Source organism: Vanessa atalanta, chromosome 7, assembly GCF_905147765.1.
Source record: "Vanessa atalanta chromosome 7, ilVanAtal1.2, whole genome shotgun sequence".
Lineage (NCBI taxonomy): Eukaryota > Metazoa > Arthropoda > Insecta > Lepidoptera > Nymphalidae > Vanessa > Vanessa atalanta.
The window spans coordinates 7,528,575-7,816,932 of NC_061877.1; the positions used below are offsets into that span (position 1 = coordinate 7,528,575).

Consider the following 288,358-nt stretch of genomic DNA (forward strand, 5'->3'; position numbering starts at 1 on the left):
TCGTGTACGAGATGATGCAACCCGGCGTACGAGCAAATAAAGTAAAACTTTTTTTCACCAAATATTCGTATTATGCCTAAAATATTAATCAAATACTTATTATTCAAAGTCTTAGTCACGCGCACGCATTCATATGTATGCCACGTGTTAGTAACATTTTTAGGTAATAATAGAAATAAGACTTAAAGTACTGTAACATGATCAGTAACGCGCTATTATGCACGTAGAGCAGAGTTTTATTAAATGTCCTCGTATACTTGTTTCTGTCGGGCATTACCTAGTTATTAAGTTAAATTCAAAAAATACTATGCTGACTATACAAGTCGATTTGTTCTTCTGGAACTCGCTTACTCAAACATCTGTGTAGAAGTGTAAGATTTGTAATAAAAAGAATACACTGTACTTAATAAAGTTACTTTAATTACAGAAAATAACCTTCACTCGAAGTATAGTCCAAATTTTGAACACATTGACAACACTTAATAAAATTAACTTTACAAATCCGAAGAAACCTAAAATACCTGCAGAATGTTTCTACATAGAAGATCTTTCAAGCCATGTCGATATTGCTTCGGATTATATAAATTGGCTCTCAGATCAAGATGTAAGTAATCACCTGTATATTTTTGGTAATGCATTTTCTGTCTTTTATAATGATTATGGAATCTTTATAAATTCGTATTGATTAAAAGCATTACAGCAGACTTATAGTGAAGTTTTAGTCTAGTAATACATTTTTATTATTAAAATGTATTCTCTGCCTTTCGACTGGAGAAGAGGTGGAGGAGAAGAAGTGTAAACGATTATTTCCTGTTATTATTTATTTTACGGTTTCTTATCTTTGTATTTAGTCTTGGTATGATTTATTGATAATATTTGCTCACTAAAAATTAAAACAGGAGTACAGCAATATAAAATATTGATGTTAAGATCTACGTTAATGTTGAATTGTTGGCTGAATGAGGCTGAATGTGTTGTATAAAATATAAAAAAAAAAATGTTCTTCTAAATTTTCAAAAAGTATATTTCCGTTTAATTCACAGTTAACTCACCCTCATCTATGTAACTACGCGTTTTTATTCGACGTTCAATGTAAGTCGCTCCTATTGAAGATAGATCAACAGCTTCAAATGCAAATGGCTGTCAACCGAGCCGCCACAGAAATATTCACACGGCTCATCATAGACCCCTCGTACGAATATCACAGAGACCAGTTCCTCATACTAACCGTGTCGAGGAACCACATAGTGAGGGACACAATGCTGCAGATTAGTAATCATGACACGTCGCAATTGAAAAAGCCGCTCAGAGTAAGTTGTACTTAATTTAAAAAAAAAGCTTGTTTAAAAGTTCAACACATAGCTATGAGACACATATACTTCATTGTTGTGCTGAGAATTATGCGTGCTTTAAATTACTCACTTTTTTAATTGTTCAGTTTCAGTTGAAGTTAAACATAGGTATATAAATATTTATGTATGTGTTGTTATATCGTAGAATATTTCATATTGCTGTTTAAGTAATTTGTTTAGATTACTCAAAAATGACTTAAACAATTGAAATTGGTATTAGGACCTTTTTAGGATAACTTTTAAATAAGTTAAATTTCTGGACCATGTGATGTGAACTCTGTACCAGTTGTGAGCAAAAATTATCAAATATGATTTGTATTCTATGTAAACTTATTTATTGCAGGTTGAATTTGTAGGTGAAGAAGCAGAAGATGCGGGTGGAGTTAAGAAAGAGTTTTTCATGTTACTCCTGAAGGAAATTTTCGATCCTGTCTACGGCATGTTCAAACAATCAGAGGAGACGAATATGATTTGGTTTTCAAATAACCCTTTCGAAGAAGAAGTTATGTACTATTTGATAGGTAACTTTCTTTTCTTTTTAATATTACAAATCTAATCTCAATTCAAGTGTAGTTCTTATGTCTCATTCCTGAGCAAAAGCTCCACAAACAATAAAATGTTATAAGGTTATTAGTTGGTATGTTATTACACTACGCTGCTGCATTGTGGGGTAGTGAATACACATGTAGCATAATTTTATCCAACGAATCAAGATTTCTTTATTATGATTTTTCTTTTCATAAATTATTTCAAACACAAATTAAATACATGACATTGTAGTTGTGCTCGCTTGACTTTGAATCTGCGATATCCGTTTAGAATTTGTTGTGGTTGTATCGATCTCTGGTTACATAAAGATAATACATATATTATATATACTTTGTTTTATAAATATTATACATATTTTTGATTTTTTGTGAATTCATACTAAGATGCCTTGACACTTGATGGTAAGTTCGCTGTCAATTCGCACCAATCATAGCATCACTAAGCTTGGTTCACTCAAATTTTCACCCGATAAACAGCACTAGAAGGTAGCCGTTTGGTGGTAGAATAACTGATGAGATGGTATTGAATATATACTAAATCAAACGCTACCATCAGCTGTTTTTCAAATTATTGAGTTCTTTATCAAATATAAATATATATAATATAAATTATAGAATTTAAACAAAAAATTATATCGCTTGAGGAGTGTGACCGTAAGCAAACCTATAAATGAATAGTAATGTATTTAGTATACTAAAAATAAGTTATGACGTGTAGGTGCTATATACGGCCTTGCTATATACAACTCGATCATTATCTACGTGCCGTTCCCCCTTGTGCTGTATAAGAAGATACTGGGCGAGTCTGTGATGCTGGACGACCTGTCTGACTTATATCCTACGTTAGCCCACAGTCTGAAGCACTTGCTGGACTATGCAGAGGACGATGTAGAGGAAGTGAGTTTTTATTATAATATATTGTAACTAAGCAACTGCCTTAAGTATTTACAATTATCAATATTTCGTAATTGAAATTTATATAACGCTTATATAATCTTATATTAAAGAACACTCCGATTGTTGATCAAATGTTTTACCAGTACATGTTATACCAGTACAACCCAACTTATGTGCCTGACGCTACCAAAAGATAAATTATGTCCAAGATTCTTAAAATTGTAGCAAATATTAGACCTCTTTATTTTATTTTTTTCTGAACTAATGCCATAATATATTATTTAAAGCCGCTTTTGTTAATGTCATCATTGAATATTATACAAAATTATTATATTATTATATAAAAATATATGAATTCGCAGGTATTCAGTTTATGTTTCGCCGTCAATACAGAGGTGTTCGACCAAATTCAAGTGCATCCTTTGAAGGAGAACGGTGAAAATTTGCCCGTGACACATGAAAACAAGTCAGAATATGTCGATCTGTATGTCGATTTTCTTCTCAACAAATCAGTAGAAAAACAATTTAAAGCATTTAATCAAGGATTTCAAAAGGTAATTTTAATGTATTTTTATATCTATATTTAATTTAAAGTTTGCTTGTGTCATTTAGGTGCCAATATCAATACCAAAAGAATAGGTAGGCTAACAAAAGTTGCTGGATTTTTCTGTCAAGCATTGCTTAGTAACAACTTGAAAATTAAAAGTTTGCAATCTTACCTTCTCGTTCTTTGTATGCACATTAAGTGGTAACATTAATTATTTGTATTAACATTTAAGTGGTAGTGCCACACTGCATACCTTCGGGTTGCAGCCGAATGGGCCGGCACGCCCGGGGAAGTACCACTCTCTCACTTAAAATCGGCGTGAAGTGGTAGCTATGTTACCGCGTTTCGTCTGGTATGTGAGAGTCCCGGAGGCCCGATACCCCCCCCCCCCTTAAACATGATGGTTGTGCAGAATTTGGTTACATTACCCCAGGAGGGTACCATCAGCGACTGCGGTGGAGAATCCCTCTCTGGGCATCCATGCTCAGGACATACACCACCTGAGCAGGGATGCCCAGGCTGCCCTCCGAATTCTGGGGGGGGCAATTTTGCGCTCGCCACTGTTCGGGGTAAGCGGAGCAGGCATCATAAGGCAACCCCTACCACCCTCACTGTGGACTTCTGCAACATAAGGGGACTCAACTCGAACTTGAACGCCGTCCACTTTCACCTTGAGACGGCGAAGCCGGCCTTGCTCTTTCTTACCGAGACTCAGATATCTTCTCCTGCCGATACGACTTTTCTTTCCTACCCCGGGTATAAATTGGAACATTCCTTTGTACCACGAGCTGGGGTGTGCGTTTACGTCAGAGATGATATCTGCTCTCGACGCCTCGGCAGCCTTGAAGGACAGGACCTATCAATTATCTGGCTGCGTGTAGATTGTGACGACCATCCGCGAATCTACGCTTGCCTTTATAGGTCCCATAGCGGTAATGCCGAAACCGACCGACTGGTTGAGCACGTCCAAATGGCTACAGATTCCGTACTGCAGCAGATCCCATCCGCAGAGATCGTTATTCTTGGCGATTTTAATGCCCACCATGCCGAATGGCTTGAATCGCGCACTACCGATCATGCGGGTAGATCTGTTCTCGACTTCGCTTTAGCATATGATTTGACACAACTAGTCCCCTCGCCAACGCGAATACCAGACGTGGAGGATCATACACCTTCCCTGTTGGACCTTCTGCTGACTTCCCATCCGGATGGCTACCAGGTTATCGTCGAACCCCCTCTGGGCTCGTCGGACCACTGTCTCGTCCGAAGTACAGTGCCGGTTGCGCGTTACTCACGACCTCGTTTCGTGGGCTGCCGCCGAGTGTGGCACTACAGGTCAGCAGATTGGGATGGGATGCGGTCCTTCTTTGCATCCTACCCATGGGGGCAGGTTTGTTTCTCGCCGGATGATCCGAGTGTTGTTGCTGACTCTGTTGCCGATGTGGTACTTCAGGGTATGGAACTATTCATTCCGTATTCTGCGGTCCCCATCGGTGGCAAGTCCCAGCCCTGGTTTGGTCGTTTCTGCAAAACGGCTTCACGCAGAAAATGGGAACGCTACCAAGACTGGGCTAACGCATCAGCGTCTCGTGATGTAAATACCAGCGCAATCAGAAAGGAATATAACTCTGCCTCTAGGTCCTTCAAAAACGTGATTGCTAAGGCGAAAACGGAGTACATTGGCAGAATTGGCGAGAGACTGGTGCGCCTCCCTTCAGGAACACGTGCGTTCTGGTCTCTCGCCAAGGCTGTCTTAGGGAATTTCTGTCAGCCTTCCTTACCATCTCTGCACAAGGACGGTGAGTCATTGGCCCATACAGCGAAGGAGAAGGCTGATCTTTTAGGCTCTCTCTTCGCAGCGAACTCGACTCTGGATGACCGAGGAAAGTCACCACCAACAATCCCGCGGTGTGATACCACGATGCCGGAGGTTAAATTCCGGCAAAGTGCAGTTCGTAAAGCACTCCTTTCCTTGGATATTCATAAGTCGAGTGGACCCGATGGCATCCCTCCAATCGTGCTACGGACTTGTGCTCCCGAGTTGGCGCCGGTCTTAACGCGTCTTTTCCGGCAATCCTATGCATTCGGCGTCGTCCCGAACTCCTGGAAGACTGCTTTGGTGCATCCGATCCCTAAAAAGGGCAACCGCTCAGACCCGTCCAATTATAGGCCTATAGCCATCACCTCCTTGTTCTCCAAGGTAATGGAGTCCATTATAAACTGCCAGCTCCTGCGGTACCTAGAGGAGTACCAGCTGATTAGCGACCGCCAGTACGGTTTCCGTCGGGGTCGCTCAGCCGGTGATCTTCTAGTTTACCTTACTCATAGATGGGCGGAAGCAGTTGAGAGCAAAGGGGAGGCATTAGCAGCCAGTCTGGACATAGCGAAGGCCTTCGATCGCGTGTGGCACAAAGCGCTTCTTTCGAAGCTTCCTTCCTATGGGCTTCCCGGGAAATTATGCAATTGGATTACCAGTTTTTTGGCAGATCGGAGCATCAAGGTCGTTGTCGACGGTGCATGCTCTGACTTAAAATTCGTCAATGCTGGTGTTCCACAAGGCTGCGTTCTATCACCCACTCTGTTTCTTCTGCATATCAATGACTTGTTGCAAATCAGTAACATTCATTGCTATGCAGACGACAGCACCGTAGACACCTCATACACCGGCCGTGCTAATATTTCTCGGGAAAACGTCGAAGAAAACCGGAACAAACTTGTATCTGAAATCGAGTCTTCGTTAAACAAAGTCTCGAACTGGGGTCGGCTAAACCTAGTTCACTTCAACCCCAAAAAGACGCAAGTTTGCGCGTTAACTGCTAAAAAAACACCATTTGTCGTATCTCCACGATTCGAGAACATTCCGTTAGCCGCTACAGCTAGTATCGGAATACTTGGCGTTGATGTTTCGAGTCTCGTTCAGTTCCGCGGTCAATTGGAAGGCAAAGCCAAATTGGCATCAAAAAAGCTTGGTGTGCTCAGCAAGGCAAGACAGTATTTCACGTCGGCCCATCGTCTAAGACTATACAAGGCGCAAATTCGGCCTCACATGGAATACTGCTCTCACCTCTGGGCGGGTGCTCCCCAGTACCAGCTCCTTCCATTTGACCGTATCCAACGTAGAGCGGCTCGAATTATCGACGATCAAGCCCTTTCCGATCTGCTTGATCCTTTGGCTTTGCGTAGAGATGTTGGATCGCTCTGCATCTTCTACAGAATTTATCACGGGGAATGTTCCGAGGAATTGTTCGAATTAATCCCGGCTGCTGAATTTCACCTTCGGACATCTCGTCAAAATTCCAAATATCACCCGCACCACCTAGATGTCCGAAAATCCACAACAGCGCGATTTTTAAGACATTTTCTGCCTCGCACAACCACTCTGTGGAACCAGCTTTCGCCGGCGGTTTTTCCGAACCGATACGACTTGGGAACCTTCAAGAAAAGAGCGTACTCTTTCCTGAAAGGCCGGCAACGCACCTGCAAGCCCCCCGGTGTTGCAGATGTCCATGGGCGGTGGTAGTCACTTTCCATCAGGTGAGCCTCCTGCTCGTTTGCCACCTTATGACATAAAAAAAAAAAAAAAAAAGCTTGGTATCTCCAATAAAGCGAATTGATATGCCATCGTACGAGATTGAAAGAATCTACACTATAATATCTTTTGCGAAATTATCCGTAGATAGAGAATATCCACCGATTCCAAAATCAGACCTTAGAGGCTTGCTTTCCAAAAAATTTTTAAAAAAAATATCCCTATAAATCGAATGTTTCCACTGCCTTATTCGATTTTTGTTTTTTAGTTTAACTAAAAAATATTAGTGCGTGAACGTATATAACCAATAAATAATTTATTATTATTTGTAGGTATGCGGTGGTCGAATAATTAAATTATTTAGATCGCATGAGCTCATGTCGGTTGTAATAGGTAACGAAGAGTACAACTGGGAGTTATTTGAAAGCAATTGTGAATACGAAAACGGGTATTCGTCGACCGATCAACAAATCAGGTAATGTGTGTTTGATATTATATTGTGACATCTCAGAGCCACGATTCGCTAGTGAGTTAAAGCAATGCCATCTCGTATATTGCATATTCATGTATAAAATGAAAAATAACTTTTTTAATATTAAAGTTAATTTTTTAAAATAAATTATTCAATAAAATTGATATATGATGATAATAAAAAAGTAAATGTTAAGCCTAATTTTAGTTAAATTATTCAGTTCTGTTTTCAATGTTTGATGTTATAAGTTTATTGTTCACTAAAACTTATATTATAAAGTTTTTCTGATTTTTTTTGTCACAGATGGTTCTGGGAAGTATTTCACGAACTGTCAATTGAAGATAAGAAAAAGTTCCTACTGTTCCTTACGGGTAGCGACCGCGTTCCTATACAAGGAATGAGAGACATAAAGGTGAGATGTGTTTACATTTAAAATTTTTAATACTATTTAATAAAATCATAAAATTAATCACTTATAGTTCTTTTATACTTTAGATTTTTTTTTTATTAGAGCTCATTAATCGGTTTTAGACATCGTTTTTGAAAAATAAAACATAGAAACATTGTAGGAGTATAAATGAAAATAAAAATAATTAATGAAATGATGAAATACATCGAAATGCTGCAAAACCAGTACTGTTACTAGTACTACTGTTAAACAAGTCAAACTGACTAAACTAGTTTCAACAATCCGTTCCATAAACGTTTTTGATATATGTAATGTACAATATAAAAAAACATTAAATTTTAATAAACATATAAACTTAATACCAATGAGGTTTCGTGATCGATATACTTCTTAATTTTAAGTTTCGATTATCAGAAACACGTAATATACAGTGTTCCACACTTTGTTATCTTTTTTGACGTGATATCTTTTAAGAATGATTTTCAATGTATAACTTATTAAATATGGTACGAAATGCGTTTTTTATTTAATTAATTTTTAAATAAAAAGATATTTGATAAAAACCAATATTTCATAAAATAATAGGAATTGTATTTTTATTTTATTTTTTCAGATAAAAATACAACCAGTAGCAGATGATAGGTTCTTCCCCGTAGCTCACACGTGTTTTAATCTTCTAGATCTTCCTCGTTATAAGACTAAAGAGAGATTGAAGTATCATCTCGTGCAAGCCATACAACAAACACAGGGTTTCTCGCTTGTGTAAATAATGGTATTTAGAATGATTTTAAACTAATTACGTTTTCTTCCACATCATCGCATGTAGTAAAATTCTTGTTTTTGATACTTGACTATATTGTTTAATTATACTTCTTGACTAACTCAATTTGTTATGAGAGTGCTCATGAAACTAGACTGATATTTTTTTACTGTAATTAATAATTCAACAGCCTTAATATATTATGTTTTAAATTTATAACTGTTTCGATTGTTACTTTCTTCTTATCTAATATTTTGATAATATGATAAATGTTTCTGAAATCATTTTTATTTATTGTGGACGATTTGTTTAATTTTTTTGCTTAATTTAGCTAAAAATTACTTAATAAATACATTGGTGATAATATTAATGTAATGTCATCAGTAAAATGCATAATATTTTTATGCGAGAGTTTGAAGGTAAATAACGAAATTTAATCAAGCAATCAAAAATATATACACTGATCGCGCGTCGAATTGCACTGCACTTTATCTTTCCGTTAAAGCATTTTCTTGCAGAGACGTGTGCTTCAATAAATACAGTTGGAAAAGGAGGTATAAATATAAGAATGAGAGAATACTTTTGCAAACCTTTGAATCCTTCAATGAAAATTATACAAATGTCCTATAAATAAAATTATAAAAATAATTTGTATCTCATTAAATCAGTACAAGCTTGTTAATTTCTTACTCCCGGGCAAAAGTACTACATAAAGACTATATCGGTTAAGATTTACGTGTTCTATCCCATAGGCTCTGCTATTATTTACTAATATATTTTACTAATTATTTAATCGGTTAACAGATATCTTATTGTTACACATTGAATATTGGAGACAATAAATTAATGAGGGTGATATAACATTGCACATCGTATTAAATATATTTTTTAAATAACCTTGTTCTTCGTCCTACTCGCACCTACACCATATTTCAATAAATATTTTCAATGTAGATACTGTAATTTTTTGTGAAACGAAATATCAAAAACAAATAAAATCACCATAAAGAGCTACTCATTCACATCCGTAACAGCGATAAAATAATGAAATGTAAATGAAAATTAAAGCCAAAAAAGCCAATTAATGTAAATGACATTTCTTTTCTAAAGTTAAACAGACATAAAATTTCTATAGTTTTTGTTTTGGTTAGTTCTAAATTATCCCAAATCACATTTTAATGTGATAGATCTTCAATCTGGAATTATATATTTATTATATTGATTCTTATTCCGATTCGCAGTAATGCATGTTTTAAAAGTAAATATAAGTGTTACCGTGATAAAAACATTGAATGTGTTTATAAAACGAATACATAATAGAATAATATAAATTAAATATTGTGATTAAATTGTTGTTGTTTAAAATGGTAGTTTAAAGAAATATATGTTATTTTTTTTAAATTCCATCATATTTTTTACTATTGAATAACTGGTAGAGGATATATACTTCTATAAAGATAAGTTAAGCGAATTTTCTGGTTTTTAGTAAAAGAACTGAGTAATAGTTATATAAAATATATATTCTTGGTGTAGTTGAAAATGAAACATTATATTTGTCGTTTTTCAGAGATTTTTCCATCCTAATTACAATTATAATAGAATCTATTCCATTTCAAATAAATGTAATTAATGTTTTGACCATAATGTATGTATAATAAATAATCGCGTTTTATAATTGTAACATCGATATAAGTGTATCCTACTATTGCATTGAATAACTCAAGGCAAAATTATGTACATACTTAAATGTTGAATATTTTTTTATGAATTACGGAAGATGGTAATATGTTATGGTTCCAAAATGTATCACTTACAGTATCTTAAATACACTTACTTCAACAAAAGAATGAAACATTTGTTTATAGTAAAATAGCCTTATGATTTTTTTTTTCGCTTAATATCCTTTTTCCCTAATTATTTAACTTTCATAATTATTGTAAAACCATGAACAATTGTTTTTTTTTTTTAATTAATAGCATTTGCATTTAATGTGTTGTTAAGAAACATGTTAGATATTAAATAATTGTTTTGGGTAACTTATTTATTAATCCAAATGTCCTCTTAGTTATATATTAGTTACTCACCAAGTCTTCTAGCGATAATTTATATATTACTCCAACTTGTGTACTGAAGTGCAAGTAAGTATATATAACGATATATATATTTTAATGTTGTTAATTTGTGTGTAACTGAGAAACTAGCTTCCTTCTTATTTCAATGAAAAGTTCACAACAAATATATATTCCACAAAAAATATTTATGAACAAGTGTATCTTTTATTTGTCCATTTACAAATTGATAAACAATATAAACCATGGTTTCAATACATAGTAAATTAACAGGTACTCCAAGTTTTGTAACATCAAAAGTAAAACAAAATATATTATTTTAATTATGTGCCTATGACTTTACATAATCATTTTTTAAAAAGAGTAAGTATATGCTATGAAAAATATTTTCGTCCACGAGTTTTAATACTCGAAAAAAATTCAAAAAATCGAAATTACAGTAGTTTAAAAAGAGATCCCTATAAACAATTTAAAGTGAATTGATTTGTTTATGTTTTGAAAATCATTTAGAATTTTTTTAGTCTTAAAAAAGAATGTTAGTTGCGTTTCTTGATATTAATTTAGTTTTCATAAGTTTACAACTAGTTTTTTGTTCTTTAAAAAATCAAATAATTACTCAACATTTTGTCAATTTTTGTTGATAGCTTGAAAGTAACTACAGACATTTTTTTTTAACACAGTGTTGACAACGGAAGTGAGCAATTTTACTTTTATGTAGACGAAACTTCATAAGCAAAGACATGTTACTGTACCTCAGTATGCATTTTTAATATAATTTGCTATAGATTAAATATGTAAATCTTTACCCCTTGTGATATTTTACTATATTGTATTACTTTGGTGACAATACTAAAATTTTAACGTATAATATTTGTATTAACTGTATATATTGTACAAAGCGTTCTGACTGTATAAGGCTTAATTAGAAAGCTTACTTTTTTGTTATAATTTGGAAGCATTTATTAAAGCACCTCATTATATTACGGTGTAACAGTCCGGTTTGTACTGAGTGTATGTAAAATAAAATATTTTTTTATAATTATTTGTGTTTTATTTCATAAGTCTAATATGAAATTGTTTGAGAAAAAGTGCAATAATTCGTTTTTTTTAATGTTAACATTGTTTAAGAGGAATACTGATTATTATTTATGATTATATGTTATGTAATTATTGTTTTCATTTTTAATTTACTCTTATCCCAAAAATGTGCATTTAATTTACCAAAGCGTAGGAAGAGTTTACGTACTCGTTTAGTTTCAGACTAAACGAGTACGTAAATATAATTACGAATAAAAACGAAACTTATCGTTTTTCGATTTTTAAATTATTTAAGTTGATTAGTTAAGTAAATAAGTATTACGTGTTTTAATTTTTGACAAGTTGCAAGGAGATTTTAACCATCTCGGTAAGTTGTTTATCGTGTCGTATTGTATGTACAGTCGTCATAAACTTAAAAAATCTGAACTAAATTTCTTAGAGTTTTAAAAGTACGGCTTCTAAAAACGAATCCCACGTGCAGCAGAGGATTGCGATTAGCTATATATATATTTTTTTTAATGTATTGATTGGTAGCTCTCATAACGATTCGCGACTTCAAATTCTTTTAGCCTTCCCGTATATTTCATAATCCTTACTCTGACCAAAAGTTCTCTAGAAGAAACAGCTTAATTAGCGATACAGGCGCCTGTTGCCTCTTATGCATATAAATGTAATAACTAAATATGCTTTGACCGATAAATGATTATGATACATCTTAAAATATAAAAGATACAAACACATTGGCTTTAATAATGTTTATTAAATAAAATATAAATGACACTTTGCATTAAAAATAGATTAAATTGAACTATTTATTTACACATTAATTCAGATTTCATGTTGACTAGGTGCATACACATAAAGCTTAGCCAAACACAAAAACCTTGAGTCAACTTTGACGGTCTTAGTAACAATAGAGAAATAATTCCGAGGCTATTTTTAAAATCATTGTTACAGAAAATTTAAGGAAATTGGTTAAAAAAAGCTTAAATTCGCAAATGTTCGCATTTTTAAAGCCGCACATGCATGGTGTGTACATTCACATTGATCGTTACATTATTAATTTAAAATTAAAGTGAGATAATGACAAATTTAAGCGCGATACGGTATTTTTTTACAATTACCTTACCTTACAAGCTACATAATGATTAATATGTATATAAAATAAATAATACCTATATTATGTACTGATTGTGGTTTTATCCAATCAAGCACATGCACGAAGACTTTAATACACAAAAGCCTTTACAAGTACTTAAACTTGATGTCCGTGTTAGGACAGCCATTTTTAAACATGAAGATGACACTGATGATGATATTCGAATTTCTATTGACTAATGTGTTCTTTTTTATTTTAGTTTAATTTGATTATAGACAAATGAAATTCGAATCATGATTAGAGAGAACTAACATTAGCACCATACCATAGGGACGGTGTTAGTGAGCTTTTCTGTGACAACAAATGAACATATCCCTATAGGTACATTCTATTTTAATAAGAGGATTGTCCTGACTGGCAGTCAATGTGTTGTGTGCCTGGTGGGACGCGGTAGCTGGTGTAACTGTGGTTTAAGGCATGTTGCGAGAAGAAGGATGAGTAGTCCCTTTTCACCTGTAACATCAAGTTTAATATTAAAAGATTATTTTATTAAATTTTTATATTATTTAATTAATCGTTAAACTAGTTCTCTAGTACACGTTTAACGCTTAATTATGCTAGCAGGTACAACGATAGCGTAAGAGGCCGGGATTAAAACTGTGAAACTCGTACTTTTACAAAGATGGCCATCTTACCGCAGAACTACCGATACATGCCTACATATTTGCGGGCATCGTTGAGCTACTAAGACGAGGAATAAAATAATTAAACGTTTATAATACTATCGAATGACTACATTTAGCGACATGCAAGTGACTGATCCGAGTTGGTAAGCTTCTGTAATGTCAAGCCTAATTAAGAGAAACAGAGATAGATAATAATTATTAATGTTTATACGATTCGAATGTGTATAGCCAATTATGTATGTGATTCTAAATTTTAATTTTTCTATAATATCTAAACGCGTTAGCTTGTTACGTCTACGGATTTATTTAGGAAAGTGCTTGAGTTAATAGAAGTATTTTGACAAAACAGTCACACATGTCCGTAGCATCACTTACAAATGGGATATTAAAGGCCGGCATATACCGACTAGCAAGCGAGTCGAAACGCGATCGAAGCTTAGACCTCGTTCATGGCAAGTAATTCGGCAAGCGAAAACTGCCGCAGCTAAAACAGATAACGGTTTCGTTCAAAAATTAAGGAATCATTACATCTACATGTGTCCGTCTTTTATGTGGTTGGAAACTTTTATATAGAAAGTAGGTATATATTTATATATAAAGGTTTGGTATATTAAGGTCAAAGTATAATTTGTTTAAATTCATCAATCGGTTTGATTATTTGTTATATTTTCATTATTTTGTTAGTAGTAGGTACAAGGAAGCTTCGGGTACAGGGTTAAGCACTCTATATGTACAAATGTTATCATTTTCTTGTTTCAAAAAATATAGTCATTTCATTCTAGATTACGAAGAATTTGTCATGTACTGTTTTTAGTGGTAAACGTTTAAATCGGAGGCAGAAACTTGTGTGCTGTACTTACTGCATTCTTAATTACATGAAATTCTAACATAATATTTATAAATGTTTCAATGTTTAGATTTTCGTGTAAAGAGCATCCATGATATATTTTGGAAATTCAAAAATATTACCTTGCTTAACATTTTCAAATTTATTTAAATTGTATTAAAAAATACCTTGCGTGGTCTGCAAGCAGGTCCTTTCGCGAGTTGTCTCCTCGCCTCATTTTCTGCAGCCACTGCCTCTTTCACAGATTGTGGCGGCCACTTCTGGTCCCCACGCATGTTTATACCTCCTGTTCAAAAGAAAAAAAAATTAGTGCGTATATTAAAACGTAAAAAATACATCAAAAATACTACAAATAATAAATATTATTATACCGTAAAAATTGGTATTGTTTCGGTGACTTCTTATATAACTTTTTAGCTTATCTCAATCGCCACCCTATAAAGGTATCTAAAATCTTATTTTTTACTAAAACATTATCCAATAATCCTACGTTACACATATTTTAGTGAGAAATTAAATAACTTATTATTATTATTTCGATAGATTTTTCCAACTGAAGTTAAGTTACATTTAACAAATTTTATAATTACCGACTTGTTTTGGAAAATCGATTTACAGCAAGTATTGTAGTTACTGGTGTGCTTACGAAAAACATTTTGATGTTTCTTTTAGTATTCCATAAACTCTAAGAACCATATTTTTCTGGTGTAATATGAAAGCTTTTACGTGTTACGAGTCACTTTTGAAAAGCTTTGCGGAGACATATAAAAAAGCAGTTTTAAAAACAATATACCTGCATCGACGAAGTGCTGTGTGCGAAGTTGTTTCGAAGAAAATTACATGCTTTTATACTGTTATTGTAAGCTTTATTACTTGCAGCTTCAAAGGCACCAATAAAACACACAAGATTTTTAATAATAAGTTACTTCGCAAATCTAACGATATAATTTATGGTTGACAATTTTACAAAAATATACGTTGCTAAAACATCGCGTAAAAATATATGCAAGTTGTATAAATAATAGTCGAGAAAACAAATGTGGTAATTTTAATAACACCTCTGTATCCGTATCGAATTTTATAAGTTCCGCCTTTAATAATAATATTTTATTTGAGTATAATCACACAGTTATATTACGTACATGCAACTGTTTCTTTCAAAACCTAAATCATTTCATGGTAAAAATACCCGCGAGTAAGGACAATCTGGCATTGGTCCCATCTTATAAAGAAAGTTGTTGCTATTGGCTAACTATTTTATGATGATAAATAAATTGTATTATACCTTTGAACGAAGCTGTAGCGGGTTGGCTAGCAAATACCGGCGAAGGTTGTTGGTGTACGGGAGGTTGCGGGCGCAATGTTATGGTTGTCGGTGGTGGCTCAAAGGGTTTCTGTTGTGGTTGGTACACAGGCTCAGAGTACTGCGGCTGTGGTGAGTATTGCGCTTGCGGCGAATACTGTGGTTGATTGTATTGAGGCTGTAAATTTTGGATAAAATTGTAAATTTAATAGTGTGCTTTGGGAGCCAGAAATATTAGGTACTATACAACTACCAAAAACTAATAATGGCTACGAAATTAGGGCTCCGTAATAAAATTGTAAAATATAATGGCCTAATTTGTGTCTCTTTTTTGTGCTGAAGATTAGTTGATTAATAATTATCATTGATATGATCAGACTATTTACCCGATTTGTTAGATAGTGGCTCATTATTATATTTATAAGAATATTGTGTTTATACAATAATAACGTTCATTTTTAAAAACAGTGACTATTCTGTGATAAATCTTCTGTGGATAAGTATACCTTTTATACTCAGTTATCTTCTGTATTTTTTTAAATATTTAAATTCTAACGTCTCTAATAAGTGTTAAATAAGTAAATAGTGTAAATACAAATGTAAGTGGCGATAGTGTATAATGGTTATTTATTTGGGCGTTACCATATAATTTTAAAATGAATACCTTGCATTGTTAATAAAGATTGCACATAAATTAATCTAAGTAAATACAAATTCTCAAGTGTATGATCTAGAAAGTAGAACAAGACAATGAAGTCTTCTTATCGACGAAGTGAATACCGTCAATACAATGTGAATATTCTATGAATATTGCTTGTCAAATCGTCAGTATTCAATTGTACTGACTACACAGTAGTGAGTACAATTGTACCTGATGCGAAACCATTCACTTGTTCATTGTAAAATTCTAGTAGATGTTATTATATAAAACAGTCACAACACTTTATATACGAGTCGTTGTTGGCATGCTTTTTCAATTTTCATTTAAGCTGTAATATGCGGCCTAATGAAAAAAACATTCAGAGATTATCGTTGAGAAATTTATTAATATTAACATTTTGCATAGAGCTTCAAAAATATAAATAGGTAAATAACGTTGTCATGAGGTCATGCGTGCATCTTCCGCGAAGAATCTGAGACAACACTCTACCTGGGGGGAAGTGGGGGCCGGAACGGGTGCCCAGCGGCTCTGTTGTTGCCGGTAAGGTTGCGCGCTAGGCGATAGTGGACCCTGGCGATAAGACGGGGCGACTGGGGAAGCGGTTACACCTGGCCCCACAGGGATCAGCTTACTTAGCCCTGTGGCTTCTTGACGCCGTCCTTCACAATGAGCAGGTTGCGACTGAGCCGCTTGGTAAGACTGAGGATACTGGTTTTGGGGTTGGACTTGGGGAGGTTGATATTGAGCGTGGTATTGAGGTTGTTGCTGAGGTTGTGGAGAATATTGTTGCTGTGGGGAAAATTGTTGCTGGGACGGAGAATGCTGTGCGTTGTTGTAGTTTGCAGGACTCTGCTGTAGGACATAAATGTAACAATGTGGACTATCCTTTTTTATTTACACAGATATAAAATAATAAAACATTTTAAAATATCAGCCGCCATAATAAAAATAATACACATACTTAACTAAAAAAACTTAAGACATTTTTCATAAAAGTAAAAATTAGTAGTTTTTATAAGTACCTATTTTAAATTTTATAGTGAACATAATAATATAATTAATAAAATGTAATATATTTATTTATTATTCTTTTTTATAATTTATAGCGTTAATTATTTTTAATTTATGTTACCACAGGTGCATCAGTTATTCTACCGCCAAACTGCAATACTTAGAAATATTTTATTCCGGTTATAATGGTGAGAGTGTCAGTTTAACTACAGGCATAACGGACAACATCTCCCAGTCTCAGTTTGCAACCGGCATCGTAAGGAATGTTTATGAACAGTGCCAATGTCTATGGGCGGTGATGACCAGTTACCATTTGCCTGTCCGCCTACCTGTATTAAAAAAAATAATTATAAACAATATTCGTGTAAAGTGTTTGCGGAACATTAACAAAATTGTTGTCGAAGTTCATCGAAATGTTGAAATTATCTAAAAAAATCGTTTTAATTTAAAACGGTATTAAATTATTTTTATACATTATATCAGCTTGATGATTTATTATAATTTTTCATGCTATTATTTATTTATTTATTTATTTATATAAACAATATTCGTGTAAAGTGTTTGCGGAACATTAACAAAATTGTTGTCGAAGTTCATCGAAATGTAGAAATTATCTAAAAAAATCGTTTTAATTTAAAACGGTATTAAATTATTTTTATACATTATATCAGCTTGATGATTTATTATAATTTTTCATGCTATTATTGTGCAATCTACGTTTAAGCGATTTATGTGCAGCTGTCTTCTATAACTTCTTTTCTGTATGTACAAAAAGTATGCAATAGATACTAAATAATTACCTGCTGCTGGTGATATCCGTTTGTTTCAGGCGCTGGGGGCCACACTACTTTCTTTTGGCCTGAAACAATGTTAACTAGTGTTAAAAAATATTATAACTAACTGACTGACTCACAGTTGTTTTTTGTTCCAGAATGAAAAAAGAACCAAGAAAATGAACATCGCTTTTCATTATCATTGAAATATTTGCGTGTGTAGAAATAGTCGTTGTAAGATGCTAATTGTATCTATCAACACGTACGATCTGGCTGGTTGCGATGTTATCTGGAGACCACACATTCAGTGTACAATACTGAGTTACTTATTATGACACATTCTGCTTTAAATTAGCTTGGCCCAAAGTGTTTTTGGATTTGCGCCAGAGGATCGAAGAAAAAATAACCGTTTTTTATTTGTGACGAATATTTATACATGTGCAAAGTGAATTTAATAGAGGATACGTGTCTTTGAAATATGATTTAACATGAAAAACAACAAGGAAGATGCATATAACTAACATTTTTCTCGAACACGAATAATTTAGCAGCAATTTGTTTTTGTATTTCATTTGAATCCATTCTTTAAATAATCATATACATTTTGTTTCGCTTGGCTTATATGTCGAAGTATGTAATTGATCTGTTATAGAAAGTGTAATATTTTTCTACATTATAAATTATAAATTTACTAGATTGAAAATGAAATTACAACTCTATATATAAATAAAATAGAAAATAAATTCAAACATTTTATTGAGTATTTGTTAACATTTAATGAAATAGAACTGTGAATTCAGTTCTATATCAGCGACGGAAGGCACTCCGCGTGCATTTGAGGGATTCTTGTGGCATTGGAACTTTTAATAAAATTAAATTTAATTCTTTATCTCTGTTTACTGTTCGTACCGTAAATAAAAATAAAATAGTTTAACAAGTCACATTATCTAAAAACAACAAGTTTATTTAAAAGCGTTTTCAGATAATTTCAAAGAATATTGATAAATTAATTATTTATCATTATCAATATTTTACATTTTTCTCTAAAAATAAGAACCGTATGACAGTATTACTCACTGTAAGTTAATAATACCGATGGTATATCAAAGTAATTTCGAATATGTTAGACTCACGGTACTAAGAAGCACGTCAGTCTTGCCGCTGGCAGGTCAGGACTACGTATGAGTTCTCGATTCTTGCCAGGTGTGTAGGCGAGGAAATATCCAATACATACACCTATTTCGAGACACCACACCTCTATGATACAGCTCGTGTCTCTTTCGCACTTATCTTTTATATGAATAAATACTTACCTTAATATAATCAGTATTTTTTAATTTCAGGATAGAACACTCATTCAATATTAAAATTGTATAGCATAGGTGTATTCATGTAAAGTATTCTGTATGAATAATCTTATTTTTTTGCAATAGTATAATTATAGACCTGTACATGATTCACCAATATATAATTTTGGATGCCTCGGAACCGTAAACCTTGATTCGAATTGGCGGCTTTGTTGTCCTTACATTATTATGATACACGGCCATCATTCATAATTATCTAGCCCATTGAACCTCGAAATCTACATAAATTATATACAACATAGTTAATACTGGCACTCTCAGTCATAACTATTAGGGTAAACTTCTCTTGAGTATCTTCTAAGGAGTATTTATGAGATTCGAGAGACTATTCTGTGACAGATGTTTTTTTTAGTTCCTACTTAACTCATTGACTCATTGCCATTATATTTGGCATAAAAACAAATGACAAGCAACGTTGAATCATCATACGACTGAAATAGTGATTGTTCACAAATTGTACTTATTTAAATTGTTATTTACGTCCCTATTGAGTATTAATTCAATCAAATTAATATAATATCTAGATCTAAACGAAATGATAAGGGACTTTATATATAATATATGCAAAATGTTTTTCCCCAATTTTTTTTTTTCAATTTAATTTTGTCATAATTATGACTACCTATGTAGGTATAAAAGTAACTGCAATTACAAGGTTAATTGGCAACCACATAATGTCATGCAATATTTATAATAACATTAATCATGTTAGCGTAATTATTTGAGATTATACAATTATTTTTAACCTATTTTGGGGTTGATGCTCGGTTAGCGTTATTAGAGATCATATATTTTACTAAAAATTCAATTTAATATTTGTACATTGATAAATTGACGTTTAACGTAGAATTAGTCTTTAAAATTACTGAATGTGTTACCAACTGGAAGTCTTGAATCTCGATATATATTTACTGTGATTTCAATATCAAAAGATAAAGAAGAAATCATTTTATATATATTAAATTTGTAAATGTATTAGCGGTGTAAGTGTTCACGTGTTGGAGGCAACAGGTATTCGCTTGCAACTTTTCAGTGCGGTTTAATATTAGCCATTGATTCATAGAACGCTCGCAAAAGTTATCGCGAGGTTTATCAAAAATAGTTACACGTTACGTCATACAAAATTTATTATAGACTAGTGTAATTGATATAATCACAAAAAAAAAAATCACATCACATTATTTCGTTGTAAAATTACTTACCTTATATATAATACACTTACTAATAAGTGTAAAAACCAAATTACCTTCTAATTAAATTTAGTACTACGACACTTCTACAATAAATCTATTTCATTTCTACACGACTTACAAGTACGATTTACAAGTATTTGACTTAAAATCCAAGAAGTTTATTACGGAAACATTATTATCATATCCATATTTCTGTATATAAATTGTATATTGAAAAATTAATTTGATACTCGTATATTATATTATACACACGAAAATGTGACCTCGAAAAGATTTATGGGTTAAAATGTTGTTTTAATAAGGATAAAATTAGTAAATATAATATTAAGGGACAAAAAAAAATTAAAACGGTATTCAAATTTAGAAGAAAATTCACTTTACCGATCACTACTGTGTCAAACATTTTCGTTGAGTTTCGTTCGCACTTAGATATCTACTAACAATAACAAAGTAACGCACGAAGTCTCCATACAAAATATTTTAAAATTCTTGCCAAGCTTTTCTTACGCCAATGATCAATTTTCACAACAAGTACTTCTCAAAAAATGACGTGTTATAATGACATTAGTTTTTAAATCGGTCTTATTTATTATTAGAATATTAGGGCATTAACTTTTAGGCAGAAATAGATTTAAAAAAAACTGTTGTTATGTTCTATTATTTAATTCGAAATGACAAGGTTTAAATTGTTTCAGTCTGTAGTCTCGTATTAAAACATCAAGGTTTATCTATCGGATATCATGTTTATTTTTACATCTTATTGCACTTCGCAAGCAACATACTTGTGACTCAGAGACGTTAAATGTGTGCTAGACTACATGGACTCGATGCATCTATTCGAATAACATTAAATTTTCATTTGTTACATGTGCTATGTGCGAGTGGTATATTAATTTGATTCTCCACCACCAAGGGTACCTTTAGTAGCCTTCATTAGCTCTGAGTAAATATATGACGTAGAGTTGACTTGGCCGTTCCAACAACGGTCGGATTTCGTCTTTTTAGGCGGCCACACCTGGTCAAATCTTCGCTTGGTGTAAACGAGATTCTCCAATATCGCCTGGATTTGGGTGGGGTCTAATTCTGACAAAGCATTGATTTGAAAACGTTAGTAGGGACTTTGGTTGAATCACAATGCCACTCAATGACCAAAACATACGTCTATTGTATGAAATTTTTACTTCAGCTGTTTACATTATATATCATGAAATTATTATACTTATTATTTTTGTTTCGATTATAAAATGGCATTGTCTATAGAAAAAGTATATGAGCTATATGATATTAGTGCACTCACTTGGTAAACCTTTCCGGTTTCGTTCTTCTTCCTCGAGCATACGCAGAACGGCTGAATTGGCAAGATTTGCCGGCTTGTCGGTTACAGGGTTGTTAAAGTCAATACTGCAAAAAACAATAGTTTTGTATTTTTCTCAATTACCATGTTGGCTTGAATTGGATATTCTTTAAGTATAAAATATTAACTAGATCTTCCGATAGTTCGATAAAAAATCTATATTTTTTATCATTATTATTATTTTTATTTCAAATACGTAAGTAGACTGACTGAATGGTCTAACTGATGGTAACATCCCCTGCATAGTTAATGCACCACTAACCTTGAAAACTAAGATGGTTTCTCTTTTGTACCTGTAGATACTCTGTTACTAAGGAAGATTTATTGAATGCATAAAAAATGAAAAGCTTGGATACAAATGATGTAATAAAACGTGTAATAGAAATTTTCTCTGTATCCAATGAATAAATTTCCAATGGTATTCAGAAAGTCGATTACAAAAACGTAACTTTATAGAACGATACAGGAAACTTGTCGTGGGAAATCGGCGCAAGAACTTGACAAAGCGTTGATTGTATTTCGCAGTTTCGAATTCTATCAATCTATATGAATGGACGCTTAGAACAAACTCTAATGAGAGCCTTTAATTAATTCTATTGTGCTTAATTATATTTTCAGGTTGGAAATTTAACATTCTTAAGCCAATTTATTTAGCAAATAAAACAAAATAAGAGTAAATACTAAATGTAATGAAAAAAAAAAAGATCTTAAATACAAATATCTTCCTCGCTTTAATTTTTCGAAAAAATGTAACTAGACGTTTCAGTTTAAGATTTTGAAATAAAGTATCAATTAAGGTTTGAATAATTTAAATTAAAAAAAAACATTTACTATAAGATATTTTAGTAACAAGATAAAACTATGTCGTCTCGGTTCCACATATCTACAGTACATTAATAGCATATCCAAAAATACGGGTATAAGTATTTACTAAACCATCCCATAAATCATTGCAAAAAGAATATACCGAACAAAGAAATGTTCGTTTGTTTCGGAGAACATTAGCTGTCGCCTGGATACTTTGATTAATTTATTATATTACTGAGATTTTTATCTCAGTATATGAATTCACGATACTTGTTCTCGTACATGACAAAAATGTAATTTAACTTCTCAGTAACTTTATGCGTATTGCAAAATATGATTATGACATTTAATTGAGTTTTATATATTAATATATTATTTATACGTTTTCCAGTGGTCATGTTCACACAATATTTACAATTGAGGTCATATATAGAATCAGGTTTGCGTTCACCTCTCAGTACCTTTATTGGTAACGAGATCGTGTGTCAGTGTCATATAAATCATGTGCGATGACACAATATAAACAAACACATTATTATTATTATAAATAAATATTAAAACAATAAAATATTGATAAATATTAGCGTAGGTGCAATAATCAATCATCTCTACGTTTCACTGATAATATTTAAACTAAAATAATGTTGCGATTTTTTTTTACTCATTTTAAGTTGCCTCATATATTATTTTATATTTGTTACGAATAACAGGACAATAATTGACAATCTGAGTGTTCGAACAACACAAGATCAAAGACACAAAAAATACAGAAGATAAATATTGATTTTATATATTACAAGCGACCCGCCCCGACTTTTCGCGGATTTTTCTGCAGACCTACAAATTTTGGTAGGTACTTTGTTTTGATGCATCTCATAAAGTTTTGGAAGCGCTGACGCTTTAAGTAAGCGTTTAGCCATTTTACAAAACATTATACAAAATATTTTACGGAGATACCAACAGAAATACAAAGCGTCTATTTTAAAGTATTTATATGATTAAGGAAAAGTTCATATTATTTTAGTTCACCCGTCACTGAGCCCTCACCCCGTTTTCTCTCTAGAATAAATTTCATAAACTTATAATAGTGTACCATGTTATATCTAATAGTATTGCTACTACTAATAAAAAGTAACTTATCGTCTTGTTGTTTTTATTATAAATGAAATTACATTCAAACGGCTTCGGTAGTAGGTAACTTGAAAATTATTAAACAATTTTATTTAATATTTATCAAAGTTTATAATATATCCTAAATGATGTCTAATCTATTATGCTACGATAAATTATAATTAATTTAATAGAAATATGTGTTTAATCTTATAAAATACTTACGTATTCCTTTCAAGGACTACGGCCATATTGCGTTTACAAATAATTATTGTTTAATTAATATTTACTTCACTAAATATTTTATTGCCGGTAAAGTAACGACTGATACTTATTGATTTTTTTTTTACTCTATGACTCTTTACCCAATTAAATATATATCTTATGTATGTGTTTTTATTAATTTTATTATATTAGAAGAACTGTATAAATGATTTTTATTTTATCGGTTTTGTTGCAAAGCAGACGGCAATTTATTTTTATATGAATTGGAAATACATTTCAAGCGCAATAATTTATAACACGTACTTTAAAACCACATTATTACTATTATATAAATTATTAGATTTAATTTAATTTAAAAATTATTTTATATATTTTCGCGTAAACGCATTATTATGCGTCGACAGGCCGTGCCGTACTGCGCAGGCGCACATGTCGGCCGCACCGATGTCTAGTGTTTACGATATGAGTGATGACTACACACGACTCTTTTGTAACACCCCGGTTAAAACTGTACCATTGGTTAAACTTAATGAACTTTAATGACAAATGCTGAATACACATTATACTGTTACATAAATAATTGTTTTGATTTAATAAGTTTATCTTTTATAATTCCTTTCCAATTGTTATCCTTCCCAATTAATTAGCGCTATAGGTTGCGGCTCGCTGGTATTAAGTTAAAAACAAAAAGAAATCGGATTTTTATGTTTAAATGCAACAACACGGCTACAATGCAAAACGCAGTTTTCCTACAAACTTCAAGTCTCTTTATCCTAAAGTTTAAACTCTGTGTTGATTCTTAGTTAATCACTGCTTTAATTGATTATTGTTATATTTTTCGATTTTTCATGTTACTTTGTAATGCTGGATAAATATATGTACAATGTGTGAAGTATTTAAGTGTACTCTAATTTGTATTTTAGCATTAAAGTAGGTAGGACTTAAAATGCATTTTTTATCATCTTCTGATTTCATCAAAATATGTATTAATTTTATCTCACACTTAATATAAAATATATATATATTTATGAAAAAAAATAATTACTGATTATATAAATTCAATTTATTGCTACATAATATTCCATTCACATTTTCAACTTCGAATTTCGTTAAAATTAGTTTAGCGGTAAAGCCCTAAAAAGGTTAGTTAGGCCAGATTTACATAAAATATTTGTAATGTTAGCATGGATTTAGATAAATTAATTTGGTGTCTCTTCATAAAGCAATATGGGAATGTATGTAATGCAAACGGGAAGTTAAATTTCGTCTACACAAATGTCAGTGACCTGAGAGTGGAAACGCGCGTGACGCCAAAATGCCTATTGAAGCATCTGTAAAATTCTAACTACGCATCCGTGAAATAGTTAAGTACGTCTATATATTAAGTATATTTATAGTATTATAAGCTACTACATTTATCAAGATCTGTCAAGTCGTTTTTTAGTAATTGAGTAACAAACATCAAAACAAATAAACATTCACATTTATAGTGTTTGTATGATTTTATGAAACATTAACTGTAATTAAATGTGAGCTTGCAACTTCATTTTACCCAATTGCTTGTAATAAGATTTTGCAAACTGTATTGGTGCTGAAATTACAATCTAACTTATGAAATATTTTATCCGATTTTTTATTAAAGTAAAAAGAAGTTTACCGCTTTTATTACCTCGACTCTTTATTGAATGCATTGTTCGTCACATTTTATGTTGATTACTATTTAAAGTACATTGTCTTGATCGCAATACATTAAATGTGCCAAATAAAATTCCAATGCGTCATCATGATCAAAGACTGCGTCATTATGCATTTTATATTTATATCACCGTTATACATCTTTAAATGAATCATTATTTAGTAAATTTTTATTTTTATTTTTAGCAAGTCTTATAATGTAATTTATTTTTAACTAACTTTTTTACTTTACTTCGACTGGAGAGCAGAGTTACTTTGTAATGCAAAATTGTGCTAGTAAGTAGTTTCAGTGAGAGTCTAAAAGCTTAAATAACATTGGCAGCGCTTCAGAATTATTAGAAGAACCTCTTATAATATAAACACTGTCTATGGGGAAAAGCGCTCGGTTTCTTTAAGATCCATTCGTCTGCTTTTGAACTGCTTAAAGAAAAATATTTATTTTGTTTATTTTTTTTAAACGGAGTTCTAACAAATGACGTCATTTGGATCGTGCCCCATACTTATATTTTCTGTACTGACGGATATAGTAGTATTTTAATTATTTGAATGAAAATTAAATTAGTAATAAAATATTTAAATTGTAATGTATAATTATCAATTTTTATGTATTTAATACCGTTAATAGTAAATGCAATGACGTTTGCAAGGCAAGGGCACGATATCCTTGACAGTTAAACAGAAACCGTTGAACACGTGTTTTTGCCTCAATAATAGCATCCTAATTTTGTATGCCTAATTCTTAGCCTTATTGTATCGCTTTATTGAATGAAACCAGATATGCAGGCTAAAATATTTGTACGCGAATAAAATTTATTTTAAATTTATTAATCTTAAGCAAATATGAAATTGAAATTGAATTTGAACTTGATAAATTGCAATGTGACACTTATCAAAAACAAAAAGTATTTTTGATTGCTTTTTATATTATTATATATAGCATATGTTTAAATTGGCGTCACTGTGTACAATAAACCTAAATGCTAGTTGTTAATAAACCTAAATGTACAATTAACTCAAACACATATTTTGATAAATTGTAAGATTTACTTGTTCCAATCTGAATAAGCGAAACTACGTAGATTAATTAGTCAACGTTGTTAAATTTTTATATACGTTGATAATTTATTTATTTAGATGATTAAATCATATACAGGTAAATATATGCTGACATTTTATGGTAAGTAACGAAACAATATGTGGTTTGCTAAACATAACAAGTATGCCCTTTTGCTTCTCATAAAGAATTGAGAAGACTATCCAGCTTTACCAGGCAGTTAATTTTATATTTTGCAGTAATAATTTCTTAGAAGTAAGCTTTCCTTCTACTTAATAAAATTTTATAATTACTGACAGACACACAATACATAACCTAAGCCAGTTAGTCAAACGGGGTGTAATTTTTTACAGGATTTCCACATGAAATTTCTTATTTGATTTTATTTATTTTATTGAAATTGAGCACTAAGGAAGGATTTTTCAAATTTCAAAGCATAAAAAAGAATGTGATATTTGACATTTAGGCTTCTGCAAAGAGAAAAAAATTGGTAGTGTTTTTAACAATTCATCACTCAGATGATGAGAGTCATGAAATTCCAAATACGAAAAATCGGTCTAAAAGCAAGACAACTAACAATATCGAATAATTAATAAAGAAAATACGGTGGATTTTTTGTGTAATGTTACCGATGATATATCACATAGGGTTCACGGTTTTGAAATAAAGTTTCAAAACAGAAATTAATATGTAACGCAGACTAGCACTGCTCTAGTATTTAACTACACTATATTTTATCTTGTGTGGACTTTGCAATGTTCGTAATATTTAAAGTTTTGCATTTGTGTTCGCCCTTCAAAGGCTATTTGTTTAGGCTTAGGCGGACGCTAACTCTCCTTTAGGTGAGAAACCAGGTATTGTTTGTATTACAAACCCAACAGTGCCGTTGTCGAGGTTCTGCAGGTGCTTGTTAAGTGTCTCCTTAATATTTTGTTGGGAGTACAAGCCGATGGGCGAGTTGAATTGCTTGTGTACTATCTTCGGACCTGTGGCCATTTTGAAGTCGTTCGTTGCGCTGAAAAAATAACGTATCATAAATATATATTTCTTTTGAGTTCCTTATTAATTAATTTTCATATTACAATAATTTTCTTGATTTTTTTCTTATTAAAAAACAAAGTGACTTGACATTAAAATGTACACATAATATAATAAATACACAAACAAAAAATATGATATTGTTTTTTATCATATTATTATTTAGATATAATGTGATATTTATAAGAATAAAATTCTGTCGATTCAATTCTGTCAATATTATCCTCATTAATTGGAAAGATGTATTTACGCGTTAGACATAAGAAAAATTGGATTGTCAATTTTTATCCTCCTCATGAGGTAATTTTATTACGCTCTCGTAAGATTCATGCCTCGGGTTAGAGACGAAGCTCGCCGTCTTATTACGATTTTATTAGCCCTGGCACCAACGACGATGGCTATAATATTTTTTCCGAAACACGTGCGAGACAGGTAGCTTTGAGAAAATAACTTACTGATACAAGCATATTTTTACGTAGGGGTGGATTCCTATTTGCTTTAAAAATCGATTAATTCAATTAATCGATTACATATAACGATTTTAATTAGAATTAATGTGTTGTTGTAGGAATTTTGCCTAGACAGGCATATTAAGTTTCAATTATATTTCGGTTAGATATTCGAAATTACATGTTTTAAATTCGTTGCATTTTTATTCGTTTGGTTATCTTTTTTTCCTCTAGTCAATTTTAAATCGTATAAAATATAACCTAATTATCAATATGGACATTGCCAATCATTTGATTTGGAATTATGACGATATTTAAATTTGTCTAATTATATTAGAGCGGTCCAATTTATTTCATATCGCTGACAATGATTAAGTCATAACAATCAAAATTATATATTTTTTATGTTACCATAAAATTAACGTAGATGTTATCAATGTTTTTCTAAGTCTTTTATTTTTAATGCACAGTTACATTTAGTTTATTTAAATTGCTCATAAACTTGCTTAGGATTTCTCGGAATGCAATTTGTATAATTATTATTTATAATTAGGAAGATTCTAATTAGATCTCCGGGTTTTATTGCACTCAAATTTACACTCCATTATATTCGACATAGATACTCAACAAATGTAAAGAAATTTTGTTATCATAAATATTTCGTACTTACACGTACGTCTATTCAGATAATAATTCAACGAGTGTTGCGGAAAATGTGTGGGCGCGACTAAAAAAGTTCGCATTTAATGCTCGAAAGATACGTTATTTAAAGAATACGCCAACAGACGATTCGACTTTAAAATATAATACAGCAACATGTTTTCGCTACACAATTAAGACTATTAAACTATGTGACTTATATCCATCGCCTTTAACACATTGAATTCCGCGATTATGTTAGCATCTGTTCATAATCCTAAAACTGCTGGTTTAATAATTACAGTAATGTTCCAAGTATTTAATTTTTTCTCTTGTTTAGTTCATAATTTTTTTAATTTTTTGATAAACAATCAAATGCAACCAAATTGCCTTGAACTCATTGAACTTCATTAATTTGTAATTAACTTTGCTGTTACAGATAATTATATTAAAGGGGTTATGTTATTGTATTACTTAAATATTCTAAAATCTAGAGCTAGAGCTATCATGACGTGAAACCTAAATATATCATTTAAACAAACACATTTTTATTCATCATTATATTTGTGAAAATGATTAAGAAAAGTTAACCAACGATAGAAAATCTAGGACAAACCCTTTTTAATTTTATCAATATACTGGTTCGTTGAAAATAACATGTTAATTTAAATGCCATTATTATGATTAATGTTATATATGTTTGAAATATCATTTCCACGTAATATAAGAAGGCTACGTAAAGTAAACAAAACCAAGAATATTTGAAATATTACATGAAGTTTGAAAAATAAAAACAGTATGACTGGAATAGCTTAAATGCCAATACAGCTGTTGGTTGAGACAAGGTTAACAATACCGTCATCAAGGTTGAAAATATTTCTGTCGTATCATCCGGACAATCACATGTACAAGAATAGTTTTACAATATTTTACAACAAATCTTATTTTATACTAATCAACTACATGCTATAATGTAGTAATAATTAACGTGCTCCTCTATTACGTCTACTGTTAAAGTTATTAAAGGAAATTACAACATGCACGCTAAAGTTTTCTCCACGCTGACGGAGCGCATTCTACCTATTCGTGAAAATGAGACGCGCTATTTTCAGTATCATGAAGTAATGTTGATTATTTTTGTAACAGAATATTCGAGCGCAGAGTTAGTCATGGATTTGGACGTCATAAGGTGACAAACGAATGAAAAAATCAAGTATGTCTAAAGCATTTATTAGTGCAAATGTTACATGAAGCGTTGAGCTTTATGAGTCAATAATACCTTGTGCGGCGGAGAGGTTCGTGCGAGCGACGGCGGGGCCGGACTCTAACTGAGCTCGGGTGAGCGGCGCGCCCACACTGCGGCGCGAGAGCTTGCGACCTCACCTGTAATGTTTCATGAAATTCATAATACGTACACTACATAGACACTAAAATCTACATTGTTTCATTTAAAAAAATTTAAAATACCAATAAAATGTTCTGAAAGTATTATTGTAAAAAAATCTAATGAAATATATGAATTTATAGATATAATTTAAAAAAAATCTTTAAAACAAAAATAACCGTGATTTCATAATTAAATAATTTAAAAGCCATGAAATCATTTAATTATTTTATATATAATTAGTTTGAGCGCTATTATTTCATATTTATATATTCTCTACTGTCGTTAACTTTTTACCAAGTTTCAGTTGAAGTGGAAGAATTTCTCTTACCTGCGAAAAACAAAGCGTTGTGTTTCACAATGCTTTCCTTGAACTTCAACTGTCGTGCACTAATGACTGTAATGAGCTGTGACAGACAAACGTATCTGGTAAAGACGGCTTCTGGCCTGCGAATGAACTAGCACCTTCTATCACAAAATATGCGACAATTTTATTTGCTATTTTTAACCAAGCCAAGTATATGAAAACGAAACGTTGTTTTAAACTATTTCAATAACATTCTAATAAACACGAGGGTTATTGCTCTCTTTTTTTGTTTCCGGTTCAACACAAAGAAATAACTATCTACTATAACTATCTACATACATCTAACTACATTTATATATTAGTATGGTAAATTGTTCACCTTAATTTGTTCTTCCTCTAAAGTTACATTTAATTTCGAGTTATTGCATTAAATTTTATGTATAAAATAATTCCAATACTTAAATCACGTTTTCAAATAATGATAAATTAATAAATTCATAAAAAAAATACTATTGATAAAAATCAATAGTAAATTTTTTATCAATTATATAAAAAGTCTTTATAATATTTTTTATTATAATTATGATTAACTATCAACCATTGATTATGACCATGATCTTATTCAAAATCAATTAATTGACTAATTTACTTAAAAAGAGGGGAAAATAAACAAAATAGAATATCTTAGAATAAAATGGTAATATATCTCGTAGTGAAAACAAGAAAATGATTTGTTATTGATCAATTGATTTTATCGTATCGAATCTTTTATTATATTTTGATTATCAGAATCAGAAATATTTTGATTATTACACTAAACCTACTTTAATGTTTATTACGAATTATCAAAAAACTTACATTTTAACAATTTGAATAATATACGTACATTGAAATCCTAACAGAATAACACTTATTTTAGCTTATAGTAATTATTCATTATGTAAACTGACAGTAATTGGGTACTGCTATTATTAGCGGCAGTATTGCTCCCTAATATATATGTAATACATGTTGTCGCTTTTTAACTCGTCATACTGATACATAGTTAACTATTTGAATGAAGAAAGAAATTTGACTGAATAATTACGAGGCTTGCACAAAGTCTTTCCATTTGTAAAATAAACTACAAAAACTCTTAAAGCTTGTGTTTTTATTGAAACCTTTTTAATACAAACATAAGCTTTGTTCGATGGAAAAGTCAAGTATGAAATATAGTTTTTATTTATAGTAAGATAAAAATAGACACACAGGTGTGATGTGAAGGTAACGCGATTCAAATAGGTATTAAGATCGTATATTAAATCTCTGGCAATGCTGCATGGATATCTATGATATGAATTCTTATTATCAACGAGTAGTCATGGTCAAGGCCGCTATAAACCATTATATTTTAACTCGTTAAAGTATACATGTAACGTGTACAGATTAATAAGTTTGTAAAAACTTATTGGATAAATCGTAGCTTGGACTTGTATAATTCTGGACTTTATTTCGAAACTGTGTTGTTTATAAAATTTTAGCAGTAAAATAAAGCAAACCATATTAAAATAAGTACCATTTTTTGATAGTTTATTTGAATATAAGCAGCAACAAGCGAGCGTACGAGCAAGTGGTTAACACTCTGCTAACTCGATATCAAAGATGTTATGTCCCTTGTGCTTATAATTATATTGCCTCACTCACTATGTAATACAGGAACACGCCTTACTAAGTTTTGATTGGTATAGTAGAATAACTGGTAAATGGTAACCGGCACAAACCCCTACCATCGGTAAAAAGTAATAAATTTAAATAAGTTTGTAAGGTTAACAATTTTGTTTGAAATATAACGGCACTCTTCTAGAATCTTCACAAAGTTTAAGTAACTTACAATAAAAAAAAGAATTGAGTAAATCTTGAAATAATTGATAGAGGTAAAAAGCACAGATGGTACATTAAAAATTAAATTAAATACCATACAATAATGATAAGTTCTTTAGTAGATTAAAGTTGACTACTAAATGTATTATGTGTTAAACATATATATAATATATACCTATTGATCCCTATTTCATATCGTTTCTATAGCACTTAGTATACCCGTAGCACCATTGTAGTTTTTATTCATACAAAATACTCGTACTTTTGCCAGAATCGAGTACACAGTCTTTTCGAAAGGTCATCTTTGCTCTTGACATTCTTGTGACGTCTACGTGTCCTTATTTTATTAATATAAGTCAACGAAAAAAATACATATATGCTTAATAATTTGTTCAGTGTTATATTATTATTAAATTTAAACTTAGTAGAAAAATTCTGTTAAAAAAATGCACATAATAATCTATCTGCCTGACAATTATAATATTAAGATTACGTATTTAATTATTTATTTCTTACGCAAATATTCACAAATATACGGGTATCATAACACTTCAAATACATGCGAAATATATTGGTCTATGTAAAATATCACTTGAATTGAATATTTTAGGGAGTTCAATGGATTGGTATAAAAATAACGTATTCAACAACAAAACCAATAATGAAAATTGTTGGAATTATGAAATTATGTCTCAGACAGTGTAAAAGTAAGTATAATAAAGTATTGCAGAACCTGTCTCTACAACTATAACCAATTATGTTTAATTCCGAGGAGCCCTCACTTTTAATAAAAAGTCAGGTAAGATATTTAAATAAAATATATCTAAATTGATAATTTTTAATTTAATTTTCAGACAACGACATCAATTTTCTTTCTCAGAATCTCGAATTCGATACATATGGCTCTTTAATAGATTATCTAAATTATTAAATTAACATTAGTGTTTTTAAGATTACAAATGAATATAATATAAAATTGTTATACAAAGTCATATTTAAAATAGTCTCTCCTGGTTCCCACCCGACGCAAAACTGCCCATAATGCAGGCTGCATTTCCACGCTGTACGGCAATGGACAACCTCTGTGCCAGGTAGGACCCGGAGCGACTGTCAAATCCCCTCTCTTTGAAGAGAGGGGATTTAACACTCCATAAAGTTACACTAACCGATTCTGTCTTCGATCATGTCTTATAAAAAAATAATAATTACTTATTTATTATAAACAGTTCCTATACCTTGAATTAATACGTTTTTTTTTTCATTTTACTAATTTAAGTTTTTGTTTATGTTTTTATTTGAAAAAAGAACAAATGTTAGTATGACAATTAATTAGTAGTTGTATTAAAAGTTATTTTAATATTATTAATAGTTTTCATAATACTTATTCCCGGTTCGTTTTTAACAATTTCATAGTATCAGTTTTGTATTTAAATGGGGTAAATAAATTATTAGAATTAGAAGAATAGTCACGTCATAAATATAATATTAAAATAGCAAATAAGTAAATACGTTTAAAGTAAAATATAAATCGCGTGTATCGATATATGCCACACCTGTTTATATTTACAATATTTGTTATAGAAATAAATCGCGATTATCCTACCTCAACACCACATACGACAAAGTTAATCCGACAAAAATCAGCTGGGTCACATGTGAATTAGAAAAAACTTTATGCTTTAAATTTCATCGAAATAAGAATCTATTTTTGCTTATCACATAGAGTTAGGTAAAAGGCTAACTGTTACTCTATTTTTTAATTGCAATGTAATAAAAAAATTTAATTCCATTTTAATATGTACCTATAATTGTAATTTTTTTTTAAAGATGAAATAATGTTAACTAATACTAAATAATCCGTATTACCTTATTATTATCATTATAAGTAACGGTTTATAAATTTCTAAGGCCTCCTCACCTTTAGAGATAAAGAACTGTAGCTTATTCGAACATACTGCTCCAATGTAGCTGACAGAATTTCATCCAATACCTGCTCCCTTACGACGTTTTGATCCACCGCTGAACATGAAATGACTTATAAACACGAATTAAACACCTGAAAATTAATGGTGCTTGCATGGTGAACCCGCAAACTTTAGAATTCATGTGTTCTAAACATATCCATATCGGTAATTATCTCATTATTTGCTGCGTAATCTATTTAAATTGTAAAAAAAAATTTAATTAAAATAAACATGTCTTCATAGTTAAAATCTACATAGTTAAAGTACTTATAACACATTAAGGGTTACGCTGTTTTAGCGCATAAATTAGTAAGGATTTATATGATAAATATGCAACGCGACTAGCAAAAGTCTTTAGTTTTATAAATATGGAATATAAGAAGGCTCATGTTTATGACAGATTGACATTCACAATTTCTTCCAGCGAAACTATAACCTGCAGACGACGCACGTGTAGTCAATGCTTCCCGCTGTTTACGAATGTCAAAATTAGAGATAGAGTTATTATCGGTATTATGTCAGTTTTCTAACCCGAACTAATAATATGACTTCAAATATGAAACTACGTATTAATGTGGATATGGATAATAAATATAAAACAAAGTTTATGTTAATTATGTTTAGATGTTATTTGTATAAAAACAAACTTATATCTTTTTTTGCCGAGTGTAGGACTGTCAAATGTGCCAGATAGATAGTTAGTGGTCACAACTGTTGATACTGTTAGAAATGAGAACTATTCCTTACAGTCATTGTGCCGTCAGTCTATTGTTTAAGTATCTTGATATGATTTATTTTTTGCATATGCCATTTGATTATGAGAGATGCACACACTATCCACTATCGGCACTCGCACAGTTAGTTAATCTCCTTTGAGCACGACGGTAGAAGAACATAATTATTACACTCGCTCAGTGGAACGATATTATTAATACTTTATATTACATTGATCCGATTAGTGAATCGGATCAATGTAATATAAAGTATTGATGTTTGGTACTAAATTATCCGTGGATGAAGCCTTCCTAATCGTGCTTATAATGGTCTAAATATTGTACAAGTATATGCTCTCTTTGTTTTTTTATCTTAAAATAATACTTCATATTTCATTGTAATAACATAAAATAAAATCAATGTACAATCGTTATAAAACATACAAAGTTAAAATATACCATATGCTTAGCTTTATTTTTTTTACACAAGGTTTTTCCTTCACACAGAAATAAGAAATATATCTGAGACAACTATTACTATATCTTTGTTTTTCTATCTTATATTTTCATTCGGAGTAAATTCAATTTCGATAAACTTGACAGATCTTTTTGTTTGATGTGTAGTTATTTAAATACCGAGCTCATATTAAAACAAAAACATATTATCCATTTAGGACACTATTTGTGAAAAAGGAAAATGTGTGTGTGTGATTAGACTGAAATTATAATATAAATGTTGAAATATGTCGGATACCTTAATCCGAACTCATCAACAATTTAAAACTAATATCAAATATTTCAGGGATCAAAAGTTGTACACGTGACTTAGTTGATTGAAAGCGTAATATTACTCGCATAGTGGTTTCAAACTATTTTTGAATAATTTTAGACAAACGATCATTTACTATATATACCGATGATAAAATATAAATATAATTTATATGTCTCCTTTTGTTATAAATGATATAAAATGTAATGATGAAATGAATCATATTCATATAAATAATAATACTTCTCAAACTCTACTCAAATTATTTTATACAGTAAAAAATTCATAATAGCTACAGTAAAACATTAAAGGTGGCAACTTAAATTGTGTACTTCTCGTTAAATGCGTTTATCTCCGGCCGCCAGAAAGCTGTGTAGGCTTGTTATAATTTTTGTAATCAGCAAAGCTGCCTAGATAACATATTAAATTCTTTATTTATCTTTTAACCCTAATTTTTTCAATGTATAAATAATTTATTGTAATTTATATATGAAGAAAGTATTCTTGATCTTCTTCAAATAAACAAAAACAATAAATTAGAGGTATAGATATATTAAAGAATAGCAATAGGGTCAAATAAAACTTCGAAGTAGTCGTTAGCTTTTATATTTCAACTTATTAATTGCACTATAATATGAACATAAAAATAAACATTTATTTAGTATTCTATAAGTTTTATAAAATGACAACTACATTCTAGAAGTCTGAATACGAATAGCGAAGTAATTTTACATTTACCCAGCTCTTAAAATGTATAATTATTCGCTATAAAACCATATTGATACGAAATTAAAAACACAGAATGAAATTATAAAACTTTATAATATTTCAGAAGTAGAGAGTTAAATTTAGTTTTAGAATAACATTTAACATTATACAATATAATAGTATCTGATTATGTACACATAGCTTATAATCGTTTAAATTAAATAACATCTAATGTTGATATTTAAAATTTGACACTTAAAAGATAGTAAGCAGTCATCATTAAATTTAGACTTGCTGAATATTAGTTATATGGAGCGGAGAAATATTAATTTACCTAGTGCATGCGTTAGTGTTCGAAGTTTAGTTCTGTTGTCTGTCGTCTTCTGAGCTGCCCGCCTTCACCTCTTTAGGTAGTGCCGACTAAAAAATTAAGGTAATAAAGATCAAACAAAGTATCATAAAACATAACTAAAAATAGATTATTTATATATTTTTTTGTTAGTTCACTGTTGAATGTGTTCTAACCAAATTTTAAATCTATATCAGACATGAAATGTACGGAATCGAAATGTTTGGGCTCGGTATTCATATTACGTTTAGAAAAAAAAAGAAGTAGGTACTAAATATCAACTGTAATTTATTTTAAAAGAAAAGATATATCAGCTTTATTTTTTTTAAATCATTTTAAGATTTGTATTAAGTATTCTAAAATAACAAGAACAAATATATAAAAATAAAAATTTTACCTCGTAAGGCAACAAGAACATATTATTATCGGAGCGACGTCCGAAGCGGAGACGCATCGAGGGAGCTCGCACGGCCCGGTCTTGCTCCTGTGTAGAGAAAGTTATGAAAACACCAATAAAAATGAATAATACTCCTCATAATACTAACGAGGTAATGAAATTGCTCTGCACGTTTCACCGATAGTGGAAATACTTTAACGACATAGCGTTGAACTTGGAACATCTAAACACATTTACAGAAAAGTTAATTTAAGTATTTTCTCGATATAATCTCTAGATAAGGTATCTAGGTCGTTATTCTGTTCTCGGAGGTGTAAAATTGGAACTATTCGTCATAAAATAGCTCCATTGTCGCAACAACGAATGGTGGTTTGTTAGGGTGAATGGGTTCATTTCACGCCTTTCCACCGTGTTAGAGAGTTTATGCTGTTTTGATCAATAATATTACCTAAATGAATACTTTATGCTGCGGAATTTTATATTATTAAATATGTATTACAGAGAATATAATTTAATTATTGTACGTTGCATTAAATTTGACTCAACAAGAAGATACCTGTAAATCTATTAATATTTATTTGAAATTTTGGTATACAGAAGCATTTATATGATATTTAATTAAATAACTTAATATAAACCTCCTGAGGGAAGATGTGAGGCACGGCACGCTCGTCGGATCGGCGTCCGAAGCGGAGACGTACAGGCGTACGCACGTCGCGCAGGGACAGAAGTTCGTCCATTTCATCAAGCTGTAACATTATTATTTTTTCGAACATCGAAAAATACATAAATATAACTTTGATGCTTGTAGGTGTTTTTGAGTACGTGATGCTATCGCTTGTGTGGGCTACTGACATATTATGAAGATAGCAAAGAAGCTGGTGGATAACAAAACTGTTTTTCTTTTTTTGTTGGTGTAAAAGCTCTTTATTTTGTTTTTCCTTAGAGCAATATTTGTAAAAAGTTAATACGGTAGGAAAAGAAAATTATACAATATATACATATATATTTAATAACATACGACTTAATATTTTCGTAAACCTTGATTTGGTTAAATTTCCAGCAAACCAGGACTAGATTAATTAATTTAATATCAACGGCTTAAGTTTAATATTGAATTTATATGGAATATTTTACAATTAATTAATACTAACTTCATTATGATACCCTTAAATATTTTTTGCAGTAATAATATTCGGGTTTATTATATTAGTAGAATGTTGATAATTCCTAATAAATATTAAATTATCGAGATCAGTCACTCATGAATATTTTGAATTTACCATGTTATATAAATCGGATATCTCAAGTATTTTATTAATTTACTTTCATTTTTAATAATATTAATATTTGGCCTGCGCTAACGAAGTCAATGAACATCGTATGTTTTTTAAAAATAATAAATATTGTTTTTCGAACTGTAATAATATTCTGGAGTGGTTGTTTTGTTTTAGAGATAACATGTAAGTAATTATAATTTGCTATTATATTTCGATCAACATGAGTTTGTTATAACAACTTACATTGTGAGTTACGGACAAGTGAAAACAATTTTAGAAAGTATATTCTAGTCTACTTCAAATTATTCTATCGCTTTAAAACTTTGCAAGTACGAGTAAATGTGTTTCGAATAATCAGGAACCATTGAAGTGACCTACTGATCGAGCCAGGTTGAGTACTGACTCTACGGCTATTGACGAAGTCCTCTAGTTCGGGATAATTACATTTGGTAATGCATTGACTAATGCGTGTTTTTGTTCTGAATATAATTATTTTAAGTTTGCTTGTTACATTTAATATTTGTTCGTTAACGAATTATACTTTAGGAATGACAACGAGTACGAAATCCGGAAACTTCATAATTTTAAACATAACACAATTATTATTTGAAACATAACTTACATAGTACCAGGTATAATCCAACAAACCCGTATAAAATTCTTCAAAAATCTCATTTGGCTAAAAAGAAAGTCCTGATTCTTTTTATTCTATTTTGATATATGTAGAAAAGGAATCGTTTTAAGCAGCTGATTGTTATACTGAGGGTAACATTATCCACTTTTGTTTCGAGCTTTATCGTGAATTATCCACGAGAGAATTCCTTTAAAGGATTTTGTGGTTGAGTCATAAACGCGTTAACTTACGCTGTAGTTTGATAACACTTTGTAAGAAGTCCTTCTCTTTGCTCTGTACGTAACAAGGATCGTAAAACCGCAGACGTAACCCTTAAAATTATCTCGTCTAGGAAAGTTAATGTTCATTATTCGTATTGAATTTCAGTATCTTGATATATTAAGATAAATATATTTATCATATAAAAATCTTACAAAACAAGAAAAGTAAAAAAAATATATCATTCGACATTATTATATACATTACTAATATATTGAAATTGTTTCTTACGGGCGCTTGAGGGGGCATGTCAGGGTCCGAGCGGCGTCCGAAGCGCAGGCGGCGGGAAGGCGAGCGCACAGATTTGCGCGCAAGTGCGTGGCCGCCTAAGGCATCGTGTTGAGCGAGCAACGCATATAGTCCGCCGAGGGCATCCCAACCTCCTTGACTATCGGACACTGCTGAAGCACCTATTATATTTAGATATAAAATAAGTATGTCTATGGAGAAAAAAGTCATTACAGATGTTATTTTTTTTATTTTAACATTATATTTAGTATAAGTTGTTAAAGATAGTAGGGTGATTGTGGTTATGACTATGGAAATAAAAAATAAATAAGAATCACAATATATTACAGTGTGAATCTTAGACTATTTTGATATTTCCATTAATTCTATTCATAACATAACTTGGTTCAATCAGTAACTATTACAGAGTTAAGTCAACTTGTCGGTTCCGATAGACATGAAATGAAATGAATTTAGTGTATAATATATTATAATAAATATGTTGTGAGTAGAAATCAAAGATAGTAAAACAAATAATAAAAATATATAGTATAGTCAGAATTAACTTAACAGCATCTAATTAATTAATTAATTTCATTAATTTACTTAATTTGTTTTTATTAAATCTTTAATTTATTTGTGCTAAAATTATCGGTTTCAGTTTCAAATTTGAATAAGTAGCGAATCATAATACATTAGTATAATCATGTAAAGCTTAACTCTTGTTAAGTAAGACTTCTATCCAAGTTTTGATTTGTATCTCCTTCGACTTTGATTTGAAGTAATTATCTCGATTCCTTCGGGATTTATATTTAAATGAAAATGTGATCATATTACAGGAATATTGCAAACAACTTGCTCATAGTGTGAAAATTTTACGTCTAAAGATGCCCAATTTGTACATCCGCCGTCCCGGTTTCTTCGAATAAAGGGAAATCTATTGTCGAACGGGCAGTATTGTCACGATTTTCTCCGATGTGTTATATCACTTAATTTATTTTTTCTTATTAAAAATTTTGTTATTCACTACATACAATTTTTCTTTCTTTAGTAAATTTTCTTTAAAGAGTAATTGGAAATAAATGGAAATGATCTCAAGAATATACCCATGTCATATAATTTTCAATTGCAAATACTAAGCGCTTTATTCGTTAACATTATGTCAACACAATAAATTATGCAAATACTTCGTTAAACCACCTGATTTAATTAAGCAATGTAAATCCAAACGCTGATTTTACCGATGTAAGATCTTAGTAGGAATTGGAATGTGATTTGTAACTATGTAAAATGGTTGTGAAGTAGTAACGTCCAACTACTGGGCTAAAGCTGCCTAGTTTTTCTTTTAATTTGACTTTAGAAACTGGCGAGATTTTTGGCTTTACGAATAGTGATCTCATAGGACTTCTGTACTGTAAATTACTCATAGTCCCAATACGCTTAGTCATCCACCTTTCAAAGAAGAACATACTTTACGGACTAATTAATTTTAGAGGTACACCCCACACATTGCCCACAGAAATCCCCGCCATCGGATAGTACTAAATTAAGATAAGGATTTTCAAAGCAACCTATCTATTATAAACACTAATGTTCCTAACAACGTAAATCATAATATCTTCCAAAACTTCAAATTACCTCTGTTTATTTCACGTCACCGGATATGATATAACGGATCAATTGAAATTGAGAGGCTTATTTTGAGTTCTGCTAAATTTTGATTAAATGTTTTGTCCAATATGTGAATACATTACACCTTGAAGTAATCATTGTTGCCGACTCCACAAAACTAAATATGTACTTCCTGGGGCAAGGTAAATGTCATTAATATTATAAGACAAGGTATATAATGATTTTCATGCAAGATATATAAATTAAATTATGATTTGATCCGTGAAATAGGATAAGTATTGGACTTCTTCTTGGCAGGATTACAATACGATTCCAAAGCGTTTTATGTAATTATAATTCAAACTAGTAAAATGATGATACTATTTTTTACTAAGAGCTTACTAGAATCATATTTATTTGTAATATTAAATAGCTATCTCTCTAGTTTCAAGCTAGTTTTAATACAAAACAAGTAAAAAATTGTTAAAAATATCGTATAAACTTAATTGACCCGTACCTTAGATGTATATTCGTTAGTATACTCTTACACATACACTTCAATTCAATCCTTAATAGTATACGTGACTCGAGCCCATAGTAAAGATTTACGCGAATACTCTCACCCTATGTAATGGGAAGCTAGACAAACGCTTTCGCGTTTGACATGGATAATTTGAATTGTTTGTGGAGCGTTTGTAGAATAATGGTTGTGTCAGTTTAGGATGGGCTGCTGTAGACTCGCTGTTGTCACATTCATTACGAGCTACGGTCAAACCAACGCTATTCAAAATTAGTGCGTATTGCATCGACATTCTGCACTTTATCAAATTGACGTGTAACTTCGTCTGTATTATTTTAGCATACGATGTACGATATACGATGATTAAAGTTGTTTCAGTATAAAATGGAACTCACAGTATTTTACCGCTTTGATTTGTAGGAGCATCAATAAACATTAGTATTTTCCGCCGTCGCATCGAATGTGATTGGTTCGAAAATCAAACGCGACAACTGATATAATAATAATAATTTTATTAATATGTTATGGATATTTATTTTTTTGCTTTGGAATTAGTAATTAATTATTTTAATATCATAAATATATTCAAGCTAACTGATTTCATACGGCTAAAATAAGTTAAATAATAATAATAATAATATTATAAGTATTCCACAGCCGATCTCGTCGCCTGTACTGTTCAGCAATCTCACGTGATATTCTTAAGATTTTATTTGTTATATTTATGTCAAAAACAACTCGTTCGAATTTCAAATTGTGAGTTTCTTTAAAAAATAAATACTAATATTAAGTTCCATATCAAAAGGATTACTAGTTTTTGCGTGAAACCAGAAAAAACAAGCAAACTTTCATCTTGATAATATTAGTATGTTTTCAGAAGTTGTAATTAATTTATTCCTTGATACAAATGTAAGTGTGTAGTGGTTGGAAGCGGAAGTGGAGTGAAATTAATGACTGTCATAAAAATGAATTGTTGGCGTCTATAGTCATCATAAACAAACGTATAATGTCGAGTTATACTTACTGTCGTATTGCGAGAGATCCTGAGCGGAAGATGCAGGCAACATACAGACCGCTGTGAGGCCGTAAATTGCCAGAGCAAAAATTGTGTTCCAAGTCATGTTTGATCTGAAATTAATAAATTAGTTGAGATACTGTAAAATAAAAACTAAACCCCCTTTTATGTAATTCTTACATATTATATTTATATACATTATCATTATTTGTAAATGTTCATCCAAACAGTTCAGAAACTTGTCTGAAAGTTTTGGAGAAATCTTAATTTAACTTGCTTAATTTATCACCATCATTACATCTCTTCGACATCGGGTAAAATTTGCTGTAATTAATTTAAAATTTTGTGAAAATGTAAAGAAATGTACATTCGTAAGAATTTATAGCAGTTAATAATAGGACACTGAAAAATGTGATGAATTCCAAAATATAGACAAGATAAGAATCGCTACGTATATAATTAATATGCAACATAATATTTCCTAATATGTAGTTATTCAATATATTATAGTAATGTCGACATTACCATTAAGTAATCGAAACTTCAAACGCTTTACGCATAATTTAGTTATCTGAAACGGCTTTAGAGAAAATTAATTTACAGGTTACTCTTACGATTAATGGCACGAGGTTTAATACAAAATATAGAACTGTTTTAAATTAAAAGTAATAAATATCAATGTTAGATTCGTGTATTGAATACGGGTGCAGTTTTCTATGCTTAACATTTCAGTTTCATTTTATTCTTACAATATTATTTAAAAAAAAATTACGCTAATTTTATACGCGGTTATTTTAATATAGTATTATTACAGGCTATTTCATGGACTATCAGAATTTTCTTAAAGTCGTAACATCATGTCTTTAACAATGTTTTATCTAATGTATGTATATATTATAACTTATTATATATTTCAATCTTAACTAAGGAGAATTTAAGCTACATTTAACATTTAATTTAATTATAATAAACTCATAATCAAATTTCAAATGATGGAGTGATCTTGAATTTACTCATTAGTTATGAGACGCACAGATTTTGGTAACTACGAAGATATTTCGATGTTAAAAATTTTAAAGAATCAGAACATAAGCATTTTTAAAAAATATATAAAAATAACCATAAGGCAAAAAATATAATTTGAGATTTGAATGTGTTAAAATATCATATAACCCGCGATCAACAAGTAGGGCAATGTGTGGCAGTCATAACGGCCCTTCGTGCAGACGCAGCATTTGTGACGTCATCAATCACGCTTATCACATTCAGTGTCATGCCCGTATTACACACGCAGCTTTTTTGCGTATTATTCACACGCTCCTACACGCTCCACTGCTTATTTATTGGATTGCACGACATTTTACTATTCCCGCAACGAATATCGGTTTCAGCATTACGATTCCGTAAGAATCACTTTGTATTTCAATCGTAAAATGTTGACAACTGAGTTACGGTGACGCAACATTTTGATATGTGTATCGTAAATACCCCATTATTTGTTATATTCATTTACTTCGAAATAAAAATGCACACAGAACCTAGATTGAATATAACATTAATTCAAAGCTACCCCCCTACCGAGAAAATATTTACTTTAATTTATAATTTTCCCATAGAAGTAACATTATTATTAATTTCGGTAATCATTGAGTGCTTCTATTAGTTTAATCGGTAAAATATTACCAGTTTAAACTTTACCGCAATTGTCGTGTAGGTAACCCCTACTATTAATAGAATGGTTTGCACCATATGCTACATATTACTAAGCGTTTGATCCAGGCATAACTTTCCCGACTAATGATACTGTGTAGTGTGTGTGTTGCAGTTGAATAGAACATCGACATAGAGACTAATTATATCCAGTCCTACATACTGAGAATCCTGTACTTAAGTTACTCCGTAGTTTGTTGCTGAATGCTTGGCATCTAGCAATGTCATTTGTAATTCCGTACATGTTTTGTTACTACCTAGATAACCTTCTTGTTTAAGAACAAATGTTAAATTATCTCTACATTTTATATTATATATTTCAGTAATATGTTATACAGAGTTTGTTTAAAATACAATAAATACAGTTCACTTAGATCACGGGCAATTTTTTTTTTATATTCTGCTCAATCGTCTTTTAAACAAATATGTGAAAAGAAACGTATTTTTGTCAAATAAAAATACCTCAAATAGTGATTTATTACGACTGTCATATCGATAAATTATACATATTATGTTTCATTTAGCATCCGATGGCGGTCTTTTGATGTGTCATTATGAATAGACGAAATAAATGATGACCTTTTACGGCATGAAAACCTTGTGTGGTTGCAGATAATAATATAAAGAGATGTATGATATTCACTTTTAAGTATAATATTTTCGCATTTGTTGAACAGAACTTTTATTACCATGCTTTCTTTTTAATTTGTAAGAGCGTTACAAAAATACCGCAGCTATTTTCATCGAATTATTTTGTAAATAAAATAGCTTACTCCAGACGTACCTACTCAAACAAAATCGGAGCTAGACGCTGTTGACCTTTCCGACCTTGCTAAAAGCCATCGCAATGCCATCAAAGAGCACAAACATCTTAGTATTTGCTCGAAGATTGATTTTCATATGATTGTTTTCACTATTTATAGATACAAAAGAAAACATTTCCCGGAAGTTCGTTTGTTAAATCATTCTCTCTTGAAAGAGATATTTCCGGGAGCGTAAGAGTAAATTATCTTGAATCGGCCAATGATACATGTTTATATTCAAACATTACCCATAAACCTGTCGCGTATATTAAGACTTAAGGATAACTAAATACAATATCAATTATCTAATTATTCATTGTTGTTATTAGCTTAGCTAAAATTGTTAAAAAATTACTTAGAAACAAAGCTTAAAAATATAAATTAGTTTTTGTTTTATGTTATCACATAAATTTATATGATACTCATGAAATACTCAAACATACGAAGGTAGTTTAGCGTTCAATAGAAGCAACTCTCAACTTTATATTTATCTCAATAACTTTCTTATTAAATAACTTCATACTTGTTCCCTGTGTTTCTTTAAGCGTAAGAATTTAATTGTAATTAATTGCTATCAAAATAAGCTGTTCGACGAATTCTGATATTTTAATTCCAATTTACTTAACATTTGAAATATTATTTCTGTAAATTTATATGATAGATATTATTTTAAAAGATTCATAACATTTTTAGTACAATATTAATTAAATAAGTTTCTCAAAATGTATATTATCGTTATTCTGAAAAGAGTATAATTCGCGTAGCGTTGTTATGAAATCTATATGAATGGGCGGTCATAAACACGGGGTGAACTGGGACGCGTCTTTGATCCGCCAACCGGTTAATTGGTTGGCCACGCGACTCAGCGCCACCTGTATACACTATGCTTAACACTAAATTGTATACTTAAAACATTGGCCAAAATTTAAATTATAAATAAATCAGACTCATTGACAGTTTAAGCGCTTCATTTATCAGTTTAAGAAATTTGTGTAAATTGTTATGTACAAAATGTACTCATTGTGAAATATAATAGATTTATAAAAAAATATTACACGTAAAGTTATTACAGTTGTAATTAACAAAGCCAGTAGCTACCTATGTAAAAACTCTAAGAAGTCAATTAGCTTATTTAATTGATTTATTTGAATTGGCAAGTTCTATGAGATGTAATTACAAAAGAGTGTTAATTCGTCTAAATTTTCTTTAATTCCCCACACAAAAATTCAAGGAACAAAAATATTATATGAGTTGGCGTAGCTACATTGTACTATGTATTGTAGGTGTGAAATTTTATATGCATGAATCACGCAAGTAACTATTGCAATAATACAATAAAAAATCTATGATATATTTAATGTTAAGGTTGAGCTATTTATATTAAGTTGTAAATATTTCATTTGTTGCGTTAGTATGATACATAAACGGGATTCAGTTGGTACGAATTAATACTCGTACCAACTGAATCCCGTTTTTAATCCCGAATTTCGTTAATACTGAAAGATGATAACGAAACACTGAAAGATGATAAAAATATTTTAAGCATAACAACAATTTTATTGTTTCTTTTATTTTATTTCGTTCGTTGATTCTATTAATATTTCTGTACATAAAAGTGTTAACTACATTGATGAATGAATGCTAAGAGACCAAGACTGAGTAAAAACTGAAATAAAAGTAATTGCTAAATGGTTAAATCATGTATGCTAGGTAACGTGCTCTTTGAAGAAAATCCAGACGATCTGCAAACAGTGCTCGAAAAGAAGTTGATAAAAAAAATAATTCAATAAAAATTAATAATACAATGACAGATATATGTATGTACATACGAAAATGCTATAAACTAGGAAAGGCGTTTCTTTAGACCAATTATAATTTAATCGTAAAATACCTTCAATTTGGTTGAGTTATATTTGAGTAAATATTACTGAAATCAAATACTTAGTGCAGGTAAGATTAGAAATTAGTTTTTTATGTTTTTTACTTTTTTTCTTGTTTTTTTTTATATAATAACTAAAGTTTGCATCATAAATAATAATTATTATCACTTTATTATTCTGAATATTTTCTTACCAATTGTATATTTGATACACGCTTACTTAACAAGACGTATACGACGATTACTAAATAAAAAACATCGTATTTTAGCAATGATATCTTTAGTTCTCTTTACTTCAATAACATGCCTAGATAGTTTTCATGAAATCTATCGTATAATACTAACATAGCGTATCAGCATGTTTAATACGCCACATAATGCTAGACATCTTTCATATTTTGATAACATATGATTTTCCTGCGTCTACAAAATGTTACTAAGTTAAATAAGAAATATAAATTGCTGTCAGTCTACCCTCGACGGTAAAATATATTAGCGAGATTCTGTACATATTTACATGACGTTATGATTACATAGGCCTTGTTATTTTGCCATTTTATCGTATAGTTTTTTATGGGATACATGGATTATAGTCAGAAGGTGAAATTACAAAAGCACGATATGTTACGACAGAATAATAGAATATGATATTTTAATATCATCTGATAAATATGTATGACAGTATATAAACTATTAACATACACAAAAATCGCTACTATCGTAACGATTACCATATTTTCAGGAAACAGATATTCAAATATATCTCATTATTGAAATATCACAATTCTTAGAACCTGTTAATGACCAGCAGTGCCATTTTATTATTCACTTCTTATCTCACTCGTGAAATTTTACCAGCCGCCTCACGGAGATATTCCATTTTGATATATGTATCCTATAAAATTTATAATTATTATAGTAAATGTCGCATATTACATTCGAACATTTCACGCTCTAGTTCTGCGGTGAATTTCGAGTTTCAGTTACTGAAACCCCTATAATCCCATTTTTGTTAAATCAATTGATTAATTATTAATATATCTCCGTCTATCCCTGCTGTTATGTCTTACTCACCGCTTTATTTACTTTATATTGACATGCCTACATGTTTTATTTTTGTATTGCCAGACAGCATCACAATCTCAATTTTAGGATTACAAATTTATGACAAAAAGATAAGATTAGGTACAAATATCACCATTCTATTCCAATGCTTGTTGGTCGGTTGGATACACATGTGGCAGAGTTTCATCACACTTTTCCTCATGATGTTTCCCTTCACTGTCGAACATGAGATTAATTTAAAACAAAAATTAACTATATAAAAACTCAGAGGCTCGGATTAGAACCAGCGGTCTTTGGTTAAGATTTATTCAACTTTTAGACACAATTATTAAAAAATTAAATTAAAGCTTTCAATTACTTCCCTTAAAAGATATGATTTTATCTAATACACAAATGCATCAAACTGCAAATAATTTTAAGTCACTTCAACCGTACTTCTATTAAACATTTGAATGATGATCAATTGAAGTTAGTTTAGAGTCGCAGCTATGGCCTTCTGTTGGAATATTATCAATTGCTTCCATCCCTGTTCGAAGTGTCTGCCACTGAGTTCGAAGCGTGGCTCAGTTAAGTTTAATTGATTTCAAACCGTCAGGTTTTGGCGGACTTAATAGTTAGAACGAATTTCATTTCTCCGTAGCTAACTTCAGACACGTTTTTGTTTGAAAATCAGTTATGATAATGACAGTTAAATAACTACTTTGAAAAGTTGTGTCATTACAAGTTATTGAGCGTTTTGGATACCACATATGAAAATAACATTTTGTTAAATCCTTTTGAAAGAGTTGGTTGATTTTATATTTAACGTGAAAATTAAAATTTATATTTTTTTAATAATTTCTGAATAAAACACGTTTTAAATACTTAACTGTAGAGTATTTAGTAGAGTAGTTCTAAAAATCTCACAATAAGTAAGTTATTGTTATGACGCCTATAAGCGTTTACTGTCCCATAAAACGTAGGGTCATAATAAATATAATATGAAAAAATACATCGCTTACTCCAGACACTTCAGGGTATATTAAAATAGTATTCAACAGAACGACACTTCAGCAAAAACGTATAAGCAATCAGGTTGACCGGAAAACATGCTGTATCGAACAGCTTAAGAAGTAAAAAAAAAAACAGGGAATCTATCGAAAAACGGATGTAAGGAAAAATTGCACATTCGTTTCGAGTCCATATACAATTGCGAAATGGAAATTGTCTAGAAAAAGGATGGTTAATATCTGAATTCAGAATGAGCTGTTCATTTGCATGAATTTTAACCATAAGAAAACAAGTTCATATAAAGTCATAATTATTTAGTCGAACTTCTGTATTTTAGTTTACGATTTTACTAAAAAAGTGTAATTACAGACGTAAGTGATATAAGATCTTAGATCTTGTGGCAGAATTTACTGGTACGAAAGAAATGTAAAATATTATTCGTACCAACGTGTCTATTAAAGGCTTAAATAAAAAGTGTATGAAATATTAACATTACTACTATTAATGTAATTACCATTCAAGTCACAAGTTAATGTTTATTCGTTGTAAAACTTCCACTGGAATGTGTTGGCGGTGAGATCGACACGTATGCCGTGACGGCAAACGGCATGGCGCTGTCTTATATGCCCCTCTACATAAACTATTTTAATAAACGTCAAATTCGCTATTTTAAAACTGCTGGGCGTCGCTTGACGATCACGTTTGTTTCCTCTAAAGCAAGATTTAAAAAAGAGAGTTCAAATGTAACAAATTTAAATATTTTTTTCAATTTATTTTATTAATTTGCCATACCAAGTATTAGTAACTTTCCTGTATAGCTATGAGTTCGTGATTACTTTGCTTTTACTATTTAAAGGTAAAGTTTTCGAAATGAATGTTTCGGTAAAATTAAATGATGAAGATTAATTATGAAATATCATAAACTTTTTGATTGATTCAAATAACTTTAAGCGATGGTTATGAAGTGCTAAAATAGATTTCAGATTTAGACAAAGCGTTATTATATATATTATTAATTTAGTATTTATTAAAGGCAATTCGGGCATAGAATCAACCTAAATAAATTTTAGATTTAAATTCTAACCACTTAGCTATACTTTTTTAATTGCCGAGGCGAAAAGAAAATCTTCACACATTGCGAGACGATTCTTAATAGGATTGTCATTTTAAAGAATATCTTCGTCGGAAATCTTCTTACGAATGACAAAAGATACCTTCAAATAATAATATTTTCATGGGAAGACAACATGTGTTAATAGATAAAAAATATTTTCAACTTCACAAGCAATTATTTATCAACGTAGAATAAATTCTTAAAGGTATATTTTTAATCTATTTCAAACATATCTCGTTTCGGTGTATCAGTTTCACCTGACGTTATTTTTAATAAATAAATTAATATTTTTATTTAATTAAAGTTCTTATTAATTTAATTAATGTTAGAAGAAAATTATGATGGATATATATATTAATATATAGACTTATCTAAATTATCTAAGAGTAATTAAATATTGATTATTTATATTCAAAGATATGAAATCAAGGGTTTAATATATTAATACTTTGTAACTTATCTCAAGCGCAGTTGTTCTTCCGTCACGTGTAAGCTGTTGCAATTTAGAAACCAACAAGATGAATTTACGTAACAACCTTACAACAAATCTTATTGGCGTCTAAATCAAATGCACGTTTGAAATAGAAAGGACTTGCCTTTTAGATATTTTTATTTCAAAGCTTTTATGATTATAAATAATATTTTAAATCTTGCTTAATTTTTAAAGTGAGATTAGGCGTATTTTTCTATATTAAGTATTAATGAGATTAATATACCTATTATTAGACATTTAGATAAGAGATTTAATAACCAAGTGAAATTTATCATAATAATATACCATCATGACATATTAGTTCGGTTAAACGGAAATATTTTTGATTTAGCTTAACATATTCAAATCCACAAAATTCTTTGATTAAAACCTCAGGGGTAACGCTAGTCCTCTTAGGAGTGATTTTGGGTATAGTAATTCAAATGAGGGTTTCGTTAATGTAATTTATGGGCTCGTTTAGTTCATTTCATTAAACGTTTTCGACATTGCCAATAAGTTTTTGACGTTAAATTCTAACAAATTAAATTTACTTGTTCCCAATCTAACTCAGTTCGTGTAATAATTTAAAAAAAAAACACGTTGATATTGCTTCATTTCTTTTTATGATATAGATTAATTATTAACAGTCTGTTGATAGAGGCCAATGGCCTTATCTCTTGTTCGATAGATACACTCACTGTCTCGGAGGTTTACAGTTACTTCGTTGCCTCACGTTATCTTTATATTAATTATATAATATAAAATGTTATAAAAAAATTACATTTTTTATTTCGTATTTAAATGGGACCAAACACCAGTATATCCCCTGAAACATAAAAATAATTTTCCAAATCGGTATATAAATGACGGAGTCTTTGGTAACGAATATGAAGAAAAAAGAACAAAACCGAACCGAATTAATGATTCCTTCTTTTAGTTGGTTAAAAATACAAGTATTTACAGATTAATAAAAAACACAACAGTTAGCCTTGATAAATTAGGAACAAGTTACAATGTTTGGATCTCACGACCTACCAGTCTAATACCGAGATAGTATATAAGTTCATTTATAAAATAACATCACACTTAATTTTCAGAAAAGGTATAGAAATAAAATTCACAAGCTCATTAAAATTGGACTCATTTCCTGTTCGCATCCGGCAGACCGCTTGTTACGACTTATGAATAATCCATACACAAAGTTTTCTTTTTTATCGTACCCTTTTTTAACTTGCGGTCATCTATACATTAAACTAATTCAGCCTTTCAATAATAAACACGTCGTATGTAAATACATGCGAAATTATGTAACGAGTTGTCAAAAAAGTTCCTCGAAACCGTATTTGGGATTTTGCAATTTGTCTAAAGTTAATTACGTTGTTAAACTTTGTTAGTTGCATTTCTGAATTTTTTTCCGACGCCTTTCATTAACGAGATATCCTGTCACCATACTTTTTTAAAATAAAAAAGTGTATAGTTGTTTAACTTTGTAACAAGTTAAATTGTTTGTTTTCGTTATATTTCTTTATGTTTGCAAGTTGTTTTTAAAACAAAACGTCAACAGAAGCGTAAAAAGAATATTCAAACTTAATTGTATGGCTATAACTGTTAATTTGACAATAATTTAATTACTCAAAAATCCTTGTGTTATATAAATGATTTACTTACGAAGCTTATTGTAATGATTACTTTTTCAAATATCTTGTCCAAGTTGCTTCGAGGCTATGGACGCATAGGCCGAAGTAATTTTGCCAGCACGTTACATTACAAGCCGACCTTTTTTGTCTCCTTGTGCCTTTGGTGTTTTTCATTTGATTTATTTTTATTTTTGTGTGCTTGATTAATAATCTATATTAAAATGGCCTGCGCTTGTGAATGCACCAGCATCAATGTGTGGATATTGGTTGGGAGAGTGTAAAAGCGTTCTTCAAGTTACGTGGTTAAGGATGGAGTAGAAGAGGATCGATTGAATATTGATCTTCTGAGATCCTGATAAAAAAGGTTTTTCAAGTGTTTCAATAATCATAAACAATTGTGAAGAAAATGCCTTGATATTATTTGCATGCCAAACGTAACCTTTATATCGAATTTATATTTAATTGAATGTTGTAAGAAATAAAAGTTGTCGCTCTCAAACAAACTTTCCTATTCTGGATATTAAACATTATTGAATTATTGAAACTTAGTCTGTGAGACACATTGATTTTTTCTTACATCTATATTATTTTAATAACCAATACGAGAACATATCTGCTGCTAGTAAAGAGTCTGATTAAACCTTAGGCGATAACCGCAGATTAAAGCAGAAATGTGGGGCCGCATAAATTGTTGTGAGGCTAGTAAGAGCCAGGCTACGAATGTTTGCGGTTGAATTCGCTTCCGTAGCTTGATCTCTCCGTGGCCGACATAAACATGTTCATATCAACAGTACGGTACAGTATGTTACATTTGTAATAACAACATAACCTATATTTTCATATCTAGTATCAATAAAATAAATACGCAAACATTAGATTAGTGTCTTCTTAAATATGTGAAAAACAGACTTACAGATATAAAAGTAGATATATGTTGGATTTCTTCAATTACATTTTTTTATATATTTTTTATATAATGTAATATAATCATAGCTTATCAGAAATATTTTGCGTTTTTATGTAATGTTGTCCCGATAAAGTTGTATTAATTGCTGTTTTTTTTTTTAGTTACATTACTATGACCTAAAAAATTGTTAATTAAACTTACATAATGTAATATGGCTAAGTGGAATTAATAAAAAACATTAATCTTCTACCCTAAACCTAAGATTGCGTGTAAGCGCTGCTACTTGAGCAAGCGCTACTAAATTTTCAATAGCCTAATTTGTGTTTTAAATTAATTCGTCCTTGGTGGTAAAGGATAACATCGTGAGGAAACCTGTATATAGCCGACGAATTTCTGAAAAAAAAATATGCACCACCACCACCACATACCACAAGTATTGGATCAGCATGATGTAATAAGCTCAGAGAACCTTGTTAATACACAGGCTATTTCTTTACTATTACATACATAATTTGTATAAGAGCTTATATACATAAGCGCTTATTTAATTTTAAACCAAAACCTTTTTCAAATATTCCTATATATATATATATATATATAATTTTATATAAAATCTTAAATCATAAAGTACATAGATACGCTTTAAACTTTACACGACATCATAAGCGAATTTGTGAGACGCCATGTCAATCGAAAGTTGAAGACTTCATGCAAGACCTTGCATACTTGAACGGAATTACTGATTTAATTATATCACAAGTCTGAACTCTAAATGTTGAAAGTATAATGAATATAGTTATATATTTGCATACTACACATAACTCTAAGAAGAGATCACATCAGTGCATTATGATGAAACAAACGAAAAATAATACGGTGGTCTTCTAAAGCCGTCACCGTCACCTAAAGCGTCCTTCGGAATTGGTCTTTAGTGACATGTAACTTGAAAAAATTATATATTTAACTTCAATTTAAACAATACAAACATATTATAAAATTTCAATCGTATTTGACTAATAATAAATACATAAACATATATATTCCATATTATAATTTTTATAAATTATTCACTCTATTGTAGTGCTCTTCTTTTTTTTTTTGGGGCTATAAAAGTCTTCCGCGTGTCCTTGAAACTGGTTTTAACATTAAATCTTTTATAATATATTCTAAATTAAAATGGGTATAAGCAATTACAGTAGTAAGATATTTTACTACATTTATTATTATATCGTTCACTTAAATAATTTAAGATATTTAAAATGAATATCATTCACAACTTACCGATACCAAACATATTTTAAACAACAATTTCAAATTGATTACACATCGCGTAAATCGTATTATTTGGGTCAGTGGAAGACCTTCTTAATATCATTATAGCAAAATCAATTTATAGGTACAGCATCTTAAAGAGATTACAGCATTAATAAGGTTTACGTACCTTATACGTATACATCTATATACCTATGTACACTCTACGGGTATTTACGTCATAATGGTTTTGACATATTAGGAAAACTCATATTCATCCTTAACGCTTCTTTCAGAATGATTGCGTTTTTTTAATGTTAAATTATTAAGATATTTTTTGCATTAGTGCTTTATAATAAAAAAAAACACTATTTTTACTCCAATACATATTAAATATGAAAATACTTTTTTAGATTTTGAAGTCTTGACGTTATAGAAAAGTCACAAGCGGTACGGCATGTAATAGATAGGTCTTAACAGCATATACATAGTGCTCTCACAACAGTGAATAGAGCCATTGTGCGCTCCGTACAAGTGTTTACTGAGCGGGCCTTAGCTAAACATTCATAATAGCACACTTCAACTTTCTTTCCACCCCATTGTTCTCTTTTGCCCTATTGCAAACGAACCTTACAATATGACCACAATTTGAAAATACTTAGGTTTTTACGTAGGAATTACGATGGCGAATTATTTGACTTTATAACTTTAATAAAGAAGGCTTTGATGATTCATAGGAAGGAATTACTTTAAATGGACTCCTAGTTGACCAACAATTTTAATCAATCTTTTCTCTTAAGTCTTTCATTTCGTAGAAAAAAAACTTGGAAATAATTCCTTTTCTCCAAGCAACTAAGTCCTTTAGCTTTAACTTATTATCAATCCTTTCCTTTTTGTATTTGCTATTAAAGTCCATCAGCTCGGCTAACAATTTCTTTTATTTAACGATTTTTTAAATTTTACTATTTAAATTTTATTATTATGGCATGAAAAGTAGGCTATTAAAATTAAGAGGCATTTTTATGTATATAATTAATCAATTATTTTTGTGCATTTAGAGAGGCCTATGTCCAGCAGTGGACAAATATGGGCTGATGATGTGATATGATGTATACAATTACCATCACCAACATATATGTACATATAGATATATATATATAATATCACGGTCTAAATAAAATTCATGATATGGACGTCTTATTCACTTGTAACTTAGAATTTTTAAGTTTCTCTACAATTTTCAATAACATTCTCTTTGACTTTATAAAAATATAATAATACAAGAAATTCATACACCTTTTACTTCTACTTAAACTTTTTATCGTTCAAAGTTAGAAAATTTATATAATAAGTTTTTCATTCTATTTTTATGCAAAAAAAATAGTTAATCATATCTATAACATTGATAAAAGTTTAGTCTTTGGCTGTAAATTTTATTACTTAATGATTATGAATGTTAAAAAAAAATCCATCAAAAATACAATTTCCAATGCATTTATATTACGATATATGTTATAAATAATTTATATATGTCAATATTAAGAGGCTGGTTTCGTGTTTGTGCTCATATAAGATTATATTAAGAGTAACAATACGATTCACGAAATATTTCAACGTTATTAAAATTATCAACTATGTTTTTTTTTGGTTGGCTGACGAGTATATGGGCCACCTGATGGTAAGTGGTCACCACCGCTCATAGACAAAGGTACTTTAAGAAATATTAACCATTCCTTACATCACCTATGCGCCGCCAACTTTGGGAACTAAGATGTTATGTCCCTTGTGCCTGTGATTATACTGGCTCATTCACCCTTCTAACCGGAACACAACAATACTGAGTACTGTTGTTTGGCGGTAGAATATCTGATGGGTGGGTGGTACCTACCCAGACGGGTTTACACAGAGCCCTACCACCAAGTAAACCACTGTTACAATACGTTTCATTTACAATTTTATTTCAATTATTAATTATTTAAAATTGTTACGTATAGTATGCGGTGATATATTATAACCATGTTTCGTAGCAAATTAACATAATATTTCAATTTCAATTTGAAATAAACTTTATTGAGGCTTTTCATACTGCAACGAATTTATTTGCATTTAAAAAGAAACGCTGTAATTACGTCTTCTTTGATGAATAGACTCTAAAGAAATTATTTTAGTCAAGTTTTTTTAAATTTAACACGCAACAATTTAAAACTGTGATTTGTTGAATAACACATTTTTTAAATAAAAATATGACGTCCGTTTTTATTCAAAATACGTTTTAATAAATCAAAAAAAATAGTTTGTAATAAGTCACAATTTCACAAATTATATTTGGCAGTGTCACAGATTTTTATAATTATTTTATTATTCAATCGATTAAATATCGGAGGTAGTCCCATGTAAAATTGAAAATTAATCTACCCTCTTAGAATAAGTGTAAATTGATCAGTTGTGTTAAGTGTAATTCATCACGTGTTCTGCGTATGTCTAGCGTAAAGCAAAATATGGGTAATATTTAATAAAAAACTTTAATACTTAATTTAGCTATGAAAGTGGTATGCACGCAGGCAAATGGAAGCTTTTATTAACATTAATTTTATCTACGAAGGAAGTTCAAAATTTTGCCCTATATAATGCTGTCTTAAAGAGTTTTCCGAGTAAATTTCAATTTTGAGTCGAAAGTATTTGTTTAGTAATCAGAGCCTTGACTTCGAAAGAGACGCAACTTTAACTTCTCATTTAAAATGTTCGACAAATTTAAATAATATTAGATTTGTGCTACAGATATATATTTCAATACTATCATATTACATTTCTCGGTGTAATTGAAAAAATAATGAAAATAAAAATATATATTTTTAGATACATACTGTGGGCGTTAAACAAATTTGGTATCGTCTTTCCTGCCTTAGATCAATCTCCATTTTTTCAATTTCTTTTATTATTGTTATTTTTGAGGCTGGCACGTAATTGGAAGTTTCTAAGGCGTTATAGTTTGAAATAAATTAATAATTGCATACTGACATTTAATTGTGAAAACGAAATTAAAACAAAGTAGAACACTTTCCCTTTAACCATTCAATGTCTATACTTAATTAACCGAGCGAGTTACGTGTGAACTCCTTGACTAGCTCTACACGGGCCAATTTATCGAAATAGCAACGTTTTATGGGTACGTGCGTTTTATTGTTTCGATTATCTTTGCTTTGTATGTACATAGTTCTGAGAAGAACTACGTGGCCATAGAGCCTGATTGTGAGGTTAACAGCTTTTTTAAATATTTGTTTATGTAACCGGGGAGTATAATATGAAATGTGAATAAAAATTATACTATTCGTAAAATAGATATATCCAAAGTGAAAGTTTTGCTCAATTTTTATTTTATTTATTTATTTCAAATTTTGACATGTAAACTTTACTAGTTGTCGGATCCAACAGCGTAGATGTGATAATTTGTACAGAAAAATAATTTATATAAAGATATACAGAATTAAATAAGTCCAAAATATATGGGTTAAATGAAGTTTGCCTTGTTACAGAAATTGTATTATTAAATTGACCTTCTCGGCCAAATTGGTATAAAATGAAACAGCTAGTGAAAACACACGCATTTTAATTGGTAACGAATATTTTACCCTTTTCATTTAACACAACGAGCTCATGCGTTAAAGTCAAGAGAATTATATTTTTGATATCTTTATTTTTTCATTATTATTTTCGACACATACCAATTTTTTGATGTGAAACATCTATTTGCGTGCTTAAGAGCGACTTGTACAGCTCTTCATAAATATAATTTTTTCACACGTATTTGTCTCATATTCACCTAACTAATAATAGTGGTTTATATCTTTTATAAAACAAAATAGAAGTCACATTATAAATATAATAAAAGAATTCAACATAACAATAATAGTCAGTCGCCAGTTTTATCTACTCTTATTTGTTTCAATATATTTCGACATACTAATCTATCCTTGGCAATATTTTATCTTCATAGCTTTCACAATTTATTATATACATAATATTATATAATATTTCGTTTTCGGAACGCTGTTTTGAGTGAAACTTTTTTTGCAGTCATCTTGCATTTTTCTCATTTATTATCCAACATTACTAATGAGCGGCGCATGTACGTCAGTGCCATTCTTTTAAGCACAAAGTGCAATTATTAAGTCATACGAAAATGTACCTCTATTTTCTTGACGGAGTGGACCTAATTATATATATTTGAGCCTTTTGAGCGAACATATTTTGCGAAGACTTAAATAAAATTAAATAATTATATAAAGAAAACGTGACAATTGATTATTATTTAATTAACAAAGTTGTCCTTATTTGCAACTTACTCATGTATACTAAGGACGCGTTAATTTTAGTTAATTTAATTACGACTATTTAAAAGTATTAACATTCCTATTTGATATATTCTGTTCATGAACCAATTAATTCACAAAGAACGAAAATTTACAAATAGAGAACCAATTTGAATTAAATTGTTTTTGTTGATAAAGGAAACTCGGTCAGAAAAGTTAGGCCTTTAAATTTCCCACAAGTCACGTTACGACCTTTTATAATACATCCTTGATGATATTGAATAAACAGAGAGCGTTGTCTAATAAGTCAGCATCGTCACGAAGTTGACTGGAGAAAGTTATGCAGACAATAATAAATTATGAATGGTTGCGTATATTAGCGCAATTATTTATAGAGTCCCTACTTAACAAATTTTAATCTAAATATATTTTTATACAAGCGACGAATTAGGGCTTCGAAATTTTCGAAAGAGTTAGTGCAAATGAATTTAAAATCTGCTTATTAGATATATATATTTTAGTGCTAACATTTAATTTATCGAATTTATTACAATTTGAGAATTTATTACAATTTGACGAGTATATTATATTATAGCATAACGAATGAAAACGTGATTAGTGCCTTGTATATAAGATACACATCATACAATGACAGCAGATGAAAGCCGCATGGCTGACATGCAATCCATTCAGAACTACCACAAATCGATCACTGGCTCGCCTCACAACAGCCTCACAATGACATTCAACAGATGTAACTTAAATTACGTTTAATATGGACATAATTCTGTGCTTCTTTACTGTGCCTATTTTATCGGGTCATTGTAATATTTTTCAGATGACCGTATTAAGTTTTACTGCAATAATTATTTTTGGTTAACTTCAAAATATTTATTTGTTTAATCATTCCTCTTCTAGTAATAACTTGTTATTGTTAATATACTTTATTGTAAACCACAAACATAAAATACAGAAATTGGACTTAACACAAAAAATATAATAAAATAAAAATAGAAATAATACTCCTAACAACAATATAAACAATTATTTTATGTGTTGTACAACGGGCGGACTTATAATTAACCATCTCATCCAGACAACTCAATCTGAGAGAGATTTTTTAAAATCATCTGGGTGCAGACATAACTTTACATACAAATATTTAATAATACCTATACTTAATACATATATAAATATATATGTGGTTATCTACTATACTTTTATTTTTAATGGAAGGGCATTCCATAACTTTACAACCTGCACAGTAAACGAGTTGTTTAGAAATTTTGTTTTGTGTACAGGCATTTTGAGTATAAGGTACCGCTTAAATCTTAATAAGGAAGGGTCCTCAAGAAATTCAAATTTTTCCATTAAATAAGTAGGAAAATTAACGTTAAATACAGAAATGCGCTCAGTACAGAAGGGAAAGAATTTGCAGGTTCCGACGAAGACGTATAGGAAGCCACTTGAGTCTTGAACGATATTTGGAGACATGGTCATATTTTCAAAGGCAAGATATGAATCGAATAGCAATATTTTGAAGTCGCTCAATTGTTCGCTTGTTCAGTTGGTCCTCAGTCAGAACTTGAATTAACAACTATTTGGTTTCTTTGAATGGAAAAATCCTTTAATTTTTTAAGGATTTTATTTTTAATATTAGTTAAAATTGTATAAACGATTGGTAGAAGTCTTTCGATCGATTCGATTCGAATTACATTTTTTGCCTCTTTTTCTAACTAAAGAGTAAAATATTGAAAGCTTGCATAATTACGTGTGCATGTGTCACCAAATCTATTTATTTAATATCAAGATCAATGTTCAAAGTGAAATAATTGACTTGCCACTTAAATACTCAAACTCTAAGGTTTTTATGAATATATTTTATAAATAATTTATCACCTAAACTATTTTGAAACATTAGAAAAAAAAAGAATGAAACGAATTCTATGAATACAATATTTAGTTGAATCTTTAACTCAAGTAGGCTTATAATCTAGAATTGATAAAATAAGAGAGTTTGCTAGCATAATTTTTATAAGAATTGGAAGTACTGATTGGAGACGCCGTAATGAGTTCAACGCAGCGAATATTTTCTTACTGACTTATTTTATTTGTACTGACCACGATAATGTCTTGTCTATATACACACCAAGATTTTTAACATTGGAGTACTAGAGTATTTTAGTACCTCTGTATTCAACTACTGATAACCTTCAATATACTTGGGTTGATGTTAAGACCGTATCGCTTACTCTACTCGGAGATTGAAGATTAGACAAGATTGTCATTAATAGCATCAGTCGTTGCAGGAATTATTTTAAGTGTTGCAAGGCGATAAATCTGGATATCGTCTGCATACATATGGTAGAGAGAAGAAATACACAAAGTGATAAATTTAATGAAAGTTGCAAAGAGTAAAGGAGATAAGACGCCACCTTGAGAAACCCCAGCCTGAACATTACACCATGAGGAGAAAGTCTCTTTAAGTTGAATACGATCTCGACGGCCCTTGAGGTAACTTTGAAACCAATCTACCACTGATGGAGATATGTTAATAGAACCTAGCAAACTCAAAAGGATGTCATGATCAACGCAGTTAAATGCGTTGCTAAAATCCAAAAGAATCGAAATTGAGTTGTTTATTATCCATGGCTGCACGAATGTCATCAATAACCTTAACCAGAGCTGAGCCGTACAATGACCTGCGTGGAAGCCAGATCGGAGAGGGTTGAGAATGGAGTGATTTTTGAGGAGAGTGTTCCTACTTGTCTCCTAAATGATTTACATGGTTAGTCTAACGTTTTTATTCTACTAGGAATAACATTCTTTCAAAAAATAATAAACTTTTCTAAGGAGGTAATCTTAATTGTAGCAATAATATTGAACAATCAAAACAAGTTTTCAAATTATTCTATGTATAAAAACCTAATTTTAAATTACTCTTCATCTTTAAATCCAGTTGCTATGTATATATATTATTTCAATATATTTATTTTCCTTGATTATTCAAATTTCTTAAATGATCGTACATTAAATTAAAATACAATACTCTTGAATATACAATGCCTAAACAAGGCGACACATTCAACAATAAATACTGTTCTAACTGAGCTTCGGACACAATTGTCATTCTCGACGGAGTCTGATAACTGCGCACAATATATTATAGTGCACAAGTGTTTACGCAAAAACAGGTACTCTTTGAATTGTTTTATTCACAGAGTCCGACGGTATGTATTAGTAATCATATATTTGAAACCTAAAAACAGTCGCAGAACATGATATTTGTTATAAATATATAACCCTAAGACCTTAGGGAGATACTGAGGAATACCAAAATAATAAACTGCTTTGAGATAAAAAGATAGTAAGACTAAAATGTTAGTAAGTCTGCGGTAATCACTTATAAAAGGAATACTATTAAACCTTGAAAATGGCTGGTTTTTAGTGGCACGAATTATGTGTGTATGTAAAAAATACATTACACGGCTATTATAAATGCACAATGTGTAGCCTCTGTCACATTTTGTTTGGAATTTGCGAAAATTCAAGTAAATAATGTAAAAAAAACGGATTATATAGTTTTTTGATATTAGTAAATATAAATCTAAATTTTTGATATATGTAAATGTAAACCTTCAATTACGATCAAATAATAAAAAAAAAAAACCATTAAAAAGTGGCCAAAATTTTGACTGATCAAATCTGTTCAAACGAGTTTAGAAATTAAAACTTTATTTCTTAAAGAAAATTATGGACCGGCTTCATTATTAAGTCACAGTAAAATATGGTACATATTTGTGAATAATCTACATTATTTTATAGGGAATGAAATTTCATAAACGTTTTACTAAAGTTAGTAAAGATATTATTATTAAGTTGTAATGACAAAAAAGTTTTTATTTTTTTTCCTTACTATATTGTCACTTTGCGCAAATGAGAAAAATCATATCTACTCGTCCCAGCTTTGCACGGGTAGTTCAACGGTTTACATAAAATGTTTTAATTTAATAACGACAAAAAGTATTATTTTTTTTTTGTTGAATGTACAATTTTGGAAGGCATAATTGTTTAAAAAGGTTCTAAAATATTAATTTATTTTAATTAAATACCTACGACATAAAAACATTAGTTTTAAAAATGCTAATAATTTATTTTAATAAATCATAGTTAATATACATTAATTGGAAAAGTTTGAATTGCAGCCAGTTTATTTTAGGAATACGTTTTTTTATATAATTCAATCGAATAGTACTTTCCCGATCTTTATATATTTATTAATATAGCGTCGCTCAGGTTCAGATATTAAATAAAATTTAATATACTCGAACAGTGGATTTAAATAACATAAAATATTTAATATTTATTTTAAAGTAGAGGATTTCTAAGTGCATATTCAGATGCAGTGGGACCATGTACGTCACTGAAACAGTAAAATAAGTTTATGACCGTCCAGTTGGAGACAAAACGCATAATTTACTCATAAAACTGCCGTTTATTATCAATAACAAGATCCCTTTACTTAAGTAAATTCCAGATTTTAGTCTTGATTTTAAATTATATTATTTAATGCGAGACTACGAGAGCTCCTAACTAATAATAATAATTAACACCAGTAAAAAGTAAAAACTTACTATTGTAAAATGTGTATGTTTAACAATATGTTATACTGATAATATATAGAAAAAGAATAAAAGTCACAGCATTATTTTCAATGTGACACGATCTTTACAGTCTTTCTAGAACGTAAAAGGTCAATTAAGATCCATTGAGTTTATTAGACCGTGAACGAAAATAATGGGAAGGTAAACTATGTTAATACATCTATATTAAACAAACAAACTTAAACTTCAAAATAGGGTTACTTTCAAACATACAAATTATAATAATATTAATATATGAGAATTTCGAATTAAGTAAGTCCAGCTTAGACTTACAGGAGTGAAGTGCTACGATAAGACAACAAGCTTTGCTTGAGCTTCCTGGGTACATTATTATAGTGCTCATGATAATGTCTGAATTAAACCTCAATTCAAGCTTATTTTATTGAGTAAAATACTATAATTTTATTTTTAAATCAAATTTTGATTAAAAATACACCCCTTAAATTATGAAACATGTAATTAAATCGTATTTGATTATTTAAAATTTTGCACGTCCCTTATTTGATTCGTGAAAGAGCCACAATCTGCGAGATAACGCGCTTAGCCTTAAATGAAATCTGTTATGAGAAATCAAATTTTCATCGTTAGTCGTGTTGTCGCGAACGGAGTATTTTATACATAAAGTATGTGTCCTATTTATTATTTATTACAATTTATTATATTACATATTTTAAAAATGTTTAATATGATGTATATTTATATAAAAGCTTCATTTCAACAGTTTATTTATAGTACACGCAAAGAATATTTGGTGGTAGGGCTTTGTGCAAGTCCGTGCATCTGATTAGGTACTACCCACTCATCAGATATTTTTCTGCCAAACAGTAGTGCTGTGCTCAGTATTGCTTAGTTTCGGTTGGAAGGATGAGTGAGTCAGTATAACTACATGCACAAACATCTTAGTTTCCAAGATTGGTGGCGCATTGGCGATGTAAGGAATGGATAATATTCCTTCAAGAAATATAATAGAAATATAATAGTGGTGACCACTTACCATCAGGTGGTCCATTTGCTCATCCGCCTACTCATACAAAAAAAAAGAATAAAGGTTACACACAGTAACATTTTATGTCAATATGGATGAATTTTATTTTACTCCTGTTTCAGTAAATCTAATACTTGTCCCGGAGTGTGAAATTATTATTAATAATTTCCACCAAATCAATAAATTATATACAATAAATAAAATACGAGATGCTTTAAACATTAATTCATAAAATCACTTCATTGAGCAATTGATAAACATAGGTCTGTTTAACGCACACAAGGCTAAAAGTAATGCTACGCCGTAGGCTCGTAGGCGCTCGACTTTCAACGCAGCTACAAGTTTATATTCGATAACAATATAAGATTATTTTGATTAATTAAAAATATTTTTCACTTTTAAGAGTTAAAAAAAAAATTATAATTCAAATAAAATTTTAAAATAAAAAATCAACTTAGTTTTATATAATGATTTATTTTTATGATATACATCAACAATAAAAGAAGAACATTTATTAAGTATTTATTATATTAATAAATATATTTCGACTATAAATTTTAACATTGTAGTAAGATCTTTGATAATTATTTAATACATCCGCAGTATTCAGCTTAAATAACTTTAGATCCAGAGGGATCTAATTAGTTGAACCAAACTAACACAAATTTGAACAGAATATATTTTAAATGTAATATGGAGAATATTTCGATTTAGTTAACAGTTGTATGTACATTTTATTTTTATGATTGAAATAAAAGTGTTAAAATAATGAAAGTATTTTTTACTGAAGGTTACGTTATTATTTTATATAATTAACATTATTAAATTATATAATTACCGACTTTATAGACATTAACACATATTGTGTATGTAATCACAGTAATACTATATTTGTTTATAAAAAATTTCTTAGTTAGTTTTCGCAGGATTTAGTTAATTCGCTTCCTACAATTTTCGAATTAGAATTGAAAATTTCCAAAAAGTTCCGTTATGTTATGCTGTTTTTTGTAAACTTTGATACAAATATCTGTGATGATCATTTAACACCAATAAGAGACAGCTTATTAAAAAGTATTTTAGAATACATATTTAAAAAAAAATACAACAAAACATTCGAAAAATACAACAAAATAAATTCCAGAATCCACTATTCGTAGTAATTGTTATAAAAATAGGTTGGTGTAGTTTTGAAAGGTATAATTAAATATGAACATTTAAAAACCGACCAAAATATTCAAAGCATAAACTCAGCAAAGTAATAATATATTAATTTCATTTTAGAAAGAGCAATTACGCTTAGCTTAACATATTACTCTTATTTTAGACCAGCTAAGCCGGGATAAACTTTGCAGAGGTATAAAAATATTTTATATTGAATGGCAAAGGGTTTTTTAGGCCACGAACACTATCAAACCCACCAAATCACTGTTGGATTAATGGTTAAGAAATGCATAGAATACAAAACTCAAACATTTTATTTATATAGATTCATGTGTATTATAATTGTATGCATTTTACAATACATTTGACAATATATTACCGCCTGATCCAATATAAAGGAGTAAAATAAGAAATAAGAATTTACGATTTTTTGATAACGAGACATACTTATCATAATTACGGTAAATCCAGACAAGCGGCTTAAGGGACTCGCATCAGGGATTAGTTTTGGGTCAAATTTAATTTGTAAAGCGGAGATTGTTTAAACTAAGTTACGTTTGTGCATACATACATTCTAAGCGGTTAATATTGTTGCACGATAGACTAAGTGATAAGTTCATATTTCCCGGAGAAATGACTATTTCATTGTTGAACTATGATTTCATGCTATAATATATATGGTAACTGACATTAAATTGTATCAGACATCGTTACATAAAATGTACTTTTTCTTATTCGTTAGTAATTAAAAAAAAGAAAATACACTGCCTCAAATTGCTATTTCACAAGTTTATTGAACGAAGTGTAGATTATGTTGCGTAGAACGAACTAGAGACTCAGTAGTAACTATTATTTACTCTGTCGTTACTAGAAGGCTGTGAATTGTTTACATGCCTCATATTCCCACACATACAGGACTAAAACGAAAAGCAACCACTGTGGCATAAAACACACACATTAAAATATATTCGAAACATAAAATAATCCAAGTAGACATATGCATAATTGGTTATATAAAATGTAAAGAATATACGTGACGATCCTTGTGGTAGTAGGCACTGTACGCGGTAGAGTGAATGAATAAAGGTCGGTAACATGATACTAAGTTTCATATTTGAGGGAGCAAGTGATCGAGGTTAATTAAGTATAAATTAGCAAGTGAAATAAATTTAAGATCAAAAGAAATAAGACTTAAGTAATAATTAGCTAAATAGACGATCCATTTAATACATTGCTTTGACGATAAATTAAATGTGGACTTTTAATTAATAAATTCGTCCGAAATTCAAATTAAAGGAACAGTATAGTGTGATGTAAAATTTGTCGTTAGGTTGGCTTTGTGTTGTTTAACATAAAACTATACTTCTAAAAAAGTTTTCATTAAATTTAGTTTTAATTTAAACAATAAAATAATAAGTTTGATGTGAATGATGTAAAAGTGAAACGATTTAAATGTGATTTCAGTTTTTAACAGTATATTATCTGATGATACTAAGTCTATACTTAGTACTCGTGGTAAGTATACCACTATGTTGATTAATTATTACTGTTTCAATATTAAGAATAGAAGAATAATTTTTAAATGAATAAACGAAGCCTTCTTACTCATATGTTGCTTATATTATAAAAATGGTCGAGGATAAGATTGATGAGATTTTGATAAAGGCAATTTCATTTAATATTACTGATTTTACCTTAAAAATCTAACTATGTCTATTATCCAAAATAAATATATTATCTTTGATAATTATATAGTGCGGAATATAATTAAAATATTGACATGATCTAAAGTCTTACATTGATTTCACAATGGTTTTTGAGTTTATTATGACGAGAAAAAATATAAAATAAGTAACGATTTAAATCCAGAGAAAAAATCATTATGACGATGTAAAGCAATATCAATGTCTTAACTTTGCCTAGACTCGACGAGAATAGATGGTTGATGTAACATGATCGTTTGCATTTATTGCACGCTTTAAAAGATCAAAGTTCATATCTTGATTTAATCGGTTTTGTAAATATCGGAAAAACATTTAAGGTATTTGATTTATTTAAATATATTTTTTCGGCAAATTTTCAATTACACGATAACGTATATATGTTCGTTGTTTTATATTATATATATCGAGCTTGTTAATGTCTCATAATAGTGAATTTACTACTTCTCTATTTGCTCAGCGCTTCCCGGAATAAAGCGAAAGTTCGGAAACCACACGGAAACAAGCGTGGTGAGTGACTTAGCACATCTCTCTGAACTTATATGGCAAATGTAATAGTTTCGGATATACTAATATACTTTATTTGTGTATCTGCTATAGTTCATAGCTAAACGTGATTAGTAATCACTCAGAAGAAATACTCAACATGAATATGGTGAAGCAAGCATTTATTTAGTTGTTCAAACTTATATAATTAATTATAGTACTAAATGCAATAAATTACTCGACTCAAATTTTTTTTTTTTCATTTCAAAAGTATTGTTTTTGTGAACTATATACAAGTGTACCGAATTTTATGTAAGCTGAATCAGTTCCCTTATGTAATTTCACGTCGGATGAAATTAGTATAGAATCATATCGTTTTTTGTATAAAAGATTAATGGGACGAAAGTTATCTTCTCAGTACACATGTATGTTTAATATATATGCATGAATATTGAATTGAATTGTAAACTGAAACATGTAAATTGAATTGATGTTACTTCCGTATACTTGTATGAGCAAAGATATGCTTATACAAGTACTCGGAAGTAACATTCTTTTAAAAAATACTAATCGCAATGTGAGAATAAACAATCGATCGTTTTCACTTTTAAATTTCAAATGGAAAGTTAAAAGTGAATTGAATTTACGGACCTTCAATTATGCACTAGAATCTTATTTTACTAGCGGTTTTTTCCTGTTTTTCTAATAACTTTATTATGACAAAAATCTCATAACTAACAAGAAACGTGAAAATCAAAAGAAAATTAAAAAATAGATCTCCGTGCAATATGTATATATCATAAAATTAATGTAGAGTTATTAATTTCAAAATCATATTTTAGTATAACAATGTTAATCATTATACAGATACATATTTGTTTGAAGTTTCTGTCACATGATTCTAATTATACCTGATGGTATAAAGGACGCCTGCTTAATGATAATGTATAGATAAAATATTGTTTTTAATTTTCTACGACTAACATCGGTATTCACGTAATAGTACGGTGTCGTATTTTTATCCCTGTAATTTTCTCGGTATCAACCTCCGATGCTTTTTCATGAATATTTTTTCCGCGCCGTGTAACAAAACTTTTATCAGCTTGGAACTTACCTGCGTGTAGTTGTGGAACGCGGGAAATGTCACTGGGGTAGTAGCAATGTTACTCGGCCGATATGATCGCACGCTTTCAATAACAAACTTTCCAGGCTTGCACGGCTTATATAGGACAGCGCCCCGCCCATTCCCGCCTCGGGGCGGTCCTGTGTTAACTTAACGTGGTCATTGTTTTCGTAAAAACTTAATATCGCTGTACTTTTTATGTTACTTGTAAGAGTTTTATTATTATTTATTTTACAAATTTCTCCTTATATACCTAAGTGATCTCATTTTCGAATTGCATGTGTTATTTGATAAGTATGAATTTTCTGAGAAATAGTGTAGCGACAAAAAAAAAAATTACCTTAATCTAGTGTCAAATAAACCTTAATTTCTAGAAAGTCGCACAGTTATCCAAGTATTAAGTTTGTGATTCATCTCACGTTCAACGGAGTAAGAAAACATTGCAAGAAAACCTGCATGCTTCGAAAGGATTTGTATGAGATGAGAAGGTGAGATATATGTATATCCGATCTGACCTCATGAATACCATTCACCAGTGAGGTTTTAGCTCCAAATTATTAGTAATAGTGGTAAGTTTTTTCGACTTAGAATATTACCAAACCATTGCTAAGTCTCCTCCTCATCATCCTCCTGCCCTTATCCCAATTTTACTTGGGGTCGGCTCAGCATGTCTTCTTCTTGCATACTTCTCTGTCGGACGTCATCTCACAAGTAATATTCTTTCTAACTATATCGTCTTTCACACAGACTCTCCATCGTTTCTTTGGTCGTCCCCTACCTCTATGTCCATCCACATTCATTCTAGAAACCTTTCTCACAACATGGTCCTCATTCCAATAGGTAACCATTGCGAAGTCTACGTCAATTAATTGAAATTTATAGTTAGTTGTAATTATATTTGAAACAGGTGTATCTATACCATTGCGCAATGCCCAATATATTTATTTATTTGGGAGACACATCAAATACTATAGATTTTAGAAATTATTGTTTCAGCGCTATTAATAATTAATTCATTATAGTTTTAATTTTAACAAATAAATGATAAAGATTTTTACGCACAAAATTAGCGCAACTTATAACCAATTTATTTTTATTAACACAAATATATTTTTATTTTACATATTACCAATAAATATATTTAATACATGATAATGATAATCATACATTTTAAAGAGTTTCTTGCCGGTAATTCTCCTTAAATGTACGTTCTGAACCGGCGGTAGATTTACAATCGATTAAATCATTGTAAGAGCTTACTTGAATAAGAATATTTGATAATTAGAGTTTGATTTTATACATAAATGTATTTGTGATAATGCAGTCACATCTATAACTTTAAATCATTAAAAAAAAATACACATTCGAGAATATTTTTGTTATCAAGTACTAAAAAAATATGTTCTAAAATAAATATGCAGTACATCGACCTGATGTATTTCTAAGCGTCGTATCTGATCGAATGTTGAATGATTCCAAAAGCCAATGAGTCAAAGGTTTGTATTTTCAAAGTTCAAACTGAATAACTGAAACGAATTCGTCCTCGTTGAAAGCTCTCAATGTACAAAAATATGAGCTTTGCTGTTTCATTTCAAATTCAAAAAGTTTATTCAACATGGAAGTATTACACATATTTGTTGATTATCGAAAATCTTACACCGATTCGGAAAGAAATAACTCAGTCCTGAAAAGAGCCAAAAGCAAAAGGAACTACGGGGGCATTTTTAAGAGAAATGTATGTTTATAATAATAAATTAATCATTTTTGAAATGGCCTGGTTGCTACTGTTTTATTTCCAAGGCGTACTATCATTAAAAAAATTAATCAAAACAAATTATTCAAGTATGCTTTTACAAGCACTTTTGAATCGTCATTTAACAAACTATTTTAAGTAAAGTTACCACCAGTTCGGAATGTAGATTCTATCGAGAAGGATTGGCAAGAAACTCAGTAGTAACTCTTTTTCAACATCTAAAAATACGATCATGTTACTTAAATACAATTATATATCTATATATATGTTATGTCTCCTGCCTCAACAAGAAGAAGTCAACAAGCATCTCATCAACAGTCATCTATATAATCTTGTATCGAATAATATGCCTTCGTTACCAATGTAATTTTTACAAATAATTTGTGCTTATGAAATTGTTAATTTAAAGATAAATTTTTAGCACATAAACATCATTGACACGTTTTTTAACATTAAGTTTTTTTACCATTTTCTGTTTTGTTATAACAGCATATACATTGTGTCACAAAATAATTACTAACACTATGTAGTTGGGTAATATTATCTTTTCACATTGATAGCGGGCACAAACATTATTAAAAAAAATAATTTATGTTTTTACGAATATACATTACACTATTTAAATTAAAGTACACTTTGGCCAGATAATATTCAAATACGCTTTTCCAATATTGTTAGTAGCAAGAAAAGAAAAATAGATTATATGAAATTAATACAATATCATTATCGCATTTTCATCGATAATGTAAAACGAAATTCTAAGAAGAAAGGAAGTATCTTGTTTCTTAAATATATTTTTCAGGGCTTATATCGAATCACAGATAGTAATTTCTAATCCGAATATTATTATTTTTTTATATTTATTTTAGTCTGAATGAGATAAAGTAGTTAATAGTTTATTTTTCCACTTAAACGCCAGGGTACTTTCGATCCTTGCCAAGATCCTTGCCATATTGAAAATTCTTGCCAAGATTTTCAGTATGTTCGTAATTTAAAAAGCATCTCTTCAAAATATTATATGGCGCAATTATCTCAAGGCTCAGTAGTGGGACAATGGGTTATGATGATTGGGTAAAAGTATGATACCTAAGGAATCACAAAGATACATTTCTTGGACGTTTGTTTATGCCGGATTAACATAAATATAATATTAATCCGATAATTTGTAATATGTCTTCCCAAAGATAATAAAAATTTTACTAATATCATCTACGTAGAGTGTAGTCCATAAATAATATTGAATTTTCATAGAAAATAATGAAAAATGTCTGAATAAAGAAAAATCAAAACGTTCTGATATTAATTCCAACCAGTATTGTGTCGTTAAAACAATTAAAATTCGAATCTCAGGTAAAGGCAATTTCAAATATTGCAGAGTAAACTCATTATGGTCTTTGGAAAACTTTGATATCGCTTGCCATTAAAGAAACAGTCATTTCGACACTGTCATTAATCTCTCTTCTTAAATTTATCCTATAATTATATTTATATACAGCTATAAGCGTACAGCACACGAGCGTTTTGCACTATTTTAACTTATGTTATTTTTAATGTTGGCGTTATGATTTTTCCTTTCACTTTATTAAAAAAGTTTTTTTTTTATCAAACCCAATACCCAACTATATATTTGTTGTATGTTTAAAGCGCCGAGTTCTAAGCGCACGATACATGCAATATATGCTACATGCATACATGCGTACTTAGATGCGTTCGAACGCGCGTTTTTTTAAGCTGAATTCATCATCGCTTCATCACTTGCGAATTCGCAGTCAACTGTTGCGTATCTGAGTATTTATATAACAAGTAACACAGGTTTGATCCAGTAACGTTATTTAAGGACGACAATGAGTAGCAATCCTCCAAATTTTAACCTTTTATGTTTAAGAACTTTGTGGGTTTTATTTTTAATTTTAAAACACAACGCCTTTTTGGAAATATTTTACTACTGATTTAGATAAACCTGCAGATGTTCTTTTGTTATTTTGGTATTAGAAATACCTGTTGATGGCATTTCAGGAAATTTCGTAGCGCGTCCGCATCGAATAATTTAACCACATAGTGGTTATTTAAGCTCTCGTTTGTTTGAGAACAAAGCGTTAAAAAAACTGTGGTTAACGCAATGGCTTTCAATTTCAAGTTAATTTTGCTGAAAGTATAACTCCTATCCGTTATGTTTAGATCAAGAATAAGTAAAAACGACATCGTTTTAAATATTTAAATTAAAATTAAATAAAAAATAAGAATTGAAAATAAATACTTCGATCAAATACTGCAAATATAACTTTAAATTATTTGAGTTAGTATTATGCGTATGTTTTATTTGTTGGTTTAATTTTCAAATAGTTCTTATTTTCAAATAAGAGGAAAAATTAAATGCTGGTTTGGTTATGTAGTGAAAAGTATAAATAAACTCAAATAACTTTGTCCGATTTGTGAGAGCGCGGGACACTGAGTCACAAATGCTCATTAATCAAACGTGCCGACAGGCTAGAACGATCATACGATTGTTTACGTAAAAGGCAATTAATAATCGCTTACTGATCATTATATTTGTAAACAATCATAGATGAATATTTATAACTTACTTAACTGAAAACTTTTGTTAATTATCCTATATATTTCGGTTTATTAATTATTAATGTACAAAAGAAACATACCTTAAATAGATCCGACTTTAATTTATTTATTTAAATGCTTTATTGCATAACATAATATGTGTGAACATAAGAGAAATCCCAAAATAATAATACTTAACAAATAGTGCGCAAAGGCGGTATTATTGCTCATAGCAATCTCTCACCAACGTTCTTTGGTGATAGAAACTTCGTAAGAAAACAGGTTAGTGACAGGCAAGGATTTAGACTGATATTTGTATGTATATCAGTAAGTAGTGCATTCCAAAGTTAGATGGTTTTTACAATAAAAGAGTTACTGTTTGTTATCCTGTTGTGTATCGATAGTTGAATGTGTGAGTATACATATAATTGCATGTTACATGTATATAAATATATAGTTGAGTATTTATAACCACTCCACCTAAAATAGCACATTAAGCCTCAGTACTTCAATAGTTCTTAAATAACATCCAGTAAATCGGTCACTCTAAACACTGCCGGATTTAACAGTAAGCGGACTAAAGGGCCGCTTAGTGTTTAGCATTCGGTCCCCGTCTACTTCATCATTATAAACTATATTCATTCTTTTTTTGAAAATAGACAATAAAAATTTACAAGCACTTTGGCATCTTCATTTAACAAACTATATTTAGTGAAATTACCACCAGTTCGGAATGCAGATTCTACCGAGAAGAACCGGCAAGAAAGTTAATAGTTACCTACTCTTTTTCAACAACATTTAGAAATACAAAGTTATGTTAGTTAAATACAATTATATATGTACATAATACATCCTGCCTGGAAGTCAATAAATATTAGCTTCACGCTTTTTATCATATATATAAACTTCTATTGTACAATATGCCTTGTTTACCAATGTATTTTTTACAAATTATTTGAATTTATGAATCGACAAACATAAAAATATCTGCGGAATTTTATTTTAGAAACTGATACCTTATCCCAAGAAGGTTTTATTGAATTTGAAATCGGAAACTTGGCTTTATAAGTTTTTCTTTATGTCTCCCACACAAACAATGATTATCACAGATTCTATCAAAATACATAATACTGTTGTAAATATATTGTGACGCAACAGTGAGTATTCCTACTTTGTTAAAAAAAACCCGAGTGGAGTCTCTAGCTCCAAGATTATAAATAGACTGGATTGCTTTCTTTTGTAAAATAAAAACAGATACAATATCTGCAGCGTTACCCCAAAGTAATATGCCAAATGACATAATACTATGAAAATAACCAAAATATACTTGAAGAGCTCAATATATATATATATATCAATATCAGTTAGTTGTCTAACTTTTCTAACCACGTATTTTGCGGAGCTAAGTCTTCCTGTCAGGGACGATAAATGAGAACTCCACCGAGGTATGGAATCCAATGATATTTCTAAAAACACTGTAGTATCGGCTACATCAAGAGAGCCATCGTTTAATAATGAAGTTAATATAATTTGCAGGGGCTGTAATGAGCCATGTTCTTTTCATGCAAACCAAAAACTATTAAAAACATAGAGGTTTAAGGATATGTGTAGTCAGGGAAGAAATTTATTAAGAACTTTCTTATTTGGTAAAGAGAAATTTGCTTTTTACGATAAAAATACAATGAATTCCAGTATTATTTGGAGTAAAATTCAACATAAAGTATTATGTATAAAAATGATACTAACATTTTCACTTTGAATGATGAATTAGGGGATTTCTTAATATTTCTAATGGAAAAAGGAGAGCACCATATACACCACAACAGGCAATTTATGTATCTTAGAAACCTCGTGTGACATCGACGTTGATGTAAATTACGTTAAACGTTCAACAACGTTGATATAAGAATACTATAATAAAAATACTATATATAGTTACAGTAGTTTATTTATTTTTCATGCCATCAGTTTAAACTGTAACAACACCTATAGGAACGTACAGTATACAGGGTATATTTTTTTGTTGAATGCGAATAATAGGAAATTGCGAGGTCGAATGAAATCGTGCTCAGATCTTTTCTTTAAAAATTTAAAGCATTTTTTGTCAGAGCTATCTTGCGATGCCTTTCAGAAACTCAAAGTAAGTCCCTATATTGACCTTATACAACTTAGGCATTTAACTTGAACCGCCAATGTCTTAACTATGACGAAATTTAAAGTCGATGAGTTTCTAATCGAATAGTTGTGTTTTAAAAAATAAGTTTATGAATTGAAAACTTACGTTAGTAAGAAACATTATAATATTAGGTACTAGTATTGTGTTTCCTAGTAATAGAGTGTAAGAAAAATAAATTGACTCAATAAAATATCATAAATATCTACTATTGAAACATTTATCTCTGCGTATATAATATTATATACACTACAATGGTCTATCGAATAGAAGAAAGTGAGTGATACATTTATCTTTTCCTCGTTGATAATAAAATCAGAAAGTATCACGTCAGAGAAATATAACATATAGATGACGCAAAGAATATTTTTTTCATTTACAGCTACATATAATACATTTGTTATGACATCGTATCGTATCGTAATATGACAAGCCGAGATGATATCGTTCCAACACCCGAGTATAAGTTACCTGCCACGACATTGCGCGCGTTAAATGAAAAAGTACTATAAGTAAATATAATTACATACGTTTCGCCTATAAAGAACGATCTTACGTTAGATGCGTTTTTAAATCTAAGTACTTATATATTATCTCAAAACAATATAAAACTTACTGAACTCGATTGTTACTCACAATTCTCAAATGACTGTCAATTAGAATAACAATATTTAATCCTTATAATGATGTCAAATAATATACTAAAGTAACCTTCAAATGTTTCACTAGACGAAATTGGTCTCCATTAATAAAATACTAAAACATAATACGTATATGTATTGATTTTGGTCGAAAGCAAATCCAAAAATAACTGATTAGATGTCATACATAATATGTATTACCATTTTAGACGTCTACCGAAGATTAATATATTAATATTATTTGAATTATAATAATGTTATGTTTATATACATATATTTCGAATCCTTTCCATTCCTAGAAAATTTAAGTGCAAACAATATGAGAGTTCTAAATTAAGTTTGTTTGAACAACTACACACATGCAAGGTAACAAAACACGGTTTAATACACGTAGACTAACATAGAACCGCCAGACGAAGCATAACAGTTAAATCTTTTGAATTCAGATGTACGGAATTTCATTTTCTATACGATATCTACTCTGTTTCACAGTGACTTTTTTATCGGTTTAAAATTACTTTTCCCACCCATTTAACTTTATTCCAAATGAGCCTTTATATTTAAAGACTTAGAGTATATATTCCCAAACATAAACTTCAATTTTATCTCTGTTAACAGACGAATGCACCTGATCATGAGCAAGCTACGTAAGAATCACACATTTTGTATCGTGTAAAGCAAATATGTGTAAGTAGCTTTGGAACAGTTCATTATGTTTATAACAATTAAAATATGAAGAAATGAACATCAAAGTAGTTAAAATTGTATGTTATACTTGCCCGAACAAAAATGTTATGTGCAAAATAATTAATATCATAATAAATAATTAGCATATCATTAATCATTAATTTTACATTGATGAAGCTAGTGTAAATTACCACAGTTTTTCAAGGACTTATGTTGTGTTTATAATTCGTTTCATGCTCCTGGAAGGAAATGGTAAGGAAACCCACACGTATCGCATCAAAATATGTCTCCTGTCTTTCCACCAACCTGCAGTGGACCGGTAGTAGAATAATCTCCGTATAGTAAATAGTATCCGCAGTGGGACATTGACAGACTCTTATTTTACTTTATATCTATATTTAATTAATGTGTATATATATATATATATAAATTCTTAATATTTAAAACATTTCATTTGAATAGTAGGCTATTAATCACAATTTGTCTTGGATTTATAAATAGAAAAATAAATTACATTTCATATACTTAGCTGTACATTCATTTTTACTTAAAGAATATCTCGGAATAAAAGATCGTGAACACGCTGAACAGTCATATGGATTTCGTCAACAGTAAGATAATTATCGACGTGATTACATTAGGCGATATCGATCTGATTTTTATTTTCAATCTCCAGATCTATTTTCTAACAACATCGTATAAGACCCTATAGTATAGATACTAACGTCTAATATATTATTATGCTATAGCCAAATCTACCATTAACTTTTTTTTTTCTAAAAGCAATAATATATACTATATAAATATGGAGACAATATAACACAAAAAATTTAAATTTAGGTTAATTATTCAGAATGTGAACAAGTTTTTTTTTTTGGAATGGCAATGGACAATTCAATTTCCTGGTCGTAACGACCTAACTACAAGTAATTCGCTACAACGATAATTCCTACGGTGCGAACGGCTACGTTTCTTGCGACTGAAACAAATATATATTTAGGCTGTTATATTTTGTAACTTTCACCACAAGATTGTATAGATTATAAAAACGGAGGATTTTTTATAAAAATTTAATTACATGCCAAAGTTGAAAAAGAGTAACTTAGTGTGCGTATGACTACTTTGTATGTATGATACATACTACATTTTTGTTTTAGTCTATGTTGCTGTTGAAATACTAAGTAGGTTAGCTAGCCGTTAGTATTTGGAAAGTAGGCTACCCTCAACGTATTTAATATAACATTCACAATTTCTTCCTTATATGTTGAAGAAGAAAATTTCTACTCTACTGGGATGTTATGGATTTATGGATCGTAAGCAACGAAAACTGATGAAAAATTGACCATTCTAATTCTTACCTAATTTATACTAGATAAAGCCAAATAAAGTAAAACGGTAATTTTCTTGTAATTTTCTCTATTACAGTTTCTAGATGATTTCAGTTATGAATATGACATTCATAACTGAAATTATCAGAGAAAAATTGTATATTACCGTAATCGTATCTAAGACCTGTAAAATATTATTCATATCCAGCGGGAGCGCTATTTGCACCTTATCTCACCGTCGTAAACAACACCGTGGGATTTTCTCTACCCTCGGTACTGTCTTGGAGATGCGCATAATTGACCCAACCAATTGGATGTCACGATAGCATGCGCAAGCGATTCCACGAAGAAAGAGGCGGATTAGGTATCGCTGATTTTTAGAGGATATTCTGGCGCACTCATCGCCACCAGCCCCTCATATACCTCCACTAGTGAATAATTGTGGATGTGGGTGAAAAGCGTAACCTGTTGCTTTAAAGGCAAAAATTATCGCCATCATAACCATATATTACTTAAAAAAATAGTTTACATAAATAAATAACAAGTTTGGTTAAAAAGTATAATTTTTATTATTCAATTATTTGAGCATTTCGAAAATTTAAGACCGGCTTCGTAACTACTTCACCATAAAACGGAGATTGTAATGGACCAGACCCATTAAAACATAAACTGACACGCTTACCTAATCTAAATCTGAGGCGATTACACGATTTCAGTAAACAAATATTCCATTGCCTTTATGATTTAATAACGATGGATTTTTTATTGCTAACAGTTAATGTATCGTGGTAACCCCACGCCCGGCAGGTAAGTAGCGTATTTCGTAGCTTTAATCGAAGATTGTATTCGACACAGACCCCTAATGAGATCATCATCATAGTCTCAGCATGGAACTGAAATCAAAAATTAATAAGGAGTAATAAATTGACGTTATGGAATCGTAATGGGGCTTAGACATAATGTACGGGCTAATAGGTCCGTTAAAGACATAAAGTGTTAATTTATAGTAATAAGTATTATTACTCATATATTTAATGTGGTACTTATTATACTTATATATATATATGTGTATATACATACCTATATTTACAGATGTAATGCCTAAACTAACAACCCGTAAATGTGCCACAACTAGGTCTTGTGTAAAAGACTCTGTACTCGAGTAGGTTTGCAGCTTGTCAATTATGCTGCTCAACTGAGCTCTAGGTTGAGAAACCGTTGCTTTAGCTTACGAGGATTAGAACCTGCAATCTGCGGTGAAGATCCGCTCTATTCTATTTATTGGGTGATCATAATGCTGAATTAATCCTTCAGTTTAATTATTGATTGTCATCATATAATAAGTAACAGGTTAAAAGTTAGATTAGCTATGAGAAGATTTTAACTAAAATACATTTATACCAGTATTCACTTGCTGTTATTCCATTTACTTTGGGTCGGAGCAATATGTAAGCTGCAAAAAAAGAATGATTTGGCAGATTTTTACAGCCAACCCTTCTTCCCTTCAAAAAGCTCCTTTTTAGTAGGCTCACTCCCCGACGACATACTTTATTTTAAGAATGATTTTCTATCTTTGGATCCGCTTAACAGAGACCCTAGGGTATAGTAGCATATATATAAATATATGCTACTATACCCTAGGGTTGAGTTGATTAATTATAATTAAACTAATCGGAATTTAATTTAATAAAAGCTATTAATAAACTAGTTTAAAAATAGATATTATAATCTACGATATGAACTGCTATATATTATGTATATGATATTTTTGTGACATATATATACATATATATGTGCATATATCATTATTAAATTACTAATTTGTATCAAGTAAATATTGAAGAAAAAATTAAAACGTAAATTTGTTTACTCTTTTAAGTTTGTATTCTTAGGCTAAAACTATTTAAATATAACAACTATCTATTTTTTTTTTTTTTTATATTTGTTCCTCCAATATATTATCCGTATTTGGTGTCTCATATTTTTAATTTGTATCTATTATTTTAGTGCGTCGTATATTTGTATTCGTATGCAACATATATTACTTTGTTACTACTAATGTATACTTACCTCTAGTTATTATTTTAACTTCTACTACATGTTGGTAGAAAAAAACGAACTTTAAACAAAATGTTTTATAGAATTATTTTTTTGGAAACTAAATATATTTATGGAGACAATATTAAAACTTGTGTTGTGTGTCGTACTTTTAGAAAAATTGTATACTTCAAAATAAACCACTTAAGATGTTGTTCATAATATTTACATGAATCCCCAATGGTAAGTTCAAATTTCAATTTTTAATATGACACAGTAAGTATCGTTTACTTGACGGCTCTTTCCTATTTATAGAGCATGTTCATTGAAGCGGCGACTCCTGCATCGATCTGACGTGGACACACCGGTAGAGGCAGCTATCTCAACCACCTCGCCTTTAGATTATTATTTTAGAAGGCAATTAACTTCACAGCAAATCTGCATCTGAAGTTGTCAATTTAAAACCAACGGTAATAATTTACCTTATAATATATATTACGCAATGGCAATATATAGTTAAAATTTATTATTAATTACAGGTCAGGGACAGTTTTTAATTAAAGTTTGACAATATTAGATATTTTAGTACTTACGTTGAACTTTTGTTCACATGAAATTTTGTATATTATAATTGAAATTTAAAAAAATATATATTACATAGAGTTTACTAAATAGTATTTGAAAAATGTTTGAATATATTATATTCAGTTATTATAAGGTTTATGTTTGTAGCCTCTGTAAGCGTAACCTCTGCATATTTAATTAATTAACGATCATAACTACTAACGTAATAAAATATAGATTATTAAATATATATAAAGTTTCAAAAAATAAGATTTAAATTAAATTTTACTAAGTTACTAGGAAGCGATGTCTAATTTATAATATACGCATCATCTCACTTGTGTTACCTTAACGTTATAATATCGTAGTGAACGTTGACGTCTTGAAAAATTGTATCGCGTGAGTCTTCTACTAAACAGGAGTGCCCACCACCTGACCTCCCGTGCCAACTCCACTTGAAATATCGTTTATGTACGAGACTTTTATTAAGAACAGTCTCTTCTTATTATTAATATTAAACGAATGAATAGTTAATTAAATTTACATCTTTTTTTTTCATTATTTGGAAGCTTATGAAGGAATATAAAGTATGTAAAATTAATATTTAAGGTAAATATTTCTAAGAGACCTAATATAAATTATTAAGAGATGCAAATTAAAATAATTTAAACGAAAATTATAAGAAACTATTATGACGTAATAATGTGAACATAAGTCAATAGGACATAGATTTTATTACGATTTTTTATGTTGATTTGTCAGATGTAGCCTTTACGCTTTCATGTCTTTCGAGCCTGGGATAAAAAAGATATACATGTAATTATATTATTTATAAATAAAAACTCAAGTATTTTATTTTTAACTTCGACAGTTTTCCGCCTATCTGTTGCCGACCCTCCTTACAACGACTAGTGGATTAGTTTCCCGCCGCCATAAAGGTGGTTGAAACTGTCACGTTAGCTCGATTTATAGATTTATCTTCGTGCCGAATAAAGGTGTTACGACACCCATAGATTGATATAGGACGGCTCTATTCTACTCTGGCGGATAAATATTTATATTAAGACTAATACAAGAAATTTTAGCTAAAAATAAATCATGTTTCTCTGAATTACTTTTAGATTATTAGTTAAATAGCCAACAAAGCCAATTAATTCAAATTAAACATGATTTTAATTAGATAATGTTAATCTTAGTGCCTCTCTCGCCAAAGGAAACGACGTTCTTTAAGATCAAAATAAATTAACGATAACGCCTACCCGTAACACGACCGTAAAATATAAAATCCAATTAAGTCTTCTTTGTATTATTGAAATGAGTGCAGATTACTTACATTATATACAAAACTATTTGTTACAGAGGTAGAAAGTCACAAGTAGCTCTGTCTATCTTTATCGAATTAAATTAGTAATAAATCCTTACAAATTTGTTTTCTGAAGTTAATGTACCCAATATATTTGTTAGAGAGTTTTTGTTTTACGAATATTACGTTATTCTATTATTAACCATTATTTTTAGAAATCAAGAGGTTGTAAAAATATATAGTATATATTTCGCTTTCATCTCATTTCTGCAATAAATCCAAGGCTGCAGCAATTAAGCTCACATCTAATTTGAACCTATAATTTTAGGTGTACCACAGTCTAATCGCAAAACTTTTTTTTACAAGATTAAAAAAAATAGTTTATTTGATTACTTCATAAAATTAGAAATTTTCTCTATTTGGATAATAGACAATTTTATGTATCTAGGACGTAAAAAATTTGATCAATAATGTTTTTTTAACGGCTTTTTCTAATTTTAATAAACGTAAAGATACATACATACTTATAATTCGTATACAATTGTAATAATGACAGTGAGTTCATGTAATCCATCCCTAAGACATAGTAATCAGATACAACATATTCAATTATATACTTAACTTCTAAATTTAGTAATGTATTAAATAAATACTTTAAAAACAATAAATATAGCTATCATACACTTCTATAATTTCTTCTATAAATAAATGTTACTCCTCGTGAAATTGTGTTACAGAAGATTTTGCATAATGCCTATGACGTATGACAGCATTGCGCCAGAAGCACTTTCCAATATGTGTGTTCACATAACTGCACATATGATGGTTTTCACGCTATTTTCAACGTCAATGATGCGGTACACATACGAGGTGGTTTCTAGTTTACCTTATCGTATATTGTTTATGCAAAAATAAATCAACATTGTTCTTTATAATAATGTGTATTTTTCTATATATTGTATAGTATAAACACAGATTCCCTCTTTATCTCGTCAGTATAAGTATAATCTGACAAGCGAAATTCGGGATTCAGGAGTCCGACGCATCCTTTCATCAAGACGAAACAAAAATCATCATGAATATGGATTGAAAAGCTAATAGGTACCTACTATAAGAAACAGAATATAAGAAAATATTGCGAATTCAAACCCGAACAAGCTCCTCTGATTATTCATGTGCTCAATTTTAGTTCACTTCAAAAAGAGAAAAGGACTTACCCTAGCAGTCAGACCATTACAGGCTGTTGCTTTACTTACCTTTTGTTTATAATACGTTATCGGTGATTAGGAAAAATATCGTGAGAAAAACTGCGTGTGATCTACATAAGAGAAAATTCAACAATACCAAACAGTGGAACATTTACTAACTGATGTGTCAGATTTTCACAAGCAAAAATATACCCGCCGCTGGCCTATCCTCACAACGCTCACGATCCGACTTTTACATTACTTTTTGTGAAATGCCAAAAAAGATTTCTTTGATTTTTTATATTATAAGTAAACGGACAGATAAATGGACTAGGTGATAGTAAGTGGTACCTACCCTTAGACATTAGTGTCGTATGAAATTCTAACCAATTCTTACATTACATGGCAACTGAGATATTAAGTCCCTTGTACCTGTAGTTACACAAGTATTGCTGCTTGGTGGTAGAATATATGATGAGTAGGTAGTAACTATCCAGAAGGACTGGTGTAAAGCCCTACCACCAAGTATATTGGTGACAAATTAAAATTTCCAATAATGTTATCACAAGCGAGCGTCCAATCTATGACTAAGGTATTTACAGTTGTTTCTTTTTTTCCTTCTTTTTTAAATTATACTATTATATATTCTTATACTTATATTTATGTAATTATTGTGAACTTATATATCACATACTCGTAGTTCACTTCCTACGACGTGACGTACGTAGTTATTGGCGGCCACAGAATACCAGCGTTGAAACTCATCACAGCAATGATTTTCAACATATATGCTGAGTGGCTTACCAATTTGGGCATCACACATTGTTATTTTTTTTTTTTTTTTTTATTTTAGTTTGTATTCTTTATTCTTATACGTTCCTTTTATATATATTTTTTATATTGTTTGCATAAGCTGTGTGTGTGTCCAAATAAAGACTTTTTGATTTGATTTGATTTGATTTAAATTATTAAGTAAGATTGTTGATAAAATATCGAAAATTATTTTATCACAACGCAGTAAATTAACTTATATAATTACTTGAATAAAATCGGTTAAAATTATTTTTTAAGAGAAGAGTACAACGTTATTAATGATTTAAAACGGAAGTCGTGAAAACTAAAAAATATGCAATGAAATTATTTTTTGCCTAAAAATAATGCGTGTATATCATCATTACATAGTATAAAACAAAGTCGCTTACCGCTGTCTGTCCCTATGTGCTTAGATTTTTAAAAAGACACAATGGATTTTGGTGCGGTTTTTGTTAATAGATAAATTGATTCAAGAGGAAGGTTTACATGTGTAATACATGCAAAATATAGAGGAGAAAAACTGATAAATTTAGAGGTTTCTAAAGTGATGTCATAAATAAACACATTTTTGCGCTTACGTGCAACGCTGGCTGAACCCTACGAGATAGATCAAAATAATGTTCTACAGTATTGTACTCCTTAAAAAGGTCTTGAAAAAAGTCCGTGATGGTATATGTCTATCTCTTAGATGTAGTCCACAACAACCATATATACTTATTTTTTACGAGCAATAATGGCTTATTTACGAAGCGATTTTAGGCAATAAAGAATTAATCCTTCTGCAATTAAGTACCTAAAATACATTGTGCATTTAATATAGATTAATATGCCCCTCTACAGCATGTAATTAAAATGAATATTTTCGAAGATATGACGGATTTAAAAGGCAGAGACATAGTAGTGGTTTGTATTGTCTAACGACTGATAAACTGTGAACGTTGTATTGTAACATTCTGTAGTACATTGCAGCATCGCACGGCAGCATTGCACCCGTGCGTTGCCGGGGTGGGTCGCTAGTATATATATAAAAACAGGAATAATTGTAAAAAAACTGAAATTAGTTTATTATTACACAAATCTTTTCTTTTCTGAGCACGGTTCCTCTTTAAACCAATATAACACCCTGATTGTACTTCTTCGAATAATTACTTCGTGACTTTATTGCTTTGTAACTAGTTTTAACTGTATGCTAATAGCTGACACTGATATAGATCAAATGGGTTATTTATTATTTTATGTAAATATTTCACTGAATGATGTTTGACATTCTTACGCCTACGTTACTCGTATAGAATAACGAACACCTCTCGATCACGATGTTAAGTCAACGCTTTTTATTAGATAAGAACGCAGATGTCGTAAATGCCTTAAGCTCGTTAACTCGATTCATTGCGAAGTTCTTTTCAAATCAATGAATTCATTTCTTCAACGTTATTGAGTTTAAAAATATAAACCGAAAATGTATTATATAAAAATCGAATTGCCTCGTCCGGTCTGTGAGAAAAAAAATCAAGGATATTTATTTCCTTCAATAACATTTTCAAGTAAATATTTACTATTTAACGATATGGATATTTAAATGAGTCTTGATATTTATGTTATCTTATTTTTACATCATATTTTATATAATATAATATTAAAAATAAAAATACATCATAAAATGTACTTTTAATTATTTACCACAAATTAATTTATTATTTAACTAGGTACATACCGATAGTTTTATGTTTTTATTAAAAATAAATTTAATTTAAAACCTATAAGTATTATAAAATAATAATAAGTAATTCAAACTAAAAGAGGATTTCTATTTAATAGAAGATTTAGATTATTATTTTCTATAATCCTAATGTATTTCTCACGATTTGGTTTGATTCAAAACGTTTAATGAGCATCTCTTAAATTTTAACGTCCTTAAAATAATCGTAACAGTGAAGACGTAGGCCATCATTCAGAATATCCATTTTATTGTTTGGATATAAAGCCCTTTACAACTCTCTTTGATTGTTACACTGACAAGTTTATACGAATTTGGTGTATGGCGTTATCTATTTATTGTAATGTCATGTTCTACATGATGAATACAAATCAGCAAGCTTTATCTAAAAAGTATTTTTAATGTAAATTGTGTTCCTAAATTGTTTTAATTTAAATAGAAGTTTTAATTTCTAGACAGTTGTGTTTCTAAATTGTTTTAATTTAGAAACAAAACTGTCTAGAATAAATAAAAAGTATATTAAATATAACAACACAATAAGAATTATGTAGATCAGTATTTACAATTAACAATATTAAAAAAAAAAAATCACAATGTTGAGATTAAGTAAAAGCATTTATATATAGTCTTTAAAATCTTATTGTGCATTATTGTTCAGAAGAATGCTGTTTTGTGATCAGTATTATATTTATAAGTATTGCTTATTTATTGTATTTTTAACTATATATTAATTATTATAATATTTTTTTCTTGCATAGACCCTACTCTTTCTGGCGTGTCAAATATGTTGGATTTTATATTCTTTGTTTTGTTTTTTATTTATTTAGTATAGAATGGACACACACGTACACACACACAAGCAAACACGCTCACTCGCAGAAGGCTTACAAAAAAAGAAAATGGATTTAGACAAATTTATTACTTTTAACTAACTAATGTATATTTCTAACAAATATCCATCAACGCACCCGTGTATATACATACAGCCAATACCAAACTATGCGTCTAAGTATATCGAGCTGTACAGTCTTTACAAATATTCGAATAACATGCTTAATTAAAATTAAAATATTAAAAGGTATTTATTTATTCTTCTGCAGTAATAGTTTCATTATTAATTTATGTTTTTTTTATAAATGGTTTTTCTCATCTTATTCGATAGGTACTAATATCAAAAATGTCGGTACATTTTATCGCTAAAATTAATCTGATGGCAATTCGATCTTCCCGCAATATCAACTTCCCAATTTCCATTTTACGACTGTAATTGAATCTTTTAATTTTTTTCACATTTTTTTTAACTCTCTTCTGTGTTAATGTGTAAGCGTGCGTATGTAAATATTGTAAAAATTGAAATTACTGTTGTAAATTATAGCATTTAATATCTGAGTAATCTAGACACATTTTTGACAAGGCAAACTGTTGATTATAGAATAGGTGCTGTACCTACTTCCATTCCATAATAAAATAACAGATGAGGGTATGTATAGGTATTATTAATTTCTGTTTACCTGTTTACATCTGGCAACTTAATAGTTATATTAAAATAGGCAACGTATATTTTTCCAATTCTTTGTGAAAATTCTAACAAATCCAGGAAGTTTATCAAAAAAGTTCTTAAAAAATTATACTGTAATAGTATCGGTCCCTAATTAATCTAAGCAACCCATTAGCGATTTATTAATGTACATATTTATGTAACATAAATCGTTGTCATCATCAAATTCCAGGAGTATATATGAAGTATCAATTGTATATTATCCATGTATTTGTTAGTATTATTAATATTAACTATTAAATATTTATTTTTTTTTTTTAATTTTATTTTAGTTATCAGTCGTTGAGTTTAATGTTTAGTAATTAATTTTTAATATTTGACAATGATTTTAATGTTTATTAATTGATTTTTAATGTATATCAATTAATTATTATTTTGATTTTATTTTTTTAATAGATGATAATCAATTGAATGAGATATTATTAAAATCAAATGTCTAATTTATGCACTACAACTATTATTATAATGTATTTAAAGTTGATTTTACCACTTAAGATCTATTTGTTAATTTCTGTTATTATTATTTACAATGTATGCATGTATGGAATAAATAAAGCTATATTATTATTATTATTATATGAAGTATCTCTTACTAACTAAATACTTTAATTAAGGTCGGAGGTTTTTTTTAATGTTTTTTACAAGTAAAAAACGTTGTCGCGCTATATTTCTATTGTTTTTCTATCCGTCAAAATTAGTGAAGATAACGAAAAATCATCAAGAGTAGCATCAAATTATTTAAAGTATATACAATCCGGGAATGTCAAAGATGAAGTTCACTCTGGTTGAACTGATATTCTGCATTCGATCTTCTGATTTCGACCAATCGGATTCAGAGGGTTAATGTAAATTGAAAGATTCGTGTGGAGGAAAAGTCAAGGCTCTTTTCATCGTCCATTTCTCTTCTTCATTTATATAAATGGCTTTTGATATTTAACGTAATAAACACGAGATAGTATTATTTTCTGATTTAAATTTTTAATTTGAAGATTTGACCAACGCTCTTTGTAATAGATTGGTTTAATTTATGTTTTAAATTCATTACTCTCAACGTAAGTTTAAAAAAGAGAGAAGATTTAGATGTTTTATAAACATAATTTCTAGTTATTACTATAGATTTCAGCTTCAATGGGGCCCTCATATTGGATTGGCGAGTTTGATGACGTTATGCATGTATGTTCACAAATTGACGTTCTTACTATTAACAGAAAGAATGGGTTCAACCTTGTAACTACTATTACCCGATTAGGGTACATTTACACAGGATTGATAGCTCTTTTGTGGGACTATGTATACACTTTTACAACGGATCGGTTGATAAATCGAGGCTATTTCATATAAGAAAAATAATATATTTTGTTATTGTAATTAAATAAATGGTAAAGTTGAGACCTCGTTAAGTTTCTTTCTCTGGTGCTTCTCAAGTCCGAGGTGTTTATTTAAGACCCGGTAGTAGATTGTCAATAAGGGTAACCCTTTCCTATATTAAATAAACGTTTTGACTTTGACTACAATGAAACGTATATAAACCAACTATATAATTTTTATTTTTTTGATAAAATACGAAAATGAATTATATTTATTTTTTCGTTTCTATATTTTGGACATTTTTGGTGAAACTTAAAAATACGTGTGACGCTCGTGTAAGATATACGATTTCGAATCTCAATGTGTTGTATAATCTAATCTATTGTATATAAATCGGTTTGCTGTTTTGAAGCAATATCAAGGTATGCACGAAGGTAGTCATATATATAATGATAAAAATTAGATATTACAACCAAGAACTGACCAATTTAGCTCTTTACGCTTGGAGTTTCATAATGTACGCAATATTACCTGAAAAGCACGTGAAGCTGTTGTCCTGAAAATCTGATCAATGGACAAGTCCTGATCTTGCACGGGTCGTGTTGGATTGTAGTACAACAATAGATTAGTAGATTAATAGTTGTAAAAAAAACATAATTTAAACTACAATAATTACAAAACTCAAAAAAGGATATTAAAAACACATTAATTTTAAATCATTTAATATCAATAAAAAGGGTTATAAACAAGCTTGAGTAAGACAAAAATATTAGAAAAAAGTATATTGCTCAAAGCAAATAGTATAAAATCGATGGAATTGTACCTGAAAATGAAAGAAAACGCACCATCGTCAAACTTCCCGAGTTCACTTTTTCTAGCACGTAAATATTTCAAAAAATATAAGTATTACAAAAATTAAACGTCTCGAACTTTACACTCTATTCAAGTTTAGCAAATACAGCAAAGCGAATTGCTTATAATATTATATGTCCGCTAACTATACAATTAACATAATATAGAATATTCAAATAACAAACATTGATACAAAAAAGAAAACAGAAAACCCATTAAACGTTTATAGTCATCAACAAACACAGTCATATTACACAAGACTTGTACGCACTTGTTATAAGGCACTAATACTGGTACATGGCTAATGAATGCGTTTAACAAATTTGGTATTATTTTAACTTACTTAAAACTCTCAACTAGATTATTTAACAAAAAATTTACTCGACCATATCAAAAACAATGTCGTACCAACGAGAGCATTATAAACATATTTAATATAATTTATCTTTAACTTTCCATAAACATAAAAACTATTTGAAATGACAATGTTCAATAATTACAAAACTATATTGTTTATTATGTTAATATTTATAGCATTTTCTCTTAATTACAACTAAATGCGATGTAGTCATGAATTAATCGCGATTTGGCGAATTATACATGTAACATTTAAATGGACAAAACTATTTTAACGACGTACGATTGGATCGAACATATTTGGGCATTCTAAGTTTAAAGTCAAAGTAATATGTACAAAATGCAACTTTTCCGGTCTAACATATAATACAATCAAATATTAACAAGAGGGGGGACGGCGGGGTAAACAAACATAACAAGAATCCAAGAACGAACTTTATCGATTATCTCCTTCTAGACTTCTCGTTAAATTTCAACACATATTTGAACATATAATTATACAAAGAATCTATTTATGTTTCATAAATATGTTTTCTTGAATATACAGTTCTTTTGTTAAGCAACTTTTGACTAAACAACTACAATGCAAAATATAAGCTACACTGCTGCGTCAACACAAACACATTTAAGAGTGAAATACTGAACACTTCATCGGCTCAGCGGAAACCTTTAGGATTGAAGTGGTGCAGATTAAAGTGATAGGCGAGAGTAAGTAACGCGGTGCGGTAATCGAATATAAGTAGAAAGAATTCCCCGAGCCATTCGGCCGGAGTCGTTCTTTCTACGGTCTCATGTCAACGAGCCTGCATGAGGCGCTGGCATTGTGCGAGTAGAAACTTCTTCTGCTGCTCGTCGTACAGGAAGATGACCTGTCACGAAATTATAATAGTAAATATAAGGTTCATTACATATTCCAACACTTTATTAGTACATTTATGACATCGGTAGTCCCTGAAAATTTTGACAGTGAAATAGATCAATCAAGTATGAGAGTCAAAAAACATGACTCAGTTTGCTGTTAAGCACACCCTTTTTTGTAAGCGCAAATACTTTCATTACAGTGTTCTAAACAAAGCAGAAATCGATATATTAAACAGCTCCACAAATAAAGGTCTGTCACCTTGCCCGAGCCGGAGCTGGGGAACATGCCCAGCACCTTCCTCTTGGCCGTCGGCACGTACACGCCCTTGGCCACGGCCGTCGGCACGTCCGGGATCTCCGCCCACAGGTACGTCCACACGATCTGCACCAAGGACTCAGGTTAAGCGAGGTACGGAATTTTATCAAAAACTTTTTATTTGACTCCGGTCTACTAACTCACGTATATTTCTTTATCCGATGACAAAGAGTATCCCAAACATGATAAATCTTATGAAATAATCGGCAGTAATAAAAAAGTATATATACATTACGGTATAAAACTTGTAAATTACAAAAAAATAATCTAATGACAATACGCCTTTATAATTTTGTGTTGCAATTTTAATGTTTTTTAATATTTTATCTTATTCCCTGCAATTGGATACTTCATGCATATAGTTCTTCATATTACCTGCCAACCGCCAAATACGTTGTTCTTTTCCAAATACAGCAGTCGCTTGTCAGTGCACATAACCACTTCTTTGGCAGCAATCACCCAAACATGCGCTTCATATGTGTCCGTGCTCACAAATTTACCCTAAAATAAATCATAACTTATTTACTAGATCAAAGTTAACCTTAACATGATCTACGTACAATATTTTATTGAAAAAAACCCAAAACCTACAATTCTTCAATTTGATGAGAATGGAAAGGTTCACAAGCCTTATAATCAAATCACTTATAACAGATATAATTATATAACATTAAAAATCATTAATTACTAAATCAAAATATATTTGTTAAAAAAGTTACCTTTTCAAGTTCAGACAACATTTTGTACCCTTCAGCCTGAAGTCTAGAATAAGGCCTGACGCCGGCGTCGGCCGCTAAGTACCGAGCTGCTCTGCGCTTCGTCACTTCCTCAGACAAATCCGCCGCTCTGATATTATTCATAATGTTATATTAATCATTATTTATGCGATCAGTTACAAAACACACACTAGTTGATAAATAAATAAATAATTAAAAATCACATTAAGCTACGAAATTCACAAAAACAATTTAATAAAATGAATATATGAATAAAATTATGTTTTACAGTTCACAAATTACAAATTACATTTGGACAAACATTTATTAACGTTAATATTTACACCTTAATTTAGTATAACAGTACACAAACCAATGGATATGCGTAACAGTGGTACATTGCTTAGATGATTACAGCCATAAGTAAGTATTTGGTTAAATATAAAGGGATTATAGGGTTAGTCGTTAGTCAAATAGCGCAAAGAATGAAAAGCAAAGGATCTACCAACAAACAAAATATCTAACATCAGTTTTTATCGTCTAGTATCGTACTCCACGACAAAAATCTACTCGAGTAATACTAAAAAATGTACTCTACATATCTAATCTAGCAACTCGGATACGACGTAGCCTCGGATCATTTCCTAAACTACTTCACACTCAGTAGCAAAGTCTACACGTTCTAAAGCCGACGTCTACCGGTGGTCGCGGCAACCTTCTAACGGAGGTGAGCAGTCCGGAGGTGAAGTCTACGAAGCCGCCGACGGGCCGCACGAAGAGGCCGACGGCGCCGTGGCCCAGCCCGCGCACGAAGCCGCCCGCGCCGCCCGCCTGCGCGCCCGCCAGCGGCCGCGACACCACGCCGCGCACGCCCTCCACCACGCCCTGCGCAGCGAGTCGTGCACTGCCTGCGCCCGCCCTACCCGCGCCCGCGACGCGCGCCCTATCCGCGACCGAGTGTCGCGAGTTCTAAGCCCGCGATCAAACTTTACTATGTCGGTATTTTTAAAAAAACGTACTCGAATGACTTTCGTGTATGATTCTCACGGCTGATGGTCGATTTTCGTCAACAAAATAGACGAGTTGATCAGAAACGTTCATTCCGGTGCATATTATTTACCAGACCCCGATTTAGCTAGGTAACGCATTTGCGATTTATCAATGTAAATATTATTATCTAAGATATAAATACTTTTTCATCACCAAATAACACTACGACCATCACAAAATCTAGACCAGATCACCTGAAATTTGCGCTAACACAAAATAAGCTCCTCTCCAAAAACAGCATAAACTAAAGACAATCCAATAAGTAACACCAAACAGCGAAGCCGAGGCGTCATGCGGAGACAAAGCATGCATAGATCGAGGTGGACGATTGGATCACCTCTTGACGGCATCGAAGGAGCCTGAAGCGAAATCGACGACGCCTGCAGTTGGGCGGGCCACCAGCCCAACGGCTCCAACCCCCAGGCCCTTAAAGAACCCTTCCACACCATGATCGCGGGCGCCCTCGAAAGGCTTCGTGAACACGCCAGTCACGCCGTCCACCACGCCCTGTTTGTGTTCATATGTTCGTAAACACGGCGTGCGGCCTCCGGGCGGACCCGTTGATACACACGCAAACAATTATTAAGCTTTAAAGAAATTACATTCCGTCTTTGATACAATATCGATAGCGATAGGGTATCATTCAAATTTTTATGGCATCAATTTTTACTAATAGTAGATTTTATATTATAGTAATTTAATAAAAGGTAATTCCTTCCGACGTTGAATCAACTATTTAAGAAGTTTTTCGGTTCATACCATGACAAGTCCTTTTCCGCTTCTAGCTAGGCCCTCTTGTAAGTTAGCGGGAGGCTTATTGATATTATCTCTGCGACGTCGCTGATAATCCTGTAAAGTTAGGAAGTAAGTAAGAAATTTCGATTTATTTTAAATATTTATAACAACATTCTGTCATGCTTGGTTGATTTACGTGTATTCCTTTTTTTCGATCGTTCGACCCAATATGAAACAATTTTAATCACGAAAGCCCTACCTTGTCGAGCGAGAGCGCGGCGAGCCCGTGGCCCATGGCGCCCGTGATGCGCGACACGGCGCCCGCCGCGCCGCCCACGGTGTGGCCCACCAGCGAGCGCACGCCCAGCATCAGCCCCTCCGCGAACTCGCCCGGGCCCTGGATCGCCCCCTGCCGAAACGAACGCGCTTTACTACGCCGCCAGTAGTACGTATCGCCGCGGTAATTAGGATCAAATATAAATATTAATACTGTTGTTCTATTCTTAACATAAACTGTATGATTATTTAGAGGAAAAAAAATAATATTCGTATTTTTTTTGTTAGGTTTTTTTGTTTTGAATCTTGTGCTAATGAAAATGATCGCTAACCTGGAAAGGTTCGTAGAATAAATCTTCGACGCCCTTCTTAAGTCCGATGACTAGCCCGTACGGATTTCCGATGACATCTAATCCGAGCACCAGAACGTAAAGTTGTTTCAGAGCTTGTCCCGTGTAGTGACTCTGAACTTGACCGATCAACTCCTTTTGCGATAAGAATTCATAATTTCTTTCATAATATGACAATCTATAAAAAAGATTGCTTGTTTTGATTTCTTATAAATTATGTTTTACATCAACATTAAAAGAATACACAAAAGCTTACTTGAATACAACGTCGTTCATATCTGTCAGAGTAACACCAATACTCTGCAGTACTGTTCCAACGAAGGTAGGTAGTTGAGTCGTTCCACCCAATGAAAACGATACGTGCACCTACAGTACAAAGTATATATTAACAAAAATAACAATCTTATTATAACTTCTTTAGATTATCTTAATAAACTCACCTTAAGTGGAGATAAATGTAAATTATCATAGAAGTTCTTCAGATCTGAAGCAGCACCTATCGCAGCCAGTGCCTCTAGCGGTTGTCTTGCTTTTTCAATATCCAATTGGAACGCATCCAACTACAAAAAAGACTCTTTTAATATGTTGTACATATATGTAATATATATATTAAATATTTAAATTTAAAAAAAAAAAGTTACGTAATGTCATGTTAGTATGGAACGTAAGATAATTGAAGCATTCAAACTTACAGCTTCCTGTTCCGTGAGCAATCTTTGTGGGAACATTCCCATGAGAGCATTAATAAGACCCATGTCCACTTTTACGTGGAATTCCTGTATTAGCACTTTATAGTACTTGTACTGCCGCACGCTGGTGTGCTCCATTATACGCTCCACTATCGACACTTCAATAAACGGCTTCGTACCTACCAATAGAATATATTCATTAAACTAAATTTATTAAATAATAATTTCGATGTACTTGTAACCAGCATGAATTTTATGACATTTTTTCCCGTAAATTCATCATATCAGGCAAGATCATTAGTTGTTTCATGCCCATTGTATCCAATTACCTGATGATATTCTCCTGATCGATATCGGTCAAGACTGGCAGCCATTCAACAGCGCCGGACATATTATAGTTCACAAGTGTATGCACTTGCACATATACACACAGGATACACTGTGTTACCTCACTACACGCATATTTCGAAGGTATGGTAAATTCTACACGAGAGATTCTTCAGATGCAGAACCAACTTGGCCCTAACCCGGGATTTGAACCAATGATTATAGCTACACGTTAAAATTTTAATGCATACACAAAAGTATTTTATTTTTTATTTTTAGTCCAAATGAGACAGTTGATGATGGTTTTGTAATGCAAAAAAAAACATCACGGAAATAGATCGCAGAGTACTCAGTTTAACCTTTTGCAAACTTTAATTACACGAACAGCTACCCAAGAGGTGAAATACAGTTGAGGGATTGCATTCTTTAGTTAACCAATAGACGTAAAATCGAGCTCCGTACCGGACGGATCGTCGTTGGCGACAGACTTGGGCGGCGGCACGGGCGCCAGCACGACGGGGAAGGTGGGCAGCGGCAGCTGCTGGTCCACCTGCAGGCGGTGCAGGCGCGCGTGCACGCGGCGCGAGTGCGGCGTGAGCCCCACGGCCGCCCACACGCCCGGCTCCTGCGTGCGCCGCACCAGCCGCGCGTTGGGCCGCAGCAGCCGCATCTCCTCGAAGTCGATCTGTAGGTCGCGGTGCGAATGAATACCCTTTATTGTTTAACGAATTGAAAATTTCATAGCCGTCTTGCCTACTAATAATGTTTACCTCATAACTTAGTTCCTAATAACTTTTCACGTACCTCAGTTTTATCATCGATCTTGACTCGTGGCGACACTTGTGTGTCACTAACCGTCTTCTCGGCGTGGTAACGTTGATAAGCCTCTTCGAATTGTGTAGCTTTCGGTCCCTCGATTTTCTTGTAACGCCGGGCACCAATTTTACATTGCTCCCATATTATGCCTGAACTATGAAAACACGACAAACAAAATATTAAATAACTGATACAGAAAATGATTATCGAAGTCGGTAAGTAGAGCTAATATTTCCAGTTTATGGATGAATAGGAGATAAAAAATCTAATTATTTACAAACGTAACAAGCAAGCAAGGTTGTGCTTATTAATCTAGGATCGACGGATGACATACTTGGATATGCTGACATAGAGAATCTCCGTGAGCTCCGGATCGTTGACGAGCGACAGTCCGAAGCCGTGTATGGCGAGCACGAGCTCGGTGTGCACGGGCTCGGCCTCGCCGATGGTGTGCGCGCCGCTCGCCAGGATGGGGTCCTGCGTGAACAGCACCACGCGCTGCAGCCCGTCTAGGAACGACACCCACCAGACGTGCTGGGTTTCGTTAATCCTGAACGACATTATATTATTAGATTACATTCACATAGTATTTATTTATTTTAATAATAATGTATCATTAGATACATCAATGTTACAATTTGTTTCCTTAAAAACATAATATCCTCGAGCTTCTCTAGTAATATGTAAATTTTATTTCACTTACATAAAGTCACCGATTCCATCTTTTCTTAAATCGTTTTCGATTTCTTTCTTTTTATGCGCTTCGAATATTAGTATACGTGGACCGGCTGGATTATCCCAGGTGTAAAGCATTTGATGCATTGAAGGTATTTTTCTAAAAAATAATTATATACTATATTAATAATACATTTAAACGATTACGTTGGTATATATTTTGAATCGATTATAGGATTGCAGACAAACGAACCGGCGGTACCAAACGGCAACCATCCACATCGATGGTCGCTAACCATTGCTCCTATGATATCATGTCCCCTGTAACTTCACTGGCTCACTCCCCGTTCAAACCTAGGCACAGTATCCCCGAATACAGTCTGTGGGCGCTCACCGCACGTTGACGTTCTCCTTCTCCAGCACGTCGATGGCGTAGGGCGAGTAGTTGACGAGCAGCGCGGGCGCGTGTCCGGCGCGGTACTGGCGCACCGTCACGTACGTGCCGCCCTCGGTCAGCTGCACCTCCACGTGCAGCCCGCCGTACTGCGGCCGACGAAACGGGCCAATGAGAATTTCGTCGTACGAGTAGACGAACTTTGTGAATCTCTCGTGAATCAGGTTAGTGATAATGTGCTTACGTGAGCTATTTTTTAGGTAAACTGATCAGGATAAGTTGTTTTGGAATCGATTTTCAAAATCACGAAATAGATGACGTATTTCATTCGGAGTTCAGCTTTTACGCTACATTATTTTACGACATCAATATGACCAATTCGAGCTATAAACATAACATGAATAAAAAAATACAGACATAAAGTTAGATTGCCTTGGCTCTTGTAAAACATTGACTACTGAGTATTTATAATGATTTATAATAACGCAAGTTCACCTCATTGTTAAGCTTCAAACAAACACTGAGTTGCTCTGTGTACAGGAATGGTGCAGCGTGCTCCATGGAGCCCGACACTCGCAGCAAAAGCAATTTATCCTCTCTTTCTATCACGGGCCAGAGAGGTGAACTAGAGTTTTGTTCCACCTAAGGAATAAAATATATATAATACTCTTTATTGCACTGAGAAATTTTACATAGTAATTTTACTCATGAAATTATTGTTCACAATGGCGGGCTTATTTCTAAAAGAAATTTCTTCCAGCCAACCCACAGCTGTAAGAGATAGTGTTATGTAGCAGGTATAAATAGTGCAACATTAGATACTCTTAATAATATTATATAAAAGAAACAATATGTAGTAAAGATATATTTAAATATAAAAATATATTTAAATATAAAAAATATATAAAAGAAACAATATGTAGTAAAGATATATTTAATTATACATATTTTTGAATTGAACAAATAATATTTTATAAAATTGACTTACCTCTTGCCAAGGATCCCCTGACCTATGCAATTCTTGATATTGTATAGGAAACGGACATTCGTTAATAATTAGGAAAAATGGCGTAAATATAACCATTTTCGTCAAACTGTTGAACGTCAGCTGGTTAGTTACTGCAACCTGCAAAACAATAGGATTAAAATTGTATTCCTAAACCAACATTAAATTCTACTAGCAACCCGTTTCGTACGGGTGTAATTTATTAAGAGGACAGTCCTTGCGGAACGCTAAAATAGCGCTTACTATTTTCAAAATATCTTAAAACTGGAGCATTGATTATGGATAAAAAAATACATTCAGTATGTGAATAGATATATCTCAAGTTTCACCGGATCATATTTATAAAATATATATCAATCACTTAGTAAATTCATCGTCAACATCACTCCAAATACTGAAATCGACCTTTTCTATTAACATTTTTAAGCTATTTAGCGGCTAGTTTATACATGTATTTTTGGTTAAATGGGGACACAAAAGTGTAAATAATAAATTCACCATGTTCAATTTCTTTTATATCACACAATATTATAGTAATTTTTATTTAAATATTGCTTACTTTTTGGCATTCGTCGTCCATACATTTAGTATGGAGAAAATAATTTGACGGTTTTGACTTATTATTCGAGCCCAAGGTGAGAGCACGTCAGTTTTTATTTCGAGCCGAGTCTTATAATTTCGCGAAACGTCTACGCACACATAGATAAGTTAGCATAAGGTTGGGGTGCGAGTGTCGTTTGATGCAATTGTTAATTTTTACTTTTTATAATAGTTTTGGACTTTTTTGTAACAAACTATAATATATTTGTTACACTTAAGTACATAAACTAGATAAATGCGATAATTAATCACACAGTAAGAAAATCAAATCTAAAAAGTGTACGAAGGGTAACCTCTTTCCCCTAATGTCGAATTAAAAGTACAAAATTGTAAGAATAAACATAGTGAATACCTGAATATACCTGAATGTAATGTAATGTTTGCACTATCCTGCTTATTTTTTTCTCTAAATTCGAAATTTAATACAAACGTCAACTCATACCATTACTCATGTCGTTTAGTTCGTCAGGTTAATTTCTAATTATTTAAATGCTTTATTAAAATAGTGCATAGTGCTAAGAAAAAACGGTTGATATACATTCCATTGTGTATTGATGCTATACTTAGTACCTTTCATGACCAGATACCGTCAACGGCCCACCCCCCTGATTTTTGTGTAATATAAAATAATTTTAAATGAATTATTTCATAAAAATACGTAATTAAATTTTTAATAATAAAGACTTGTTTAACCAAGAAAAAGTATTTTGTCTTTAGTTTTTTGTTAGTTAAAAAAAATATTTGATTAATATTTACCTATTTTTATTTATAAAATTTATGTTCTTTACGCCCTAATTCGGTATACCTACCAACCTTAAAATATCCAGAAAATATTAATTGTTTAGTTAGACAAATGCGGTTGAAACAATAAAAATCATAATGTATATTAAGCATCTTAATGCACTCTGACCGCACCCTATGCTAACAAATAATTTATAATTGTGTTTGCGAGTGACAACCTTATAGCTAATACATTACTCGTAATTAAATGTATTTTAATAAATCCTACGTTATGAGCGCGCAATGAAAATTTAATTTATTCGTTGCACCTAAAACAAGCAACTAATTCTGTCCGGGGATGCGTACGATACACTGCATAATGCAACTGTATTATTGGAGAGTACCTATGTGTGTGTTCTAAATTAAATTCCCACGCTTACAAACTACGCTCTTAATTATATACCTATATGAGTGATTATATAATTATATATTATAAATATAATTTATACCCCATATCACTCATGAATAATGTAGCCCTCTACCATTAAAAAAAAAATCTATTGGATCATTATTACCTCTTATTATATATAATTATACATACAATTATACCTCCTCCTCTTTATAATATTTGTATAGATTAAGCTAAAAACAATCAGTTTACAAACCTCGTATGTTCTTCCTTCGTTTTTGCATATTATAACACCAGAACTTCCAGGTACATCTAGTGAGAATTTATCAGACCATTCTCCAAACTCCACTCGTATCGCAGCCTTCTTTTTCCCAAAAAAGTTTTTCGCCCGGAACGAAAACAATATCGGTTCCTTGTAGTCTTTCGGGTGAAAGATTACATTGCCTGTTTCATCGACGTTCTAAAATATAAAAAATAAAATAAAAGTGAAAAATTATACATATTTAAATTTTATTCCATAACCATTTAATATCATAAAGGTTTTAATATATTATTGTGCAGAAGGAATTCCATTCATTAAGGAGACCCCGACAGAAAATATATGGAATTTGCCATGGTTTTGCTTTAAAATGCCGATGTAAAATAATTACATTAAATAAACAAACAGCATTAAGTTCACGCGAAAATATTTATACGGCAGTAAAGAAAATCTTATTACATCATTATTTACAATCAATAATTATAAAATTCAACTCAGAAAGTAAGAAGTAAAGTAGGTAAATGATACCGACTTTTAGATAAGACCTTTAAATATATTTAGTGTCGGTCTTTTTCATGGACAGTCATATTAACTAGAAAGTGTTATGTGCATAAATATAATTTTTTTTTTTAAATTACTTAGTTTGTATCGTATGCAAAAATTATCAATAAATTTCAATAAAATTTAAATTCCATAGAATTTATAGTATAGTTTATACATATTAAGTGTTTTATTATTTTGCAGACAAGCATATCAACCAACGGTAAGTCAAACTTATAAAAGCAAAGCAGTATGCTTGCTGTCCCACTTAGACCAAAGTTTACATCACCAATGTGCAACCAACCAATATAAGATGTTCTGTCCCTTGTGCCTGTTAATACACTTTAAGCCGTTTAACAATAAAACAAAAGTATTGACGTTATATCGGTGGAATAACCAATGAGTAATTAATACCACCCAGAGAGGCCTCATTGCTACCACCAATATGTTTTAAGATTAAAGTATGTATGTTTATAAATTAGGTGCGAAAATTATAAAAAATAATGAAACATGCAAAACATGCGGTTACCTAATTTCATATAAATTATTAAATAAACATTTAAAAAATAAAAATACATATATTTTTAAAGTAAGGTCATAACTTCTAGAGGATTAAGTAATATTTGGTGCGATGACCACGTTATGTTCAGATATTAAATTGTTTTTCATAGTGTATGGGTGTTCGTTTTAAAACACATACCTAACATATAAGGTATATTTCTAAATAATCTAGTAATAAGCTCAATTTTGTTTGCACTCACCGGCAAACATGAAGCGCGTCTAATAAATCTACTGCAACGAGAATGTTTTATCTGTAATTTAGACATTTACATATTCTACAAATAAGCTGATACACTTTACGAATACACACTGGGGTCTACAAAAGTTTACAGTACACAATACTAAAGTTATAAGTGAAGTATGACCCTACTAACCATGCACATAAGAAATATTCTACGCATATTAGAAGTTGTTTACTAATTATATGAACTAAACGATGATGATTAAAAAAGTTAGAATGATGCGTTACAAAAATCGAAACCGTAAAACGTTTTATTTTAAAATAATTGATACGTTTCATCAATTATCACAAGCAAAATATATTATAATTAATTATAAAGTCAAAGCATGTTACAAATAAAATACTAATTGCAGATTATTTCAAACCATGTCTAAGGGTACCTTGTTGGGTGTGCTGGAATCTTTGTCTGGTTTCTTTGATTTCTGCAAGCATTAATTTATATGGCCCTTGTATTATCGGTCCCACCAAAAATGATGTAAGTATAAGTTTTAACTCCTATCTTTGGAAAACCGCTGTTTCTGGTAATTGCTATTTTTTTTATTATTCAAGTCCACCATGTATGCTTCAAAAGATATACAATTTTATGGATTTGTTCCCATTTTTCCATTGAAATTGATACAATAATTGTCCAGTGCCAATAATGTAAAAAGCTTGACTTTCAACTTAATATTCAACTTAAAAATATTTTTAGTTTGGCTATATTGAATTCTGATTATAACCGACTATTTAGGTATCATATCGCAACTGCAGTAGAAAGTTAAGTAACTATTTAGACTTCTATGTATGTTTTATAGTTTCCTTATTAATTAAATTTTAAACATAGAGGCTGGTTATACCTACGTATACATAACCTATAGTTAGTGTTACATTGGAGAAAAATTAATCGTTCATTCGTAACGTCTTTATATTTACCTTAAAAATATATTCCATCAAAGTTGTGTGCATTCTATTGTGCATCCAATGAGATCTGAATGCTAAATCAATACAGCCATGTTTTACAACAAAATTTCACGTTATTTTGTTTTTGTAGTTAACTACCATTATAAGTAAAATAATTATATTATAATCTTTAATAAAATGCTTTGTTTCTTTACAATTATTACTCATGCTCATACTATTTCATTTGACTCGTAGGTGAGAAATAAGAAAAAATTGAAAATCGTAGATTATAAAGTATAAAATTATTATTAAGTTTATTTTTATTAGATCATTAACTACTGCACTAGCAATACGTTTAGGCCTAATCAAGGATAGTACGGATAGGACAGATTAGTACCGCTATTGTTACGTAAGTTTCGTACTAAATGAAGAGAGGGTAGTATTTACGTACTCGGTAGCAGAGAGTGAAGCCGGTCTTGTTGAGCATCCAGAAGGGGCAGTAGAGCGACAGCATCTGCGTGCCCTCCAGGTCCGCGCTGTGCACGCCCAGCTCCAGCGTCATGACGGACGGGCTGTCGTGCGACTCGAACGACCACACCGACAGCTCCGTGTCCTCGTCGGGCAGGTTCTTGGTGCATACCCAGCACTTGTCCAGGTAGCTTTGAATCTGTTGGTGTAAATAGTAAATACGTAAAGGATACACGATGCAGTCGATTTTAAGCATTAAGGAGATTCTCAAAGCACAGGTTTTTTTGGCTGACTGACCATAATGACAACCGAAGCTCGATTAGGTGCCAAATGTGATAAATGGAACATCTCGCCGGGACTGAAGAGCTGCGTCCGTCGCAGGCCTAGTTGTGACACCAACACAGGCACAGGTAGACAGTTTTGCAACTTGACTGCAGGTTTTAGGACGATGTCGTAACATGAAGATGCGAAAGTGTGTCGGTTAGAGTGCTCGAAGAATACTTGCTCCATAGTTCCTACAGCCTGCAAGCATAAAATCATAGGAACAACGATAAAGATACAAACACGACTGCATACGTAAATCAATGCAAAGCTTATATAAATTTATTTATTCGTTCATATATTTTTGAAAATAAGCTTATTTAGTGTTAAATTATGTGTGTAACACTCAAGCAACAATTTTTTTTAAATTAATTAATTTAAAAATACTTATCAATTTAACATTCGTATATAAAAATTTCAAAACATGAATATATATTTTAATATTTAAAATAATAAAAAAAATACCCGTAAGTAGAATTTTTCTCCACTGTTTTTATCTTTAGAATCACATTGTAACAATTTCGATAATTTGACTTCCTGCTGTAGTTCGCGCCATATAAACGGCGACACCGACACCGTGAACCCTGGAATATAAGTTAAAATTATATCTCAATAATAAAGATATTTTGTTCACATTAGGTTGTGAGACAACACGATGAATGCAAGCTTTGTTGGTAATATGGTATGGTTCGTGACTCGAGCAGCCGGACGGAAACACGCGCGAGCGCGAGCACCTTCGACGGAGAAGAAGATCTCAGCCGTGGGCGTGTGCACGGCCTGCAGCGGCAGGCGCAGCGTGTCGCCGGGGCACACGTCGCCCAGCAGCCGCACCTCGTTGCCGCTCAGCGTCATGTAGTACACCGACACGTTCACCGACAGCGTGTTCATTACCTGCGCGAATGCCGATATTTATAATCATCACTTCAGAATTCAGATATCGTTTTAAGCCAAAGAAACAAAAATGTATGTTGTATCTATAGTATTACTAACAGTTGGTCAAACTTTTATAAAAATTAATCCTTTTGTCGAAAATACGAGGGCATCTGTTTCTGCAAATTCTAGACGCAAAGACAGAAGTTTACCTATACGACTGACTAAAATGGATTTAGTAGGCTGTCAAAAAAATCTAAAACAAGAAATGCCGAGAATATAAGTTGTGTATTATTTTGATGATCATACATTGCGTATCATTAAGATTTTTAATTTAATTTGAATTAAAAATAATCCAAGCGACCTGTACTACAATAAAGACTAATGGGCATTATTACGGATTGTGGGAATATAACGTACCTGCACGATACTGCGCAAGTAGATGTGCAGCGCGGCGTCGTGCATGACGACGTCGGAGATGAGCCCGCGCGGCTCGACGGCGGCGGCGTGCGGCGCGGCGGGCGACGCGGCCACGGGCGTGCGCTCGCCCGTGTGGCGCCGGCCCAGCGCGAAGTAGCGCTTGTCGGCGCGCTCCACGGGGATCACGATCTCCTCGCTCATCTCCACGATCTGCTCGAAATTACAAAACATGGGTCCACCGATTTATAAGAATTGAAATATTATATTTAAAGGAAGAGACGTGTGACGATAATAGAGACGACGTGTCTCTGGTATCGACACACGTCTCAGTTGTTCATTTTATTCTGTATGACTGACCTTAACGTTCAGTTTAAGAGGAGGAGGTGGCTCATTAAGCTTCATAACATTAAGCCCGCCGTGTTTAAGTTGAAGAGGAACACAAGCACCGGGCTCCAATACGACTTCCCTGTTGACGACAATAAGTGAGAATTCATATAATAGTACATCAGTATTTATTTAGATGAGATAGATTATGCGATGTTATACCTGTAATCGGAGACAGTATATTCTTCGGTAAGAAAAACGGAGAAATCGTCGTTGTTTTGTAGAGACAGTTTAGCTGTTAGTCCCGTGCAGTTGTGTAACACGTAAGGAGCACCCAAATATTTTTTAGTTGACTCCTGTTAAACAAAAAACGTATATAAAATATTTATATATAAAACAGCTATAAGTAGTTAAAGCAAAAAAAAACTTACATTCTCTCCAATCTTAGCCTTAGCAATAATCGACGTGTCAGTTTCCCCCATGGCAGCAGAGAAAGAGTTACCCAATTGTGTTAACACCTGAAAAAGAAATATTACTTTGTGAATTTGCAATTATATTTGCTAAATTTTAAAGTATACTGCTACTACTAATAATAATAATAGATGTAATGTATTATAAATTGGAACGAGTAACGCGAGTGATTTAGGAAAGTTGAGTGTGTAACAATATCAAAAACTATAAGTCAATGATTTTAAATAAATACATCACACAATATTATCATATTGCACAAAAATATGAATATAATTGTTTGTTTGATGTGATGCATCATAGTCGTCGCTCAGTCTACTCTCAACTTGTAACATGGTGGAAGGCCGTACCTCCATGCCGCTCCTGGTGATGGTGATCTCCAGCGGCTCGCTACTGGACACGGTGACGCTCTTGCTGGCTTGTCGCTGCGCCACGGCCTGGATGTTGGCGGCCTCGTCCGTCGTGTCGATGGCCTGCGCGCTCTCTTGCGGGCGCATCACCACCTGCGGAGCGGGTATTGGAGTAACATGTCTTTAATATTATTTGTTTAAAATATGTTTTGTTATGAACATAATATTGTTACGAGAGTTCTCTTCATTGATTAAATCGATAAAAAATAATCACCTCCATTTTGAGCTCCCAGGGAACGTGTTTGTATTGCGAGTCTTTGAGTATCTCGACGGGCTCTATGAGCGGTTCCCACATTGCGCGTCCGATGTTGTAGTACGACACTTGCATCGCCCACGTCGACTCCATGTAGAACTAAGTATCACATTTATTAAAAGTATTTCGTTAATAAAATCAACGTAATAATCTTGTAATGGTACATTTTTCTTCTCTTTTATTTCTTATTTCTATTATGCAACTTATAATATTAATTTTGAGTACTTACATCAGAGCTCCAGTCCTTAACTTGGCCGGTAAGTGAGGCTTGCAATACAAGTACAGGTATGGTCTCATTGCCGATTTCCATTTCCAAGGCCACGACGATAGAGGGGCTGGACATGAGGCATATTTCACCGACTGGTGCTTTCACCACTTCTTCCGTGTCTTCTTCCACATCGATAGCTTCTATACCTTCCTCTGTATGAAAAAGTTGCTATTATAGCTGTTATTTGAAGTATTAGTTTAACATTTTGTCAGTGTATAGAAAATCAATCATATAGTAATAATAAATAATATGATTAAATTATTAACTAATAATAATGAAATAGGTCTACACATGCGTTTTTCATACCTGTTTTTAGGAACCAATATGAACTTGGTTTAAAAGGTTGAATTTCCCAAAGTTTGTCATAGAATATTGGTTTGTTTTCCAATTCGACGTTATCTTCTTCACGACTGGTAACCGTCGCCAGCGCACGGTTGAGCAAAGCTATGATCTCTGTTTATAAAAAAAAATAACATTAAAGCACCTTGTCGCAATTACTAGCAAATCATACCAATATTAAACACTCAAGTTTGATTGAGTTGTTTATTTTTGTTTCACGCAAAAACTATAATTGATAAGATTGATATGAAAGTGCCTTTCATATTATGACAGTGTATATTTTTTCGATGGACATGTTGCATATTTTTAGAGGTATATACTTTTATATAATTTTTTATAAAAAATATTAAATACTTTCAAAGTTACACAAAAAGTCGTATAAAAGATTTGTAGCTCTTTAGCTTCAAAATGCTCATCGAACATCAACAACTTAGGCACATAACTTATATGTATACTTGAGCTTCTGAATAAAAAATGTAACCAATATGTTGAAATACTAATTAGTGGCTCCGCTTCATATACAACATTAATAATAATGTTTAACAAGTAAACCAACGATAATAAATATAAACAAACCTAGCAAATAAAAAATTTCATAACCACGTTGGTATTTCTATTTATAGTTTCAGAGATAAAATCAAAACATACTTTATTCAAGTATGCTCTTACAGGTACTTATGAATCGACATTTTACAAGGTTAGCTTTTATATGAAGGTATCAATATTAAATGATGTCTAAATAGATGCATTAAAAAGACGCGGTAAGATGGACGTATCAGTTCGGACAGATAGATAGGCGGGCTCGAAATAGATTGAAATGTAATATTTATTATATCTTATATATCGCAATCGTGCCATATTTAAACGGCAGTGGGGAGGGGATACCAAGGGCAGGGCTACCTGGCGACACGGTGATCTTGATGTCGGTGAGCGCGATGTCGAGATGCATGCCCTGTCCGGGCGGCTGCGCCAGCGCCAGCGACAGCGTGGCGGGCGCCAGCAGCCAACGCGGCGCGGCGGGCGGCGCTCCCAGGCGCCGCGCCACCACCTGCAGGCCCGACACGCCGCCCTCCGCCACCATGCGCTCCTCCGTCTTGCGCAGCTTGAAGCGCGCCTCCATCTGCCGAAATGTCCGCGAAATCATGTACCATCGCAATTTATAACTGTGTTCAAATATATAAACTTATTATTTAAGGAAAAAAAAAACTTTTGGACGTTAACTTTCAGGAGTTGAGTAACTTTTGAACATTATTGTGTTTCAATTGTCCTATTATCCATATAACTGCCGCTAATTAGATTCAGGAGCTTACAGTATATAACGACTAAAAGCTGTATTAAACTGTACGTAAATAACTGTAAATTATATTCTTATATACTATACTTACGTTAAGTACCAGTGCATCACACTCCTTCTGTTCCAGAGACTCGACCAATATGATATCCGGCTGTTCGATCTTAATGTTGACAGTCATCATGGAAAGCTTCTGCGGCTGCTCTGTTAAAGACGGTGCTGATACGACGGACACTTTTTTCTTCTGAAGATTTAATAAATATTGAAGTTATACTTCTTTTGGAGCATTGTGGTAATGGTAGTGATTTTTAATTTTTATGATGAACGCACAGTATGACTAAAAGCTACATCATGCAGTTATTTGAGACAGTGAAGTAACAAGTCGTTCGAAATACACATTTACATTGTATCTTATTTTAAAATGTTTATTTTATTACAAATTAAGAATATTTAAATTTGTGTGTAAGCCTTATTATCTTATTAATAGTAGTGGTAAAAAAAAAGAAAAAAAATACATTTATCATAATAATATTAAATCGCAATTAATTATTTGCATACTAATAAAATCTATTATCACGCGCGTACATGTACAATTGTACACGCACCTTTTTTCTAGACAACATTGTTTGGTACATAACTAAATTATTATTTTAAAGTAGTTTTCAAATGATTATTCATTGATAGTTTTACCTTGAAATGTTTTAAGACAATGAATAATTAAATAACACTATCTTATTCCTTTGGGATATTAAATCAATTATAACAAAAAGAAAAACAGTCTCTAACTGACCAACAATTAAAAGTATTATTTTTGTGTACTCACTGTTATAGCTTCTGCAGATTTTTCGGTTTGTGACTTAACAACTTTTATTTCCTCCTTAGGTTTATCTGGAGTATCGTCACTCAATCCAGTTGTCATAAATTCAGCGATTTTGTTTAGGAAATCAACAGCTAAGATTAGATTGAAACTGAATATTCTCATATCGACTGAAATAAAAATAAGATTGTTTTTTTAAATAGAATGAAAATAATACTAAAATATTTTTCAATAAAAAAAGTCTAGTAGCCTGTAAAAGTGCCACTGCTAAGCCATGAACATTCAAAGCGAGATATGAAATAAATTGCATAAATCAACTTAAAATTAGAATATAGTACATTAAGTGAGCAAAGGCGGTCTTATTGCTTCCAGCGAGTATATTATTTTTATTACTAATATTCTAATTTTATGCAATGTAAAATAAAAAATAAAAAAACTTCCATATTAATTAGTTACGTAAAATAAATCTATAGTTTTCGATTGATGCACAAAGTGCGAACCATCGAACCTTTAAAAAATCTCATTTTATTTAAAATAATGATCAACTAACTGAATGTGTCGCCATTCTTCAGGGTGTAAGTAATATCAATCATGCTGCGTATTTTGTCGTGCGTTTCCATAATTGCGACTGAATTTTCGTCAGATTGACTGAGTTTGGTTTCTTGTTTGTCGCGACGTCTTTCTAAATACCTAGTTATAAAAAAGGCTCATATTAATATATTAAAAAAACATTTTAAATATTTTACTATTCGTTTTATTAATATGATAAACATTTTGCTACTAATTGGAGTAGTAGTCTGATTGAAAAAAACCCATGTTTCTAAACCTGATACATATGTCGATTACCTTGTTATTTTAGCCCCCCTTCCGGGCCTGGTGTCATCTAAAGTGCAGTCAACTAGTAGAACAGATGTATGCATCGAACTGTCAGAGAACATTCGACCCTTGACCGACAGTAAGGCCAAACAAAAGCGGGCTAATTCCACATCCTTAACAAACATCGAATCTTCGGATGACTAGAATCAATAAAATTAGTTCAGTTTAATGTGCTGTGGCGAGTAAACAACGAATTAATAAAATAAATATAACTTACTCCATGTGTATTCATGAGATCGATGACAAAACTGTCCATGGTGAAAGAGAACTTTATCGTAGTTCTTGGCATTTTCGTCTCAGTTGGGGTGACGACTGCTGTGGTCGACTTCATTTGGACTTTACTTGTTTGACTCTTAAATGTGGTTTTAGAAATCGTTTTTGAAACAGATGGTTGGGGTTTTATTTCTTCCGTTTTTGCTTGACCTTCTTGAAGGTTTTGATTAAGAATTTTCATGATGCTCTTGTAGTCGCTGTGGCCTACTGTTATCTAATGAAGAAAATTTGAAACATTATTAGAATATTTTATTGAATGACTTATTTTTATCACAATAACGAAATGATTATATAATATAGTCATCTATTAGAAAATATAGTACACAAGTGAGTATTTGTATCGGACACAAACAATACAGGCGCAGGTCCAAACACTGTCTGCCTACCTGACCCGATTGGATCCGAGGATCGAACTGAAGATTTTGGGATCTTCCTACCTCATACTAACGAAAAAAGGTCAGTATAGTAATCAGAGACTACATATTTAATTAAAATCATTTAGAAGTTTTTCATATAAATATACTTACAGCGATAGTTTTCATTCTTCCCGATATGTCTAAATCAGGAAGCGCCTCATACCACGAGGAGAGACTTCTCTTTACGAAAAGTTTGAAGCTCGTTGGTCGCAAAAGCTTACGCTCATACAATATTTCTTGATAGTCTTCTTTTAACATCACACATGATACTTTCATATCTTCCAAGTCGAGCATCAGTTCGTCTACTGTAACTTTATTGCTGACGTCCTGTTTAATGTAAATAATAAATATTGATGTTTAATATGTATTCAAATGAAAATGAAAAATCATTAGGTATATATTTATGGTTACATCTCTACATAAACATTTGTCATGCAATTTAATATGTGCTACGAGGACGCTAAATACGAGTATTTAGCGTCCTCGTAGCACGTACACTGTGTATCTTATCTGAGTTTACTTGGGTTTGTTCATAAACAATCTCAGTTAGTCTTAACTTGTGGTTTCTACAGTTAAGTGTCTTAAAATGGAAAAAACACGCGAAGTTATCAGTTAAGTGTTCTGCCATTGTTGTTTTAGATAACGAAGGCAAGTCCGAATTTGAAATTGACTAAGGTAAATCGCCGACTGAGAGATGCGAAGTTGTATGGTCGCGTCGCCGTTGGAAAACCTCTGGGCCACAAAACAAGAAAAAACGAATGCAGTGGGCTCTTTCCCACCGAGTTTGGACTAAAGAAGATTTTAAAAATGTTCTTTGGACCGATGAATCAGGTTTGAACTTCAAAACGAAGAATTTACGTTCGACGCAGTGCTCAAGAAAATATGATGCCAGACTGCGTAGTCCCAACAATCAAGCATGGTGGTGGCTCAATTATGGGTTGGGGTTGCTTCTCTAGCTAGGAACTGGATATTTGATCAAAATTGAAGGAATTTTGAAAAAGGAACTGTCCAAAAACATTTTAGAACAAGATGCCCTTCCTTCTGGGTTACAATTAATTGAAGACGAATTCATTTTCCAGCAAGATTGTACAGAGGATATATAGAAGAGAAAGAGGCACAAGAGGTGTTAAAAAACATGGTTTGGCTTCCTCAGTGTAAAGGAGGATTTTTTGATGAAAAATCGGTTTAGCTAACCTTAGCTGTAGCCTTTTTTAAAATGGGCTAATAATATTTCTTTATGCTTTTAAAGTATATTGTTTGTCCATTAGTATTTTATTAGATAATCAAACAGGTTAATTAAACATTTAATATTTTACTGGAGTTAAACCTTATTTTCCTACTTTAATTAAGGTTAATTCCCTAAACTTTGGCCTGCAGGGCCATATTATTTACATATTTTACTAATATTTTTATAGTAATAATTAAATTGATTATTGTGTTATATATCCATTCGATTATTATAGATAAATAACAATAACAAAACTAGTTTTTACTCGCGGCTTCGATCACGGGTAAAGGCAGGGTGGGGTGTTTGCAGGTGTCAGGTGTAAAGTCAACTTCGTTCAGATGCGTTCAGACTTTCTGGCGTGATTAGGGAACAAACATTCACCCAACCAAAAAATCGCATAATGCTACATCACTAGTCCCGGCCACCGTGGCCCTAACAGCGTGATTCGACTGACCGCGACGGGCAGGTCCACGAACTGGTTGCTGAGGTTCATGCGGCCCAGGTCGAGCAGCAGCGCACTGCGACTGGCCGAGTTCTCGGGCACGAGGATGATGGGCGCGGCGAGGCGCACGCGCAGCGCCAGCTTGGTGGAGTTGACGTACGCGCTCTGCACGTTGGCGCGCGCCGCGTCCGCCGCCTGCGACGACGCCGACAGCAGCGCCTCTTGCGCCGCTTGGAAGTTGTTCAGGAACTCCTGCACGCACACGCGCCCGGCCCGTCAGATTTACGCAGGGATCATTTTTATTTTATTTAGCGCTATCTGCCTCCCATCGCCTTATGTGATGATTGGCATTGTTTCCATCAACATTATTTGCACTATTGTAAACATACAGTGACCAAACCGTATTCTAGTATTATTTTTTAATAAAAACAGATTAAAAACTGTTTCAAAATCGGTTAACTGTCAAAGAAAAAAAAACATAAAGTATAATATTTTCAAACGCGAACGTCTCACTCAATTTAACTTATTTTAGGCTTGTTGTAAAACGTTTATTTTTCGAATTATTTTAATTATGCTTATTATTACTTAGGTATCAACGAGGATTCGCACTCACCAGCATCGAGGAGACGAACCAGTTTAGGAACACAATGCGCAGACAGTTAATCTGAGCATCGATCGACATGTTCACGTCGCTGACGCTCGGGTGTTGATCGATATTGTATATTACGATTTGTACGTTTATGACGTCACCGCCGAGAACTTTAAGTATCTGAAATTATATTTAATAATTAAATTAAACTTGAATCTTATTAAATAAATATCAATAAGTATTGTTCTCATAATCCATTACCTCCTTGTGTACAGTTGCAGGGTTCAAATCTTCGACTTTGATGGACGTAATTGCACAATCAACTTGCGTGTACGAACTCTTCAGTATGAGCCCGGCGGCGGCTCCTTGAAGCTTCATTATAGATAATGGTCGAGTGTCCGTCGCGAAGCCAATCTCTACGGCTCCGATTTTAACATTTACTTTCAATTGAATGCTTTCCACTTGCTTGCGACGCGACGGTTTCGCTACGTTTACTGAAATCACCAAAATGTATTCCATAATAAATTTTGTTTTTTTTTTAATCATTTTTTTAATGATTAATTAATTCATTTTGAAATACAGATTCAAAAAATACTTGCCTTTCAACTTTGCAACTGATAATTCCTCATCTTCCATTATTGTTTCTAATGGTCCAGCATACGCGTATCTGTCTACAGAGCTTTGAATTGCTTGTAATCGAGTCTACAATTTATTTCAAACATTAAAATCTGTTATCATAATAAATAAATAAACTTTTGATATATTACACCCATGAAAGTTTACCTGATACTCGTTCACAATTACCAAGATCTCCTGAAGACCTTGAAGGTGTAGTAAAACTTTTAAAGTTTTAAAATCGAGCTCAATCATTTGCTCAACAGAACCATAATGGCTTCTGAATTCCGGACATTTCTTATCCACCTAGAAAATAATGAAATCATTACTTTTCGTATTATTACGACTACATAAAATTATAAAAAATAAATTAAACGAATAATACTCACATTGTTATAAGTGACAGTGAATAAATACTGATTAACATTCGCTTGGTCGGTTTCGTCCCCTGTACTTAATACTTCTGGGGTTTCTATCATACTTATCGTGTTATGTCCAACTCTGTGGTGTTGCATATTAACGGAACCGAGGCGAACTGTCGCTTCAAGTGTGAATGTCTTTTGAGTAGCCTTCAGTTCAAGCAAGTTCAAGGAAAACACCAAAAATTTCTCATAAATCTCGTTAGCTTGTAATTTACTCTTTCGATTAACGCTTACTATTAATTCTGTGAAGAAACATTTTAAATGCATTTCGTTCTTAGATTTAGTCTTCGGTCTAATATAGATTAAATTTTAAACTCTAGTAGCATAATTGATACAAAATATTACCTTTCATAATAAAGAAAGCCTCAACTTCTGTTAGTTGAACAGAGTGTTCGTCCCCTTTCCGTTGTTTCGAACGCGCTGAATCTCTTTTTTGTTTCTCTACTGGATCAAGATATCTCAACAGCGACAGACTTGATGCTTTTGAGTCACTAGCCTGAAACATTTATTATTTTCATAATCCCATACTATTTCGTCTAAACGATTTACACAAAACACACATATCATTGCAGAAATAAACTATTTAACTGTTCATTACTAAGAACTACATTAAAACTACCTGATTGTTAATATTGTTGACATTTACCCACATTAAGTAGTAAAAGTATCTCTGGTATCTCTCTAACAATGATTAAATATCAAATACATAATACTACATACCTATTACCTACTCATTGAACTAATATGAAACAAATGGAGTGATGTTAAAAACTGTCTATTTTTTTTAAATAATGTAAAATTACCGCACCACCTCCTTCTTGTGTTATAAGAGTACTTTCAAGGACACGACCAGATATGGTGAATGCGAATTGGTGGCAAAATATCTTTAAAGTAATAACAATAAATCAAAAATGATTTAAGCAAATAAAATAAATCATTTATAAAATATTAATTCACATTTTACCTTAAGCTGTGTCGCTTCTTCGGATTGTGGTAGGGGCATGCTCACCAATATTTCGCATAAAGTTAGCAATCTGAAAATAAATTATTTAATAAAAAAAAAACACTAATCATAATCATACATAATAACAAAGATTTACCTATCTTCTGATACGCTAATCGCAATTTTTTCCAATTCACCCATAACTTTAATTTTTGGCAGTCTGGGATCATCTGTTATCAAGCATTTGTGGATCTGTATGAGTAGGTTTGTGGGTTGCAGCAAATGCAGGTGTGTCGCCTCATTAGAGGCTATAGCCGAATGCCAATCTTCAGCCGGAGATGCAACGACAATCTACAACAAAAATAGGTATTCAATAATTTCACTCATAAATGCTAACTCAAGCCTCTGGTTCACACCGAATTAGATTTTTCTGTCTAACCTGCATCTCGGTGAGACGCAGCGCCATGCGGTCGTAGCTGTGGCCGGCGATCTCGCGCAGGATGTCTTGCTCGGGCAGGCCGGCGCGGTGCAGCGCGTGCACGTCGAGCGGCGCGGCGCGCGGCTCCGACTTCACGCTGATGGCGCCCAGCTTCACCACGGCGCACGCCTCCGACCTGCGCGGCGACCGTCACACCACTATTGCAATCGCTCTCTTTATTTTACTAATCGTTCATCTTTTTATACGGACGATTAAACTCTACTCTTATCCCCGATATTTTACTCCGTGTTTAAATTGACCTGTCCTCTGACGATGACAGATTCCCCACTAATGTATTCGATGAAACCTCTACACTGAATTCGTCGCTTCGTCTCACCCGGTGTATATTCCTGTTTGCGGAATTATGATGAAGGATGCAGCGATGTCGATATCCAGATCGATAAACGTATGATGGTGAACTGCATACTGCATTCCCAGGGCCGACTTCTCCTTCAAATCTGACAACTTATTTTCGGCGGCCGCTTGTAAGCTGTAATAAAAATATTTATATATTTTTTAATTTATATTTTTATAATATTTTCAATTTATGAATTTGGATTTACGTACGTGGTCAAAGCCGTCGACTCAGTGGGAGGTTTGAACACGTTGACTATCTCAATGACGGTTTGTGCGTCGTAAACTATTTGAAGTGGGCGAGCCTGCACCTTCACTCGTTGATCACATGTGCCATCTAATAAATTCATATGTTATAATAAAACAATTTTGCACCCTTTATTATACGATGCAAAGAACATAATTATATGCTTACCTAGTGGGTTTGTTTCAAAAATGACATTTAACAAATTAACGCCTTTTGTGACTTCTTTCGAGGTCACCAGTTGAGGTTCAAAGTTATCTTGATATTTGCCCGTAACAGTGAATGCCCGCATCTGAACATCGACTCTGTAAAAGGATCCAGCAATAAAATCGATACAGCATCCCTTGGTTTTTTTTATATCGTATATAAAAACTTATATTTAAAATTATGTTCGAACAACTACTATATATTTTGATTTATATATGAATTAAGTATAATTATACCTCCTAGTCCTCCTACTAAGTCGCCAATCAGGAGTGAATTTTGACGAAAGCATCGGACGCTATTAAATTGTATTCGATAAAAAGAAAATATTTAGCTTAACTCTTTTAAGCTGGCCGCACTAGTGCCTAAAGTCTGTACTTTTGGCATGGGATTTCTAGTACAGCCACCCTAACATACCAAAAACCAGATTCTATAATACTTTCGACTAGTCCTTGCCGTATAAATATGCATTGCATTACTTGTAAGCTACTAGCGCCAATCAAGCGAGAGTACACCAAGGTAGCTCACCTAAGCGCGTTGGCACTGGGCCGCTGCTGCAGGTCCACGGCCACGGTCTCCAGGCAGGCGCGCAGCACCTCGGCCGAGTCGTTGACGGACAGCTGCAGGCGGTCGAGGCGGAAGTGCCCCTCCACCGCCACGTACTCGACCGGCAGGTGCAGGGGCGCCGTGTTCTCTTGGTAGTCGATGGCGCGGAACAGTTTCTCTTTCTCGTCTGCCGTCATCGCTTTTTCGAACTGTTTCACTGGAAAACAACATATTTATATATTATTTATACTACGCCGAGACGAGGTAATATCATCGCTGAAATGATCTACTTACTGATTGCAACCCCTTCGGTCAATTCTTCGTCTTTCGAGGAACTGCCGTTCCACCAACCACCGAACCACCCGCGGGATTTTTTCGCTTCTGCTTCTAGTTTACCTAATCTCTCCACCTGTGTTAGCGTTGATATTATTTATTACAATATACATTGTTTCGTAGTTTAGTGTAGGAATTTTGGTAGAAATACAAACATACATGGGTCCAAGGAAACCTAAAAATTGTCTTGTGTGTATCGCCTTAACAGCTTGCCACACCTTAATCTTTACCATGTTATGTATGTATGTACCATGTATAATTTCGTAGACGATTTAAATTGCACAATTCACAGTTCCATTTTATGTGTGCATTTAAAAAAAAATTATAAATGTAACACTTCTATGTTAAATAAAAATTTAACTTAATAATATGTACTATATAATCATTGTGTACAAGTTTTTTCTATTAAGTTGCTGAATTAATTATTTTCTTTTTAAAAGTCTTACGACTTACCTCCATTTCTATGCGTTGTCTAATCACAACCAAATTAAAAAGGTCCAATGTTTTCTCAGCCTGATCTAGCACACATTGATGCTCAGAGGCTACTTTGCCTTTACAAGTCAATTTGTTCTGGTATGCGGCGGCGTAATCTTTACAAAGTTGCCGATGGGCCACCATGTGGTTCCAATCCCAATTTTTTTTACGTCTCCTCACGTCATCTTCTATAATACATTTGTAAGCGAAATTCCACCATTCTTTATAATGTCCCTTATACAATTTTAAGTCTGGTCGATATTTTCTACAAATAAAATTGTAGTATTAATTTAATTCATTATAAGCATAAAACTTTATGGCTTTGACATAGTTCATTCATATTCCATCGAATTAGGGCAATATGACATTAATGAAGGTATAAAGCGTAACTGCTTTTGGCAACCAAAGATAAGTCATTAAACCTTTCATTTAATAACCTACTTTTGGTCAAACCAAGTTTTTACAAATATACAAACAAAATGTATGTTATTTTCTCGTATGATAACTATGGATAAATTAATTTAAATACCTGTAAGGAGCTCCTTTACTCATCCTGTCCATAGAATCTGCTAAAAGCATCATATCCTGATACTGCAACTTAGTTAAGCTGACTGATAACTGCTCCATATGCAAACTGAGTATAACCTTAGGTATGCTGAACTTAGGTACGTCTCCTTCTGGCTTAGGATTTAATTTCAATTTAGCAGTAGCATTTATTGGACCCAAAGCTGTAAAAAATAATATATCAAAATCAATAATAAATTGAGTAATAAATATCTAATTAATGTAAGGTAGAAGAAATTGACATTACCATATTTATAAAAAGATGGTTTGGATGACTTTGTCGCAATTTCTGTTTGTAGTCTTGATTTAATGTTTTCAGCACTCGCTTTTGAGTATAGTTCTGTTGCTGGATTCCAATAAATTGCCAATCCTTCTAAGTCGAGAATCTGAAGTGTAACACATTTGTTTTTATATGTAACTTAATGTATGAGTGTCATAAGGTTCAGAGTATATATTTTCTGAATGTCATATTTAATAAGTTCCTACCAAAAAATAATGACATGTATATTATTTTATAATGGCATAAACATTTTTTTATTTTTAGTTGTATTTTTTTCTATACAATACAGAGGCTTTCATTTCACATTAAAGAAATAATATTTGATCAAATAGTCCTTTAAATACATACTTTGAAAATTTTGGTTACAGCTTCCTGTATTACTGTTTGTTTCCAATTTTCATCGGTGGTATGAACAGAGAGATTATGAAGTGTAAAACCAAAGGAGAAAGGAGCTTTGGGATTAGTGATGCTATCTTCATATCTGACATGAATATCAGTTATTTTAAGCTGCACATTCTTGATAATCTGAGTCACTAGTTTCTCAACAAATGTTTCATCCAACTTATTTTCATCTGCAATTTTAATAACACATAATAGTGACATATATTTTTATATACATATATGTTTAAATTAACAGAATAACAGAAACCTTTTTCTGCTTCTTTCTTCTTGGCCTCTTCGACTCTAGCAAGTTCGGCTTGCTTGGCCGCCAGTACCATTTTTTCTTCCTTTTCGGGGTCATATTTAATTTCAGCAGTAGGATTTACAATAAGAAATAACCTTTCTATAGTTGCTTCCACTGATGCACCATATAAATTTTTCCAAGGTATTTTGAGTACAAGTTTTCCTATATAAAATATATTACATTCATAAAAATTATTAAATATTTGAAATTAACAGTTATCTGAATATAAGTTTAAAAAGGGGTTTTTTAGTTCTGATTGTAATTTCGTGTTTCATTAGACATTTTATCTTTATATGGATCTTTTATTGAATAAAAAACAGCCAATAAATGTCCTACTGCTGTTCAAAGGCCTCTCTCTCTATACTAAAATATAATAATAATCTCAATGATCTATATTATATTTAATGCAATTGTTGCTTTCCATATGTTGATAATAAAACCATGGATAAAAAATATCAATAGAATTTACTTAAAAATTAATTAATTTACTTAATTCACTGAAATAAATTTAAAACTAAAATAACAACAGAATTAAACTAGATAAGTACATTAGGTATGTATTAGAATTGGGCGAAATAATTAAATATTAACTAATAAAAAATAGGTCAAATGCAAAAGGTCAAAATATGAATAAAATAAAGTAGCCAAAACTTAATTATCACAAAATTGAGCACAATCTACAAATTGACCTCCAAAATCAACTATATGAGTCATTACCATAACCAAAGACTGATTTGAGGTCATAATGTTATTCGAACTATGTTAGTTACCTCATAATAATTAGTTGAGAGCCTATGTTGCATGCTAAATATTATAACCTTGCACTATTGTTATTGATAAACTCATAAAAAAAAACAATACCTTAACATTTTAGAAGTGTATATAATATATATTTAATAATTACTGTGATCAAGATAAAAATGTTAAATTACAAGTCCAATTTCTGATTATATGTAATAAAATATAAATAACTATATCTATATTTTATTATATTTATATTATATATTTTTATGGATTTATTAGTATGGATACGATCAAATAGTGACACCACTAGTCTAATTTTTAAATATTACAACGTTAAGGTTACAAAATATAGCTAGTGAGCAATAATACTGCTTTTTGTACTGCATTTCTTACTACTATATCTTCATAAATTATATTTTATCTTATGTAATGTGGTGTATAATGAAAAGCAGAAGGAAATAATACTTTTGCCTACTTGTGCTGGTCTATTAAATGAGTTTTAAATTTGTTTTTAATGAGTTTTAAATAAGTATATATTTTTTTTAATTATCATATCTTACTAAATATATAAATATCAAACCTAAGTGTCCATAAACAGTTTGAACTGGGATGTTGAGTTCTTCCAGGGCATTTTGTTTAAGTATTAAATTTTCAAGTACTACATCGCCTGAAAACAAATTATTAGTAAATAGTACATCTATTTTTCAAGAGCTGGTATGACATCATGCTTTGAACTCAAACTTACCGCCCCATATTCCAAGTTTCAACTGCGACCTATTTAAGTTTTCGACATAATCGCCAAGAAACCTATTAAGCACATCTACTACGATTGATTCAAATACCATTTTGGTGTATTTTTAAATACAAGCGATGATGACCATTATTTTGAATAAATATTATTTTGAAAACTTGTGTCACTAATAAAGTAAAACATTATTTAAAAACAGAAGAATATTATTTATTTAAATTACCTATCTAACGTTTATATTAACAGAATATTTACGTTAAAAAATTATAGGCAAGTCGCACAATATGTATGTACACTGATTTTAAAATAAATTTTACTTTGAGCAAAACCAATCAAGATATAGGGATGTTTAGATTTAGATGTCTATAAACTACCGATGTTAGACTCGATTTGTATTAATCGATAAATCGTTTCGAGCTGATTACTTGTTTTTAAATTCGAGAAATGTCAATCGAACAATCAAATTTAGTTCTGTAAATACTATAATATTATAATAGGTGTGAAATTTTGTAAAATACTTTAGGTAAAGGTAATTTCACCAACAAATATATTATTTTCATATTTATTATTTTTAAAATCATTTGAATGATAACGATGTTCTAAAAATCGATTTGGAAAAATTGTGACAATAATCCATAATTCAGATAAAACATTATACAATAATAAATCACAATTAACAAAACTTCCGATTTAATATATTTAATCGAATAGATATACACTTTGTTTAGTTGTATTATACATTATTTTCTAAAGAGTTTATATTAAAATAAAAACTACTTATTATGTAGGCAATAAAAAGTACACTTTAACAACTGCGTATTACTTTTTGGTATTGTAAGCTCAGGGTTACTCGCAAAAAAACTAATTATGTTTACACTACCTATAATAAAATACTATAATATAATAATTACAAAAGTAACAGTTGGGTGTTACCTCTTCACGCTTAGACCGCTGAACCGATTTAGATGAAATTAGACTATTTGTTTAACTCACCCTCGAAGTGAAGATAAAGGTGGTTTGTATGCTATTAGGTAAAGTTTTTAAGTTTTGCAACTAGTATAAAATACAGGGATTGGGGGTAAATTTTTCGCCCAGAGAATGAAAATTGCGATTCAACTGGAAAATGCTTTTTGCCACCATTCCATACGGTCTTACTCACCACCGTTGGGTTAATGAAATTACACATGCCCGAATCTTATTTTACAAATTAACAACTAACTAAAACCCGTTGAGAAATAATTTGTTAATTTATGATAAACAAATTATAATTTTTCGTCACTTTGGCTTACTTATGAATTATTGTAATTTTTGTTGATTTTTATAAATTTTCAGCGATCAGTCGAGCAACTTATTGAAATGTTTTGTTTTATTTTCATTAAGTTTACATTTGAATTTTTATTTTTGTATCCAATTATACGAGCAATCTGGTGTACAAACCGGATACATAACACAGCACGGGAACAAACCCTGATTTCAGTCGGGCCTATAAATTAAATTAGGTTGTTTGTCGAAATATACGCAGTAGTCCAGCACCTGATGCCTGGAATTATTCCCTGTGAAGGAACCGAGTGTTTTTGAGATCATGAACACACTTGCGCAATTTAATATGTTCCGCGCTGTAGGCGCTATCGACATTTACCGAAGACTGGACATGTGTGACTAAGCTATGCGACATATTGCATTTATTGTACGGTGGCAATAAATTACTTATGTTGACGGACGAATGCTAATAGAAATGAATCTTTGTCTTAATGCTTTACTAACTATTCATCCAATTATAATGAAACTTCAGTAAATTGTTTGGCGTAAGCTAAAGAAAAAAAAAGTTTTTCTTAAATTGTTTGTTTTATGTAGATCTTTATTGTATCCCTGCAAAGTCGTGACGGATAGTTAGTTATAAAATAAAAACGAATTAACATAGATTATAATTTATTATGACATGTGTTACACAACAATTACCATTACTTACAAGCCTATTAAAACACATTTCTTTCGCATATGCATTAAGTTTGATATTGGAATGACTCTAATTTGTATAAGCTTTAGTAATACACGATATAGTACATTTAAGTGTACAGTAGTGTAGTAACCCTTACCTTATTTTACATAAGTGATTACTGTAAATATTGTTTTATTTATTGATTGATTTAAAAAAATGCTTTGAATATTATATCCAGACACTAATGAGATCCGTCCGATGTTCATTCAAACATAGTATTTTGAGCTATTGGTTTTGTCATTTTTTATTAAAATGAAAATACTTATCTAATTGGCACAGTTTCATTCAAAAATTACTTAAAAATTAACTTAAACGAGATTCCTAACAAATAATTACATATATATAACATTACAAAATATAAATTTAAAAATAATAACAATGATTATTTACTTGAATAAGTATTAATATGAAAAATATGTATTAGCTATTAAGCTCACATAAACAAAGCGGTGTCTATTTTTTTTACAAAAAGAATAAGTTACAAACTATATAAGGACACTTTCATTCCAGTTATTGTTGTTACACAATGTAAGTTTTCTTACAGATAAAATTCACACACATTCAATTACTTCTATACACAACATATAGAAATCTTAAATCTTAATAACTATGTGCAGCGAGTTTTAAAAGTGTTGATAGAATGTAGAAAAAATCACTAAACATTCAATGCAACTATCCAATCGACTTATCCTTATAAAAACAAAAACTGAATATTATGCTCCAATTTAATATTCGATACTCAAAAAAACGGCAGTTAATTAACTCTCAAGCAATGTCTTTGAGGCAATATAATCACAACATTGATCACCAATTATCACGATAAATCAATATCAATTTTATAACTACATACATAAACCTAAACAAAGAAGAATATTATAGAAGAATATTTAATATTTACTATAAATTATACATAAAAAAATACAAGTTACAAACTACCAGTGATAATAACACTTTATTAACTTAGCAATTATAACTTTACACTCATTGAAAATGCTGAAACACTAGATAGATTTTATTTTTTATTCAGTTAATAAAGAACATTATTTATTAAAATAACATTCCACTCAGGTATTTATTATTATACCTTAGGTTATCGTAAATATAAGGCTTTTAATGGAGAAGGGATTTGATTATATTTAGGATTATTAATTGAAATATAGCAAAAAAATAATCTTGCCTTTGCATTTGAGATTAAATTTCAATTACTTTCACATTGCTTTTTTATATTATAACTGATAAGTAAAGGTTAGTAAATTATTTCTTCTACGTTTTAAGTCGTTTATCTTTTGATAACAAACAGATTAATGTAAGATGATAACAAAATTTAATGCACGCCATTTAGTATATCTGTTCCATTTTCAACCACCTTCTTTTCATCTATTAATGTAAGGGATGATATTTCTTCTGATATTTCATCCTCATCTGAAAATAAAATAAAATATTGTAGTATGAATTGTTTGTATATAATTTTTTTTAATCATGAGCTTTATATTTATATTCTGTTATGTGGAAAGTTGAAACAAAACAAATCATTTATTTTGTGTGACGAGATTTTTTTAAACATAGTTTTCGTTATTATTATATAGTGTCAGTTATGTATCCAATAGCTTTATTTTAAAAAAAAAGAGTAGCATTACACAAACCTGAGCTGACATCTGATTGATTTCTGGGGCTCAAACGACATCCTTTAGATAAATAGTTCTTTAGTTTTCCAAGAGATGCCAGAATTAGTCTGCATGAAAATACATATAATAATTATTACACAATTTAATAATGAGAATGGTAGGATCAAAAACAATTGAATAAAATCTTGATAAGTATAATAATTTAAAATTTAGTAAAATTTCTTACCCCAAGAATGGCGGGCTGGGTGATAGCGGACGCGACAGATACTCTGGGTGGAATTGCACGGACACATAGTAGGGGTGCGAGTCTACCAGCGCCACCTCCATCCGCGTACGCGTAGAGTCGCGCCCCACGAAGCGCAGGCCAGCCGCCTGCAGGCGCTCGATGTACTCCGGGTTCACTTCGTAGCGGTGTCTGTGACGCTCTTCAATTACGTCCTTTTTGTATAACTTTGCTGTAAAAGTTTTGCTATGGTAAGTTTATTTCTTTGTTTCTATATCGGAATGACATTTATTCTTTCGTAATAAGATATTTTGTTCTTTATCTATAGAAGAAGTATACATTTTAATTAAACGTGATAAGAGAATGCGTACTTATATACATCATATTATTGTTACTTAATTATTCATGAGTATTTATTGAATTAAATTATAAACAACTCAAGCCGCGTATTAAATAAAGTAATAGAAACATACACTTGTTTCTACGCATATATTACTAGTAACAACATTCTGTTTGCCAAGTCTTGAAGGTAAACAATTATAGCATTGCCTGAGAATGTTTATTTATAAGTAAGTACTATTGAATGGTTTGATTTTAAAATGTTGTTATTTACGTCATTGCATTAACTATAATAATAATAAAATTCCTATTGTAGACCTACTATTTTCATATTATCTTAAAACAAATTCTAAACATAAATTAAATAAATACAAAAAGGTAAAAAAGAAATCGAAATGTTCCCTTATATTTAAGGGTACTAAAAAGTGCTATTGCTACTAATTAATCAAGAAAGATAAACAACCTCATCATGCGAAGCAAACGAGATTTACAGCCGCTACCTTATGATTAAACAATGTCATATATATAAAACACAATGATTAGATAATCTCATCAGTTGTGTAAACCGATCGTGGTGGTAGAGCTTTGTACAAGCCCCTCTTGTTGGGTACCAACAACTCATCATATATACCATCGCCAAGCATAAATACTTAGTACTATTGTTTTCCGGTTTGAAGTGTGAGTGAGCCAGTGTGGTGGTGTATTGGTAATATTAAAAATAGTTAAAAAGGCTTACGGTACTAATGTCTATGAGCAATAGTGACCACTTACCATCAGGTGGCCCATTTGCCTGTCCACCTACGTATGCTATAAAAAAATCATTGTATTTTATTTATACTACACTCCAATCACCATCTGTTAACAAAATCAATTATCAATGGGATGTTATAAAGTAAAATATCATACTGCTACGACGAGGAAGCAAGACAAGCCATTTGATACAACACACAAGATAATTAAATTAAACCTATGGCATCATCTGTTGCGAATGAAACTAGGAAACATATGCCACATTTACGTTAGAGTATATTCATACTTACACACAATACTAGGTTCCAGATAAGTCTTCCTCTTTCCGAGCCTCATCGTGCCGCCGAGGTTACCCGGATGGTGTTCTGGCATGTCGATAACTATTTTATCCTCACATTCCGGGTTTACTTCCGTACTATTAGCACCCTTTAATCCTAGCACGTTTCTAGCGAACTCAATCACAGACGCTTGCAAGCCGAGGCATATCCCAAGCATAGGCTTTTGTGTCTCTCTGCACCATTGGCATGCTTCTATCTTGCCTTCAATACCTCGCTGTCCAAATCCACCGGGAACTATGACCCCGCTAAAATGTGCACGTAATCGTTAATTAAGACAGTCATAATATATGTAAATTAAGTTATTCATACTTATATTACTTTATTGAAACAGAGATATGAACAAATTGCAATACTAAATCAAAAATTTGCCTTGTTGAAAAAACAATTCAATAATTAATTAAAAAAAAAAAAAAAAATTATTAAGTAAAACGAACTAACAATTGAAGTTAAATGAAAGCTTCTCAAAGTTTACTTACTCGCTCTTACAAAGATCCTGCCATGCCTTGTGATAGACGACAGGATCGTCGATTTTTGTTTGCTTTTCCAAATTGACAGCTTCAATGTAAGTCAAGTTAAGTTTACAGCAGGCCGCGATAGAAGCGTGTTGTAACGCTTTAGTAACACTAGCATAGCTGTCTTCTAACTTTGTATACTTTCCAACGAGAGCAATGTTTACTTCTTTCCGCAAATTATCAACTCTTTTTGCGAGGTTACGCCATTTTTGCATAAATCTATTAAAAAGTAATATATTACTGATACGTATACTTTTAAAATGACGAATGACATATACTCGATGTGTCTTGTAATATTCAAACTCATTCTAATTGTCGTCACAGTTAACTTCAAATAATTACAACTTTTTACTTTACCTCTATGGTAAAGAAATTGCAACTAATATTTTTCTCCAAAATCGATTTTACCTTTTATGGCAGAAAAAGACATAATACTGAAATTGCATGTGTTTATAGAACTGACTCCTTATTGAAGTGGTGAGATGATTTATAAGATATTTTAAACTAATTTATGATCAACGTAGAACAGCTCGCAGCAAGCTGTTGAGGGAATGTGCAGTCAGAGAGGGTGAGTTACAGGAATTATGGTCTACCCACAATTTAAATCTACTGGTACTAAAAGCAGACTAAGATTTCGAAACAATAAACACCGAAAACATTATAATATATTATTATTTTATGTAATTCTATGTGTTTAATTAAGTAATACAATCGATATTGATTTAAATATTTTAAAAACATTATAGAAGTTATAACTTGGTGGTAGGGCTTTGTGCAAGCTCGTCTGGGTAGGTACCATCCACTCATCAGATATTCTACCGCCAAATAACAGTACACTGTATTGTTGTGTTTCGGTTAGAAGGGTGAGTGAGCCAGTGTAATCACAGGCACAAGGGACATAACATCTTGGTTCCCAAGATTGGTGGCGCATAGGTGATGTAAGGAATGGTTAATATTTCTTACAGCGCCTTTGTCTATAGGCGGTGGTGACCACTTACCATCAGGTGGCCCATAAGCTCGTCCGCCAACCAATACCATAAAAAAAAAACTTCTTATGGGACAGTAAACCGCTTCGTTACGTAACGTGGTACCTTTTCTCTTACGCATACGGTAGCGGTAGGTAGGCAATAATGATACTAATAAAGTACATAGACAAAATTCTAATGTATATATTTAAGAATTGTAACCAAGAATAAATTTATATTTTATAATCAATAAAAGATTTTATTAATAAATAACCTAACATTATCTTATTAATATACATGAAATTAAAGTATAATAGCTTAAGCTTTTCTTATGTTAAGCAATTTCAATATTAAATAGTTTAACTTATCACTTCGTCTGGGGTCCAGAGATGTACACATATTATTTTATTTATAATATTTAATACAAAAAAAAAGGAAATCATTAATATATTATTGTAATAATACATATAACATACCTTGATGGTCTCGGTAAGGCAATGTTCAACTGTAGTCTTTCATTTAAATATTGGACAACACCCTGTGCTTCCATTAGGAGTGGGACATGGTAAACGGAAGTAAGATCATGGATGCATATAACCTTGAAATATAAAAATGTAAATAGGATTAATAAAATATGTTTTTTACACTTATCTTTATATTTAACTAGCTGCTCCGAACTGTATTGCCATTAAACATGACTGCACTGCTCCCGCAGTTTTTAGCTTAATGTCTAGAACCTAACTCAATAATTGGTCTATCTAATCCAAAAATATTATCTCAAATAAGACTGACTAGATTCGATGAGTGTTAACAAACCATCTCTTCAGCTTTGTATTATAGTATACATTTTTTACTCATAACTAAAAACAATTTAAAAAAACATAATCTTAAGCATTTTTAATTTTTTTTAATCTTTAGTAGAACTCTACGTACAACAGAATATTTTTATTTATTCTAAGAAAAATATTTACCTGTTCTGGTGCAACATGACAGAAGTTAGATATTTTTTCTTTGACATTATGGTTAATAGGTTTTTCCGAGCGACATAAAATCAAATCAGGTGATAGTCCTAGACCACGTAATTCACGCACTGATGATTGTGTTGGTTTAGTTTTAGGTTCACCTGTTGACCTTGGCTAAAAGTTACACAAATAGATCATTTAAGAATAAAATATTGAATATGTGTATGATGTACAATGTATGAATTGTTACTATCCTATTCTATAGTAATTGTCATTAAAAAAATAACACTGAATCATTTTCACACCATCCTTAAAATCTATAATTGAGGAAAGGTAAGTACAGATTTCTGTGAAATGAGAGTACTACTTTCAACATAAAAAAACTTAATGGTAATACAACTTTGCCATGTTAAAGAAATTAATCCTTTTTGTGATGGAAACATTGCATATTGAAAGCATAAGCATTAAATTTTAATTAGTAAGAAAGTTTCGTGTATTCAGTTTGATATGTAAAAACAATATTGTACATAAGATATCAATATAATATTTACTGATTAAAGATGATAATAAATATAAAGGTTGCAAAAATTTACTTTATAACCCAGTAATGAATATACATAACAAATAAACTAATTAAACAAAATTTAAAATTTGTAATGTATAGTATTAACATAATGTTTAGCATACCATAGGTATTAAAGAGACATGAGCACAGCAAAAATTTTCCCTTTTTACTCGAAATTGAAACTGTCTAAATGCTTCTACAAATGACATTCCTTCTATATCACCGATTGTGCCACCCAGTTCTACAATGCACACTTTTGGTGGTGTGTTTTCGGGTGTAACAGGAATATGAGCTACTCTTTGCACCCATTCTTGTATTGAATCGGTTATGTGTGGTATAACTGAAAGAAAACATTTATTTCAGTTACATTTAAAGGCATAAGAGGGTTTCTTCTAAATTGCAGTCTATTATCACACACTTTTAAGCTGCTGCACTGTTCGTTGAAAATGCCTATAACATCAAGCTTATAAAATTTAAAATCTGATTTCACATTTAACCCTAGATTTAGAAATTTACCATATAAACCTGAATCAGTGACTTAAGCCTTGATTGATCAATGTGATTGCAATATTCATGAATATGTAAATTATTAACAAATTGTTCATAATTTACTTAGGATATTTAGTTAGGATTTTAATGTATTTTAAAATTATATATTTATGCTTTAAATTAAACTATAATTTATTAAACTATCAATACCTTGCACAGTCTTTCCTAGATAGTCCCCTCGTCGCTCGCGTTCAATAACTTGCTGGTATATTTTGCCAGTTGTAATATTATTATCCCTATGTAAAGTTATATCTAAAAAGCGCTCATAGTTGCCAAGATCAAGGTCAACTTCCCCACCGTCATCGAGTACATAAACTTCACCTAGGAAATAAAAATAGATAAATTATTAAAAATGGGAATTGACGCACGTAAAAATTTAAAACATAGTGATACTATGTTGAAACTAACCATGTTCATAAGGAGAAAATGTTCCCGCGTCGATGTTAATGTATGGATCAATTTTAATTGAAGTCACATCAATTCCACAGCTCTTTAGAATCGTGCCAAATGAGCTTGCAATGACACCTTTTCCTACACCACTAATAACTCCACCAGTGACTAAAATGTACTTCATATCCGGCATCTTGATACACGAATATATTTTTCTTATTAAAGAAAATTAATGAAGTAAAAATAGGTCTAAATAGTATCGCGTATAATAGTCCATAAGCACATTAACGTTATAACCACAAATTCACACGCGCAAAACACAATACATAAGTTACGAACCGCGCGGTTGATATAAATTGTCATTGACAATTGGGAATTGATTTTGATTACCTATTTCATAGAATTGATTTGACACATGAATAAATCGAATATTACCAGTTCTAATAAAGTTTCATTTTCTCATTATTTTTATTAATATGAATTTTGTTAATATGTGATGACTATTCTGTTTAAATTGTTCATCTAGGAAAATTACATGAAAATTTATGTTGACTGAGATTAATAAGTTATATAGATATTACATTGTTAAGAGCTCTTAACATTAAATATAATGTCTTTGCAATTAGTAAGTTAAATACATAACTAAATTAAAATCTTAGATTAACCGGTTGATTGGAACTGGTATTGAACGAAAGACTCACACGTACTATATTACAAGTACAATTAAATATATATATTTTACAATTATGTAATATACGTGCAAATAAGATAAAAAAATTCTTCACAATTAGACAATACGTCCTTTTATCGCAAATATATAATAATAATAAAGTTCAATAAAAATAACTAGGTATCTATTTAAATTTAAAATTCCGTATATCTTGTCTACATGACTTATCTATATGACAGTGGCCTGTTTATAAATGCATCGCAAGGAATTTTATAATTTATAAAACTCTGTCCAACAGTTATTCACTTCTTGATAGTTGTCTTAAAACGTTACAGTTGCGGTAAAAGTAACTTTAAAATGCGTCATTAACAATTACATAAATGGCCTAATCTTGCCCGTACAATAACTTCTAACGTACATTTCAATACCGTAAATGAACCTGACTAAAATGACGTGATTGAATATTTTCTCTGCAAATAAATAAATTTAAAATTTAAAACGTTTTTACTAGGTAGGAATAATTATGGGTTTTTTTTTTCATCTACTCTAATATACATCAAATATTTAAACTAAATCGTAGTCCTAATCCTAGTCCTAAATATATATACATTTTGAAAAAGTTATAAATAAATATTTACAGAATTTATTACAATAAATTATTTTATATTTTATTACTTTATAATGAAAGGACGTATAATCACAGTGCCACTTTTGCCAACTATGTAAGTAACTATTCAAAATTATTTAGAAAAGTGTGCTTTTTGGCAAAGTCTTTAACTATAAAAAATAGAATTAAGAATGCACATGACAAAATAAAAATGACTTGGAAAATTATTAATTGTGAAACTGGTAGAGGTGGCAGTCGCAGCTCCGAATTGAACTTAAATTATAATAATAAAGTCATAAATAGTGAACGGGAAGTTGCTTCAGTTTTTGAACAATTTTTTGCTGACATACCAGTTTCTACAACTAAGTTACTTATTTCTTCAGCAGTTGCCGAATCATTAATGAAAGAAAATGTACGTGAATGCAAATCAAAATTTAATTTTACCCCTGTAAACACCAATGACATAATTTGTACATTTAAGTCATTAGACATTAAGAAAACTGCTGATCTATGGGGTATTTCTGTAAAGGTGATTAATTCAATTATTGATCTAATTGCACCTTATCTTGCAATAATATTCAATGATTGTGTTCAACGTGGTGTATTTCCTGACCTGATGAAACATAGTAAAGTCATTCCAATATTTAAATCTGGTAGCTCTTCAGATCCTAACAACTATAGGCCAATCTCGATACTACCAACCCTCAGCAAAATATTTGAAAAAATTATTTTAAATCAATTATTAGCATATTTCAATAGATACAATCTGCTTCATAGAAAACAATTTGGATTTACGAGGGGTCGCTCGACTACCGACGCAGGTATCGAATTAATAAGAAATATCTATGAAGCCTGGGAGAGGTCGCAGGATGCCTTAGGGATTTTCTGCGACTTATCCAAAGCCTTTGATTGTGTTCAACATGAAACTCTGGTCAGGAAACTATATCACTATGGAATTAGAGAATGTGCACTCGACCTTCTGACTTCTTATCTTAACAATAGAATTCAGAGGGTTGACGTTAAAGGGACAAGGTCTCCTGGGGTCTTAGTTGGTATGGGGGTTCCACAAGGATCAATTCTTGGACCTTTTCTATTCCTCATATATATAAATGACTTGCCCTTTCTTGTTGGGAACAAACATGATATAGTATTGTTTGCTGATGATACCTCTTTGGTTTTTAAAATTAATAGGAAACAGGTACAGTATGACGATGTAAACAATGCTATGTCTGATATAGTACACTGGTTTAGCGTAAATAATCTTAGGCTGAATAATAAAAAAACTAAAATTGTAAAATTTAGCACACCAAACGTGCAAAATGTAAAACCCGATGTACTTATCAATGGGGAATCGATGGATCCAGTTGAAACAACTGAATTTCTTGGCCTTACACTTGATGCCAAATTACAGTGGCTCCCCCATATAAACGGATTGGCGGGTAGACTGAGTTCTGCGGCATTTGCGGTCAAAAAAATTAGATTATTTACCGATGTTGATACGGCTCGCCTAGTTTATTTCAGTTACTTTCACAGTATAATGTCCTACGGTATTATGCTTTGGGGTAACGCAGCCGCTATCCATACTATATTTGTGCTGCAGAAGAGGGCTATTCGCGCAATCTATAACCTAGGAGCCAAGGAATCTTTGAGGTATAAATTTAAAGAAATTAAGATATTGACTGTTGCTTCTCAATATATATTCTGTAATGTTTTGTATGTACGGAAAAATATTAATGTTTTTATGAGAAAATGTGATTCTCATAACGTTGGTACAAGGAACAAACACAATCTTGTTACTCCTGTTACTCGACTGCATAGAGTCAGTAACTCTTTTGTGGGGCAATGTATACGCTTCTACAACAGGATCCCAGAAAGCGATCAAAATGCTTCTGTTGCGAAATTTAAAAAAATTGTTAAGGAACGCTTGTGTGCGAAAGGTTACTATACAATTAGTGAGTTTATGTTTGATAGCACACCTTGGGAATGAAACGATCGCCTCCTGGCTGTTTCTACTCATATACAATTATGTATATAATTAATTTGACGTAAAAAAAAAAAGTCCCGCTGAGTTTCTTTCGCCGGTTCTTCTCAGGTCAGGGTGTTTTCTTTTTCCGAACCGGTGGTAGTGTTTAACTTGACAATCAATAAGAAAGTGTAATACTTCTATATTGAATAAAGGAATTTGAGTTTGAGTTTGAGTTTGAAATAATAATATGACTTTGTGATGAGGGTCGTCAGCTAGATTGCTCGTCGGTATTCGCTGCTGATTCAATTGATAAGAAAGTAGAAATTTTTAATACACTGCTAACAAAGTAATACGATACCCATTCCCCTTTAAGACCGGTAAAGATGAAACAGCTTCGAGTAGCGTGGTTGTCGGACGAATTAAAAAAACTCATTGAGGAAAAAACCACGCTAAATACAAATTTAAGATGCATGACACTGACTTTAATCGCGATAAATATAGAAAAGCTCAGAATCGATGCAATACAGCATTTAAAGACTCAACGACGCTTCATTTACAAATCTATCGAAAACGGCGACACTTCAAAAATCTAGAAATTTCTAGAAACACTTGGAGTTGGTAAATCATCACATAACATCACTAAAATTGACTTCGAGCTTTTAAATAAGCATTTCTCTTCCCCTTATTCACTCGATAGTGCCGATAAACATCGCACGCTTAATATTATTTCCTCGCAACCAACTTCTAAATCTCCACCGTTTACTTTCTCCTCTGTCACTGAATGTGATGTTAAGAAGAACATATTATCCGTGTCTTCGAATGCCGTTGGTGCTGACTGCATAAGCCGTAAAACGATTATTCCCATCCTAGACGTCGTTGCACCTATTTTAATTCCCCGATGCTTGGAAATACCATATCATACCACTTCCCAAAACACCTAATCCTATCAACAACTCAGATTACCGACCGATTCCATTCCATTCTCCCGTTCCTTTCCAAAATTTTAGAAAAAATTGTTTTTCAACGGCTAAACACTTTCCTCAACAAACACTCCATTCTCAACCCTCTTCAATCTAGCTTCCACGCAGGTCATAGTACGGTCTCAGCTCTGGTTAAGGTTACTGATGACATTCGTGCAGCCATGGATAATAAACAACTCATAATTTTGATTCTTTTGGATTTTAGCAACTCATTTAACTGCGTTGATCATGACATCCTTTTGAGTTTGTTAGGTTCTATTCATATATCCCCATCAGTGGTAGATTCAAGATTTCAAAGTTACCTCAAGGGCCGAGTCATCGTATTCGCCATAATGAGACTTTCTCCTCATGGTGTAATGTTCAGGCTGGGGTTTCTCAAGGTGGCGTCTTATCTTCTTTACTCTTTGCAATTTTCATTAAATCTATCACTTTATGAATTTCTTTACTCTACTATATATATGCAGACGATATCCAGATTTATCACCATGCAACACTTAAAGATATTCCTGCAACGATTGATGCTATTAATGACGATCTTGTTTCAATCTCTGAGTGGAGTAAGCGATACGGTTTTAACATCAACGCAAGTAAATCACAGGTTATCAGTTGAATACAGAGGTACTAAAATATTCTACTACTCCAATGTTAAAGATCTTGGTGTGTATATAGACCAGACATTATCGAGGTCAGTACAAATAAAATAAGTCAGTAGGAAAATATTCGCTGCGTTGAGCTCATTACGGCGTCTCCAATCTGCACTTCCAATTCCTACCAAAATTATGCTACAAACTCTCTCCTTTTATCATTTCTAGATTACGCAGATGAATTTTATCCTGATCTGACTGAGGACCAACTGAACAAGCCTGCGACTTAAAAATATTGCTATTCGATTTATATTATGCCTTCGAAAATATGAGCATGTCTGCGAATATCGTTGAAGACTCAAGTGGCTTCCTATACGTCTTCGCCGGAACTTGCATATTCTTTCCCTTCTATACGCTTTTCTTCTTCTCCTTCTTCTGTGCGCTATTTAATGTTACGTATGTATATATATTACGTATTAGTGCGTAAATATTTGTATGTAACTTTATGACTGCACCGCCTACCCCGATGGTTTTAAAAAATCTCTCTAGCCATAAGTACGCCCATTGTACACGGATAAAATAATTGGTTATATTTTTGTTTTGAGCTTGTTTTTTGTTTTTTTGTTTATCCTAAGATTTCTGTATTTTTGTTTGTAATAATTAATATTTAAGTAAAATAAGCTAAATTTATTTATTTTAGTTTTTTGACTTGAAATATTCGTCGGAAAATATACAAAACAGGGATTTAACACAATAACAAAGATGTAAATATTTATATTAATTTATATATGTGTGTATGGATAGAGTAAGGAATGAGTACATAAGAGGAAGTCTGAAAGTGGTACCAATAACCGAGAAGTTATGTGGAAGTCCGCTGTCATGTATGGGCATATGTTATGCGGAGAAATGATATATATATATATATATATATATATATATATACGTATGTATACTCTACTACATAATTGATACGATATATATATACGACACGATAAAGTCTCGCAAAATTGAATTATAAGTTAAAAAAGAGGCAATTTTTTCATGAAACTATAATAAAGAAAATGTAGAACACCGAACAAATAAAAATATTCGAGCTAAAATCGATACACTGTATCAAATCGATAAAAAAATGTGACGTCATCCATTCATTAGTTATATCTGTCTAAAAGTGTATAACTGGTTGGACAGAGTATTTAATATTAATGATTCATTATCTCAAATCTAATATTAACTTCGGAAAAAAATAATAATTGATGACCGCAACTCAGTAAACGCCATGTGTTTTCACTCTTCATTCGAGTGCATTTATAATTTTTGCTTTACATTACATCATTTTATCATGATAAATAATTATCATTTTAACTTATATAATTTACTAAGTTAATTAATTAATTAAAATGGTAGCGTATTATTATAAATTAAGTATAAAATATATTTTAAAATTCATTTAAGCTGGCAATAATTAATAATACATGTGCCGCTATTTTATTCAGCCAACAGCATTGTAAAACTTAAATGACAGGTGACGTTTAGTTTTGATCGTTTTGTAAAATTGCAATCAACAAAGCTGAAGCTTTAAGAAATAATCATCGTTTAGCGCCTTAAATTCTAATAATATAATAGACACATATTAGGGAAATACACACAAGTTCACAAATACTTATTAAACAATCATGCCTAAGTATTACTGTGACTATTGTGATACATATTTAACGCATGATTCTCCAAGTGTGAGAAAAACACATTGTACTGGAAGAAAACACAAGGATAATGTAAAATTTTACTATCAGAAATGGATGGAAGAACAAGCTCAACACCTTATTGACGCTACGACAGCTGCATTTAAAGCTGGGAAAATTGCACAAAATCCGTTTGGAAATAAAGGTGCAGCTATTCCACCTCCATGGGATCCTTCTGTTATGGGTCCAGGAGGACCAAGGCCACCAGTACCTACACCTGGTGGGCCACCTGGCATGATACCACCACCATCTATGGGCCCTGGTGGGCCAATGGCTCCACCAATGATGATGGGTCCTCATGGGCCTATGCCTCCTATGATGGGTATGAGACCACCAATGATGGGACCACTAATGGGTCCTATGGGCCCAATGGGCCCCATGGGACAGATGCGACCACCTTTAATGAATGGACCTCCTATGAATAAGTAACATAAGGTGAAAAAGCTTTCAGCAAATAAGTGCAGGAAAGGACTGATTAAAGATTAAATATAGTATGATTGTAAGTTTCATATACTTGTATCAATTTATTAAATAACTATAAAATATGAGCTATTTTTTTTATTTGTAATGAGTCAGACAGTGAAATAAAATATTTTATTTTTAATTTTGAAGATTCATTATAAGTTGTAACAGAAATGTTGTGTTAATGAATATACACCAAGGTGATTTGGACATATTGTACAATTTTTACAGCTAACACAGTTTACCATATAAAATCTATAGTTGTATTGGATTTGTCTACAATAGTATAATAAATATAAATTTAATCTAAATTATAAAATACAAGTGTATTGTACAAAGTTAATAAATATATAATCTTATTTAATTTTTATCAGCTTTGTGAAAACAACAATAAGATTCATTCAGGTCATCGGTAATTTCACAATTCTTATTACATAGGTTTCATTGATGTGGAATCATCGATTTGCAACCTAATATGTTGAGGTAATGAGACAATGTGTCCTATTTTTTAGTGAGGATTTTTAATATGCTTCAGTTTTAATAAGTATTTTAATAGGCCAATATATTATTTTGTGTAAGAATATTAGGTCTAAAATATCTTGAGTCTCAATACTTCAAATTTTTTATATTAACATATTTTAATCTGGCTTCATTAGAATGTAACACCTTATTGTCACCTGCCGACAAAAACTATGCCACAAGAAAACATTTCCGAATTTGTTTCTTCTTAGAATATGGTTAGTAAAGTGAAGACGAATATTAATTTATATAATCTAAAAATGAGACAATTCATTCATATATATGTAATACAGCTAAGTTATGATTATTAAACATAGCTTTGTACATAGACAATATACTGTTTTCATCTGATAATATACTGAATGCAAATTAAAGTATCCACTACCACTACCTATATTTGTTATCTTAAGATTTTATGTACAATGGATATATTTCCAATTAATTCGAAATGTCGAACTGGTGTTGCCAAAATGTCTAAAACTTTGTATAAATATATTTAAACTAAGCATTTTTTTTGTAAAAATATTGTTATGTTTAAAAAGAAATTAAGCATTATCATATTTTATTAACAATGTCTCGGTACTTAGTATGTGTACATTCATTGAAATATATAAAAAATTCCAACAATTTATTACCATAATAATAATTTAAAACATACTGCACCTGGTAGTTTTTTTTCATAAGTCAATATGATAAAAAATTGTATGAGTAGGCTGTTTTTATGTTGTTGTTATAGTATGTTATCATTAGACCAATAAGTCTTAAGTAGCAAGACATCCCGCTAAAATAGATATTTAGCAATATGTCTGATACCTATTTTCTTCAGGGTATGGAACTCTTCAATCCGTTTTCTACAGCGTCCATCGCCGAAAGCTTAATCGCTATCGTGCCTGGGCTGACGCATTGGCATCTCATGATGTAAATACCAGCGCATTCAGAAAGGAATGCTCTGCCTCTAGGTTATTCAAAACCTTTCTTGTTAAGGCGAAGACAGCACTTTCTTTTTTCAGACGTTTGCTCTGGTCTCTCGCTGATACTGTCTTTGGGAATTTCTGTCAGCCATCTTTTCCATCGCTGCACGGCAACGATAAGACGTTGGCCCGTACCGTCAAGAAGAAAGCTACTTAAGTCTAACTCGACTTGATTACCGAGGAAAGTCACCTCCAACAATCCCACATAATGATGTGTGATATAACGATGCCAGAGGTTAAATTCCGGCTGGGTGCAGTTCGTAAAGCACTACTTTCCTTGGATATTCATAAGTAGAGTGCCCCCGATGGCACCCTTCCAACCGTGCTTACGGATATGTGCTCCGGAGTTAGCACTGGTTTTAAAGCATCTTTTCATTCTCATCTGCAAATTAGGCGTTGTCCCGAACTCCTGTAAGTCATTTGTTGCAGCTGATCCATTAAAAGGCAACTGCTCAGACCCGTCAAAGTATAGGCCTTCCTTGCCACTTCCTTGTTCTCAAAGATAATGAAGTCCATTATTAACTACCAGCTCCTGCGGTACAGGAGCATCGGCTGATTAGCGACTGTGAGTACGTTTTCTGTCTCGGTCGCTCAGCTGGTGATCTTCTAGTTTACCTAAATCATAGATGGGTGGAAGCAGTTAAGTCCAAGGGAAAAGCAGAATGCAGTAAGATTGGACATAGTGAAGGCCTTTGGCCGCGTGTGGCACTAAGCGCTACTTTGTAAGTTTCCTATTTACAGAATTCCTGGACAACTATGCAACTGGATACCAGTATTTTGGTAGATTGCAGCATTAAAGTCGATGCCGAAGGTGCATGCTCTGAATTAAAATTCGTCAAAGCTGGTGTTCCTCAAGTCTGCATGCCTCTACTCTATTTCTTCTTCATATCAATGATTTATTCCATATCAGCAATATTCAATGCTATGCCGACGACACTGCTGTGGACACCTGTTACACCGGCCGCTAATATTTCTCGTGAACACGTCGACGAGAACCAGATCATCTAGTATCGGAATACTTAACGTCGATATTTCGAGTGTCGTTCAGTTCTACGGTCATTTGGAAAGTAAAGCCATTAGCAGCGAATTAGCATCTAAAAAGTACATGGAGTACTGCTCTTACCTCTGGCCGTGTGCTCCCCAGTACCATCGTCTTCCATTTCACCATATTCAGCGTTGAGCGGCTCGAATTATCAACGATTAAGCCCTTTCCGACCTGCTGTATCTTGGTTTTGCGTAGAGATGTTGTATCACTCTGCATCTTCTAACGCATTGGATGTTCGAGGATTTGTTTGGACTAATCCTAGCAGCTGAATTTTACCTTCGGACATCTTGTTAGGTGCTAAATTATGCATTTTTTTCAGTAGACGGCTAATTAAATACATATAGTAGGTAAAGTCTTCTATGTAAGTAGATTTATATCATTTAAAATTATTGAAATTACTCTTCACTTTCTGACAAAATCGCTTAAACTTAAAAAGGACATAATTGGATGGAATAAAAGCAACAAACGCTTAAATTTAGTAATTTATTGCATAGGTATTTTATCGAATTCATTGTGTTATTTCTGACTGTGAAGATGTGCTGGTAGCTGGTAATGTAGAAGGAGGCGATATTTCTTGCCTGATAGAAAATATGATTCCTGTCAAATCAACCAACAATAACACAGCACTTATCATTGGTAATACTCCATCTAGTACAAGTGCAGCATGTTGCTTACTGATAGAGCTTTCTTTTAACTCCTTGAAAACGATGAAAGATAAAGTTATATGAATGCTACAGCATGCTACAAGAGCATATATCTGTAAAAACGAAGAAGCATAACGTTTGTATACTTCTCCAAAAACAAAAATGCCTATAAATAAGTAAGTAGTAAAAAGAGCCGTGGGAGCAGTTAATGCATGGGTTATTCCTAAAGTTGGCGTTGCTCTTTCGTTTATCAGGTTAGCGGTATTAACTACCAAAATAAAAAACCGTAGCTTTATTGAACAGCCTTCTGCGCTCATTGAACTGTTTGCACTTACACTTGACTCACACTTCATGGATTCTATCAATGTGTATTATTAAAATATTATAATGGCCTCTTGAATTGTTATTTGATTCCAATTCCAACATACTTTTACTGACGGTTTATGATATAAAAACGTCAATGCACTTAAAGTTAAACGTCATTTAAGCTAATTCTGTTTAGAAAGAAGTCCGTAAGTCTTGTATTATTCTGAACACACGCTAACTTTATATAATATTATTATTAGCTTTTTTGTAATGTTTGTATGATTGATATGTAAAAGCCAGTAAATGTCCCATGATTGCTGGGTAAAGGCGTCCTTTATTCAACCACGCTGCTAAAACTCGAGTTGTTGGACAAACTTGTGGTATAATATAATCCGTGTGATGTTGTTTTTATTCATCGACGAGCACGACACGAATTATATTCATGTTGCACTTAAAACCTATTTTTAAATAACTACGCATTTTTACTAGTTAAAACTACTTAAGACTGGGTTTCCTAAAACTAGAATATACTGATAGGTAGAATGAAAATGTGATCAAGGCGGTCATAACCGAGATCGATCATAGACTGGTTAGGACCACGAAACGAATAACTAACAAGGTGGACTGACGATCTGGTTAGGCTCGCGGGAAGCTACTGGATGCGCGTAGCGCAAGACCATATGTTGTGGAGGTCTTTGGGGGAGACCTTTGTCCAGAAGTGGACGTCTTCCGGCTGAAATGATGATGAGGACGATGAAACTGTGTACCTCGAAATACATCGTCAGTTTGCTAAGTGTGAGTGTTATCATAAAAATAGGCTAGACAAAAATTGTAAATAATGTAATTGTATACAAAAATTGATCATATACTTTTGATCTTATGACGCACCATTCCGCAGATATCAGACTAATAAACTTCGATAATAATAATATACATACCTACACGTATATATACACGTTTACGCTGGATGATGCACATATTTATTCGTATGTAATTCCATGTCTTTTAAATATTAGGTTGATCCCTAGTTGCTTAGAAAAAAAGATGTTTAGAAACTAGTCTGGGAAATATGTCACTTTTAAAAAAAAAGTACAAAATTTGTTTCCCATATTCCCATTATTATGGGGGCACTGTCACAGACGGAGAAAAAATCATTTGTATTTTTTTCTAATATTCTTGAATTTCTATGCAAAATATTCAGTAATACCCAGTTTAAATTAGTAAAATCACTTTTTAACTGAATATGTGTTAAAATCTAGTGTGTTTATGGTACTGCTTAAATATCCGAAATTATAACTGAAATTTATAAGCTATCGTAAAAGCCAATTACAAGCAACAATAATTTATAAAATAGTATTAGCATATTTTGCAGTTAAAAGACATACTTAATTGGGTGTACTAATATGTATGAATGAAATGAAAACACGATTTTATCGAAATATTTTTGATAAAGATCCATAAATTCATTATAATTATTAAGCAGATCAGCCTATTTACTAAGTATTATCTAATTCATAAAAATATATTATCAGTAATAAAATTTTCTTTAGGTGATTAAATTAAATATTATTTTACGAAAGCACAGAAAAGAAACACATTTTTTTATTCTTATTTCGAATCAACTCATTTAATAAAATACCTTCAAATTGTTCAAAACGTTTAATTAAATTTTTTAATAACTTAAAAACCCAAAACTCAAAATTAATTACATATTATGTTTACACAATAAATACTTACAGAATATTTTGTAATTATGCTTACAATAATATCTTAATTTTATAAACTAAGATTGGCCCCAACAGAGCTATTTGAAAAAATAAAAAATAGGTAGAAAACAAAATATCGTAGATAAGTAGATTGAACACTGGATGTACATTAATAATGCCAAACAATGGCACACTAAGCAAGAAAAGACTAGATTAAAGCTTCTTTAATTTCATTCTCATATTTACAAGTGAAAAATGGCAATAAGCACCTCATCATACAGTTACTTATAATTATCATAAGGCTGTCTCCAGCGTTGAAGGCGACGTTTTTTCCCTATCAGGTGAAGTATTGTTTCTTAAAACCGTCCCGGAATTTACGCTTTTAAAGGATGTCAATTTTGGTGAAGGTAGTTCTGGAGAACTTTTAAAGAACTCCGCACGTTTGGCTTGCATTATTTCCGATCTAGATAAAGTATGCGAATTGGAATAATCACTGTCAATTGGAAAGACTCCTTGATTTATAGAAATGTTTAAGTTATGTTCTTCATTTAATTTATGCTCACTTATAGGTATTAAAGATCTCCGAGCTCCAAAATGTTGGTTAGTTAAAATAGGAACTGTTTTTGACGGTGGGTTTATTGGAGACGTTTCAGACTTATCTCCTGAGCTATTAGAATTTTCATCTTCATTATTTGCCTCAGGTATGGGCGTGGAAAGGACATCCGATCTCGGACTTGCGAATCGCCACTGTGACTTTGGTGATAAAAGAATTTTTGCTGTATTTTTGTGGTCTTTTAATAAGCTATTTGTTCTACCTGGTGATAGTGGTTGATTATTAGATTTTATAATCTTTCTGTGGCTATAAGTTTTTGGAGAACCGCTAAGATCAAGAATGTTAATTTGCGACCTATTACCTGGTGGTGTCACGGGAAGTTGTGTTTTTTCTTTAGAAAGTTTCAGTTGCTCGACGGCGGAAAGCTTATTTGATTTAGTCTGAACATTTAGTGTATTCAATTTTACACTGTGCTGTAAAAGTAATTTTTTAAAATCTAATCTAGATGTTTGTTGTATCGGTCCATATCTATCCGCACAAGTTTCTTGTTTGTGTGTATTAAAGTTTCCTAAAGGGTACGGCCCTATGTTTTGTTTATCTAGATTTATACTAGACCGGGTTTTATTGTCTCCTATGTAGCCTGTTTCTGGATAGCGTTGACTGCCTTTATGAAATAATGACGCCTCAGAACTTACTGGTGATAAATTTATGATATTTAGTGCTGGTGAATTAGTAATTTCTGATGTTTCCTTAATATTGAGCTTCTTCTTACTTTTATGTATGACAGCATAAAGTTCTTCATTTGTCATTGTCGATTTAACAGGAGAAAGAAGCTTGGAACTTAAGTTAACAACATTTTCTTTATTCGTTGGAGTAGATGATTTAAAAGTTGCTGATGTTCGAGGATCTATTGGTGATATTTTTATTGATTGTTGATGTGATTGTAAATTTGAAGATGCATTCTTTGGGCTCTGTAATGACTTTTGATCCATAGCTACTGGTCTTTCAGCGGGCATAGTTGATGTACTTTTAGGTAATGTCCAAAATTTCATTTGAACGTCATTTGTATTTTCATTTTCATAATTTACAACACCATGTTTGCCGCGAAGATGTGCCGTATGGTACCGATGCATGGTTGGATAGAAAGGGTTAAGGTCGACAGTAGGAGGAATATCTTGATGTCGAAATTGATATTTCGATGGTGTGTCAGCATTAGATTTTCGATAGTCTGAAATGAAAAATTATTTTTAAAATTTTACAGGATGTTTTGCTCATGTATACTATACTCTGAATAACAACATGATAACGAAGGCAGCATACGTAATATTTTTACAGTAATGCAAGCAGTTATAAAATCTTGTCACTTTGAAAATTTGTTAAATTAATATCCTTTACCCATTAATTTCACATAAATTAACTAAAAATTAAGTTGTAAATATATATTCGTCTAAATGTTTAATTGTAAAATTATTAAATAATCCATTAAAAATTGTGTTTAAAAAATACTTTAACTTAAATTATAAGATTTGCATGCAAAATGAAGACCCAGCGCCCTTAACTAATTAAATTATAAGCTACAGTTAATTCCTTAAAACGGTTTAAATATATTTTATTTATATGTATGTAAAAGTGCATGGTATTGTATTTTCTAAATTATTAGGTCTATGTTTATAAAATTATAGTAATTATTAAACATAATTAAACTTCCAATGTTGCAATTATTATTTAAATAATATTACACAAGATATAGTATAAACTATAATTAGCTATATATTTATAAAATTAGTTTTTAAGAATTTAAATTAGTAAATTAAAAGCACCAATAACTCGTTTGCTTACACTTCGCAATGTTTATTAACGATCTTAGTAATGTATTTATTAAGATGGTTCAATAAAGTAAAAAAATCGTTCATGTTTCTCTGAATTGCATGTTGAAGTGCAAAAGTGACAAGTTTTTGGAAGCATTTTAATTATCAGTTTCATTAGTAAATATGTACATACATGCAAAGAAAAAACCATGCTAAAAGCAATAATAACTTTACCTTCGAAGAACTTGGTCTTAACAAAGTTGCAACCATTGGAAGCAATCTCGTTCGTTGTGAAAAGCGATGTTATGATCAGTAATATTAATGAAAATACATCTTTTCTTTGGATAATTGCATCAATTTAAACTATCCTTTAAATATTCTAAATTAATTAGAGAAAATTGTAATGTGTATTTATTGACCCTTATATCAGTTAATACATTGTTATAATGAGATTGTGTTAATATTATTATTCAGTTCTCAAGATCCTTTTTCGTTTGTTTTATGCAGAGTGATTGGCCGCAGTCTTTGTGTACATTATTCCCATTTGTCATTTAAATACGAATTCAATTCTATTGGGTGATGTTTCTTAGTTTTATGTTTCAAATTGTTATCTTAATAATTACTTGGATGAATTAAAATAACATCATGTAACAGAATTCAATTCTTATTATTATTTCATTGTTAACAGTGCGGCAATTGTAAATGAGATGGGGTGAAGTGCGGATGAGAGCAATAGGAGTGAAATTAAATGAAATAAGTGCGTTAATTCACAATAATTGTATAATATTATTTACAATAACACATATTGACAAAAAAGAATATCACACCATGCACTTCATACAAAAATTATTAACTATTCGTAAGCTGTGCACACACGGGTGAAGGAAGCCACCATGCATTTAATTGTACAAAATTGTATTTAAAATTAAAAACATAATGACAAACAGATTTTGCATATTAAAATATCTACGATAAAAGATTTTAAATTATTAAAATGTAATCTATCACAGAAATAAATTAGCTAAGTTAGGCAAGGAAGACGAATAAAATCGTAATGGACGGAAATTACTACTAATTCAGTGTATCTATTTATATTATAATTACATTCTAATTATTAACATTCCTTAAAATTATTTAACTTTATAAATTTAAAACATAAACAATTTAATTTAAAAAATCTAAATAGTTTAATTCTTAATTTATATTATATTTCATAAAGAATTAGAATTAAGCGTAAAAAAAACAGGTAACAGCCAAAAAGGATATCGGTAAAATATTTAATGAATTGTGTTTTATTTTTACCAAATTTCAGTTCCATAATCGGATTCTGAAATTGATAAAATTCGAGCTCTATGCATTGATCCGTCATAAGGAACAGTAACTTTACTAGGGGTAAGTGGGCAAGCTGGTGGCGAATGTAATAAACATACATTGTCAGGGTCGGAATCTAATATGGCACTTAACATATCCATAGCCTTATCTCTGCTATCCGGGACTAAGGCAATAGTATGTCTTTTAGGTATGGGTGTGTTTAATGGACTCAATGCTAAAGCTGATAATTCTGCTTCAAATTTGTCATCGAAATTGTTAGGATTACTGTTTACGCATTCACAATTATTACGTTTACCGTTTTTAGGATTTAATTTAGGAGACACCGTTGATGGGTAGTTTATTTGTTCACGAAGTAGATCAGCTGCAATTTCAGCTTGAATCATTTCAAACGAATTTACCTTTTTAGCATTGCTGCTGAAACTATCCAGTTTAAGTAACTTTTTTATGGGCATCAATGGCGAATTGGCAAGTTTATAGCTATCACTCCGTTTTATTTTATTACACAGAGTCTTGTCATAACTTTCATTATTAGTAACGCCTGAATTAGCATTTTCGCCAACATTATTTCTACTTATAAACATTTTCATTACTTCGGCTACCTTTTTACTGCCTGTTTTATTAAAATCGTTAACGCATTCATTTTTTAAAATAATTGATGTTTGGAAATTAGGTACAAAAGGAATTATTTCTTCATTGTCAAAAAATTTATCAGTATATTCTAAATTTGAATGATTGACATCAATCACGGGTGATGAGGAAATTTGAGTCTTACCTGTGGTATCATCTTTCGTTGGAGATAAGCTGACACCCTCTGCATCATGTATATTTATATATGCACCTGTTCTTGTAATAGCTTCGACTATTCGTGGTAGATTCTTACTATTCTTATTACCCATATTTAATTTATTGGTAGTTGAAACTTGTGAAGAAGTGACAGGTGTAGCGGCAATTATTGTACTTGGCTTAGGAGGAGGTAAAGTCACAAATTCCGTAGTAACGGGACCATGGGGGTCTATTGGTGCCTTAATAATAGTTTTTCCTAGTTGTGGTGACGTTGGTTTGCTCAATGGTGGCGGAGGTTGATATGGAAAATCTGTCTCATCTGCGATTTTTACTACATCTGCACTTTCTCGTTGGATAATTGTAGTTGTAGGGCATATTTCTTGAACAAAGGGACCTGGTTCGAATGTCGTGTGAGCTCCATTTCTTCTTTTTAAAGTATCTGAAGAATAGATTACCTGACCTTGAGAATCAAGGGTTACTTTTGCGCCTTTCTTTTGTATTTCATTTAATACTTGCGATTGCTTATCTTCTATGCTGTGTTCTAAGTAATCTTTAGTTTCACTCAAACAATTAGGGAGTTCATTTAGGGAAACATATTCCGTTTCGGGTAATTTTCCAGATAAAACAGCTTGTAAATTCTTTTTTACGATATCGTTATTCGCATATGGGCCTCGATTTAAACTAACTTTTTGATTATTGTTTTTAACATCCGCAATTGTTACATAATCGCCGGAGTCGTAGAAATCTTCCAAGACATGAACATCTTTAGCAACAGGTGATTTTGTGATTTTGTTCGATAATTTATTTGGTAAAACTCCCTTTAATCGACACATAAAATTATTAAAATGATGAAGAGATTTTAATTGATTTTGGGGCTTACATGTTTTTCCTGCATCAATGGATCTAATGTCTTTTTGTTTCTCTTCATTTGGTAAATCCAATCTCGGTCTACTGGAAGATTTTGCCAGATTGTGATGATTTTCATTTGTTTCTTGTCTTCCGTTCTTATCGCGACATTTACTGCTAGTTTCACTTTCATCGTCTGAGTTATTTGGTGTTATAACACACATCGATGGAATCCTTGAACTGTTTATAGTAGTTTTGAATCTTATCCTTTCAATTCTATCTGTTCCTTCAAGATCAGATGATTCAGAGTAGTCTTGTTCAGAGAGGCTATTTTTTCCCTGCGCACTTGACACAGAATCTTCTATTGGTGAACTAGAAGTATTATGTCCCGAATCTGGTGAACTTGTACCTGTACTTTTCTTTGCACTTTCAATATCTGTTTCAGTATGTACCTCCGCAACTGCTGTAATTTCTCTTTGAATACCAATATTTTTTGTAATTGTTACAGTGGAAGATGGCGGTGACTGTAATTCAGGCGTGGAATGATTAGACAATGACTTTTCAGTATACGAACGCATCGTGTTGTATCTTAAGTTGCTAAATGGAGTTTTAGAAAATACAGACGTCGTGCTTCGGTCCAAGCTCACACTGATATTATTATTTCCTCGATTGCGGTTAATTTTTGTTAAAGAGCTTTTTCTTTCAGGTACGGTAGGTCCTATAATTAAAGATTTATCACTTTCAGCTGCCATTAATGTTGTACATACAGTGCCAGCCGAACTTGTTGTTGTACTTGTTGAGCCTTTGCCAAAGAGTTCGTATTCATTTTCAGCTGTTAAGTTTTGACTATTAGAAGAGTTTGAAAGAGCAGTTGTTGTATGAAGAGGAGTGCTCGGCGATATTTCTTCCTCTTTTAATGTTTTAAGACCTGAATCCATATGAAAAGAAGTATAATAACCCTCTGTATCACAAGAAAATTCAGAACTTGTTTCTAAATCCTCGTGTAAGTCATGAATAATATCAGGTGTAAGGGTACCTTCACTTGTGACACTTCCTGAACCAGAAGTATTAAGAAATTTTCTTCTACTTATTATGGAACTGGGTGGAAAGTTATGGTAGTTAAGAGAATTGTTAGATGTTGTAGCGGATGTGCTTTTTGGTGGTACAGTCGTCGTAGTGATTTCGGAGCCTATGCTCGTTCTTCCAGATTCGGAACTTGCTGACCAATTGCCACTAGATGAATGTGGTTCATCTTTTCCAATGCCTGATCGTCTAGATCTTCTTTGTGTCGATGTCCCTCTTAATCTTACTCCACTGTTAACAGTTGCTGTTGTTTGAATATTGGTCGGTACTCCGATACTTTTTTCCGAAGACGAGTATGAGGCACATCTTAGATTTGTTCGCCTTTCTTCCTCGTCAGGTTTTTTTATACGCAAAGTTACATTTTCGGTGATCTCATTTTCTTCATTTCTCACAGGTGATTTAAAATCTTTACATTTATCGGGTTTAGAGTCTTTGAAACTATCTCTACTAGCACTCGGCGATCTGCCAATCATTTTTAATCTGTTTTTACCCCATTGTTTCAAGCTATTGAAATGACTTTTCTTATTATTTGGATCCGTCGGACTCTTCTTAAGTAAGTCGCTTGATCGAGATCTGATAACAGTGCTATCTTCCATTTCTTCAGAAGCCACAGCATTTGGAGTATCACTATGATAAAACAAACCAAGCAAAGCATTAGTCACACGCTAGATGCCTATGAATAAAAATCTTTGAACTATTTCGCTTGGTCTTGTATCAGCGACATTTTTCAAAGATAAAATTAATTTTAAAGCTAATGAGAGAATGACTCTATTAGTGTTTAAGTGCAAAATGTTTGTTGTATCTTTACTTCGTTAAATATTAGGAAGCATAAGTGAATAACGACAACCAGTAACAAAAAATAATTTATTCACAGAAGCACAAGATGTCATCGACAGGTTAAATGTGCCAAAATTTAAACAATTTTAAAGCTTCCACACGATACTGTGCTTTAGGTTACTAACGTTAATTGATGTACTAAAGATTACATTAACCAAAATCATTTTCGATATATCAGTTTTCTTTTTTATTAATGTAATCTTAAGTATACAGTGCAATCTATAAAGCTTACCCAGCTATAGCCTCTCTAAGCTCTTTCTGATCAGTGCCCGAAATGGTGTTTCGTCTTTTACCCCGGGGTTTCCTCGCTCGCGTCCGCCGCTTCACCGTGTCTGTCTCACCGACGTTTATCTCTACGTGGAGCGATTTCCGTGAACTGCACATTCTATCGAAGAATTTGCCTGACGTGTCGATTGCAACAACTTCTGGTGGGAACCTAGGGACAATTTATAATGTAAATCTATTGATAGTATTCACAGTCATGACTGTAAAGTTTAACGATATTATTATTTTACACAGCGCTCAAAATATCGATGCATAATGTAACGACAATAAACTTACTTAGAAGCAATAATTCGTAACTGCTCTTCTGGGCTTGGTAATCGGTGGTCGATGGGTTCGTCGTCTCCGGAACCGCATTCTGAAAGCTCGTCGGGCGTAAGAGTGACACTGCTAACTATACGCATAGAGGAGTCTGGCAGTGCTGTCACGTCGCCCATAGCCTCTCTTGACGTCCATTTTCTTAAGTGTTCTACTACCGATGGCTGTATAGAATTGTGAATTGGTATTGAATAAGTAAAAACAAAAAAAAAAACATAAAAGGAATTTATAAAATAAATTATGAAGCACACCCATTCGTTATCAAATATAATTTGTTAAACAAAATTATATAATTTACAAACAAATATTAGAATTGGGTTAATCGTATTTTTATCTTAGTTTATATTTTTCTTGATGATATAATATTTTGTATAAAGTAAAAACGACTTACAATGTGAGTTTCGATGTCAACGTCTACTTTTCTAAATATTTTTCTTCTCTTCGAACTTAAAACGGGCGTGCAAAGAAGGTACGGGGAATGTTGGGAGTCTCTTCTTAGCTGATCAAGTATAGAAGCGGAAAGACGGTCGGTCGTAGCCTTTTCATACAAGTTTCGCAAGCTCGAGGGCCTAGAATGTTCGAATGTGGTTAAAAGATATAAAATATTGACTTTAATAAGTTTCCTATAATAAAATTTAATTGGAACTTAAAATCTATCTATAAATCTATGCAGTTAATTGAAGAAAATATATACGCTTTAACATTAGACGCATTTAATTACCTCGTATCTGCAGTGAATAGTTCCTTTTTGAGGGGATTACTGGCCGTGAAATGAACTTTGCGCGCTGCAAAATCAGACAGGCTGCCCTCAGCTGAAACAAGTTTATCATTTGATTACATTAAATTATAAAAATAATCTTATATCTACCGTACATATTGCACGTTCACAATACGCAACTAATTAATTTAAAAATAGAACAACCCCTACTGAAAGTATATACATTTCTTACAACGCCAATTTGCTGTCAGTCTGGGGTATAAGTTGCTACAACATTTACACAGGAAAACAGCGAAACGAAGCATAGCGGCTTGGCGGTAGAATAACTGATATGTTTGTCGTACATATCAAGGTGAGTGTACAAAGTCAAAAATCTTTATTCAATATAGAAGTGTTTGCACTTGCTTATTGATTGTCAAAAATCTACCACCGGTTCGGAATTTAACACCTCGGACCTGAGAAGAACCGGCGAAAGAAACTCAGCGGAATATATTTTTTTTATTTTTTTTTTAACCATTTTCCATGTAGGTACAATGATAAGTATATTTTAGTTGTTTGAAACAGCCTGGAGGCGATCATTTCATTCCCAAGGTGTGCAGTCAACTAAAAAGTCATTAGTGTTGTAATATCCTTTAGCACACAAACGCTCTTTAACGACTCTTTTGAATTTTATAATTGAATAATTTTGAACGTTTTCTGGGATCCTGTTGTAAAAACGTATACATTGCCCCAAAAAAGAGTTACTAACCCTGTGTAATCGGGTACTTGGAGTAACAAGTTTATTCATGTTCCTAGTGTTAATAGAATGTACGTCACAATTTTTGGGAAAATCATTTATGTTTTTGTGTACATACATAACATTATCAAAAACAAATTGAGAAGCGACAGTCATTATTTTAATTTCTTTAAATTTACCTCTTAACGAATCTTTTGGGACCAGGTTATAAATTGCACGAATAGCCCTCTACACTACACTCGACCTTAATACTAATTAACTACTTATATGTCCTACTTACTATTTTTAATCTTTTTAAGGAAAGTAGAAGAATAAATCCACCCTCGCTCTTGCACTGACATTATATGAACCATAACCACTTCTACGTCAAAGCGCAAATAACGAACGAGATGTTATGTTTCTTGTCTGTAATGTTTGTAAAAGAGAATGAGCCAATTTATTCGGTCTCACTTACAAACGGAATACAACTGTATATTACTATTTGGTAGTACCTACCCGCCCAAATAGTCATATGAAAACTATCCATAAAATAATTAACATTTTAAACCAGAGCATGGAGATTTGGCGATGGTCTTTTTAAATTTTTTTTTTTTTAATATAGACTACAATTTATTAAGCAGCATGGCACTGGGAGCAGTGAGGAGGGTCCATATAATCGAGTATTCAATTCTCTAGAGTACGGGGCTTGAATCGCAGACTAGTCGCAGGAAACTAGTTCCATATAAACGGATCGTGAGATTGAATAATATTGGATCGCAATAAGAAATGCACAAGTGAAACCCATTGTCAGACGGCCTTGGCTCCCAGCGGTCCAGGACGATGCACGTCGCTTCGTGGGTGGTGGATCATGCCAACTTACGGCAACGGTAATAAGAAAACAGGGGGTATAAAAATTTGCACATATGATTTCATTCAATGGTAGTTGTCTGAAAAATTATAGAAAAACCGAATACGTATGAGATAGATAATTTTATTTTCTTTTAAAATAGCAGGTACGTATTGGCATGGTAATACGTTATTATTATAGGATAGACGTCCCATTGAAATTCTGTAGTAGTAAAGCGGAAAGGAATGTAGATTGAATGCAGAATAGTAGAAATTCCCAAGAATGTATGGAATGCAATAAAACGCATTGAGCAGCTTTGAAAAGCAGGTTTACGTGTTATTAAGATTACTTGTAATTAATTACATTATAAAGTTTTCTTTTTAAATAAATTCTACAAATGAATATGTATGTATACCACTTATGATATAATGGCAAAATAAATATATAATTAAAAATAAAGGTAACACGTAATGCTATTCTGAAATTATCCTATTCTTATAATGTACAGATGGCAGATAATATTCGTAGCCATAGGCTAGGTTCATGTGGTCACGACTTTGAGAAGGTCTTCCAAGGGCGCAGCCCTTATAAGATAGTATTTACTATGTGAACCGGTTCCTAAGGGAATACCAACAAAACATTGTAACTCATACCATTTACGATATGTGTATGTGCAGATTTTTAAAATTTGTCTTAATAGTCTCAAACAATTTTATTTGTTTTATATTTTTATATATCATATCAACTTAATCTTATTCAAAATTTGATTACTTTTTATGAATTTGTAACGTAAAAAGTTCCTCTACCAACTTTAATGACAAAAGTAAGTAAATACGTTGCTTTTATACAGTTTTCAAGACAAAGTATATTTGACAAAATAGAATAAAGTTAAGTTATGAAATATATTTATATTGCTAATTCTATTAGTCAGATTAATAAACTATTCAATCGATAACAATATTTAACGTGTTTTGTTCCAATGCAAAATTACTAAGCATTTCCAAGGCTTGAATATTAACCACAGACTTTAAGGCATATCAGATTAAACCACTACCATCTGGAAGGCTTCTCGAATAAGCGTGAATCTTGTTGCTTAATGTAACAGACTGAAGCCCAAACGGTACAGAATATCCTATATCACAGACACTTTAAACACCGTCAGCGAAGCATTCAAAAATAGAACTACATAACAATTATTTGTCTAAATGATAAATAAAACAAAAAATAAATCTTTATTAGAAGTAGTATCTACAATATCTATTATAAAATTATTTGATTTAAAATATTACGAACTAAAATACAAATCAATTTATAAATAAAACTTTATATAGGAATAATGCTACTACCTCGGATTGACATATAGTTTGCAAAAGGACATACCTACATTACCTAGTAATGAGTAATTTGGCCTTCGTATATATCGTTACTGTACATCACTAAAATTCCGTTAGAATTTAAAAAAACACTTCTATATTAAAAAATCGAGCTTTTGATTCCGGTACGATTTAAAACTAATATACTTTACCTGTTTCTTTTAAAACTAAGTTTATCGAAAAGTACCCAACGGATTTGAAAATTCATCAATTTGCTTTAATTTCGTATTCTTGGAATTTCGGTTATTTATGTGCATACTAAATAAAAGTATATAAATGATACATTTATAAAAATAATTAATACCCTAAAGGGGTAGAGGAGCCTACGGCTGATGGTGTTTAGTCACTCCCAATACGAACAAAATTATGCTAATTTGAATTTTGAAGTGAACCTTCGCCTGGAAATTGATACATTCTCTAATTTACTATTCTCCTTTCTATATGGTCAGAGAATTTGATAATGATAAAAATAAAAATAGTATTTGTTTGTATTAGGATATTGAAATATACACTGACTAAAATATGTGTTACATAAAACATTGTTAAAAAAGGCTTTGGTGTTTTTCATAAATGTTCTGCGGTTTATAACAATTTCAGATTTAGGTCAAGTGGTTAGTTATGCGATTAGTTTGAATATATTTACAATATCTTTCTACTAGTTCTGGGTTTTATGACGTCAAGGAGGATCTACGTTGTTTAGTGTCAGTAAATCGAAAGGTTTATCGTACATAAGATAAGAAGTGGCACGGATAATTTTAAAGTAATATTATAAATTTAATATACGTACGAGTAAAATTTTCTATTGAATCAATAACGGCGCTTGTAATGTATACAAATCGTGGTCATAAAAGTGTCTTATTTATTGCTAAAGCGATTTAGTAAGGGACATACCATCCGCACGTTTGGAAACATTAAATCGTTGAGTGTTCGCAGCAGAGAAGAATTTCAAAAATAGAAGGTAACACAAACACAGATTCAATAAATGTTATTTGTTAAGGTTAGCTAGCTGTTAATGAAAGAAAAGTTAACTAGCCTATTTCTTAATATTTTAAAAAGAAACAAATTTCTTTCCTTGGCCACGTTTCAACTACTGCAAGATTTTAACAAAGCATAATATGAAGTAAGCTTTGCTTCGTGTCCTAGTTACGTAAAAACAACACAAGATATTGTTCTGATTCAACCCCATTTTCTGGTGGATACACCTTCACATCTTTAACCACTCGATACTTAAACACTCTTACTCTACATACTTTGGATAGAATAAAATTAAATAAAATTATAAATCTAGCATGAAACTTTCCACACAATGTTAATTGTGGTCCTGTGAGGTCTACATGATGTGTGAACACGCGGATATTCTTGACAAGTTATATTTTATGCTTCAAGAACGATGTAACGAAGCTGAAAGTAGAGATTTACTAGTTAACTTTCGCAATCAAAGGAGATTAATACTCGTAAAGATTATTATCTTAACTACATGTAATGGTTAGAATTTCCAACCGCGGTGGCAGTATCCGTTTTAAGCCTCGCGGTGTACTTAGCAATACATGTATTAATTTATGTTTTAATTATTGTTGCTAAGTGTAAGTTGCCACAATATATAGTTTTATTTATTACTATAAATAAAACTATATATTAAAAGTACCTTTAAATTAACTATATTTACAGAGGGAATTCAAGCGGAATTCGCTTATACCTCCTTTTGATTTTCGATACCTACGCTGCTATTTTTCACACAATGTTAAACTGAGGTTCCGTTAATTTGTAATTGTGTATATCACTTAATGCGAAGAAATGAAATCGTTAACTGCTAAAGTTAACAGGATTCAAGACGAGAATTTATAGAAATTTACTGTTATGTCGTTATTACAGATTATACTGCCCTCGTGTAAATAAGCCATGGTAAAGATTTATTGGAAATACGTTACTGCGCATACAATAAAATATTTATATGAATATTAGAATTTTGTAATGTTTTAAAGAAATATTAGAATTTCATCATCATTTTTTGTGTTTATAATTACTTTTTTTTATAATAAATAAATAAAATATATAATTAGAAGCTATGTACATCGACTAATGAAATGAATTTTCGTTCAATTTAAGTGTAATTTAATTATTAAGCGGTTGTATTTATAAATATGAACATAACATACAGTTTCTAAATAAAATACCTGTGATATGGAGACGTATTTTATATTATTTACTAAAATCCACATTCATATACATACAACGAGGTAGCTCAAATGGCTTATAGGAGCGTCCCGAGCATAAATCACGTGACAGTTGACGCTCGCCCGCTGAATTCTGAACAAAGCTGCCTCGTCTCTTGAATAGACCAATAACTTAAAATATACCTTAATATATTCACTAGCTGTCTAATAAACATCTCATTTAATGAGAACTTCTATTATTTAAGGCTACTCATGACAATATAATAATTAAAATACATAAATGATTTATATTCTATCTAAGATACAGTCACCGTTCGAACCTGGCATAAAAAAGCTTAAAATTTTACAATTACGGCAGATCTTTGATAAAATAGTCATAATCGTATTAACAGTTAGATATGTTTTTTATTACATAGATTTTGCATAAATGTATGTATACCATTTAAGATCCGTAGTATATACAGATTGTTAGAACTTTATTATGTAGGTTCAATGACCAAAGATGTTCAGGTCATAGCAATCAGTCTTTACTACGCCTTATACGATATGTAATAAAAAGTAGTACAGAGAAAATTATCCGCAACGAGTCATGTATACTTCCGTTTAAGGATAGCAGCAGGAAGCGTTCCAACAGGTTCAAACATAACGTTTCAGAGTAGAATGTAGTTTAGTAAAAAAAAGTAATGACGTCCTATTAACTGCACTTTCAAATAAGGAATAATATACCGCCTAGCATACTATTATAAATAGTTATTTTTTAATTTACATATTTAAGGTTTTTCTTAAGTTGGATAGTTTCACGTAAAGCTGAGCATTGGATCGGTATTTAGATTTATAGATCGGAAGTTGTCAGTTGACTACAAGTGCTTTGTGTGTGTTAATATAGATATTATTTTTATTTAATGTAAATTTATAATGCGCCTGTTATAAATAGTAATTTGTAAAAGTTTTTATATAGATATAGAAAAAATTGGCCGGAAACAAGTTGTCTTTATTTCAATTTTCAGGTTTTGATAAAATAGAACATTAATATTGCGTCCTATTTGAATTGTAATATTTTTATTTTTAAACGGCTTTCTCCTTATAGAGTATGCGTAAAGAGGTACACGTATTTGCACCTATGAATGATGACACTGTGAGCCCGCATCACATTAAGCCGACAGTTTTACGAATAGTAATAAAATTCTGTGAAACAAAGGAGCGGATTCCAGAATAGCCTCCATAAAATAAAATTTGCGGTTTGCATAGAAATATTTCAACGAAATGACTAACAAGATTCGAATTGGTCACGAATCACGATTCTTCCTTATCATTTTATTATAGTTAGTCAAGTTTTTTGGAAGATTGTTTATGGTACCTATTTAAACTTTTTTTATTTGAAGACTTGGAATAGTTTTTTTATAGTACTAAATTAAATTATAAATACAATGGGTATTTTTTCACAAAACATATATTGATTTCTATTCTAGATTTTCCTTATGTATACAGAAGATACTTATAATTTATCGTAACTCGTAATATAAAATAACGTAATAAATTACAATTATGCCCCAGGAAAAGACCCGTCACCCTAATGACTACAGCGGAACATTAACAAAGTATAAATTACAATCAAAAATATAAATACTTATTACAGGTAATGTAATTTCGACAACTTTAACAAAACGATGTTGCATTTGCTTTTATAAATATTTGTCGAGCCGAGTTTTTTTTTTATTCGAATTTTAAATTAAAAATAAAATGCACCATTAATGGTGGAAGATTGTTTTTTAAACGAACCTTGTCTTATTTGAGCTATTTCGAAGATCAAACCCATTTTATATATATACAAAAAAATTATAAACCTTAATGTAACTATAATTATAATAATGACGATTGTAAACAATTTACTTTAAGTAAAAGTGAACATGTCATCTTTTGAGTCATGTTTATTTTTTTTATTAATTCCTGAATTGCACATAAGTATAATGCTTATGATAATAATTTAGTTATTTGTAATGGAGAAGCTGAGCTACATCTCGTAAATATCTATTTTGTAATGGAGGAATAAAACCTATAAAATAATTTTAAAAGTTGGAATTAAAAGCTTTATCAGACGTTAATATTGGTTTAAATATTCAGCGATAGATATTTATAAATGTACAAATTCAAGAGAGCGTAGTGTTTATTTATATTACAATTTACACTATCTTCTTGGCAATAAACGTTAATAGTGATACGAAGATGGGCACAGGAAACTTTTATATCGGTCAATAACAGTTGTTCTTGCGGAGAAATAGCTATGCGAGTGAATTCTTAAGTGAAAGGCAATCTTTTATGAATATTTCATAAACTTTACAATTAATTTAACTTAATTTTGCCATTAAAATTTATTGACCACCGTCCTAGCGTGATTTTGTGATAAAATATATAATCACATACTAGATTGCGTCTGTTTAAAAGATTGTTATTGGTAAGCTGGTCGGAAGCACATAGACTGATAATATCGAAGGCTCGTTAACGCCTAACTTATAAATTTTAGCGCAGACACAATGGGTAGGCGTGGTAGCCATAGAGTATGGACGTAATTGAGCAGCTTCTCACTACAAGGAATGTTGTCTTATCTGATATATTATTGGAAGTATTTGTTTAAATAAAGCTTAAATATACATTTTAAAAAGAAAATTTCAACGGATTCTCAAAGTAAATATGGTATCATTATAAATATAATGTGCAAAAGGTCCTGTAAACACAACGTTAGATACAGAATGAATGCGAAGATAGAAACCTACTAAAGACCTGTAATATTTTTAGCATTTATTTTAAGGAAGTTAAAGTTTCTGTACAAAATACAATTTCTTAATCTAAAAAGGTTTTACGCTACATTGCTTCGGTCGCGGTAGGGTTTCGGGTGACGTGCCCTCAATTCGCATTTTATTCACGTCCAATACTATTGGATTATTTATTGAATGTAGTGGATACCAATAAACTATATTTTCACGTGTTTAATTGTGCTCTTTGGGATTTTTGACACATGTAGCGCCTAGAGTAGTCGCTACTCTGGCGAATGGTTGGGTATACAGTTACTGGGTATAAACAAATAAAAGAACACTTTCTTGCTGTATTCATATTAATCATAGTGTAACTATATGCAAATTAAATATATATCCTAAAACCAAACAATAGAAAATTATGAAACAGTATAATTTGAGGAAAATGTTAACAGTGTCAAATTGATTTGTTACATTTTATTTGGATTGAATTAGATAATTAATTTATACAGTTAACGGTGAAATTAGTGACTAAGTAGACCATTTTTATGTATTCGATGTACTAGATAAAATACCTATTAATTGTTAAAAGGTCATATGAACGGAATAAAGACGGGTTATTTGACATTTCTGTTATTAATTCACAACCCACCTGTCGAAGAATAATGGCTGTTGCTGACAAACAGCTGCAACTGAACACATATAAAAGTATATTGTATAATTACTACTAAATGTACAATCTATTGGGTATTTAAAAAAAATTAATATAAATTTTATGGTAATAACATCCGGCTAAGATAAGTTTGATAAACTTAAAAGTCCGGTATTTGTTACTCATAACATACTGTTAGTTTGGTAAAAGCAAGTAAAGAACCCTAGGTGAATTTCAATGAAATACCTACGTAAATTGGTATATATAATCGATAAAGGTTAGCTAGTTGGAAGGGTAAGCAAATTTTAGGAGGTTTCTTCGACATAAATCATGCAAAGTACCTGCTATCACGCAAAACTAGCTGTCAAAAATACAAATTGAAAAGAATCCACAGTAACCACGTAAACTGCTACGGATATCTTCTCAGTGGACACAAAACGTTTGATAATATACATGTCGGAGAAGCAGGATGCCGAACAGTTGGGTTCGGGGATTGATCCGACATTTGTAAGACTATGTGGGCGTGCAATGGAGATATTCACAAAATAAAACGTATTTAATATCGTCTGATTACTGTATTAATTGATTCAATAATCGTACACTACAATAATATCAAAGGATTACAATAATTCATCTCGATTAAGAGCAAATGGGTTTGCAAGCAACCATCGCATTCGAGAAGCTTGTCAAAACATAACGACTCGCGTTGCCATGACACTTTCAACTCCATTCAGGGTGACCCGCTCTTATAAGTAAATCAGCCATCAAACATTATTGCCAACTATTCGATTCATTAATTATCCAAATCAACAACCAAAGTAACCACGCTCCGATATACATATATACATAAAATTTGTAATAAAATTTAAAACAACTCAGAGTTATTGTAAGCTTTGCGTCTATTTTTTATTTAAGTAACGGATAGGCTGTACTGCATCTATACAGTTTGTATGTTCAACTAACATCGAGGTTTAATGGTAAACTTTACAACGTGCGAACAATTTCAAAATTTCACATGCTTAGTTACACGTTCTGGTCGGTCCTTTAGTACTAAGTATAATATATTTGCATTCTACCTTTTTAAAATAGAAACATTATATTGCATTTTGATTTATAATCGTTCGATTATAATACAAATAACATTCATTTTAATAAAGGGTCTTTAATATTCTTTACTATTGAATGATTTTACACGGGCAATACTCTCATCACGATCACCGTTTGTTTGTCTTTTGAATGATATTTACCGCTATGATTCATAAATGAGCTTTGCATGTTCATGAGCATAGTAATAAACAATATACATAAATTATAAGTGAATGAATAATAAATGAAGAAATATCACATTTTGCGTTTAATATGACTTATTTATATTAAAAGTCTTTGATTGAAAAAGAGACACTACTGAGTTTCTTGCCAGTTATTCTCGGTAGGAATCAACATCCCATTCCGATGATAGCTTAATATTAAAATTAACCTTTTAAAATGACAATTCAAAAGTGCTTCTGAGCGCGTATTTGAAAAAAGATTATTTGGAGTAAATCGATGAATAAGTATTGTTTGCTTATAATTCTCGCAGTTGTTAAATTATAAAGGCAAACTTGTAATACTTATTTAATATTCACACTTTGCAGTATATAAGGGGTTGTTGTTAAGAATAAGCGCCTCGAGAGAATTCTCGAATGTTTCACTTGCTTGTAGTAAATAGTGCAGGAAACGAAACAGGGCCAGAGCGCTGCATTAGCGGTATTCAGTGTTTAAACACGGTTCAAACAAACGCTTTGAAGTGCCGATGACCGTGGATATTTGACTTTGGTTCATACAATAGGCCTTCATCCACTCAACACCTTCGCTTTTTAACATCTTTGTTTCTCATGTGGAAATATATATTCTAGCTGAACGCTAAAATTTCACTATCATTGAATATATAGTTTTTAATTTAAAATTTATCATAGATATATCATACTTACGGGTTAGGCAACTTTTGTAGGTCGGATGTATTTTTAGGAATGTCGCTATCTATGCTTATATTAGTGTTATATCAGAACCTGTTTTAGTATCGACAGTAAGCGTAAATTTTTATCATAAAGCCTTCGGTCATCGCTGGCCGCATAATTACCATCTGATTATTATTAGAATGTCATTAATATTAATGTCGAGATAGAATATGAATAGATATATTTAATATATCGAAATTTAGTACTCAATCTAAAATTTATTTAATCGTATTTATCTTAATACCGTTCAATTTCAGTTTAAAATTCAAGTAAATCAGCAGGGATCAATAATATATAATATCTTGTTAAATCTTAGTTTAATCAATTACGTTTCAAACCAAACGGAATTGAACCAATATTTTTTATCCTTTTTTTGTATATAATCATGGCAAGGTTTCGTTGGAAGGCCAGGTGTAAGATTACACAAAATCTATAAGGAACTCTTAAAACAAACCACAATAATGTCCGATCGACACCATTGACCTAATCACGTCCATTTTTTTTATATTGCGGGTTAATTAAATAGTCCGTTGACTAGCAATAGATTAAACCACAATTACCACATTATTTATTTTAATTATACATATTTTAAAACAATTCAAATGACATTTATCGTAATAAAGTTCGTGCTTTATCGCTTTGAAGTATTGTCTGTAGCTCAAAATAATTATATGGAATTGGTTATTTATTTATTAATTTGAATGAAAAATATAAAAATTGACGATAGTTATCGTTTCTTGCTTCTCCGATTGAATTATTTGAAAGACAGTATTGCCCAAGCTTACGATCGCGTGTCAGGTATAAGAAGTTTTATGTTTGAGGTATACAAAGTTTGCCTATATTCTTTACTAGGGTATAAGCTTACTTTATACCATTTTTTTTAGTTCGATTCAGTGGTTTCGCCGTGAAATCGTAACAGATATATAGATAGATATTAGTATAGATTTTGCCCATCCTTGTTTATCTATACAACATAGACTTAAAACCATTTATCATGAATACATTTTTCGCAATAATTCTGACACTTGTAGCAGGAGTTCACGCTTGTCATACTTACAAAACGATTACAAATATCTAATTTTTATTTTACTATAACGAATCATCATAAATGAGGAATCAAGGTTATTAACCCATTCGTTTTACGGTTACGGTCTGATACCAATTCCGTTGGACTCCGTTCTGTTATTCGTATTTTAGTAATTTGCAACCGTTGTGGGAAATATTCGTTGCGCTAAAACGTTGCCCAATAGGAATAATAGATGCTAGTGACAATGAATTAAGGGGCGAATACAGAAATGAAATGGACATAAAACGTGTTATTAGTTTAATTACCAAACCGACCTTTTTAAATCACCTTCGACATAAACATATTAGATTTATAAGGATTATTTTTTATTAAATGCGGATCATGATGATTAAAAGCAACATAGATAAAGTAAGTCTTATAAATATAAATAACTAGTTGTAAAATCATATTGCAATTGGTATACTTTTATTGCATTTGTAGTAAGTATGGTGTACTCGAATATACCGACACTTATAAAGGGAAAGAATTCCGAGTAATGATACATTATGATTAGATCAACGTACTTTTGTATTATTTTAAATCTACATGACCACAAAGTTCAGTAAAAATAATTAATTACTAGAAGTATTAATAACAGTATCATCATCTTTTAACATAAAAACATATAAATTCTTGTGCGAAACTACTTGTTTTTTAAAGTAACAGTAATTTAGAAACGAACATCAATCAAGTTGTACATAGGTATAAAAAATATGATGATATCAAAAGGAGGCTTATCTACCTGTTTAAGACTCATTATTCATTAAGAAAAATATAACGTTTTATTACATTTACACCTTACAAAAAAGGGATAGAATGGGTTTTCTGTTACGCCAGAATAGATAGGCTCTACAACGGTAGCTCACATTCTTACGGTCGATAGTTCCAAGTATGGTGTTAAATAAATCAGTACGCAGAGGTACAGAAGTCGTTTCACCAAATCGGGATAGAGGAATGAGGAGCGATTTATTTCTTTGGAAGACATCGCAAAGCTCCCGTTCCCATGTACGCAATAAACGAAATGGAACAGGATTATTATAAATTATCATTACTTCTTGTGTTTTGTTCAGCTATTTGTGTGAGAAGTAACAAGCTATTATTTTTCACCGCGATGATACCATACATCCTTGCCAGTGTTTCGTGATATTTATGGACGTTTTAGAGAACCTTCGCTAAGAGTCGATTCGTGTTGTGCCTTCTATGCGAATAATGATGGCTAAAATGGAATCAGGTGTATTTTTATTAGCAAATATAAACCTACTTTTATGATTTTGTTGCACTTTACCTTTTAAGTACCCGTGTATTTAAAAGGTAAAGTGCCCTGCTAATGGCTGAATCGTGACATTTAACTATCTTAATAATATTATTAACAGCATAAAAAATCTATATTACGATGTGAGTATCTTTCATTTTATTTTCATCACTAAGAACTCACTTTCAGGTTTAGTATTATATGGGACAATAAAACTTTGGACCGCTTCATTAAACTTTACACTACATCGTCGATAAAAAAAATCTCACAAGCCTGTAATTTGCATTTGTGTTTTGTTTTTGTTCGACTAGTTGTACTACAAATCTTATATGAGTAGTAGGTATGATAAATTTAAAAACATCATTCATTCGATCTTCTATTTGTTGAAAATGTCCACAGACATGCTTCAATAACGAATCGTGAAGCAATACGAGTGATAATTCACTGGGGAGTGACTTTCGAATTGTGGTGTTGTCGAGATTCCCGATGAACCCTTGAGGATTGTCTGTCTCATGCCAAGTCACGAAGGTCGCTAGTCTTATGGCATTCAACAGTTAGATAGTAATAGATTGGATGTCTGAAATATATTTATTAACCGTTGAATTGGTAGCAAAGAATATTTTATACAGTAACCATACAAAATAAATATTATAATTTGTAATAATGGATATTTGTTTTACTTTATTTTTATTACTGATATTTCTCAATACTATTTGTTGTATGGTCAAGTTTATGTTGCATTTTTTCATAATTTCCAATGATTCATTGTTGGCGACTTTAATAGTTTTTAAATAAACAATAGAAGCGAAATAGAAACAAAATGACTTTATGGCTTCATATAAGATTGGTTTCTTGCAAACCGTCTTAATTGAGGCGGGCCGGTCGACGACTTATAGTTCACGACTAGCTTCAGGCACCGGGATACCTCTGTGGGGTCCGGTGTATTTGTATTAGATAGATAATAGATTACACATTCATTAATGTAACAAAAGTAGTTACAGTAATTTTCTCTCAGAACGAAATTACTTCGAAAACTTATTTTTCAGTTTCAGTTTGAAGTAAACTGTTGAAATGACAAAAGAGGTAAGCGAGTTAGATTTAATTGCTTCAAAACTTTGTTCAACCTAAAAAAGAGTTGAGATCTCTTGACCTGGGCTCGAGTAATTACGGCGCTGTACCAATGAAGCGAGAGACGACTGTCACACAAGTCTTTTTTAAACTTCATTTTTCATTTATTTATTGTAAAAACAGAACATACCAATTTGTTATTTTCTATTAAATTGATATGCATAAATTGTAGCCAAGAGAACCTATTCAAAAGAAAACATTTTGGATAATAGTAGTTCATAGCAACATTATAATTTTAATTAATTGTTTCACAAAGCGACGATGTCGATGTGAATTAATTGCTTAATAATTAGTTTTGCAATATTTTATATTATGATTTATATCATTCTTAATTTAGAGAAGTGACTGTGTATTTTTTACTTTTATTATTAAAACAATCAGTTGAACCTCTCTTACTTTTTCTTTCAATGTAGCGATATATATCAATACTCTGAACTTGCAAGGAACTTCAGCTAGTAAGAAGGAGCTTACACGGTGACAAATGGCAAGCGAATGCTTTCACGATCAAAATCTTACGGTCGTTTCGCTTATTCTTTAACGTGAAAGAAAAAGCTTTTTCATGTCAAGAACTGTCGATACGAAAGCAGCATTGTTCCTGCTTGGACGCATGTACAAAGGAACAGCATAAGGCAGTGTGGCAGTACGCTTTTTGCACCTCCTTTAATCGAGAAATTCAATGCAATCGTATGGCAGCGACTATTAACAAAGCCAACAGTTCTGCTATAAGTGATTTTATTCCCATACATTTCTATGCTTAGCAAAATGCAATGCCTTACATTTGTTATTAAAAAGCCTATAAGTACAATAAACTTTTAATGTGGTATATGTTCCGGTTCATTTATTAAAATCCAATTATTTTAATAAATATTAAAATTTTGCAACTAGTGCAAAAAATATTTGTCTCGTGTGATACTTAATTAGTAAAATACATGGAAGTAGTTAGTTATATTTATAACTATATTAAATACTTTTTTATTATGGAAACAACTTCTTCATCTACATATATTTGTAATATAAATTAACATATTAAAATTATTTTAAAGGTACACTGATGAAGGAAACACTGAAATTGTATTATTGAGCAACCAATTCATCTTTCGAGTTCTCGCACAGTGAAAGCGGTCAAAAGTCAAGGAGATAATTGTTTGAGCAGGAAATTAAAAGCATTACGCAAGTGGGGCAATCTACCGCGTGCCCTGTTTATGACAATTGACAACACTGCTTATTTTTTATCTTTTTATCAATACACTGGAAATATTGTATGATATAAATTGTCATGTCATGTCAGAAATAAATTCTTGTTCTTTAAAATTGCAATGTTTTTGTAAAGCATTCAATATAAAATAAATTTAAAATCCGGTTGGGTTCCCAAGGCATTTTAATTGTTTCTTAATCGCGGAAGTTCTTTGATCTTAGATTGCAAAGGTGAGGCTGTAACATTTAGCGTGCGGGAAGACGGTTGGTTGCATAATTGTGGCACGTTTGAAATTATATTGCGAGAGAGAAAACGGATACATGCATCATTATTAATATTATAACTATTACAAACTACCTAATTTAATTAGAAGTTATTACAATATGATTTGATGATGAAACACAATGTAAATTTGTATAAACAAAAAAAATATCTTTTATATATTTCAAGACTTAGGATTGCTGAAGCAATTAAAGTGACATGTTTATTGAAGAAATTCGAATTTTCTAATGAACCATAAGTAGGTATCTGGGTAATGTCATTACCACGAGTGAAGTCTTCTTGTTTGTTTGTCTGCCAGGCGTCTGTGACACGTGAGAATGAGTCATGCACGTGGGCGTAACAAGCGCACGCCCGCGCACAAACGTTTTAAATACATAATTATATTCCATGTTCCAACCTATTTCGATCTCCTCAATTTATAATTCATTCAACCTTCTTATAAGCGGTGTGATTAATATCATAGACACAATAGCTAAGCTACAAGAACATAGAATATTGCTTTTAGTATTTCATAAAAATAAACTTTAAGGAAGTTTCACTTAGGTTTACCTTCTGTGTAATAATGTTGGAATCGGATATCATAGAGGGTTCTTGCACATTTTCTTTTGATGAATTCAAAGCGCGGCAAATCTTTGCCACGGCAACGGGCGCGGAGGTTTAATATTGCGAGCTTGCCTACTGCAAAGGTTTATGATTACAGTGATTCTCTTGAGTAAATTGCTTTAAGAGTAGGTGTAGTGGAGAGAAAGCATAACGAAAAATTTGACATGTTTATTGTCTTCACACATTGACTGTAATACAATTTATAACTTATGATTATCAGAATTGTATTTTTTTTAATAATATTAAACTCTTATGTTACTACACAAAAAATATTAAAAAAAAAAATTGAATATAAAAATAAATATGTAAGAACTTTTTCTTGGCACATTTGTGGCAGACATAACTAATAATAATAATTTTGTTTACAGACGTCCGATCAACTTCTTTAGATGCTTCTTTCCGACTTATAGAGAAAAAAAGGTAGGTCCATTTTTGGCATGAAGATTTCTGTCTTATACTTTCAGCCCAAATTAAGTTATCGCGTTCTTTTTTGGAAATGAAAGTCACAATATTTCATTTAAATACGAATGCGACTTTCCCGAACAAATAAAATAAACGTATTAAAACTAAATACTTCGACAGTTCAGTACCTTATCAGATGTTAAAGCATGTTTTGAAACTTTATTCGACATTAAACGAATATTTAATCATAATAAAAGGGATTGCACGTTAATTTGAATATTACGTAACTGATTTGCGTTGAAACTTTTAGGTTGTAGTAAGAAAATATTTATATCAAAATCAATATTAAATCAGATAATTTCGAGACTTCTATTATTGCTTATTTGACGAATAGATAATGCTAATTTATGATATTATAAACAAAGTATATAATAAAATTTTACTTACGTGTAGCATTATAAGTCGAATTAAAATATTTGGTATGATAACAATCAAACATACCGTATTTTACCGTAAACAAGGCTTATTACAATGTATATAAAACCTGATAATAGCAACGTCAAGTACATCGACAAGAATAAACAGACACGGTATAAGAATAAATGGCATCCTCTAACCATCACGTGCCTTGTAGTGCCGTAAAAAATATTAAATTTACATAAATTATATTACATGATAATGGCCAGCATGTCGGATCGTACAAGTAGCATGACTAAACCCATAACAGATCGAAACAAGGCCACTCCAGCAACATTTGGCGTAGTTATAGCAAGGTCAATCCACTAAAGCGCCTACAAGGAAACCTGATTTAGCTCCGCCTTAAATTAGATCTCATTTCCTTCGCGCCATGATAAACATTTTTTTTTAATATTATTATTTAAAAATTATGTAATTAAACAGCTATTTTGTATTTCAACAGCGATTTTCTTCTTTAAATGCAAAGTTGTTCTAAAAATATTTCAATCGATATTTCTGTTATTAGGTATTCAACTAGTTTCTTTAAGATTTTCGCTTCCAACATATCAATATAGTTTTAGCTATTTTTTATGATTTCAGAAAACTAATTTACATAGATATAAATCAAGTTTTATTAAGGACAGAATATTGCGATAAATTATTAAGCTCACAGTAGCGTAAATGAAATTTCATTCGTGGAAGATTTCAATGTAAATCATACGACCAATTGAATGTGGAAAAGGGGAGACATTAGTAAGTTTATGCAAATTGTGAAAGGTTTAAATTACTAAATCCTGCTCAAAGCCTTTCGACCTTTTACATTTGCATAAATGTAAGTTCTTGAGGGTGGACAATTTGGTTGGATGAACATAAAACAGACAAAATTTGTAATGTTTAAAACAATCTTACCTTTACTAAGAAATATAGAACACTGTCATTGTTTGTATAAATTTTAGCGTCGTACCGCTACAAGTTAGGAAGTTGTAAGAAATTGCGGAACTAGTTTCTTATTTCTATATCAACTAAACTGTCACTTTAATATAGTATGTTACAGCTTAAAATTAGGAATAAATAATTTTCTGATTATAGATGTAGAATTTTATGACCGTACAAGAAGCGGCATGTTCCCAACCGGCAATTAACTTTGTATGAGACAGTGATTTGTGATAACTGCGGAGCGCAGCACCCAGCTAGATAGACATGCCGACATTACTGACGTTTCAGTCGAGTACTTGGACAATAGAACGATAACTCTGTGAAAAACTTACAGGGAAAGAGCTGTCTTTATTTAATTACATAGTGTTGTAACGCTAACCGTTATCTATTTTGTGTTAAATATAAAATAATTAATTAAACATTTTCTTTTATTTAACGCTGGGCACTTTATATAACATTATGTTTAGTACGTTAATAATCAATTGTCCGGTGATCGATTTCTAGAGCGACTATCCGCAATTACAACGGAGATTTGCCAGCGGCGCAGGAGATATTATAATATACAAGTGTTCGTAAACACAGCAGCACTCTCAATTCCGTCAGTATCATAATCCGATTGAATTGTAATCCGACACGGGTTATGTATACATATTACATATATTAGAAAAGAGTTTAGGTGCAGGCCAAGCGGATTTGTGTGCTTACCGAGGCAACGCAATAAAATTACTAACTTCCTTACGTCTGGCAACGTGAATTTCTTTGATGGAAAAACCTATTAACTTTAGAGTCCCGATTCAGGCATTGAATTGAAATTCTAATAGGTATACCGATGACACTACGGCTAGTGTTCTACACTACTACTGAATTAGTAACGCTTTAAAAATCGCATCCCAAAAACGGAGAAATTCACCTGTTGAAATTATTTCCCAGATTTTGCTTATGGTTTTACTACGAGTCACGTTCTTCATGATTCCACATGCAAACATAGGACTATGTTTGTTTTGCGCTTACATAAATAAGCGAATGTTATGCGAGGGATAATATTTCTTGTACAACATTCATTTGAAATCTATATGAACTTAGATTATATAGCGTGAAGCGTTGATTCTGATGTTATTACTTGTGTGTGTACAGGTTTGAATCTTTATTTACCTTAATGTAAACCTTTGCGAACCGTTAATATATGCAAGGATTGAGCACGCCATAGGCAGTATAAGAAGTTGACCTCGAGATTAGATTGTTATTAAAATATCTTTTAATTATAAAAATCAGAAAATTGAAATTAACCTTTATCTTAACTTTAGTGGTAAATTCTTATAAATTTTTCGATAAAAATATTATACATTATTTCAATCAAAATTGTAGAATGTATAAGATTGTGACGGAAATTTTCTGATTTCTGAAACAATCTACATACCCTAATTAACATAATTGTATTTAAATAAAAATTGATTAAATTATGTAATGATCTATAAAATCGTATTTCATTTATCTTTTATAGCTTAAGTGAGTATAGTTACGTATGTACAGTATTTATTTATTATAATAACATTTTTATTTTCTGAAAGTTATATTTCCTGTCCGATAGTGACTTAAGTTTAATATATTACATAATTCTTAAAAATGAATACTATTCTGACTGTATCTGGAAGTATATAAATAGAATAAACAAGTACGGTTAAACGTAGCTCTAGAAATAAACGTGACCTCTTGAGTGTTGATTTCTTAAACGGAAGTTAAAAATGAGAGTGTAGAGTAACCGTATCCTGTTCTAGGTTATTTATAATTCTATATCTAGCGCGACTCGATTATATCATGTTGTCTAATAATATTGAAATATTATAGTTTTCAAATTAAAGCCGTGATATCCCAGTAAGCAGCAAACAAGAAATTTAATCGTTCAACGAGTTCAAATCCGGACAAGCGTAACTGATTTCTTACGTGCTTAATTTGTGCTTATAATTGACTCACTTGACGGTGAGGTAACTTCATTAAGAGACCCTATGTCTGAGACCATATAGACCTATATATGAGACCATATGTCTAATGATATTGTGCTACATTTTTATCTTTAAACCCTCATCAGAAAGTGTACACGTGATCAAGGGTTTGCCCAGAAGTTGGACACAATCGAATTATACCTATCACATAATTGTTTCAAATATACATCTAAATTATCAAAAATTGCGGTATGATTTTACTTTTCCGGGCAACACAAAAAAGTCTTAAAAACACTTATCTCCCTAGTACTATAAGACATAAAAAAAATCGGAACAGTTCATAAGTTTATATGAATGTAATACAGTAATTTATTATAACAAGCGGAAATAAACTAACAATTGAAATATGATTATCGGAGTCTCGAGAACGAATTACAAGATGTGGGTATAATACTACTCGGCTTTCTTCGCATTTTCTTTAAAACTTAGTTATCAAGAGCAGTTAAAAAATATTTTTATTAAATTTCGTATAGTAGACTTTTTTAAATTATTAAAATAGAAAGTGTTAACTTAGTAACAGTCTTCCTCTATGAAATGATCATGCAAGAAAGTAAAATATTCAAGTACCCATTAGAGCATTAAGATTTATCTAGTAAATAAATTGCAATCGATTCATATCTCCCTGTTTAGAACTGGCAAGAAAGTTGTTATTTACGTGGCACTTTTATGCATACAAACAGACAAACGAACGCTTCCTCTGTGCCCTTTCTGTCTCGCCGCCACTCGTGACTAACATCGATGTAGCTTCAAGATAAGCCAGCGATATTATTTACACGTTGAATCGTTATTCTTTGACCGGTCAAATAAATGGTAAAAAGAAAACGCTCTCGTCAGACTGCACGGGAGATAGTGTTGATTTATAGTTCGCATTGTCTGTAGCTATAACTGATAATTCAATAGGATAAGTTTAACAGCCACATCTAGGGAAATCAAAACTATTTCACTCAGCAGTGCAGTGAAAATTAAGCTTAACTATGCTTAATTTACTTACTTTTCTGTTAGGTTTTACAATCGATTTTAATCATTTTTTTTTTTCCAAAAAGACTCTGTACCGTTCTTCCAACCAGGTGTCGGGATAAAATAATTATTTAAAGAACCTTTTATTTCCGACAGCTAGGAAGCGGCTGAGAGCAATTTGTTTCGCAATGGGGTCGTCGTGCTCCATCGACACAAATGAAGGGTCAGTAGATAGACCTTAATTAAACCCGAAAAATTCGTTATCTTGTCGAACCTATTCTATAAAGAAGAGATAAATTAAGGGATTTTATTGGATACTTATCGGTGGACTGGTACCTTGACGTACTCGTCAGGTTACCAATGCATAGCAATGTACAATATCACAAGCTAACTACTATTATTGTAAACGTTTGTTTTATATATACGCGTGTATACACCCAAAGAGGCCCTTGACTAATAAAATTAATAGCTATGGGTTCGAGAAGGTTATACACGAATCTATCAATGTTTAGAACCACTGACTATTTCAACTGTTTCATTTACTCGTGCTCGGCACAGACGGTAACGACAATCATAATTTAGACAAACATATAGTTTTATAATAAGACTGACTGACTTATTTTTCCCCAACAAACAAAACAAATTTTTTTCATTTCCATTTTTAATAGACTACAATGCTCAAACATTCCCTTATCTATCGAGCTAGACCAAAACATCAAAAACAAATATTTGTCTTAAGGAAATTCAACCATTCAAACGTTCACAAAGTTAGTGTTTCAAAAAGTTACACTGACCGCTAAGGAAATAAGTTCCTAACTTTCTGTTATATAATAGAAGAGATACCCACAGCGTGTATACATAATTAAATCGTTTTTTGCAAGTCGTCCCTTTCTTTTGAGGTAATGACATTACAACAACATCGGTAAAGAAAGTTCTAAAATGGTAAGACATTGTTTTCTGCTCTACTTGCTTATCTTTGTACAAGAATAAATCTTATAAGAATTTTATTTATGTTGTATGATCAACATAATTTTATCTTAAAATAACGGTCCGTTGTTCATATATGGTTAGTGTGAGAAAAAACTATTAATTTTATTCATATTTGTCATTGCATTTTTCATTAAAATAATAATAATACTTCATAAAATTACTACGGTATAGCATACGAGAGTGTACGAAGCAAAACTAATTTTTACCCTGTAATAGTTGTCAACGTATATGTTGAGAATTACTGAATTAGTATAAGCTCTACAAATATTCTGGGTTTTAATATTTAAAATAAAGTCACCGCCGTAGACATTGGTACCGTTAGAAATATTAACTCTTCCTTACATAGTCGATGAGCTACCAACCTTGGGAACGAAGATGATATGTCCCTTTGTCCGTGGTTATACTGGCTGACTCAAGCTTTAAGCACGATCACAACAATCCTTCTTACAATCGTTCGGTCGATACCTGCCCTCATAGGCATTGAACAAAGCCCTACCACCAAGTAAACCACCAAGATTTATAAGCATAGAATTATAGCCGAATGAAAAAAAAGTTTTTTATTGTTTAACAAATATTTTTTAGGAATAATATTTAAATTAACAAAATTAAGATTATATATGGCTTACTATTTTAACGAAATGTACCGTTTACCTTATGTTTTTTTATTATTCATATAATGTAGATGGAGGTACTTACCTTCAAAAGAAAAGTAATATAATAAATACAATCATAATTGTACATTTAAAAAATAATAAACGTCTATATATATCTTTATTTCGTAACCCATTAATATCACATTGGATAGAACCAACGAATTTCCGTTCAAAATTGTTTACTATGAAAAGACCAATAACATCGGTCATTGTGGTCAATAACGCATAATTGAAAAATTCTCACAAATTCAATTGTTGAGCCAAGCGAGAATGCTTTGAATGATTTATGAAAGCCCGAGGTTAAAATACCATAGCACGTTGGGCTGATACAGAAAGTAAAATATCACCTTTTCCGTTTATTCTCGAAAGGGTAAACGATGCGGGCCTCGTAATCGCAAATACAAATTTTACGATCAACAAATAAATTTGCGTAAGAACTTATTTCGTTGCAATGCTTATCGATCAGTAAATGAGATTTTTTTAAATATACATATAATCCGTTAACTTTACGCCGATCATTGTTTGAAAGTTAGGACGTGTGGATGATAAGAAATTAGGTAAACGATCAACTCATGCAAGTACAATGCACAATGAAAGTTTTAATCATCATTCAATGGATCATTGTGGTGTTGTCGGCGCCTGTGTATTCGACCGTAAAATGTTAAATGATTGTAATAGGAATGTAGCGATAACTGAATAGAGTCTAATTAAAATCCGAGGGGATAGATAAACTGTATCAGTCACGACTCTAGTGCACTCGAATTGTTGACTCACAGATGTTCATACACATGTTGCAGGCAGATGCGTGCAAATTTGTAAATTGATATGATTGGTTTGATTAAAAAAAAAATGTCTTTTAATTTATCAATTATAGTTTTATTTTTATTACAACAATAAAACCGCACTACAAAACTACTATATCGAATATGATAGAATCAGAAATGCACCTGAAGATTGTTGCACTATTATAAAATATGTTTCATAGTCACGAAAACAACCCACTAGGGAATTTTATTACTGAGATACCTGACAAAAGTGTTATATTTAAAAAAATGTATCCAGTATCATAAAGTTTAAACAGACAATTTTATATACTTAGATACGCGTCGATGTAATATCATACGAAATAGACAATAGGTCATGCTAAATTGATGATGTCATTCATGGGGAATGCCAAGTTGAAAGAGTGCAAAGGATATGCATGTAACAAAAGAGCCACATTATTGTAGGATAATGTAGTTTTGAGCCTGAAAGTATTCTATAATTATGGTTTATTGAAAAACGGAATAAAGTGTTATATGCTTGGAAGATAAGTTTTAAAGATTTGATTAAAATGAATTAAAATATATCAAATATCGGTATATCGAAAATCTGGACGCTGAGAAACAATTACCTCTTAGTTCACCCGTAGCGTGGTTTTTTAGAACTTTTTTTTTCTCCTGTTTGTATTTGTTATATTTGAAAGAATAGCCTAAAATAACTAAAGGTAAAAATTCTAAAATAATAGCCCTTTTAACTTTACGATATAATACTAACATCTGGCATATATCACTACACTCTTCCAAATTGATAAGCGTGATAATTTGAATGCCCACTAATGCACCGCCCAGTATATTAAATTACATTAAAGTCATTATATTGAGATTACGATGACTGCATACATTCATTACTATTTTCAACGGGAGGGGGCCGTTCTATAAAATAATCATTAAATCTTGACAGGTCTTTTGTACGGTTAGAGGCGGCACGTGTTCAAAGCAAAACACGTTAATAAAAGAACGCGATTTAATTGCGATCAGAGGAAGCAAATTATCAACATCACTTAAGAGTCGGCTTTTATACGGTCATGTGCTGGAGAAAAAAGACGTTCCTATCGCGATAAAGTCCCGTTTTAACAATATAATGGTAGTTATTGCCCTCAACAACCCGTATGTGTTGGTGTACACGGTCACTAAAGCTAACAATAAATAATCTACTTTATAAAATAAAGTAAAGTTAAAAAGATTCTATGCTACTTAGGTTTTACATAAACGAAGTTATTGGAAACAAAGTCTTATAATAGAGAATCAAGGATCCCTAATACTCGAGCAATTTAAAAATGAACATTTCTCAACGTTTAAAGGCATCGTAAATGGTAAATTTAGGGACCTAATTGTCCACTGATCTTGACCATCGATGTAGAACGATGATGAGTAAGCGCATTATAAATGTATTACGTTTTATTTAAAAGGCCATCCATCCGGAAAATTTAGTAACTTTAATTAACATAACGGTTATTTTTATTGATTCGTGTCTTTTAAAATTAATCGTTGAGATATTTATTTTAATTCAATTAAATAATATAATTCGTCCGCAAAGCTTTTATAGTCGAGACACGTGCCCGCCCAGCTGTTGCGGTAAAAAAACGACTGATACAGACGATACTGTAGCGGCAGATACGCCTATTATTATTCATGCACATATTCTATCATCTATTATTTACTTTCTATAGAGGTTGTGAGTACTGTCCGCTCGAACACATGGCCCTTTTTATTGTAAGCATACCTTTGTCCCTTCATATGTGACGATTCATTTTTGGGTGAAGTTTAAAGAGCAGAAATTATAGTATTTCTGAAGATTTGAACTACGGGGATTAAAAATATTATTTCACAGTTTTCCGTAAAAAAGCTGAAATTTTTGTAAATAAAATAATTCTTAAAAAATAGATAACTTGTAAATACGCTCATCCAAAATATTGCCGTAATTATTAAATGAATTAAAAGGTCAAGAAGGCTCAATAATGTGTGATAATTCTGACAAGAGACGTAAATAATTGGAACACACACGATAAAGCTTTACTTGTCTAATTGCAAATATTTTTCAACAATCCCGTAAACAAGCCGTTATCTGAAAATATGAGCTCGAGATAATAATTGTACACGAATTGAAAGGCATGTGTGCGCGTTGCGCATGAATGAATCTTAATTGACATAACAGCATGTGGTATGGTTTTGTTTTGATAAGTCAAAAAATAATGCATCTGTCAGTTATTCACAATACTGATTGCACTTTAGCCATATTTAATCATTTACATTGGCCCCGCTTTTGGTTTCTGGTCAATATTGCAGTTATAGCGTTAGTGATAGGGCGCGCCAATGAGTGAATAGATCTATACATGAATTCAGTGAAACATAAATTTGAAATAGCTTATTTGGAACGTTTTTAGCTGGCGGCATCAAATCTTCGCAATTCGATAAAACGTCGCGACCCTCGATTCTTGACGCATGTTTATTTTCCGCTTGGTTACCCTCCGAGGTTATATTTAGATAGGTACTTTACACTGAACTTACTAAATATTTACACGAATTAAATTTAACTTAAAATTATTTCGGCTTACACGGTTTTGCACGACTCATGATGCGAAGAATTCAAGTGCTTTACGATTGTTTTTTATCCATTTCGGCAACTATTTTTATATTATACTCTTGTTAATTTATAGAAACAAGATAGTTTGCATACCTTTGTAAAGAAAATTTAATGGAGATCTATTCTACTACTACAAGTACAAATTTATTTAATGTTACAGATATATAAAAAATTATCAAAATAGTCCTAAAACAAGTGTGATATGTGTTTACTTGCTTGCAACTTGCAAATTAATTAACAAAACTAATTGGGTAAACTTTTTCTTAGTAAATTCGTCGTAGTAATTGTTAGTCCCCAATTGCGAATTTCTATATTACGCAATTTACACACAATCTTAGATGATTAAAAACAAATCAACCAAACGACTCTGCTAAATATATGATGAAAATATAAAAGCTAGCATTGTGTGAGAAAAACAAATAAATAAACTTAAGTATCCACTTCAAGGGAGATTGAATATAGTCGTGTTATTAGTCTTCATAAGTCATTATTTTAGTAGTCCTACCGAAGTGGGAGGAAGTGCGGAAGAGTTATAGGGGTGTAATATCGTAATGTGCTGTTTATTCTAGGATTCGCGAGGTTGACGACCGTGCTAAGATAGCTACATACATGGCGGTTGGCCAGCTGCACTGGTTGAAATTCGACGCCTGTGAAGTTATTTATTAACAAAATGTTACCACAATAGGTATGGCTAATAATACTTCACTAACATAACATTCAACAAAAAAGCCTAAATTTCATGTGAATTAAAAAGGTAAAATGCTATTTACTGGTTTATTAAAGGCAAATAATTTTAATGTTTCCATTAAAACATTATATTGCTACATCCTTATTACCTTGTTAAATTTTATCAAGCACCAATTATAACACAATCAAAAAGAATCATAAAAATTTATATATATGTATGTACAATTACTTTATGTTCTCTGAAGATTTAATATTCCACTGACAAGAATATAAATCAGTAGTGGTAGTCGTAAAACCTGAAAGATTCCAGTTTCTTAAATCCGGTAGTATTGTTATTATGAACGAAAAGCATCCTTCTGAAAGCGTATCAAATATCACAAAAGGTACAGGTTGTGAAACAACAATCCTAAATTCTAATCTAAGCAAGTATACAATACAATTATTATTAGTAACAGATGTTTTATAGTCTGAATTTTTTTTATTGACTATAAACACGCACTAGTTTTTAGATACCTTATGAAGCAATATATTTAGTTTTATTCCAACAAATATCTGAGTTCTTTGTATAATGTTTTATCAAAGAGCAGTGAACTAGTGACTACTAGTACAAATATAAAGATACGTCATTTTTAATGATCGATAATTATGATGCTTAATGATACAAATATCAAATGGTTTTTATTTCCAAATTATTCTTGTAGGTATATATATCGAGTTCAGTAGGTACCATTAGTTTTACTGAAATATGAAAAAAATATATATTTTATATAATAATTTGTTAAAGTCCATGATTAAAGTCATTTCTCTAATTTGTTAAAATTGATAAATGTTAATAACTTGTTGTATAGAAAGTCGTTTTAAAAATGCCGTAACATATATCTTTGACTCTTTTAGCACAAGTAGGTACAACCGATACAAGATGTAATTATCTCCCCCTTTAACAGTGATTGGCCATTTATTGATGAAACGAGATCGACTTTATCGTTCATTTAAATGATCATATATCGGCGATATTTCGGCAATCAAATAGATAACTCTGATTAAGCTGATAGTAAAGGGAGCTTATAATGGCTTACTAGGTCAGACTGCGTCAATACTAACTTTCGTGATTTTTCTACCTCCTTGTTTAGTGTACACAACTGTCAACTAAGTTATATATATTTAGCCGACTTTAAATAAGAATGACGCGTTGATTCAGCATACATATGGCATTAGTTTTTATACATTTTTATTTGTACTAATCCATATTTATTATACACTAGCTAGTTTCTTATAAGTAATTGTCTTATACAATATCAAGACAAAGTGATGGTGTAAAACTTTGATATAATGACAACCAGGAAAATATTGCAATATATAATCTCTTACGAAGATTACCCCGATAGCTAATAATAATACATAATTGGTTTATATGTTACGTAAAATAAAGTGTGAATATGTATTAGCAAGGTAGGCCGCATGCCTCGTGTTCATGTTTAGGACACATCATTAGTAAGTGTAGACGTATTTGTTGTTACGTTTATAGGTTACAGCGTGAAATAAAATAATGAAGGGCGAGAAGTGTGTCTCTCTTCACTTCGCACCTCGCACGCGTAATGTCATGTAGTTTGATTACCTTTAACAACATGACGTGAAGATGCCTATTTTTGTTCACGGAGGGTGTATGTTGTTTAAAAAATAAGTTTCTTTTCAATAATTTTTCTCTTCTGCCTGTACTAGATCAAACGATACGTTTTAAATAAAAGCTATTTTAAAGTTATCATCGTACGCCGTTTTGATGTTTTGAACTATATTCAATATTTGTAATAAAATTGATAACTCAAACAAAGAAGATTTCTTTTTTAAATTATTTATATAATGAGCAAAAATAGTGTACGATTTTTAATCGTTTCAATTAAAATTGATTAAATAAATTACATTACATAGCCAATATAGGATATTTGTAATATTCATACTTTTAAGTGTTGGTGGAAATTACTACGCATTGATCATTCATGAAATATTAATATATATTTAAAAAAAAAATACAACGTCGCTTCAACTTTATCAACCAACTTCCGAGTTGGTACATCATGGTTGTATAGTAATGGCATAGTTGCAAATATTGGTTTGTTTTTAGCAATACAATATTATTCTGTTTCATTTCTCAAGATTTAAAATACGACTAATTAACCGTATACCATTAAATGTATATTAATTTATTTTAGATTCTTAAGATACTAGATAAGTTAAATTGGTACATTTTATAGGAGTTTAAAAAAATACCTGTCGTAATCTAAAAACTTCGATGTAATGTCGAGACGTTTTAATGAATGAATGAATACCTCGGAAATCGCCCACTCGCCTAACTGTAATCCACCACCTAGCGAACGTTACGAAATTTTAAAGAATGTGACTGGTTTTGTACTTCATTGAAGAAAGTTTATACTAATAACGTACATAGGTGACATAATGCAAATGAATCGAGAAGAAATACAGTAATTGTGGGAGTAATTTGTTTATGAAATCAAAAACTAAAATCGTAAGAAAATGATATGAACAAATTTCGATAGTCTGTTTGTAGCTGTGGTCATGGTATAACATCTAGAATTATGTTATAATAATATTGTATTATTCATTATATTTTCTAATTATTTTATTGTCATAAATGAAGTGTAATTTTCATGTTATTTTACGAGTTTTTTTTTAAACGATGTCGTCGATGACTTTTTTATAATTATTTAGTAAATGAGAACAAAATTTAGAAACATAAATATATATAGTTTACATATTTATACACTTAGTTTGTGATGATAACTGGAATAGGAAACATGCAGACATATTAAAAAAAAAGTATACGACTTAAAGATAAGACACCAAATGCACGGACACCATGTTTATGGAGATACAAGAAATTAATAATTAAAAATATACATTTAAATAGAAAATATGAAATATATATTGTAGTTCTATCTTTATTATTTATAAATAATACTGTTAGACTTTAGTGGCAATAATGACTAAATACATATTAAAGTAGTTTCCATGATCAATTATTTCATCTTCTTTAGAGCACTATTTGAGGAATTAAACTAAATTTATTTAAATATAAAAATTAAAACAAAGCGAAAAATATACTTAAATTTGTGTAAACTAAAAACTAAGTGGTCAGTATATAAAGGTATTATAAAAGTCATAATTATTTAGGATTATTTTGAGGTAGTTTTTTGAATACGAATGCAAAAGGATAGTCATATGTCGTTTTGTGTGAATATGAGAAGAAAAGCTTTTTAAATTATGCATAATTTGAACGTAGCCAGCGTACGTACATGACATAATATAGAGTTAACGTTTTTGGCGGCAAGCTTACGCTTCGTTAGGAACGTGACTGTTGTAAAGAAGTGGTCCTCATCAGCTATTAAAACGAAAACCCGCTACTATTATAGTCATACTACACTCATTTCTTTTACATTGCAAATTGGTATGACTATATGATAGTAAAAATTTCATGTTCTTTTAACAAATAATTGATTTTAGTTATCGTTTTTAATTTCTAAAAGGTCTTTGTTTTTTCTGTTTTAAAATATTTTCAATGAATTAATGTATGCGTTAAATTAAATAATAATGAGGAAAAGATTTTTAAATTCCTGTAAACATAGAATAATATTTTTTTATATATGTAACGTTGATTAGCTGTATGTGACAAATTCCTTTCAATGTAACTTGTAAAAAGAAAATTATCTAATCATTTATGTAACGTAGGACGATACGTTTTGATAAGATATGCTTATGTTCACCTATATTTTTATATCGTTCAGTAAACACACTAACTAAGTACTAAGAACGTGCCATTGAAGATTAAATAAAAAACAGAATCTTCAATCGCTTTCGTCTGGGTATTGACTTGTGCGTGTTATGATGCAGACGAGTCGGGGTTCATTGATTGATATTCTTGTATATTGATTTAAGGATGAACGATGTACTAACAACAATGTTCCTTTTGTATTTCAGTCAGTTCTTCAATTTAATACCTTTCAATATCGTGATCGGTTCTCAGTTATCATCAACTTGATTGACTGGATGTTATTTTTACTTTCAAGATAGACCATGGCGATTCCGCTGGACCTTGATCAATGACTTGGAAAAACAGGTAACTCGAGTTGTTTTCACGTTAAATCCAACAAAAAAAAAGTGTATAAACATTGGTATAAATACTAGAGTTTTATTGTCTTTTTTCATTGTGAGTAACATTAGTATTTTACCGCGGGTGAATATCGTAAGAATGTGATGTACGAGAGTCGTATCGAAGGCTGAGGTGTCAAGTGGCGGTCCATACAAAGCATTATATGGAACGCTGACTGTTTGCTTTCACTGCTTATGTGTGTGAATGTTCGAAACATTACACCCACGTCTGTGGCCGGGATAAACATGCGATGAATTAGGTCGATTGCATACGATGGGAAATAAAAACAAATGTAGCGTATAGGGCTTAATGCATTTTATTTAGGTCTCCGTCAAGAAACGAGCGCGATTGTGTTTGATTTATAACAAGATAAAGGGGGAGGAAAGTAGTTGAATATAAAAAACTGAGAATATTCGTATTTGCTGTAACCAAAACAGTATTCATGTCCTTAACTTCGCAAATATACACATATATTTTCGTACCTCACATCAACAAGTCAATGCGTGTGGTAGAGTCGGGGATGTTTATATTGTAGTAAGCGCCCTGCCCACTCCCTCCTTCCTACGTTCCATTGTACGTGATCAAACCTTATTTCCATCACAATAGTCGGTTTGGCTTAGCGCCATGCCCTCGATATTTTACCAAAAGTACTTTTAAGAGCTCTATCAATTCCTACTTCTGAAAGAATATTGCATGTTGCAACGATTTGGCTATCAAATACTCTTCTATGCGCTTGATGAAAAATTCAACCTAGTATCCATGCTAACTTCTGCAATCCCTACATAGATGTTGCCACAACTTTCAATTGGATTAAATTACATTAACAGCATCGAAGTCAAACAAGTTCGAAAATATTTCGATTAAAACTAGTCCAATAAAAAGCTTTTATGATTTTATAGATGTTTAACGAGGGTCTCATTAACATTAAAATAAATAAATTCAACAGTTTCGTAAGTGCGAGCATTGAGGATTATAAACAGTTAAATTGGTCTTAATGAATAAAATGCCAATGAAGACAGAACTAATAAAGATAATACTTTTATATTTAAAGCAAAGTGACTTTTTATTACTTATTAAAAAGTTACTCTTTTAAATTTTTCATTGTATTGATACTTCAGATATCAATGTAAGTTTATTTAATATTTTTTTTAAGTAATATAAATTTTAGTGATCAATCAAAAAATTCATTTTTTAACATACATTCTTATTATAATACTTACGTAAAATTGTAACTGGAAGTCAAAATTAAAAAATACTAAGAAGATTAATATTCGGGGGTCGTTACACTTGCCGAGGCATCCTTGAAAGTAATCCATCATAAAGATTTCCTCTCCGGTTGCTGTGCTGTGTACGGCGCTAAATTAAGCGTATGAAACGAAGTCTAATGACGGAAATATTATTTGTAAGAAACAGTATATTATGTATTATGAAACAAATAATTATACTATTGCAATTATTTAACATTATAGCAAAGAATATGGTAAATTACGAACGAATTATACAATTTAATTTAATTTAGAATAAATTCCTATACGAAAATAAGTTAGTTATATTATTCTCCAGTTATCGTTTATTGTAGTTGTGTTAAATTATTATTTTAAGGTAGAACGCATTCACATATAAATTACATTTATTGTGCTAATATTTAGTTTAATTAAAATTGTTGAATCTCAATAGCATACATTTAAATTATTCTTAACACATTCCTGCATGAGATATAACTTGATCATTATCATTAGATAAATAATTATTTATAATTTTATTTATAAAACATGACTAGCATTAAAATTAAATATACGCTGCATGCTTGCCACTATTTGTGTGCAATTTTTTTTACTAAGCTAAATTTGATGTACTATATTTATTATGAGTACTATTATATGAAAGGCAAACAAAAATCGACAACAATCAAATTATAAATAAGGTTTACAAAGTATCGAGTATCGGATGTCGCAATGCGATTGCTCGACACGAATCGATATCAGTTATCTTGCTAGCTGTTTGTCTTACGATAAATGATCCGACGTCCATATGCATTCGCGTGCATATCATATATTTAATTACACTATCAATGTTACACAACATATCGATATTTTATTATGACAGTGGAATATTTCTATTTTCAACTTTCGGTTATTGAGCAGTATTTGCTTCCGGTTACTTGTTTAGGTTTGTGATAAGATGTTATCAATAATAATATCACATTAGATAGTCTTTTAACAGCTTGCGATGATAAGGTGAATATGGTGATTTTATGATATATACCTGTTTAACTTAACGACTTACGAAATTCTTGATGTAATGTAAAAATTAACTATATAACGGTATGTTAAAAATACACAACGAATACTAAATAAATATACGATGATATGTGAATATGTTATTTATTACCAAGATTTTTATCAAATTTTTTTATTTTTTATTTTAGTACTCAACGAAAATAAACCTAGAACAATTTTATTATAACGTCTTTATTACTCGAATTAAATTAAATAGCCGGTAACTTGATTTGATGATATAATGTACTGACAATGTAGTTTATTATCAAAAAGTTGTTGCTAATTAGAATCAGAAACATTTCGGATAATAATCTGTATTTTTTGTTTGATTTTATTTAATTGACAAGATAATATTTATTGAATTAGATTGTAAGACAGGATATGAATGACAGGATGTTTATTTACCATTACATTGTGCGTTCTCATAATGAATTTTGTGATTCCAAATGAATTTTAGTTCGCTGGTTAGCTAATAATTTGCGCTATTTGGTAAGTTTAAGAATTTAACTTTAATGCTGTAATGAGATACTGTCATAGTAAGGATTATAGGACTTCGCAAAAACTATAGAGCACGCGTGTCTGGACTCGCGTCGCTTTCGGTTCAGTGGGCAGTGGCATAGCGCAGGTGGCGGGCTAACGGTCGGTCCTCGGTTCACAATGAAGCCGGTTGCTTGCGGCCAGGGGACAGGGACATTTGCGACTGCCGTCTTAACGGTCTTATGGCATCTTGTATTACGCTAGGGAAATGGGCTTAAATACATACAAACCGGACGTATGAATAAATAAATATGCATGATTAGCAAGCGGTCATGATTTTAAATAGTGTGTCAGGAAAGCAAGGCTTTATTTTAGAATCCGTCTCTGGATATAACACGTGGATCCAAAGCCAAGGAAGCAACTCTAATTCTATATTGGAAGATCCAGTAATATTTGTACCCAAAAACCTTACTAGAGTCGAGTGGAAGAATACAAATGTTAAAACTAGGAGGAGATGAAGCTTTTGTATAGGAGTTGGACAGATATAAACTGCTACTTTTACATTTAATTCCATAAAAAATATTTCTTACGAAGCGATTACTTTTTAAGGATTCAAAGAACTTGAGATGTCATTTACAAAATTACATGATACGCTTCAATTTTAGAAGTCGTCTCATAATTATGTTTTATTTCTTTACTTTGCACGTGATCACAAGTTTAGAGAAGTTAAGATTATATCAAATCACGAAAAGTCATGACTGGTAATTTAACTTGGCATATTATTTCGTTACAAAGCACGACTACTAAACATATGTAAGTATATTCGAGCACAGGTTTTGTGTATAATGTACGTAGGGAGCTCATACGAGTGCTGCGTTTAATGTTAGACTTTACATTTATTGAAATCTATCACTATCGTTTGTCTATGAAATTAAAAATATCGTGCAAGAGGATAATAGACATGAGGTTGATAATAGGGTGGCTCACCCTTCTGTGCGGGACTCGTTTTACGGCTTTTAATAATTTGGTGTAAGCTGCACTGATTGTTGGCTCGCAGCTGCTTGCATAAAGATTAACGACAATAAAACAGTTTTTTATGGTTTACAAAGATAAAATTTAAGATAAAATTTCGGCAGCGTGAGTGACGATCATAAGTTTATCAGACCGAGATATAACTTTTTTACAGCGTCAAACTTTTTTTTTTTTTTTTTTTTTTTTTTTTTTTTTTTTTTTTTTTTTTTTTATATAGCCCGGGAGGGCAAATGACTCTGCTCCACCTGATGGTAAGTGGTAGTAGAGTCCAAACGCGACGACGGCTAGTGCAGTTGGGAAAGGTGATCTGCTCTAGCCGCCCCCGCCTTGCCGGCCCGCAAGATGCCTCTTCACGCCTCGTTTGAAGGAACCCAGGTCATAAGAGGAGGGGAATACGTGCGCTGGTAAAGAATTCCATGTTTTGGAAGTGCGACAAAGAAAAGAGTTGCCAAATTTCTTTGTACGCGATGGAATTGATGTCACAGTTAGGCGGTGACATCGAGAACCAGCACGCGTGGACTTGTGTAGGAAAGGGGAAGCAGGAATAAGGGAGAATAGTTCCTCTGAGCACTCGCCGTGACACATTCGATAGAAAGCGCTGAGTGCCGCTATCTCTCGACGCAATTGTAAAGGCTCGAGGGTGTTGGTGACCTTTACATCGCCAATAATGCGAACCGCACGTCGCTGCAACCGATCCAAGGCCTCCAGTAGGTACTTAGCGGAGCCATCCCAGAGGTGCGAGCAATATTCAACGCAGGACCGTACCTGTGTTTTATACAGCAGGAGCAGTTGAGCAGGCGTGAAAAAACGCCGCACCTTGTTCAGGACTCCGAGTTTACGTGAGGCTGTTTTTATAACAGCCTCGATGTGATCCTTTGGATTGAGGTCGCACCGAACGTCGATTCCCAGTATGGCGACTTTGCTATGTATCTCCAGCGTAGTGCCACAGAGGGAAGGAGGAGGGGAAAATGGTGACTTTTTCGCTGTGAGAGCGCACACCTGTGTTTTCTTGGCGTTAAACTCAACAAGATTGTCAGAGCCCCATTTGGCGATGAGTCCTAACGTCCTATCGAGTTCAACAACAAGATCCCTCCGTCTCTCCTCAGTTTCCGCCCGTCCAGCCGCTGCGCGTCCGTGGTATCCCCCGTGCACTGTACTGTCATCTGCATAGCAATGTATGTTCCCGAGAGAGAGCATATCATTGATATGCAGAAGAAAGAGCGTGGGGGATATCACAGACCCCTGGGGGACTCCAGCATTCACTACATGGGATTTTGAAGCGCAACCATCAACTAGAACGCGAAGGCTGCGCTTGTGTAGAAAGCTAGCAATCCAGGTGCAGAGCTGAACCGGCAGACCGTATGCCGGCAGCTTGGAGAGAAGACTTCTGTGCCAGACTCTGTCGAAAGCCTTGGAGATATCGAGGCTGACGGCCAACGACTCTCCACGCTTATCGATAGCTTCACCCCAGAGGTGTGTTACGTACGCTAGAAGATCACCTGTGGACCGTTTTGGTCGAAACCCGTACTGACGATCATTAATTAGACAGTGATCTTCTAGGTAATGGATCAGTTGGTTGTTTAAGATCCGTTCCATCACCTTACAAAGAACTGAGGTGATAGCTATTGGCCGATAATTTGCCGGGTCAGATCGATCCCCTTTTTTGGGAACCGCTTGCACATTAGCTTCCCTCCAAGAATCCGGCACACATCCTGTAGAAAGAGACAGCTGGAACAGGCGCGTTAACACAGGAGACAGCTCCGCTGCACACTTCATCAGCACTATGGCTGGTATTCCATCGGGGCCGCTAGCTTTCCGCACATCAAGTGATTGTAGCTCTGCACGTACATCACGTTGCCTGATTTTGATGTCAGGCATCGTGTAGCCACACTTTGTATAAAAGGAGCATATAATATCTTATGCTCATAAAATAATTTAACATTTACTACCGTGTCCAAATGTTTTACTTTTCTTAATGAAATGGTAAGTTTCACGCCCATACATGGCCAATAATACGCAGAGACTTAAATCGTCTGCCGAAACCAGTAACGGCAACTTGCAAGTGACAGGGTTCGTTCACCGCAGTAGTCAGGCGACTACAACGAATAAATCATGTTACCTGAACTGGGAAATGCTGATGTAACTTAATTGCCGAAGACAAATAGCGTACTTACGTGTAAAATATATCATATGAGCATAATTTTATATTAATTGAAAGTTATTATAAAAAAATATCACGAACAATGTTTGTAATACGTTATTTTGTAATGTTTTCGAAATTTGATTTAAAGAAATTGTTAAACGGCAGGTGCGACTTTTAATAATTTTACTGATTAACCGACATTCTACGTAGAAAGTGTGTTTCCATAACAAGTTCGTTATAAATTAGCCTTCATATTAAGATTATTAATCAAACTTGTTTAAAAAAAAAATATTAATACATATTCGCTAAGAAAAGTTGAAATAAAGTGTATTTCTATTTACTATTCTCGTTTTATGTATGTGAAGGACAATATATTTGATAAGCATAATGTGTCTCAACAAGTATTAGATATACTATACGCATTAGAAACAATATATAAATGTACTTATAGATGCTTAGTGCGACCTTGTAAGATCTTACTACTCGAATTCTCAGCACTAAGAACAACGAAACTTATTTCGCTATTTACGAGCGCCATTACTGCGACGTGCATCGACTGTTATCTAGAACATACGTTTGCAATCGGAATTTTCACCTTTATGTCGCTGTTAGCGGACTTACAATGATTCACGATAAACGAAGGGTATTATTATCGTATAAAAAAATAAGTGAAATATGATGTGCAGCAGTCATGCTAGCAATGCTATCACTTATCTTTCACGGCGCATGCAATAATATTTTTAACGTGTTAGCGTTTTTATACTTTTACAACTATTATTTGTTTAGCTTTAAGTGATGCCAGATAAGATAATACATTCGTGGCTAACAGAATGAGGACAGACATGTTATACTATTATTTTATACCACGGCATATGCTCAAGGTCATATATTCAACCCAGACAGTCAAGTCACGCTATGTAATAAAGTTCGTTAGTGAATAATCTAATACCAATTCGTTTCATCTCAGCATGGCACAATGAAATTCTTTTTTATACAGCTATTGTTATTATTATTGCGAAACCTTATGATGTTCTTTTTAAGTATTAATAACATAAAGTACTCCGTGATAGGTAAGTTGTATGTAAGCCTTGTTCTATATTTATCCTATCCGAGAAAGACCAATATTTATTGTTCAACTTTAATATTTTTTTTGTTACTTAATTTATTAAGCTCTGAAACTGGCATTACACTGAGACGTTAGGATACAACAATGCTCATATGTACGTGTCTGATATCCTGTTCGTCTATTTCAATCGCATTCCCATGTCTACTGGCGTCATTTTCTCAAGGATGTTGAGAAAAAAAACATCCATTCAAACGGATTTAATGTATACGAATATGTTAAAGCAGTCATTAATACATTAGCGAGATTATTATTAACTATACTTAATGGAACTTGATTTTTTTTATATAAAAAAATGTGTAAATTATAACGTACAAAAACAGGAGTGTTCATGTATTAGGTCTGTAGTCAAAGTCATGTTAATTACTTTGTTTTACGGTCATCCAGTACGGATTTAGCATGAAAATTTGCAATGTACTAAATTTCAAAAGTTTAGTTATGTTAACATTTATTTACTTATAGTATACGTTAATGATAACTTTGACCACTTAGAGAAAGTTTAAAGAAATTACACGTAGCCAATAATTTCAATGATATGTTATAATTTATTCAATGGCCACATTGAAATAGAATTAATATGGATGAAAGTACGTTTTCAAGCACTTTCAGTGTATAAGTATGCGTACGATCCTCTTCGATGGTATACATATTTTTGGAATAAAGATTACAATAAGTCACATATTATCCCCTTTAAATACAATGAATATTGTATTTATACCTAGCATGCAAATAACAAAGAAAATAATTTCATACAATTTTGTTAAGTACCTAATTCCATTTTCTTTATGAAATTTCAAATATTTCTGTGGGTTTAATTTTGCCCGTGCTCTATCTTACATTCCATGTGAATATAATATATGAAGCAACACGATATGAGAGATAAAATCTTATGTAATGTAATTTATTGCGACGGTAACACATACCTGGTTCTAATATTTCAAAATATTGGAATCATATTTTATTCAAAAACTAGCTTTCATTTTTTTGTATAACACAATCCGGATTTGTAATTACAATATGACTAAAAAAATTAAGTTTATTTCAAGATACATCCGTCTTTTTTTAATAAACGGTATACTTGCCTTTTAACAAAAACGTATCTTGTACAGACATATACGGAAATAGCTAAAGGAGGGTCAGGAAATAATTAATATACGTTAGACAGCTATACCTCACTAGTGGTGTAGTTGAATCAATTTTTCGTTTATTCTGAGCGACAAAAGCAAAGCACCGAACAATTGCTTGTGTAATCTTTGACAGTCACACGCTGCGCGTGCACCGTTGCGCCGACCATTGTACCTAAAAATCTGAATAATGGAGCTTTCCTGCTTTTGTTCCAATAAAAATACGAAAATTTCGTAAGGGACAATGGAGCGTGATAATATTTCGTGACAACGTTGTGTAATAAATAAAATCGTAGTATGTGGATGCGGAAACCTCTACAGTGCATGTCTTTTAAGTCGCTGTAAAAATTGGTTAGACAATAATGCTTTGCGGACAGAATATACCATGAGCTGAACAAAGGTTAACCGATGAGCAACAATTGTGTAGATCTGGTGATAAATCTACATGTCACTATTCAAGATTATTTAAGTAACACCCCATCGATCTACTTCCTTCCATAACGGTAAAGTGTGGTTAGACACTGAACAAAAGGCAGGACTTCCGATCAGCTGCCACGCACCCCATTTTTTATGTGGCTTCATCTAACATTTACAAGTTTGTTAGTCACAATATCACTAAGGAAACGCTAAGGTGCGTTATTGATTGATTAAAATGAAAACTCGTGATATAAAATCGCACACACTTTCAATTATTTACAAATAACTGCAAATAAGGGAAGTAATAAGCGCTAGTTGTTTAGCGATTGTAATCAATGTATTAATATAGACTTTTTTCATACTTGTCTGGGCAGGTACAGCCCACTCATCAATTATATGTATGTACTGTGCAAAAGCAATGTATTTCGTTGTTCAGGTTTAAAAGGTGGGCCATTGTAATTACAGGCACAAGGGATACCTATCGTTGGCGGCACATTGGCGGTAATTGAAATAATAATTTATACGAGTGGTGGTGACAATGCTGGCACAATTTCTTGGCTCTCGTGTAGGAATAAAATAAAATATTATGTGTAAAAAATGTCCTACAAATCATTAAATTATTATAACTGATTGCAATATTTTGTGTTTTTGTTGTAAATAGTCATTTTTTTAAATAAAAATATGCCACGAAAAACGAAGTAAGTGGATTAGCGTCTCCACCATATGGTGTAAACAGGAGGGTACGCAGAATTTATTGCCAGCGAATCGCCGAAAAATTGCATCATAAGCCCTGTTGCACACTTAAACGGATTCTTAACGCCTTGTCGAACTTTTAATAACGATTTTTTCAATATCTTTGGTCCATGAAAGTTGGCGCATACATACTGTTAATCAAATTGTATTATAGTCGTAACGATAACGATACTGTCCACAATTTTTCAGATTAAGTTAATTATAATATTTGACATTCTCTATTTTTATTTTTATGGAATGTTCCGTTCATTTTAGAAATTTATTATAGAATTGATTTAGCAATATATACACTATTTATCTTCATGTAAATGAATTTATTTTTAAATCGTTTAAATGTAAGTACGTTAAAGGAGTAAAACTCGTAAACTGATATTCAAGTTCACTGAAAGAAAGTTTGACTTTTATGTATTTCAAGAATCAGTTCGGCATGTTGAGACATACCAGTAACCAGTCAGTCCCGTCGTTTCAGCGCGAGTGTATAATTAGCGTGGGTTTTTAAAGGTCATTGTCACAGCCTCGCTGCATAGACAGATCAGAATTAAAATCGGTCTATTGTTCTTTACTTCTCAGTGGACCTATTGTTAACTTATTCAACGTGTACCATAACTATGAAGTAATAATAACTATATTAAATACATTATATACATACATACAATATATATTATACATTAAAACACACTTTTTTTGTGCCAAAAAGTGCTTTCATGTCTTGTAATGATTAATGAATACAGCAATTGAATACGTTGTGCGCGTTCTTTTGATGAACATTTCTTTATATCGTCTAAAAGTCATACTATTTGATATTTATATGATTATTTTACACCTTGTAATATTGAGGAATCTACCCAGTATAAAGTAGATTAACAAAATATCACCTTAATTAATATTTGTTTTAAGCGATACATGCACAGGAAGTATTATAAAATGACCACTGATTAAATCAAAACGAATAGGGTGGTACTATTAGTTTTGATTACAGTTTTGATACAACATTGGGTAATACTTTGGTCCTCCATAGAAAACGATCTACCAGTCCAATAGTAAATGTTAATGTTTACGAAACCCCGAGGTCGATTGTAAAAGCTAGCATTTATTAGATAATAATTTATCGTTCTAGCAATGTATTCCTTATAGAACCTGGCTATAATTGTAAATAAATCAAACTTAACTGAAGCAATTAGTCCTGTTAACTGCTACTGATAATGTATACAGTGTTTAAACGACGCCGACAGTGATGACAGTTGTGCCTTTAGAATGTTTTTTCTCGTAATATTTTTTTACGATAATAATAATAGCATATGAAGTATCAAATATATCATATTAGGGTACATTTTTTTTTAATTATTCAATAGTTCATTGATTTTGATCCGTGTGAGTTTTATTAGAGTTAAGTTTCTCATGTAAAATAGTGAGGAACTTATCAATAAGATTATTTGTCTCACACAATGTACATTGCAAAATTATTTTGGGTTTGTAACACAATAGTTTACATTAGTGAAAGCTACCTGGCTGGCACCATTCTTAGAATTTTTGAATAACAAAAACTACTCTTCCCTTTTAGTGGTTCTCATAATGACGGATGAGAGGGGTGAACATCTCAAGAGTAGTTTTTGCCGCCTCTTGTATTTCTAGTGCCCGATAACAAAACCCAGAAATAAACGACTCATAAAAATTGAATCCCGTGTTACTTTTAAAATTATACTTAAAATTGTCGACTGTGATAATTTAACTTAGTCGTTGTTGCTATATCAATATATGCTAATAATATACGCGAAGTCTAGTAAACACCTAGTTGCGCGTTTTTAAATATACATAGATAGGTAAAATAAAAGTATTATACTATACGTTTTGCACATTGCGATTTTTCTCGTACTCAGACAATCTATGACCCGTTGCTAATACGCATCTTATCGCTCGCTACGACAGTTTTCGTTAGGATTTTTTAATTGTTCCGATCGATACGAGCGAGTACCTACTATAAGCACGGTGATATTTGGCCTTTTTTTTTTGTAAATTATACAGCCGATTTGTTTAAACTTTTTATCTTTACCTACAGCAAAATGGACTAGGTTAAATGTATAAATTTATACGGTTTAAGTTATAGTATTACACATGTAAATACAATATGAAATATTCTTTAATAATATTGTTTTTATGCCTTTATGAATGACGGAGCTTTTCTGATGGAATAATAAACATAACTTACTTGGGTATGAAAGTCTTTAGGTACGTATAAAGCCGTTAGACTTAAGCTGGGGTTCAGATTACACGACGAAGACTTGCTCAATACGGAGTGACAGCAGTCATTCAATAGCTTGCAAAACTATACCGCTACGAGGAAAGGTACTATTGGGGGCGTAAGGTGACACCGTTGACTGTGGCATTAGGTGATCAGTCATTTGGTTTCGATCGCAAACATAATAAAATAACTAATTAACTTTGGAAATGATACGTGGAAGTATAAACTCGAGTCACCTGAGTCGACTTTAAATAATACAATATGAACATATTATATTAAGTTTCATTATTGTTTGATTCCTACAATTAAATATGTACTTACCACATGAAAGGTCACATTATAATAACGCAGTATAATTTAAAATTTTCAACCTTGAAATGGACTAAGAATCTTAATTAATCACTATGCATAAATATCAAAACGTATTATTAAATAAAATACTATGAATATATATGTTGCCTTTAAGATTAAATTATAATAAAAATTAAGGTCATGTCACATTAAACGTGATATAAAGTTCTCAAAGGAATTTTGTTTAACAAACTAGTACAGAGTTTTATTGCTATATAGTTTGTTTTATTTTATAACTTAAATGCCAGTATCACTAACCGAAGAACTCTTTATAATATTTCTGATATGAAAATTAAAGACGAAGTAATTTTTGTTATTATTTTTATCATAGTTTCAGTATTTTTCCTTTTTTGTTAAACATTATAATACCTAATATTATAAACGCGAAAGTTTGCATGTTGGTTGCTCTGTGGTTCCAGCTAAGTAGCATAAAGCCTATATATCCCATCTCAACCCGTGGGTGTCGTTAGAACCAACTATGGAAATATTTGTTAAGTGCATCCATCAATCGACCACGTAAGCGTATCAACCAACAGAATAGAGCCCGGCTACCAACCCACTGAGAACAAAGTTTGCAGTTTACACACTGCGCCAAACTTTAATTGGATAAGGACAAGGAATGATGATGATGGTAGCTCAGATTGAATCCAACCAATCGGATTATAAAAAAAATCGTCAAAATTATTATTTTTTCAAATTAATTACCCCTAGTGAAGCACGGTTGCAGCTGGTAGTATTTACTAATGACAATTATTGTATAATAATCAAAAGTTCAGAAAATTTATAATCTCGTACGGTAAAATTTTATTTTTATTTATACGATCATGTCTTATGGCATCTCAAATGCGGGCCACGGGAACTATAATTTACATCAAGCAAAGTATCATAGGCATGTACAATTTATATGACACGGTCACATCCTCTCATCTAAAGATCATTATCTAATTGTTTAATTTAAAAATACTTGCTACTTTACCCTGATTGAATTTATTCCCTTGATGTCCCAAAGAATTACCATTCTTTGTTAAGAAGTATTTTTACTAAAAATATATTTTGTTAATTTTTGTTTAAAATTGCACTAACAATCTGTAAATACTATATATAGGAATAAGGCTGTTGCGTAAATGCAAACATAGTCTCGTATTGTATTCTGAGGCCGAATGGACCTACTTGGACCAAAGATACATAAATCAACTACGGAAAACCGAAAGTAAACCCTCACTATTTCTTATGTTTGGATAATTTCGGTACAAGAAATAAATAATAAAGAAGAAAAAATTGCAAATGATGTTAATGCAAACTAAAATACTGACTATAATATTATCTTGTCGATTGCGGTGTTTTTACTTTTTGTTCAAATTCCATTTATGCATATCTGATTTCGCAAGCGCTTAATTAATTCTTACGCTATGAACTCGTTTCCTAGTTACAAAGAAAGTTGATAAAGGCTTTATCGTACATTGAACTCATGCGTTAACAAAGTTAATATAATTCTACCTTGTTTGTTATATTTTAATTATCTACTTAAAGATAATTTTGGCTACAAAATAAATTTTAATTTGTATCAAAGTTTATTTAAATAAAATTTAATTTAATTTGTTCAAGAACTTTGATCGCACAGCACACCATGCTTCAAGGAAATCAATTCTTAGTACAAAAATCTATATATTAATATATATTTAAAGATTTTCTATGTGTATAATTTCCACATGAGCTATGAGATAACATATATGGGATTTTATGATTATTTTTAGGATTTATGTACGTTACTCAGTCAAGTGTTAGGAATATTGTTTATCTTTCATAAAGAGCTCCCTCATCTGTTCTTTTTCAAGTTCAATGTTGCCTGGTTGTCTCTACACATTTATAAATAGTGACAATTAATATTCCGACGTTACGCTGTATAAACATGCTGTTTTAGAACAACAAAGTATGCCTAAAGGTTTACCTGTTCATTAAATACAGTCGTAACTGATAATACAGCAGTAGGCAACGAAAGTTAATGTTTTAGATAATAACTCGGACACGATGATCCACACAAATCATTGCTTTGAAGTATAGTATAAATAGTTAAGCGGTTAAGATCGTGTGCGGTGCCGGCTTCATCATTGAATGGTCTTGAAATTATCTCAAAAGTTTTTATGGTCTGCATTGGAATCTGGATGTTTTTTCCCATTGCGGGCCGCTCGAACGCCCAAACAGGTTTTTAGATAGCGCTCAGTAATGCATCAAGCTGGAACTTTTTGTAAAGGCGGCATGCTTAAGGAGTGCGATGTAATGAGATTTCCAAATGTTCATTTTATTACATTTATAAATAATGGTAAAAGTCAACTTAAATGTAATCGCAAAAAATTATAGGTATCGTATTTAATATCGCATCGCATTGATTCCCTGAACATACCTATCTGTTTTTATACTTAATCGGACTTCTAATTAAATTTCGAGCGCCATGTCAATCTTGATTTGTTTAGTTTGTATAGCGATTTTTTTGTTTAGATGAACTATTGGTTAATATTATTACTTACAACATTTTTTTTATTTAGTTTAAGTATATAGTACTTAAATATTATATTATGTACGACTCTAAAAGCTAACGTTTTTATATGTTATATTGTATTTTTACGTTTCTGCAACATAATTTTACTTATCGATGTTAATTTTGAAGTTGGTATCGTTTAAAACTATTTAAATGTATAAATTTTGATAGAAAATATCTACGATTGTCAGATAAAAGTTTAATACTAGTCAATTAGTTATATGTTTAATAAATTACTTACGAACTGGTACTATCTTGGGGTCATACTTTTCGACAAGCTCGTGAATTTTTTCGATCTTCGTTCGCGCAACCTTCGACCTCTCAGTTATTCCTTCAAGCTGTGACGTGAGTTCACTGAAGATATCTTCAGCCAGAAGAACTAGAGAGGCAAGTTGTCGTAGCGCATTACTTAAAGTGCAGTTGGTCACTGCTTGAAGTTCCTCATCCGTGACCCTCGGCTTTCCGTCCTCATCTCGCAAACTCGTTCGTGAGAGAAACTTCGGCTCTACCACGCGTTGCACGAAAGGCATCTCAAAAGAAGTTCCCAAAACACTTAAACAGCTTACTTATCCATTCCCGCGCCGCGAATTCAACGTAATTCCGTCATCCATTCAATACACCACACAAAAAATGTCAGGTAACTGCCACTTTGAATCAACCGACATCCTAACCGACAAACTTTCACTAACTTTATTTTATTGTGTTAATTACAATTACTTTATTAGCAGAAGTGGTCATTAAAGAAAGTACTTTGTTCATAAAAGTGAATCAAAAAAGTTTGTTACAAACTTTTCATATCGACGATATCCCGCCATTTTTATAGACACACTACAACATCAAGCTATGACCGAAGCTGCCGGTCCAATGAATATAAGTGAATGAAGACGGTGAGTGTTGCTATCGTTTTCGTTCTTTAAATTGACGACTGTTTTTAATCATTTAATGCTCAAAATAAATAAATAAAATATATTTTATGTTAGAAAGAACACAAAATATTGAAATTAAATATTTAAAAAAATATATTAAATTATTAAATATTACGTTGTATATTATCAGAAAATAATATACTAGTTACATGAAAAAGTATTTTATTATTAATAGACTATTCTTTTTTATTTTGATATAAATAAGTATTTTTTTAAAAAAATCTCTATTTTACATATTTTGGGTAATCTGTAAAATGATGGTAACATTCTCAATTGAAAAATTGTTAGCAGTGCCATCTAGCGAAAATTTGAAAGACTTTGTCTTAACACATTACATACTTTAGACACTACTAGATGGCATAATGAGACAATCATTGATTTTGAAAAAAATAAACCTTTTTAGTTATATCACTTTTATTATTAAATTTTGTGGTTTCTGCAAACAAAATTTTATTAAAAACTAAATAAATTAATTAAGTGCTTATTAAAATTATTAATGCTTTTTGTTGAAATAGTTTATAAGGGAAGCAATAGGTGGCATTACTAAAGATTAGTAAATAGTTCCATAATTTTCTAATAGATGGCAGTAATTTACAACTGACATCTTATTACTTTAATAAAATTATTCAGAGTTTTATTTTGCTTTCTAATAAAAAATTATGAAATATTAGGAATTTTAAATATCAATAGGCTATAATTATACTTTAATAAGTCACATTTCATTTTAAGAACTAACTACAACGATGTTTATGAATATGAATAAGTCGCTGCAATAATATTACGTATGTATACGGGATAAGAAATATGTAAAAAGAGGAACTTTTAACTCTTTCTTTTATTAAATTATATTTATATATATTATTAACACCTGTTTGCCTGTTTGTATTTGCAACTAAATGTATTTAAGGGAAAGAGCAAAAGCTATTTTCTTAACCTATATTTTTCCAATTTTTCGTGTAATATTATATCGAGTCTCGACCAATACTCGATTTTAATCAATAGTAAATCAGAGAATTTTGTCATAAAAGAAAATTAAAATTTATATGATTTAAATATTTCTTATAGCGTACCATAAAAGTTTAAGTATGTTTCAGCTAGCTGTATCAACTTCGCATAGCTATATAAAATTAACCTCAATACTTACATTTCTAAAATAATTAATTATAAATAAATATTTTAATATCTGTGCCTGTGCTGCCGCTCATGAGTCTTTTAAAAGTGTTTACTTTAATATCTACCTACCTAATTTAGTTCTGGGTCTAAATTGCAAAAATATACAGTTGTTGTTATTTATAAGAAATACTTTAAAAATTATATTATATAATAACTTGAGTTAAATTCGTGTATTAATATTTTTAAATAATATATCGTAAATATTAGAAAAAATATGCTATGCCATTGCATATGATAAATCGTGCCGTAGTCATATAGGAAATTTTGGACTACGTTAAATAAGTATGTTAATGTCTACATTTTAAAAATTTTAACATATTTGAAAACAATAAATAAAGTAAAGTTATATATTATGCATATTTATCAAAATCGGTTTCGCGTGAATCGTAAAAAATCGTAAAAACAAATGAGACTTCAGTCTTTATAATTTAGTTTTTATACTTAACTACTATTCATACTGATTAAAAGGTTATTTATTCGACTATAACAAACAGAGTCATTGTTTTTTTGCTTGTTAGTACTTGTGGGGGCAGAGATTAAAGTATTAGGTACCCACAACTATTAATCTAAGGCTTTAATTTGTGCCGAGAGGGCACGACGGATGGTTTCGTCAATGTCACGTGCGAATCTAAGTACTAAATGACATTTTAAATTGAACTCACAGCCTAAACTGGTGAGGTCTAATATGATATATTTTTTCATTTTTAAGCCGGGTGACATATATAGTATACCGTGACTGAGGTTGCATGTCTGTATGGGCTAAGCAGGTTACCAATAACTTTATAATAACTAAATTTAGAAAATTTAGAAGGTTTCTAAATGCTTCTGACGGGTTATTCCATCGGGTGCACGGCTAGTAAATAATGAACTTACAGTCTACAGTACTCAATAAAAATGAAAAAAATACTTTAGCACAAAAAATAATGTATTTTATTTTATAACAAAGCGTTTTTCACAATATATAGATAACATACTACGTATATAATTATATTATATTGCTACGTAATTATTAAATCTTCTATTGATTCTAACAATAGTCTAGCGTATAACATTCATTAGCAACAAATATTTCAAATATTAACTAATAAATTAACTACTACAATGAATTACAGTCACTTACTTATTATTTTCTATAACATCAATAAGTTATGATTGAATAGTGGTATAATTTATCTGAGATAGAGTACATTGGAATGCGTACAATTGCAGTAGGGCACGGTTAACAATTATCGACTATTCTATACGAGTAGGTTAACAAAATAAATGAATAACAATATTTATAAATAAATACTCGGTACAAGCTATAAATCATGCTGTAACATGTTAAATTAAATGTTAGTTATGTATTAGTCTATTTTCTACACTTTGATAACTAAGGTTATTTTTATCATTATAGAACAAAATTATTTAGCTACTATTATAAATATCAAACAGCTACTTTGATGCGGTAGGGAGATTTAGAGAGTACGAAGTTTCACGAAGAGTAAGTATGCTACGAATGGCACGAAGGCAGAAAATTATTAAGTTTATTAAAAGTAGTGTTTCATTTTATTTATTACATAGCGTGTTTTAGTGTTACGAGGGTATGGCAAGAATTTAATATTACTGTTTTATCCTTTTTTTGTATTAAGATTGATGAAATATCCTACTGATATACATACTTGGACATCTTACTTGAATTGAATGGTTATATCTTCAGAAATATTAAAAATCTCTACAATGTAAAGTCAAAATTTTCTGTATGGACTAACCACAACATGGCCTAGACACAGACAATCAAAGTTTAATGACAAGGTCACAAGACTTTACACAACTACAAAAAATCAAATGTTAAGGTAAGTGATAAAAGGTTGAAGCCGATGTTAGTGATGATGATTCGAGAATAATAACATCGAACATCTTTAGTAAAATTACCTACAATTACATTATTATTTTATGTTTTATAGTCTTTAATTTAAAAAATAATAATCTTATATTCTAATTCCAAACTATTATAGGATTACAATTTGTCTTAATTAGTGGCAGTTACATGACTTACGACTAGAATTACTAGAATATTTTTCTAAAAAAAATATATAAGTATATAATCTAAGTAAGATATATATGTTGAATAATAGTTTTAAAAATGTTTAATGTCTGTAAATAGCGTATGAATTATTTATGTATTTATTTCAATACAATAAATTCAACTATTGAGAATATTCACTCAACTAATTTTTAGCCTCACTATTTGCTTTCATATTTTTTTATCTTATGATATATTTATTAAAAACAGTCTTAAAACTAACGCCCATTAAACATTACTGATTTCATATGACTATAATAAAAGTCGAGATTGACATAAATTAAAAGGTAAATGTACCATATTACAGGATGTAAGGCAAAATTAGCCTTTCCGTTTGATTTATAAATGATTCCGAAATATTTATGATTTTTTTAATACATGTTGTTTTGATAATTGTGTAACTTTAAAGTTTATAGATTAACTAGATAATCAAATAAAATTACATAAAAACAGTATTTATTCTATACCTTCACAAATACAATTCTATTAAAGATCTTATAGGATTAAGTCTTTTGTATTTTCCTTTTTTATAACTAAGTAATTTTTGGTTTGGTTATTTCATTTAATCTTGTTCTTAAAAACGCAAATATCCAATCTTAATTCTGACTACAGAAAGCAATACTTCACCTACAATATACTTCGATACGCGGAATTAGAAACATAAATAAAAATTCATGTAGTTTATTCCGGGAACTATAAACACGGCATACCGTTAGCAGAGAATGATTAATTGTTTAATAATATAAAAGAGAAAAATAAAAAACAACGATTCCTGAAATGTGACGTGGTATTTCCTAATTGTAATATTTTAAAATGAAAATCAAAGGTAACGAAAAATAATTCTTATTTTTGTGATTATTGATATGGCCAATTATATTTCTGAAGTGAGATAAGCACTCTCAAATAACTATAAGTAGCTAAGTTGTCATATGATTGAAGACTAGAAATATGGCAAAGATCGAAAGACTTTTAGATTATATTTTTTATTGTGAGCCATTTTTTAGTCAACATTTATTTTACCTAACTTTTTTCATAATTTTAAAAACACCCATAATAGTGTACATTTACCTCAATTAGTAGAAAATTCATGTTTATTCGACATAGATACTATCAATATAAATTCAAAGAGTCAAAAACTATTAGTTCTGAAACATACATCTATATAATAATATTAAAGCAAACCTACTAAAAAAAGTTTAAGGTGAGATTCAGTATTTGTATTAAAATCTGCGTTAATGTTACGATATTATTATAAGTTTATGTTATTTTACATACTATTCAAACATTGAACACATATAAAATGGCGTTATCATTCATGTACGATTATTGCAGCTTATACCTACATACATTTCGGTCTAAGGAATATTAATAATGCAACTACGATGGCCCACGTTGACAAGACACAGACAAAGCGAAAGCCTCTGTAAAATCTGGTATTAATGTATTAAAGGGATAGGATGGTCTAAGGATATGTATCTAACGACTAGTAACACTAAGAAGAATAATATTAGATAAACATTTTCACAATTACAAGGAAACGTCTATACCGTGTTCACTATCAAAATAATAAATAAATATATTAAATAAAAGATACAATATTTAACACTTTGAATATACAATTTTTAAATTTAAAATTGATTAATTATAATATATATAGGCCTATATATATACACATATAAATAGAAAAATTCAATCACCTTGTAAATAATTAATTACATTTAAATAAAAAATATTTTGATAAATTTATTGCCTAGATATTGATATATTTGATATATATATATATATATATATATATATGTATCAAATATATAGTAGTATATCAATTTTGATTTTAGATATTTATATTAGACAATAAAAGGTACTATCATAACATTTTATTTAAATGTAATTTTATTTAAAAGGTGATTTGATTTTTCTATTGATATAATTTGTAAAATAATACGCGATAATTATATCTTATTCAATACTTATTTCCTTTTATTGAAATATTTATTGTGTTTTGTTATTTAATAAATGTTTAGTAAATAATATCAATGACAGCAATTAAAAAAAACAGAAGTAGATATTATAATACGATATGTTTTCTCATAATAAATAAAACAAATATAAATAGCTTAGACTATCATAATATTTATTTTTTAGGACAACTTTTTCAAATCAAAATGAAAACTTTAAGTTCTTTAATGGTGAAACATTCTTCCTCTGAGTTGCTTTGTTGATATATCGAATCTTGAAGGTGAACAGGGTATTGTAAGTTTGTGTCTATTATTTTTGTCCGTCATCATTATTGTATAATTATACTATTCAATAGTTAAATGATCTAAACACTTACCAAAAAAACTACGACTACGATATGCCCACACGAAATGTATGTGTTATGTTTACTTTATTAATAATGTTATTAAAACGACTACTAATAACGATTCTATAAAATGCAACCATTGATTTGTTTTGCACATATTGATTTGTTTTTCATATACTGAAAGTATGATATGTCATATAGAAAATAAGCAGATCGGTACTGATATAATAGATTCAGATATTCTTAGAAAATTATTAATATTCTTAAAGTAACAAAATTGTAAATACAAAATAAAAACAATTTGAAAACGAAAAATAAATAAGAAATATAATATTTAAATTATTTTATATTTAAAAAAATACTTTATATATCTTTCTAGTACATGTTACGTTAAACCAATGTGCGATATAAATATACTAATCATAATTATTCAGTATATGTGTTTGTCTTATTATGGTATTAAAACATGGTATTACACTACAGCGATGTGTAAACACTAAGCATGCGCTTATTCTAAAATTAAATTATTGTTGTCCCAGTCGGATATGTGTCTTGTTAATAATAATTGTCTTATGAAATTGGACATGTTATAATCAAAGAAAATTTGAAGGTACATTAAAAAAAAGGAACGCAAAGAAGGACGAGTACTTACACACTACACTTTATCTAACTTACATTAATCACATAATTAACGAATAATGTCCAATGAATAAAGTAGCGCAAAACAAACGAGTACTCGTCACACTACACGACGCTAGCAACACAATATTTTCCAACTTTCACCACTTTTCCTCACCCGATGATCTTCCAAAACAGTCAGCTTGAGCAGAGGAAAGTTCAGAAAGGAATGGAATAAAGGAAAAAAATATAATTCGTATATTGAACTCAAAAACTTTACAAGGGATTACTCCGTCTTCTTTTTGATAACAAGTATCGCAAATCTTGTTGTTGTCACTTAAACAAATGGATATTTGATATATTCCATTATGGACAAATTAGTATGTCAATTCTGCGTTAAAGGTTAAGTAATGCAAAATAAACCACATATCCATATATTAACAAGATAAACATGATGGTACGTTTAGGTGAATTCTTAAAAGCTGTGCAAACTACGTTTGCAGAACGTAAAAATGTGCTTAGACTTTAAATATTGAAATTTAACGAGAAAAAAAAACATGACGAAATATTTCGCAATGAAGCTGACAAACATATAGCCCGCTTAATCCGAAAGTGGCAAAGGAATTTCAACCTGTATCCTCAGAGGGATTCCGAGGATAACTCAGCTAGCGACGTCTCGACCGCGAGCGGTCGGTGAAGGAGGCCCTCATTTATTTGCGCACCCCGCGCTAAGGGTCCACCTCGTGGCATACCTCCATGTAGTCAGGGTCGTGCATTATGTCCTTTATCATGTCCTTCAGCATAGTGTACCGCGGAAACATCGGATAAATCTTCGAGCTGACGTACTCCGACTGAAAAGTTAAAACACGTTCACGAAATTTATGTACATCGATTTCATTAAATTGTCCAAATTAAATCACTCAAATCAACAAATCTTAACAGGTTCGCAAGAGGTTTACGCCAAAATGGTCTCATTTAATTTTCGTAAAGATTTGATGATGAGCTTCAGAGACAGATAACGGAATTCTTAAATAAATACCAGCGATTGCGGCTTGATCATACTATTGTCAACGGTTTTATTTGTTATTCTATTTAATAGCTGAACGCGTTCAATAAATAAAGTATCATTTGACGAAGGCTCTTAAGTTATACTTAAATAAACAGTATAATTAAAGTTAATTGTGAATTTTAAATCAACATCAACGGTAAAGAAATTTCTAATTAGGTAATTACGCTAAGAATTCAAAGTGTAAGCAAATAAGTCCTTGATTTTGATGATTTTTTTTATTGAGTAACTATTCAATATTTATTTAGATTATTTAATATAATTCCTTAAAAGGTTTTATCAACTTACATTGGCTTTAATATGACTTTTAATGCTCAGATATTGTTCGTAACTATCGAAGTGGTTAAATGGTCGCAACTTTTTTTTAAGCCGACGTTAATTAATATAATTACATACAATATAATAGGTGTATGATAAAAAGTATTTAAAAACCTTAAATTATAATAATAAGTAATAAAAATTACAAATATTTAAGTGACGATTTAAACACAAACATGCAGTAAGAATTATTAATAAATAAATGAAAATTAAAATATACCTATTTACAAGTACTTTATTAAATATTACCTTAAGTTCTCTGATAAGATTCCTTAAGCCTGTGTACTTCTTAAGCAAACGATATAAATCATTTGTCATTTGCGTGTTCTCAGTTTCTATTTGAGATGTCGTCATGTCTGAAAATTATCACCAAATAAGAATTAATTGACAATAGGCATGATTAAATTATTCATTCACAATTGAGACTTTTTTTAATCACAGGTCATGGCACGGTCGTCCTGGAAAGTCCAAATGTGTAAGCTATTATGTTAGCTTTCACAAGGTTCGAACCAAGCGCATGAGTCAATGAAATGACGTTCGACCACAAAAATCATAGGAACTTAGAACGAACTTTTGCAAAGAAATTAAAAAACATTTTAAGAGACTTTATCATATATATATTTAAAATAACCTAAAAACAATAAGTGTATGTAATACCTTGTAAAATAAATTGTTATATTAGCTCTCCTAAAAAACAAATTGTGTCCCTTACGTTGTTTCATATATGTGATGATGTTTTTTTACTGTGCTAACGGTTATAATCATAAAGTCCAGATTTATGATGTTTTTCTTGCCACAATTTGCAAAAATATAGTGAAATATGTGTGGGAAAATACAGATGCACTCTTTATTTCGACGGAATGCTCGATTACTTGTTCTAATACAAGTAATAGATAAATTTATGCCGGGCATATACCCGCCTAGATTTATCTATAAGCAAGTCACTAGACCGAAGAGGTATTAGAGCTAAAGTAGACCTTGGGTTATTATTAGAGTTAAAGAAGGCTTATTGGCATTTGGTTTACAGGCTTCGTACTAATAAGTACTAACTCGAATATATTAATCAAGTAAATATTTGACCCTATTGATTTTTATAATTATATATATTAATAATGGAGAAACGAACGAAGTATACTGACATTCGTTCCCGTTTATTACAAGGTTTTTTTGAATGGTTGCAAAAATCACTACCAAATATTTAAAATTTACCTTACATGGATCGAAATTGTCATGATAATTATGATATCGCCCCCATTTTTCCAGAACCAACACGATCTGTTTCAATTCAAGTTCAGGAGAAAGGATAACGAAATAACTTTTTTTTAGCTGGACTCAGGGTTTGAATCTAGGATCTGGATTTGCGCCCTTATAAGTTAGCCACTAGTCCAAGGCAGTGAGCAAGATAGGTCTTACTGAGTACTAACATTACGTTTGAATTAAGATTTAATTTTTATTTTATTTTTATCCGGTATGCAATGACATCATAACAGAAACAGACGTGGCGCCGCAAAACCATATAATATTCAGCATAGCAACCGTGATCTCAGATTATTGGTATTTATTCAAATAATTTTAAGTCTTGAGGATCTTCAGATTAAGCACCAATTTTTTTTAAAAGGTGATTTACCTCTTACTCTTAGATTTACTCTCTCACCATCGCTAAACTCTTTCATTTTAATAAAGCATTTAACTGAACTTAAGTACTAATTAAGTTTTGTCTTTATATCATAAAATATCTTCGGAGGGTTGTCATTCGAGGGACAAAAGAACCTTGAATTGTTTCGCCGAGTTGGGAATAAAATTAGAAAGACATCTGTTGAGTAATTCAAGGAGCTATTGGGAAATTCCTACGTCAATAAACGTCTGGATGACTTGGATTATAGCCAGATAAATTTATAAATGGATTTTTAAATGATCATCATTTAATTTTCAAAAGAACAGATCACATACCTTAAGATGAAACTATACATTTTTGAGTGGTGGGAAAAAACCATTTTAGTTTATTTTGCTTATAAAAGTTTATTTCATGTATTAATTTTAATATACGTATGTTTACTAGTTGTGTAACTAAGTTTAAAATAATTCAATCAGTTTTAAGATTAAATTTGATTTCATTTGATTAAAATTGATAAAAGTTTCATTTTTTTCTCTCGTATATGTTCTGACTAGAAAAAGCAGAATAAACTATCAAACAATCGGAAATTGGAAATAGTTATGGTCGCTACTCTCAGTCTATTTTAAACCGAACCGGTAAAATGGATTTGCTGTATAAATGTGACTTCTTTCTAGTTTACCTACTAAAAGAAAAATTCGCTAAAAAGTTTTGGAGGTAAATATAAGTTTTTCGTACTTTTAGTATATTATTATTCCCATTAGTAAAAAGTAGTGGTCGCACATATGTTTGCACAAAGGTCATTACTGTAAATTTGAGAAAACATACATATGAATTAACATGTTTCGAAGGTATTTTTTACCACTATTGCAAAATTTTTAATCACTGACCTCGTCAATAGCTAATAAACAAAAAAAAAATTATCAAAATCGGTTGAAAAACTGGGAAGAAAAAGGTGAACTATTTTGTCTTTGCAGGTTTTATATGGTAAGCTACAGATATAGATAATTTACAAATGTATATAAGTAATATTACCATTCAGTCGTTCTATCCGCTCCCTTCTATCGGCTGCTTCTTCAGCAAGCTTGGAAGACGTCTTGACACCCTCCCCAGACTTCTGTGTCTTTTCCATGATAGCGCAGGCTCGCAGTACGAACGCAGGCACTGTCTCCGCCTTTTCTTGCTTCGGAATTTCAACAAGAGACCAGTACTGAGTCTCTAGACGAATGACATCCTGAAATATTTAAAATAGGGTTTATGATTGACCTGAAAAGTTTATTAAAATATTTATTGACCATGTCTTTTATATTACAGTCATGAAAAATTTAAACCAAGTTATCCCATTTCCCCAATTAAAGATGAATTTTTCAACAGCTCCTTCATGGTGGATGCTTCCGCTATAAAATAACGCTATGTACCAAACTTCAGCTTTCTAGACACAGTAGATTTGGCCGTGCGTTGAGTCAGTAAGGTCAGATCAGAAAAATAATATGAGTATAATAGATTAACCTTTAAATTTTAATATAGTTAGGTACATATACCTTTTTTTCTTTTTTTTTCTCGCTGGAAAAACGCTTTACGCGCTTCCCCCACGTGATGCTAAGTGGGGGGGGGGGGGGGGGGGGACTCCCCGGAGCCCTGGACGCCGAGTGCGCCCAGGTACGCCGGGTTTACCCACTAAAAAACCAGCGGTACCCTCTCCGTCTTTCGGCGGGCGCCACGGGATCGCTTATGCTACCGAGACGCCCTGACGGTCGGCCCGCCTGTGTGGGCCTCCAACACCTAGAGGGGGTTCTCAGGGTACTGAGACCCTCCTAGTCCCTGCGACGCCTATTGAGGCGGGGAGAGAAGGTGCGCGTAGCGATTCTTCCTCCTCCCTGGTCGTCTTCGGCGGAGCGGGTCTGCAGCGGCATCCTCTTCCCGCTCCCGCTCCGCGGCTTCCTTCTGCGACATCACGTTTTCGCAGAAGGAGCGCATCTCCGACCAGCACGTCTTGCTACCGGCCATTTCGTTGACGATGCTCGGCAGCGAGAGGTCTCCGCCCATAGTCGCCGCCAGGGTGTGCCTCTGGGGCCCCCACGCAGCACACTCACTCAGGGTGTGGTGCGCCGTGTAGGTGTACTTAACTATATTAAAATAAACAGGTTTTGATATTATTTAAACATCCTCATATTGTTTTTACTATGATGGTATTGTTTGCAAAATTTGTTCAAACAATTACTATTTCTATGCGTTTTCGATTTTAACAAATAACAATAATGAGAAATATGTTCAATTGTTACAGTTGTTTTTACAATATTAAAGAATATTATAGATTTAAAATAGCGTTAGAAGACAATTTACACACACGTTTTTATTTTTACAGTATACTTTAGTCCTTTTTCTCGAAACGGGAAATGGCGACCTCAAAGAAAGAATACTTTATGCCACATTTAATCCGTGTATTAGAGTAGTTTTAAACCGTGCAACGTATTTCACACACATTTTCAGATCCTCATGAGACCGGATTTGCTGGACTTGGCTGTCTTCATTAGTTAAATTTTACAATTGATTTATATATAAACTTTATTGTCACTTATTCCAATTCTATCCTGTATATTAAATATGTTTCACGATTTTATTAATAAATTCAATAACGTGCAATAGCTAAACGGATTTTAATATTACGTGATATTATATGTATGTGCACGTTGGCAATTATAAAAGTTTTAAAGCCATTTTCATATTAAGTTAAATGAAGCTTATTATTATATGATAAATCTTCTTTTTCACAAAAGGTTTGAATCTTATTCCACCACGCGGCTCTAATGTGGGTTGGTGTCATAACACTTGTGGCAGACATTCATCCGACACATGCCCCGTTTCCTCGCGATGTTTTCCTTAACCGCCGTGCACAGGATTATTTTTTGCAGTGCTGCATTTTTCGGTTAAGATTAACGTGTACTAACTACTGGGCCATCTCACCTTACTTAAATTCGTTATTCGTTAACTTAACAGAAATTGCAATAAATTTTGTATATTTATAAACGGATGTCACACAAATACAAATTATAAATTTTTCTATTTAATTAAAATCTAATAATTACGAACTATATTTTACGCTCTTCTTTTAATTAAGGATACGATACAATTTTCCACGCTACAAGAGAATTATGATACACCGCAGTGCGCAACCCAAGTTCACATAGGAAAGAACTGATTATATTCTTTAAACAAAATTAAAATTGGTACTCATACTATTACAACAAAATGTTCTCACAAAATTTCTATGACATCAGAAGATTTTCATTAGAACAAATACTAATATAAGATGTATGTATACTATTTTAAGTTTCAATTCATTCTATGTCGTTTTAGTTAATTTATTAAACATTGTGAAAAAAAATACTGAAAATATTTAATAACTTTTAGACGAAGCGTCAGTATTCAGCCGCAGGATACCTGTGTCTCTTGTAAATCTCAATTTGCCGCCGTAATGCGAACGACGAAGAGTCGTGTGTAATAAAATTGTTAATTGGATTGTTTTATACTTTGTATAAATTTATAGATAGGTAATTGGAATATAAAATAAATGTAATTCAATTTTATGCTAAATAGTATTTATAAATATAAAAAGTCATTCAAGTAACATGCAATCTTTGAAGGCGGTCACCGGATACAGGTACTTAGTATAGGTATGTTAGATATACATAGATACTACATCTACATGCAGTTTTGTCTGCAAGTCTGTACAATGTAACTTAGTATTTTTGAGGAATTTCTTATATAATGGTAATTTTCAGTACCTCGCCAGTGATATAGTTATTGCTGTTTAGATAATTTTTCAGAAAATGCATACCTAACAATAATAAATGACACTTCACTAACAAGATAACTTTCAAACAATTGTTAATTCGTCGGAAGGGCGACATCATATCCCAACTCGCTTGTTATTTGTTGTTTAAAGGTGAGCTTGTGGTGAAAACCGCTATCCGTTGTATAACTATTTTATTTATATTAATTTAATCCTATTTTTTCTAAAATATATAAGTTAACTTACCTGAGTATGAAAGTCTTTGAACTTGAAATACAATTCCATAACATAGTTCGAGAATGTTCAAATAACATGGAATTGTTTGAGAACAACCTAAAAGTGCAATAGTTTCAAAGTTGTAAGGTAGAAATCTTGCGAATTTTCCTTGTAACTGTAAAAGAACGGCTATTACTGGACTGAGTGCAATCAGGGCTTAAAGTGGATAAGTTTGCACTGGAACGTTTCCAGCTTCAGCCGATAAAGACAATCTTGCTTTGTAACCACAACATTAACTGTTTGAAAATTGTGGCGTTCACACTGAAGGGAAACTTGTCTTATTTAAAATAATAAATTTGCTGAATAATACGCTTTCTACATACACGTATGAATTCGGTTATACATTCTAAATGTAATGTAAAATGTAGTAAAAAATATTTTTTCTTCTTTTAAAAGTATTATTCTTCTTATTTCAATTGCAATTATTTTTCATTTATTCATATTTTAGATACAATTAACAACTAAATATAAAAAGTGAATTAAACCATCAAATCAAACCAACGTTTGATGTAAGTATTGTGAAACTTGGCTTAAGAAGTTTGCTGTTCGTCGTCTATAGCAATTATCGTTGGAATAAATGAAACGTAATGAATTTTAATTTCCTACCGCTTGCGACAGCTTCCAACTACGAACAAATAAACCGCTCCGAAAGGAATTCTATTGTACTCACGATTGAATTCTTAACCGACTCTCGTTGTAAGCATACTGATATTTACTGATTTATGGAAGCGCTTTAATGTTATCTACGTCGTGTGCATGAATATTATTTGTTTTAGAACCTGTATGCATAATTGTTGTTGTTAAATACATGTTAATCTGAATAATAAAATAAAACCTTATACGTATATAATTTAACCACCTTTAAACACGGTATCTATAGTACATATAATTTGTTAGAGTTTAATGTCTATGTAAGAATCTTATAATTCCGCAAATGTTTGTCCGACACCAATTCCCTATAATTAAGTAAACAACTATTGAAGTTATACATATACATTTTGTTATTTGTTTATGAAAAACAGATGAGTCTATGGCGTCTGATGATAGTGAGATGCCACCTTCGCACTGAAAAAAGCATGGTCCTTGTGCCTGTCATTTCTCTGACTCACTTCATGTTAATTATTCATGTTAGTCATTTCACTAAACTTTTAATGAATCTTTTAAAAAATCTGGCTTTATTATAACGAACAGAGCCAGCGTTCATATTTTGCCGTACCTAAATATGGAACAGAAATATATTTATAACGTTATCATTTAAGGATACGAGACGTACCCAAATGCTCTGCAGTTAGGGCGACCAGATATTAAACGTTTCATGAACAATATTAGTAATTTATAAGACTCGTCTAATTCTTCCTTTTTAAGTAGTATTTATTAATTATATCAAAAATATTGTTTGGTCTGTTAGTGATCGTGTAACGTGAACGATTTGATCGATTGAGGTCATACTTATATTTATAGTGTAGATTTAATGCGTTTGAAACCGCCCAGTGACTCTAGTATAATTATATAATATTAGTTATAAGTATATAAGCTTGTTATTTTATAATTTTAGGTCGCTGAGTTTTTTATAAAATTATTTCTTGCGATTTCTTCAATACTTCTGTATCAACCATTTGATATTAAGAAAGATAATATTTTTTTTTATGTATTCTTAAGTTAAAATCAATAATATTGTTAACACTAACTTTAGTATAGATATTAAGCACGCATATATAAGCAGGATGAGATCAATTAAACGAATACAAGAGGCACTTGTAATTGAGGCGAGGGTAACTCTTGTTGATGTTCGGATTATTTGCTGCATATGACTTTATTTAATTATGATGAATTTAATTTGAATGTACGTGTTATTAGCATAGAACATATTTATTTAATTTATGAAAAAAAAATCTATTTCAGTAACACAATAATGGTTTATAATTTGTACCCAGAATAAAAACTATCTTGTACACATACACCCGGACAACACCCATACTATGCCTAAACGGAACTATATAAGACTCAATGTTGTTAACGTCTCTCACGTTTAATCTGTGTAGTGTTTGTTAGACGCCAAAATTATTTTTCACGGTCGATATATTTATTTTTAGGTAAATATTTGGTTACGCGGTACTATGATTAAAAGGTATTCAATTAATTTCATTCGGATTTGTGGACGAATGGAGGGTTATTTTAGGAGCTAATTAAGTCAAGTGTAACGCCACGTATATGCTAAGTCATGCTGAGTCGAATCGAGCCTAGCCAATCCAAAGCCAAAGCCAAAGCCAAAGCCAAAGCCAAAGCCAAAGCCAAAGCCAAAGCCAAAGCCAAAGCCAAAGCCAAAGCCAAAGCCAAAGCCAAAGCCAAAGCCAAAGCCAAAGCCAAAGCCAAAGCCAAGCCAAAGCTATGTCACGACAGTTAGTGCTGGAACTGCCCGCCAAGCCCGCCTGTGACTATTAGTGACGTCACATCTGAATATACATTGAGAGGAATTGAATACTCAAATCATTCTTTTCGGAACGTCATTCGCTATTTATGCAAGAGAAACCGTTGCCGATGGCAACCGTAGTAACGGAAAAGAAAAGTGTGATGTCCCGACAGCAACGGGGCGGAAACAATATAACAGAGTTGTAAAAATATAAAAGATTAATAATAATTTACACTTAAAGATTCACTCTTTAGAGAACATAGTTATTATAATAAAATATATATCTCTAAGTTTGCAAGCTAGGCATACTACAGCTGTCGTTATAGATCACAATTCCGTTTACGGGCTAGAGGTTTCACACAAGTTTAGTTCCGGAACAAGAATAGGCTTAGATATTAAATTCTGAGACGAAACCTGTTGTAATTCACTTTAAGCAACGTATAATTAATTAATATTTCTTGTTTATATATTCTTAAGCGATTACATATTTTCCAGAAAAAGACTACTCTTAATATATATTTTTTTCGCATATGTAATTTAATGCTGTTCTGCGTATTAGTAGTATTTTCATACTAAACCTACTATTTCGATATATTTTATTTCTACAAAGCCCTATAAAACTTTCAACCGGGTTCTGATCAAATCCAAAACTATGAAGAATAGCAAAGCTGCTCAAAGGAGTCTCGGGTTCAATTTAATAAAAACTAGAACATAATTATTGGATTTTAAAAAAATCAATTCCTAGCAAGAAATCAAAAGAAGCTGTTAAATTTGAAAAAAAAAACACACCCACAACACACACAGGCATTGATTCATACATTAACCATATTAGTTTTTTTATAAACGCCCACCGCGCAATCCTCTAAAATATATTTTTATACAAATACATATATCATTCAAAAGCTTATTATTATTAGTAGATAGTTGGTAGATACAATACTTCCAAACTAAATAAAATGATGAATTCGAGTTAATATAGTTTAACGTGTGTTTAAGCCAATATCTATACGAATAAAGCAGAAGAGTTTTTTCTTTGTTTGTTTGAACGCGCTAATCATAGGAACCACTGGTCCGATTCGAAAAAATATTTCAATATTCGATAGCCCTCTAATTGAGAAACAATATACCATCGCGTTACGATAAAAAGGAATGGAGTATGATTAAAAAAAATTTTTTTGAGAGCTTTCGTTGCGTGTAATATAGCCGAGCAAAGTCGGACGAACAGATAGCAAGCAATCAAGTGGCAGCGCAGTCTGCCAGTGAGCACTTCTCGACTGTCGTGAAATTCAAAATAGACATTGCAAATCTCAATTGTCAACTTCAACATTTTAAGATTATTTACATTTTTACATGTCACAAGAGCGTTATATACCTTATATACCTCTGACGATTAATTTCACTTCAAAATTAATGCATTAATCCAAATATTATTCAGCGAGGGAATCAATATGGATTAGGTCATGACAACATCGTTTAATGAATCGATTGTTTCACTTTGGTTCCACCATTTGAGTTGTTAAAGCCGTTTAGTCATTTTCACTCATGGAAGAACTTCCAATAGCCTTCTAAGGGACTGATACGTAGAAGTCCTTCAAGACTTAATTAAACTTTTAAGGTTGATCGTTTTTTTATTCAGCTTTAGTAATTTGTGAGGAGCACTATATATGCTAGAAGTAAAGTCACTGCTTGTAAATATCCCACTGCTTGTTAATGCATCTACTCCCTTTGAGGAGAAGGTTTTGAGCTAATTCCACCACACTGCTCCAATGAGGGCTGGCTGAAATTAGATACACTGGGCCATTCCATTATATGCTAGAAATATTTTAAAAAATAATATCTTAATCATCAATCAACAACATCAAAACAAACATTTACCCAAAACGTACATATGTACATAAATACAAATATTATGCGTAAATGATTTAAATAACTAAAATTTTCCAATTTGTAGACCTTTCGACGTAAAGTTATGTGACAGTTTTGTCTTTAATTAATCGTGTACCTAAAATTTCGCGAGTTTAGCTAAGACGGGATTTGCTACATTATTGATGTAAAAAGAATCGTTAATCATCAGGATGTCGGTGAATTAGGTTTTACGACAAAAGTCAGAATATCGAAATAATACAGTTTTGTAGTTGTTGTTTATTTACAGATTAAAATAATTATAAGAAACACTATGTCCTCGGTTTATTTTACTATCAAACAAATCACAACAATTATACAATTATTTCAATGTTGTTTTAAACAATATAAAAAAAAACCATACTTTTCCACTAAACGAAGTAGCCATGTTAGCAGATGAAATGCAATTCCGCTCCTTCGGGAAATTACTTGTTTGGTTTTAGAACTTTATTTTCTATGAATAATCTAGAAGCAGAAAACTGCGTTTTCATGACACATTACCAATTAATATAAGCATGCCTACATGCTACACGATAAATAGTACGTTTTATTCGAACGTTATGTTTACCAAAATGTTAGTAAGTTACTTTCTCATCGTTACAGTAATGAAGGATTGATTCGAATAATATGTTTTAACAATTAAACACTTTGGTTTATCGGATGTTTGCACACCGTCACATCTTTACTCGATGACAGTCAAAACTATTACATAGGTACTAATACATAACGGCGCCTAAATAATAATATATTTACATAATAATAATGTATAAAAAATTGGTATGAGTGATCCTCTACTTTAGTGCTCTGCTTTCCGTGTCGTAGCTGTATCTTATTTATAAATTCATTTGTGTTTTTTTAATAGGCCTGCATGTTCATTATTGCCAGACGGCAACACTATCAACAGTTTGGAAAATCGATGACCAAAAGTTAGCATTAAAATCTACGACGAGTATTTCTTCATTGATGTGGAACGTGACTTTGTTGAGTTGTCTTCGTACGTTTCTGGATTCCTCAGCTGGTCTGGTACTCGACCAGTTTAAATATAGTTTAGATAGTTGTTAGGTAAATTGTAAATGTAGGTAGCTTATTTTCAGATTAGAATCATTATCAAGGTTTAGGTTCAACATTGAAACACTTTGTACTCTCATTGTAGGATACGTTTGATCTATAAATATATTTAGAGAAACGACTTTCCCAGGTTTACATGACACGGCGTTTGTGAGGCTGGCACTGTTCCATAGAAAAATGTCTCAAGTATTAATTGAATGGCATCTATATTTATCATGTTTTTCATCAATTATTATTGCATGGTGACTGCTTTGTTTTTTATTTTTATATTTACTGCTCAACTGTTATAAATGCATTTAAAACAGCAGCCGTTTGTTTTTACAGGTAAATGCCGTGTTTATTAATCGTTAAATTTTTTTTAAAAGAATTAATGAAATTTCGAAAATGTGGCCTAAGATATGGAAGAAAAGATGGCATAAAATACGTTTATAAATTACAAGATTTTACCTCGGTGAAGATTATGAGTAGTTTATCAATTCACAGTATTTGTCATTAACCCAATTGGAGGATTGGACCAGATTTAAATTAGGAAACCCTTAAAAAGTCTTGTTTCTTTTAAGAGCCTACATATAAATTTTCATTACTCCAACTTATAAAACTAATGATGTACTAAACAAACCCTTCCATCCCATTTTATCCCTTTGAGGATTTAATTTCCAAAAACCCCGGAAATCCATGTATCTTTATGTGAAAACTAGCTGTTACCCGCGGTGTGTTTGCTCGCGTATAATATGAATATATTTAAAAATTAACTTAAAATATGATGTTAATGTAAGTTAATGTAAATATTACGCCAATGAGAGCCGAGATGGCCCAGTTGTTAGAACGCGTGCATCTTAACCGATGAGATTGGGTTCAAACCCAGGCAGGCACCACTGAATTTTCATGTGCTTAATTTGTGATTATAATTCATCTCGTGCTAGGCGGTGAAGGAAAACATCGTGAGGAAACCTGCATGTGGCTAATATTAACGAAATTCTGCCACATGTCTATTCTACCAAAACGCATTGGAGCAGCGTGTTGGAATATGCTCCTCAAAGGGATAGGAGGCCTAAGCCCAGCAGTAGGAAATTTACAGGCTGCTAATGATGTAATGTAATGTAAGACCTTTTGTATACCACATTGGTATGTATTTCAGCCCTTAGGGTAGAATATCCAGAAACGCTTAAATACGTAGATACGATACGATCGAAAAAAATAAAATTTCTTGATTCTTCTTCTTCTTCAAAATGACGGACTTCCAGACTAACCTGTATACAAAATGTCAACCCCTATTTCTCCCCTTAGGCGTAAAATATTCAGAAACGCTTAAATACGTATTTACTTATTTTTAATCAGTATATAAAAAAAATCATGCTTCTAGTTCAAAAATGACAATACTTTTAACAACTTACAACTTTTCACCCTCCTTTGCAACCCTTTACAGGACTTTTTTCCAAATAAAAAGTAGCCTTTATCCATTCTCAGGCTCTATGACCATGACTTGTGTATCAAATTTCACTGAAATCGGTCCAGTAGATTTGGCGTGAAAGCGAGACAGACAGAGTTACTTTCGCATTTATAATATTAGTATGGATAACTGCGACTCTAACTTCCTAACATACATTCAGTAATTCTATAAAATATTTTTCCCTTAGGGTTGGAATTGTATTACTGATTGACTCGTTGGTTTGGTTGCTACTCTATAAGACAAGATTTGCTTATTAGGGTTTTACTGCTTAGGAATTCGTAGTAGAAGTTTGGAACTTGGCAATGACACACGAAAAGCACGTATGGTCTTCGAATCCGAATTCCTAAACTCCACTTAAACCTGTCCATTGTTTCGTCCAATGGGATATTGGACTGAGAGAATAGTAAGTGCACCTGTATTTGCCGTGTTCTAATGTCCTACAAAACCGAAATTGGTCAGGATTTTTCTCAATGATAGATTAAAACTATAAGAATTCGTTCTAATATCCCAAATTTTTAGGATCGGTTAGAACTGGGCGTAAATTAACTTATTCGTGAGTCATAACATCTAATATGTCATATTTTTCGATAACATACAGAAAGTAAGAAACAAGAATTATATTTCATTAAATTAAAATCTGTTTATCGCACGCTTTCAGCGCGTCAATAATAAACAACTTATATTCTTATTTTCTCGGTAAGTCGAAATCGCAAGTGACATAATATTTCAATTTCATGTTAAAGAGTTGAATAAAATAAGCCAAGTCACGTCTTCATATTCAATGGCAGAGATCGATTGAAATGGAAGACGGGACGGAGCTCGTCGTTTTATTTTTTTCGTATAAACCTTTTAGCGTTTGACTTCATAAATAAATTCCCGCCAAGAATGGAAAGAATATAAAAAAGGTGAGGGAGGCGGTTGTTCTTTTGCAGAAATGTTGTCATATTTCTCCTGCTGTCATATACTTATTACATCGTCTAAACTAGCATAACAAAACCGATGCATGTATGTATAGTGTAAAAAGAATATTTATATTTTAACTAAAATAATCATTTTCAGTCGACTTGAGTCGAAGTCGTGCACTAAAGGTCGCTCTTCGATTATGTATTTTAATCGATATTGTCATGATATCGGCCACAATACACGTATTTTGTGAAAACTTCAACTGGCTAGCTATTATAGTACTAAGCAGTCCTGATATAGACAGACGTAAAGTTGGCGGCGAAGTTTAAAACGAATAAGGAAATTAACTGTATTCAAGCTATTAAATGTTTGCTTATAGCATCGTAGATAAAAATTTACGATCTATCATAAAAATAAGTGGATTTAAGTGATGGAAAAAGATTTGCAAATATTTATTATTATTATTCAATAGTATATTCTTCACTAGTATGAAGGTAAATTTATTAAAAAGAAGGAAATAAAAATAACAACATTTTTACAAAGTAGATAGATACAGTACATATTATAGGAGTACATACTCTGACCAAGAACAAGAAAGTACACGAGTTACACAAAGTACAGGAACTTATAAGTACGATAGTGATAAAGCATTTTCCACACAGTTGATGCAATATCGTATCATATATAACAGGGAAAAGTGTATTTACTATATATATATATATATAGGCTAATAGTCAGAGACTGCTTCGAACTTGAAAATGAGACCTTGAAAATGGTGACACCGCTGCGTTTGAGGAGCTGGGTAAATATCGGCTTTGTTATGTTAATCTATCTTTCTTAAGATGTTATTAAATCGTATTGCAGTCATAAGTTATATATTGTAATAATAAAAATATAAACTTATAAGGAAACCATTAAAAATCTACGCGGACTATACTTAAAAGAAACTCAAAAAGAACAGATCAAACATCTAAGTAGAAATAAAGAAATTAAATGAAATCATTTTTTGTGTGTTTTTTATATGTAACACTAAATTCAGAATTTTATACTTACATTTATATATTTTGGTGAAAATATTATATAATTTGGAAAAATTATTCATGAACTCTGTATTTATATGATTAGTAAGTCGCTTGTTACTTGATTTATTTATCTTATACATTGTTTATTTATAATATAATATATTTATTGCTTATTCATGCATGAATTACCGCACTTGAATCTTAATCAAATATGCTAACTATAAGTAATTCGAGTTGATTCAAATTTAATACGTTTCGATAAACTTTGAATACAATAAGCTACAATGTATTATATTATTTGCTATTGACTAACTTATATGTGTATGTTACATATATATAGGTTTTAGTACTCAAACTTATATATAAGAACGATGATCGTATTGATTATGATAATTAAATAAATAAATTGTATTATCCTTTAAGTCAATTTAATATTTACTGTTAATTAATTGAAAATATATACAAATTACACGTAATATCTAAAAGGTCGTGTAGTTTATTATAGAAATAAAAGCGAAACAGAGCGAGGATGATACTGAATTTACATAAACCTTAGTTTAAATACAGATTGTCTTACAGATCCTAGAGATTTCCCTAACCTCTCGTGAGCAATAGAGTCAAAAGCTTTATAGTAATTAACAAATCAGCTGTTCAATAGCCGTTCAAGTTCATGTTTTAATTTGAATTATCCAGAAAGTTAACTGTCTGCTCTTCTCAAATACTTGTTTATATTTAAATTATAATAGTACGTAGTGTAACATAGGGTACTTATTTATAATGTTACAGTGCGTCTGAGTGTGACTTTTTAAGAAAACCTTTTAAATGTTAGAAGAATTCATTTCGTATCTTACTCGTGAAATGTTGACAACCGATTTACGACGCTACGCCATTATGATACTTGCATCCTATAAATGTCATGTCATATTAGCTATAATAATTCAGTTGTATTGTTTTAATAATTATAAAAATGTTTTTTTTTTTTTTTAATTCATATCACTCTTTTTACAAGATAAATAAATATGGTCCTGCGTTTCAGTACAAAAACATATACGTCTTAATACACATTACAGTTAAAAATAATAAAAATAAAAGTTTAATAAAAAGGATAATATTGAAGATATAAAATTATATGTAGAAATAGGTAAATCTATTCGTATAATAAAATCTCTGTTAGATGAATATCGACATACTGGCCTAATATTCATTTATAGAGCGTTCTTTGAGATTTTATTTGCACATTTTTCACGCTTTTATTACTTCAATTTAAAATAAAACTTAACATGGTTAGCTTTTATTGGATCCATATATATTTTAATTTAATTGCAATGAAAAATTGGAGTTAGTTATGACGCCAGTCAAAATATCTGGCGGACTAACACTGGTTGCTTGGCAACAGGGGAGGCTTTATTATACATGTTTTGGTGACATTAGCCGACTTATGTGTAAATATTTGTCTATAAATTCAAGGTATAATGTCATAGTGGCATTCACAGTTGAAACGATTAGACCTTGAAGTACTCGTAATAGTGCTATAGTTCACCTAAAGCTAATATTAACACTGCAATATCACCGCCAATAAACTGCCATGTCTCTTGGGCCTGTAATTACACTGACTTGCTGACTGATTTTTGGATTTATTTAAAACTAATTTAATAATATATTTATAATGAAAACGTTTTATAGGGATGTGAAAATCAATTTTCGTGATTGGCGTCTGTTGAAATATACAAATAAAAGTAAGTAAGAAATAAATAATATGAACCATATAGTACGGGTAAATGAAAAATAACGTAATATATTTAGACTATGTTCAATAGCTATAATTAATAATAATACTTGTTGACTTCCAGGTAGGATATATATTACATACATATATCATACTATTAAACTAACATGAATACAGAATTGATTTATAATTAATAATTACATTTCTAATTAAAAAAAAAATATTGTGCTTACATCCCGTCGTGGCACAACAAAATATTCAGTTAATGTTAGATATAAAAGATATCTCAGTATTTTTAGAAGTCACGTTTAAAGCTCCAATGTTCTTATTTATAATGCCTTGCAGGTAAGCTCAACTCAGCAGCATACGCGGTTAGGAATGTTACATGACTAACTAAAAATTGTACTGCTCGTTTAGAACATTTTATAATGATATAAAATAAATATATATTATTTTCATAATATGTTAAGACATTTTATGAGTGGTATATTAGCCATCCCTCCCAGCTTCACATGGATACAATAAGGGTAAATTTAAATATTTTACATTGAAGAACAATCATAAGAAGAAAAATTCTATTTTTTTTCCGGCAAGGAAACTAGATATTTCCTTTGTTTGGCCTTCATACATACATACATATAAACCTTCCTCTTGAATCAATCTGTTAATTGATGAAAACTGCATTAAAAAAATTTGCGTAGCTTTAAATATCTAAACGTACAGACTATGAAGAGATTATTTTGTAATGCTTTCGACATAAAACGGTATACACTCTTCAAAAACGAGTTTTTCGAATTATTTGTGAGCCTAAAGCTAGAGACTACTTACTGTAGGGATGTTTTTTTGTATGACACAATATCATATATAAAACAGTAACTACATTCTAAAAAACGAGAATTAACATTAAACTTCTAAAGAGAAGTAAAGATAATACCAAGCTTTAGACTTCAAGGTGTTCATCCTTCCTGAGTACGAGTACTCGATTCTTTAATAAAATTCTGCTGACCATTTGAACGAAATTAAATTAAGTTAAAACTATATTTAAATCCGATGTTATTTTTTAATAAATAAAGCTTATTAGCAGATCATGATAATACATAAATATAATGTATATGATTGTTGCATGTACGATTTTTTGATTGATTATTAAAGAGTAAGTGCTGAGTTTCTTGCCCTTTCATCTCGGTATAATCGGCTATAATTTTATTAAGGAAATTCCGAAACGGTACCACCGTGTTTAATGTTTATAATATGGTATTTTAGCACATTTTATACAAAATCAACCTTGTAAAATGACTCAAAAGAGCCAACTTGATAAAGAATAGTAAGATTCTTGTTTCGTTTTATTAAAGACTTAGTACCTATATAGCAAAAAAAAACACATATGTATGTATGTTTATGTCACGAAATCCTTAGTAGCCCGGAGTTTATTAGTAAGCACTGTTTACAGTACGCTCAATGGTCTTGTTCCTGAACTTTTTCTTATCGTGTCGAATGATGAGAATTAGTGAATAGTTAAGTATAGTTACGCTTACCTGTGTGTGCATATCCATATGTGCAATGTAATTGCGTAGTTGGCTAGTATCTAGTTAAAACGTCTGTGGCTAAACTCTATCAAATCCTAAATCTCATGTAGGTACATGACTAGGTCAATTCAACACATAACTTTTGTATAGCAGTCATTATTATATCGATAATGGAGCAGGTATGAATTAAAACAATTAATTTTATTTCGGTCTCATTCAAGCTATCCTATTGTGTATATGCCACGGCTCGCATTCATGTTTAAAAAAGGTTAATCAATTATTTTGAGGTTGAGGTCGATCATTTGAAGCTCATAGCATCATGAGTGGAAAAAAAATACTATACAGATAATTCATACTTACTTTATTATCGGTTCCATGAGGTGCAAATAATTGCCTGCTTATTATATTTAAATTAGAATCATAAATCAGAAATCATCAATTTAAATGCTTTTTAAACGACTATTGCGGAAATAAAGGATAAAAAAAAGAAAAATACTATTGTAACTGTAAATGTTATTAAACGATTGCTGAGCATCCAAAGACGATTTAGCCGTCTTTAAAAAGAAAGTTGAATATTTTTTTAAATGGATAAAAATATTTTGGTTTATGTAACGCAAGATCTTTTGAATAGGATTTGCTTAAGAGGATACATTTCAATTAGAGGAACCATTTTTTTAATTTCAATTTGATCTTAAAATTAACAGTGCAAAGCTTATGATATTCATTTCGTATTTCTTTACGTGTCGAGTACCAAATAAAGTAATCGAAGATTAATCGGTGTTTGATTAATTTGATCTTTATACAAAATATATTACATTCATTTACAAAACTTGAAAATTGATTGACTTGTTATTTTCCTAACTGCGAGGATGAATGTATTTGGAAACTGATCAACATTATCAGCATTTCTGACACGCCTGACGAAATTCAAGAAGAGTTATTTGAAATTCAACACGTTAATAACTGCATACATTCGTGATGGGAATTAAACTGGAACAGTTTTTCCCTCCTTTACATTTAGAATTACCACCACGACCGTCTGATCAAAATTTAGTATTCCATCACTAAGAGGCTAAAATGTGTCCCCAGGCACGAAGAATATCGCAAGCTATGGTGCGTATTTTTTTGCAAGTATCCAATTTTACAGTTTATTTTTTCCACCTATGGACTCCACTTTTGGACTCTATTCTATGGGTTTATTGGTCCATTTTAAGTAAATAAATATACAATGCATTTTACAAATAACCTTAACTTCTATTTTGCGCCTTAAAATTGAAATCATGATCACTAGTCTCGTCTTTTTTAATTAAAACAACAATAAGAAACTCTTCGTGAATGTTAAAGAGGTTTCAGAATTAACAACTTTGAATATCTCATTTTTTTTTTATATTAATTACATAAGCAATAAATTATTATATGAAATAAAAAACGTATATCCGTGACTAAAATTAAATAAAAAAATAAATTAATAAAATAATTAAGATCATTAAAGTAGCAAAAGGTTACCTCGTAATTTATGGCTTGGAAACTAAAACAGGTCATGTTTTTTTAAAATATCCTAAATGTTTTAAAGAAGCCAAGCCGATTTCTGTGGGAATAAAACTCTAGAGGTTTTTTAAATGTCCTGTTACCGTAAATTAATCATACGCATTAATAATTAAACGAGATTAGAATACCTGTATTTTTGGTTTCACCATTGCAAAATACGCAAATGCACGACCCAGTTGTTTATTCACGATTTTCACATTACCCGGCCTTGTTGTTTTGCGTTTCTGTTAATGAATGGTATAATTTACGGGAGTTTCCATTATTGGATACTGGTGGTTCCTTTTAGTAATTGGTGTTAATTCCTCCTCTGAGTTACGTATTTTAATTGTGACTCATTTTTGTAATAGATTTTCTTAATTGTTTGTGTAATTATTTACCTAAGTGAGCGAAGATTTGACAGATATTTAGATACTTATATTGATTAAAATAAGTGAGAGGATATTTTATCGAAGTATTACTATCAGAGATGTATAGTAGCACAAAGTCATAAAATACTAACGAAAATCCGAATAATAACGATAAAAAACTAAATAAAACACAAAATTAGGAATTGTTGTTACAAAAGTGTACTTATATGTATATTCGTTATATTAAGAAAAAAAAACAAATTGACATACCTCAAGGTAGAAACTACACGAGGGGAGCAAATGACTATACAGATATAATTATACACAAAATTGCAAGGTGAGAAAAATCCTTTTATATTATAAAAGGATAAGGTCGCTTTTCTTGCATCAATAGGAAGTGGGTACCAGAGCATTTTAGCCTCAGCGTGAAAGGACTTAGAAAGCAAATCAGTTCGATAAAGTGGAACATGAAATAACAGTAGTGGCCGTTAAGGGTCTCACGCCAGAAGCTAAATTTACATTTAAGGTATCCCTGGCTCTTGGATCATATAACATAGAATATAGAAATAGTGATCTTAAGATCGTAAGGTTTCTACGTTGTCGGATTAGGAAGGACTAACAGATTTTCGGGGATCGACTTTTTTGTCGTCACAAATCTTCAAAGAATTCATCCGGTTACATCATATCATAGGATTTGTCGTCTTATACGACAAATATTTCATCAAAAAACTCTTCTCTTTTTCTTGTGTTGTAGTGGAAAACGTTTATTTTTTTTATCTTACAAATAAGGTGACATAAATTTCAAGGATACAAAGGAGACTTTAATTTTGATTTTGTGAAAATGAAAATATCGTCCGTAATTTGGCTTCAGGAAAGAAGAGAAAACCTAATATTATTTTCTATTGAAATATATAAAGTGAAGAGATTAACACTTGGTTAATCAAATTTTTAATCTTGGGCGGGCTTTGCCGCTCTTACTACGATTTACCGTTAGCACGCCCCCCCCCCCCCATTACAACCGCAAGTTGCATTTGTTTGCGTTTGCGCAACTTCTCCTGCACGTCGAGCTTGAATTTATTTAGACACATTTCGCTATCAAAGGAAGACCACGTTAACGTCGCTGCAACATTCAAGCGCGTATTTTACATACTCTTGTACGTCTTCCTCCGCTTACTATCTTTACTTTTCTTCTTTATGTTTAACTTCCAACACTCATCGTTATTAGCTCAAGCTCATAACCTCAAATTTTAAGGACTGGTGTGCACCTGCCTACGATCTTTAATAAATAATAATTTTAGAGAGCTGTGTTTCTGTTAGATATTCATTAAAAGCAACCGAATCGTTACAAAACCTACATATATCGTGGTAAGATTTTTTTAATCTGCTATTTTTTTCTGAAAAACTTAAGTTTTTGTTGGTGGTAGGGCTTTGTGCAAGCCAGTCTGGGTAGGTACCACCCACTCATCAGATATTCTACCGCCAGTACTCTGTATTGTTGTGATCCGGTTAGAAGGGTGAATGAGCCAGTGTAATCACAGGCATTAGGGACATATCATCTTAGTTCCCAAGGTTGGTGGCGCATAGGTGATGTAAGGAATGGTTAATATTTCTTATAGCGCCTTTGTCTATGGGCCATCTTTCCATCAGGTGTCCCATATACACGTCCACGAATCAAAGCCATAAAAAAAATCTATGCTACTACAATTACTAGCAATTTTAGCTTTTATTGTATGTAATTGTCATCCTCCAAATAAATAGTTCTTATTCTTTAGAGATAAGGAATATAACGTAATAATACATACTATAGCTTTTGCTTAAATTTACTATTTCTACATTATTTTAGTCTATTACTATTGTCCTTGCCGCGTATCAATAAAACATAAAAACTACGCAAATACATAAAATCAGGTAATTTTATATATCAACATATTAATTTAATGACATTAGTATCGTCTTCCACATAAAATTTATATTTCAGGGAAATCCTGTAATAGTAATAACTTTGTCAAGGCCTGTAATTAAATAACCGATAATATTATATTATCTTTACCTTTTACATATAACTAAGATACAAATACACGATTTTTATTCCGACTAAATACTTAACATCTGGTAAATCGTAGAACAGCCTTCAAAAATCGTTTACATCTTAAATAGAACACTGAAAAACACGTTCGTTAAAATATAAACTGATTATTTTAAAGATAAATTTAAACCAACCTTGATCATTGCCTTGAGTAGAGCGTACCGCGTAAATACGTTCCTTTCAGCCTTGGACTCATTGTATCGCGTCATAAGCGTTATAAGAGCTTTCTTCGCAGTGTCGTAGTTTTCATCGAGACGGACGCGGACAACACGGAGTCTTTCATTAGTCTCGATTACCTCTTCCTTAGTCTGCCCGCCTATTTATGTACAAATAAAGTATATTAATGTTTATGAAATTATTTTTATAAAAAAAGTTATATATAAAAGTATGTGGTTTTGTTATTCAACGCTTAAAATAATGTCTTAAATACTTGAAGACTATGCTCGTTTTTTATTTTATTTATATTTCATTCAGCTAATTTTATTTCGTAATAAATTCAGTAATCGAAGCTTTACTTTAATCACTTTGTTTTTTAAACGAATAATATAAATATTTTAAAATAGTTTTCACATACCGACAGAAAATCAAAACATACACTAGGTAACTGATAAATATTTCTATAGTTCTTCCGTTTTCACTCGATTAATTTTGTTATATAAGGGAGAAATATAACATTTGTTATCATTTATATGAAATCAGTGGCAAGTATAAAGAAGAATAGTTTTTGACTTACTGGAAGTGCCCTCGTCTTTGACGTCTTGAACGATCCGGCGTACGCTTTGTGTAAATTTACCGACTAAATTGGTACTGGCTGTAACAAAAAAAAAAAACTTGTATTAAGCAGTAACAGTTCCCAATTGTGTGTGTTATAAATAAATATTGGACAACATCACATACATTACTCTGATCCCAATGTAAGTAGCTAAAGCACTTGTGTTATGGAAATCAGAAGTAACGACGGTACCACAAACACCCAGACCCAAGACAACATAGAAAACTAATGAACTTTTTCTACATCGACTCGGCCGGGAATCGAACCCGGGACCTCGGAGTGGCGTACCCATGAAAACCGGTGTACACACTACTCGACCACGGAGGTCGTCATATGTTTATGTCACTTTATTTGCGTTGCTTAACATTTTAAGTAAGTTTGTGTCCTGTTAGGGCTTAAGGATATTGTCTCATACATAGTTAAAACAAAGTTTGTCGGGCATCTTGTAAGTTTGTAACACGGATGTGCACTCAGACGCTCGGCTAAGCCGGACATCTGAGAACGATTGCACGTTGAATGAAGAGACTTAGAGCTCATTCATCGTGCAATTTGGTTAACATTGTTCTGTTATATTGAATATCTGAATAGAATATTATTATATTCTAAAATTAATTTTAATGTTAAAAAAACTAAAAAACGTTTTTAGCACGCACTAAAAATTACAAAAGCAAACCCTTTCATTTAATACCCATATCATGGGGGTGCATTTCAAATAGCCAATCCGCCATCTTGGATGTCCGCTATGTTGGATTTAAGTCACGTGTCTATTTTTTCGTATTCCTGACCGCAAACCCTTTCTTTTGATATCCATATCATGGGGGTAGATTTCACACAGCCTTTCACCATCTTTGGGAGGCCGCCATATTGCATTTGTAATGAAGTTTCTTAACTAGTCATGTATTGTCATCAGAACTCAGAGCGTGTGCAAAATTTAATCCTAATCGAAGACCGGGAAATGGGTCAAATTAGAATTCTAAGATTTTCTTACATCCACAGTTACAAGTGAACCTAATATACGCGTGTTAAAAAAGGAACGATATAATAAATAGTTTGGTAACATTTTTACATATTTTTAATGTATAAAGTTTGATAAGATGTCCTTCCAATAAATTAGGCTTAACTCTGAGCATGAAAATATTATACCGGCTATGTCCAGTTTGTAATAAAAAAGCACTGAGGAAGTTTTATTAAGACTACATGCGCTTAGTCTCGCCTTCAATTAATTTTTAAAACTGCAACTTTCATAAGATCGAAAATTTTATGAAACTTCGGTAATTACATATTTTTAATGGGTGTACAATTTATATTTAACAGTGTTGGTCGCATTTTAAGAATATATACAATATGAAAACTATGTAAACATCAGATAGTTTACATAAGTAACTTTAAATATGATTTAAAAAAAAAAGACTAGTTTTATTATTCTATCTATTAAGTTACAAATTTTGGTGATTGGACAACGTTGGATATTGTAAAACTAAAAATATAGAAACCCAATTATTTTGATCACTCCAACCATAACATATAATTTTTTCTATTGATTAACTATTTTTGTCTCTGTATTGATTCGTGTATTTATTCTATTTCGCTTTGTGAAATCTAAAATTCGATAAAGTGGAAAAAAGAATACTTGATTAATTTGGCGTTTCTGATAGGTTATCTACATAAATCTCATTGACACAATGAGTATATCTAAAATATTTTGATATAATATATCAAACCTCATTTGAAGTTTTTATAATTCGACGATTTTTTCGCGATATTTATTACTTCTATATAAAATAAACTCCAAGTAAAACATAAAATACAATAATTGAAAATAACAAATTTATTTTGCGAGTGACAATAAGAGGGCGAGTTCATGTCGATAAATCGGATCGGCACCAATGTTTTAACGTCCAAAACGCAATTATAGATTTTATGTTGAGTTATTAATGCTCCAAATGGTGTCATTTAATTTGAGTATGTCGTTACTGATTTACTGTTGCCTCGAGGACAAAACAACAACATGCTATTTATAGTCACATCACAGGTAAAGGCAAAATCTAATTAAGTTTTAAATAAGATCCCATTTTATAAGTATTTATTGCAAATAGCAGGTGAATTTAAACGTACCTTAATTTTTCTTTTATAGGTATATAATATGAATAACTATTTGTTATTAAATAAATAAATTTAGTAATGTAATGGCCTGCAACCGTTCATTTATTGAAGATCGTCTCTGCTTAAGAGAAGGCTTGAAGCGTATTCTACCACACGACTCCACTGAGTGTAAGATATGTACCTACATCCTACTAAGAGAGTGGTTATTTTAAAATTTCATCTGAAACATTGAAGTTTACTTTCGATGTTTACCTTACTGACAGTCACATTGTAATTTAAAAAAAAAAACAAATTAAGCAAGTTCTTAAAATAAAGTTACATTCAAATTAAGTTGTAAAATACGAATGTCAGTAAAGATAAAATATTCACATTTATATTATTTTATTAAAACTATGTTACTTGCAATTTACTTACATAATATTTCAGACAGGCAATAAATATGTAATTTTAATTAATATTTTTAACCACGCTCGCATTTTATGATAGAATTTATTATCCGACATCTTAGAGAAATTTATAAGGTAATATAATAAATGACTTTGACTTTGTATAATTTAATTACCCTGTTTAGCACATTAAGGTTATGGCGGCAATTTAATTTTTTTCTTTTTCTTGAATACTACATAATTTTTTAATACAGTTTCAATATTTCGTAGCGAGAAAATATTAAGCTTTGGAATATTTTTATGTCGTCGTTATATTTAGCAAGAATTTTCAAATTAAATAATATAAGGAGGCATATAAAGAAGAAGGAGCCGAGATGGCCCAGTGGTTAGAACTCGTGCGTCTTAACCGATTATTTCGGGTTCAAACCCAGGCAAGCACCACTGAATTTTCATGTGCTTAATTTGTGTTTATAATTCATCTCGTGCTCGGCGGTGAAGGAAACATCGTGAGGAAACCTGCATGTCTCTAATTTCAACGAAATTATGCCACATGTATATTCCACCAATACGCATTGGAGCAGCGTGGTAGAATATGCTCCAAACCTTCTCCTCAAAGGGAGAGGAGGCCTAAACCCAGCAGTGGGAAATTTACAGGCTGTTAATGTAAAAAAAAGGAAGAATAGATTTTGATCGTGTCAAACTTTGTCCTGACATCAATTATCCGATTTGAAATTCCAAAATTAATTTGTCGTATATAAAAAATCCAGTAAAGAATTTGAATTGAATCCAGTAAAGAAACTCGTCACTTGTAAATGAACAATTATTTTCATAAGCCTAACGAACCATGTGAAATGAACAGGCCGTCAAACTTTTTCCATTAGAGGAAGTTGAAACAACTTCCATTTAGGCGTTTACTGCTCTAAATTATTTGCTCAAATAAAAATATTAACATTGATTTCGCTTACACTGTTTTAATAAACATATAAAATAATTTTGTACTGTACTTTCCATAATATGTTATGTATTTTTTGTTTTTCTTTTAAAAGTAGTTCTCCGTATACTTGATAAATGGCTAAACGATATAAGATGTCGAAGATTCAATATATTAATATAAACGGGAAGAAAAGATAAATTTACTTAAATAAAATAAGTATATAAATATATCGATAGAGCCGAGATGGCCCAGTGGTTAGAAGGCGTGCATCTTAACCGATGATTTCGAGTTCAAACTCAGGCAGGCACCACTGAATTTTCATGTGCTTAATTTGTGTTTATAATTCATCTCGTGCTCGGCGGTGAAGAAAAACATCGTGAGGAAAACTGCATGTGTCTAATTTCAACGAAATTCTGCCACATGTGTATTCCGCCAACCCGCATTAGAGCAGCATGGTGGAATATGCTCAAAACCTTCTCCTCAAAGGGAGAGGACGCCTTTAGCCCAGCAGTGGGAAAATTTACAGGCTGCTAATGCTAAAAATAAATATATCGATAGTTTATTTATAAATGTTGAAAGATTTTTTCCGGTACCCAGAACATAAAGCTAACTAAATAACAATATAACCAAATAGCCAAACAAAACTTAGTAATGATGCATGTATATTTTTAAACAATTGCTTGGTAGGGTACATTCTACCACCAAACAAGAGTACTCAGTATTGCTGTGTTCCGGTTTGAAGGGTAAGTGAGCCAGTGAAAATACAGGCACAAGGGACATAATATTTTAGTTCCCAAGGTTGGTGGCGCATTGGCTATATAAGATAAAAAATAACTAAATAGGATGTATTAAAGTAAAAAAAATAATAAAAAAATATCTTGATAATATGCTTATTTGATCGTATATCGACAACATTTGACCATGACTTTAAATCGTGGGGTATCTTATCTTATGCATCGGTACGTGAATATCGTCGTGACTAAACATTAGACACGTATTTTACGATATATTATTTATTAGATCAATATTTAACACGACTTTTATTAGTTGATGTCTATATTTTTGTTTTTAGCAACGATTTTTTCTATCATTAGTTCGAGGTAAAGTCGTGCGGTTCCTAAAAAAAAGGGAGTGAATATACGAATACAAATTTTTTATTTTATTTTTGTATTATAATGGCGACCTGTCCTGGCTTCGCACGTTGCAATGCTGATACTAAATATAGTACAGAATGTCTTACAACGTTCCTAGATTTTTTGTCATTAGAAAATACTAAACGCTATGTCCCTGTATTTTAAATCTGTAATATCTTCGAAAATATTCATTTAAATTACATGTTGTAGACCATATGTTGTTACACTTTGATCTATATTTAATGCACAATACATTTAAGGTACTTAATTTGATAAGGATTAATGCTGTTTTGCTTAAAATTGTTTCGAAAATAAGCCATTATTTTTCGTAAAAAGTAAAAAATGGTTATTGTTTGTTATTCCTAAGACCTATACAATAGTCGACTTTTTTTAAGACCTTTTTGAGGTTTACAATACTGTGGTACATTATTTTGATCTATCTCGTAGGGTTTATTTGCAACGTAAGCGCAAAAAACGTGTATATTTACGACATCAATTTAGAAAACTCTAAAATTATCAGTGTTTCTCTACTATGTATATTGTGCATGCATTATACATATAAACCTTCCTCTTGAATCAATCAATCTATTAAAAAAAACCGCATCAATATTCGATGTCTCATTTTAAAGATCCAATCATACACAGGGACAGACAGCGGTAAACGACTTTGTTTTATACTATGTAATGATGTTCAAATGTATATCCTACAAGCAACTCTAAGTCTCATGTGGTTAATTTGGGTGCTTTATAAATTTTTCACGTGCTCAAAGGTGAAGGAAAAGCGTGAAAAAAAATAATAATTTCGAAAATTAGTTAATTATTAACAATATGTATCTTTAGAAGCATTCAACGTTGAACAAATATTATATGACGGTAAAGTTACAAAATTCTTCTTCTAATTAGAAATGTTGTTGAAATATTACCCTTGTCCTGATATCAACGGAGTCGCAGTTGAGTCTAATGAAAATTAATAGAGTCTCTCTATATAAGGCTTTCTTCAAAATCTCTTAAAATTGTCCCTATTTTGTTAAAAAGGTTTCTTAGTTTTTCCTTTAAAATCCAATTCACATTTAGGTTTTTTTGTTTTGATATTATCAACAACCTAATGGAAAGTGTTCTATCTCTTATCTTTGACTTATGAGAAATGTCTTGCCGACCTAGTATGGACTTATAACAATTATTATTTCAGAGTTGGCATATTAGAGCCCCGAGGTTAAAACAGTACTGCATAGAGACGGGACTTCATTTTGTAGAGTATAAACCGAACTCGAGTTATTTATTAACACGATTTAATTCGCTCTTCAGGTAAAACCTCAAATCAACTTGGTTCAATTTATCAACACCAAGTATCCCAATAAATTGGTATTAAAAAGTTTGGCGCCATAATATACAGGGATTTTCGTAGTAAAATTGAGCTTTCGACGGGTTGAATTGGAGAAAATATTCAGGAAAGTACCCAAGCCCTTACGCGGGGATAAAGATTATATGGAAATCCTACCCACTACCTTTACCCCTCATTTGGTCGGCCGTTTCATAGTCATAATCTTGTCGATATAATGCATCCACGGCATTCCCGTGCAATGCTCCACCCGTGGCTCAGCGTAACCCTCACGTAGAAAACCTGGATGAAAAAACTAATATCCAAGTTTATAAAAATATATATGTTAAGTTTATTTTAGCCTAACTTAGCTTGTTATTAAATAAACAAATAATCCATTCACTCCACAGAGAACAGATGATACACGACACGGAAAGGGCAGCTGATGTGTATGGTAAAACGATTCCGCGGCCTTGCGACCCGTTTTGCAGACATAATCAGTATTCAGGTTTTCTCTCCAGGGCCTTGGTGTATTTTAAATATATGACCGGTAATTATCTGATTTTTTTGTTATAACCATACTAAAATAGAAATTAAATGTTAAATGTGGTAACTATTTGCTGTATAAGTTATTTATTATTTGTCATTATTATTTACTGTATTTCTGATAAGACTTATAAATATTTTATGTCATAATTCAATGTATATGTAGCTAGTGATGCAAGATATGCGGTGAAGTATGAAAACATAATACGATTATCAAGCGAGCGATTACTGCGTTGCGTATTTAAAAAAATGTTAGATAAACTGTCAAGTTTTATGTGTATTAAGTTAATATTGCATTTTATTCATACTATTTATTTGTAATTTCCTAATTATAATAGATCTCATGTTACTTCAACGACTCAGAAAGTTTTGTATATACATATACATATAAATATATATTTTGTTTAATTATTTTTACGGCATGAATGTGTTGGTTTCAAATTTCAGACAATTTACAAAAAAAACTTAATGAACTATACATCTCATAAATCTCATAAATCTCTTCGTTTATTGGTGAAAATTTTATGAAAATTCGTTCAGCAATTTTGAAGTTTTTCGAACACAAGCATACTCTGTATTTACTGACTCTAAGATAAACTGATGCGGGACGATTCTTGCGTACGTTTGATTTGTTAACTTCGTAATTATTGAAATAAAACTAGTTTTATTTCAATGTGTAATAATCGCGAAAATCTAAGACAACATTCGTAATTATTAAAAATTTTCAGTAATGCGCATAAAGTTACAAAAATGTGACAGCCTAACTTTTCAAGGAATATCAATAAAATTTAGTTGACTTAGCTGCCAGACACACTGACGTTACCATTAAGTTATTTTAGTATATAACCGACCGTGAATCATTTGAGTGTAGGTTGTAAAGCAATACAATTATTTGAAAAATCTCTTTGTCATACTGATAATTCATAATCAAGTTACTTTTAAGTATGTGTAACCGTTGTTTTTTTTTACGGTCAAAAATATTTTCAGCATTAGCGTAATAAGTCACTCAAAATGAAAGGGTCTATTTGTTTTTAATATTATTTGCTGTTTTGACCTAACATCGTCAACCTTTTAAAAAAGGTAATAATATGTTTTGAGTAATATAAAAAAATAACCTTATCTAGTGTTCAGCTTGTGACAGTAGTTAGAACAATAGCTGGGCGCGGTATACACCCAACTAATAGCTATAAACAATCAACCTAATTGCAGGCTCGATCGAGCAAAGGAGGTTTTTTTTCTTAAATTAAGTTAATTAATAGGCATAAAACAGCTCTTCGTATGGATGTTGATTCTTTGTCACTGGTTTATTCGTTGCGAACCATAGTTAGTTTTTAATTATTAATTAGAAGCGCTAAATGTCTTTGCCTTTTAAATGATATACTGCAAATGACTCTATGGCTCTACAAAGCCTCAGTGTAAGTCTACTATTCGTTTTGGTTGATTGTTTCTCTATAACTCCGACATGAATATACAAATATTTGTAAAATTTGGTTGAGTGAATCCAATAACTGTTTTGTTGTTTTAAAGATTGCTTTAACAACTTTTGTTTTTTTCTTACAAAAAATAAGTCTTGATTAAAGTGAATTTTACACATTGCGATTATTTATTTTGATGTCATTATATTCTCCAATACTGATTTTGTGTATTTAGACATATAACAAACATTTTTTAGCGTGACTCGAGAACTTAGTATGAGCTTTTCAAATTCACCAACCAGGCATCCATCAGAATCCAGCGCCACATGTAACAGTATTCATACAGACTTATTCATACTTTTTATTTATAAGTTGTAATCCTAAAGCCAAAGACCAGCCAAAAACCAGTTGATACATTGAACATATCAAGTCCAATTTTTTTTCCCAATATTCGAGAGGCCTGATTGCTGACACCACCATAGGTAATGTCAGATAACCATTGCATCGTCACCGATTAGTTGCTGATAATGGGCGATCTATTGCTATGGAGCTCAAAGGACATGATGTTCATGTTGACAATTATTAGATGGTCCCTTGCTCGCTAATATTATTCAAAGTTTGTGAAGCTCACATTAGTGTTAAATACTACACCGTTAAGTTAATTAAGTAAATACGTAAATATTTATACAACGGTGATAGTCCCTTTCCGCTACTAAAAATTCAAACCACGAAATATTTCTGATGGGTCGCTATGTCAGTAGCAACAAGGCGATTTGGCGCATCTTTACATTTGCCATTTACGAAAGACACCCTACAGTAGTGTATTTGGCAGTACATCTGGAAAATTTTCAATCGAGAGAACGCAGCAGACAGAGCGTCATGGGCACCGTTGACATTCAGACGTAGGCTGAAATACCACGCTAATTTACATGGAACACATAATCAAAATCGTTTTAACGTCGGAAAAAACGAGCGAGTGAAGGAACTATACTGGTTAAATATAAATTGTAGGTGATATTAAGTAATCCGGGTCAACTAGTATTTAATAAGAATAAGAAGTAATAAAAACATATTGTTTAATTAAAAATAATTGAAGAACATACCAATAAATATTTTACTATGTTCAAATTGGAAATATTAATATCGTAGGAAAAATATATACTATCGTGTTAACTTGATGTCGACAATAACGACATTTAATAATAAAAAAGGTTAGTAAAACAATTATCTAATAATTATTATTCTATCTGCTACTAACAAAGTTTAACTTGTATAATTGGTACACCGGGGACGCACCTAAAGATCTATCAAAATGTTTTCCCTCAAGATCTCGATGCACCAGTTCTATGCAAATTTGGAGCGGCTACAAAAGCAGTTTCGGTTGGAGCGTGTAAACACAGCTTTGTATTGATCACAAAATTTGCTGAAATACGTATTGTTACTGATAAAATATTTTAAAATTAGTAGCTACTCACAAGCCAAGATGTTTCGTTGGGCAGAAGGCAAGCACTACTATTTAAATGCTTATTTTTTTGTAATTTGAGATATCGTTGTGTGCATCTTTTGGAAGTAATTCTGCTACTTGTAAATCCGCCAACCTGCACTAAAGTATTGTGGTGGGATAATCTCCAAACTTTCTCTTAAAGAGACGAGGAATCCATTGTTCAACATTGTGACGGATACTTAACTAGTTAAAGAAATTCCCTCAAAGAGCCTCTTAGTGCGCTGTCTATAATACTGAACAGATTCTGAAAGTATTCCTGTTTAATTATATATTTCATAGATTGTGTAGAGTTTTAATTGCGATATATAGGAAGTCTTTCCGTATCCAAGCGCAGGGTGTACATCAAAGGTATCGGTTCGGTATCGGTTCGGTTCGGCAGTTCATGTAGAGCCCAAACTAAATATTTAATAGCAGCGGTCGATAGCATTGTTTTTGTAATGTTATGTACCTCATGACTCATAGTTACTATTGAGTTCCTGCAAGATCAGAAAATTGAAAAAATATTGTGATTCGTTTGTAATATTTAAAAAAATATAGTGTTACTAATATTAACGTATATTTAAAATGTGTAATAGGAAGTGCGGTACGAAATGCACCCGCAGTTTAATACTAGCCGGGGGAGACAGTTGGATTTAATTCTGCTGAAAGTTAAGAGTAAGTAATGTGTTTTTTTTTTTAAACTGTAGTTATTTAATATGCAACTAATTGCCAGCCCAATTTCGTATAGGTATTCGTATTCAATTTTTTTCACGCTTTGGCAGCGCTTGCTTCTAGAGCGCTGGACCGACAATTTTCTTTCCGACTACGTACGGAATTTTAAGTCTGTATTGTAATGCGGGAAACCGTAAATATTAAATCGAACTTACCTCTTTATAACATTCGTTTGATATTAAATTGGCCATATTTTATTATAATATTAAATGAAAAAAAAAACACCTACGTGCTCGGACGACGGAGCCGTAACACTAAAGGCAAGAAATTGCATTTCTGCTGAGCGAGCGTAAAGTGCTGAAATAACATGTTTCCACGGTATCTAGAAATGGGGCATCAAAAGTGTTATGGTTGTAACATCGATATTGGCTTTATTTTAAAAATGTTTAATTGTGTAATTTGACGAAAAAATATAGACAACTATTTTTAAAATATGTATGACGGCGCGTTGATAATTTCAGAGGGGAATTTAGTATTAATCATAGTTTGATTATTTTTAATGAAGTTCGTGTTGATCAATTGTTTATATCCGGTCTGATAATTTTTGTGATAACAAGTTGTTTATTTGTAATTTATGTTAAGGGCGGGTAGTCCCGATTAGGGTAGTGTGTCATAAAACGTGCTGACAGCTGATTCATTCAACTTGTCACCGTCGTATGAGGCAGACACTTTCTAACCTATTGGCTCTCAATCTAACTTAATCAACCTATCCGTATTTTGCGTATTTGTCCACCATGGAGGTTAACAGCCAAGAACATTTTAAAGGCCCTTCCGATGATCCGACATATATATCAATTATACAAACACATTTTACAACCAATTATAAAAAATTATATCAAATTCCTCAGGGAACAATAAAACTAAGATGCTTCATTGCGTCATATTTATTTGTCAAGCTCTCTGACAGTAAAGATTTTACTGTAAATTAGCTTATATATATTTTTGCCGATTGGAATAAAATACTCTTTTACATAAGGGCTTAGATTATATTAAAGGTCCAGGTCAAAGGTGATCCCGGTACAGCGATGACGATGAATAAAGATCAATCTTTCCGTCCGGCTCAACCCTTCGGCTCTGCATAGAGATGTTGAATCTGCATTTGTGTTTGTTTAGATGAATCCCGACTGCTGAAGTTTACCATCAGATAGCGTCAGAATTCCATATTTCGTCCACATCACTGTCCGGAAATCAAAACCAGCTGTTTTGGAAAATTCGTTTTTTTTTTAATTTTTGATGTATGTAATATGTTACTAAATTAATTATGGGTTTAAGTATATACAATGTTAAGGTATGTACTAAAGTACAGATTACATACAACAATGGTTTTAATATAAGTCTGCATTTTTTTTTAGTGAAAATCTTTAAGAGTAAAAAATAAGTCGCGAACAACTACAAAGTACAGTAAGTATTTTTTGAAAATAATGCAGCCTCTATATATGGAATAATCAGCCATTGTTTTCCATATAAGACCTTCCTCGTTTTTTACTACTTATACACAAAAACTTGTTTTGTCAGTGAAGGTCAATGAAAATACAATTCTGTAAAAAAGTCCAATCTATTTTAATCTTGGAGCCCGATATCCCTTCGGTATGCTGTTAATAAAGTGGGTATACTTACAACATGTTTACAACAACATTATTTATAATCACAATACTATAGATCTTTTTAAAAGCAACACCTAGTTTCCGACAACCTTTTTGGGGCACGTTATAATAATAAGATTTCACAGTTCTTTTTTAAGTTGGCCTATTAATAAATTTAACTGTCATGACAAAAGATACATATTATCTTAGAAAAAGCGTGGAATTATATACATTAAAAGGTTGTTGTTATCCAGGGATATGTATAAGCTTAATTGTACTTTATTGACAATTATGCTCTATAATTAAAATGGTGGAAAAGAGTACCTAGCTACAGAGTTTCTTGTCGGTACTGAGTTTCTTAAACGGCTTTAAATTATAGCTTTAAATTTAATTCAATACTGTAACATTCAAACGATAATTAAAACGATATAACATTTTAAGAAGCTACCTGAATAAAGAATATTTTGATTTGATTTACATTAAAAGTTTGCTTTTTCATCCTTTTTTACAACGTTGCACGATTCCTTTTCGAGAAATCCATTTTGTTAGCAATTTTATTTTTAGAGTCCCCGTTGGATACTTACAAATAATAATCTTTTATTTATATATTCACAAAAATCGAATTACCTGAGCCGTTTGGGGACGCCTGTCGAACGGACGATGAAATTACGAAAAATACCAGACTTTTTTAAAACCGAAATAAAAAAATAATAGAATAGAGGCTGGTTTACTAGGGAATAGATATTTTTCTTTCACAATTCAATCAATCAATTTAACAATAACTTGATATTATATTGTAACTAAATGGTCAACTCTGTAGAAATACCGATGATAATATATTTACGATAATTGTCATACCTGCCATTCACTATCCATCATTTAGATGATGTAAAGGTATCATCAGGCGATCTCGATTGCTTCAAACAAGGTCTACGAGTATTTCGATCTCGGCCGTCTCACGCGAATGGGGTTGAGACAATGAACATTAACCTCGAATCTAATCTCTATTCTGTAATGGCTAACAAAGGTTTAAATGTTATTGCGAGTCGTATCCGCTTTATCCGTGAGACTGGACTTTATGAATAAGCTCTTTGATAAAATGACCTTGATTTGATTGCAATAAGTACAAATTAGTAACTTCAACACTGTATATTGTTTAATAATAATATCCCACTCATAATTATTCGAAGGATGTGTAGTAAGTTTATCGAAGAAAGAATACGATTCCAACCAAGCTAAGGAGTCGTTCATTTCTTCCACATATTAAGTATAAGGTATGAGAAAGTATTGTAGCCTGGTATGTTGTGTGACCGGTTCTGTTCCCGCACTGTTGAATACTGCGAGAGCTATTCGCGTTCAAGAGTCTTTTACAATTCACTTCTATTTAAAGAGAACACTCGACTTTCTTTGTGAAAGTTTTCATTGTCAAATACTGAAAAAAGGTTTTTGTTAAATTTAATGTATATTATTTTAAAATAAGAGTATATTATTTTCAAAAGTAATAGATGAGAATAATTGTTTTAGCGATGTTATTGGCTAGCTAACCATTCAAAATAATTTGTATAATGACCTCTAAAAATGTCACTTTTGTTTCGAAGTAACACAAAAAACACGTCATTGAAAACATATGCTAAATGTACGTGTCACTCTGTTCTGAATTTCAATGAAAAAAATTTGATATGTATGAAGATAAACATATGCTATTCTACATTGACTGTGTTTTCCATTGACAAAATAGGCGTGTGATTCATACATTTTTACAGATAATAAATACAGATATGCTTATTCTGTACAAACAGAACATTATGTGTAATTGATACAGGATATTTAGAAATTAAAATTTACTTTTTAGTAAAACATATTTTAAAATAAATATTTAGAAATGCTCGTAAGAATAGCTTAATTAAATAATTTACATTTTGCGATTAAAAGTGTTGAATAAGTTTCAAAGAGTAATTCAAAGGTTTTATCGAAATCTATACACGTAATGTTCGAACGAAGTTCTGTTAAATAGAGTTTCTATTAGGGATACATCTTGCAGTTAGCCTTAAAAGTTACGGAACCGAAACGTGACCTTAACTGTAATTACATTTAGCGCACCCTTGATTAGTGTTTGTTGTTTCACAAATTACCTAAGAAATGTTTGTTCGGGTTTACTTAGGATAAATGTTAATTACAGTTTGAAACTTTTATATTTATTTATATTTATATAATATATTTACGAATGTCAGTTGTTTAACTGAGAATAATTTATTCTACGAACGAGGATTAATATGAAGAATGCAGTTTTTATTTAAAAACTAGCTACCTGTTTCGGTTTGAAATAAAATGGGTCGAGATTATAAAAAGATATAAATTAATTCAATGAGAAAGATTAATATTAATATATAAAAAATAATATAAGCATGTTCATATAAACGTCGTTTTCATGCTGATGAGCGTTAAACAGTTCCTTCATCTGAAGTCAATTCTGGGTGTAGAATAAGGCCATGCTTACATAAAATTGCATTGCATGCAAAATTTTAATTCCGTAGAATAAGAGGATGTAGTTCTAAATTAGCTTGCAAGGTTTGATCTAAGCAAACATTTCACTAAAGTTAAATCACAATAGGATGAATAATTTAGAAACGCTTAGAGGACAAACACACATATGTACATATATAATAAGAAGGAGATGAAAACAGACAACTCTCAAACACATAATAAAATGTATTCGCATATATATATGTAAATAGTAGTTTTAAAGGTTAAGCGGCCCGCAGCGAGAAAGCCCGTCCTATACGGATCTTGTATATCACAGTCAAGAGTGCTCAATAGAATCAATACGCCGTCTGCATATTGAATTTTGCTGCACCGTACACCTAAAACTTTATCTCATATCATTTATGGTTACTGAAAATAGATATAGGAATTATGTATTACAGTATTGTACAATTGTTAAAAATAATATTGAGATTTATATTCTAAAAATAAAAATTGTATATTTTTTGAAAGATTTATATTCGCTATATGCGAAGCTACGTAAATAACATACATATGTAATTGAACTGAAATTATAATATGAACAAAAATTATATATCAAGAACCGCCTCTTGTGGATTGTCTTCAGATCTTGTATCTATGTAAATTAATGAATAAGATATTCTTTGATGCCTGACAATGTCATTTCAAAGGCGTCACGGCCGTCCACAAGAATACAGTTGCTAGGCAGAAGGCGAGTCTAGGTAGGTAGCCGAATAGATGGTTCTTTGTTTTATTATATATACCAATATCTAGCATAATTCTTCTGGTCAATGAGAGTATTTTACTTTTACTTTCGTTTCAAGTATAACGAAGACATTTGTATAATTGTGACAACTGAACTGAACGAATTGCTTTGAGTTGGAGCGCGTAATTGGTTTTGCCGGGATCGCGGTCCGCAATATTGACAGCTTCGTCGTAGTCACTGCTTCATAAGATTTATTATTACTTTGGCCGTACTGCTATTATGTTTGTAACACTACACAGTAATGGATATGCTATTTATAGATCACTGTTAAATGTATTATTACAAAATATACGTTTCAATTAAATAATGACAATAATATCATGGTTTTTTCTATTATGTTTCTGTTAAAAATAATTCAATAATTATGTTTATTAAGTCGTTGATACTCGTGTGTAATATTTTAACGCACTGTAAATTTTTAACAAATGCTTAATTCTAAAATATAAATAAAAACTAAAGTCTATTTGACTTTTGACCAAATTTGAACCTTTGTCAAAACTATAGTAGTAAAATCGTTTTTAATTTATATGCGTAGGAACTAAATATATTTAACGTGAACAAATTTGATAAAACAAATTAAACCAAAAATTGGTTTCCTAGTTAAGCTGAGCGAATGCAAACGGGATAGCGAATTGTTCAAACAACTCCTGAAAATTAGGATTTGAATTTGCATTAATTTGCATGCCAACGATGGTCTACCGGCGGCTATTACCTTCCAAATAAAATCACACAAAAGTATAGTAATACGAGCACTAAGAAAAGGTTATTTTTTTAAATTGTTTGCGTTCGATTATATTTATTAGAGTAATTAATTCATAACAAAACGATCTAATTGTTAGTCACGGTCGTGGCAAACTTAACACTTCACATAGGGAAGCTGAATAATCGGTAGATACCGCGTACCTACTCGTCTATTTGCACCAAGCTTGTACTGCCAAAATGTAATATTTTATATTTAGATTTTAAGATAGATCACATTCTTTTGTTGTGTGTTTTTGTTTACATTTGTATTATGCACGATTGCCAATTTGTCAAAAAAGCAATTATTAAAGCATTCGTTGTAGGTAACCAAAAATCTTTAAATATGTCGGTTTCTATATCCCTCATCGGTTTTTATCACATGTTGAAAAACTGCTGTCTATCTGCTTCCTGTTTGAGTTATGATTCAATTAAAAAACCTCCGTCTTTGAACGGAAAATACATTTAATCAGTCTTTCAAAGGAATCCGTTAAATTCTTTGAAACACGGATTTCTGTGTGCCTACTTAACATTTCACGATATAATGGTATTTCTTAGATAACCTTTTTTGAATATTGGAACATTTTATGACAGGAAATAAATTATGCAAATTAGTTGTGGTTTATTTATCACCAATTAGATGTACAGCCTCTATCAAATCTATCAAGCGCGTTCCTTTTAAAACGCAAATATTTCGTTAATTTTGAAAATAAAACTGCAGCATTGAAGCAAGTTCATAAATAGCCATCGAGTTTAAATGTATTGTTATTCAGTCCTTTGCAGCAATTGTTACGCGGTTGAAATACTACTTCCGTGTTACTTCCCTTACACAAAATGTACTCGGTAGGAACTTTATAAGATCAAGAGATAACGTTTGCATTAAATTTACTAATATTTATTTCAATTGCTACTTTTATAAATAAGAAAAAATAAAAACTACAACATATAGAGTAGTAATAACACATATTCCAGATTGAATCGGCCTTAAATAATATTACTTGTCATTCAATGATTATTTAGCAATATGAAACGATACTTACTTACTTACGAACTTATGATACGAACTTCTTTATTTAAAAAAGTGTTTATTGTAATTTTTACCTTGACATATACAGTTTAGGTAGAAAAAAAAATCTTTCATACATTCTCACCGAGCTCTTGTAAAATAGATCCAAACTCTATTTGTAAAATAGAGTTTGGATTTATTTGGCCCTTCGTATGTATTATTTGTGTATGGTTTAAGACGGAAAAAAATATCGAATACAATTCTGTTTTATGTGAAGCCTACTTAAGTGTGACGGATATTTGCAAAAACATCTATTACTATCTGAGGAACTCGAAGCTGCATCTACTACAAAAAAATGGTACCTATGTAAAGTTACCAGATTTTATTGTATTGCAATTCGTAGCTGAAGACCAATATATACGTTATAATTATTTTTTATTACGAAATAGGTAGACGGACCGTAATTTTAATCATTCCTTATATCGCCAATATGTTGCCAAACTTAATAACTATATTACTATGACTCTTGTTCCTATAGTTACACCGGATCACTCACCCTTCAAACCGGAAAACCACAATACAAAGTATTGCTGCTTGGTGGTGTATTATATGATGAGTGAGTAGTACCTACCCAGACGGGTTTGAACAACGCTCTAGTACCAACTAATACCCTATGTGTACCATATGCTTACAGTGGTTATATTAGAGATTAGTTTAATTACGAGGTGTATTTTTAATTATATCGTATCCACATTCACTGATTACTAGCTGAAACTGCGGCTTTATCCGTACGAAATTTATAAAATACAAAATTCCAAACACTGTTTTATCCCCTTAGTGGCGGAGTTTCGTAAAATCCGTTCTTAGCGGATGTCTACACCCTATAAGGAAACTTCCTGCCAAATTTCAAGTTTGTAAGTATTATAGTTTCTGAGATATCGTGATTAATCAGTGAGTGGTTTTTGCTTTTATATATATAAGATTACATGTATATGATCAACTAAAGAGAGCAACTATTGTGTTTTCCCGGTCCCTCTCGGTAAAATCTACATTCCGAAATGGTGATAGCTTTAAAATGAAAATGAATATCTTCTGAAAATGATGTTTAAAAAATGCTTTTAAGAATCATCGCAAATAAAACATATTTTCGATTTGAATTTAATTATTTCGATAAATTTTAAAATAAATTAACATGATTCAATACTTTGAAAAATTAAAATCCTAGCAAACTTTTCACAATATAATAAAAAGTCGTGAAGATTCTAAATTAAACGTTCCTTACAATTTAATTGTACTTCCTCCGTAGGGAGACTGGTTAGGGTCGTCTTACTCCGTCGAGGAATAGATTTGTATGTCTGAGAAAGCCATTTTCGACTATTTTACGGCGAACCGGCGTCTAATTTCTAGCATGGAAATGTCTACGTTCTACCGCAGCGTTAGTAAATGCTAGACCTATTAATAAAATTTAAAATTGAAAGCCTATTTATAAGCGACTAAATTGTAATTAAAACTATGTATATGTATACCCTTTTGTGAAAATAAAATCAACAAATATATACAATCTCTTTGATTTTTAATCATTTATAACGCCTCGTACAGATGATATACCTTGTTTATTAGGGTATTTTTAAAATGAATTCATTAATAAAATATAAATAAAATGGTCTGCGAGATTTGTTTATAGAATCAAATCATCTATATTAATTTTTGAAGTCGAAAGTTTATCAATAATTATCGTGTTTATATAATATTTGCTATAAAGTCTAGATTGCTATTTTAGAGAAACTATAAAATACAAAAACGAGTTTGATAAATAATTTGATCTAGGATCTTGCATTGTACTCCACATAATATTTTTAGAAAAAAAAGGTTTTTAACATCATTAATGCCTACGCCTTGAATTTCACTTTAAGACTTATAAATAGAGGCAAAAATCAAGTTATTTAAATACAAAAGCCTCACTTAACGGTGAACGGGTCGAAACGCGTACTGATGTGATAGATACAGGTGTGATCCTAACTCCTTAGGCTATAGTCTTCCCCACTCAGAGCTGAGCACGCCTATGATGATGTTAATTATAAATTACATGCATCCGATATTCAAAATAATAATCATGAACGAAAAGTTAAATAATTTATTTTAATTTTATCTCACATTGGTTTTGTCTCGTAAGTAGCAATAAATTGTTAGCGTAATGATCAAACGGAACTAGCTGACTTGAAAATCACAATTTTAACTTCAATATTGTTTGTTAAATAATGTGAAAATCGTGTAGACGTTTTGCATGCCCAGCATGAAAGAGGAATAAAAAAGGGACCTTTCAAGCGACTGATAAAATGTGTACTAGAAATGCAATTGCGATTTCTTAAAGTTTAAGATTTAAATAAAGTATAACGTGATTTTGACTACAATATATTTAGCAATGAAATTTTTAGTATAAAATTTAATTCTACAAATAAATATGAGATGAGAATGAAAGACATTGATAAGGGTCGAGTAATCATTATAAAATATGACGGTTGCTTTGCAGCTTTTTTATAAGAAAACTAGCGACACTAAATGTACAGAATGTCTTTATAATATACAACGTAAGCAGCTTTTTCAGTCAGTTCAGATTGATCTATATTAATTGCACAATGTATTTAAGGTACTTTATTGGATAAAAATTAATGCGGTATTGCTTAAAATCGCTTCGTAAATAAGCTATTATTTTTCGTAAATAGTAAAGGATAAAAATGGTTATTGTGCGTTATCCCTAAGAGATAGACATGTACCATAAGGTCTTTTTTGTAGGTACAACACTGTAGTACATTATTTTGATCTATCTCGTAGGGTTCAGCCAGCGTTTGCAATGAAAGCGCAAAAAATTGTCTATTTACGACATCATAAGAGAAACTTCTAAAATGATCAGTGTTTCGCAATGCATGTATTGTACATATAAACCTTCACCTAGAATCATTCTATCTATTACAAAAACTGTATCAAAATCCGTTGCGTAGTTTTAAAGATCTAAGCATACATAAGGACAGACAGACAGCGGGATACGACTTTGTTTTATACGATGTAGTGATGAAAAGAAACAAAATTACTACAATAATACAAAAAACTCTCTAAATAAAAATATATTATTCACTTATTGATCGAAAATGTGAAAATGTTTATAGTGACTAGCTTAGACAAAATCAGTTTTTTCAATACTTGTTAAATACTAAGAATTCGATTCTTAGTATTTATTTTCGATTCACAGATACTATATATTATGTTAACACTCGTGACATCAAATCGTGTTAAAAATGTTTTAGCATTTTATTATAAAATTCTACAAGGTTATTGATTAATTACGCACTTTGATAACTAACTACTGCGCGCCCATAAAATAATATATTTAATGAAAATTTTAAAGAAATAATAATTTAGAAGTAGCTTATTTTAGATTTACTGTTTTCAGATTTTTAAAAAGAGCAAGTCCCTATCTATATTTAACAAGTAAGAAAGACATCGTTTACATGACGAAGCAGCTGAACCGGTTCGGGTATATACTTATATAATTATATATTATATTACATGAGTATAAGCCACGTCGGACGCTTAGGGAACTGCAGCCGTACCATATTTTTGTATGTTTTATGAGTTTTTTTTATGTTACATTACACAAAATTGATTATTAAAACATATTAATGTCAATCTATGATGAAGCTTAACCATGGCCGATAACATCTTACGTTGTTTTATACTTCTTCGTAAATATTCCAAATAATTGTCTTTGTATGTTACAAAAGAATAAAGAAAAACTTTCCAAAATTAATTCCAAACTTTATATTTTATTGATTTATTAAAAAACTCTAAACTCTATAAATGCTGCACAATGGCTTCGTGTTCTGCTAAATTAAGGCTGCGGAGTTTATTTCATTAGGATCCGATAAATTTAATACATTTAAGTTAAGCACGTAAAAACTCAGTGGCGCTTGGCGCTTGCACAGATTTACATCCGCGTTTTCCGGTTTAGATTTACTAGGTCATATGTGTTTTCTATGCAGTAAATAAAGTCGATGCAAATTATAAAACACTCAAAAACAACGATGTTATTTCTTAATTCTTGAGAATTGTCTAATCTATAAGTAAATCTAAAGATTGTGCAAATGTGCAAAATAAAAGTAGAACTGAAAATGATGATGAATTACAGGCAGGGAAACAGTTTTAGCGAACTTAATTTGATATTAATTTTAAGTCGCATCAGCGAATGTAAGCTTCAGTAAACTTTTGAGACATTTTGTTCAAATGATTTATCAAATTACGAAACTTATAATAAGTCCAAGGTTACGGTCTAATTGTTGATAAGGAAAATACATAATGTTGTCTTAGATTTTCGCGATTATTACACATTGAAATAAAACTAGTTTTTTTTTTTAACGGATTTAATCGCGTATATTATTTATTTTATTTTAACATCCCGACGTTTCGAGCACTTTGCAGTGTTCGTGGTCACGGGCAGACTAAGGTGACATTTGTCTGTTCGAATTAAAAAGAAATATTATTTACAACTACCGCCAACGATTTCTTAATTGGTATCTTGAGTAGCGTTCCGGTTGCACGCAGAAGGCACTAACTGTATCTTTAGGTCTTGCAGTCTGTTGGATTTGGGATTTTAAATTTTTAATAAGTGGATCCCAAGTGTTAGAAAGTCTCCAACCATCTTCTCTATTGAAGTTCGGATGTTTTTGAATTTCAATAGCCTCACGTATCATTCTAGGAATGAATCTGTGTTCTCTAGCGAGGATCTGTGGTTTATCAAATCGAATAAAATGGTTGGGTTTATCCAGAGCATGTTCACAGACTGCAGACTTTGAAGAACGCCTATTTTTGACATCTCCTATATGTTCCTTGACCCTAGTACCGATGCTTCTCTTTGTTTGACCTATGTAAGATAAACCACACTCACATTCGAGTTTATATACTCCCGCAGTTTGTAAAGGGATATTACTCTTGATAGGTCTCAAGAACTGGCTCACTTTCTTATGAGGCTTGTAAATGGTTTTAATCGAAGCTCGCTTCAAGATATTGCCAATCCTGTCTGTAACTCCCTTCACATATGGTAGAAATGCAGGTTGTCGCTCAACTGTGGGTGGCTTGATACGGCTTCTGCGATGCTGGCGAGGCACGGGCAGCTTGTTCTGGTGGAGTGCAAGCTTGACCTGAAGTAGCTCGTCCTCTAGGTGTTCAGCATCGCAGAGATGGTGGGCTCTCTGAAACAAAGATTTGCCAACGGTAGCTAACTGACTAGGGTGGTGGTGCGAGTCACCATTGAGGTATTTATTGGTGTGTGTGGGTTTCCTATAAACTGTGTGACTTAATGTATTGTCAGGATTCCTGATAATAAGGATGTCAAGAAAAGCTAAAGAATTATTTGCCTCTAATTCCATTGTAAATTGAATGTTTTTATTTATTGAATTGAGATGTACTAAAAATGCAGATGTCAGATCACTAGGTAGTATTGTGAAAGTGTCATCTACGTACCGTTTATAAAACCTAGGTGTTATTGGTCCGGAGCGAAGAGCCCTCTCCTCTAGGTCTTCCATGAATAAATCAGCGACCACGGGGGATACTGGGGAACCCATGGCTACTCCGTCAACTTGTACATAGAATTCATCATTCCACAATAAATAACCAGATGTGAGGCAGTGATGTAACAGCTCTGCATATTCAATAGGCATGTTGTGTGTCTGTAGCTTCCTCTTGACAATTTCGATGCAGTCTTGTATGGGTAAGGAGGTATACAATGACTGGACATCAAAACTAACCATTGTCTCATTGTTGGTTAATTTAAGGTCTTTGATTTCACCAACAAACTGGTAAGAATCCTTGACATATGCCGCAGTGTGTCCTCGGAGGGGTGATAATATCCTTGCTATGTGTTGAGCCAATCTATATGTTGGTGTATCGATTTGGCTTACAATAGGACGCAGCGGAGCACCAGTTTTATGGATCTTAGGTAACCCATACAGTTTTGGTGGCTTTGCACATGTAGGCAAATCCCAACAGACTGCAAGACCTAAAGATACAGTTAGTGCCTTCTGCGTGCAACCGGAACGCTACTCAAGATACCAATTAAGAAATCGTTGGCGGTAGTTGTAAATAATATTTCTTTTTAATTCGAACAGACAAATGTCACCTTAGTCTGCCCGTGACCACGAACACTGCAAAGTGCTCGAAACGTCGGGATGTTAAAATAAAATAAATAATATACGCGATTAAATCCGTTAAAAAAAAAAAAACTAGTTTTATTTCAAGGAAAATACAGTTATAAGATGATGAAATAAAATTCTCAGTTTGTTTTGGACCAATGATTAATATAGAAAGAAATTTCTAGGATCATAGAAAAGCAGCGTCAAGTGATTCAATATTGAAGTTATTATCATCGATCGAAGAGTGGTTCATCTTCATTTTCAGTTCACTTGCTTGATAAAAGTCTACTCAGGTCCAGATCATTGGACTTATAGTTAAACCACTGGCTTCCTATTATCTGTAGGGGACCACTTCGCGACTACTTTTATCCTTATGCTACTTTCCTGTCTGGTCAAAATACAGACCATCTACATTCATTTCTTGAATTGCTTTCCTACTTTTTCGTTTTACGTCGTCAGATATGTGCGTTAAGTAAATGGTTATTAAGTTATTAACGGTTGGACGAAAATTTAAGCAAATAATACAATTATTTGTAATAATACAATTTCAAGTTTTAAAAGCTAAGTGGTACAGAAGTGTTAATGTAAGTACAATAGAAGAATATTTCCTGGAGAGCTTGATTCAATGAACCTGTATAGAAATTAAGGAAAAATTAAGTCCTTATTATTTACAATATTGCGGTTAATAAATTCCTTGTCATCTCGTATTTTTAAGTGATATATATTGTAATTATTTAAGTAACTGACCGGATAACATAAATAATAAATAGTATATTTATAAAAAAATGGTTTAAAAAATTATAATTAAAAAGTGCATTATATATTTTGATTTCACTTTTAACAGTTAATTTAAAATAAAACATTATATTTATTTACTTCATGCCATAAGTATATTACATGTACACGTTCAGTTTTAGTATTCTCGAATAATTTATATTAAAATCCAATTTATTCGTATTGAAAAAGTAATTTATGCGGCCATATTGAGAAGGCCCATAAAAGGCGCGGTCGTGACAATTTTGATTGATGTTTTTTACTGGACAATTTCTCTTATAATCGTAACTGAATGAATTTCATATCGTTAAATTACGCAGAATTATTTTGTAGATTATTTATTTATATGAACCATGTTTTATAAAATAACAGTAACTAAATAATAATAATAATAACCTGACATAAATGAGATTACTTGTATAACCCTGGCGGTTTAATTATTAGAAAGTAAATGGATTTCTCATATTATTAGAAAAACAAAAAAAAGAGCCTTAAAAAAGCGGAATATGAGGCTGTGTATAATAAATATTTATACAGTTTCATTTATCTATAAAACAAAAATGGATAAATTAATAGATATTCTATAAATAAATTTATTTTCATTTTAAAAACTTTAAAAAATCTAGTTTCTCTATTATAAACGCCTCTTAAATTGATCAAACATATCCAATTTCAAACGGACACAATATCTACACAAACTAATAATCGTTGTTTTAGCCTTGACACATAGGGACCCATTAAAATAATTAAAGTCGCTGCTACATTTTCTAAAGAATTGCTAAATAATTTATCTCTTAAAGGAGGCGGAATTATTAAAGCAAAAATCCCTTAAGGGTTCGTTAAATTGCAAGCTTGACATTTAAGGCTAAACGTTTAGGCTGTTATTAAAATTAGGAACTTTTTTATATGTAAGAAAAAGCAATTAACCTTCTATTTTTAAATTTATCTATATTTGTAATCAAATTTTTAAAAATACTTTATAAAGTCAGTATTCCAAAGGATATAGAAAAGACTCATATAATATATCTAGTCTCAAAACTTCGTGTAGTTCAATTTGTAAAAAGTGTACGTTTTAAATGTAGTTTTGTATTTCTCCGTACCAAAGGTTGTTTGAAATTTTCCTTGTAAACTTTAAAATTTTAAAAGCAACGAAGTCCATTTTGTAGTTATAGAGTTCTGCACCTACAAATATAATATTAGATTTTTTAAGTTTTATTTGCAGACGTATAAGGTTAAAATAATAAAGTAGTACCGTTTTGCTTTTAGAATCGAAATTCTCTATTTGTATAATATGTATTTAATACTTTCATGAAATAAATAGTGGATTCTCATTATTGTAACATGTGATGTGTGATTCCAATGCTAGGTATTTTTCCTCAGCGCGGCGACGCTAGTATATTACCTCATACGTAATCTTCTTCTCATGCAATTATTCAAATATTTCTGAAAATCCTAGTCAAATTGTATGCGGTTTTTTTTTTCATTTAAGACAGACAGTTAAAATCTATGTTATTTATTTTGATTATTTTTATCTGAAGAAGGTGGCGAGACCCATCTGGTCTTGGGAAGTCTGACTTTTACCTACGGTAGAGGCCTATGTCCTGCAGTGGATTACTTAATTGGCTAATTTTATTGATGATTGATGTTAAATTTTTAGATAAAGATTAACACAAATAAACTAAAATAACATAATTATTTTCCCCTATACAAAACTTATATTATCCAAAATTTTCGTGTGTATGCACATGCATAAATGCATATTTATAATATGTATTTTATAAAAAAAGATGCTTTTTTTGTATCCGTATACAATATACATATACGGCAACAAAAAAGCATATTTTTTTTTATAAAATATATATTATAAACATCTATGAAGGATAGGCTCGTAGCGAAATGGAAATTACTGTCAACCTACTATGAAAAATTCATGAATTTCAGTCCACATTTCCCTAAAAGACTTGCGTTGTAGATTCGTGACTCCAATCCCTCGTTGACAAATCGTTCTTACGAATGAATAAAAAATATTTTTTCACTTTGGACTCTTTACCAACATTTATCAACAGTAAATATTAAATAGGTAATAAATAAATATATTAATGAAAATTTTGAAAATGTAATAATACAATATTTATTTACAATATTAAATTTAGTTATCCACTGGTGCCAGGAAGGCTGGTTCCTTTTTAACCCAGAGGATCGGATTTGCGATTCAATGGGGAAATGCTGCTAGCATTCTTACCACCATTCCACGCGGTCAAGATTTATACAGTAACTATTTTTAATTCATATTTGCATATATTTAAGCACTTAATGTTATCAATTCTTAAGTTAAATAATTTTAATATTAATCACATTATGCAGCGAGGTGTAAGTTCAAATATATACATAAATAATTTATTGTTTAACAGATACTGCATAAAGCGCTCTTAAAATTTAAATAACTTGTTCGCACATTCGTTTGCATATGATTGGGTATTACAATGATAACTAATAATACATTACATGAATATAATTATTACTAAGTTCCTTTGTTTGCCTTGAAAACCTTTTAACAGAATATACTTGATATAATTATTATTACATACTTCTATTAGTACCTATATGAAATTATTTTACGTTTAATTTTTTTTGTTTTCTAAATTCTTAAAGGCTGTCATTGATTATAGGATGCTATTATGAAAATAAATAAGTATATTATAGTATTACATTTTGTACAAAATAAATTTAAAGACTATATTAAAATTACGCTAAGGTAAATATTTTTATACGACATATCATTCATAAAATATATGAAAAAGGGCATGGAGTACAAAATTTTCTTAGATTTGTACTAGAATCAATTTAAAAGAATAACTACTGAGCTCTGGTCGGATATTCTCTATAAAATTTATATTTCGATTCGGTAGTAGCTATATTTTATGTTACTTGTAAATTTAAGGTTTAGAAGTTCCATAGACAATGCCTAGTACATTTTATTTTGGTTATTTGATTAATGTATCTTACGTTATATACATAACGTATTATAAAAAAAAACACGCTACACTTCTTCACTAATAGGACTATGGTATAAACTTTGACGCGAGTGCCAATAACAACTGTACAAAGTTTCAATTCAATTGAATGATGTCTGCACGCTTATAGCGAGATAGGAAAAAACATTAATGTTTAGTATTCTATAGTACTCTATATATTATTGGAATACCTAAAGTAATGAAAGTTAGTACGGAAAAACCGTAGTAAATTACCGTTACCGTTAGATTCGCGGAATTTTATATTCGGGCTGTAAATGGGACTTCAAAGTTTACACAGTACTATTAGTATCGAGGTAAAAAAAAAATCACAAAGATTGAGATTTTTGAAATTCAACCCTAACCCTAATGGAAAACGGGTATTATATACAAGTAACGTTGGTTTTAGATTAAGGTCACGGAAAGTGACGTTTCGGTTATCTGTTACGAGATATGTCTCGTATGTAACTTTTCTTTACGTTCCACCCAAAAAATGTATGGAATAAATAATGTATGAATTGTATCCTATTTGTGACAACAGTTATGAAATGCTAAACAACTGAGGCGTTCTATTGTAATAGAAATGCTAGGGTATGGTTAATTGTATGTGAATCCAATGGCGGAATAAACTAAAACTCGGCTTAAATATTTATTTAAAATAATATCAAATATATCTTAATCCAAATTCATGCACTTTTGCGTGCCGTTTGCCCTTTTTATACGGTTTGTTTAAGTTTGCAAGGAAAACTTAACATGAATACTAGGCCTTCTCTCCCTATGAGGATAAAGTCTGGAGTACATATCACGCTTTTCCAATACGGGTTGGTGGAATACACATGTGGCAGAATTTCGTTGAAATTAGACACATGCAGGTTTCCTCGTGATGTTTTCCTTCACCGCCGAGCACGAGAAGAATTATAAACACAAATTAAGCACATGAAAATTCAGTGGTGCTTGCCTGGGTTTGAAGCCGTTATCATCGGTTAAGATGCACGCGTTTCATCACTAGGCCATCTCGGATGACTTTCTATATTAATTAATCATAATAAAAAGATTTAAAGACCGTTTTTTGTTTAGATTTTTTTTAAAAGTAATAATCATTTATTCATATACATACATATATATTCATATGTATACATTTTAATTATGTTCCATTATAGTAGAAATTATACCATTATCGAACAAAAACACACGAAAATATCAGATTCACCTAATAACACGTACATAAAATATATACATATTTGTATCATGTGGATCTGTTGCCCATCCGCCTTCTTATGAGTGTAATTATTTTAAAGGTATAAACGATTTTATATAGTTTTAATATTAATAAAATTTATAAAAAAATTAAATACTATCTTATTTTTAAATCGTGTTGCATTAACGGCTTCTATGAAATTTTGGTATGAAATGTTTAATATAATGCTTAAATGTCACTGAATTACGTAAATTAAGGGCAGAAATGTTGTTACGACCCTCTTCCCTAATTAATTTATTTGATTGTCGCCTCACAATTCTACTGAAGCTAACTTTATTAATGAAGCAATAGTGTTTTATTAGCTAAATTAATTACAAGCCGAAGTACTTAGTCTATGTTATGTTTATATGTTTTTTGACGTTTCTACTCTTATCGTCAGTTTATCTATTCGTTAACGTCGGCTTAATATCTTTTGAAAGTACGTTTTCAAGGAACACAATGGAATGTTATTTTCGCATAAATTAAGTTTAACTTAATTGAGAAGTAATGACTGACAATGTTAGCCTCAATGTCAATGGCTTTGCTTAACGAAACATTTTGAAACAAATTACATCAGAAGTGGTATTTGTATTTTACTGATAAACTCATTTAAGTAATGAAACACTTAATGAATACAAGTATATCATTTCATCAGAATCTGATTCGATAGCACTACACTATAATTCTTATGTTAATATATATATGTATATGAGAAATCTTTTCGAATTGTTTATTGATGAAGAATTTAAATTGATGTCGCTTTGATAAGAATATCAAAAATATAAGCACCGATTTACATGTTACCTCCCGTTTTATATTATTACAAATTTCCATTCAAAACTTTCATCTTTAATTTCACCCATTTGGGTGATGAATTTTTAAAACGCTGTAACAGCTTTCATTATCTTATAAACAGAACCTTAAAAGCCGATTGCCATATTTCAGACATTGAAAGAAGACGAACTTCGGTGCGAAATTTAATTCCCAATTTTAATTCAATACCTCTGTATTTATGTTTATTTTTACTCATAAAAATAAACATAAATACAGAGGTCCTCCTATATACAACTAATATCCTAAGATTTTTACCCTCTTAAACCCACCCAAAGGGCAATGGAGAGGGCTATGCTCGGAGTTTCTCTGCGAGATTGAATCAGGAATGAGGAGATCCGCAGAAGAAAAAATTGCGAATTGCGACACTTAAGTGGCACTGGGCGGGGCACATTGCTCGAAGAACCGACGGCTGATGGGGCAGTTCTCGAGTGGCGATCTGGCGAAGATCGCGGAAAGCCGCTGGTTGCGGGCTGAAGAAGACCGGTCGTTGTGGCGATCCAGTCCTATGTCCAGCAGTGGACGTCCATCGGCTGAGATATGAGATGAGGTGATGTCATTTTTATTTTTTATTATTCATAAATGAAGAAAGTATTTGTAAAGCTGTTGATAATTAACAAAGTACATCAATTTATAATGAATGGACTAAAATTATAATCAGAAAAATATTTTCTTTAGGGAAAATGAAAAACTTAATCTGATTTATATATATTTTATAGGTATCCGTATGAAATTTTCCACACATGCTAGTTATTATTAATTTTCATTTTAAATATTATCATCAATTTATTGTATTCTACTACAAATAAAATATATTTATATATTTAACTCTTAAAATAAATTAGATGAGTACTATGAATATTTCCTAGCTTTGACACATTTGGGAGAGACCTATGTCCAGTATTGATCACATCACAGATTATTTACCACTATTTGTTATCAGATGTAATATGTGATGTATCTATCACATATGATAGAGAAACATACAGGAGAAATCATTCTTGGTTAAATAAAATATAGAAACTTCTCGAAATCATCATCATCGGTATTTTTATTGGTGATATCATAAGTCACTAACTTCTTAATATTTCTGTAATGTATCAGAATTACCAGTGCAGTTTTCAATTGTCAGTCTCAATTGTACATTATTGCTCATAGCAGTTTATGGATGTTCAATGAATATTGTCCGACTACTTTTACAGTATTCGATACGATAAAATTGAACAAATACTATATTTTTTTAAATACAAGCTAGATTTGTGTTATCATTATTATTATACAAACCGGAAGAGTATGTCTGTGTAGTGATTTGAATGCACTTATCCCGGGATCTATCAATTTGATGAAGACTTTTGTACTGAGTAGGACTATAAAGTATACATAACATCGAGCTACGGCGCATGGGACAGAAATGAAATGATAATATATACATAAAAGAACAAGAAATATACGAAAATGTCTGAGTAAAAAATATAATATTGGTTTATAATATAAGTGTTTACCAGCTCAGTTCGATAATATCGTGTCTTTAAGAGAAAAAAAGTTCATACAAAACAGTATTGTTGCCATGACGTAATCGCTTAAAATAATTATTTGAAACATGAAACACAAAAGTATGCGATTAAATAAATTGTGTTTAAAAATTATCGTCATTATTTATTAGGATTTTGTTATTAAGAAAGGAATCATTAACCAAACAACCTTTTAGATAATACGCCGGTCTTAAGACTTACTTAGTTAAATTTTAAAATTATTCATATTTTTCCTATTTAAGTAGTAACTTTTGTTACTTCGAGCCATATTAGGCACATTATGAATTATATTTTTTCGCACTCCAGGCTAAATAATAACTCCTTTATTATTTAGCCTGAAGAGCGATAATATTAATAACATAATGCAATAAACAAATGAATGTGACAAAATATTTATGTGACCGTTTGTCATTAAATTCTTTTGAAAGTGCCTTACAACCTAAGTTATCAATTGTGTGCATAAATATATGACACAGAATCTCTCCATAAATATTTTTCATCCTACTGAAGTTTTCCCTATGCGTGACCAAAGATAAATTTGACCAATTTTAAAACACCACACAATTTAGGACATATTGGTTTACAAGTGATATCGATTACGACTGTTAAATAGTGTGGACGTGAATTTTGGACTATCTTGTTAGAAGATTTATATTTACTTCTTAATATACATATGCTATGAATACGAGTTTAGTTGAATTATCTTTAGTCGTTTGCAAGTTCTATGCGCGTATTCAGATAATACTTTAATATAAATTTTATTTTCTATAGTGAATAATCCATCGTTTTGCATCCATTCAAAAATATATGTAGCCCCGTGTTTGTTACAATTTTATAATAATTACTAAATACATACAATAATATAGAGTAAGTTACAAAAGTATATATATTAATCAAAAACAAAAAGATCCCACACCAGCAACGGTTATGGTCATAATTATTAAATAATTGACTTCTTGTAATAAACTTCGTTTATTCATTGATTCAATACACATAAATACACATTTTACATAAGCCTCCTATACTATAAAATCAATTGTGACCAATTTTTTTAACCCATTACTCATCAATCAATCATTTTGCCCAATAACTCTAGACGCATAAAGTGAATAGTAAATGTATAACGGTATTTTATTTTATCAATAATAATTTTAAGAAAAAAAATATGCTTTTAATATAAGTACCTCAATATTTAATGTACAAATTTATGATAGGATAAGCTATATATCTATACGTGTCACGCGTAGGTGAGCTATAATTTAAAAATAGAAACACAGAAACAAAACAAAATCAAAATATACTTCACTCTTACAAGATTTTACAAAGACGTTTGTTGTGTCAAATCAATGTAAAGATACTTAATAGTAATAATAATTTCAAGAAAAATTTAAATGATGAGTAGAAATGCTTTAGAAACTAATAATAAATAAGTTGGCGTTAAAATAACCTCAATTTTTACCAAAATATATCCTATAAGTGCTAACTAAAATTTGTTTTTTTGGCCTTGTTTGGTGGACGAGCATATGAGCCACCTAATGGTAAGTGGTCACCACAGCCCATAGACAAAGGTGCTGTAAGAAATATTAACCATTACTTACATCACTTCAGCGCCACCAACCTTGGGAACTAAGATGTTATGTCCCTTGTGCCTGTGATTACACTGGCTCACTCACCCTTTTAACCGGATCACAACAATACAGAGTGATGTTATTTGGCGGTAGAATATCTGATGAGTGGGTGGTACCTACCCAGACGGGTTTGCACAAAGCCTCACCACCAAGAAACATATTCAACATTTTGGATTGGATTGTAATATTACTTATAAACTTCGTAGTGCTGAACATATAATTCAAAACACTTAAAATTGCTTTATTCGTTGAGTGAAATAACTTTGTCTATAAGTTGAAGTTGAAAGATGAAAGTACACAAAATGCTCGGCTGCATAAAAATAATGTGTTTGGAAATAGAGTTATTGTCTTCCCTATATTGTTACCTCCACTGATTTAATAATACTGCCGCTTGAAAATGGGTCATGTGGAATGAACACGACGATTTGTGTAAATGATATTGCCTATATTGTCGTCGTAAATACAAAACAGGTGATTAATTACGACTATATAATTTTATTACAGATCACTAGTAAAATAAAAAAAATAAAACCAAACAAATAGCCTACATATTTTTCATCATCTGATCATCATATATTTCAAATGTACATTTGGTACTCAGCCACGTTCAGGAGGCTGGTAGAAGTATAACGGTATTTTATAACAAAGCCGATTGATTATCTCGTAGAATTGGACATACCTCACAATATCCGCATACACATTATTTATGAACGTACTTTTAGTTATTTTATAATATTAAATTAAATGTGTAAATACTAACGAGAAGAATAATTGATTTTTTTCTTAATGTTTAGTTCACTAATTATTTAGTACCTCATTTCGCCGAAACAATTGAATTTATTCGTCTGGGTATATTTTCGTCATATATCATGAAAACTTTGAGGCATGAGATTACATTTTAACAGAATACCCATTATATATATATTTTATATTAGCTGAGACTTGATTTCTTTATTTGACTTTCTTCTGATCTAATCCTAAATATAATCTAGCACGTATAAGGACTAGCGAGAATGCTGCTGATAGTAAAAGGCATCACAATTAGTTCTTCAATGTCTTTTACGTCAGTTAGTCATCCACTACTTGTTTGAGTCTGCCTACTCAAAAATTATTGTTTTTTCTTTCTGTTCATGTTCAAAATATGTTTTCTGACGATTGATGTTTACATTTAAACACTTAACTGGAATATAAAAATATAAGAAAACAGTGCACTTTCATGCAATACAAATTAATAAATAACTGTGAAAAAATAAAAAATAAATTTGAAATAAAAGCTTTTAAAATAATTCTTTTTTTTAATGCATACACTGTTATTGACGACCAAAGGTGCAATTCGAACTTACTCCTGACTCGTGATACTCGTACGTTGAAAATCGACCTACAGCGATATGCAACTTTGAAGCGTGTTTCCTTTTAATATTATAATTATTAGTCAATGTCACATATCTTTTCTGACATTTCACGATCTTGTGCTGTGATGAGTTTTGTATTTATGTACTCAGTGCATAAAATGAGGGATATTAATTATTATTCAGACCTCTTTGTTTTTTACATTATTATCCTGCGAGATATTGTACAAAAAATGCACAGTTTTACCACAAGCACCTATTTATGTTGACATATTATAGATGTTAATAAAAAAATATATTTACTTATAGTTCGTTAGTATAAGACGACCGTCGGTATGGAACCGACGTAGTTTGGTAAACATACCAATAGCAAGGTGATTGACACTAACTGAATAGAATTTTCTCAAGGTTCAATGACGTCATGCTTTATTTGAGGCCGCAGCAATATTTTGGGTGAACGAAATTGTCCATCACAATGTACGGGAATAGACAAACATTACATTCATATTTTATGATATAATTGTTTAAAAATAGTGACACTTAGAACCATGACACTATTGTCCGTTGTTTAATAGTAAAAAGTTTTTTCACATAATGTCTATGACATGAAAAATTGAAAAACTAAAACATCATAAACTTGTTTTCTTAATAAAAATAATACCGTTTAGGTTTTCAATAAAGTGTCAGGATATCTACGAAAAGTCGCTTATGTTTCACGATTTCAGTATGATAAGAACAATCATGTTTTTTTAATAAATGAAAATATTAAGACACGTAATATTTTCCGGACGAGATTGTTACTAATCGGTTGTGCTGTAGGTTAAAATTGTTGTGTAATAATTAATATGAAAAGTAAAAAATTTACAGTAAGATTGTTATACTATAATTTATTATTATTAAATTATTTCATAATATTATATACTATGAATAGATTTTCCAACGTCAATTGCTCAACGGTAAAGGGGTTGCGTAGTGAAGTAAAAATCGCAGGTTTACATCTGACCGTATGGCTTATTGTAGCAACAATTTAAAGTATTTTTTTCCAAAACAGGCAATAAATATTCTACACATAAAATATGTAATTTATGCTCTTCTATATGAATTGTAAAGTGTTTAACGGTATTCCAATAAAATGTTTTAACAAGATACATGCCGATAGAACTCTTAGCAGTATTTAAACTATTTGAATGTAATCAACGGAAGTTCTGAGTAACGCGTCATGCGTTCTATAGGTTAGCAATGGATTCTGCGGAAATTTACGTCATGGTCGGTTTAATTTACGGGATTAGTTTAATTTATTTTCCATTAGATTTGTTATTAATTACTTTAATTTGTTGCATCCTTTCTAAACGTCTGTTATATTTTGTAGTATAATATTAAACCTGTATATGTGATACGAATCGATTTTTTTTGCAAATTGTATTTAAGTCCTTTGATCTAATGATTTGATTTATTTTTAAAATCTAATTGTTCGACTACCAGTAAGAAAATTAGTTTTTTAAAAAACATTTCATGTAAACGACTTCTCGGGGATACAATTGGTTTATCCGATAATATTAATGTGTGTTTTTTGGAAAAACTGAAAAAGTGATAAATATACGTTAAATCCTAATATATTAGCTTAAAAGCATTTGTTGATTGAAATTCTTTAACGTCGCTTGCAGTTATAAACGTTTCATCAATTTTGTCAAACAACTGTGAACTGCACCAGCGATTTTAATTAAGGCCTCTACCAAACCTCAGCGATATAGTGAGTACATTTTGAATGCATTTTTAAAAACTCTTATTTAACTTGCAATTTTTGTTTGTTGTTTAGTTTTTTTATGTTGAATCATATAAGCTGAATTAGAACTAATTTCGCTTATCCTCCGATTTGTAATTTTACAAGTTGTTTTTTTCAGGAAATTTTACATGGTTGGACAAAACACTTGTATGGTATGACTGAAATAAGAATTCATTATTTAACATGAACAGTACGAATAAAACAATTATAAAACATCTTTATTTAAATAATCTTAAAGGAAAGAATTAACAAGGGAGTAAATAAAACCGATCATTTCAACCAGTTGAATATTATAATTTTAATACAAATGAAAATAATATTACACCGAATGTAATCTAATATTACTAAAACATCAATTAGCGTAGGCCACGTTTATATCTATTAATAATATTTTTCCCGGTAAATTTTAAATTGCGTAATATAGAAAGAAGCCTTGTTTTGTATGTAGACTGGCCTCCCAAACCATACTTACTTCTCAAACCGAAATTAATAAAACAAGTTGTGAGTGGGTGGTACCCTCTCAGACGGCCAAAGCCCTATTATCCAATATAAATATGTAAATATATTATAAAACATACATTAACTTAGCCTTAAGTAGCATACCATCGAACTATTATTTGTTATACAACAAATATTCCGAATGTAAAGAAAACATACATAAATTACCTACTTAAAAAATAAGAAAACTCTATTGTTGAATACCTTATCTTAAATAAATTCATTAAATTAAAAACAAAATCGAATTCCTTTTATATTTGAATTGAAAAATAATTCTATATTGCAGATACGTAGTCGTACTTAATAATAGTAAGACTGTGTATGTATGATGTTTGTTAAATCGGTAACGTCAGAAAATAAACCAATACGTCACTTTGAAAATACGTTGCGAAATATTATTATAGATATATGATTCAGCAAAACTGATAAGTAGGAATCTATTAGTTGCACGTGTGATAATAATTGTGGGAATTAATATTCCTCGTAGCGAATATGGTTAATCAAACGTCTGATTTCCTATTAACGGTTATGTATATGTAATTTCTCACTTCTTATGAATAACTTCTATTGACTTAACTAAAATTTGAAAACAATAACTTAAATTTAAAATTATTTATTTATGATAGTGCCTAATAAGGTATTTTGTATCGTCACGTTGCAGGATTTAACTTAAAGTAAAGATCTCCCCCTCTTTCCCTTAATTATATTACATTTGTTATTAAAGTAAAATTTTTGATTATCTTGTAAGAATATCAAAAGAATACTTACTTCACGCTAATACGACATTTTTTACGTGATAATTATAAGGCCGTAAAGAAACTTTAGTCAATGAGCTTATATCGCGTAAAAAATTTTATTTATCACGTTTTTATATTTTTTTATTAAATATAAGTTAATTGACAAAGTTAACAATATCTTCGATTTATTATGAAAGAAAGAGGTACCATATCCCAGAATATACTGAGAATTCGGAAATATCCATATATATTATAAAAAGACTGATACTCAAACAAATATAATATGTAATATGTATGTTGTGTAAATTATACGTTTAAAAATGACGCATATGTAATCGTACCTTTTTTTTCAAAAATGTCCCAAAAGAGTTTTCGAGTTCCACTATTATAAATAGTCCGACCAGTCCTTTTGATGTGGGGATTCCACGTGAAGCGCTTCACATGAAATGTCCCGGCAACGAGATGTCAGGGACGACAAATAACGATTCCAGTGTAGTTTCGAGTATAATGTGATTCCTAAAAATACTGTAGTATCAGTTACATTGAGATCACGCTTGTTTATAGATTTCAATTTTTGTTTTTAAAATTAGGTAAGGCTCATCGTAATAATTACTCTTTTTTGTTAAATTTAAAATTTAATGAAGTATTATCATATTATTCAAGCCGTAAAATATCACAAATAGCTTTAACATGGACAGGAAGATCGGTTATTTCAGTGCATCAAAATAAGAAAAGGTCCCGAAATGTATTCTCGTGGAAGATTAATTGAAAGTAGAGATCCAGAAAGTGGATTTTTTCTTTGACTTAATTGAGCAGGGAAATAATGAGTTCAAGAGTTACATACATATACAAATACCAACTTAATGTTTAAACTAATTGAAATTCTTTCGTACTTCGAGATGCATTGTATCCATGACTAAGAAGTGCCATTTTAAAACCATTTGTCGAAAGACCTTTTGTTAAATCGACTTGCTCGCTAAGGAACATAATATTCAATACCAATGCCAATAAAAATACGTGTCCTAAGAGTTGATTTAAAATATTTTTATTTCATATAAAAATATAAAAACAATATTAAAATAAGTTAATTATCAGGAGTTCTCTCATAGCTGGACCATCTTGGCTTGTCTTTTATAGTAACATTTATTTAGTAAAAATTAAGGACAGAACAAGATTTTTATTTCAGTCGAAATTCGAGAAAATTTAAATAATATCTCTTAATGACTGGTAAAAACCTCCTGTCGGCTCTCTTGGCCCTCGTCTAGCTGCTGTCAAGCTATTCACTAAGCAACTAATTGTTTAATCAATTAAAATTTAGTTCAAACGAGGACGGAAACTTAATTAATATCTGCGACCTCTCTGTCACATTATTTGAAATCACAATTTACATCTATACATATATATATATATCTATATATCTATTGTAAAATACTCAATACACACAACACGTGTATATATTACCGTTATGTATATAATTGCACCGATTGGAATAAATGTTTTATTTTTACTTGCGTATTCTAGTTTTATGTATCATAGTTATATGGGAATAAACCACTAAATTTTTCAAATTCATTTTATATTAAATTAGAGGTAGGTACTATTTTCTAAAGTACGCCGAAAGCGTGGCGTACTTTCCGAAGAAAAGCATTCGTTGATCTACGAGCTATTTTTATTGCATAGAGCTCTATCAATGAAACTACATTGTTACTCTAAAGCCTATCAAGTGCGTTTTGGTCCGCGCACATAGCTGGGTACAGCTGGAAAGATTTAGATTGTCACCTTCAAGTCTATGATGATCTCACAGAATTTCTTCTGTGTTCGAAAGTTCCAGCCCAAGCCCAAAACTTTGATATGGGAGTAACAGGAAAAAAAACATTTTAATAAACTACTAGTAATCTATAATAGTATTAAACGAAAAGTATTAACCATAATATAATACTTTTATTACCGTTTTTTTCTTTTACTTAAATTTATTTGGTAAGATTGAAAGGAGAGCGAATAGCATAATATACGTAGCTGTTGTGCAGCTATTCATTTTGTTATAAATTAAACATTAGTTGTTATAATCCATGACTGTGTCAACATATTACAATATTATAATATCTCTTCAGAGTGAGTAAGAGTTACCTAGTCTTACTTCAGATAAATAATTTGCCGTCACGGGCGTTTCCTATATTTTGATGATGTAAGGTTTTAGTCATATATTTTAAAAATTTGCAATTTAAAGTTTTTCGATTTCTTTTCAAAGCTACAGTGAAGATAGACATTGATATTATGTAGTCCCCCTTTTGTGGGCGCGTTACTTTAGTTTGTAATAATATATTTAGTACTCGTAGTGTATCTACGATTCCGTGCGACCGTAATATACATATAGCGGTAAAATGTTTGCGTTGGAGCGCTGTTTGTTCCTTTGTTGTATATGTCACCGTAACATTATAAATATCATTAGATTACATCTAATCCATTGTCGAGATTGCAAGCTGTCGGAAGATTGTGTTGTTATAACCGAAAATAGTAATGTCAAGTTTGTTTTTATTTTCGTGCAACCGGCCCTTCCTTTCATTTCTTAGCCAAAATATTCCCCTTTTGGCTAAGATTCATCAAACGTGGTTAAGTACTCATACATAGAAATTAGAGCTAACTCAACCTCAACCGTAAGCGCACGGCTGTTGACTTGGTGGACTGATCTTACTGGTTTTCTTTTACGTTTATAAGGGTCTCGAGAAATGCATTTATAATATGATCTAGTAGTTCTGTTGCTTTCTGAACCTAGTGTATTAAGCGGTTCAGTTACCCACCAATTTACTTATTATTGTTATGGACAGCCACTGACGTGAGATTGTATTTTGAAGGCTTACTATTTAGGCTCCGTTACAAATACCATATTAATATACATTCAATACATATTGTACCATCACGTAGAGAGTACTTATTTGGTACCCTTTGTTATTGAGAATTCTCAGAGGGTATATGTCTAGTCTTTGACCCTACAATAACCATGCCAATGATATTTACTTGCGGTTTTATTGCACATTCTCTTTGTTAGTGAATCGCACTCGTGTAAAGTCGAATTTCTAACATATTATAAATTGAGTTAGGGGTTAATTTATATCGGCATATATTACCAAAAATGTATCAATTAAATACATGCGCACATCCGAAATTAGTATATAAAAAATATTTTTAAAATTGTAATGTTACTTTGATATTTAGAGGATGACCATAAACATGTCGCGACTGTGATGTCTTTGTACAAAATCTAATAAACAAATTAATCATAATGAGAACACATGTTTCTAGATCAAATTTGAAAAAGTTGCTCTTAAATTTAAAACATGACACTAAATTTGCCGAGACTATGATGTCATTGACATTGTACACGACATCCAAGACTCCGACTAACCATAATACGAACACATGTGTTCCAACCTTTCGGAGTTAAATAAAGAACCCACGTCGCAAAAAAATAAGTAGGTGTTACTGTTTTTATAAAGATTTAATCGTTAAATTAATATTTTAACGATCAAGAAGGTAATGTAATGTTTTATATATATAGTTTTGTTCCCCGCAGATTTATGTTAGTACTCATTTTATTTGTTGCGCTCAGACAGACAGACAGACAGAAAGACAGAAAGACGCGGCGGGAGGTTTTGTTTCATAACATGTAGTGATAAAAAATCTAGTTACTTGCAAGAAAATTAAAATTGAGTTTTTTTTTATCTTTCCATTTTATTTGTTATTGTTTTACTTCATTTTGTTTTATTTGTTTTAGAAAATTCGTGAATTGAATTATTGATGAAACTAGTAGCCTACTATGATTGTTTTTAAGAAAACTAAAAACATTCATTAGCATTAGCATTAGCAGCCTGTAAATGTCCCACTGCTGGGATAAAGGCCTCCTCTCCCTTTGAGGAGAAGGTTTGGAGCATATTCCACCACGCTGCTCCAATGCGGGTTGGCGGAATACACATGTGGCAGAATTTCGTTGTAATTAGACACATGCAGGTTTCCTCACGATGTTTTCCTTCACCGCCGAGCACGAGATGAATTATAAACACAAATGAAGCACATGAAAATTCAGTGGTGCCTGCCAGGGTTTGAACCCGAAATCATCGGTTAAGATGCACGCGTTCTAACCACTGGGCCATCTCGTTCATTGTATAAATAATAACTAAATAAGTTCATAGATCATTCATAATTTAATTTCTTATATTAAATGTATAACTGATGAATATAAATAAAACGAAGCGCTGGTCTTGGTCTACATTTCAAATAAGCAAGCACATATTATATAATTTATCAGTTTTTTCCAGTATTTAGGTATGTTTTCGTTTGCACTATAGAATAAAGAGATTAATAATCATAAACTGCTCGAATATTCCTAATATTATTAACCAAGAACGTAACCAAGCTGAAACGAAATAACAAAGTTGGAGCAAATGTTTGCAGGTTGTAAATTTTTATGATGCTGTCTGTACACATGATTATATTTCGAGTAAAATTAATGTTTACGATAGTATGGCGCCATTTTAATTTATATACCGACAACTGTTACGTGTAGCTATTTTAAACGACCTATTAGTATAATAAATTACCGAATCCAATGTGACTTTGAAATCGTTTTTGATTTGTTAAGAATTCTTTTATAAAATTACCCATATATAATAAAAGTATCATTTAATTATTTCATAGTGACTATGGTAAATATTAAGAAATACAAGCATTGATTGCTTCGTGCATTTCGTTACTTAGTCTTAAGTGATAAGTAAGAAGTTGTCGTGCTCCGACTGCACGTCTAATGGTGTTTTTGAGCGATTATGATTAAACGCAAGAGTTTGAAACTAGTTGTAAATGTATATAAATTGCAGATTAAACATCATAATATCGAAAGAAACTATTGCTAAAGCGAGGCAGGCATAGTAACACATAGATTAATGATATAAAGTAGAGCAATAGACGAAGCAATATGAAAGAGGAATTTATTAAACATACTGTCTAAGGTTAATACTATTTTTTACTGATTTTTATACTTGACTGAAAAATGGGCTACCCGATGGTAAGTGGACACCAGTGAGCAAAGACACGGGTGCTGTAAGATATATTAACTATGCCTTACTTATTATTTAAAACAGTAATTATCATTGATGAAGAATTACTCACACAGCATAAACTAAAGTAATACAAATTACTTTTTTTTTAAATAATAATTATTTAAAACAATAATTGTCATTGACGAAGAATAACTCATATATTCCTATTTTCCCTTAAGCTTATGCTTAAGTAAAGGCCATTTTTTTGATAATTTATGATCGGGTACCACAATATCCAAGGGGTCAGGATCGAACTTGCGAATTTCACGTCGCAAGCGGAAAACCAAATATCATGCTCAAACCACACAAGGTTGATGGGCCTCCATTCGTATCTGTTCCATCGCTCCCTAATTTATATGCATTTGAAATACTGGTTTAGAATCACTACTTTTTCTGTTTCCATTTACCACTTGTATTATATTATATTATAATAACTTATTTTACTTATTTAAATGTAAGCGATGCTTTTTCCATATTGTTTTCCGTTCCAACAATCGTGAATGAACGCCAAGTTATCGAGGCGAATGCAAGGTACGAGCACATACTGACGCAATCCTTTTTATAACGGTACCATTGTTTTACGAGTGGGAGCCTCTATTAATCCCTCTTAAACATCCAGCTATGGGGCTATTTAAAAGTGCGAAATAGGACTGAAGAATTTCTTGTTTATATTTCTTTTTAACATTTACGGCAATTTATAAGCAGAGAAGAGAGTCGTTCAATTTCATGAAAAGGGTACAGTAATTCATTTGATTTCCTGAGTGATACTTCAGTTCTTATTACTTCTCTTGTATAAGTAAAGTAAAGTAAACTATATTAAGCATTTTGGAATTTGACAAATCATGTAACAAATTTATTTACGTTTATCGTTAATTGATTAATCCGTTGGTCTATTGACTAGTTTATAGAGCTGAAGATCCTGTGGCCTTAGGTTCAGTCCCCGGGACATTTAAAAAAACATTGGGTTTCTACCATGAAATTCTCAATATCAGCTGGGTACTTGCAGTGTTTACACTCCCAAACCTTGAAGCTTTATAACACGTAGAAACCTTGCGTCTGAAATCCCTTAGATTAGCCACTGGAGCTAAAATGGGTCAGAAGAATGGCTTCATATAAAATTGAGTAGTTTTAAACTTCAATTGTCTTAGTGATTTATTGTGTTTATAATTCAACATTGTGATTGTTGGTTGAGAAAATATCACAAACAAAACTGCACGTATCAGATGAATGCATGTGTGAATTAAGGTTCAAGCTTTCTCCTGTAAAGAAGGGCGAGTCTAGCCTAGCAGTGAATTTACTTGGTAGTAGGGCTTAGTGCAAACCCGTTAGAAAAAAAATCAAAATATGCTTTATTCAAGTAGGTCTTTACGAGTACTTTTGAATCGTCATTTAACAAACTATTATTATACCACCGGTTCGAAATGAAGATTCTATCGAGAAGAACTGGCAAGAAATTCAATAGTTACTCTTTTCCAACATTTCAAGAATAGGTACCACCCACTCTTTACATACATTATTGTTGTTTTCCGGTCTAAACGGCAAATGACCCAGTATAACTACGGGTTTCTCAAAGTTGGTGCCTAGGTCTTGTAAGGAATAGTTAATATTTCTTACGGTGCAAATGTCTTTGGGACTACTTATCATCAGGTGACCCATTCCTAAAACTATTTTATAGAAAAAAGTGAAAATTTTATCCGAGTTTTTCAAAATGAAACAACATTCAGAACCAATATTATACAGCATTTCTAGTATTATACAACGAAATGCAATTATATTATTACTATTATATTTATTATTTACTAATAGTCATTATATATTTGGGTGGTCCAAGCGAAAGATTAATGACTAGCACTGGTTGGTTGCTCTGAGAATAACACCTGTATTAATCATCTCGTATGTGTAGATGCTTCTAGTTAATTCTAGATCCATTAATAAAGTTTCGATGTGCGGCAAATTCTAGTCGCTATTATTCATAAATAACAGTAGTCTGGATAATATTACCAGTACAACTAATCCTGTTATGTAAATATCCGTAAGGTAACGTACTCGCTCGAATGGCTGGAAATATTCTAGTGGGCAAGTCAAAGATGTTGTAGAACAGGACACAAAATTACTAAAAAAGCAGCAACAAAATAATAGTTTAATAATTTTAAATAGTTTTATTAAACGTTTTTCTTTGTCATTGTGTAGTCTGTCCGAAAAAAGTGTAGGTACAAAGCTTTACAATAATTCTTCTTAGTAACGGGACTTTCGTGAATCGTTTTGTCAAAGTGTATATAAATCATTTAGAACAATTATATGTACCTACATAAATATTTACATTTGAACTTATATTAAACACGTTGGTGTAGTTGTTCATTTAAAAGTCTTAATCTTGAGTTTCTGTATTCAAATTTGTTCTATTAGCTAGAATAATACGAGCCAATAAATACGTCCAAAAATAAAAAAAAATTATATATTATCCTTCCATGCCTCTAAAACCAACCACGTAAAGTAAATTCTCGTGAAAACCTTTGTTCGTGAGCATGTAATTTTTGCTCTACAAGCTCTTTTGCGCATTTGGCGCTAATTATTATTATTATTGAGATTGGCTACGGTGAATAAAAAGTTAAGTGGTTCTTCAACTGATCTTCTTTTTTTAGTAGACATCGCTAAATTAGAATGTCATCTTCGTTCTAATTTAAAGATGACTATTTAAAAAAAATAAAACAAAAATTTTATATAGTTGCTAGTTTTATTTTATTTTGAATTGTAATGTAGAACAGCAATCTATAACTATTTTTTTGGCTTATGAAGTAAACACAGTGCTGCAATTTAAGAATTGATTATTTTAATATTATTAATATTACTAGATCGTTTGTGGAGCCCTTCATGGAAGCTCCATATAATACGTCATTATCTTGAAATTAAACATAGTCTAATAAGCCATGCATTATAACAGTATCATCACTATTTAATAATAATGTAATAAAACATATTAATAAATTATTAATGCCATATTATTATTCGATGTTTTTACATTATACCATTATGATAAACAAAAAAGAAAATGTCACTAAACAGCAAAGGCCAAACCACTTTTGATCTTTATTAATATTATTTATGTTGAGTTACTTTCCATAACAATCATATACTACGTATGTAAAATTTGGAACATAAATAATTCTATTGTCCCTGTGAAGATGTTTTTCCAACATTTTTTTCCTCTTACATTTTAAGAGGATAAATCCAATAAATTATTACGTTTAAGTAATTAATAATTGTAATAGCAAATAATAATAATACCCGCCTCTTCCATCGACGTAAATTAAACCTGAGTAATCATTTATGCATTTTATATTCTAATAATTAACAAAATTATAATGAAGTTATTGTATTTCTTCATATTGTCATCGACTTCATATTAATTCGTCCAGCGGTTGGGGTAAAGCGATGCGAGCAATATACAGTCTTACACCTGCTATTTAGTAATCATTACAATAAAATTGCTTATGAAGTGGATTAGGAAACTCAAGAAAACATTTATATGTGGCAACCAATTTATTACTCATTATTTTGATGATCGACAGCATTTCAGTAAATATAAGCGATTTGGAACATGTGATTGATAAGCTGAAACAGAGTAGGTGATGGAATACCGAATTTCGTACGAACTTCGTACTCCGATCTTCCAAAAAGTTGACGATCGAGTTACATAATTTCCTGGGAAAGCCATCGGAAGGAAGCTTCGAAAGAAGCGGATTGTGAATTACGCGATCGAAGGCCTTCAATACGTCCAATCTGGAATATTTTGCATACCGCTGCTGTTTTTCCTTAACAAATAAATAAATACATTGCAACAATCAGAATATTATAAGGTAAATTAATTTCATGTTGAGACACGTCTTCGTGAATAAATAAATGAAGCAAGTATGCTTTTAAAATAACACGTATATTTTAAGCACACCTGTAATCGCTTTATGTCTTTTACGACGACATAAGAACATAGTTGCTTATTTATATATTTTTGAATATAGTAGTATATTTAGTTTTATTGTTACAACTATGTTACCAATAAGGAAAAATAAAATACTTACGCATTAATAGTATCATAACAAACTTTAATTTAAGCAAGTTCACCACATAAACATTGACTCCGACCAGTTTCAATATACAATATATTTATAACTACATAAACAAGAAGGCCGATATTGACGTTATACAAACAATGCTGTTTATTAGAAGATTAATATGATACTAGCAAAACCCGACTGAAGTTGACAGATGGACAGTCTAAGTTTAATCGCCAATTGCCAAGATGCTGAACCTCACCAAGCGGCAAGTTATGATAAAATACATGCGGAGTCGAAGTATCACACAGGTCATAACTATGGGTCCTTATTGTATACATTTCTACTTATGGAAAAACAAATGCACTGTAAATTCTCAGACTGATTTTCCAACTGGTCGGATCTAACGGCTGGGCAGCGATCGTCAAGCCACGTAACACGTTCTCGTCCCAAAAACATCACTTACGGAACAGATACATCGTCACCTACTGTGCATCTCATAAGAAGGCTCAACGTCACCAAACGAGCAATAAAAAGGGCCATACTCAGAGGTTCCTTGCGAGATCGAATGACGAAAGAGAGACTGACGCAGAGAAATAAAGAAAAAATGCGCAAGCAAACCAAAGTAACAGATTGAAGAATTGCCGAACTGAAGTGAGGAGTTGTTGGATGCGTGTATGTCCTTAGGGTGTCCCCTTCTCGAGGAGTGGACGTTTTTCAGCAGACATTATGATGATGATGAATTTGAAGTGATGCCCACCGCCTGCAGATGGCATTTGAATTACCGAAAAATAGTATCATACTTCTCACTGCCAAATCTATCACAACACAATGGCCTTTGAAGACGTTGCTTCTCTTGTGCCTGAGATTACACTGGCTCATTCACGCTTCAAACAGAAAAAAACATCTAACTTTTTTGAGCCTTATCTACCATCACTAACGATTGCAAGGTTATTACTATGAATTGTAACTTATGGACTGATAATTTGTTTTAATAATATTTTTGATTAATAAATAATACTTTAACAAAATAAGTAAATTTTCAGTTCTAAACTACCAGGTAACTCAGTACCTACAATAAAAATCTTATACAAAAATATTGAATGAATTTGAGCAACGAGTAATTACGATATACGTACTGAACGTTAATCGTAATCTTTCGTTCCTTTAATTCCTTATATTTAATGCCACTGCTTGCTAATGCACGGGAAACAGCCTCAGAATCACAAATTATATCACATAATATATACACATTTTTCACAGATGCAACACTGACATGCCACAGATAACTGGCGCCCTCTTACACGCAACTCGCCAGAGATCGTAGTAGCATATATAAAATAATGAGTGAGCGAATGACTCAGACTGATTTAGTGAGTAGTTGAACGATTGTGCTAGCACGCGTGCCGATTCCCCCTTTTAGTCAGTCGTTCAACGTAACAGTATAAACTCGTGCGCGTTACTTTTACTCGATTTAAAGTGTATTCGAACGAATAACAGTTAATGATATAAAAACGAAGTTAAACCTAGTTACTGTTATAGAGGACATTTATCCTACATTTGTTTGAAGTGGCATTTCAAGGTATCTATAATTATACATATTTGAAGGTTAATTATGTGTGACATTTATAAGAAGTCAAGCTTGTATTTTAAATTAAGTTTAAATATGTTAAAGAGCGATAATATTATTTCAATATATAATATGTTTGTGTATATGGTAGTCATAAAGTTATTTAAATATATTTTTATGTCTTATCGTATATCAGTCAGAAAATATATCTAAGATTACCTAATTTACCTCAATTATTTGTTTGTAAACAAAGCTTAATTCATTTCATGACCTACATTACTTAGACTATAGTTACCAGTCATGTTTATTGTCGTTTACACATCTGTTCCGATAAATATTAAAGGGAATTTAGTTTATATAACAAGTAGTTCAGTATTTATGTTACGGGTGAAGACGGCCTCATACAGGTAATAGTGCTATTTACCCAATTACAGCTGAGTAAACTTTGCGAGAAAATGAATTGGAAAATATTAATCGTTATTTATTTTGCCCGTAACAAGTAAATTAAGTAAACTAGGAAGAGCACCCGAGAGGCAATATTTTATTGACACTGCGCTCTCTATGGGTTTCACCAGTAATGAAAGATAGGCCAAAATGAAACTGTATATGTTTATACTGAACGTGATTTTATATACGATAGCTTTTTATTAATGTAATAATTTACATTGTTCCATTTCACGGTGTTAATGATTAAGCTTTATATTCATTCAATTAAATAACTTGATTTCATACAAACTAAATTAATAATATGGTCGTTCGAATTTTTACAGAATGGAACGACAAACGTCAAAGTCACCTGTTTCTTGTGGGGCGCTTTCTTTTTCCGGTTGCATCCGATTCTCATTTTGAATATACTTTGTTTACATAAAAATATACATATAAGCGTATTCAAATTATGGTACCAAATTTCTCCAAAAAAATCTTGCGACGGATTCTGTCAAAGTTAACAAATATATATTTTTTCTTTTTTTAAATTAATAATAACCAGACTGCGGCCTATTCGAATAAAAAATATTAATTAATTTATAACATACGTATTTTCTGACTGACATAATACGTACCTTAGAAATCTAAATATAAATTAGTACCATATGAGTATTAATTAATTTTGCAAAAATACTGAAAGTATATTTTCTCATAATTTACGTTTACTTCGCGATATTTAATACAATAATATAAGTGATTATTCTTTTTTAGATGAGGTGTTTAATATTTTTAATCCCGATGTTATGTTTCGTCAATGGACGAAACCTACACGACTTCGACGAAGATCGCGATACCGATATCAGCGACAGCATCGACTTAGTAAAGAACATTAGAGATTCCAATAGTAATCAAATGAGACATCGCCGAAAGTCGAGACAGTCATATTACGACTTTTCTCCATATTATTACGATAATAGACGAGAGTACGTTCGTCATCAAGATGAGATGCTGAACCGGATAATACGGTTATTGGACGAAATTTCCTTATACGTAAAACGACCGCCAACACCTCCACCGCCACCACAAGTTATTTACGTCCCGTACCCGGTTCCCTACCCGATGCCACAGGTGCGACCTTGCACTGAAAAACCTGCCATAGTAAATTTGACTGATAAATGGCCAGATATGGATGACATTAACATGAATTGGGGCTTAGTGCCTGAAGAAATAGAAGAAAAAGATGACGGTAGTGATGGCGCTAGACCTGTCTCGTTTGTTCCCATGGAAACGAACGAGTCTGTACCAATTCCACCACCTGTTGAGCACGGTAGCTCGCAAGCAGGGGTAAGAAAATTTTAGTAACTTTAAAAAAAAAACGATTCGCTCTTGTTTGTCTTGTGCTCGAATCTTATTATCATTTAAATATACTAAAATAAGAAAACCGTTTATAAAGTGTATCGGAGGCATTGTACAACTAGTAAAGTTTTTTTTTTCTAATACAAAAAAAGAAGACTGTTAATAAGTAATAAAATAAATGAAAACACAATTATAATTCATATTTATAGACTTTAATTAATAATAGTTGTAATCAAATAGAAGTAATAGTACCGATGAGGAAATACTCTATATTGATGTACAATATGTATACAATTCTTTTAACAGTGTAATAACTCTACTTGCAAGAATAAAAAATCAAGCAGAAGTAAAATACAATCAAGAATATTCTACTAGAAATTGTATCAAAATGAAACCAATACATACTCAGAATTTTAAATTAATTTTTGGATAAATGTTATTTAAATAAATAACTTTACCGACATCGTATTTTTATTAATATTATATGTATAATAAAATCCACTGTTTTACCTAACTGTTAGACCTTAGTGGTAATATACTTATTTAATACGATAGAATGAAATAACATTGATTTTATACCTACATTGTTTTGTTCTATTAAGGATAGTATGTGGTAATATACTTGTTTTTTTAAATTGGCTGAATTTGAAAATTTGTTTTTTAAAATAAAAGATAATTAACTATCAAAAAGGATGTTATCGCTTCTTTTATAAATTGCTTTTGTTCGGTTCGCACATGTTTATGATCAGAACGCTTTTGTTACAGATGGAAGCCTCAACTAAAGCACCAACAGTTGCAAGGCCAGGCATTTGCCAGGCTGCCATTATTTTATGCTGCAATTCGGGAACCAAACAAACTCAACAAAGTTGCTTTAATAAATATGGCTGCCCTAAGACATTTTCTACCGGGCTTTCGTGTAAACCGAAAATAGTAAAACAAGTTTTAGAAGAATTTGCAAAAGCATATGCACCTAACAGTAATCGTTGATTATAATTCGAGGCTAATTTCTTCACGCAGCTAGTAAGTGTAATAAAACTGAATCTTAGAACGTACAAAAGTAATATTGTGACAGCAGGAAGTAAAAGCGATTTACAATTTAAAAAAAAATTAATGGTGACTCGTAAACGCAGCTAAAGTAATATACTCACAATAGAAACCATATAGTTAACGTTAACGTTTAAAACAACCTTACACTATTATAGGTTTAAACAACAAGCAATAACAATGAAATAGATATGAAGGAAAAGATAATATAGGGAATATAGCAAATTTAGAATCAAACCTAGTAGAATATCTATATAATCTAAAATACTTTTATTACTTTTTCACGATTGTCACTGTTAAACAATGTATTTTAATAATAACAAGTTGGCTAATAGTAAAAAATACAAGTCGATAGAGACAATAATTCAGGTTAATAGTCAGCTTAAATTTTTGCATGGTCATTATTAAATTATGTTATATACATCGTAGTAGATAAAAATTTCTAAATATCAAAGTTTCATTAATAGTTAAAGAAAATTGCTATATTACACGAATAATTGTAATCCAATAACATCTTTACGCTCATAATTCTTTCGTAATTTGTATGTCACTAAAGTCTTTCTAAATGGTTGGACCGATGAATATTTTGAGCGTGTTTGAGTGTCCCTGGGTGGCTTAGCTTGGAACCGGTAAGTGGCGCTGCGATCGGATTGCAGGTTTTATTACCATTTTTTTTTTTATTTCATTCGTGCGAAGTCTGGTAGCTAGTAATTTGAATATAGCAAACCCCTTTACTTAACTTTTCTAATGTTATTCCAATCAGTCAAGAAATATATATTATTAAAAATTCTCATTGAGTAAAAATATTACAGATATAAATATTCACATATGTTCAATTATAGGAAAATTGTAGCAGAAATTAAGTATTGTGTTATTTTAATAATTTACATTTACTGCTAATTATAAAGACGGTATTTTTAATGTTGCTGCGTTATTTGGACAATTTGTAACTTATCTCCTAGTTAAACTAAGTCTAACTAGTTTCATTGGGGAATAAATGCAAAGACCTATTATAATTTCTACTCCATCATATTTTTTCATAATAGAAAAAATATTAATTTTCTTTAATATTGTAGGATGGATACGTAATTACTCGTTACTCTACTAAATAGAGTTATAAACTCCTTTGGGGACATTCGATACGATTTACTACAAAACTTCATAAAAATTGTAAGTGCAAAATTTAAAAATTGATAACGATTTACAACCATTGTATGCATAAGGTGAGTTCATATACATTGGCATACTTTGAAAATTTAAATATTGACTCAAGGTTGTTTTAAACGCCAACACTTTAAAACAAATAGGTAGCTTGCTAATTTTCGGTCAATTTTTCTAAGGTTTTAGTGTTTTCTTATCAGAATCGATAGTTATAATATTTATATTTTTGCCATAGGAATATTTTTGGTAGCAAAATAATGAATTATCAAAAAAATGTCTAAAATAAAACGTCGGACTTGCGAAATTAGCTGTGTCCAAATGGCGTAACTGAATCATAAATTAAAAAAAAAAAAATAGCTACTAGGTAACTTATCAGTATTTTTTCGATTAGTATTTAGTCCTATTTTATATTAAACACATATATAGAGGAAAGTAATTTAGGTTACACTTTAGATTTTAGATGAATCAATATGACTTCAATGCTTTTTAATGCTGGAAAAGATTCTATTATACTTATCTTTTAAGTAAAGCAGAGATTAAAAATATTTGATACATTTATGCTAGAATTGATGACTAAACTGGAACACACTAATTGTTTGCGTCTTTTTCTCTCTCTCGAAGATAAGCAAATGAATAGCAAGTTAAAATGATTTATTTTAGCATAAATGTTTTAGTACTATTAAGGCTACCGGATAAGACCCTACTGTAATGCTTAAATGCAAATTGAGTCTATTGTCATCGTAGTCATAACTTTAACGCCATACCTGAAATGAATGTTCCTTATTTTATTTCTGTTTACAAAAATTTAGTTATAGCCTATTATTAAATTTTAATTTTAATAAGTATATAAACTGTGTAATGACTAAATTATATGTAAGTTTTTTAACTAATTCTCGGCACCTACATCATCTTTAATTATACTTTATCATGTATGTTTGTTTATTCTTGATAAACCGTTATTATGTTATACTTAAATTTTTTATCTTATAACGACAAAGACCTAATTATATTTGTTCAAATTAATCTTTTGGCTTGTTTTTAAATTTGGTCATTCTTATTTGCTACAGTCAATTGAACATGCAACTTTGTCAAAATCAAAATTAAAGAAATGTTTTTATTCATTTGTTAATTGGTAAATAAATTCGTATGTTTTTGTGTTAATAATAGTATACATATATATAACTGGTCAAAAGAAATTAAATGAGCCTAAGCTGGAATAAATAAATATCCACCTTCCATCACCGATGTCGTCAGATCAACTCGGTGTTTGTGGATGGAATTACTTACACTAGTAAAAGATTCAGATCAATACGACATGTATAATATCAACATTCTATATTTGATTTTAATGTTAGTTATACATAAGTGAGGCCACTATAAAGCACATAAAAAGCATTTAATTTATTTTTATTAAATAGAATCCTAACATTAAATATATATAATAATAATGGCATCTATTAACGTTTCTAGTCTATAGAATTTTATATTATTATTTAATTATCGGTTATTTTATGTGTCAATAATTTTCAATTGATTTAATTAAACTAAACAATTATTTTGGTTATATAACTCATTATAATGAAGTCAAATAAATGTAATAGTTGTAAAATTTATTATATAATAAATTGCTAACAGCTTACGTGTTTTTTTTTTCATTTTCAATGATAATTTCCACTGAAAATTTTAATTTATTGTTATTTATTTTACAATAATATCTTGCAGTGTTAACTTAATGTATACTATAAATGCGACACTAACATTGTCTGTCTACCTGTCTGTTAATCTCTCGTGGCTAACCTAATGAACTGAATTTCATTAAATTTGGTAGGAAGCAAACTTGAACCACAAGAAAGGGCACAGACTACTTTTATATCAAAAATCTACGACCGCCCCGGTTCTGATTCGGAATGTAGATTCTACCAAGAACGGCAAGAAACTCAGTAAATAAATACTATTTTCAACCAACTAACACTGTTGTTTAAATACAAATAAATTTACTATTCTTTTAACCCAAAATGGAAGGCCGTCACTAACAGAAAACCCTTGTCTACTTATAATGCACCGTATAAGTGATTCGATATTAGAACAACGTAATAGAAAATAACAATTAGGGAAGCCGTAAGCTTAAGCTAGCTTATAATAAAAATAGCTTATGAGTAAATAAAATGACAATTCAAAAAGCATTGATTGCATACATATTTAACTAATAGTTTACAAAAGTAGAGGAGGGGGCGTTTACAGAGTTTTTTTTTTCTATCCAATCGGAGTAGGCATATGACTCCACTCCACCTGTACAATCAGCGAGAATGACCTGCACTAGTCGTCCTCGCTATGCCGGCCAGTAAGATGCATCTTCACGCCTCGTTTGAAGTCACCCAGGTTATACGTGGAGGGAAACACGTGTGCTGGTAGAGTTAGATTTTTTTGCATGCTAATATATATAAGTATGTTTAAACCTATGTTTTATGTGCTGTTCCATATACATAAGTGCCAAACATACAGATGCGCTCAGCCGTGCTGATGTCATGGAGCACAAATATCCATCTAAATTTCCGCATTTATAACATTAGTAAGATACCAGCAAAATAAATATAAGTTACTTTAAGATGTTTTTACTATCATGCAGAAATATTAAAAAATGAATGACTACTCTCGTCAAACTGCAATATTAAAAAAAACAAGGTACCTAACTACTTTTCCACAAACCGTTCGTCACACGCGGTTGATGCAGGAGGAGGAAACTAACCTTTGATAATTGATAATTTGTCAAGTAAATCCATTTGATTATTATCTATTTGAATTGAGTATAGTCATTTCCTACTACTTTTTGCGTCAAATAAATTGTTAACAAAAACATCCTACCTATCTTATCTAAAGAAAATACAAGCAAACCACGTCATGGCCTCGCCTTTAAAAATATAAGGATATTAAAATTTACGAAAACGTCCAATTTTTGTACCAAGATATTGTGATTTTATTTTTCGTAATAGATAAAAGTTATATTTTAGATATAAGTTATATATAGATAAATTACTTATAGTGTGAATATGACGTCATGTGGTAGTGACTGTGAAGAATTCCTTTCTGGGCGTCCATGCTTAGGAAGAATTTTTGGAGACATATTTGCGCTCCCGATTATTCGAAGTAAACGGTACAGGCATCATCAAAGCTAACCTCAATATCTTTTTCAGCTTAGACCTCTTTCCTCACTTATTTAGAAACATTTATTTGCCCGCGGGGTTAGGGCCTAGCTTACGTCAGGCTCGTGTGTCGTTAGCCTCGAAGGTAGGTAGGTATTAATTATCTGGCTGTGCGGATACTATGATATGATCATCCGAGAATCTACGCATGAGCATCTAGGTCCCATAGTGGTAATGCCTATACCGATCCACTTATTAAGTATATCCAACTAGCTATAGATTCTATGTTGCAGCATATGCCACCCGCAAAGTTACACTGAATGGCTTATATCACGTACCACTCGGTAAAATTGTCTCGGAGAATTTATTTAATACCACGAAGTAGAAAGCTGTTCTTTTAAGGTTCTCTTCTTTGCCTTCAACTTTACTTTTGATTACTAAATATCGCCATCACCATCGACAATCTAGTGATGTGGGATCATCCACAATGAAAAATGTTCAATTCCGGCAAAGAGCAGTTCGTTAAGTACTTTTTTTTACACATTAATAAACCGACTGGGATGGCATTCCGTCGATCGTGCTCTTATATCGTAACGTCGGCTCATCACATGAAATTTTACTATACGCAATTTCAGCCCCAGGTGGGGTTCTAAGAAACGGAGAGATGACATCGGATATTTGGATGAGATTCCAAGTAAATTTAGGACTAATTAAGTGACTTTCAAAAGATTTATATTTTTATGTATTTAAATTCACAAAGATTACTTTTCCCTTATAGTTATATATTTTTCTTGCTGGAAACTTTAAGAACTAGAAATACTTACCTTAATATCTCTAGTAGATTACATATATATCTTTTTCTTAAGCAGTATTTGTAATATTTATTTGAAATAAAAATTGATAAATCATTTCATACACTAAAATCACTTTCAAATAAATAAATGTTGAAAAAAGTGGGATAAAAGGCAACAAATTCTGCCATTAAACGAGATCAAAAGACTTATGTAAAGCAGCAAGCGTTGTGAAAATAAAGGCTTGTAATTAAACTGGAATTCGCGTTTCCAACATTGACAGAGCCGTTAATCTAGACATAACGAACAAAACAATAAAAAAAAAAACAAATCAGGTTTCGCTGCAATCTGCTTTGATTTTTTCCTTTCAATTCAGACTCCGAAGATTCTTTCTTCGAATCTTTTACAAGACAATAAAGAAGTTGGTTTAATTATTTCAACGTATGAAAATGCAGTTATACATAATCTGTCTTGTTGCATTTTTATTATTAATCGCTCGTATTTTTTAGCACACAAGAAAAGTTCTAAAGGCTCCTGGAGTTCCAGGTTATGTGGGATTTTTACCCATTAAAACCGCTGCGATAGCCATTTAAACATAAATCCAAATCCCCTCTCGTATTATGAGAGCGACGAGAACACATCGTCACCGCCTCTGCCCATGACGATCTCATATCGCCGTCACGCTGGAAATCCAATTATCCAAAAAACCTTCATTTAGTACTCAAAGGATTTTCATACGGCTTTTACCAACGGAGTGTAGGTTTAGGTAAATAAGTTATTTTTTTTAGATATTTATTTACATAAGAATTAATTAAGCCAAGTATAACGAAAAATCCATTAAGGTTGTGCATAAATTGACTGAAATATTACATACTAGGATTGTTGAATATATTGGAAAAAATCATGCCGGCGTAGAGCTTTCCTAGCTTTAAACAAATAAGGCGGACATACACATGCCTGTAAAACGGAGCAGTAACTTGTGTGCTAGTCGTAGTAACGGTATGAGCAAGTAAGTGACACACTGGACACATTTTCTAATCAACTTGCATGCCATTTGCTTTCTTGCATACCTGTTCCTTGCAAGAAGTATAGTGCACAAGGCAGTTCACGAGACGGTAATGAAATGAAAAATAAAGCGGTTTTTATTTTTTTTATAATATATTGATGATTATCATCATGATGTTTATTTATAGTTTCCTTTTAAAGTTTTTATTGTTTGATCTCTATAACCCGTCAAGAACAAAGTTAGTCATACTATATTATTCATAGTTTTATATGTGTAATTAACATCAGATTTTAGCGATGATAATCGAAGGTCTCTTGAGCACATCGACGCCCTTGATTAAACCAATAAACTCGGTATTACACGTAAAGTCTGACTAATATTTATATTTTTACTTTTAAAAATAATAACAACTAAAACTTAATTCCGCTCCGATAAGATATATATTTATTTTTCAGAAATATACCAAGTAATTCGACAAACAACGATATTCACTTGGCTGGTTCATTTTTGCCCAGAGGATCTTACTAGTAATTACATGGGGAAAAGCTGCTAGCTTTCTTGCCATAATTTCACGCGGTCATGAATTGTTTTGGTAACTATTTAATTTTTTTATTTGTATATAATTAAGGCCTTAATGTAAATAATACGAAATAAATATAATTATGTTTGTGCAAATTATTTATTTAAAGAGCGAATCTATCTTTATTGTTGACATAATATGCATTAACCACAATCAAAAAGACGGTTATATTTTTTAAACATTATTAAAATCATCATTATAAATAGGTTAATTATATTAAATAGCCTAGTCAATCATACAATAACTTTAAACATTTCAATGTTGAATATTAGTCATTAGAACTTTAGCCATTGAACCAGAGATCAATCGGTATTAGCGATTCGATTCAAATATGTGTCATAATTTATAATTAATATATGTTTGTTATTGTCGTTAATCATAAAACAAACATAATATGTGTAGTATATACGAACGACGTACGAATAATATGGTTCGATATTTAAAACACATGTTACTTAAGCAAATGTCTCTGGTTGAAAACTCTAAGTAGACCATAATAACTCGGTTTTTCAAGTGCTAAATTAAGATTATCTTTTTTATGACAATACGTCAAATGGGCCACCTGATTTTAAGTGGTCACAACTGCCAGACATTGGCATTGTATGAAATTCAAACCACTTCTTACGTAACCAATGTACCGACAAACTTGGGAACTGATAACTCATTTCCCTTGTGCCTGTAGATACACTAACTTACTCATCCTTTAAACTGGAACACAACAATACTATGATTTACTGCTTGACGGAAAATTTTAATATGAGCACAAAGTTCTACCACAAAACCCGAATTCACAAAAAAATCGATTACAAAAGAAAGATTAAAATTATCTAAATAGATAAATCGAATTCAATGCAATTTACAGAATTTTCAAGGTTATTTTCAGTTCATAGTTCGTATTAAATAGGTATAAACAACATATAACTGAGTTTAGGGGAATATAAGTTCTTTCTTGTGTGTACCTATGTTTGCATAGGACTATCAGAAGAGAGAAGGTTTTCTTTCTTGTGATGAATAATGCTAGTTATAACGTCGAAGGTTTGATGTGACAATGCTTTTAAATATAATGTGTATTAAGCGGTGCTCAATCGCGATGCATTCGCGTAACAAATAATATCGATTCGTATAATCTTACAATTCGAATCTGACATATTGGAATAGTCTTTCAAGTATTGATAGGTATGACATAAAGTTAGAGACTGAGAAAAAAACCGATATTCGATGTTAAAACAAAAATTAAAATGCCTAATAATAATAAAATTTTCAATGGTTCCTGACAAAACCGAAAGATCGTAATATTTTTAATCGTAACATGGGACCATGCATTTAAACATACCAATAAAAAATCAAAATTTATTTCTAAATCTCTTGAAATACCTTAAGTCAGAATGCATTTATCTTTAGGTTTTGGTTCAACTTTTGACTTTGAGTTATCACTGATTGCATGATTTAATGCACCACTTTTAAAATTGAGATAAATTTGGGTCGAGTCTGCTTGTCCGGCGGTCCCAAATTTGCAATATTGAACAATGTGCTCATCATTACATATAAAACAAAGTCACTTACCGCTGTCTGTCCTTGTGTATATTTAGATCTTTAAAATTACACAACGCATTTTGATGCGGGTTTTTTCATAGATAGACTGATTTAAAAGGAAGGTTTATATGTACAATACATACACAATATAGTAGACTGATAATTTTAGAAGTTCTTAAAGTGATGTCGTAAATAAACACATTTTTTGCGCTTACATTCCAAACGCTGGCTGAACCCTACGAGATAGATTAAAATAATGTTCTACTGTATTATATACCTTAAAAAGGTCTTCAAAAAAGTCCGTAACGATATATATTTTAGGGATAGCCCACAACAACCATTTTTTACTTTTTATGAGAAATAATGGTTTATTTTCGAAGCAATTTTAAACAATACAGAGTTAATCTTTATCCAATTACGTACCTTAAATACATTGTGCATTTAATATAGATCAATATGGCCTTTTGCTGTAAAATATTTGTAATTTAAATAAATATATTACAGATTATTGATAGTTTGTATTATATAATAATTGAAAACCTGTGAACGTTGTAAGACATTCTGTAGTATATTTAGTATCAGCAATGCACCCGTGCAAAGCTGGGTCTGGTCGCTTGTATATGCATAAAAGCAAAAATTTTGCTAATTAGTTTTTTACTCCTACTACTCGCCATAATTTGGAAAACGAAATGAGTTAAAGTATGCTATTGTTATTGCGGTCACAGTCAGTTGATGACAAATTCATTAGTACTTCCGCAATTTGAATACTTTATTGTTAACTCATTGTTGATATCAAAATCAAAATAAACATATTCTTTTATTCAAATATATTCTTAAAAGCACTTTTGTAATATGCTTTAATACGAAAAATGGGCTTATTCGAATTGCATTAAAACTTTTTTTTTCAGTAACCGTTATCGAAAATACATAAGAATTATATTATTATGTTAATTAATTAATCATCCGTAGTATTCATTCATCTTCTAAGAAACGCTCTTGACGTGTACAGGAGCGTGATGCCATGAAAGCCACATAAATTGAATGAAATGTAATTCAGCGTCAAAGGTGTAATGGCGGAAATGTGACGGTGGCATCATATCAAACAATTCCTTGTCTTCACTGTACAGACGATAAAACTCAAACACAGCCAACATCACTCCGGAAAGTTAATTCGTCGTCTTCGATAATTCAAACTACACAGCGTTGAAAGGAGTCAAGAAGTAAGAGCTGGTATTGAGAGGCGCTAGCCCAAATATCAGAACAGTACTCCATATGGGTACGAAATTGGGAAATTCTACTCCGACGGATTCAAATAACACTTTAGGAAGGTAGACAACTAAAATTATATGTTTGTTGTTAATGTTTGGTAGAGTACGTGCAATTCATTGAGGTCCAGACATCTAAAACTACAACCGTATTTAAAGTTTTACTTTCTATGATGTATTCCTCACAAAATTGGGCAACGATGACCATTCTCCTATCTTCACTTTTAAAATTCTCACGATCGACTGCCTTATAAACTATACCGAATTATTTCATGAGAAATGTTTGTAATTGTGCTAAACTTTTTTATAAATATACTTTATCGTGCGTTAAGGAAACACTAATTAGGATGGACTCATATAAATAAACTCTACATAAATTAACTTTTTTTAAATAAGACATTATACTAAATAAATGTAGGTGAATTGTAATTATGGAAACGAAATAATTAAAATGCTTTTTTTTTTATACAAAATAGGTTAACGAACTCGTTGCTATCGACATAACAGGAAGGCAACAGTGCGGTAAGCTATGTACAGTTACTGTATACTTTTGTATCACACAAAAATTCCAACACGGCGGTATTTGTATGTAGGGATATTTTGCGCTAAACCGAATGATTCAAATCGAAATCGAGCCAGTATAAAAAACCAAAACAAAATATGTATCTAAGGGAAACCCCTTTATGTATTTTAGAAAAATTTATCAATAATAGTAATTATTAATTTTATTGTCCCTAACGCAACTGGATTCTAAACCTTTAAACATAAACGAAAATAAAAAGATTTATATATATAACGAGCTATGTCCGCGACTTCGTGCGCGTTTTGAATGAAACAAAAAAGGTTACTGTTGTAGCCTATGTTACTCCTTATTACATCAGCTTTGTGCCAATAAAAGTCCCGCCAAATTGGGTCCAGCGGTTCCAGAGATTAGCCGGTATAAACAGACAGACAGACAGACAGAAATTGTAAAAAATGTAATTTTAATATTACAAACAATGCGCTCATCAAACTCCAATTTTATTATATGTATTTATGTATAGAAGATATTTTAATAAAAATAATCGTAATATGTATATAAAATTACAATATATATGTAACTGAATTGTGCATATGCATATGTATGCACAATTCAGTTCTTCTTCACTATTCAGTGCCTTTTCTGTTTCTTGTTTTTGAATTCCGTTTAATGAACGTATTTTTCTTTATATAGTCATGTTGGTATCATGAAGGTTGTATTGTCCCGTGTTTTAGTATTTACTCTCTCGTTATTTTCTCATATTTAATGTTAGGTATACTATGGATAGTGCCATCACTATGGTATTTAGTTTTGCAATTACACACAAAATAAGTGATTTTCAAGTATTATATACTTTATTATTATCTGATAAACCAAACGAATATCAACTCAGAATGATTATCATCGATTAAGTGTGACTATAAATTTAAAACGAATATCGATTCGATAACTATAGATATACCTAAAATTCTATACGTATTTTATTTCCTTTCTCATGTTAAACAGATTAGTTAGCTTCTTACGATGGCAATTTTTGCTATTGAATACGACAAAGGTGTAGCTTAAAACGTATTCGTTATGTACTCTTCGTTGTAGATTGAAAAAATAACACCAAAGCAATTTCGGATTCAGCTGCCAAAACATTGTTTTGCCAAACGGAATATTTTCGTCAATATCAACGCGCTACGCTGATTTCATTTTTCAAGAAAAGCAACGACAGCCCTATTTTTTATACCACGCTTTGTGTGGCAGATACTAACAATCCTTTTTCCCCTTTCACTTAAGGAGTTAGACCACAATAGCCCAAAGGTTTAGAATCAAAACTGCAGCCTGCACTTAAAAACTTATATATAATATAAAATATGAATAATAAGGCTAATGAATCATGCTTTAACGATGATGGTTATGTCTAATCTTTATTTTTTAAGTTCGCCTTCAGTTCTCAATACTGATGCAATGAAATGTCAAACAAATTACATTTTATTAAAAAAATATATATATAATGACCATTCGAAAGACGTGATTTCCGTGTAAATAAAAATCATTAAAAAATCATGTATTAAAAAAATAACAGTTAACTGTTATTATCTTCGAATAAGAAACGGATCTTTCAAATTATTAACTTTAGCAGTTAATTTTAAAATTTTAAAACTGTTAACAGGTGAAGTTTAAAAATGACTGACAACTAAAATCTTTTTCGAATCACATGAGTATTGTTACATATTCTGAGTTTTACTACGTATCGTCAAATCCATTACTTTCTTTTGTAAGCCTGTCGATCATAGTGAATAAAGTGTATTAACATTCCATTTGATACATCTCACGTATCGAAAATGTTATTTTCACGTTTTAAAGAATACCAGCGATTTTTTCATGTCTAATTACAACATAAAATCAAGTAATCGTGATCCCTACACGGATATAATGCTTATTATTTTTTAAATACCTCGAACACTTAAACCATTAACAGTTTTAATCTGATATTGTAATAACATTCATTTTTTTAAATGTTTTAAGCTCACGTTGGTTGTGGTATTATACAGCACTGATTTAATTTAAAAAAAAAAATTGTCAGTGGAATCAAAAGTGACTATATTTCGTTTAGTTTCTTTCAAATACGAAGGCCACTTTGCGCTTTGTAAACCAGCAAACGTGGATTCAGTCACGAATTAGCAGACATCACTATTGTTAAGACAGTAATGACAGAGTTTTGCAATGATTGGCATAGAATATAAATCTAGGTTGGTAAAATAAATCTAGTATTTTGTAATGTTCTTTAAAAAGGATTTCTGAGACCTAATATAAAAATAATCATTTTTACGGTCACCTCTTTCAACAGTAAGTATCGTTCGACTTAAGATCAAGAAAAACACCTTATCTATTTTAAATTAATTGAATATTTTGAATAAAAA

The 288,358-nt window shown here is 31.4% G+C and overlaps 9 protein-coding genes and 1 long non-coding RNA gene across 20 annotated transcripts in view; 4 read left to right on the plus strand and 6 right to left on the minus strand.

The window, feature by feature from the left end:
- LOC125065182 (probable E3 ubiquitin-protein ligase HERC4) overlaps positions 1 to 9,576 on the plus strand; it is an 18,728-nt gene extending 9,152 nt beyond the window's left edge. For all 5 annotated transcript variants that reach the window (XM_047672667.1, XM_047672671.1, XM_047672669.1 and 2 more), the window contains 9 exons: positions 1 to 41; positions 428 to 604; positions 1,044 to 1,310; positions 1,696 to 1,873; positions 2,619 to 2,797; positions 3,160 to 3,351; positions 7,206 to 7,348; positions 7,649 to 7,757; positions 8,368 to 9,576. The exon at positions 1 to 41 is cut by the window's left edge and continues 121 nt beyond it. In XM_047672667.1, coding sequence (XP_047528623.1) covers positions 1 to 41; positions 428 to 604; positions 1,044 to 1,310; positions 1,696 to 1,873; positions 2,619 to 2,797; positions 3,160 to 3,351; positions 7,206 to 7,348; positions 7,649 to 7,757; positions 8,368 to 8,520 — 1,439 coding nt within the window. In that variant the 3' untranslated portion in view covers positions 8,521 to 9,576. The remainder of the gene's footprint in view (positions 42 to 427; positions 605 to 1,043; positions 1,311 to 1,695; positions 1,874 to 2,618; positions 2,798 to 3,159; positions 3,352 to 7,205; positions 7,349 to 7,648; positions 7,758 to 8,367) is intronic.
- A 2,785-nt stretch (positions 9,577 to 12,361) lies between these two features.
- On the minus strand, positions 12,362 to 30,772 carry LOC125065406 (DNA-directed RNA polymerase II subunit RPB1). Of its 5 annotated transcripts, XR_007119621.1 has the most exons (11): positions 30,648 to 30,772; positions 30,212 to 30,315; positions 27,681 to 27,821; positions 21,859 to 21,962; positions 21,480 to 21,644; positions 18,029 to 18,087; positions 16,707 to 17,069; positions 15,539 to 15,734; positions 14,421 to 14,539; positions 13,782 to 13,890; positions 13,170 to 13,233 (listed from the first exon to the last, which is right to left on the minus strand). XR_007119621.1 is itself a non-coding variant. In XM_047672977.1 (10 exons), the coding sequence occupies exons 3-10, from the start codon at positions 27,800 to 27,802 to the stop codon at positions 13,114 to 13,116; spliced, it is 1,248 nt and encodes a 415-aa protein (XP_047528933.1). In that variant the 5' UTR covers positions 27,803 to 27,821; positions 30,212 to 30,315; positions 30,648 to 30,769; the 3' UTR covers positions 12,362 to 13,113. The 5 variants fall into 5 exon arrangements, 4 of the variants coding, with proteins under 4 accessions (XP_047528933.1, XP_047528936.1, XP_047528935.1 ...); XM_047672977.1 differs by lacking the exon at positions 13,782 to 13,890 and having other exon boundaries at positions 12,362 to 13,233; positions 30,648 to 30,769; XM_047672980.1 differs by lacking the exons at positions 13,782 to 13,890; positions 16,707 to 17,069 and having other exon boundaries at positions 12,362 to 13,233.
- Positions 30,773 to 36,818: 6,046 nt separating this feature from the next.
- On the minus strand, positions 36,819 to 69,261 carry LOC125065291 (short neuropeptide F). The gene is made up of 6 exons (XM_047672824.1): positions 69,199 to 69,261; positions 42,939 to 43,042; positions 39,787 to 39,965; positions 38,022 to 38,132; positions 37,384 to 37,470; positions 36,819 to 37,057 (listed from the first exon to the last, which is right to left on the minus strand). Exons 2-6 carry the CDS (start codon positions 43,033 to 43,035, stop codon positions 36,998 to 37,000), a joined length of 534 nt encoding a protein of 177 aa, XP_047528780.1. The 5' UTR covers positions 43,036 to 43,042; positions 69,199 to 69,261; the 3' UTR covers positions 36,819 to 36,997.
- Positions 69,262 to 89,537: 20,276 nt separating this feature from the next.
- LOC125065402 (vacuolar protein sorting-associated protein 13) lies at positions 89,538 to 120,341 on the minus strand. 2 transcript variants are annotated; one of them, XM_047672974.1, is made up of 61 exons: positions 120,166 to 120,341; positions 120,001 to 120,087; positions 118,641 to 118,838; positions 118,340 to 118,563; positions 117,959 to 118,097; positions 117,677 to 117,875; positions 117,127 to 117,412; positions 116,635 to 116,749; positions 116,323 to 116,557; positions 115,762 to 115,895; positions 115,560 to 115,683; positions 115,330 to 115,482; positions 114,954 to 115,128; positions 114,672 to 114,865; positions 114,536 to 114,605; positions 113,917 to 114,067; positions 113,539 to 113,813; positions 113,318 to 113,455; positions 113,134 to 113,236; positions 112,796 to 113,028; positions 112,559 to 112,714; positions 111,958 to 112,197; positions 110,387 to 110,602; positions 109,804 to 110,073; positions 109,557 to 109,726; positions 109,261 to 109,400; positions 108,717 to 108,880; positions 107,988 to 108,137; positions 107,503 to 107,722; positions 106,570 to 106,716; positions 106,225 to 106,415; positions 105,957 to 106,094; positions 105,683 to 105,835; positions 105,296 to 105,382; positions 105,087 to 105,220; positions 104,898 to 105,006; positions 104,541 to 104,750; positions 103,985 to 104,141; positions 103,716 to 103,834; positions 103,227 to 103,451; positions 102,913 to 103,128; positions 101,963 to 102,004; positions 100,238 to 100,441; positions 98,235 to 98,372; positions 97,742 to 97,888; positions 97,247 to 97,395; positions 96,881 to 97,012; positions 96,512 to 96,727; positions 96,166 to 96,331; positions 95,824 to 96,046; positions 95,038 to 95,213; positions 94,786 to 94,905; positions 94,602 to 94,711; positions 94,328 to 94,523; positions 93,979 to 94,128; positions 93,744 to 93,833; positions 93,322 to 93,491; positions 91,938 to 92,064; positions 91,594 to 91,719; positions 91,162 to 91,284; positions 89,538 to 90,910 (listed from the first exon to the last, which is right to left on the minus strand). In XM_047672974.1, the coding sequence occupies exons 1-61, from the start codon at positions 120,263 to 120,265 to the stop codon at positions 90,836 to 90,838; spliced, it is 9,825 nt and encodes a 3,274-aa protein (XP_047528930.1). In that variant the 5' UTR covers positions 120,266 to 120,341; the 3' UTR covers positions 89,538 to 90,835. The 2 variants fall into 2 exon arrangements, with proteins under 2 accessions (XP_047528930.1, XP_047528931.1); XM_047672975.1 differs by lacking the exon at positions 101,963 to 102,004.
- Positions 107,671 to 108,348, plus strand: LOC125065403. The gene is made up of 2 exons (XR_007119620.1): positions 107,671 to 107,943; positions 108,024 to 108,348. It is a non-coding gene; the product is annotated as an uncharacterized LOC125065403 (long non-coding RNA).
- A 1,739-nt stretch (positions 120,342 to 122,080) lies between the features above and the next one.
- LOC125065276 (CTP synthase) lies at positions 122,081 to 129,749 on the minus strand. Its single transcript, XM_047672803.1, has 10 exons — positions 129,404 to 129,749; positions 129,146 to 129,316; positions 128,569 to 128,786; positions 127,891 to 128,055; positions 127,396 to 127,517; positions 125,919 to 126,173; positions 125,395 to 125,687; positions 124,019 to 124,247; positions 123,811 to 123,899; positions 122,081 to 123,589 (listed from the first exon to the last, which is right to left on the minus strand). The coding sequence occupies exons 1-10, from the start codon at positions 129,576 to 129,578 to the stop codon at positions 123,492 to 123,494; spliced, it is 1,815 nt and encodes a 604-aa protein (XP_047528759.1). The 5' UTR covers positions 129,579 to 129,749; the 3' UTR covers positions 122,081 to 123,491.
- Positions 129,750 to 135,678: 5,929 nt separating this feature from the next.
- Positions 135,679 to 136,479, plus strand: LOC125065101 (U1 small nuclear ribonucleoprotein C). The gene has a single exon (XM_047672527.1). It carries the CDS (start codon positions 135,866 to 135,868, stop codon positions 136,358 to 136,360), a length of 495 nt encoding a protein of 164 aa, XP_047528483.1. The 5' UTR covers positions 135,679 to 135,865; the 3' UTR covers positions 136,361 to 136,479.
- A 5,195-nt stretch (positions 136,480 to 141,674) lies between these two features.
- LOC125065100 lies at positions 141,675 to 196,157 on the minus strand. Its single transcript, XM_047672526.1, has 7 exons — positions 195,542 to 196,157; positions 150,148 to 150,238; positions 149,818 to 149,995; positions 149,388 to 149,590; positions 149,059 to 149,262; positions 146,050 to 148,616; positions 141,675 to 143,365 (listed from the first exon to the last, which is right to left on the minus strand). Exons 1-7 carry the CDS (start codon positions 195,828 to 195,830, stop codon positions 141,879 to 141,881), a joined length of 5,019 nt encoding a protein of 1,672 aa, XP_047528482.1. The 5' UTR covers positions 195,831 to 196,157; the 3' UTR covers positions 141,675 to 141,878.
- Positions 196,158 to 202,903: 6,746 nt separating this feature from the next.
- On the minus strand, positions 202,904 to 226,937 carry LOC125065438. The gene is made up of 6 exons (XM_047673019.1): positions 226,898 to 226,937; positions 226,171 to 226,248; positions 225,572 to 225,753; positions 206,416 to 206,614; positions 204,018 to 204,124; positions 202,904 to 203,235 (listed from the first exon to the last, which is right to left on the minus strand). The coding sequence occupies exons 1-6, from the start codon at positions 226,935 to 226,937 to the stop codon at positions 203,113 to 203,115; spliced, it is 729 nt and encodes a 242-aa protein (XP_047528975.1). The 3' UTR covers positions 202,904 to 203,112.
- A 45,967-nt stretch (positions 226,938 to 272,904) lies between these two features.
- LOC125065157 lies at positions 272,905 to 277,496 on the plus strand. 2 transcript variants are annotated; one of them, XM_047672631.1, is made up of 3 exons: positions 272,905 to 273,137; positions 274,323 to 274,895; positions 275,214 to 275,332. In XM_047672631.1, exons 2-3 carry the CDS (start codon positions 274,323 to 274,325, stop codon positions 275,280 to 275,282), a joined length of 642 nt encoding a protein of 213 aa, XP_047528587.1. In that variant the 5' UTR covers positions 272,905 to 273,137; the 3' UTR covers positions 275,283 to 275,332. The 2 variants fall into 2 exon arrangements, with proteins under 2 accessions (XP_047528587.1, XP_047528586.1); XM_047672630.1 differs by lacking the exon at positions 275,214 to 275,332 and adding an exon at positions 275,673 to 277,496 and having other exon boundaries at positions 272,906 to 273,137.
- Positions 277,497 to 288,358: the final 10,862 nt, after the last annotated feature.

Excerpts from the sequence above, each read along its gene's own strand:
- LOC125065291 (XM_047672824.1), bottom strand. The coding sequence starts at position 43,035 with ATGACTTGGAACACAATTTTTGCTCTGGCAATTTACGGCCTCACAGCG. Across the intron at positions 37,471-38,021 it reads CTCACATCTTCCCTCAGGAG|GAGCAAGACCGGGCCGTGCG; the intron begins GTTTATATTAAG and ends TTCTCTACACAG. Across the intron at positions 37,058-37,383 it reads TGTTCTTGTTGCCTTACGAG|TCGGCACTACCTAAAGAGGT; the intron begins GTAAAATTTTTA and ends TTAATTTTTTAG.
- LOC125065100 (XM_047672526.1), bottom strand. The coding sequence starts at position 195,830 with ATGCCTTTCGTGCAACGCGTGGTAGAGCCGAAGTTTCTCTCACGAACG. Across the intron at positions 149,996-150,147 it reads CTATTCACTGCAGATACGAG|GCCCTCGAGCTTGCGAAACT; the intron begins GTAATTAAATGC and ends CGAACATTCTAG. Across the intron at positions 149,263-149,387 it reads TTACGAATTATTGCTTCTAA|GTTCCCACCAGAAGTTGTTG; the intron begins GTAAGTTTATTG and ends AATTGTCCCTAG.
- LOC125065276 (XM_047672803.1), bottom strand. The coding sequence starts at position 129,578 with ATGCCGGATATGAAGTACATTTTAGTCACTGGTGGAGTTATTAGTGGT. Across the intron at positions 128,787-129,145 it reads TCTAGGAAAGACTGTGCAAG|TTATACCACACATAACCGAT; the intron begins GTATTGATAGTT and ends GTTTTCTTTCAG. Across the intron at positions 127,518-127,890 it reads GTCATGTTGCACCAGAACAG|GTTATATGCATCCATGATCT; the intron begins GTAAATATTTTT and ends TTATATTTCAAG.
- LOC125065157 (XM_047672630.1), top strand. The coding sequence starts at position 274,323 with ATGAGGTGTTTAATATTTTTAATCCCGATGTTATGTTTCGTCAATGGA. Across the intron at positions 274,896-275,672 it reads ACGGTAGCTCGCAAGCAGGG|ATGGAAGCCTCAACTAAAGC; the intron begins GTAAGAAAATTT and ends CTTTTGTTACAG.
- LOC125065406 (XM_047672977.1), bottom strand. The coding sequence starts at position 27,802 with ATGGCCACAGGTCCGAAGATAGTACACAAGCAATTCAACTCGCCCATC. Across the intron at positions 21,645-21,858 it reads AAACCGGAAAGGTTTACCAA|AATTAGACCCCACCCAAATC; the intron begins GTGAGTGCACTA and ends ATGCTTTGTCAG. Across the intron at positions 18,088-21,479 it reads GCTAATGAAGGCTACTAAAG|GCCAAAAGAAAGTAGTGTGG; the intron begins GTACCCTTGGTG and ends ACATTGTTTCAG.
- LOC125065402 (XM_047672974.1), bottom strand. The coding sequence starts at position 120,265 with ATGGTATTTGAATCAATCGTAGTAGATGTGCTTAATAGGTTTCTTGGC. Across the intron at positions 105,007-105,086 it reads TATACTGTCTCCGATTACAG|GGAAGTCGTATTGGAGCCCG; the intron begins GTATAACATCGC and ends TGTCGTCAACAG. Across the intron at positions 91,285-91,593 it reads ACGTATTTGGCGGTTGGCAG|ATCGTGTGGACGTACCTGTG; the intron begins GTAATATGAAGA and ends TCCTTGGTGCAG.
- LOC125065438 (XM_047673019.1), bottom strand. The coding sequence starts at position 226,937 with ATGGCGGATTGGCTATTTGAAATGCACCCCCATGATATGG. Across the intron at positions 226,249-226,897 it reads AATGCACCCCCATGATATGG|CCAGTACCAATTTAGTCGGT; the intron begins GTATTAAATGAA and ends TTTTTGTTACAG. Across the intron at positions 225,754-226,170 it reads CAAAGACGAGGGCACTTCCA|GCGGGCAGACTAAGGAAGAG; the intron begins GTAAGTCAAAAA and ends GTACATAAATAG.
- LOC125065101 (XM_047672527.1), top strand. The coding sequence starts at position 135,866 with ATGCCTAAGTATTACTGTGACTATTGTGATACATATTTAACGCATGAT.